This window comes from Mauremys reevesii, linkage group 18 (genome assembly GCF_016161935.1).
Source record: "Mauremys reevesii isolate NIE-2019 linkage group 18, ASM1616193v1, whole genome shotgun sequence".
NCBI classification, from domain to species: Eukaryota; Metazoa; Chordata; order Testudines; family Geoemydidae; genus Mauremys; species Mauremys reevesii.
This window is the reverse complement of record NC_052640.1, coordinates 18,271,911-18,506,391: the sequence shown is the minus strand read 5'-3', so window position 1 is coordinate 18,506,391 and position 234,481 is coordinate 18,271,911. Positions and strand designations below refer to the sequence as shown.

The 234,481-nt window shown below is 47.0% G+C and overlaps 9 protein-coding genes and 2 long non-coding RNA genes across 27 annotated transcripts; 6 read left to right on the top strand and 5 right to left on the bottom strand.

Moving 5' to 3' along the window:
* Positions 1 to 9,396: 9,396 nt before the first annotated feature.
* On the bottom strand, positions 9,397 to 107,318 carry DGCR2 (DiGeorge syndrome critical region gene 2). 8 transcript variants are annotated; one of them, XM_039505596.1, is made up of 12 exons: positions 107,231 to 107,318; positions 87,596 to 87,767; positions 53,997 to 54,029; positions 44,465 to 44,587; positions 38,802 to 38,927; positions 35,102 to 35,321; positions 33,924 to 34,000; positions 28,984 to 29,160; positions 27,521 to 27,724; positions 16,305 to 16,457; positions 14,619 to 14,855; positions 9,397 to 12,888 (listed from the first exon to the last, which is right to left on the bottom strand). In XM_039505596.1, the coding sequence occupies exons 2-12, from the start codon at positions 87,618 to 87,620 to the stop codon at positions 12,647 to 12,649; spliced, it is 1,617 nt and encodes a 538-aa protein (XP_039361530.1). In that variant the 5' UTR covers positions 87,621 to 87,767; positions 107,231 to 107,318; the 3' UTR covers positions 9,397 to 12,646. The 8 variants fall into 8 exon arrangements, with proteins under 8 accessions (XP_039361530.1, XP_039361529.1, XP_039361531.1 ...); XM_039505595.1 differs by having other exon boundaries at positions 87,596 to 87,715; positions 107,152 to 107,293; XM_039505597.1 differs by lacking the exon at positions 53,997 to 54,029.
* LOC120386361 lies at positions 70,782 to 83,070 on the top strand. 2 transcript variants are annotated; one of them, XR_005589677.1, is made up of 3 exons: positions 73,368 to 73,405; positions 74,288 to 74,472; positions 82,872 to 83,070. It is a non-coding gene; the product is annotated as an uncharacterized LOC120386361 (long non-coding RNA). The 2 variants fall into 2 exon arrangements; XR_005589676.1 differs by lacking the exons at positions 73,368 to 73,405; positions 74,288 to 74,472 and adding an exon at positions 70,782 to 70,992.
* LOC120386360 (testis-specific serine/threonine-protein kinase 1-like) lies at positions 79,425 to 80,436 on the top strand. Its single transcript, XM_039505601.1, has one exon. The coding sequence runs from the start codon at positions 79,561 to 79,563 to the stop codon at positions 80,404 to 80,406; it is 846 nt and encodes a 281-aa protein (XP_039361535.1). The 5' UTR covers positions 79,425 to 79,560; the 3' UTR covers positions 80,407 to 80,436.
* LOC120386358 (testis-specific serine/threonine-protein kinase 2-like) lies at positions 88,345 to 89,785 on the top strand. The gene has a single exon (XM_039505599.1). The coding sequence runs from the start codon at positions 88,491 to 88,493 to the stop codon at positions 89,583 to 89,585; it is 1,095 nt and encodes a 364-aa protein (XP_039361533.1). The 5' UTR covers positions 88,345 to 88,490; the 3' UTR covers positions 89,586 to 89,785.
* Positions 107,319 to 107,517: 199 nt separating the features above from the next.
* On the top strand, positions 107,518 to 108,768 carry TSSK2 (testis specific serine kinase 2). The gene has a single exon (XM_039505600.1). The coding sequence runs from the start codon at positions 107,550 to 107,552 to the stop codon at positions 108,642 to 108,644; it is 1,095 nt and encodes a 364-aa protein (XP_039361534.1). The 5' UTR covers positions 107,518 to 107,549; the 3' UTR covers positions 108,645 to 108,768.
* Positions 108,769 to 112,090: 3,322 nt separating this feature from the next.
* Positions 112,091 to 125,196, bottom strand: ESS2 (ess-2 splicing factor homolog). Its single transcript, XM_039505598.1, has 10 exons — positions 124,763 to 125,196; positions 122,495 to 122,663; positions 120,702 to 120,797; positions 119,963 to 120,132; positions 118,679 to 118,796; positions 117,799 to 117,932; positions 117,552 to 117,654; positions 114,579 to 114,688; positions 113,572 to 113,687; positions 112,091 to 112,870 (listed from the first exon to the last, which is right to left on the bottom strand). Exons 1-10 carry the CDS (start codon positions 124,916 to 124,918, stop codon positions 112,585 to 112,587), a joined length of 1,458 nt encoding a protein of 485 aa, XP_039361532.1. The 5' UTR covers positions 124,919 to 125,196; the 3' UTR covers positions 112,091 to 112,584.
* Positions 125,197 to 127,811: 2,615 nt separating this feature from the next.
* Positions 127,812 to 144,486, bottom strand: GSC2 (goosecoid homeobox 2). Its single transcript, XM_039504825.1, has 3 exons — positions 144,164 to 144,486; positions 128,941 to 129,188; positions 127,812 to 128,356 (listed from the first exon to the last, which is right to left on the bottom strand). The coding sequence occupies exons 2-3, from the start codon at positions 129,166 to 129,168 to the stop codon at positions 128,252 to 128,254; spliced, it is 333 nt and encodes a 110-aa protein (XP_039360759.1). The 5' UTR covers positions 129,169 to 129,188; positions 144,164 to 144,486; the 3' UTR covers positions 127,812 to 128,251.
* Positions 143,579 to 181,501, top strand: LOC120386041 (thyroid adenoma-associated protein homolog). 5 transcript variants are annotated; one of them, XM_039504819.1, is made up of 31 exons: positions 143,579 to 143,812; positions 146,357 to 146,534; positions 149,220 to 149,306; positions 150,237 to 150,264; positions 151,179 to 151,327; positions 151,590 to 151,712; positions 152,448 to 152,568; positions 153,111 to 153,259; positions 154,443 to 154,527; positions 154,908 to 155,044; positions 155,725 to 155,922; positions 156,438 to 157,149; positions 158,665 to 158,817; positions 160,366 to 160,475; positions 160,917 to 161,077; positions 161,788 to 161,954; positions 162,719 to 162,904; positions 163,796 to 163,944; positions 165,939 to 166,082; positions 167,021 to 167,125; positions 168,598 to 168,798; positions 170,271 to 170,421; positions 171,437 to 171,683; positions 172,083 to 172,319; positions 172,987 to 173,212; positions 173,698 to 173,904; positions 174,263 to 174,501; positions 175,475 to 175,657; positions 177,403 to 177,669; positions 179,152 to 179,357; positions 180,584 to 181,501. In XM_039504819.1, exons 1-31 carry the CDS (start codon positions 143,688 to 143,690, stop codon positions 180,853 to 180,855), a joined length of 5,703 nt encoding a protein of 1,900 aa, XP_039360753.1. In that variant the 5' UTR covers positions 143,579 to 143,687; the 3' UTR covers positions 180,856 to 181,501. The 5 variants fall into 5 exon arrangements, with proteins under 5 accessions (XP_039360753.1, XP_039360754.1, XP_039360755.1 ...); XM_039504820.1 differs by lacking the exon at positions 180,584 to 181,501 and adding an exon at positions 179,654 to 180,548; XM_039504821.1 differs by lacking the exon at positions 168,598 to 168,798.
* On the bottom strand, positions 170,391 to 179,278 carry LOC120386044. Its single transcript, XR_005589498.1, has 4 exons — positions 179,181 to 179,278; positions 177,425 to 177,685; positions 176,624 to 176,714; positions 170,391 to 170,550 (listed from the first exon to the last, which is right to left on the bottom strand). It is a non-coding gene; the product is annotated as an uncharacterized LOC120386044 (long non-coding RNA).
* Positions 181,502 to 185,328: 3,827 nt separating the features above from the next.
* Positions 185,329 to 193,787, top strand: LOC120386042. Its single transcript, XM_039504824.1, has 3 exons — positions 185,329 to 185,663; positions 187,097 to 188,055; positions 190,649 to 193,787. Exons 2-3 carry the CDS (start codon positions 187,104 to 187,106, stop codon positions 190,855 to 190,857), a joined length of 1,161 nt encoding a protein of 386 aa, XP_039360758.1. The 5' UTR covers positions 185,329 to 185,663; positions 187,097 to 187,103; the 3' UTR covers positions 190,858 to 193,787.
* An 8,955-nt stretch (positions 193,788 to 202,742) lies between these two features.
* On the bottom strand, positions 202,743 to 232,958 carry LOC120386158 (somatomedin-B and thrombospondin type-1 domain-containing protein-like). Of its 5 annotated transcripts, none has more exons than XM_039505106.1 (5): positions 232,498 to 232,945; positions 217,801 to 217,986; positions 215,554 to 215,644; positions 206,863 to 207,021; positions 202,743 to 205,712 (listed from the first exon to the last, which is right to left on the bottom strand). In XM_039505106.1, the coding sequence occupies exons 1-5, from the start codon at positions 232,736 to 232,738 to the stop codon at positions 205,607 to 205,609; spliced, it is 783 nt and encodes a 260-aa protein (XP_039361040.1). In that variant the 5' UTR covers positions 232,739 to 232,945; the 3' UTR covers positions 202,743 to 205,606. The 5 variants fall into 5 exon arrangements, with proteins under 5 accessions (XP_039361040.1, XP_039361042.1, XP_039361045.1 ...); XM_039505108.1 differs by having other exon boundaries at positions 217,801 to 217,983; positions 232,498 to 232,943; XM_039505111.1 differs by lacking the exon at positions 232,498 to 232,945 and adding an exon at positions 221,347 to 221,492 and having other exon boundaries at positions 217,801 to 217,983.
* Positions 232,959 to 234,481: the final 1,523 nt, after the last annotated feature.

Below are 234,481 nucleotides of genomic sequence, written 5' to 3'. Positions count from 1 at the left end.
GCAAGAAGCAAGCTAGAGATAATGAGGTTAGATCAATCAGGGAGGATGAGGCCCTGTTCTAGCAGTTGAGGTGTGAAAACCAAGGGAGGAGAAACTGATTCTGTAGTTAGCAAGCCATTCACAGTCTTTGTTTAGCCTTGAGCTGGTGGTGTCAAATTTGCAGATGAACTGAAGCTCAGCAGTTTCTCCACCAATGTAATATATGCCATCATATGCCAGCAATGCCCTTCTGCTATGTACATCGGCCAAACTGGACAGTCTCTAAGGAAAAGGATAAATGGACACAAATCAGATATTAGGAATGGCAATATACAAAAACCTGTAGGAGAACACTTCAACCTCCCTGGCCACACAATAGCAGATCTTAAGGTGGCCATCCTGCAGCAAAAAAACTTTAGGACCAGACTTCAAAGAGAAACTGCTGAGCTTCAGTTCATCTGCAAATTTGACACCATCAGCTCAAGGTTAAACAAAGACTGTGAATGGCTAGCCAACTACAGAACCAGTTTCTCCTCCCTTGGTTTTCACACCTCAACTGCTAGAACAGGGCCTCATCCTCCCTGATTGATCTAACCTCATTATCTCTAGCTTGCTTCTTGCTTGCTTATATATACCTGCCCCTGGAAATTTCCACTCTTGCGTCCGAAGAAGTGGGTATTCACCCACGAAAGCTCATGCTGCAAAACGACTGTTAGTCTATAAGGTGCCACAGGATTCTTTGCTGCTTTGAAAGCACTGCAGTGCCAGCTCCATGTGCTAGAAAGTGTTAAAAGAGCCCCTCTCCCAAGTCCCTGATCCCTTTTAACAGGGGGTGGAGCTGGGAGCCGTACACATACACGCTATGCAAACCAGCATAGATGACAATGGAGGCAGTGTCGAGCGCAGATGTATGTGAGCTGAAGGCTGACTTCACAACCCACTCATTCACAGCGCCGCTTCCCTCCACCAGTCGTGAGCAGTGACGTCTTTCAATCTCCGCAAACAAATCCAGTCTCAACCCTGCACCCGGCCTGTGTGCCGGAGAAAGGGGGAGCTCGCTCGCTCGCCGAGGCCTCTTGTGACCCAGGCGCTCAGCCAGAAGATTTGCTGTCAACGTTCTGCTCCTCAGCCCTGCTACCGTCTTCCCTCTTCAACCCACAAGGGCGCAACAGGCGCCGGCAGCAAGAAGGTGCTCTGGAGCGAGTGCCCAAACCCCCTGGTGTTCTCCTCCACCCCAGAATGTTCTAAGCAGGTAACACAAAGTGATATAAAGACACAGCAGGAGATGCATTTCCTGGAGCAGCACCTGATTTCCGCTCTCCTGTGTGAACCATGCCCTCCCCCCCACCCCCCGCGTTCACCACAGCAGCTTTCGTTACTGACCCGCCCTAAAGAAGCCTGGGCAGTAGCTGTTGTGATATGAACTAGTTATATGTGCACTCGATCCCTTCATTTAGGCGGAGATCCCTGTCATGGTGTACAGGGCCGGCTTTAAGCCAATTCACCCAATTCCCCGGAATTGGGCCCCGCGCCGAAGAAGGCCCCGCGCCTAAGGGGTGTTCGGCAGCATTTCGGCGGTGGGGGGTCCGCTCTGGGGGTCTTTGGCAGCATTTTGGCGGCGGGGGGTCCTTCGGTGCCACGAAAAACCTGGAGCGGATGTCCCCCTGCCGAGTATTCTAACCGGGCCCCGCGGGTCATAAAGCCGGCCCTGACAGTGTAAGGTGGCAGTAGTGACATCCCCGCCAGTGAGGCAGCCAGGCCATACAGCTTTAGCTTTTAATGTGCTCAGTTATCAGACAGGGATGCTCTGAATCCCTGAATAAAAGAACTCTGACAAGGTGCCCCAGGAGTATATATCTGCACAGCAGCTCCTCGGATGGGGATTACATTTCCACTTGGGTTTAAGCCCATCTCCAACTAGTCCAGACAAGGATGAGACCTGTTGGGGGGCCAGGGGCAGATTATTCCACAGATCAACCCTTCCTCTGAAACCTCTGGTGCTAGCCACTGTCAGGCACAGGACGCTGGGCCGGACAGGTCTTGGTTCTGATCCAATCTGACAATTCCTGTACCTTGTACCAGACCACACACAACAGCTTCGTACAGCAGGATTTCCCCTTGTCAGGTGGCTGCCATAAAGAAGGGGCATTTGTACTATAGCAAGTTGCCGAGCCACTAACCATGTCCTGTGCATGGTCCAATTTCTGCAGGACAAATTTGCTGTTGTCCAGAGTGATATTGTTTTAGGCTGGAAGAAGCTGAGGCTGAAGTAGCAACATTTTAAAGTGCTAAGGGCCCCTGAGTGCCAACTGGCAGAGAGCCTACAGTCCTGTAACTCCTCTCAGGCCTGAGAACTCGCCACACCTAGCACACTGCTGTCCCAATATTTATCTGTAAAGAACATTGTGTAGGGTGTCAAATGAAAACTTACCTCGGCCTGGTCACCGCAGGTCATCTGCATACGGGTGTTGAATATTTTTTTAATTATCTCCCCGCCGGACAGGGGGATGTTGATGGACATGTGTGGCTTGGAATCAGTTGTGAATCAAGTACTGTGAAACCAACACAAAGGACGCTTCATCTGCATTTTAAGTCAACAGAAGAGCAAGTTATCAGGCAAATGAGAACACAGCACGGTACCGGCTCTTGGAGCACAAACCGCAGGGGAGAAGCACTTCATGTGGGAACACACTTCTAAAGAACACAGTTCAAAGGGTTACTGGACTGTAAGAGGAAGGGGAGAGAATCCCTTTGTTATCCATGACTTCAGGGTCACAAAGAAGCCAATATGCTCTCTTTGAACAGTGGACCCCCAATCGTGTGGGTTGAGGATGCTGAGAGGCGAGAAAAATGCCTTAGACAAAGCTTGGAGCCTGCTAAGTTTACATGTAATCGCTCAGAAGCACGTTATACTTTTGTTTTCTTTGTAACCATTTTCTGTTTCTCTCATCTCTGCTTGGTATCCCATCAGTCTGTGTTCTCAAGTAATAGACTTATCTTTGTTTTAGTATAAACTCCCCTGGAGGTTATGCATGTTAAAGCCAGGTGTCCATCCTCAGCGGAGCCAGCCGGCCGGGTCTTTGGAGACCGCAGGGTTGGTAACTGCAGTGCATGGGCCATGACAGGGGCTGGATACTGCAGAGGAATGCTCGTCCAGGTGGTTCAGGAAAGGGTGGCGGGGGCCCATCTGGTCCAACCTCCTGTGCCTGACAGTGGCTAGCACGAGGTTTCAGAGGAAGGGATGATCTGTGGAATAATCTGCCCCTGCCCCCCAAACAGGTCTCAGGAGGAGCTCCCTGCAAGGCAAGGCAAGACTGGCATTGGCCTGAGAAGTTTGCTGGCCTGGCTAACAGACCGGAGCAGCAGGGAGCTGAGGGGTAACGATCACCCACAATTCTGGAGGCCTGCAGAAAGTGTCACAGTAACTTGATTTAACAGCAGAAAGAACAGGCGTACTTGTGGCACCTCAGAGGCTAGTACTCCTGTTCTTTTTGCAGATAAGGACTAACAGGGCAGCTACTCTGAAACCTTCATTTAACAGCAAGCCTGATTCAGAGACTGCAGCCAGAACCCATTGTGCCTACTGCTGCTGCCCTCTGGAGGCAGACAGCGGCATGGCAGGAGCTTTCCATGGTACTCAAATGGACAGAGGGAAGAAATGAAGCAGCTGGGTGACACTATTAGACACTGGATGATACCCCACAGTTACTGAGAACAGCTCGGTGGGAGTGGGCCCTGCAAATTAGAAAATAGTGCAGGGATGCGGATGCCTGGAAGATAAATTCATTTCATAGCAGGTGGCTTCCAATGGGTCAGTGAAGTGGGCGCAGCATAGTCCAGATACTGCGTTGCTGTAAATCAGCAGAGCTGTGAGGCTTTACACGAGCTGAGAATCTGGCCCATCACACCAAGTCTGAAATCTGGAGGACGATCTGTAACCCTTGAAATGGTTCCACCTAGATAAAGCCAGTTCGAACTCTGCATTGTTCGGCCCCTGCGATGTAAATGAAACGGGAAAGGGAAATCGAAAGCAGGAGTAGTGTGTGTTCACACTGGACACACTAGTGTAATCGGGATTAGCGAGAACTGTCCTTTGGTGGATGCTTTCAGCTCCAGTTTAACTGCTAGGCACCTTTCCCCCTTATCTTTACCCATAAATAACATCTATTTATCAACTTCCAGGACATGCTGGATCATTTTCTTGTCACTGCTCACAAATAAAAGAATGGTCTGAAGGATAGAAAGAACGTATCACCAGGAATAGGAGACATAGCTGCATAAATGCAGGTTTTCCATTCGGGGACAGTCTCAGGTTGGATAGGGCAAAGTTTCAGTTTGCTGCAAGGATTGCATTCTCTGGATGGATCCTAGAAAGCAAACCCCACAGCAGTGACCAATGTACAGGAATGAAGAAAGTCAAGATCTGGGGGATAAAACTGACATCTGCTAAACTGTATCCATAAAGGTGAGAAAACCAAAATCTGTCATTGGGACCCTCCACCAGAGACCTAGAAAAAGTCAATAAAATGCAACAAGCGTTACACACACATCAACGTACTAGACAGAGCTTCTCTCATTCCAGGACACCCTAAAGGACTTCACAGAAGGGGGTGGGGGACATACAGAAGCATGTTAAAGTGAAAGAAACCCAATGAAACTTAATACAAAAAATGCATCTTAAATTGAAAGTCTAGAAAGACCTGCTTTCTGAGTTCAAGAGACTGTACGATACGCTTCACAATCAGATGGGCAGCTTTTCATGATGGTTTATCCTAGATTTTCAAGCTGTAATTCACTAGCTCCTTAGGGAATCTCTTGCGTGGGTGTAATTCTGAGCTCTGCGTTGGAAAAGCAGGGCTGGTGTGCTTGTTCTCCCAAGGGTAACAGAAGAGTGGCAGCCTCCTTAAATACTCCCCAAATATCTCCCACTTATTTTGATCATTCTAAAGAGGAAGCCCTGTTACAAAAAAAAAAAAAGAGGAATTCAGTGCGTCATAGATAAAGGCCACAGAATAGAAAGCCTCCCATGTGTCCAAATATCGAAGCCTAGGGAGGCCAAGAGAAATGGTTTGGAAGTATGGGGCCTACTGCCCAGGTGAACATTGCTGGATAGGGACAGCTCTGTGTCGCCATCTTCCTATACTGCACTATTGGGAAACGATTGAAACAGGCCCACGCTCAGAGCTTTTCAGTAACATGTGTGGGGGAGCAGCTGTGGCCTGAGAGAACAGCAGCAAAGCCTCTGAGCCACTGAAGTCTGCACTGCCACAGTACAGACACCATCTAACCCTCCTCTCAGAGCCCCACGGTACCTACCTTAGCTCTGGATTGCCTGGTTCTCCCAAGCTTAAGAACAGGCACACTCAGTGCCCTGGAAGCGCCCGGGGCTCTGCCCATCTCTGCATTAACAAAATTTTGGGGCAGTGATTTAAGTGTTCACAGCACTGCAGGGAGTCAAAGCAAAAACACCAGAAACCAACCCAGCCAATTAACTGACTTAGAAAAATCCACCATGTGCGGGAGCCATGAACAGTGCAGCCTCTCATGGGCTATCTTCAGTCTGGTGGGCTTACAGCGAGCTGCTTTCGCAATGAACCAGATCACACCGGATCAGTGCTAGGCCCCAGCTTCTAGACATGACCTTGGAGGAACCTCTTCAGTTTGCCCAACCCCCAAAGGGTCCCACACTTCCCCAAGGGTCAGCCACGTGGCCTCAAAGACCAAGCCAGCGGGCTCCAGCACTCCTGTTTCACACGGGAGGCTCTGCCCGAGTCCAGCGGAGACAGACGCCCATTCAGAGACTTTTTGCCCTTTGAGGGATCAATGCATTGTGGCATGTATTTGCAGGACAAAGTAGGATTTACTCATCAGCCGGAGGCAGCATGGGGCAGTCCTGAGGTTAGCACAGAGAAGCAACGGTTAAGAGAGCTCATGCTGACCAAGCCAGGGTGCTTTTGAGCCATGCTGCTGTAGGAACCATCTTGGTTTGCTCTGTCTCTCTGGCTCAATCCCTGGTAGGAGCTCGTATGTTTCTCTGCAGGCTCAGCTCCTAACAGCCCTGTCACACCCTTCCTCTTTGTTCTCCAGCTCAGGACCTTCGCTCTGTCTCCCAGCAGGAGGTGATGGAGCTCTCCTTCCCCTCGGCTGTTAGTCATTGGATGGGAATGCCCCTGCCCTTGGGGCTTCCACTGCCTTTCCTGAGCCTCCACTCATAGGAATGGGTTTCAGCCAGTCCTGAAAGACCCCCTTCACACACCCCTAGACAGCTGGGTGACCCAACACCTCATGCCTCCCGCTCTGCGTCCAAGGCAGCTTTTACAATCTTTTACAAAGCACAGAGGGAAACCAAGGCAGTTAGGAATAAAAAATATTACCAAAACTCCCACCCTTGTTCTCACGCCTGCCTCTTACAGACAAAACGGAAGCTTGGGGAGGAGGAGGAGCCAGGCTTCAACTCCACGGAGCCCTGCACACCTCAACCATTCAAGTTGTGCTGAAGCTCCGTTGTTACAGCCCCTGCTGCATAAGCCAGCACTGAACTCCACCCACCCAGAACCCAGTCTTGGCTCTAGAGACAGCACGGGAGTGGGAATGAACATCAGGCCCATGCAGCATTCAGCTTCCAGCCAGCAGCTCTGGCTACCCAATCCCAGCTTGGCCTCCCCACAGGGTTCTCCAGATTTTGGCAGGCTACTGAGGTGGGCATCAGGCCCTGTATTTGCAGAGGAAGTGTTTTAATTTCCCAGTTCTTATTAACAAATTACAAAAAGGCAAAAAAAAAACCCCAAAACAATCAATAAAAAACTAAAACAAAGGGCAGCAGGGTGAGGGAAGACGGGATCCCCACCACGTGCGAGTCGAAGTTTTCCACTCCCTGCAAGTAGTAGGGTGGTCTTGGCTGCCGGGACCCAGCTCCCGGCCTGTCCCACTCCCTCACTGCACAGAGGAGTGGACAGGGCCACACTGAAGGTCTGGGGTCAGGAAGGAAGTGAAAGGTGGCACTGTCCGTATGGGCCCCCTGCTGGACAGAGCCCCTCTCCTGACCTTGCCAGCCCTTCAGCATGGGGCCCCTGTGCTTCCCCTGTGAAAAGTCCTGAAAAAGCTACAATTTGGGTGGAAAACATCTGTAAACCCTAAATAGTGGGTTTTTCAAAAGCTGAGAGCGGGTTTTCTTTTAGGAGGGGGGAGAAAAATCAACACACAGATAACAAAAGGCCGTAGGGTAGGTGGAACTAGGGGCCCCCCCGTCAGCCGAACAAGTCACTCCCTGCCTTTGGTTACCACAGCGGCACACCGAGCACTAAGCAACTGGCAAGGGGAAGAGAGGGGACCAGCTAATGGTCCAGTAGCTGCTGCTGAGTAGCCCAGAGACCTGATCCTACATGAACAGACCCGCTGAGGTATGTGGAGAAGGACACGGAATGGATTGCGAGGTCAGCTGATGGATTCAAGAGTTATGCAGCAGGTGCCCACTTTATTTTATCCAGACACCATGCAAAAGCTTTACATGTGAACATCTTCATATTTACTAAGCTCTTGCAGGTATGTCTGGGCAAACATCTGTTAATGGGTCTAGTTTTATCAATAATGGGAAGGGCTAAAAACGGTTTTAATTAAATTTTAAACCTAATTCACTTACAGTGCAATCTCTTTACTGAACACGCTGTGGACGGACTCCATAGTTTGTTCGCAGCCCCTCTCGGAGAACGGACTGTTCTCATGCAAAGCGATGGGAATCTATAGGGCATTTGACACTGGCTCTATGAATCCTATGCCTCACCTCCTGCCCCAATCCATTGCAACAGTGGCAAGATCAGGCATGGAACTGACTCAATGACTTGCTTTAACGCCCAGACTGTAATGGAAGAGTGTTTTACCAAGCCAGGTCAGCAACAATGGGCAGGGCTTTTGCCTCAATTGGGTTAGTTGAGGGAGAGAAACAAGGTCCTTTCTCCAAAGAAATGGTATCAATGGAATTTATTGTGATAGTTAACAGTATATCAATGCTCATTCAAGGGGACTTCTAGGGAGCTACCCGTAGTGTGTAAGTTAAGCATGTGCACAAGACTTCGCAAGATCTGGGTTTAAGACTGATTTGGCCAGCGGATCCTTTACTATTCAGAACAGAGCCGATTCAAACACCACCATAACATTAACAATCCATTTCTCTTACAGAACACCATTTATTTGGCATTTGGATGAAATGTTTCTCACAGCATCTTGAGAAAAAAAAAGATTTAGTGCCAACCCCAAAGAAGAAATTAAAACATAAAAACATAAAATGTCACACGGACAGAATTATTACAGTATCAAATTTCATTTCTACATGGTATTTCATGGAATATCAAAATCTTTTATACACTGTCACGGTTACATTCAGTCACAAATCAACTACACAGGAGGAGTCTGCAAATGCAGCCTTGGCTGAAAGTATTTTTCAAGAGAAGGTAAAAAGCTGAGTCTCATTCTCTCTCTCGCAGCCTCCCAGGCATACAAAAGTCTGGCATTCAGATCACAATACAGCATGGTGATGAAAGTGGCTGAGAGTGCAGCATGTCTCTTCTAGAACCACCTCCAACACACTCTGCTCTGCAAGGTGCACAATACTGCAACAAACAAACAAAATGTTGTACCTCATGTTGTACCTCAGCAGCTGGTTGATTCAGAATATTGATATGGGAAGCAGATCTTTCTCATTGAATTAATCTATCCAGTATTTTATCTGGAGTGGAATCAACATCAGAACCCACATGCCTGGGCTGCTACTGATTCACCTTCACTATCTTTGCAAGCTGTAATTTAAGGGTCTAGCCTCCAATCATGCATAAGGGCTTTAGAGGGAAATTTCATATAAAACAGAAGTGTTGAATAACTTTTCTTTCCCCCACCTACTTAATGGGCAAGCAGATTTTCTAGAGGAATGACAAGCTATGCTTTGTACAGAAAAAATTAGTGCTTTGAAACGGAGATCCACCACTAAAGGGAAGAACCCTCAGTTTGCCAACTCAGTGCATGTGCAGAAATTCATTCATTTAATAAAACTCTCAAAACACCCTTAATAGCTTTAGGTGAGGAAGGAGAACAGTTTAAAGTTAATGAAGCTGATTTTTCCAAATGAAGACTGACCAAGTTTAAGACTGCAATACTGCAATCCTTACACAGGAAAGCTCCCCTTGAAACGGGACTTCAACGAGAAGACTGCCTGAGCAAGGGCCACACGATTAGGCCTTCAGAAATAATGTTAAATTCGTTTCACACTTCTGTTCAATCATGCTCTGTCATGAGAGGACAAGTCTAATTTTGAATGTCAAACTATTCCAGGACTGAACATTATGCAAACAAATTAACAACTCTTGCCACACCTACATGGCCATAATTTTAATCTCTTGTATAGAATTAAAACCATTTAGCTTTCTGAAATTAAAATATGCTATTAACCCACCCAGTAGAACACTAGATGCTGCAGTGAGAATACGTGGGCATGCACAGTTGATAACATTGATACAAGTGGATATCTGAACAGCAAAAACCTTAATATGGCACCACATTTTGTTGTAGGGGAGGGAGATCTGAGGAAGAGTATTTTGTACGAAGCCAAAAATGGAGCCCATTAGATGGAACAGTCTTGGAACCTTGCAAAACTAGCTGCAATGAACAATTATTCAAACTGGAGAGAAGTGCACATTTTTCACTCACTTGATCTGCCAGGAATGATGAAGTAACAGGAATCTTTTCAATCCGCTCCCTCATGCTTGGAGAAAGATACACCACTATTATTTAATAACAGTAACCAGAGGAGTGTGGTGATAAGGAATCAATGCGTAAAATAAATGTGAATTCCAAAGAAATAATCAACCCATTGACATTAAGAGGAAGGGTTTCCTAGGCTGAGCACCAGTGTCTTTTGAATTGGTGTTCATAACAGGAGCTTCACAGGAGCCATCTTTCCATTGGCTTGGAAGTTCTGATAAGGAGTCAACTGCTTTCACAGAAACTAACTCTTCCCCAGTTGGTCCTGAAGACTTGGTAGAAATGACATTTTCAGAGACAACGGATCTTACTCCAAGATGGAGTATTATATATGAAAAATGCTACAGTGAGATAGTAAAAGGGAAATATGACCATTTTATTGCCAAATTACATGCTCATGGAGAGGTAAACAAGATCTGTACTGAGTGAGCTGCTCTGTCCACAGCGGAGTTTTCCTGTTTACTGTTAATCTCAACAAAAACAGGGAAAAGCTGTAGCTTTACTCCACAGACATGGGAATAGGTAAGAAGCCATGAAAAATATTACACTCAGACATCTACAGAAAAGAGTCTGTATTTGGAGTAATTACAACCATGAGCCATCACGAAATTGAGTTGCAACAAAGCTTATTTTCATATAAATTTACCACTGAGAAACACGTGACAGTAAAAACTGCGTGAGGTCAAATTCACGCAGTCGTGTGAGACATGTGAGGTAAGGTATCTGTTCACCTCAGCCAGGAAGCTATTAGAAGAGACAAAAACAAGCCTAAAGGCCTTTTGTTATTGCGCTAGGAAGCTATACAGAATGAATATTCACCTGGCTTTAAAGGAACGATAAGAAAGACATTTGCCATTGGCCAGTGCTAACAAAATCCTTTCTGGAACAGTTCGGAGTAGAGACTTTGTATCCTAACCATGTGAACTATGATACTCTGTCCTTTCACATAGTGTAGCCAGCTTTATAGAAGTATTAACTTTGCAGCCTGGGAGACAAACTCATATCCCAGAGCTTAGCTTCCCCTAGTTTGATGCAGCACAAAGGGTACCATCTACAGCATGTATTTATTAATCACCACCCAGAAACACGCACACACTCGTACATATAAAACTAAAGAAAAATCAGTACATACAATGTATAAAACGTATGAATGTGCTCCAAAAGTGCACAAAACCCGCTTTATTTTCATACTTCAGAAATGCTTGATATAGTCATAAGCTGTATGCATGGCTCTGACTTCTACTATCCCCTCCACTCTACTGGACCAGGACTCTAATTCAGAGGAGGAACTGGCAATGACTCCATTGGGTGGAGAACTGCGCCACTCATTTTAAAACAGATTATAAAGTTAGACAGTGAATGGTAACAGGCCATGTTTACAAGATTCCTCAAGTGGAGGGGCTTTTCTAACAGTGCTTCCTAATGCACTCGCTCCTGCATTAGCCGCACACGTGAGAGCTGTGTTTTACATGCCAAGGGGTTTAAGATTGTTAGGAAGTGCCTGAATTTCAAGAGACACTAAATACAACCTGGGGGATGAAAATCAGGGTTATTTTGCAAACAGGTTGAACTATCAAGCCACTCCCCAAGTACAGTAGGGCAGATAGCAAGATACCAAATAGAAAGTAGCAGCATTTACAATGGGGGGGAAGTCAGCTACGCTGGGAAAGCACATTGCTGGGATAGGATCCCATTAATCCTGTACCATTTCTCTGTAACTAGCAAAATTAACCGAAACAGCACAATACCCTTCCCATGCCGTGCTTTCTTCCTGTCCCTCTAGGCTTGCTACCTTTCATAAGGCAACAGGACAACACTCATGAGAAGTGTTCAGTACAAATTCCTTATATGACTAACTTGATCTGCTCTGATTGTGGGGACTGCTACAGTAAGTCAGGGAGAATCAGATGCAAGAAAGATGGGGTAGAAGAGAAAGGAAATCCTGTGTACACTAAAATCCAACTTCATTTTGAGAACACTAACAAACTAACAAGTATTCAGTATTCATAAAATCCAAGCCAACAGAATCCATCTTTGCCTAATTTGAAAGTTAAGTTTAGTGAGTGATTGACAAGAGCCTCATGTTGTAGTGCACAAGTTAGTTTTGCTAATTTAAATGAAGCTAGATTTAATGGAAAGGGATGATTTAAAGGTTTAACACAACAGAACAAATCTCATATGACTGAAGTATCAATTAGGGAGTTAATCCCTTCCCATCTCTTCCCCAAAGCACTACCTAACACGTGCCGTGCCTCTACTAAAGAGATGTCAGTATTATAGATATATCCTTGTTTATGAATCAGAAGTTTACCTCTCAGTACAAGATTTGCAGCTACAGATAAATAAATAAATTGTAACTGCAAATCCCAGTTTTGTTTTGCCCAGTACCCATTTCCACAGAAAGCAGAAGAAATCAAACATTATGCTGATCCTTTTCATCCTCCAGTTTTTCCATGAGTGTAGCACTGGAGCACAAGAGACAACAACAGGTTACATGGCGACTGCCCCTTCTCCTCTTTTCTTGTCAGTCAGTGTCCACTTCCAGGGTCCCACAGTATTCAAATTCAAACATGTTGATTTTTTTTGTTTCCGCTCTGTGATTAAAAAAGACAAAAAAGCTACCCATGCTTTTTCCTCTTTAGAAGAAGTCAAAGAAAATTCTCTGCACCTTCTTTCCCATAGCCAGTGGAAAAAAAATACAGGTTCCACAATCCATATTTAAAGGACAAACTAATTAGTGAATGAATGACAGCTGAAAACAAGAGGCACAGTGCTATACTAGAACATAAAAGCAGGGTGCTCAAAATCGAAGTGGAGCTTCTTTCTGAAGTTCACCCCATGGATTAGTGTTTGCCTGTACAGCTGTGTGCAAACAGTCGCTCGTATTATTTCTGCCAGCAGTAAGCATTTTATTCCTTTATACAATGGTATTAAGAGAACAGTGACTGTGGCGGCTTCCTGCAAGAGTTTCTGCCGGTGTGTTTTCACTGTGGGGTGTGTCGGGAGGTACAAGGAGGGTGCTACTATCTGCAGAGTCTTCCAGTTCCACTGAAGAAGGGCCAACTGAGGGAGGATGAGATTCCTCTGTAAGCTGTGGTGATAAATCACTGTTTCCTAGTGATGGCTGACTGCTCTGCACTGTCTGGGAGAGAACGCCATCTGCAAGGGAGAAAGGCAAGAAGAATCAGAAAGCTCTGGCCTATCACTGTTCACTCTGGGTGGTTTTTCTATGAGGAAGTTTCATTTAAGTTTGCTTGTCATATGAGGTGCTCCTCACACCTAACCCCAGAAAGACCAAACAAGTAACTGGCACACACTGAAGGGGTTAAATCTAGCTAGTTGGTCCAAATAGACAATTTGGTATAAGCAACAACATGACAGGATGTGACTCATTAGTCAACACGTATACTTTGGGTGTGCAGCACTTCATGAATGTGCACTTTTTTAAAATAAGGGATTGGTTGCTTAAGTCACTTTAGAAATATAAATACTATTACTGTATTACTAACATACAAATCTGTTAAAAATGAGAACATTTTGGTCTAGTTTATTCTGCTATTTTTGTAGGCTATTCATCCAAGGACATTTGAAACAGACAAGTCAGTTTCATGTTTCTTGTTAGTTTTACTTGCAATGTTCTCAAGCACTGAAAGTGCTGGAAAACTTTGGCTAGAAATTATTATAGGGAAATGTTTAAAGTTATACTAACTGCTTTCACTGGAATTATTTTTGTTTTGAAGTTTCATAAAAGTTTCTGATAGATAGCGTCTGCAAAACCTAAATTTGAGGTCAGTATCTCTTAAACTATGATCCCCAAACTCCAACTTGCTCTTCCTTGATGCTAAATACTGGCTTTTATAACTTCAATGGCTCAGAATTCAGGGTACAGAGCCTGTTGCTGTATTTCAGTCTCCCCTATTTAGATAGTTTTGTTTGGATGTGTTCCTCATTTGTGTGCCATTAACATATGCACACTTCAAGAATTCCAGGATAGCAAGAGTATACTCAAAGGTGATGGTAACTGCATGTATATGTACAGCTCTCAGAGCGTATTACTGGTTCACATTTTAGTTATATTTATAAAAATTCAACCCAAAACAAAAGAAAAGAAAAAAATTCCTCAAAAAGCTCATAATATATTGAAGACACTTGTCAATTTTTTTTTGAACTTCAAAATACACTAAGGTGTCCATCAGCCTGGTATCAAGAGTACTGAAGTGTTAGTGACCTACCGTTTTATAAAAATTCATGCTTCATCTCAGCTCAGGATGTAATACAACAATTAAATATCAACTTTTAGTTGATCAGCTACAACAACTAAAGGACTAAACCTTCAATTAAAGAAAACACAACCTTCACCAGGCAAAGGCCCGTATGAACAGGTGAGCTGTGCATGGAAAGTGTGCTCTGCAAAGCGTGGAGGAAACAAATTCCAGCATCAAGAACCCTCCCGTTGTGATTACTCCGCCAGCATACACCAAATTTACCCATCAAGAGACTGTTCACTCTCCTGTCTCCAGCTGCTGTAGTTTAGGTTTCCTCCATCATATTTAAGTCATAAAAAAAACTTTAAAGAGGTAAAGTCTAAGAGCTAAAAACAAGTTTGCAGCAGTCATACAAATACTGATTTAGAGGCCCAGAGAATTTTAGTATTAAGAGTAAAATTATTATAGAACAAGACCTGTATTAAAACATTTGCCACAAAAAGTCAAAGATTAGATTCTGAAATATATCTTTGCTCTTCTATCACAGAATCCCTAAAATAGGTGTACGTTCCAGTTTAGTTCAGATTATCTTCCCTTTAAGCAGAACAAAAGAGGACTGGAGTGATACTCGTAAAGATATTTGTTACAAAGCTTGTAAAATTATCAAAACTCCTGCCCACGTACCTGGAGTAGAACAAAGGATACTGTCTGGATTGATGGAAGCCTCATAGGGAGGAGGCGGGTCATCCGGATGCTGAATATCAGGATATTTGTAAGCTGTATAGGGCGGTGGGGGGTCATGGAAATGAAATGCCCCGCCTTCCCCGTCATCTGAAAGATGCAGCGGAGTAAGGCCAGTTCCGAAACCATCTGGACCATAATCAAAACCAGGCATCCTGCGGCCCAAGTTAAAATGGTGCACTGTTTAAAAGAATAAAATATGAGAAAATGTGGCTTTATCTCATTTCCTTTCCCTCCAGACTAAGGCCCACCTCTGAGCCTTCTTCCATTCTGCCCCTTATTCACAGAATCTCTCTTAAAACCTACATAATGAAGCCATACTTTTGCCTCATTCAAATTCACCCTAAATCCCACAATGCTACTGCCATGCCTAAATGTCATTCATCCAGAAGCATATATAAACCTTAGCAAACCATCACGAAACATCTAGAATTTCTCTCTCCCCACTTGTTTGTCCTCACCCATGTCATATCTAAATTCTAAACTTTAAAGCTCCTTCAGGTAGGGATCTTGTCTGTTTGTTCTACAAGGTACCCAAGCACACCTTTGGGCATGGTACAAATGTTATTACCATTGATATTCCCTCAACGAATGGATAAAGAGAAGAATGTTGGAACACTTGATAAGGCTACCATGTCAAATGAGGACTTTATCATGTGAGCAAGCATACTAATCAGGCACATTAACTAACATTCCTACCCATTAGCCTACCAATACAGAAGGAGAAACAAGACTTGTGTCAGTACAAGATCTTTAGAAAGATCAGGCATGTCCCACAGAATTAAATTTTTTGAAAAACATGACAATTCGAGCCAGTATGCAGAGGTGTTCAGATACAGCCACTGAACAGGTCAGCTCATAGCCAGACTCCCATTTCCACTTGCTCTCTTTACATGGTAGAGACTTGTAATTCTATTACTAAGGGCTTGTCTACACAGGGAAACCATGGGGAAGTTAGTGTGCAACAGGTAGGCTGTGAATGTAAGGCGCACTATCACTCCATGTGGACACTTGGATTCCACACTGAGATGCCTGTGTGCAGTTGAGGTTAATCCGCTTTGGAAGCACTGAGCTAGAACTGCAATGTGGGAGGTGAAGCAATCTCTTTTATTGGACCAACTTCTGGTGGGGAGAGCCAAGCTCACACAGAGCTGCTCTTCAGCTGGGAAGTGTACTCAGTGTCACAGCTAGACACAAGATGGAACAGATTGTTTAGTATAATTCGTTAACACGTATTTCAAGGGACCACTCAAGGTGAAGGGGACAGCTATAAATCAGTGTCTCTATTCAGTCCAGGATTTTTAGTACCTAGCAAAGTTATGAATTTAAGCTCCCAGGCGTATCCGGTGATGAGTAAATGGGGAAGGATCCCAGTGCCCAGGCTCCAGTCCAAGCGTCTACACATTTTACAGCCCTGCAACCTGAGCCCCACAAGCCCACGTCAGCTGACACAGGCCACCCACGGGTGTTTAATTGCAGTGCAGACACACCCTTTGAGTACATTTCCCAGACCTGAAGAGCTCTGTGTAAGCTCAAAAGCTGGTCTCTCTCACCAACAAAGTGGGTCCAATAGAAGATATTACCTGGGACCAACACAACTGGCTAAAACTGCAGTTACAGAATACTTACAATTTACTCCAATCAAAGACTCAATGCGCTCTCTGCGTCTCTGGCGCAGCCGGTGGACCATGAAGAGCAGCAGAGATAAGATAAGGAAGGAGGAAATGCAGCTTACTATCAGCCGCATTCCACTTGCCATCGAGTCAAATAAACTGTTGCCATCTGTTAGGTGAATTTAATTAAAAACAAAAAACAAAAACACAATTATTACTTTCACCAAGTGTTATTTTTCTTGAAGTTTTCTTTCAATACTGGGGAAGTATGAACCTAGAGTGAAGAAGATTAATAACTAGGTTTTAAACTCATCTATATTTCATACATGCAGAAAATTGTATATTAAAAAGTTATTAGGAAATCCATCCATTGTAACGAATCTGGATTCCCTTTAAATTTGTTATCCGGCACAGTGGAACCAAGTGCTTAAGACTATAGATGAAAGTCTTGCATGACATGGAAAGGAGAAAAGCAGAGGTTTAAGAGCATTTCAGATACTGATCTTTGTTTGCACCAGACAGTCAATAGATCTGTGCGCCAAGAGAGTAAAGGTCAGTCCTACGGTTAAGGGAAAGGCCTGAGAATTAGGAAATCTGGGTTCTATTCCCAGCTCTACCATAACCTTCATGTCTGATCTTGGACAGGTCACTATTCTTTTGAATTTCAATTTATCCATCTGTATGAATGGGAATGTTTTACATATCACCTAGAGGAGATCATCATCAGACTCTGCATTTATATACTGGTAGTGCTTTTCATGTGTCGCTCTCAACGTGCTTCAAAAAGATGGGTCAACATCATTATCCCTATTTAAGTAGTGAGGAAATTGAGGGAGAAAGTCGTAAGAAATTTGCTCAAGGTCACGCTGCAAGCCAATGGCAGATCCAGGAATTGGATCAGATATCTACACTCCCACTTCTACGCCATATCCACTAGTTCCAGATCCTTGGACTTCCTGCTGAGAAAGTATCCATGCTCCTCAAATGGCATGCACCAGAAGTGTGTGTTATTTGTACCATAAATAAGAATCATCGTCATTTTTCAGAGGGTACACATGCAGATATTTTGTATGAAAATATACACAGGTGGCCAAATCCTGTCCCCTCACATAAATCTCATGTTAAAGGCCTTTGAGTAGAGGAATACCACAGGGTTAGGAGGGGACTGAAGCAGGACATGGGCATTTGTCCAACTTGGCCACAGCAGTTATTGCAAACACAAGCTCTACTAACTAGAAGCCCAGGTGCGCACATCTCTCCCAAATAAACATTCCACAGACTGGTTTGTAGCCACTGAATCAGGGCAGCTCACAGATCCACTAGCCACTACCTGGCCCACCCAACTCAGACTATGTCTCCCACATGCCTTCTCCTTGTCAGCTGCGTCAGAGATAGGAGAATCCATTTATAGGAAGAGGATAGTTTAAAAGAAGGCCTGCATGAAAGGCCAAACTGCAAATCTTTGTTGTTACAAGTGCTAACGAATATCACAAAATACCACGTTTAGCTGACTAATCACTTATTGTATAAATTATTGCCTCGTTCACTTTTGAATTGCTACCACATGTTATGTTAATAAAGATAAAAGGGTTTTTTAAGTACTGTGATGACGTAGAAGCCTGGTAAGTAAGCAGTTTCAAATCCCAAGACAGTGGTAGGTTAGGCTGTTCATCTGAACATACCATCCCCATATTCTAATTAGACACCACTCCACAGAAAGCCATATGCCATAATACTCTGCCAAACATGACAGGTATAGAAAGTAAAGCCTCTGCAAGCCCTAAAATCTTCTCCACTGTTATCACAGAATGGCAGTGCTCACCACAGACTGCTTGAACGTTCCAGCAGAACTTCCTGAACAGCCTGGAGTCTGCCCTTGGTCCTACTTCCAGAACACAGTTAACGCTGACACTACAAATGGTATTACCTGGCTCTAATCTACAGCCTTTTTAAAATACAGTAGGAGTTTTTTAAACTTTAAAAAGGTTTAAATTTTTAACCGAGTTAGACGTACATATTGAAACTTGATACGGTCACAATTCAAATCATGTTCTTATTACAGCTACTTTAACTTTTAAATTAACTCACTGAAGTTGGAAATAAGTTGTGTTTCAAAACGTGCAAGACAGGATGCTGAGATACCAAAGCCGGCAGCAAGTGCTGAATCTGGGCATTTATAAAGCACATATCACAGCAGAACTTAGGTGTTTTACATGAACAAATACTAACAAACTAGTGATATATGCCCCAAAGTGATCGTCAATGCTCCATTCTACTTTCACTTCAGCTTCTATGTCTGCAAGCGCTGCGAGTTTATGCAGTCACTGTGGCTTTGGCAAAGAGTCCTGACATGAAACTTCTAGACAGCAAGTGTTGAACTCTTCCTGGTCTCCATTCCGGAGACTTGAGTCATCTGTTGAGAGGGTTCTGCCTCTAGCTCTCGTGACCCCATGGCTTTGTTAGGTGCAGTGTGCCAGACAACTGAAATGCCGGTGGTGGGCTGCAGAGGGAGAGGACATCTTTGAGATAATGTGGACCTATCCATTAAGGCCTTTGTAGATCAGCATCAGAACCTGGAAGTGAACATGGAGTCAGTGCATTTTGCAGACATGCTCTGTTTGGCTTCTTTTACTTCAGGGATGAGCTGCTGTGAACTTTCTGCCTATTCCCACATAGAAGCAATTACAACAGTCCAACCTGAAGATGTCCATCAGATAGTCCACAAAAGCTAGATCCACTGTCCGAGGATTCAGCAGTCTTCTTGCTAGCCAAAGATGGAAAGCATTTTTAGTGACTGTTACCTGGATGTTCAGGATCAGAGAGGAGTTCTACATGACTCAAAGACTGCATCCTATCTTGATTAGCAGCCAGTCTTATATCAAATGAAAGGTAGCCGTTCAATTTTGCCTGGATTTAGCTTTATCCATGCTTTTTTTCTTTCAGGTACAGCAATGGCTAAGAGACAGGACTGTCTGCACCGGATGAAGAGGACACAGCTGTATATTACCTGCATATTGCTGTTAAATAAAAGCAGTGATTACACTGATCTCGGCAAACTTCTGCACATGAGCTGTTGGAAGGGTTGAAATCTTATCCTAAGTACTGTGCTTCTCAAATGAACTTCACTACAAATCTCCAGCACTTTTTATGTCATGCTCCAAGTTATTTTATAAAATGAGCACAATTCTATAATTGACTTTGAAAACAAATCACTTGATCCAAAGAACAGCCAGAGCACATGGGAACATAAGCAACTGGGCTAAGGAATACCATTTTACAATTACTAACTGGGCACTGCCTTCAGTGCTGCTGTCCCTTGGAAGGGCTGCTCTTTTACAGCTGTACATTCCCCAGCTTCCTATGTTGCATTTTACGGATCACTCACTTACGACAGATTAATAGAATCTTAGCACAAGTCAGACTTTTGTATGTGGATGTATTAGAGACTTAATACAAGGAATTTTTGGAAAAAGGTCTTTTACAGTTTGAGTCTAAGACTGAACTACTTAACTTTAGATAATAAAATTAACACAAAAAAATGTCATCTGCATGATGTACTCCTATTTGTATTCTGCGTTGGTGCGATTATAGTAATAAAACTTCAGATGAGGTTACAACTGTGAAATATTTCAAATAGGTTTATTTTCTATGTGTTTCTGAGGTTATGAATTCCACCTCTAGTGTTTGTACACATTGCTTCTGTTTCTATAAATTACCGTCTCACAGCTAACACACACACAATCTTATTTTTAATTCTTAATAGAAGCCCACCCCACGCAATAGCTTATTCATCCCAAACCACCATTCCCAGCTTGAACTGCTCTTTAGTTGCTGCCTGATGTTTGAAATATAGTAAAATTTACCTTGAAATGGTTTAAGTGCCATTTTACAAAGTGTGTGTGTGTGTTTTTCTGAAAAGGCAGTGGAAGTGGGGATGTATGATGAGGTTCTTCCAAGTCTTTTCCTTCGTTTTCTGTCAAATTCAGCAAGAGAGATGTATCCTTTAGGAAATCTTGTATTTTGACCAAATTGCTTTACCAACCCTCCTGACTTGCCATCGTAACCCAGAACTATCTTGCTTTCCTAAGCTTAATCACAAGCAGCAACTAAGCAACCACCCAAATAGCTATAGATCACATGGAGGGTTTGCAAATTACTTACATTTTCAGTATTTTTACAAATGTATCAACAATAAATCTGGATATAAAACCTACCTCACCTGCCATCTGATTTTCCTTTCTGCTATTCTCCTAGTTTTCGGTGTTTAACAATGTAAATGAAACAGCACTTTTTCTACTTTCGCTGTAAGAGAATAGCTTTAACAAGCTTCTTCAGCCTCCCTTTCCTATCTATCTTCCTCTCCAGTATCCTCATCTTTAGCTCGTCACTGCTTCCTCCAATGGCACACAACAAAAAGTTAAGTGAATTTATCAAATTCTCATTTTCACTTATCTAAAGCTGCCCCTTTAACCTCATTTGCTCAGTGTGAACACACTAAACACAACAGCCTTCCTCTTTTTGCTCGCAATCATGAGTTTGTGGTCATCCCCAACTCACCCCTTCACCCCTGCCGACAACACAATATACTGCCTACTTCTGCTTCCATGTATTCTCTTGACATCTACCACGGCTGCAAGTCTCAGCCCATTTCTGGTCACAGCCCTCTTTCAAAGTGATCCTTGTCATGGTCCGGAAAGGTTTGCCTAGAAAAATTCTGCCGGCTTGGCCTGATAAGGGACTATCATAAACCAAATCCTGGATAAAGAGTGGCAATGGAAAGCATTCTACTCTACTTTTATAGAGGTATGGAACATAGGTCTCTAGTGTGACATTTTATTCCCAAATTGTATATTTCACCAAATGCTGGCAGCTGAGTGTACGACAGCTTTCCGGAACTGGAGACAGCAACAGTATCCTATGACTATGCATCAATTTACATTCACTACAGAGGCTTCTACACACTGAGCTCGCTAATTCATAGAAATATTAAAAGAAACAAAATACACTGAAAGATATGGGAGGATCTGTCTGAACAGATGTCACACAAATATATTACTTTGTCACACCCACAGAGAGCAAATAGAACCACATACATACTTCCCCTCAGCTGCGGTATTGTAAATGCAAGGCACTACAATAATTCTTCCTCAACGAGTCAAAAGGATAAAGTGTCTTCGGAAGTATTGCAGATGTGACTGCTCAGCAAATTCCTAGGACTGAAGGGTTTCCTCCCTTCCTAATTCCTTTAAAAAATAGTCTTGTGTACTATTACAGTTGCTGCTTCCCCACTCAGACAGCAAGAGCTTACAATCTGCCAACTCAGCAGCAAGATTTATTTCCCCATGGTCTCTCTTTGGATGACTACTAATCAACAGGACGCAAATTAAACAGTTTTGTTTCTCCTGAGATGGGGTTTTGGGAAGAGATCCAGAAATATTTCACAAAAACAAATCTAAGCTGATTAAAGAAAGCAACTTACTAGTTTAGTCACCTAATATCTGTAAAACCCCAGAGGGGAAAATTGACATGCTTCATTTCAAAATGTCAGTGTTGAACACCACCAGAGCAGACTTTATTATGAACTAAGTTTTACAGCTGCTTAATGAATCTCTTCCCCAACAATTAAGTTAGTTAATAAAATAAAACTAGCTTCTCAGACAAGAATACAACGCTATTTCTAAGGTGTTGTCAGTTTCACTAGAGAATGAAGTGTCTTAAGACAGGGAGTACAGAGAGGTAAAATATACTCTTCAAAAATTGCATTCATGAAATAGTTAAAATCCACAGCATAAACAAGGATTAAAGAACACTGCAGCAAGGTTATCCCTGGTTATCTCAATTCTGTCTGTTGGCTGATGTTGCACTAAAATAGTTTAAGATAAGAATTTGGTGCTTGGGTATAGGCAAATCTTAACATTGCTGATAATAGCGGGAGGAAAGCTGTCATTCCCCCCACCCCTTCCTAGTGCAAGTTTAAGCTTAACTTTCATGCTGAATGTGACTGATAAAACAGGAAGAAGCTAGCAGTTTTTAATCATGAACATGACTTACAGATCAGTCTTATGACAAGCATGGCTTCCGGATAGATTTGTAGCCGATAAGCACTTGCTTGGTTTCTATTGCCACACACTCAGAGAATCTCCACACGTTCCATACAGTAGAGTGTTCTGAAACACAACTACATCTTTTGTAACCTGAAGTATAATTAGGTGATTTTATTATGCAAAAAAGTCACACAAATTAAAAACATGTTTTTTTAATAAGCCCCTTTTAAAGGGAAACCAAGACTTAAATTCACATCCCAACTTACAAGTAACACAGTGCGGAATGAATTTCAATTTGTACGGCCCAAGAACAAAAAAAAACAGCTTTCAAATATCTGTTCAAGTGATCAGTATGTTACATGTGTACTGAGTGATTACTGAAGCTCTTCTGCACAATTTATAACTACTTCTTGCATTATACCTGCATATAAGCAGCTAGTACCTGGAACCCAAAGCCATAATCATCCAATAATTCCCTTGAGAAGACAGAATCAATAGATGCTTAGACAAATGCAAGCAAGAAAGCTTAGATCAATTTCTCCTGGACCATCCTGTAAAACCATAACTCACAGTACACAGTATTTTTACCAACACAAAGTCTGATGCACCTTAATACCAAGTAAACATTAGTCCTTTCTCCCCCTAAGCAAAAAAACCCACAAAACATTGTGGTATGAGTGCTCTAAGGCAAAGGTTTCTCTTGTGCCAGTTAGGTGATGTAGCAGAGAAGATAATCCCTACCTCACTGAAGCTTATCAGTGAGAGAAAGGCACCTGCTGGGTACTCCAGGTATACATTTCCTATCTCTTGCTTTTAGATGGCCGAAGTCCCTTAAAATAATTGAGGCAAAAGGAATTGGCCATGTTGGGTTAAACGTTGTGGCTCCACAGAGACTGCACCTTCTCATTTTGGCTGTAACCCTCGTTATAGAGAGTTATGGATCTTAGCCAATCTGTATACTTATTTGCATAGTAGTTAATGTATGAGAGGCCATGGGCACTGAAGCTTCAGTTAGACACTGTGCAAAAGTGCAATACCAGTCTGAAATCAGGAAGTAACTTATAGAAAACCTTTCTAAATGACTCAGGATTTTTTTTATGTTGTCAGTCTGCCTAGTCTTTGAGAACTCCAAATACTCTCAGTTACCTAGAACTATTCCACCTAATGAAGATGAAACAAGTGGGGAATCTGACCTGGCAAGCACCTTACATAGCAGGGGATGTCAAATTGCATAGAGTGCTCTCTCCCCACTTGCTGGTTTGAATGAAGTATATCCAAATGACTGGGCTGGTACAGAAGAATGAAAAGAACAGTGAGAACATTTGCTTTTTTAAAATAACTGAATCTAATAAAATTATCAGATTATTTGCACCAAATTCTGTTCAGTGATAAACAGCACCATCTACTGGCTAGCACACACTAAAAAACAAATGAGTACTAGTCCAGCCTGCTTTGTTCAAAGCTATTGTTCTGATTGAATTTTGACAAACAGTAGCATCATGCTACTCTAAACGAAAACCAGGGGAAACTTTGAAGAGTGAATAGGTTTGTTAAAAATAAACTCAGATGGTCTTTACTTAACATTACTGGAAAACAAAACAAAACAAAAAAGCCACAAGCTCAAAAGCTTCTGTTTGCTGTCTGAGTCAAGGTATACTGGAATTGCCAGACCAGATCACACTAGTGGTCTATCTGGTCCAACATTCAGGGTCTAGAAGTGGCTAGTACTTAGATGCTTCAGAGGAAAGTGCAAGAATTTCTGTAATGGACAGTCATGAAAATCTGTCCATAGGAAGTGTTTTTTTCCCCTAATCTGCAGCAGTTGCTGGCCGGCTTGAAGGAAGAGTTTCTCTTTATAGTTTAGCAACTCCCTTTTATCCACTAGATCAGGACCTCTCAAGGGGTCACGAGGTTATTACGGGGGGGGGAGGGTCGCGAGCTGTCAACCTCCACCCTAAGCCCCACTTTGCTGCAGCATTTATAATAATGTTAAATATATAAAAAAAGTGTTTTTAATTTATGGGGGGGGGGGTCACACTCAGAGGCTTGTTATGTGAAAGGGGTCACCAATAAAAAAAGTTTGAGAGCCACTGCACTAGATAATGACATGCTCAGAGTTCTGGACTGGAGATTATTTTTCATTATAGAAACCCTGCTTATTTACCGCATCTAGATCAGTGGCTCAACCTTTCTAGACTACTGTACACCTTTCAGGAGTCTCAAGTTTCACCTCACTTAAAAGTTATTTGCTTACAAAATCAGACAAAAATACAACTGCCATAACACAGTATTACTAAAAAATTGCTTACTTTCCTCATTTTAGAACATTATAAAATAAATCAATTGGAACATTAATATTGAATTTACATTTTAGCATATAGTACATAGTACAATATAACAAGTCATTGTCAGTATGAAATTTTAATTTGTACTGACTTCGCTAGTGCTCTTTATGTAGCCTGTTGTAAAACTAGGCAAATATCTAGATGAGCTGATGGACCTCCTGGAAGACCTCTGCGTACCCCTGGCTGAGAACCACTGATCTAGATTTGTAAATTTTCAACCAATTCACTCAGTACTGAAATAAGAATTCACTAGTTTATAATTCCCAGAATCCTAGCAACACTGATGGCAAAGTGCCCTTCCATTGCTAGGCATTCTAGGTCACCTATTTCTGTTTCTAAGCTTTGTGCACTGGTATACAGGCATATACAGGTTTATTTATCAGGTTTAAATTTACCTCATAGTAGACATCATGGGTATTTTGGCCCTGACCTGTACCACTGATTTCAACCTGTCCTTTCTCCATTTCAGTACAGAAATTGCTACTATCTTTCACTACCATATACAGATACTCCTTTATGTTTATATGGAGTTCTTGGTGTTCCTAACATTCCTAGTAGATATTACTGGGACCTGAATGCTCCTCACACCCTGTGGGTCAGTTCCCTATCTTCCAGTTTAAAAACATCAAACACTTGCCAATTTTCTGTGCTGTTTTCACTTTGATTCTGGTGGAAACATCTCTTGTTGTTAGCTTTCCTCTACCCCAAAAGTTCATCAGTGCCATATAAACTTAACCCCTCTTTACATCACCTTTGAATTTCCTCATCTAGCTGGTCCTGTGCAGGGAGCCAAAAGCATTTGAACCTACAGACTTTCCTAATCTGAATTAAGGTGCTAGGACTTCTCTTCTATCCCCCCAAGTCAGTGGTGGTAATATGTACCACGATAGGCTCCTGCCCACCACTCACTAGAGCTCTGTATACATGTTTTGAGAGATTGACCACATATACATGTGGCAGGCAAGGCACCAAATGATTTTCATTGTCACCACCTTTCTAGGTATCAATATTTCTAATACCAAGAACTTTCCACCATATGGTAAGAATGACACACCACTGACACCACTTTCTATCCTGAAACACCAACCACCACCAAAAAGCCCTTGAAACAAATCAACTTAAGAACAAAAATAATAGAAGTACACGAATAAGATTATACACCCAGACACCAGAGAAAAGGAGACGTACCCAAGATTCCAGCATAACATTAACTATAACGACTCTGAACAGTTGTGTTATCCAACTGTGTATCCAACCCTTTTTTGAAGCTTGCTATGTTTTTACCCTCAGTGAAATCCAGGAGCAATGAATTCCACAGCCTAATTACATGTTGTGTCAAAACCTTACAAGTTTTGAATCTGCTGCCTTTTGATGTCATTGAATATCCCCAACTCTGGAGAGCTGATGAACATGTTGTATCAACCAGGCAAGGTACTAACAAACTTCAACAGGACTTTATTTTTAAAGTGGAAACCTCTTTACCAAGCTGCTGCTGCACCCTCTAACTCTTCCCCCGTCCTTCCTGTCTCCTGTCCTTTCAGACTCCCAATAGCCAGTGCTCCCAGTTCTAATAATCACAAGCAACATCTAAATACCACAAAACATAGAAAGAGGCGGCCTCTTATGAGCTTATCTCCAGACTGAAATAATTGTCTATACTGAACAACTTGTCTCTCTAATCCCCTGGAATCAACACAGCTCCAACACTGCAAATGCACTGAGCACGAACATTCAAAGTTACAAATGCAATTAAGATGCATTAAAATACACTCTGGGGATTAGGCACAGCAGCTAATATAAAGAACAGGCTCAAAACTGCAGAATGTTTTGCCCTCATTTATCCATAGATAGCCAGCAGGTACCATAAGACACTTGAGAGGGAGGGAGGGGGCAGACAGATGGTCCCACCAGTCCCACCAGCAGCAGGCTTTTAGATACTGTTGGCCAGTCTAAGTTTTTGGGTTACACCTCCAGACTGAACCTGAAGCTATTCCTGTGGGGTAAATGATGAGAAAGGAGGGCACTCTGTGTCAGCAACATCAGAGCAGATCATCGGAGGCACCTGGAAAGAGGAGAGGGAGCACTGCGTACCACAAGTTTAATAAAAGGCTACTTTCTACTAATACTGATTCAGATACTTTTATTAATCCATTCCTGGTAAGATCATCTTAACATTAATGTTTCTGTCAAGGACATACCAAGCCCCACCAAGATGGAGAGATATCTTGGTTCTCCTCAGTTTTCTGTGTGCCACCCTCACAAGGCCCCTGCAAGTCTCCTCATCCCTTCCTTCATGCCAGAGTCCCACATTGTCTCTCCTCACGCAAGGGTCTGTGCTCTCCACCCATCTCCAGATGCCCCCCACACACACACTTCAGGCCCAGCTTCCAATCCTCCCAGCCCCCCTGCCTTTCCTTGAGGGTCCCAGATTTGCTGCCCACCAGTCACCAAGTTCACCCCCTTCCATATCCCTGCTTCCCCCAAAGATCCCCACCACTACCACTTCCCTACTTCCTCCCTCCACCACCTGTACTCCCCAATCCACCCTACAAGTCAAGCGGCTGCCTCTGACCTGTACGTAGCAGGGGGCCACAGGAGCCATTCCTCTGCCTGCAGCACCAGGCAGAGTGGAAGCCTGCTTTGCCTGCAAGTCAGGCTTTTCCGCTCTTCCAAATTTGCACCAAAATAAGGAGGTTTGTGCCCACTGATACCTAGAACCTTCCCTGGAATGTGGTAATTGATGGAAAATAGCATTCCAAAGTTATCATGTTACAAAGACGCCATCAAGTTGAGCGTTAGACCTCATTTCACTCAGCCGAAAATATGCAATTTAAAACATTTACCTGGGTCTAAACATGTAAATTTGCAACACTCCTTTGGGTCTTTGCGATACTGCTGACAACCCTGGGGCCGTTCACAGAGGGCTGCCACACACATCTCCGGTTCCCCATTGTGACAGGTACAGCTCAAACACGGGTCATCCCCTTTTGGGGTGAAATAATAGCCTTCATCAACAATGTTGTCTTTGATATCAACACAGGTCTGGCCTGGAACAGAAATGTGTATCAATACCTCACCAAAAGAAATCATACGTGCAGCTCTTCCTGCCAGAGTAACAGGCACCCAACTCAACCTCTATGTAACATCGCTTAAAAATAAGCAAAAGCTGCAAATGAAAAAACAAGTACAAACTGGATTGCTTACATTAAGAGAACTGTGAAAAGCAGTCCTCAAGGGTTATGGTAATACCATGGGCTGGCATGACAGGAAGCTGAAAGATTCTAGACATGCAAGGTTGTCTGCCAGTCTTAGACATTTCTTATCTGAGGGTCATTGAAAGAAACAGCAGGGCAAGTAGACTTCTGCTCCTGCCACCTCCTAGGACCCGTAAATGCCACTGTTGGGCCCTTTGCTGTAGTGATCCTGAACAATGCCTTCATCAGACCAAGTCAGAGAGAGGAAACCAGACAGTATTACCACCTCCACCAGCTTTGGCTAAATTCTGACCACCCAGGATGCAAGTCTTCAATTTCTGCTGTCATTCCTTCCCTTATGTATTATTTTTCTTCCCCATCTTCTCTCTCTCTCCCCCCTCTCTTTCCTGTCTTACACCTCCTGCCTTCTGTCTATTAACAGCCTGCTTAGCTGGACAAGACAACTCCAGCCATTGAAACACTGTGCTTAGAACCAGTGACCAGAAAGCCAAGCTAAAAACAGTGCCTTAAACAGTCAGATGTTAGAAGTTTGGCAGGTCTCAGGAGTAGCAGTCAAGACCATGTGCTGTGTCTGCAATTCCTCAGCACCCAGAGTGCAAGCAGCAAAGAGCACCAGAGATAGGAGTTATTTTTCTCCTCCCTTTCTGTGAGAGTTAATCTTATCCTGTTTCCTTTATAACAAAGTCAGATTTCAACCACAGCTCAAGATGATTTAACTTTTCTCCCAAAAAGGGCCACTAATACCATCCACCTTCAATACCATCTGAAAAGATTGTGAAGCAGGGGCATCCCTCTAAAGAGACAACTTTACACAGCTTAAGAGAGGGAATAAGGGTTACTGTTAGAATGAAAGCCTTACTTTTTTACATTCAAATGCTTTAATCGTTTTTTTCTGTAACTGGCAACGAATGGTGTTAATTCTTCACTTAAACAGGTAACTAATTCAGAGAACTTTTGCAGCTGTTTGAAATTCATTGGTGCAGGACAAGAGGCACGAAGGACAAAACAGACTTCTACTCAGAGCTCTGCGTGTTTATAAGTCATCTGCACAAACATTTTTATTCGATTATCTGCATTGTATTACAACTTACTCCTTTTGCAGAGGAACGAAGATTTCTCATAGCAGTTTTCAGCGTACCAGCTGTGTAAACCATGGTGCCGAAGGGTGGGTAAATGGAAACACTGAAGTTGGGCACAAAGAACGTTTTCATTTTCAGACATAGCCGTACCAAAGATAGGATCCGGGGGCAAGAATACTTCTGAGGAACCTAGGGTGAGAATTTATTATTGGTATGAGCAGCCTGCAGGTTTATGAAAGCTTTAGAAGAGCTCGCTAGAGTATCATTTACTCCATGCACAGCCAACTTCTAGTACAAGGCTACTATGCTTTAATTTTAGCAATGCTCCTTCAGGTGGAAGGGAGTTGGGAGGAACAGGAAGACAAACTGCTGTCCCCCTAGATAAAAGGTGTTTGTTAAGAGGAAAGGCGGCTATAGCTACACTATAAACCATGTTGTTTAAGGTGCCAAAATGTCATTTTACATACCTATGTAATCTTGTTCTGAATATGGACAGATCCTGATCCCACTGCAGCTGCTTTGCTCCAGCCCACTCTGCAGTGCTGGTTTGGTTATCTGAGGATTCCATCCTCATGGAGGAATCCCAAGTGAGAGATCTGACAGCTCTTAAGCTGCCCAGAGCGTAGCTAGGGAAATGGCACCATTGTGGTTTCTTGACCATGTCTGGGTTGATCTCTCAGTGCTGTAATGGCCCTCTGGAGTCATTAACCAGCATCTTTATTTCTCCCACCCGCAGCAACTGTGATGGGTTCCAACAGCCAGGCCTGAGGATCAAAACCTTAGCATGAAAAACATAGGGTTACACAAGGTAATCTCATTTTCCCACATTTGTTTATGTCTTCGGGCATGAGGGGCAGCTGTGGATTAGTGGATTGAGCACAACGCATGGAGTCAACATTCCTGGACTCTATTTCTCAATGCCACTGACTGCAAGAGACATCATGCACATAATTCAAGGTCTTTGTGCCACAGCTACCCTACCTGTAAAATGGGGATTATACTTACCCATCTATTATAATTCCTTTCAAAAACTATGAAAAAATTGCTGTGAGTGAAAACAGTTTAAATATACTAATTAGGGCTGTCAATTAATTGCAGTTAACTCATGCGATTAACTCAAAATAATTAAATGCAATTAATCACAGTTTTAATTGCACTGTTAAACAACGGAATACCGACTAAAATTTATTAAATATATTTGGGATATTTTTCTACATTTTCATATATATTGTATTCTGTGTTGTAATTGAAATCAAAATGTATATTATTTTTTATTACAATTACTTGCACTGTAAAAATGACAGAAATAGCATTTTTCAATTCACATCATACAAGTACTATAGTGCAATCTCCTGTCATGAACGTGCAACTTTAAAAAGGTAGAATTTTTTGTTACATAACTGCACTCAAAAACAATGTAAAACTTCAGTGCCTACAAGTCCACTCAGCCCTACTTTTTGTTCAGCATAACCTTCCTAAACTGTTTAACCAACACACAGGTAAAAAAATCAACAAACAAATGGCAGCAAACAACATGACGGCAAGGAAAAAAAATAAACTGGTAAAAAAAGAGTAAGTTACACAGTAACTACAATTGGGTAAACAAATTCTGTGTTAGTACCCATCATAATTTGGGCTACTGACACTGCATGCTAATTAAGACAAATGTTGTTCAAAACAATCTTGCTCAGTGTCTGAATACCAATATTAATAGGGTCAAAAATTTCAAACTTAAGTGCCTAAAGTTAAGGTGTCTAAATTAATATTTAGACATCCAAGCGTAAGTGGCCTGATATTCAAAGTTATTGGGCACTTGGGCCCTTCCATTGACTTCCAGGGTCAGCAGCTGTGAAACAAAATTAGACCAGTGCATATGGATTTAGGAGGCCAACATTAGGTAACCAGGCTTGAGAATGTTGGTCTTAATGCCCAGACTCCCACACATCATATGGTTAAATGACAAAATGATCCTCTGACAGCCTGCTGAAGTAGTGTTTGACCTGATGGGAGAGATTTCTTTTATGAAACTAGGATGTCTATTGCTATCTCCTAAGAAGAGAGTCCATCCACCAAAACTATACAGAATTATCATGGAGCAATATTTTCAAAAGTAGCTAAATGATGACTTTTGAAAATGGGATTTAGTTTCAAAAGTACCTTTCTCCCATAGTCTACTTTTAATAAACTTTCTTAAAGCAAGTGGCAAAGACATCAAGAAAACATGAATTGATGCCACCATCTGACAAATGAGCAGTCAGAATTGTAACATTAACTATTAAATGGTATACATTAAGAAAAAAATTAAGTTATAACTGCTCTAAATAGTTTCACCAGCAGATGGTAGTGCAGTCAGCTTCCCAGTAAAGAGCAATGACATTTCCCTTCATGAGAAATAGAGATCTGTATTTTCCCTAGGTTTTATAGGTTAACTGATACTTTTTGTCCATCAAGATCCATGAATTTAATATAAAGAGTTTGCAATTTTTCCCCCTCAAGAAATACTGAAGTGATGCTCTATTCTTCTAAAACAACTGTGAAAGTGGCACTTGCTGGCTTAACAGAGAAGTGCTCTATGAATATTCGGAGTCAGATCTGCTCACTTTCGTGGCAAAAATAGGTTTAAGTACTTCGATTCCTGATGGCACTGTAAACCCAATGTTACTGTGGAACAGCTGAGCTGTATGTTACCGAGGCAGGCCAATTGCCTGGTTTTAAGCTGGACTGTCATGAATTTGTATGGGTTGTCCCCTGCCCAGTTCTATCAGAAAACTGGATGTGGTTTTGTCTGGTATCATGCACAGAGGATGCCATTTTGCAGAACACGCCACCTCACCTTCAAAGGTGTGATGTCAAATGCATGATGTGTATGAGGTCACACCAGAGGAGGTCAGGTGGCACATTTGGTAAAATGGCATCCTCAGTGCAGCATGACCTTGCGTGCACTGTGCAAGGTTATGCTGGCAGGGGCAGGGACAACTGAGGGGATGTTCTGTATACTGTGGATGCGTCGGTGGCTACCCCATTGCTACTAATTCTTTCACATCAACTGAACTGTTAACCAAGTTCTGATTGGTCAAATTCTGCTCTACGTTATGTTTATGTACAATCGGTTCGCACACAATGGAGTTAGACGGGTATGAGTGCAGAATTTACCCTGCACATCCTCTATTGCCAAAAGTGATGCCTGAGAAGGAAATAAGGCAGATTGACTTTTAGATTTTAAGGTGACTTTGCAGCACTGCCTATCAGAAAGCTTGTTTTTCCACATGTCAAGGCACCAGTCCAGCAGAGCATTTAAGCACGTGCTTAATTCTACACAAACAAGTAGACTCATTGACTTTAATGGAACGACTCATGCTGAAATGCTTTGCTGTACTGGACATATTTGATCTGAACATTACTGCAGCAAACATCCAGGGTGGTTTTAAAAAACAGAACCAAAAGGCCTACATTCACTTTTCAGAGTACAGCTGCTTTTGAAAGTCAATCAGCGTGGCAGTCCTGCACTGGCAGAGCATTGGTTCAGTTGGATAAACTAAGGGAGGAAAAACTATAATTTAGACAACACTGTACATCAGCATTTCAGAATAGTTTTCTTTTACATTTTTTAAGTTTTAAGGAGGTTTACAGCTATTAGAGCTGTAAACTGACAGCCTTGCAGACTGAAGCTTTCTGTTTGGGTATAAATAGTGTAACATAGGTGCAAGCTTCCTTGTACCCATGAGTCAATGTGCTTGATCTTTGTTCTGGAGAAGGTATAAATGCAAATATTTCAATCTCCATTTCAAATAATTTGAAAATTAAACTAGAACAAGAAACAGGTGATAGTGTCGCTGAGTTTTTAAGAGTTATTTCAATGAACTCTGTATCAGAGGAACCAAATGATACCTGCCATATGGAAAATTCTGGCCCATACAAACTAGACCCACTTCAAAACACCGTGAAACAATTTTATCACTCATTCTGGTATAGACACCTTCTATTTCAATACCTACCTATTTATGATACCTGTTAATTTTTATGGAGATGTGGGAAATTAAACTGTAGATTACTTTTATGTAACATTCACTTTGGTGACACTGCAGATTTAAAACTGAGATTGCTCAAAGCTTAATCTTGGAATTTCCTGGGCTAATAAACTATTCAGTTGTTTACTTCTTTTTGTTACCACTGAGCCTGCTGCAAACAGCTTCTGATTAACATCTGAGCACTAAAAGAGGTAGAAATACTTTCACAGGTGTCTGGAGAATTGAGTGGCTCTTCCAAAAATGTGGTCAGATTACAAAATGAAAGAAAGCAATACCCATGCATTTCAGTGTTCTTTATTGTTTTTACACTGAAACCACAAGCTTACCTCACCACACCTAAACCTACTTATTCTACAAAGTGGTTTCCCACAGACTACAAATTTTTTTTATGGAGAGTCTGTAAATAAGATTAACCCCAGTATATGGAACTACAAAATTCAGCCAAATTTAGTTCTCATCTTTCTCAAAGGAAACCCCCACACATGATAGAAATCTTCCATTCTATTATATTTTGCAGTCATTTAGTACCAGGAAATTTCTAAAGCCTACACTAAAGGGTAGTTACCACAGGCATTCTAATTTATGTTGTGAAGCTGTTCTCACTTCGAATTACAGCAACTTCTCTCCCCTTGAAAGAAACCATCTTTATAGATTACATTCATGCTTGAGGATAGTTTTGAGCAGGGCAGCTGGGGGGGGGGGGGGAAGCCAGTACAAATTACCGGGTCCCGGCGGTGCAGAAGGGGGCCCGGGGCCCAGCGTCCTCGGCCTTGTTAAGCCGGTCCGCCCTTGCTGGGGGGCCCCAAAAAAATTTTCACCAGGGCCTGAACCCACTCTCGACAGCCCTGGTTTTGAGCTTATGTTTAACTAGCTTTATTTTTAAGCAAGCTGCATGGAAGTTAGCATCTAGTTTCAGAAACTTACCTTTATAAGCCACCTCCCAGTGACCTTCTAGAGAACGATTTCGGTTGGTTATGACATACTGATATCCAACCCAGAACCTAGATAGTTAAAAAATAGGCATTTTTAAATGATTCCCAAAAGCAAGAGGGGAAAAAAATACTACCATAAAAATAACAAGTAATACAGAACTTTACTACTAAATTTCCTCGTTTTCCACTTTTAAATTGACCTAAAAATATTTTAATGCTTTGCATTGCTATATTCCAAGTCCATATTTTGGGAATATATTCACCAACAGTATCTTCTTTTTAAAAAGGGACTGATAATATTACATAGATATCAGTATTTATTTTATTGATATGATATGTTGTGATTTTTAAAACTATACACAAAGATCAAGCTCATAATTTTGTTACTGTGATAGCACTGAAACATCTTGAAGCCACAATTACACGGAAGTACTGCAAATACAACTTACTGCAGCGCAAGTTAATGTCTGTCAAATGCATTTCCTGTCTGATGCTGAAGTAGAACCAGAAGTAGCAACAGTAACAAAAGAGTAATAGTAGTACTGGTGACAGGACAACACAGCAAAGAACTGATGAAAGACCATGGATAAAAATAATGGTAATTCTATTTTTTAAGTAATTATATTTTGGGGGGAGTAGTCCTCTCTCAAACAGAACATCTGAGAACATCCTCGCCTCAAACTAAACTAGAGAAGATGTTCAGAGACTTTTCTCAGAATGGCCCTTTCATTCCTATCTCACGCTAGCAACGTTGTCAGTGTTACTGGTCTTTTATTGCCAATAAGCTTGAACGTTCAGTTTAAATGTTTAGAGAAAACTAGAACTCTCCCAGTACTCCACTGAAAACCTCAGCATAATGCACACCGCACTAAAATAATTCATTCAGCGATGCAAACTTCATATGATTGCTTGCAGTCAAATTAAATAACTTTTTTCAGTCTGAATGTCTTTGCATTTTATTCATTAATGCTGGTTAAAATAGAAAACTGATGACAATTGGCTGTTAGCATTCTGACTGCTAAGCTACTGAGTTACTTAATTTAAATCAATTTTTATTAAATTCTAAGCAAAGTGAACTATTCAGTTTGCACAACATTAGCAGTTATTTGTTAATTCATGTAAAAATCACTTTAATCCAATAAGAAATGGTTATTTTTCCTTCTGACTCACCTACGTTGGTCCTTCCTTCCAAAGGCTCTCTCTTCGAGGTCCCACTCCTGTGCCAGGATGAACCTGAGCTCCTGATCTGTGGTAAAAGTGGCCAGTGATCCATTCACCCTCTGACATGTCTGCACAGCATCCCAGTAGTTCTCTCCATTTAAATACACCCTGTAACAACTGGCTGTGCCCTCATAGTGATGCCATCCTGTTGGGCACTTTCCTAGGAAACATGGAGAATAGAAGGGAAAACCATCCCCCAAAATTAGGATCTTAACTTGAGACAACATATACCTAATAGTTAAATAAGCCAGTATATATTATAAATATTTACAGAACACTACACACACACACCACAACTATGAGATGACATGCATTGAAGAGTATGGTGACGTTTCCTGATGAAAAAGTTTCTTGACAAAACTTGTCTTTCTGGGATTTCATTTAAACATGATTTACTTTTCACCACTTTTCACTTGAACTGTGGTAGCCCTCAAAGGCCCTGATCAGGTTAGAGGCTCTACCATGCAAGACACCAAACATAAAAAAAGACCTGATCACACTCCCCATCACTGCCCTGAAGATCTTAGTCTAATTTGAAACAAGCAGCAAAAAGTGTAATAAATAGTAGGAAGAAAAAAGTGAGGAGCAGGAGGAAAACAATGATATGATCATGTAGTTACACAAGTCAGCAACATGTACAACTTGATTCTTCCAAAAGTTTTTCCTTCTTTTATTATAAAAATGTTAAGCAAATAGTATCCATGTTCCTCTATTGTCACTAAACACAGCCACTAGTAACCAGTTACATTTCTTGTAGACTTCACAGCAGAAGTGGGTCTTTAAGAAGGATGTGTAGAAGGTCTTATGGATTATTTCAGGGAGGGCAATTTATAAGTAAGGTGAAGTGCAGAAGAAAGCATGGAAATGTTTGTGGAAGAAATGGACATTCAGGGCTGGCACTAGTGGAGTGGATGAGCATCCAGTGGCGGGACTTAGAGAGAGAGCACAATCAGAGTTAGCAGGAAGAAAGATTATTTTAGCTATTGCATTTGGTATGGACTGGAAGCAAGGCAACATTAATTCTGCAACACTTGCCATGGCACAGTAACCTCACCAGTTATTTAACTCTTGCTGGAGCATTTATCTCATCTCTGTTCATAACAGCCAAAAGGACCCCAAAAAAAAACTCTTTGGAATTACAGTGATCTCTATCAAAGTAGTGAAATACTAGAACTATTTACCATACCCAAGTTCTTTCTAAAGTTGTTAAAATTCAATAAAGTGAAATATTCATTTTTCACATGCTAGAGAATTATCAAGGTTTTTACAGCTCTAAAGTCCTTTTGTGATCTTCCAACCCATGTCTTTAGAATTTCTTAATGTCTTAAACAAATAAAAATCTGACTAATCTGTAATCGTTCAAATGCTTTGAATGAAAAAATAAATACAAGTTGCATGCAATACCATATTATTGACCCAAGTACGAAAATGAAGTAACCAGGATTTGAAGAGTCACATTTATGCGGAGTTCATTGAGACAGACACATAGGTAGTATAGCGTAACTGAATCCATGACCTGATAAATCATGTTTAAATATTCAAATCTCAGTACCCCTCTTCTGCCTGATTTATTTTTAAGAAGTGCATGATCAACAGCTTGCTTTCAAGGAGAGAGGAAAAGTTTTATCCAGTGGGTTAACACAGTTACCACTTACTTCTTGAACTACAGCGTTCAAGCCTTTCTATAAAATAGGGTTTCCTTGATGATTATTTGCTGTTACATTTCAAAGACAAAGTGCTACCACAGTGGTTTGTGTGGTGTAAGAACAGATAGAATGGTCTGCCAACACACTGGATTACATGGCATATTAAGTTATAGCCACCAGAACTACTTCCATACCAATTTGTTATAAAAGAATTAAGTAATTTCAAAAATCAACAATTTACCCAAACTAGTTAAGTCCATAACAAATTTTATAAAATATATTTTAAAAACCTGTTTGATTTTCTTTAATTTTAGTGAAATGTTTATTTTAATTTTGGCTTGTGTTAGCTGTCTGCCTCTGTGACACAGCTTCTGTTTATAACAATACTATAAAAAATAAAGACCGATCAGAACAATGAAAGAATGGTTGAAAAATTTCACTACTGCTTTCAACATCTGTCCCCTTACCACTTATCAATGAAATTCCTATTCTACAGAACATGCATTCTGTGTAAAGTCACCACCACACACGTTACGGACTAGTTCTCCTGCTGGAATCTAGATCTTCAACTCTACTTAACTACTATCCAGAAACTGCATTAACCCCCCCAAAACGCAGCATTTAAGAAGTTTAACACTAGTCATTTCAGCATAAGGTAGGAGAGTTCTCTACTCTAATCAAAAGGGATTTTATTTTAAATAGCATATTAAACGGTGAAGCAACATTTTTCTGCATCTTGCTTCCAATAAAAGAAATTCTTAAGACTTACTTATTTGAATTTTCCGATCCTATGTATCTGCTTTTAGTTTAGTCTCTGTCACAATAAGAATGCTAGGGATTAAAGACGTAGGCTAAAACAGCCATGCAAAAAGTTTTGGTAAATGGGAATATTGTATAAGACTGGGTCATTTTCTGACTGGCAAGTACCTCAGTCTAGTTATCATCATCATCAAGGTTAAGTAAAGAGCACCTCTGCCAAGGTTGGCATATAGTCACGACATCTGAGCAAAGACAGGTTAAAGTGATCATTAACAAATTGTTTTTTTCTCCTTTAGAGGGATGAGAGGTGGAAAATTTCCAAAGTGCTTTATTTCTCAAGAACATTTTTTCTTAAAGGCTAACACTCATACTATCAGACAAACTACTATTATAGTTCAGAGTTTTCTTAAAAATTAAATTACTTCGCTAGGAACTCACTGTTGAAAATTTAAAGTATCAAACGTGAATAACTTAGGTCTAATTTTTATCCCACCATTTTTCTAGAGCAATACTCAAATAAGTACTGTTTTAGTCCCCACTTATAAATGTGAGCAGCTGACCTTACCCTTAACGAAGCAATTGAACTACTTGTGTGCTTTACTTAAAGCACGTGCATAAGTATTTGAAACACTGGGGCACTGGTGTAAAAAGAATGCTTCTGTGCTGAAACTAGTGTCTCAAGACAAAAAAAAGACCAGATTTTCACACCCGCTGAAGACCCATACTTCCAACTGAAGACAAAGCAGCCCAGAAAAATTAAAGCCCATAATTTATAACAGAAAACTGCAACTTTTTTCACAAAACCACTATTATGAAGTACTATTCTATATTAATATATTAGCAACAATAAAACACAAGTACAAAAGATGTATTTTAGGGTTCCATTCTCAATCTACCATGTCATTACGAATTGTTTCTTAAAGCAATTCTAATTACCATGTTATATATACACACCAGTGTTACAAACAACCTTATCAAAAGGGTAGTATAGAAATATTTAGCTCTCTGGCATGTATGCTCTTCAGGGCACTTTAGTTCAAGAAAAGCATGCAATTTAATGACAACTTTAAAAAAAAGTTAAGAGTCCTTTGACATTTTACTGTCTACTAGCTCTGAAACCACTCTTAATATTTAAAAAAAATCCTGCATCCTGAAGTATTAAGTCTTTGCCTTGAGAGGAAATGGCCTAATTTTGTGAACTGACTTCTAGGAATTTGAACCAGGTTCCCCAGTCTGCAACTTACTGCTAAACCGGACAGGCTGTGCCACATTGACAGTGTGAAAGCGGGTTGTGTCTCCTCCTCTTCCTCGATTGTGCCTGGAGTCCACGTTTTCTTTCCCATGATAAGATCGTTGGTCCCCTGTCAAGCCTAAAGAGAAAAGAAACACACATGCAAGGCAGTTTTTCATTTAGCCAAAGGTAAACTCTTTCATGAATGTCTCTCCGGGTTTGAATTCAAGACAGACAAAATAAACAATAAAAAATAACAGTAATTGTATATTTCATTTGTACTGTAGTTGCCTGTAAGACGACACACACAAACTATATAGACGATGCCAATGTGAAACACCTACCATGGAAAAGAGCCAAACTGTTACATGAGTCTTGCTGATAAAGCTAAATATTTGTGACAGGGTTCAATAAATGCAGCACAGAGCTTGACATGCAGCAGTTTTAGCTGTTCCAGCAGATGTGTCATTCCCAGATTTTATCTATTCTTCTTTGCATAGAACAGTCCACGCTCCTGTTGCTCAGTTTGTCAGTTACATGAGTGTGGTTATTCCAGAGCTTTCTCTGTTCCATAGTTTTGAAAAAGCTTTTGAAAAGTGTATTTGACAAAATTAAGATGGTTGTCAAGGAAATCTCCAGACAACAGGCTAACACTTTTCCACTTATCAAGGGACTTACTGGCCGCAGCTTTCAGCAGCTCCCATTGGCCTGCAGCAGTGAACCGCGGCCAGTGGGAGCCGCGATCAGCTGGACCAGCCGTCAGGGCAGGTAAACAAACCAGCCCGGCCCACCAGAAGCTTTCCCTACACAAGCGGTGACCCCAATTTGAGAAACACTAGACAATAGCCTGTAGCAGGGGTAGGCAAACTATGGCACGCGTGCCAAAGGCGGCACGCAAGCTGATTTTCAGTGGCACTCACACTGCCTGGGTCCTGGCCACTGGTCCAGGGGAGCTCTGCATTTTAATTTAATTTTAAATGAAGCTTCTTAAACATTTTAAAAACCTTATTTACTTTACATACAACAGTTTAGTTATATATTATGGACTTACAGAAAGAGACCTTCTAAAAACGTTAAAATGTATTATTGGCACACGAAACCTTAAATTAGAGTGAATAAATTAAGATTCGGCACACCACTTCTGAAAGGTTGCCAACCCCTGGCCTATAGGTATGAATTAAGGCAGTAGCGGCAAAAGCCTACAGGCCTCAAGTCTGTAAGACAATAGCCTTCGCAAATTAACTGAGGCCAAAGGCCTAAAAGTCTCTGCACGAGCAACTAACCAGGAGTGACCCTATATCACAAGATAAAATGGTGTAATAAGCAAGTAAGGCTAAACTGCTGATAGGTAACTCCAATGTCATAGTGATAAGTGCTACAGAACAGCCCTGAAGGAAATTACTAATTATGTTCAGAGCAGGATTTGAACAGTGTGCAATAAAGGAGTTCTCGGACCGCACAATGGAGGAAGAAGCTATTTAATAGCTGCTCATTCAGCAAACACCCTCCCTCCGATGTGCTGAATGAGACCGACTTCCTGCGGAAAAAAATAGTAATCAACTAACCATCTCAATGCATACACAAAAGGCAACCTACATTCTGGCATTTCCTAATTTGAGTGCTAGACTTTGTGACCTAAACATTCTTTTAATGTAGATTTCTGTATGCGATTTCCATAAAAGGTTGCTGGTTTCCATACATGAGCTGCTAATGTGCTCATCTGCGGGGAAGTGCAGTAGCTATTGGGGTTTTTCTGGTTATTGTTGTTTTTAAAGCATACACACGCTCACACTCTCCAGCTGTTTTGTCCAACAAGACAGTTTTAACTGCACAGAACAACCTACTGGATAATAAAGTTTCCAATTGTCATTTATAGTGGAGGTGGGAGGGGAACTAGATCATCTCAAAATTAACTGCCTTTTGGGCCTAAAATTAAACCACCATATTTTTTTTAAAATACTTCCAGTTGTAAGTGGGTTTTTTTTTACCTGTTTTCTACTTTCGTTGTGCAAAAGACATTCAATAAGTTTAGCCCAGACATTATGCAAATAAATTCCTATTGGCTAACATTACTTAACATCATGGGACTACTAATTCAGGTCACATACAGTGCATGTGTATTTTAAGCTTTCATGAGAACCAAGTCAGAAGAATAAATTTCAAAAGGCTTGAGTTCACAGCAATAACACTACTGCTAAATGATTACGTTTATAAAGATTTAATGCTGGCCATATCTTTGGCTGACTGTATCTAGGAGTTTTTCTATGAAGAGGGGTGGGTGGAAAGGAGTGCAGGACCACATAGGTTCTTCCTATAGACTCACAAAAGGTCATGTTATGAAAAGAAATTGAGTGGATGTTGGATGAGACCAACACAGTTTCCTCTCAAAGATGTTGCTCCTAGATTACTGGGTTCAGCACAGACACCTTGTTACCAGTTGGATTGCAGACACAGGAATGGAACCATAAAAGTTCTGTTGGAGAGCATCTTGAAACATTGAGGTCTCCTGACCAAGGGCCCTTGGAAAAAGCCTTATTATAGGGTAATTGGTTCAGGGTGAAGATGAAGTTATACAAAAGGGCTGTGATAGTGTGTCTGATCACAAGAGTTTAAATGTTAACAGTCAGAAGCACACGAACTGCTAACTCTGCACTGCTTACTCCAGTGATAGGTGCTATAGAAAACAGAAAGATGGAGATGATTGTCAACTACAGTTGCTTGAAGCAACTGCTGTTGAGAAGATTTGGAAAATTTAGGACATCCATTCCCTGTCCATGAACAGATTTTATTTTGTTTATTACGTTACATAAGGTATAAGCAGAATGAACTGAAGGCGTGCTGCACAATTCTGGCTGTTGATCTGCCCACTCCCACTATTCTCATTACTGAACAAAAAGTTGATCCACACAGTTGAGCTCTTTTAGTGGCAAAAAAGAAATTGGGGAATCCAAAGAGTAAGAAAAATATCAAAGTTCTCAGCTCCTATTGGTACAGTTACAGAGGGTGAAGGTGGAAAAGCACAACTACTGCTACCTCTGAATATATATTGGCATTCTTAGATTCTTACCATTTACATCGAAGTTTAAACTGCAAGTAGCTAGAAGTAGAAACTAGTATTAACAATTAAGAAATTACTACTTGAAACTCACTAAAGTGGTAAAGGCCTTAATAGATATGACCTTATTTACTAGAAATTTTACAGCAAATACTGTTTCAGCATGAATTATTTTCAAATCTATTACTCCTGATAAGGATCAGAAAAGAATTATTTCATGTGACTCCAAGACTAAAGCAGAAAGGAGTTGCAAGCACGTGCTGCGTAAATCCACCCAATAATTTCTAGTATGCAGACAGAATCAGCAGTCAAAGGGCTTTATCCTACTAGAGCCATGGATCAAGGACAAACAGAGATGCAAAGATTCCACTAATATTTATGGAAGAAAAGTAAGTATTTCTACACACCAGAGCTTAAAACTAAAGTTAGAATTCTTTTCAATTCCATTTTAAAAATAAATCTGTATTTTAGGGAAGGAAGATAGAGGGAAAATGGGCTGTTATGAGACAAAAAGGCTATTCAATTTAACATTGGCTTTTGAAAGACAAATATTACAGCTCACTAACAAAAATATGCATCCCATATACTTATCTTGACTGGTTAATGGGTATTAACCATTTATTGACAAAATGGGTTTGAAGAAAAATAAGATTGGAACTGCTGCTAGCAAAAGGAAATTGTTGCTTGTGGGACAATAGCTAAACTCAGAACATACTGAATTTATTGGTAAAGTCCCCTTTCAGGCACGATTCAACTCCTCTTGGGGTGAATGGGAGTTTTGTTGCTAACATGAATAAAACCAGGCCCTAAAAGAAATAGGCAGGCAATATGATATAGCTCAGGGGTTCTCAAACTGGGGGTCGCAAGATTATTAAAGGGGGGTCGTGAGCTGTCCGCCTCCTCTCTAAACCCTGCTTTGCCTCCAGCATTTATAACCGTGTTAAATATATAAAAACATGTTTTTAATTTATAAGAGGGGGTGGGGGAAGAGTTGCACTTAGAGGCTATGTGAAAGGGGTCACCAGGACAAAAGTTTGAGAACCACTGCTATAGCTTATAATAGACATTCATTGACCTTTGGAAAGGGAAATAATCCCATAGTAACAAGTCATCACAGTGTGCATTCACACCGAGACAACAAGAATCTAATCACCTTTCATTAACCTTTGTTGGTTATGCAATTTATACAGTAATTTCCAGCCTCTGGACTGCTACAGCAGTCCAACAGTCCTCCCATTTCCATATCTGTAAAGCTTCTTTCCATATTAAAGAGCAATTATGATAGCATGAGTAACCATCTTAAGTTTATGGTGAATAGGAGATATCTACCCCACATTTTCATAAATCCTTCCTTCAATTGAAAGCTGAAATGCTTTCCAGTAAGAACTATTTCACACAGCAAATCTGCTATATTTGACAAAATGTTAACCCTAATGAGACTGATTTCCCCATTTAGCCATATGCATAGCATGAATTTTGTTCAGGTAAAACCCTGAACACAATATGCAAGATAGCTGCATAGAGGCTAGCTAAGACACAAGCTCTGGATTTATGGAGGTCAGGCTCATGAAATCCACACAAAGTGTGCTCTATACAGATACGTAAAGGATGTAAGAAATGAGCAAAGTTTGGCAGAGACCGTTCCTATAAAATACTTACCCTATTGCAGGTATTGGAAATACTGTAAAAATAACTCTCAGAATTCAGAATGCAGCTGGGCAGCTCAAAGGAGTTCACTAGATGCTCAACAGTTCTGATTCATTAGTTCAAACAGAGAATGAACTCAAAAACTGCAATACTTCAGTGTAGTTTGAGTCTCTCTAGAGACCCCGACTTAAAAATCTAACCCATGTGCAATTTAATTCTAGTTGTCATTTCCAGATTTCTACTTCACTATCCCAAAAGAAAGCCTTGGGCATTTCCTCCTGTTTTTAAATTATCTTAAATTGTACTGGCCAGATTTCCAAGAGTGTTTGGTCACAACTGATGCCAAATATTCAGAGACCAATGCACAGCTGTTCCCACTTAGAATAATGGAGCTGATGGGTGATCAGCTCTTGAAAAATGACCCTATGCAAGTCTGAGGGCAAAAAATAACAGTTTGATTGCTTCCTGGACTGACGTGTTCTGTTTATGTAATTGAACAGCACAGCATCGGCAGCAACAGGGCAACCTCCCCTATACTGTCCAACAGTGTGCCTCAATCCAATTTCTGTGTGGTACATTTTTAAGGGCAAGAGACAAGTTTAGAATTCAACTGCAGATAAGGGTATCAGTTTGATTCCATTGTAAAAGGTAGTTTTTCCTGTCCCTGAAGAATTAAAACAGTCTAGCAACTCATTTCACATTTAGAATACCTACATATAGGTTGCAAGAACGGAGGTGTAACCTAATCAATGAAAAATTGCTTGTGATGTCACTGTATAAGCTGAAAAGCAAAGCTGAGTCAAGGTTTATCATAAGGAACATCCTCTACCAAATGTATTAGTGTCCTCCCATAGTGACGTCTGTTTGAACCTGGAATTGCTGTCATTTTATAAAAACCAAAACCAAACCTGAAGCATAACACTGCCACACAAAGTAACAGTTCAGAGAACAGAATTCTTTTTAGTCCTACTTACCCGGACAGTCAACTTCATCACTCTCATCCTCACAGGTGGGCCATCCATCACACTGCCAGTTCAAAGGGATGCACTGGATGGTACCACTGCGACATGCAAACTGCCCTGGGGTACAGCGGAGCTCTATGGAAACAAAAAGGAAGGTTTTTCCCCCTAAAGAAATATATTCCATCCTGAATAAGGCTACACAGGAAACTAACTGTCCACCACTATGCACACTACAGACAATATTTAAAGCAACTTGGCCCTTCAATAAGATCTCTAATTCATACTGTCTCTCTGTTTTAAAGGGGAAGATTAATAGGATTTTCTTTGCCCAGACTACCACTTGAGGAAACACTTTATCAGACAGCTTTATAGCAAGAGCCTTATATTGAAGCTGTCAACATTTTAAAGCCACGTGTAAAATTTACAGGCCAGATCCTCAGATGGTCCATACAGGTATAGGTAGCCCCAATGAAATCAACCTAAGTCTCTAATTTAAACCAACTGAAGTTCTAACCCTATATTTTTAATTTCAGTATTCTCAGAGATCAGTACTTTTCTTCATTCTAGGAAGGACATGCAAACTGATTAGAACAATTCCCCAACTTTCTATACATCGATTTATGAAAATATGCTGATAACATCAGAACAAAAGCATCATCTGAAATTAAGTGAGATTATTCCCACCCACCCAAGTGAGATCATATAGTGTATCCTTATTTCCACTCCTTACGGGTATTCCCAAATAGTTGGTGCTTTGAAAAACAGGAGTTAAAAAAAAAATTTAAAGCCCACAGATCCTAGTCTATCAAAATGTTTCCAATATCAATTACAGATTAAGAGGGCTCTTCTAGTTATCTATGAATTCACATTATCCTAAAGTTTGCTCATTTTTTGCATTACCGCTTTTTAGAATACTTATTTGGTTTTTAAAACCAGTGATTAATAAAGAGCTTATTATGGTAATTTTTTTTAAAGCTAGTTATACCTACCGAGACACTACACATTCCAAATTACTATTATCAAGCCATATGCACAACAGGATCAATGCATTTACAATTTCCTATCTAATTTGCAGTTCTGAACACGTGGACACATTGTGAACTAGCTTTCATATCCACGATTGTCTTCATAATTTACTAAGATACCCTTTGTGAAATTTCTACAGAACTACAGCCTTTAAATGAAACTAACTATATGAGCATAAAAGAATCCTGTGGCACCTTATAGACTAACAGACGTTTTGCAGCATGAGCTTTCGTGGGTGAATACCCACTTCATCGGATGCAAGTGAAGAAGAAGTGGGTATTCACCCACGAAAGCTCATGCTGCAAAACGTCTGTTAGTCTATAAGGTGCCACAGGATTCTTTGTTGCTTTTACAGATCCAGACTAACACGGCTACCCCTCTGATATATGAGCATATTTACACTATTTCACATCATGGTTTTGCTGCCCTTAAAAATAACTATTATAGAAATAAAAACTTCCAAAGCTCTAATCATTCCCTTCTATCAAATACCACAGCATAAGAATTCTGCTGCTCTTTCAATTTTCCTTGAAATATTTTGCAAAGAGATCTATCAATACAAATGACTCAGTCTAAAGCTGAGTTTAGCGCTGTTCATCTGACTGCAAGAGGTCATTAACCTCAGTGGACTCACCTTCATATCACCAGAAGTCCATCTGTCACTGCAATTCAAATCTCTTAAAGAAGGTGACTATATGCCCCTGAATCTCCTATGTTATAAACAACTGAACATCTCTGTTTTCCTATTAGTGAACTAGAATTCTCCCAGTTTATCTAGGCTGGAGAACAGCTGCATTTCCATACTTTCACAATTTTAGGCACAAAAAAACCCCAAAACCAAACAAAATAAAAAGCCTTATCTTAACTCTGAAAGGTGTAGATTTACAAGGGCTTTTTATGTGACTTTAATTTAAGATACAAAATCCTTATTTTTTTAAACCTTCAATTATTAACATGCATTCTCAACCTGAGCTCCATATTAATGAAGTTTGTTTTTAAATTAAATAAGGTTTAATATTATGTTTTATGTTGTTTTCTTACTGAAATGTATACTTCCAAACTAAACACAAATCAAGGCAGAGTTACTTTAGATACTTGTGGATAAATCCTACAGCATACCAAAGTGTAATGGTTTCTTTACAAGCATGACTTTACCTTACAGAGCACAGGAATGTTCACATTAGAGCTAGAAAATAAAAATAGGCATATCCTCTTCTTAACACACCACCTACGCAGAACGAACACTCGGGTCACAAAATAGCTAAGAACTCAGACAGACCTGCTAGACTACAACTGACAACAACATATGGTACAAATAGGCAAGACACTTCTGACCCATTTACAGAATTTTATTTAGCGTGAACATACCCAACAATCCAAAAACAATGCACAAACCACTTCCAACACCATAAGAAATAATGCAAATACTGAGAAAAGTGAGAATGAAAACTTAGTTTTCCAGAATATAACTATAGCAAGTACCAACTGGTCTCGAAAAAGGAGGAGCTGGGAGGAAAGGTGAAGCATAGATAACCAGAAGGTTTTTTAGATTAAAAATCACAATGGCCACATTTAAAAAAATCCAGTTAATGTAAGCAGTAGGGCTGAAACTTCCAAATATTCCTATTCGTAAGTTTATGGTACTATGTCCACACTTCACTAAGTTACTGACATTTATTTCATCATTTTAGTGCTGATGTCAGAAATATCTTGTTGCCATTGCAAATGTGGCATTGCGTTGGAGATGATGGTAATTTTGTGAATGGAAATGCTGCAGAAATTAAATTGAAAAAAAAAAAATAAACAAACCCTTTACATTCTAGCCAGCCACAAGTTTCTATCACTCTTAATCTGCAGCTGTGGGAGAATTTAATTTGCACTTTATCACACCAGTTTTTTTTTTTTAATATATATATAAAAATAAATAATTCTTGAGTACTTTTGTTTAAATGCAAACCACACATGCGGGATGTAAATTAAGATATTCTACCGCACTGTGTAACAAGAGAAATCTCTGTCCGACTTGCAGAATCAACAGAATGAGGATTATAGGACACCGCATGGGAGCGGTTGTAGAGGCGAAAAGGGATGCAATGACAGGAGTAGAAGGAGCAAAAGAACAATACTAACAGCAAAGAACCAAAGCGTTACTATTTTATGCACAAATAATTATACACTCAGAGGCCAAGATAAAAGGATATTGTCATTAGTGGCATTAAACTACTTAAGCAATGCTCAAGTAGTTTATGAGGTCAACAGAAACACTCAATGGAATTACAGCCTTATATGGATCGTAAATGCACTAAATAATTAGGTTTATATAATGTTGCCTTGATTATTCATTTGATCTCTATTTTACATATTTAAGCAAGAAAGGTAAGTGATTGCAAATTACATGCCATATCTATCTTCCCAGTGTCAATACCTCCCACATTAGACTATTTTTATCACAAATGTGTCTATATTTTAGAAGTCTAAGTAGAGAATTTTTAAAAAAAAAGTAAGTTTAGAATAATCAATGGAATGTATCAATGAATATTTTCTCCAAATGCCATGCACACTACCAATGCCACATAACAAAATGCTTCAAACTGAAAAGCAGGAATTGTAATACGATTTGATTCCATACAAAGAAATTATATTAAAAGGAACACAGACTAAACAGTGAAGCACTCTGGAAATGCCAAAAATAAGGTTCCTATCAGTCTCAACTCTGAACCCTTGCTTCCCTACATTTCGAAGTTAAAAAAAAAAAGTGATCTTACCATTAAACACAAAGAACTGCCTGACTCACTATGCAGTCTGGACAATACTGTCCAAATGAAAGCTTTGAAATATCTGTATCTTCACTTTTTGATGTGTGCCCATACTTAACATATTACTGTACATAATCCATCCCTGCACTGACGGAACTCCATCCTCTATAGGAGGTCCTAACTCCTTTACCTATGTGCCTTCAATCACCATATGGAAGGCGGCAAGACTCCATAAAAAGTTTCTTTACATTCACACTTCTGTGCAGGGTGGAAACAATAACTGATAAAAATACAATCAGTGAATGGTCTAAGAAGTGGACTTTTTAAATCCTTACAATAGTGACAAACCACAACCAATCTCCACTAAACCACTAAGAGATACATCTGTGACCTAGCAGTTAAAGCCATGCCAAATTCCAAGTTTCTGGTAAATACTACTGAAATGACAGAGCAAGTGTTCAAAATAAGGGTACTAAATACTGTATATATAGTTTTTAAAATGGGAAAAGGGCATTTCCTTCCAGGAGGCAGTCTCAAACATCTTAACTCTAAAGAAAGTTTGCTTTGGTGCTGAAATCAAATGTGACATTTCTGAACCCAAAAAGGGAGGGGTGGGGGTAAAAAGAGTTACGAACATCTACAATCCTCTAGAATTAAAACTTTTGGACAATCTTAGCTGCAGGCATCAATATGTACTCTGTCTATAGTATTATGAGACAGTCCTTCAAATTACATAACTTATTGGTAAAAAATGTTTTTATTGAATTAAAGAAAATAACCCAAAATTACAAGAGAATTTGTTAGCACTGCAGCTTACGTTTCTGCACTTAGGTTGATTTTCTCTCCATTTTTACACACATGCTTTCCAATGTACAGTGCTATATACTGTGTTCAATACCAAACCAAGACTCAGACAGAATGAATTGGTTGCACAGACTGAATGTTTTCTTTCTAAGAAGATACTGAACCAATGGGAAACTGAACACTTGCTCCAAAGTTAGAATTTAAAAGCAAGGCATACATGCAAGGTGTAAGTACTAATCACTAGATTCAAATCAAGAATCCTATCTGACTGACAGCCTATTTCTAGGTCATAACAGCACAAAACTAAATAATGCTTCAGGGAATCCTAGTCCCTTGCTGCAAAGGCCAGGGCAATAATTCACCAGAAATGTAATATAATAAAACTCCCTTGCACCTCTGAAGAATAATTACCATTAGCAAAGAGAAGTGCAACATCTTTTGACCACCCAGAGCTTTTGTAAAAGGTAATTATGCCTAGCATGTATGGAACACATTGATTCAACTACATTAGGTCATAGTAGGAGATTATGTCTACATATCCTACATCATACTGAGGTTCTTCTGAAGACATGATAGCAGCTGTCACAACATTTGAATTGCTCTAGGTGCACATATTTAATCACTGCACACTTAAAACCAGTTATGTTTATGTGATTTTTCAAACAACTGATCCCTCTCATCCCTTATGTATTTGCATGCAACCCGATAATGATTACTAAGAATGGTGGGAGGAGGGACACTAGATATTTTACTTGTCTTCAAAAAACAAAAACAAAACTGTGCTTACCCTGGGGAAACCAAATATAGCAAGACTGAAATACTAGAAATACCAAATATCCAAGATACAGTATCAACAATATGCTTAATTATGGTAATATTAGAAAAAATATCTTCTGTACTACTTCCCCCTATTCCTCTCAATTCTCCCTCCTTTACAGATCAAGATAGAGTGCTCAGTAAAACGTAGAACTGGTTAAAGAAGTTTGCTGGTTTTTAGAAGTAATACTTTCCACCATTCAAGTAGAAAAATGTATTTATTTTGCATTTAATATCTTGGAGATTACAAACAAAAAGTCGATATGTAGAAAAAGTGCTTTATCTCAAGAAGCAAGTGCACAGTATCAAGTAATTTCTTCAAGTCCCATTGTTAACTAAGAAGTATGAAAAATGCATTTGCGATGTACAAACACCAGTATAGACAGCACAGAAATACCCAGGTTGTCTGTCTTGTGGATCTCCCCCTTCTTCACACAAGTGGCATTTCTATATACCAACTCTAGCCCAATATTTTACACGTTTAAAAACCTCTCATCTTCCACAAACCTCCAGCCAAAGTGGACTAGATGGGACTTCTAGCTGAAGGAGTCTACCGTTTTCTCTCCTTTTGGGGCTAAGCTAGAGGTGGGCAAACTCCGGCCCACGGGGCCATCCTGCCCGGCCCCTGAGCTCCCGGCCAGCCCCAGCCCCTACCCTGCTGTCCCCCCTCCCCCGCAGCCTCAGCTCGCCGTGCCAGCAGCACAGCAGCGTGGCTGGCTCCAGCCGGGCGGCGTGACTCAGGGGCAGATTTACAAGTGAACCCAGGGTGCCCTGGCACAGGCCCTCCAACAACAGGGGGCCCCGGGGCCGGGCACTCAGGCAGCTCAGCACCAGCGCACCCCCCACGGTGGGAAGGGGTTGCATGGCATCCCAGGAGGGCGGTCAGGGGACAGGGATCCCAGGAGGGGGAGTTAGGGGACAAGGAGTGGGGGCGGATGGATGGGACAGGAGTTCTGAGGGGGGCAGAGAGCAGGCTGTTTGGGGGGGCACAGCCTTCCCTACCCACCCTCCATATCATTTTGCAACCCCAATGTGGCCCTCGGGCCAAAAAGTTGGCCCATCCCTGGGCTAAGCACTACTTTAGCAGTGCTGCTAGGCCATTAAACCCAGGAAGAGAGCTTGCAGACTTCTTTGGAAGGAGATAAAAACAGTGTCAGGATGAATATGGGAGGGATTTTTGTATGTAGGGCTTACTGTTTGAGTTTGCTTTGGGACGTTTTAGTTGTAAAAAACTTAATCTGACAGACATCTTTGGGCTAGGGCTAGGGTTAGGGTATGTGCCAAATGTGTGACCTCACAAGCATGATTATTGTTCTTGCAGGATCCTTTTTCTTATAAGGGTCAAACAATCACTGTGCTAGAACGTGAAATGTAGAAAGTAGCTTAAATTGTTTTGGATGGATTTCTGATTACATTTGTCCTCAAAAAGACAAAAATAGTGCTAGAAACAGCCCATGAAAAAAGTTTTAACAGACATCTCTCAGTGGTTTGAGCATTGGCCTGCTAAACCCAGGGTTGAGATTTCAATCCTTCAGGGGGCCATTTAGGGATCTGGGCAGGCGGGCAGGGGGGAAGGTGGGGATTGGTCCTGCTTTGAGCAGGGGGTTGGACTAGATGACCTCCTGAGGTCCCTTCCAATCCTGATATTCTATGATTCTATAATAGGACAGAAGGTTCATGAGAGTTTGGTTTTCCCTTAATTTTGAGGATGTGGAAATAGACTTAAAAAACATGAAGCACAAAAATCACACATACATAAGATACCTTCAGAACACTGAATAAAGGGACTGTATAAAGACAGTACTTTTTAAACATCAAGCCTCAACAACCCTTATTAAGTAGTATATCTTTTTTACAAGCGGGTAAACTGAAGAAAAGAAAGGTAACATAGGCTAAATATGTTGCCCAATCAGCTCTGTGGTCTTGGGGGAACCAGAGCACAATACTCAGCCTGTCTGACTCACAGAAGACGTCCCCCCACCCCAGCCGCTGCTTGAACAAAAGCCGATCAGAAGAAAAAAAAAAAAAACACTTACAAAAAGCAATGAAAAGGTAGTGGAAGAGACACCTAAACCCCTCCAGACCAGGGTGACAGGATTAAGGAAACTCTCCTAGCTTCATATGCATCGAAGATGGGACAGGGAGGCATCTCCATTAGCATACAGAATGGAGAACAGAGATTCCAAGGCAAGAACCGCACTGGACTACAGGACCAGAAAAGCAGGGAAGCAGTGCATGATGGGGAATCTCTGCTCCAGATGTTAATGAACCCAGGCCTGCACACACCCAGCGCAGTAGTTATCAGACCAATTCTAGTAATAAATCCTTTATTGGTATCCAAAATACTGAAGCTGCCTAATTGCATGGTGAGCTCCCTTAAAGGAACACCGCCCATAACCAGGAATGAGTAGTTCCTATTGTCTAGCCTGAAGAGAGAGAAGGAAAAAAAAACAAAAAAAAAAACACACTTTGGTATACTCCCTTGAGACATCAGTTTACCCACAAAACTAGTGTTCTCCCTTGAACCATTGTTTTTTTCCCCCTACAAAAGCCCCTACCCCTGCTCAAGTAAGTGCTCTGATGCCTGGATCCAAAATCTGCATCAGTTCCACTGGGGCTTCATCTTCTCCTGACTGATCGTACTAGGGACTCTGCCTGTCTCCAGCACTCTGAACCCTTAGCTACCACCACCACCTGGAAACCCTGATCAATTCAAGCTTCACAAAGTGGTGAGAACCCAGCTCTCACTCTGTAGGTATAGCCTTCTGACCTGGATTTGTGTGAACAGTTACAGTTGAGTTTTCTAAACCTGACTTTTATAGTCAAATTTAAGTTTGATTTAATATTATAACTAGTGTGTTTGTTTGGCTCCCCGCGTATTGTTATTAAATGGCAATAAATAACTTTCATGGTTAAGCTGGTTGCTTCTCTCTCTTCTACCCTGCCGCCGCTCCTCGTAGGTGTTTTTTGGCTTCCCCGTTCGCTCTGCAGCAACACTCCTCATAACTAAGCTAAAGTTCTCTGCAGTGCCCAAAAATCCGGTGGGGTTTGCTCATCAAGTGGGTTACTACCAGATAGGGTGACCAGACAGCAAATGTGAAAAATCGGGACAGGAGGTATGGGGGAGGGTAACAGGAGCCTATATAAGAAAAAAGACCCCAAAAAATTGGGACAGCTGGTCACCCTACTACTGGAAGAATTATAACATGAAAGTGGGGATAGGGACGTGGTGAACCTGGGGCATATGAGGGTGGCCGCTTGGAAGTGCTGCTCGACCCAGCCTGCTGAGTCCAAGGACATATTAGGAGTCAGCTTGGGAGTGCTGATTAACCCGGTCCCTTCAGAGGAAGGAAGGAAGGAGAGAGGGAGAGAGAGAGAGAGAGGTGGGTGTGTGTGTGTGTGTGTGTGTGTGTGTGTGTGTGTGTGTGTGTGTGTGTGTGTGTGTGTGTGTGTGTGTGTGTGTGTGTGTGTGTGTGTGTGTGTGTGTGTGTGTGTGTGTGTGTAAGAACCCAGCCCTGGGGAACCGAGGTCCTGCAGGATGGCTCCATTGGGAGGGAACTTGCAGAAGGGAGAAGTAGAGCTCTGTATGAGAACACAAGTGACACTAGCAGAACATTGATAGAATTTCAGAAACACCCCCCGCCCCAGAAGAGTAACCCTAATAAATGAGCGTATCCCAAAGTAATGGGCAAATCTGGCAACACCAAGGTCAGAGTTCAAGTCAGCAACAGCTGGAAACAGAACCAATGAGTCCTGGCTACCAGTTCCATACTCACTATAAAGCCACATTTCATCCCTATCAATCACCACTATGGCTTTTCAATTCATCAGCATACTTCTAAACAGAACAAACTCTGTCCTTTAGACAATATCAATGCTCATCAGCTATGGTAGTACATTTTCTGGAATAGCAACAGCTTGTCAATAGCTGAGAGATGACCAATGGAGTAAGCATGAGGGGTGAGGTAGATAGGAAATGGGGGGGGGAAATGAATTTGGAATATTAATTTAGTTTTCAAGTCAGTTATAAAAGGAATACATGGAACCCAATATTAAACTTCAAAAGCCTAATGAGTCCAAGAAGAGAGAGCCTGTTGGGTCAATGTATTAAGTAATGTAATCTGTCCAGACGAGACACTCACCTGAAAGAAGTCTTGCCAGAGCTAGTCGTGAACCTGTAATTTGAAATTTAAAAGAAAACTTACAAAACGGTTGGAAACGTAATTGATCAAACACCAGAAATAAAGGATAAAATTGTCAGTAAGTTAAAACAATATCATTTACACAAGATGGCAGGAAATTTTTATCTCCCTCGACCAAGTACTACTTTTCAAGTCAATGACACACAGTAGAAAATTTAGGATCCAGTGTATGTAATCCAATCACAAGCACCTCATTTCTCTGAAATCTAGGTCTTTATGTGAGAGGAAAGAACTTGTAGCAGGAACTGGGTCACAGTTTAACATTAGCAAGTTCTTGGAATTCATGAACAATAAAAAGGTTATTTTGTTTAATCCAAAAGCTGGTAGAGTTTCACAAATTTCATACAGTAAATTGACACCTTTCCTCAGTTACAAATACAGTATTTTGGGCTCCAAGAGGCCTTTGTATCGTCTGATTTGACTCTTCTGCACTATGTAGGACATTTTCCCTACATTATTCTTACTAGACGGAAGCCTGAACATTAAAAGGTCACATCCTTAAGCACAATTCTCAAGAACAACACGCTGAGCTAACCAGAATCAGTTACTTTAAATCCCAAAGCAAGTCACTTGTATTTTCCAGTTTAGTTCAAATGTATTTTAAGTTGTTTGAATGGCAGGAGCACTATCTGCTCTTTAGTGAAGAAGTACTTAACTCCAGCTCATCTTCCCCCTTCCATTGTACAGTCTAGGGAGCGTATACTTTCTAATATTACATTATTTTACTAATTACAATCACTATCTCTGGCAGAAGAATCCTTCTAGGACTTTCTGCCAAGTTATTCCACCAGTTTACAACAGCACTCTTACTTTTTCAGCTTCAGAAGTATGGATCCCTTGTAGACCAGAAAGTTGTTTATCTACAAGAATGCTTCTCTGAAGTTAATATCTCAATTCTCCCTCACCTACCAGCCTGCCTTTTGAGATCGGTTTCATCCAAACTCAACTCGGTATCTAAGTTTGGCCAATTACTTCCTTTTAATCAAGTCATAAATTATGCCTCCAATAAAAAATACCAGAGGCCACATGACTCAAAGAGGTATATGTGATAAATACATAAGATAATTCAGTTTTCAAAACCTTATTAAAAATTATTTTAAATTTGCATTGATCATACTGAAATCTAGCAAAGTTACCAGCTCAGAAAAAGAAGAGCTTGAAGCACTATCACTTTTAAAAGAGATGCAACATTCCCCATACTGGTCTGAAGACTCCAGCTGGCTCTCAATTAAAACAAGGTGTGCAGATGCTTCAGCTCCAATTCAGCATAGCACTTGAGCACATGCTTAACTTCAAGTCTATGATTAGCTCCCATTAACATCAATAGGAACTAAGCATGTGCTTACTCAAATATTGATCTTAGCCAATAATTTGGCTAAGGATTACATATTAATATACACACAAAATCACCAGTAACTTTTGAAAATCATAGCCATTACATACATCTTGTTTCTAGAAGTTTAAAAGCAAGTGCCATGCATACATAAGTGGTACTTTGTATTTCTATATGTATTCTGCATATGACCTAACACATACATTTGAAAAGAATGCTAACAATTCTACTGATAACTTGTCACAGTTAAATCTACATGCTCTTCAGTCAACGCCAGCCTCGGTACTGTGGACATACTCCGCCGAGTTAATGATTTTAAGTGGGGACACATACAATAGACTGTATAAAATCGATTTCTAAAAAATCGACTTCTATAAATTCGACCTAATTTCGTAGTGTAGACATACCCTCAGTGAAGGAAGACAAGAGCACTGGCATCCTCAAGAAGCTGGAAATTTTATTCAATAAGGAATGCTGTTAAAAGTATAATTTTTTTTCTGTACAATCCAAATGACAATATAGACCAAACAGCAGGATGGATAAAAATAGATATTTTTATTTAAGTCGGATTTGATTTAAATAAATTTATAATTTCAAAATGATAAGTTTAGGTCTTTATAAAAGTTACTATAATAATTAGAATTGATATTTTTGTGTTTAATTTACCATTTCATTTAATGTTAACTGCTGAACTTTTAAAGAAAGTCAAATCCTGAACTGGTGGAAGTCACGGCCAAACACTTTGAGCCAGAGTTTGCTGAAGTACACCACCAGCTTTTGACAGCAGTAGCCTCTTTCGCAGGTATAGAAAGAAAGTTTTCTTAATTTCAGTTCGTTTAACTAGCTCAGTTCATAGACTTTAAGGTCAGAAGGGACCATTACGATCATCTAGTCTGACCTCCTGAACAACACAGGCCACAGAATCTCACCCACCCACTCCTGTAACAAACCCCTAACCTATGTCTGAGTTACTGAAGTCCTCAAATCATGGTTTAGATTCCTCATGACTAGTTCACTTAAAGTTGAAAAACCTACTGGGAAACAATCAGGAAATCTTCCAATCTATGAATAAAAATGAGATATGAGAGGATGAGCTCTACTAGTTCTAAGAATCTTGGACATGGTAATCAGAAACAATTAACTACGGATTATACTTCCTCTGCTTAAAAAAATAAAAATCACTTTTAAAACACTAAACATTTTGATAAACCTTTTTTTTTAAATGTAGCCAGCACATTTAAGGTAGAGTTTAAAGAACAATTCTAATGTTTGCATGTCTGATGGGTTTTTTGCATTTTTTATTGAATTCCAACTTCCATTCGAGTGCAGGTGGTTGACAACTCATGAGTAAAAAAATTAATCATCTAGCAAATAAGAAATATGTCATTCACCATCTTCTAACATTAAAAAACTTAAAGCTATATAATTGCTGAAATAAGTGTGTATATATAGTATATCCTCTTGGTTAGCAAATAGTACCAAATTTAGTATAAAGGGGTTTTTTTATTTTGTTTTTTCAAATCATATTTTAATGATTGCTGACCAATGATAATCAACCTTTTTTTAGGAAAATACCTAAAATGTAAGAATGCATAAGAAGATTACAATGTATTACTTAAATCATGATTCAAGTCAGTAATTTAAATCAATCCACCCTTACAGATAGGCTTCAGTATACTCCATTTCAAAAATGCACTAGTAATCAGTAGGCAGAATTGTCTTGCAGTCCTCTGGTAATCTCCCTTTAAAGAATGATACACTATATACATGAGTGCTATAAAGTCTTAGATCAACATGCACACACTTTTAGATCTTTTTTAATTGTTTCCAGTAGGAAGGGGTCATTCAGAACAGACAGGCAGAGAACAAAGAAAGTTTTGGGGACAGACTCTCGCCTCTGCCTCTTAAATTTGGAGGAACTATTTGCACCTTCTGGGACAAATTAAACACTAGCTCTCCACTAACCTGGTCCCCTCAAGGTTATTCTAGACCCTATGTTGATACCATCAGCCCCCAGCATGACAAACAGGGATCATTTGGGCACAGGGACATTAATTTTTCCTCAATTTCTGACAGTGTTTTCCACAAAAGCTGTTTGTTGCAAACACCTCTGAAAGACAGCCAGAGAAAGTAGAGAGCTATAGATTACCCATCAGAGGGCACCAAAACATCCTATTTTACTGATTGTTTGCAGTATGTTCACAATTGGCATATGTACAAGACATGCACTGCAGGATAGTCCATTTTTTCCCCTAACCACTCACTTCTATTTTAAGGGTCAATCCAGTGCACTTCAGATGCAGCCAAACTTTTACCTATAACCATCTAGAAACGAAAGCTGATAGTACGTAGTCATTTTTGCTAAGTAAAGAATAACTTCAACAGAAGCATAGGGACTCCACAACAGAATACAATTAGTCAGAAAAGAGCAATACTAATGTATAGATCTTTGAGAAATTGCCTCTAAAGAAATGGAAAACTTAATTCCAAAATATTAGATGAATAGCACTTGTGTAAAAATCTGAGATTAAGGAAATATGGAGTACATTCAAATGAAACATGATTTACAAAATTCCATCATGTGAACGAACAAAGCAGCCCAGGATTACTAAGAGTTATCATACAATATTAAACAACGCTTTCAGAGTTCATTAGGAATATGGGTGAGCAATCCATTTGTTTCCTCAAGGGAAGAGATGTTTCTAGTCGGGGGGGGGGGGGGGAAGAGAAGAAGACAGGCACAAATTAAAAAGCTTTTAGCAAGTATTGGAGTATATGCCTAGACTTAAAGCATATGAGAAGCCCAAATGAATTTAACAGGACTACTCAAGAGTTTAAGGTTAAGCACAAATACCTTCCTGAATCAGGGCATGAGCTAGCCCATAAGTCAAATGATAAGTGAAAGCCGGCATTTCAAATCTACTCTATGGAACCATCAGTTTAAACCACTAAAACTATTCCCAACTTCCAAAGCCAAAAGGACATTCTAATACTAAACAGGTATAAATTGTAAGAGAATACCTCATACAAGATCCCAAACAGTATTAAACCTACACCTAAAACAGTGGTTTTCAACCGGTGGTCTGCAGACCCCTGGGGTTCCACTGACTGTGTCTAAGATTTCCAAAGGGGTCCACGCCTCCATTCAACTTTCTTTTAAGGGTCCACAAATGAAAAAAGGTTCAAAGCCTCTGATCTAAAGGATGTATACCACAATATAAGTGCACATACATATATTAGCAACATTCAAATGTTGGTTACACTAAAGAAAAATCATTTGTTGTTCTAATTTTTCATAATATTTGTCTCACACACACACACACAAAAGGCTTAGCAGGAAAGTTCTAGAACACTTGAAAGCAGGGTCCAAAACTAAGTTACATAGAAACATTTTATTTTGACTCTGTATATATGAAAGTGAGTATTCTTTCCTTTACAAGCTAGCCGATCCAATACATGACAGAAATTGTAGCAAATGGTTCATGCTCTGAATAGCATTCCACTGCTTAAATTAAGCCCTAACACGATAGGAATGTAGTCAATATTAGTTACAACTACATATAACCAGATTATTCGAGCCACTCACTTTATTCTTCCATAGAATAAATGCAGCTAACACAAATAAGAGTTCCAGATATTAGAATCCTGTGTAGACCTATGAAATATCATGGTAATAATGAGTTTTAAAGGTTGTGTGTTTGAAACCACCAATATAATTGGCTGGTCTTTTAAAGATGCCATATCCATTAAGTCAGGGATCGGCAACCTTTGGCACGCGGCCTGGCCGGGCCAGTTTGTTTACCTGCCGTGTCCGCAGGTTCAGCCAATTGTGGCTCCCACTGGCCGCAGTTCGCCATTCCAATGGGGGCAGCGGCCGGCACATCCCTCATCCCGCGCCGCTTCCGGCAGCCCCCATTAGCCTAGAGCAGCAAACTGCGGACAGTGGGATCCACTATCGGCCAAACCTGCGGACACGGCAGGTAAACAAATTGGCCCAGCCTGCCAGGGTGCTTACTCTGGCGGGGCCGCATGCCAAAGGTTGCTGATCCCTGCATTAAGTATATAGAAATCTATACAAAAGGCTACCAGGCCCCACATTATGCAATGATCAACTTAATGCCAAGCTTCTTTGAGGCCAGGCCTATCACTCATTATGTTTGTGCTAGCCTAATCTTTATGGTTCGTAGGCACTACCTCACTATAAATGTTAAATAATTTGTTATTACAGTCATGTTATGCTTAGTGAAAATGTTAAGATACAGAGGGCTGACAATTTATAACAGGGCCTGAAAAAAAAATCCATGTCAGTAGCATGCAGAAATTTTGCCCTGGCTTGCTCAGAGATTTAAGCTATCAATGTATTTAGAGGAGAGGTTCTCAAACTGTGGTCTGCGGACGAGTTCCATCCAGGTGGTCAGCAGATAGTTCCCTCTAAGATGCGTGCCTGGGTGGCCGCACATGAGAGAATGAAGGGCCACCCACCTAATTAGTGGAGCCGTGCAGGCGTGGCTCCACTAATTAGGTGCCTGGACCCTGGAGAAGACGCACATGTACGGTGAGGTGGTGGCCTTTGGGGGAATAGGGGGTAAGTGGGAGGGGGTGACAAGAGGGGGAGTGGGGAATTTGGGACGTGCAGGGCTGCGGTGGCCAGAGAAAGAGGCGACTTTCCCTAGTTCCAGGGCTGCGGCTGCTCGGGAGAGACGGCCCTCCTTCCCAGCCTCAGCTCTGTGGCTGCTGTGGTGGAGGAAGAGCCCCCCCGCTCCTTCCCAGCCTCAGCTCTGTGGCTGCTGTGGTGGAGGAAGAGTCCCCCCCCCGCTCCTTCCCAGCCTCAGCTCTGTGGCTGCTGTGGTGGAGGAAAGAGCCCCACCTCCTTCCCAGCCTCAGCTCTGTGGCTGTTGTGGTGGAGGAAAGAGCCCCACCTCCTTCCCAGCCTCAGCTCTGTGGCTGTTGTGGTGGAGGAAAGAGGCCCCCCCCCCCAGCCTCAGCTCTGTGGCGGAGGAAGAGACTCCCCCTCCTTCCCAGCCTCAACTCGGGGGCTGCCGCAGCAGGGGAGAGAGGGCACATCCATTGCATTAGAAAGGTAAGGCTACGGATATTAAAATATGAGTTGTGTGCTTTTATTTGTAGAACAAAAAAGTTAATAATTATCAGGTTTTTTTATATAGCACTTTTATCCAAAGCACGTTACAATAGTTAGCTAACAGTACAAACTACATTTGGAAAGATCATTAAATGATCCACCAAGATCCTCAGCAATTTCCAGTGGTGAAAAAGGAAAAAAAAAAAGTGTGATAACCATTGCTTTAGAGTTTAAGCCTTCATTCTTCAAAAACAAACAAACAAAAAACAAGCAAGAAAGCTTTTAGTCTGTAAGATTGCAAAGAACCAAGAACTGGATGCAGTGTTATCTTCCTGAGTCTGAAGAAAGGTCCAGTACGACTGTTGCTGCACACAGGTCTATCAAGCAACAGAAAAGTGAATTTAAGACTGGCGAGGTTAAGTTCAGAGCGGCATGAATAAAAATGAAGCTGTTAGAATCATGTTAGTGTAGTTCGGCTGATGCTTGGTAACGTTATGAGCACAGAAGACATTGGTGTTATTCACAGGGAAGGAAGACTTAAGAGAGACTATGAGAAAGGATGGAATTATGGAGACATAACTCTTAAAGCAACCAGAAGGTTCTGAATGTGGAAAAAGGAGCTGCCTCCTTTAGGCAGATTCAAATTTAAACACTTATTATCCAGAGACTGACAAGAGTGCAAGCCCCCTCAGCCAGGTCCAAGTGGCAGCACAGAAATCCTAGTGTTCTACTCTTTCCCAGATACCACCAGAGGCAGGGGGCAATGCTTCTTACTGAGTCACTGGGTATGCCTACATTGCAATCCCAGGTGTGACTGCAGCATCTGTAGACATATGAGAGCTAGATTTGATCTAGTTAGCTTCAAATGCAATAGCAGTGAAACCACAGCAGCATGGAGTAACTGCTTGAGTACATCCCCAGGGCCCAAGTAGGCTTGTCTGAGTATTGCTGCAGCAGCACCCCTACCTTTGTTTCCTATAAATTTCCAGCAAGATTTTCCAACCTCTGATATTACAGAGAACATTTCTGTTCTGCTACTGTATTTAGTGACTAAGCAGTACTTTTGAAATATAGCCCAAATCATTCTCCAAGACCTGCACAGCTAAGCAGATAAATTAATAAGCTAAAGATCACAGAGCCAACGCACTTTGCAACTCTAAATGACAGTGGCAAGAAAAACTCATAAGATCTCATTAGGTAAGTTGTTCACAGTAGAAAAATAACGGCCTATAACTTAGTTGTGCTAATACCTATCCTAGACTATGAAAAAATGGTGTGTTAGCTAATAGTCCAACCAACATGTTCTAAAAGTCCTTACACTCAACCAGCTAAGCAGGTGTTAATAGCAGTGTGATTTATCTATGTTAGACTGTTAGATCATCTTAGCTAGAACATGCTGGAGAACACACACACCCACCCCTTTTAGTCTAGCCTAGACAAGGCATACTCATCTTAGATGAGTAGAAATCCAAACCTATAGAACTATACCGACTTAATGCCACCAGAGGCTCCTTCTAGCCATCTGCCTAACACCATTCTCAAAACCCTCCAATCCCATAAAAAGCCACAAGAACAGCAGTGTCTTGCACTAAGCCCTGAAAGTCATCAGATCCAGGCTCTGGTAGAACAAGGAGAAGAGGTGAGTTCCAGGGTCAAGTATCCTTCACCATGAACACTCACCTGTAGTTCCTTCTAATTTAAACCAAAGACTCTCTAACTCATGCACCTCAGATGACTGCAACTGTGGGATCACCCAAGGTGGTCTCTACTGGTTTGTCTACACTGCAATCAGAGGATGTGACTACAGATCACCTAGACATACCCAAGCTAGCATTTTAAGCTAATTAGCTCAGGTACCAGTAGCAGTGAAGCTGCAGCCACACTGACTTCAGTGAAGGCTGTACAAGCCTGCCCAGAAGGCTTGGTAATTACTCAAGAAGCTAAGCGCTACCATAGCTTCTTTGATACCAATCGTCCGGCATGTTCTATACAAGCTGCAATCACTTCATGGACATACCCTAAGGTTGGTGAAACCCAAAACATTCAGGGCTTTAGAATTCAAAAAGAACACCTTAAACTCCATCCAAAAACAAGTGCCAGCCAGTACAGAACATGGAATAGATGTGCATTCCGAGAGAAACATCACTTAACGTAGATGCCTTTTTCAGTAGCTTTACTTCCCAAATGATTTTAAGGTGTAGCCCAATATAGAGTGCATACAGTAGTCCTATCTCATGGATAGAAAGGCATGGTTGACCATGGCAAGGAGGTAGCGCACATGAGTGTAGACGACAACTCAGGAGAAGACACACTGTGATCCATTATAGAGAAAGGGGGGGGACGGGAGCGGGAGAAAAAAAAAGCAGTGGACTGAAATCGGGAAGCCAAGACACAGAAAAGTGAGAGATGTACTAAGTGCAGTCAAATAGCATTTGATGAATACATTTTGACTAATTCCACTAGTATTGACTGAATATTTTATTAGACACACTTTGCAATGGTCAACCATCTCTACAAATGGTCAAGTACTAAGGGGATAAAAGCCAGTAAAATTAACTGAACCTATTTATTGAATATTTTGTTCTACTGTATGACCAAGTAGTAAGTCAATATTTTTTTAAAAAATTAATTAGGAAATGAATTAATGTTTCATTTAAGTACCATAAACAATAAACATGACAACTGTGACTTGAATGGAACGGAGGGTGTCAGGGTGACCAGAGTAAAAAAAATAAATCTGTGCTAATGGCCATCAAGTCCTGTATGCTGTCTTGTTCTACAATATCTAGCTCATTTTCTCAAAAGTTCCATACAATTAACAAATACCATTAAAATGCTGTTACCTCATAGAGGATTAGCAGACTGATTTTTTAATTAAGAGACAATAGGTTAAAATGTCACCCTAGACGTTGGAGTCTCTGGAAATCGCTGGCTTGGGAGATCAGAGAGCATACCATTTCTAGGTTGCAGGTTAAACTTCAGCCCAGGGTTTTAGCAACAGAGTTATAATCCAGTATTTATTCCAAGAGACAAATTAGTCGGGGGCTTCGTCCACTTCTCAGTGAATAAGTGTCTATGCTAAAAAACCTACCACCACAGTTGGTTCTCTTGTAGACAATCTCAGAGAACAAAGCATGGTTAGCACTGAATCTCAACAAACCTCACTAGCAGAGGTGGTCTTTCTAGATTAGGAGAGAGGCACGCTCTACTTCAGAGGATTTGATACTTCCTTCTCTGGGGCTGTCAATCTTGCACTTTTCATGAACACTCAATTCACTTTATAAACACTAATTTTCAGTCAATTATTTAGTCCATAATATACCTGCCACTGAGCTATTTCTATATTCTGTATCCCACAACGAGAAGACAAATGAAATAGACAATTTTCTATTGGATAAGCATAAACATAGAATATAAACAGAAGTTTTGCTATAATTAATAAACTTGGTAGAAAAAGTCAGCTATAATCATCTCTCAGGATAACAAACTTCTTTGATTAAGTTACAAGATATTATCTAATTCATATTAGAAAGAGAGCTCAAAAGTTAAGAGGCATTACTCATGAAGACAGATTCTAGAGCTAGTTACAACTCTTGCATTACAAATAAAGATCAAAACCAAGAAAACAAACAAGATTAATTCCAGATAATTGATTTGCTAATTCAAGCCTTACACTATATATTTTTCCATACACTGAGTGGGGACCTAGCTAAGGGTTTCTCCATCTTTCATATCAAATTTAGGGCTTGGCTACACTTGCCAGTTACAGCGCAATAAAGGAGCCCTGGGCGCCCTAGCTCACTACCCATCCACACTGGCAAGGCACGTAGAACGCTCTGACTCCACAGCTACAGCGCTGCTGGTGCTCCACCTCGGCGAGTGGAATAACGTTTGCTGCATCACTGCGCTCTGATCAGCCTCCGGGCTGCCAGAGTCCATCCTGGTTGTCGAGATCCGCACCCAGGCCCGCTGGGATACAGAACAGGGATCCCCATGTAATACGTGGGAGTGCTGCAGCACCCCTAGTTCCCTGGGTAAACGTTTAACCGGGTAACCAACAGAATTTTAATCAGTTACGTGGTTATTATTTTTATATGTTATTTACATCCCTGGTCGCTGCTCTGTGCGGTGCAGCAGCTGCTTGCGAGAGCCTGGTGGCAGCCCACTCCCTCCTCCCCTCCCCCAGCTGCTGGAGACTGGGGCCAAGTGGGCCAGAAACATGCCGGTGGAGAGGGGGCGTTCAGCCCCTGTCCTCGGCAGCCAGGCCCAAGCTGGAGGCAGGGTGGACTGCCGTCCCAACCAGGCTCTCTCAGGCAGCTGCTGCACTGCACGGAGCAGTGACCCAGAGCAGCCAGTGTGAGAAGCAGCTGGTCCCGCCCCCTCCACTCCCCAACCAGCCCCGGCTGCCAGGGTCAGGGGCTCAGTGTGCCAGGGGACAAGCACAGGGGGAGGAGGACAGAGCACCTCTCCCTCCCCACAAGCAGGCAAATCTGGGGGGGAGGCACTTGACCCCACATACCTCCCCACACATCACCTCTATGCTGTACCTCTTTCCCATTCCCTCCAGGAATATTTTTTGTGATCTCATGACCTCCCTACAATAGCCTTGCAACCCCCTTTGGGGACAGGGCCCCCAGTTTGAGAAATGCTGCTTTTGGCAACGAGGCCTCCCTAAAACAGAGTAAAACCAAGGAACAATCCTTCCCCAGGCAGATTTTGTGATTGGCTAGTATCTGCAGAACGTATTTAATTCAACTGGAAAAGAGGGTAAAAACCATTCAGTCAAAAAAGTCCACTTTTTCTACACAATACACAAATATGGGTGATCATTCATAAACAATTTTAACATGTCTTTTGATTAGCTTTCTTCATCTAAGAAAGGGATCAATTCTGTATTTCATATCTGTGACATTTTAGTGTTAGTACATTAAATACAAAAATGTCAAATTATAAAAGTGATGTTAAGATCTATAAAACTGTTTGGGACATAGGAGAGGATGACAATTAAACTCTCGGTGATTTAAATGCATGTCATGTGTCAGCATATGCGTAAAGGCAAACCGTAGCGCAACATTCACCCACCTGCAGTAAGCCTGCATCAAAGCATATCAAAATTTTAACCTCCCAGCTAACGATAAGATTGAAATCAAATTTTAATTAAACTACCTGCACTGGCAAGTCTTTTAACTAATGCTAATTAGCTCAGTCACATAAGATTTTAATATTAAATTATTTCCTCTAGAAAGTCCACTCGTTCTTGCTTCTTGTTCAGACAATCGCTAAGACAAACAAGTTTGTTTACATTTACGGAAGATAATACTGCCCGCTCTTATTTATGTCACCTGAAAATGAGAACAGGCATCCGCATGGCACTGTTGTAGCTGGTACTGCAAGGTATTTACATACCAGATATGCTAAACATTTGTATGCCCCTTCATGTTTCAACTTGTAGGCTCTAAAGTTTTACATTGTTTTGTTTTTGAGTGCAGCCATGTAAAAAATAAATTCTACATTCATAACTTGCACTTCCATGAAAAAGAGACTGCACTACAGTACTTGTATAAGGTGAATTGAAAAATACTATTTTATCATTTTTACAGTGTAAATATTTGTAATAAAAATAATAGTGAGTACTGTACACTTTGCATTATGTTGAAATTGAAATCAGTATATTTGAAAATGCAGAAAAACAAAAAAATTTTATAATAAATTTGAATTGGTATTCTATTACTGTTTAACAGTGCGATTAAAACTGTGATTAATTGTGACTTTTTTAAATCGTTTTACAGCCCTAATAAATGGACTATTCTGATATTTTATACTTCAAAGTCCACATCCTTGGCTTTTAAAAATACACAGCCAATAATGCAAGTACTGTCCGGAGCAAAAAAAGTAATGCCCCTTGAATACTTAATCAGTGCCTTATACCTAATATTTTGTACATTTTTAAATGTACAACAAAATAACTGAGTCTCAAAAGGTACCATTATGTGCCAAACTCCCATGGAATTTTGATGGCAGTTGGGCACCCAACAGCATTTTGCCTTTGAAAACCTCCCAAGTGTCTAAGGATAGGCCTAATGTCTACTGCAGGTGTCGGCAACCTTTCGGAAGTGTGTGCCAAGTCTTCATTTATCCACCCTAATTTAAGGTTTCATGTGCCAGTAATACATGTTAACTTTTTTAGATGGTCTCTTTCTATAAGCCTATAATATGTAACTACACTATTATTGTATGTAAAGTAAATAAGGTTTTTAAAATGTTTAAGAAGCTTCATTTAAAACTAAATTAAAACACAGAACTCCCTGAACCAGTGGCCAGGACCCAGGCAGTGTGAGTGACACTGAAAATCAGCTCGCATGCCGCCTTCGGCACCCGTGCCATAGGTTGCCTACTCCTGGTCTAGTGCTTTAAGAGTGCCTGATGAAGTCATGGGTGACCACAATAGCCTAAAACAAATTTATAAACAACCCTAGGAAGATAGCATCACTGATGCTTCTTCTAATTGGCTTGGCTCTTAGTGCTAACTTGCAAAAACCAAAAACACACCAGATGCAAGATGTAGGTCCCTTCAAACTATTTTCTGCGAGGTTGCTTTAAAAAGATTATGCACTTGTGAGGGCTTGGAGAAAATAAGGAAAGTTTTTAGTCTCTATTTTTTAAATATTCTATAGCAACAACAGGGACACAAGGCAAATCTAGAATTAACACAATAGATTACGGAGCTGTGTGATTAGAATGGACTGAGTTATGCAAGCAGCACCTTCTGCCCAAGGTAGGAAATCTCATACTGCTCTGTAAACACCCTTTTGGTTATTTGAGAACAGTCTTACGTAAGCTGCAGCCATCCTTCCTAAATCAATGGGACAGTTGCTGCAACACAGGAGCCTTCAGAAAATGACAGGAGAAGCATTGTTGGGAAGACTGAAGTCCTCAGCATTCCAAAGCCTCTCCAGGACTGCCCCTCCCCCCAACCACCACCCTAATAAAGGTGGACCTGGCCCCAGAACATGCATCTCCTAGCCTGTTATTGACTTCCAATAAAAGCACTGTGCTTCCAACACCTTTGATTTTAAGGCAATATGAAGTGAACTTCGTACACACCTTTCACTTAAGTGAGTAAGTCTTTTCCAGTCTGCATCTCTGGAGTCATCAGATCCAATACAAGTGGGATACAGCAAGATTATTTCATTTACACCATTACAGTTTGAGCTTTGTTTGTGGCTGGTAATTTAAAGATATTAAGTGTAAAGAAAACAACACTGGCAAAAAGTCTAAAGTTCTTGTATATACTGACAGACTTTGAAGTTGTGAGCTTTTTTGAGAAAAAGATGTGGGAGTCACCATGGACAGCTCAATGAAGATTTCTGCCCACACAGCATTAGCAATCCAAGTAAATAGGGTGCTTGGGTATATTCACAATCGGATTAAGAAATTCAACAAACAACTAATGGCACATTCCATCTGGAATACTGCACCTGATTTTGATTACCTCAAAACAACAGATCAGAGTCCAGAGAAGGGGAAATGGATACGGTTATAGGTATAGGAGAACCTCTGTGTTATCGCCTTCAAAAGCTAGGATTATTTGACTTGAAGAGGAGACAAGGGGAGTTAAGGTTTGCCTACACTGGGGAATGTTTTCACTAGTGTAGTTACACCAGCACAAACTCTCTGAAGTAGACATACTGCACCAATGTAAGAAGAGGCTTGCAACAGTGCAACATACCGCAATGAAGGTAGGAACTTCCTAAGAAACATGAGGGATTGGCCACTGAGAGGTGTGATGTCATACTAGATGGCTCAATGGTCTTATCCAATATGGATCACTCCGTTTCACACATTTCTAAAAGACTACAATGATCAGATGCTCACTCCATCAGTGTTTAGGGTCAAATTTCACAACCTGCAAGAGTATGTAGAAAGTCTGAATCGCTACAGAGTATTTGTAAGTAGCAATTCTGCTGACTATTACACTTAGTAAAAAGACTGAATATATCATCTGTCAGCTAATTTGTTAGTTTTAAAACAGTATATCCGCCTATGCAGAAAATTTAGGACTATAGAAATGTTAATACAAGCTCCTACTATACTATAAAACCAATTTCATCAGGAGAAGCCAGTTACAACATGGCACTGAACTGTGTTGGTGGACTGAATACACTATTTGATCCAGCTATGTTTTAACCGTGTCTCATAAGGCGGTCTCCCAACATCACTGTTTCATAAACCAGTTTATCTGAAAGTCAAAGTTATGATGCAAACAAGCAAAACCAAGAAGATTCAAAATTATGACTAGAATGAACTGAATGTTAAACAGTGGGGTCCTGGCTCAACCTATGCCTTGCTACAGCTCCTCTCTAGTGTCAATACTTTTTGAGAGATGAGAGAGCCCTGCCATGACACCCATGAACAAGAATATAAATGGACTGTACTTTTAGATAAACAGCAACTACAAGAGGTAAACAGTAATGACTTTTCAAAATTTCCATATCTTGACTAACATTTTAATGAGTCACTTCTTAGCATATGTATAACGTGCCTCAAGTGGCTCATGACCAGGATTCGTCACGGAATTTGGTCCGCTGGTTGGATCATTAGCTTCCCCAGCGGACCAAATTCCATTTTAAAAAGCCACTGACCTAATTTTTAATACAACCACTACCCAAACACAACTGAGAAACCAGGGGATGGGGACTGAGGGGTCAAGGAGGAGAGAATCCTTTAAGTGATCAAATGGAATTTAGGGACTCTGGTAGGAAAGGGAAGCATTGAAACTGAATCACACTGCAGTAGAACATGGAGGAGATCTTTCAACACTAACAGTTACATATTTTCTTCTGAAGTTTTCAAAGGTTATAAAAAATGTTAAACTCCCAATCCACATAATGCCAATCTCATCAAGAAGACTGACCAACATAGACTGAGTGACTGAAGTTTCCCCTTGTTCAATCACAGCCAACATCATTTTATATTTACTAAAAAGAGTTAGCAGTGAAGACGGCTGTATAATCTGCATGCACAATTTAACACAGCAAGGGTTCTCCCATCAGGAACTTGAATTTCAAATCAGCTCCGAGGCCTCAAGATGGAGGCAAACTGAACTTTTCTCAGTTCTTGGCCACATTAGCAACCCATGCAATACAAACTAGTTTTGACCCAGATGTATTCCTCTAAAAATACAACCTCAACAATGTTCAATTTTCTATAAAAGCCTGCTTAGTCTTATTATACAGCAGATGATTTCCAGCTAGAACTAAATTCTTGCTCATTAAAACAAAATGTCAGTGTTTTCTCCTACAGCTAGGTGTAAAGCCCAAATTCCTCTGACAAAACAAAATGCAATATACAAACTGGTCTATTACTACCCAACTGGGGCTTATAAGTCATCTCTACTTGTAACGACGGTAGGTACAAAATTTTCAGACAACTGAGAACACCATTAACTTGAGAAAAAAATCACTTAAATAGTCTCAGAAATATTTACAACGACAACAAACCACTTTGCAAAATAACGCAACCCAAGTCCCAGCGGCTCAGGAAGGGACCACTACAGCATGAAGTTCTGCATGGGACAAGGGAATGGGGGGGGGGGGGAGGAGCAAACAGCTCCTGAATGCAGTGAGGGGCAGAAGCAGGTCAGCTACACCGTCCTCCTGCCTGGAAACGGTGAGACCAACAAAATTTACTAGCGGAGCCTGCAAACAAAGGTTGAGCAACAGAGTCCTCACCTAGGAGGCTACAAATAAAGCATCCCTGGGTGCAGTGCTGCTCCTCCCCGCAAGTGGGGATGAAAAGGACCACACGCCCCCATGCAGCCACTGAGAAGGTTGGACCCCACAAACCCCGGCTTGCTCTGCAGGCAGGGCCAGCCCACCCCACTGCACAGCCCGCCCCCTGCCCTGCAAGCGGCTTCGCCCCTCCCTGGCCCCCTTCTTCCACTCGTGGCCCTATTGCATCCCCGTGATCCTCCCGGCGGCTCGCTCCCTGCCCCCATTGCAAGCCACTCACGCGCCCCTTCCCCCCGCCAGGCCCCTCGCGGCCCCCGTACCTGGCCGCAGCGGCTCGGTGATGCTCAGCACCAGGAGGAAGAGGAGGAGGAAGGTGCCGCTGTCCGCTTTGGGCACCATTTATCCTCCGTTCATCCTCCCCCAGCGCAGCACCATAAACCCGGGGGAAGGAGGGGGGAGGAAGCGGGAGGAGGAGCCGCCGTCGGGCCGCTCGGGCCCCGTCCGCACCGAGCCCCCCCGCTGGAAGCCAGCGGCTCTCGCGGCGACGGCTCGCCCTGGCACCCCGGCCGGGAGGGGGCGGGCGGGGGCGGCAGGAAGGTCAGGAACTGGCTCCGCGCGCCAAGGGCCGCTCGCCTGGCTCTGGCTCCGGTTCTGGTTCTGGCTCTAGCTCCACACAAGATGGCGGCCGCACCCCCCCTCCGGCCCCTCCTCCCCACAACAAAGACCAGCCGCCAATCAGCGCCGGGGGGCGGGGCTTTCGGTGGTAATCTGCATATGCGCCTCCGAAGTAAGGTGAGGCGAGTGGCCGCCTTGAAGGCGCTGAGGGGGCCCGGCGGTTACGAGCCCGGGGGAGCTGCGGGGTTCCCTAGCGCTCCAGCCATTGCTACCCCCGGCGGAACTGCCACGGGGGGAGGACACTGACCGGCCGCTGCCGCCACTTGTCAGTATTGGCGTCTGTCGGTGAATGCTGCAAACAGCGAGCGGGCTGGGGAAGAGATGGGGCAAAACCACGGTCAGGCTACGTGCTGCTGCCTGACTGAGACTTGGGTCCATCGAGTGCCTGTATATTATTATCGGTTTCCTGGCTGCCCTCCTCCCACTGAGAATCCAAGATTTAATCTGCACTGAGTGCAAATCTGGGATTGGCTCTCACCAGGACTAGAGACAACCTGGTCCTCCCCCCGCTACAGTATGTTAAATGAATGCTCTTCGAAGTGGTGTGCAGACCCCCCCACACACACATCTCAAATGGGATGCTTTGTACACAACAGTGTTTAAAAGTTAAAAGGACAATGAAATGTAGCTGTATCAGTCCCAGGACATTAGACAGCACCTCATCTCTCTGGGGATAATGAAAGTCCCTCTAAAACTAAAAATCTGCTAGTAAGAATTGTAGCTAGTGGCCATCAGTGATTTGCTGGGCTACCTGATTTAAAATCAGCTTGGGAGGATGTAGTTTCTTTTTCATTATGATTTTTAATATAGGTTCGAGTAGATCAGTGACTCGGTGAAGTAAGCTTTGAAGTGGTAAACAATCATTTCATAGTTAGTCCCTCAGTAACCCTTCGGTAGGTCCAAATCCAGCCCAAGTACATTGGAGTTCTGGGGAACGCCCTGGGCCCAAAAGAGGGATGGAGTCTTCTCCATCGGCCATGGAGAAGGACTAATTATTATAATTATTTGTATTGTGGTATCACCTAGTAGTCCCGATCAGGGCCCCTTCGTGCTAAGCACTATCCAAACACAACACCAAGACTTCCTGGAAGAGCTTACGGTCTAACTCATCTCTCCATCTAAGCATTTATATCATGCTCATCACCATGGTATCTGAGGGCACTGCCTACCTTTGTTACTATGTCATAGTACAAGTCATGAATGCCTAGAAAGAGCTGTTGTGGTACTGCTAGCAGCAATGGTTGCCCCTCACATAGCCAGCCCCCATTTCCCTCTGTGCAGCAGCATGCAAGCAATTCCTGCTGATGTGCTATCTACAGAGGGCATTTACACTCTTTGCAAGGTCTCCCCTGCGCAGTGGTTCCAATACCCACAAAAGAGTTAAAGCTGCTGCAACACAGCATGCTGCAGTTTACTGATCATATATCCCCTGAATTACCTTTGTATTGTAAACACTGACAATCACAAATTGCACTGAAGACACAGAGCACAGTCAGCTGTTCAGAAGCCCCCAGTGCTGGGAGATATAACTCGACTGGATGAATGCACATCTGAAAGCAAGGTCCCACTTTGTATGGCTCTTTTCTTGCAAAAGATTGTATTTAAAAAAAAATTAATTCAATGAAATGTTAACTCCAGATAGGGGCCAGTTTGTGATACCATCACTCACAGTGAATACTACCTTACACTACAAGCCATCTGTAGTCCTTATGGAGTAAATGATGAATCACTTTGAGTAAGGGAATCACAGTCTGTCCCCATGTTAGTGATGATTAAAGGTACCAGCCTGACAATTGTTGAGATTTAAGTTCTCTCTAGAGAACAGAAAAGTACAGGCAGCAGCAGTTCATCCTTCCTCGCCAATACATCTCAAGCCCGAGGCCAAGGAATAGGGCACCAGACCAGGAGTCAAGAGATCTGATTTTCATTCTCCACTCCACCAATGACCTACCATGTGACTTTGGACAAGTCAACATTACCTCTCTGGGCCTCAGTTTCTCAGTCAGCAAAATGGAAACAACAGTTCCCACTTTTGTAAAGGGCTGGTTTCATGACGCAATGTACACGCTAAATATTGTTATGGAAAAGGTTGGTGCTAAGGCATTGGACTAAGGTGCACCCAGCTAGAGCAGGCAGGGGTCTGGTCATGGTAGGGGAATGGAGTGTTCCAGGACGGTTAGAGCAGAATACAGGTTTCCGAGGTGGATCAACAGAGATGGAGGCAGCTGTTCCTGGCTAGTGGGGACTGACCAGGGCCGCCCAGAGGGGGGGGCAAAGGGGGCAATTTGCCCCGGGCCCCGGGCTCCGCAGGGGCCCCCAAGAGAAGAGCGGAGGCTCCCGCCTCCGCCCCTCTCCGGGAGCCTCGGCGCATCAAGCGCCGAGACTCCGGCCGAGCCCCTGAGCCCCGCCCCGAGCGCCGTGGGGAGGGGGCGGGGCAGCTGCCTCCGCTCGGCGTGGAGCTCACAGCCCCGCCCCCTCACCACGCGGCTCTGAGCGGGACGGAGCTCAGGCCCTGCCGGCGACGCGCTCGGTAAGAGGCCGGGGCCGGGGAGAAGCCGAAGCCGGGGCCGGGGCCGGGGCCGGGGCCGGCGGGGGGGATGGAGAAGCGGCGGCCGGGGCCGGGCCGGGCCGGGCCGGGCCGGGCGGGGGAAGCGGGACCCGCCGCCATCGAAGCGCAGCCCGGTCTTCGGCGGCGGGGGGCCCCTTCTGTTCCGGGACCCGCCGCCGAAGTGCCCCGAAGGCCCGCGGCGGGGAGCCCCCCCGCCACCGAATTACCGCCGAAGCGGGACCCGCCGCCGAAGCGCAGCCCGGTCTTCGGTGGCGGGGGGCTCCCGCCGCGGGTCTTCGGGGCACTTTGGCGGCGGGTCCCGGAATGGAAGGGCCCCGCGCCGCCGAAGACCCCGGGCCCCCGGAATCCTCTGGGCGGCCCTGGGACTGACCTGAGGTTTGAGGAGTTTCCTGTCCAGTCTTTATGATCACTTATGAATTTGTTGTAAATAAATCAGTCACAGGAAAGATACCTGACTCCACAATCCAAATTTCTCTCTCAATGGAAACTGACTTGCTGCTACACCCTGAAATCGACTATCACTTGGCCAACTGGCAACAATATTATTACTGTCTGACCTCTCTAAGGTATTCCTAGGGAGCCCATCACCATGCTGACTGAGCTACAATATGGGAGTGAGTGACTCCATGTTCTTACGTGCCTCGGCTGATACTGCCAACTCCCCAAAAGAGTTTTTCAGCATCGCAAAAATCATGCTCACAATTATTACTGCAATCAAGTATCCAACTCTGCCACATAATGCATTAGTTTCACAGTATGTGTAGACTCAATAATTACAAAAAGCATTACATTTTAAAGCAAAATAATATAAATCAGTTTGTTTTGTCATACCTGCGGTGACAGTTCATCCCAGGTGTCAAAGCCCATCCAGGAGGGAGAAAAGAGGAAAATATACAGGAAACTAATTATGCAGTTCAGAGCATCTTGGAAATTAATAAAGCTGATAAGGAAGGAGGCTGGAAAGCCTGGGTGCAGCAATACTTTCTGCAGTATCACAAACTGCAGACCTATAAAGCTGGAAGAGGAGAGTGAGTTTTAATTTCTGCAGGTTATTATGAATTAATTCTTTCTAGTAAGATGTGTGCACACTATAAATGAGTAACCATGTGATCCTGATATAGAGTAGCAATAACCACCCAATACTTAAGCAGAGGCTAGTTTCCCTTTGTAAGCCTAATTATTCAAACAACTGACCCACCACTCTGCCATAATAAACCATTGTCTTGAAACTTTGCATGCCATGTCTCAGCCCTGCTTAGGGTTTTTCTGAGACGTTTGGAGGGAAAAATCAGAAAAGGCATTTTAAAAATTATAATATCTAAAAATTGACTTCAAAGTTCACTACCTGGCAGCCTGATGTTTGGAGAGTTTAAAGAGGTGGAATGTTTGTAAGGTAAGTTATATTGCTTTGCGGAATAGCGCTGTCCATGCAAACCCACATTCAGCCTTAACTCGTTTCTAATGAAGCTTTCTGTGTTTGTTCTCTTTCTTCATTCCATCCTACTCCTTTGGTTTGTTACTGTCACTCATTGCATCACATCTGTAATCAGACTGCGTGCTCCTTGGGGCAGGAACCCAATCCTTGCCTTCGTTTCGTAAAATGCCTCAGACTGTGGGTGCTGTCAAAAAAAAAAAAACTATGCTTTTTATCCAGCACCTTCCAGAACCCACACTAAGATCATTCCTGAGCTATGCTTCTTATAGTTTAAATGCCTGAAGGCTTGTGACACCTGTTGGGGATTAGTCTGTTAATAATTTGTTTAGAGTTAAGGACCAGTGAGCATAGGACTGTCTCTTTGGTTCATAAGAGCAGGTGAAATCCTGGCCCCACTGAAGTCAATAGAAGTTTAGTCACTGATTTTGACGGGGCCAGAATTTCACCTTCTGTGCATACCGTTCCAATATATTTGTATACATCTATTGGGTTATAGTACAGCAATCCACTTGCATCTTTTTATTCACCCTCTGACTGATTATGCCTAGTTTATAAGCAATATGGGAGAGACCGATCTCACACAGTGACCTGCTTTTAATAACATGCTACAATTTGGCAGGTAGATATAAAGTGATCAGGGAGATTACTCCTTTTCCCATAGTAGCTTCTGCCACCTAAGTAAGCAGAAGTCACTAGTAACCTGAACAAGTGCAAATCACTCCCTTGGTAAAAGGCTTGTTTTTGCTAGCAGGAATTGGCCATAGCCCAACCCAAGAGACTCTTTTTCCCCCAACTGCCATTCTCAGAAACTTCTAAAACTCCAGGTTTGGCCAGCCTTTTCCAGCGCTTGGCAGCCCTTTCGGAGACAGAGTTCCCCTTAGAGATCACCCCCATTGGGGATCATTGCAGAGCAAAGTATGGTTAACCCTTCCCTGGCAGCTGGACAAGCTGTCCCTTCTGCTTTCCCAAGAAGCAAGACAGCAAATCAGTGATGTTAATGTATATCTTTATCTTGGAAGTATATAATGCTATCTACAGAGCACAAGGTAGCATAAAGATATAAATACATTCCTAACGGCCATGTAGGAATGTTGCAAATGGATGCTGTACAGCCCAAAGAGAAGTTTGCAAGGTGCCTGCATGGCTGCACACAGATGCATGTTGCATTAGTCAGTTATCAGGAGACTAAACTGCTTCCAAATTCAATTTGGAGGGAGCTGGAAGCCAGAGTCTTAAGTTGCTTTGATCCACTCTGTGAAGCTGGGAGCTTGAAGTCACACAGAGGATTTGTTTGCTTTCTGGGAGGTCAGAGGAATTAATAAAAAAAAACTGGTGAGTTAATCGTGAGCTCAGCCTCTTCTACCTGAGACAGCTTTAGCTGAGGTGTGTAATGAAAATTCCCCAGAAGATCTAAAAGAAATGCAGAGGAAGTCTCCAGCCTGACCTAAAGCTCCATGAAAGGTTAATACAAGGTATTTCCTGCCTGTCATAATTAGAGCTGGTCAGAAACCAGAATTTCCACTCTGTGGGAAATTGACGTTTAAAACAAAATTAATTCAGAACCAGAATAAAAAGACAATATTTTGAAATTTCCCCATGACAGAAATTTTTGGAAAAAAAATCTGTTTTGGACCAATTGAAAAGTTTTACTTCGGTAAAGTTGAAAGTGTTGTCTCTGTTTTGACCTTGTTTATTTTGATCTTGTTATTTTATATTGTAATTTAGAATATAAATTTCAAACCAAAAAGTCATTTCAAATCAAAATATTCTCACTATGGAACATTTTGACCTTATCAAAATGCTTCATTTCCATTTTTTTTTCATAACTAAATGTTGTTGAAATTGCCACCTTCCCTCAGACTGTTTTGATTTTGACAAACCAAGATTTTCCAACAGAAAAATGCTTGTGTCTGAAAATTTTCCACCAGCTCTAGTCATAAAGTGCGTATAGTTCTGCCATTGCTTTTATAAAACATTTGTTTTCTTGTATTATATACCTGTAGTGTGGTTATATCAGACATAAGAAAAAGGCCTTGGCTCTCAGTTTGTCTCTGCTGCTTCTAAGTCCTAAGGAACAGTGATCATGGAAGGAGTGAAGTATTTTAATGTGACCATCTTATGAGGCCATCACTTTAACTTCAGAGAGGGATTATGGCAACAACCCTGAGCACTGAACATTAAACAGGGTTAATTTGATGGCAAGCTAATTATAGTTCACACTTTTATCTCTGCCAAGCAAAGTATTGTGTAAGATCATAGTCTAGCGTATATCAGAGGCAGTTGATAGCGTTCTCAGAAAAGAGCAAGTTGGTTTTCGGAAGGGGCGTGGATGCACAGACCAGATCTTCACTCTACGAAACATAATAGAACAGAGCTTAGAATGGCAACGGCAACTCTACACAAATTTCATAGACTTTGAGAAGGCTTTTGATAGCATTCACAGGACCAGCCTATGGCGCATTCTGCGGGCATATGGAATTCCTTTCCATATAATCAACATCATCAAAAGCTTCTATTTCAACATTACATGCAGTGTTGATCACAGTGAGCTCAGTTTTTAAGTCAAAATGTCAGGGGTGTGTCATGTCTGCGCTCCTCTTCAACATTGCCATCGACTGGGTAATGTGGCATAGAACAGAGGACATGCCAAGAGGCATTAAATGGACATGCTTCTCATCCCTTGAAGACCTGGACTTCACAGATGATGTCACTCTCCTATCACATACCCAACACCATATACAAGAAAAAACAACTCGACTCAACCATTCAGCCAGCAAATTGGACTGAAAATCAACCACAGTAAGACAGATATCATGACCTTTTAATATTGCTTCACCATCACCTGTACAGATAGAGGATCATGTTCTCACCAGTGTAGAAACATTCACATACTTGGGCAGCACCATCAGCCAGGACGGTGGAACAAGCCAGGACATCTGGAACAAAATCAATATAGCCAGGAACACCTTGAGGAGCTTATATACAGTCTGGAAATCATTAAAATACAACACCAAAACCAAACTCAAGATTGATCAGCGCTGCATACTTTCAACACTGCCTTATACTGCAGAATGCTGTGGAATGAGAAAGTATGACATATCCAAACTGTCTTCATTCCGTACAGCCTGCCTCAGAAAAATCCTCCATATCTTTTGGCCCAGAACAATCTCAAACCAAAATCTATTGAAACAGTGCAGCCAAGAGGATCTGAGCACCATCACTGCCAGGAGGCACTGGAGATGGATCGGTCATGTGCTTCCGATGGAAACTGATTCCATCACCAGAGTAGCAATAAGATGGACACCTGAAGGCAAATGAAAATGAGGCCACCCAAAAACAACATGGCAAAGAGCTGTGGAAGCCGAGCTGAAAAACCTGGGGCACAGCTGGGGAACCATTGAAAGACTTGACAGAAAAAGTCAGGAGTGGAGGAGCTTTGTCACTGCCCCAAATGCCAGAGGCATAATAGGAACATGATCATGATGATGATGAATTATAGTTCACCTCTAAAAGTAAGATACCAGCTCCCTTTTGATAGCTGGCTTTTGGGTCTGCTGTTGGGATTTTTAACATATAAGGTTCCACATGGACATGTTTACAAAACTTGTATCCAAAGCACATCTTGAAACACCTGTTGCAAATTCTGTAGGCCAGCTCCGAGGAATAGCTCACCTCTTTAGGAATGCGGCAGTGGGTCTGGATTTTTAGCCATATGATGAAGGTATGGAGTTCAGGGTTTACGGCACTGGACTGGAAGTCAAAACATCTGGGTTCTTTTCTGCTCTCTGCTACTTGACTTTGGGCCTCAGTTTCTCAGTCAGAAAAATGGGACAATACCACCTGCCTTTGTAAAGGGCTGGTTTCATGGATTCTGCCCCCAACACGTACTGGGCTCACAACCACCTAAACTCCCTGAAGTTTCCCCGCACTGTTCTGGGTTTGGCCAACCTTTTCCAGTGCTGGGTGTCCCCAGCCACGCATAGCTGTTGTCTGTCACAAATACCTGTGATGGAGTTCCCAATATACATACTGAAGTTTTATTGCTTATGTGATTGGGTCATGAACAGCAAGGAACGAGCATTGCCTTATCTTTCCCCTTACATAACCTCTCCTTCCTATGTACAAACCTGGCATCAGTACAGCTATCCGCCCCAAGGATAGTACTTTAAACCAAATTAAAGGATGGGGAGATTTTTAGGTGTGTTGAGGCTGCAATAGAGGCACAGAATAGCAGGCTCAGAAGCAGGGATAAATAACACCTAAGTACTAGGCTGCGCAAATAATTGGAATGAAGCGATTTTAGTTTCAAAACCAAACAGGAGATCTTTTAAAACCAACCTCTTTCCCCTTGCAAGGTAGAACAATCCTCTATTAAGGGGTTCCAGAACACGAGGTGATGTCTTTTTTCGTTGATGCATGAAACTTTATCATCCCTGTGCTTGGCTTTCACTTTATAATGCCACTGAATTATACAGTCAGTCACCACTCATGACAGCTTTGCTTTATGACCTCACCTGCTGACATCATCTATTAAACAATGCCAAGAGGTTTCAGATCAGTAACCTCCAAAGGACTCAGGGACCAGAGTCAACCATCATGCAGTGCAAAGGAATACACTGCTAGCTTATGTACAGATGAGTTGTAGGTTTCACCTTCCGAGGCACTTGTTGCTTCTGGCACCATGGATGATGCTGCAGTCCTTAAGAGGAAAGGTTACATCATGGGGAGCAATTTAGGAGAGAGCTCTTTTGCCAAAGTGAAATGCGCCTACTCTGAGCGCCTGAAATTCCACGTGGCAGTGAAGATTACAGACAGGAAAAATGTTCCTCCTGAGTTCTTGGAAAAATTTCTCCCCAGGGAATTGGAGATATTGGCAACAGTGAGCCACTGTTCTATCATCAAGATCTATGAGATCTTTGAGACATCTGGCAAAGTCTACATAGTCATGGAGCTCGGTGTACGAGGAGACTTACTGGAGTTTATCAAGAGAAACAGAGGTCTGCCTGAAGAAGTAGCACGCAAGATGTTTCGCCAGCTATCTTGTGCCGTCAAATACTGCCATGATTTGGATGTTGTCCACAGGGACCTGAAATGTGACAACATCCTTTTGGATAAAGACATGAACATCAAACTGTCTGACTTTGGCTTTTCCAAACGGTGCTTCCAGGATGAGAATGGGAAAGTGATCCTCAGTCAAACCTTCTGTGGTTCTGCTGCTTACGCTGCTCCTGAAGTGATAGAAGGCATTCCTTATCAGCCCAAAGTTTATGACATATGGAGCCTGGGCGTCATTCTGTATGTGATGGTCAGCGGATACATGCCATACGATGACTCCAACGTTAAGAGAATGCTCCGCTTTCAGAAGGAACACCGAGTGATCTTCCCTGAGTCTTTGACACATGAATGCAAAGATCTTATTTTCCGTATGCTGCAGCCCGATGTGTCTCACCGGCTACAAATCGAAGATGTTTTGAACCATGCTTGGGTGCAGGGGAAGCGCCAGAAGCCACACACCATGCTTGAATAATCAATCAATAAACCACTAAGCACAAACAAAGGGCAAGGCATATCTGTTTCTAGAGGCTGTCACACCGCAGAATGCTGTAACTGCAGCTGTGATCCACGGTTTCCTTTGCTCAATGTGCCCTGTCATTCTCATGGTGAGATTTCTATCCACTTTCATATTTAGAAACCAATTCAGCTGCAGCCAGCTGCCAAGTGGAAGCTATTATTTCCTTTATTTGCCTTGCTGCTGAGGTCAACATGAATGACAACTTCTCAAGGCACACAGATTTTTAGCAGTACTTGGGGTTACCTGTTCTCCTTCCAGTGACCCAGCCAGCAATTTTAGCCTCTGCTCATCCCACTGTTACCTGACTTATTCAGTGGGTCATAAACATGCCTTGGTGCTTTATGGGCAGAGGCCCTGTGCTGCCCCAAAGAGCTGCTTACAAGTGAAGGTTGACACAGTATGATGAGAGATGGGGGCACACCAGCAGAGTAGGAAGGGGCCTTCCATAGTGACCACCCCCCCAGGACTATTGTCAGACAGCATGTGTCTGACAGTAGTCCTAGAGAGGGCTTGGTTATTGATTACAGGGGTAGACATGGTAGAAAGGCTGGTAAGCTCCTCAAAGTAGCTGTTTGCCTTTCTCAGCCTCCAAATATTGTTTCTTCCTGCTTCTCCTCCTAATCGTCCTCAAACAGAAACCTCTGCCAATCAGAGAGGGGCTCAGGATCCGAACCCAGGGCAGGGGGAATTTGTTCCTTTGTTGCTGGTATCTACTAGTGAAGAAGGTAATCTGTAGTCAGCTTGACCAGAAGTCATGGGAGCTGCTGGCTTCTAAGTCCCTGTTCTCACTCCAACTTTGAACTAAGTTTGTGATCACTTAGTGCCAGGGTTGGTGTCACAATTCAGAGCTACTGCACCTGGTTTTCCCCTCCATGGTCCTTCTTCTCAGCCATTACCTCTCTGGGCAGAGACCCATGGCTCTCTCCCTCCTGACCAGAGTTCAGCCAGGCTTCAGAGTTCCCCGCCTACACTGTGATACTCCCAGCAACCCAGAATGCCTAAACAGGCCAGCGTCTGCTCTTTGCTCTCTCTCTTCAGAGCCTATACACAGTGTAATTGCTCACAGTTACCACACAGCTCTTTCTAAGCAAGCACATTTATTCATTACAGAGAAAACATACTCAAGCACTAGAAGTGCCTACACACATGTTAATAGGCTTACCAGAGGTCAAGGGTTCTGGAAGGAGTCAGTCCTTCAAATCACACCAAGGGATTTTTCTGTGGTTACAAGTTCATGGCAGCTTTAGTTCAGAACTAGCTCCCCCGCCGCCTCCCGAAGCTCAGCTTTTCCTTTAGACAGCTTGGGCCTTTGATCTTGAGACTCCGGGACCTGCTAATCAGTAGACAATGGTCCTCTCCTCAGGGCGGAGCTTCAAAAGCCTTGTTTTTTTCATAACTGGAGGTGGGAATTTGCATTCACCTCCCCCTAGATACTCCCTAGGAAAAACCACTTGACACTGTTCGTCCAAAAGTCTATTCTTGTCTGGCACATTGTCCCACGATAGTACATACACCATTCATTTACTAAAATGGACCCAAAGTTATGTAAAACTCAGTTCAATGAGACTTTGCAGGAACTTGCTATATCTGTCACAGCTGGCCCTACACAGGGTTTCTGTCACGCCCAGTATGGTGAAAACTGTTAGTAGCCATGCCAGCTGGATTTTTTTGCCCCTGCTAGTGCCTAAGATGACATCAGTGTCCTCCTGGAACCAGTTCAGTACAGGCTGTTTAGTTTTGTTGCAGTGTAGACAGAATCCCCTAATCAGGTTTGTGTTATAAATTTGGTCAGTGTTCCTCCCTTCCCAGCTGTATGAAATGGGACATCCCAGAATGCATTGCTGCACATGCCGCTGAGTCCGTTGGGTGTGTGTCCTACAGGTGCTCTGTCCCCTGCTATGGGATAGCTGTCCCGATTTTCCTAGCGTGCACTATTACAAATACTACTAGGTGGCACGGAAGGGGAGGAAAGAGACACAAACTCAGCTATGATGGCAGGAAAGCTGCCATTTGACACAATCTACGCTGCACACGTTGTAACTGGTCAAGGGGGCTGTACCACTCACCAGTTACAAAATCATGGGGAAGAGATGTCCAGACAGGAGTTCTATAGCTTTCCATTGGTCTCGTTCCCTTCCTAGTGAGGCATGGTTTGCTCAGGACTCCGCCTTCTGCTGTGTATGTGCAGTGCAGTGAGACCCAGGTCCAGCAATTGTAAACCCAGATTTAGCGTGAAGTGTGGACACTCAGGCCTGAAAACACTGAGTCCATAAGCCCAGGGGCCACAGACCCACATTTACAATGCATGTGTCAATTTCTTTGTAACTTGCTCACTTGTAATAAACAGCATGAAAGAATAACAATCATCACTCTCTGTTGACAATATGCATTTTTTTTCTCCTTCTGATATTTTGGCAAAGAGCCACGATTGCCCCTGTGCAGCTGGGCGGAAGACAAAGTAGGACGGAGGCTTGCAGAGAGACAGGATCAAGACCTGAAGAAGCCATTGATTTACTTTCAGATTTTAAAAAATGCTCTCTCGGAACCTCGTGAAGCAGCACAACTGACAACCAAATATTAATAAACGGCACTTTGCTGGGACGGCGTCCCTGGAAGATATCTTGAGGATATTTGTCATGTATCAGTATTCAGCTTGTCTCAACGGTAGAGGCGGGAGGGGTCTAGTCTAGCTATCCCCTTCCCAAGGCATTCTTCGTTAATATGCCACACTTGGCGCAATCTGGTCCATTCCAAAGACAAACTGAATCTGCTGAAGTAGTTTTACAATGCCCAGTGATATGTCACCTCTGGCAGGGATGATTTAGCAAAGTCCACCTGAGGCAGGAAAATCATCCCCACTTCCCTGTAATCTAGTGATGGATTTTTTTAACATGAGTCTCCCTGCAGGGTGCTGCTGCTAAAATATTTATCTTCGTTAATAACAGTGGTCTCAAAAGCCCTGTTTAATTCAGCGTTGACATTTTACCCTAATGCACAAGGATTTGTGCTGTCTAATAAATACACACCATAGACTTTGCGTGCACTGTGCATTCAGTGGACTCTGCATTGTCCCCAAGTCACTGTAGTTTAAGATCAAGTCACTCATTGCTGGCCCCACTCAGTGTCTGAAGTAATTCTCAGGAGGCTGGAACGCCAAGATATTTTCAAACATTTGTTATAAGCTACTTTACTTGGCCGGTTTAATATAATGCCAGATTCTGCATCCACAACTAAGCCACGTAGTGCAGACAGGGCTTTACCCATTCCTAAAACTGGGCGCACTGTCACTAACGTAAAGATTTCATTATTCCAGAGTGCCAGAAAATAATCATCTTTCCAATTATTTTAGATTAGAATACAAATACATATTTTAGCAATGTCAGAATTAAGATAAAATACATGCACTAAGCTTATGAAACAAGCAGAAAATGTGGTGCATACATTGCATACACAATCTGTAGCTAGCTAACAATGCCCAGAAAAACTGTCAGTCAATGCAAGCATTTCATTTAAATATTGGCCACTCAAAGTTTTACAAGTCCTTGGCCTCCCTTTTTGGCTGTTACTGTTCTGTAGTTCTTACCCAGTTGTGCGCTGATTTCACTGTTCCTACATTTTAGGCTGGTCTTGCTGTGTAAGGTATGAAAAGTTCATAAGTGAATGATCAAAGTCTTCCTTGAACTATGAGGTAAATGACTAAAGTATTGTGTGTGCTTGACTCAAGATATTAAAGAAAATGTGGCTGTGTCTCTGTGGTAAAGTAACAATTAAAAACATTAATTAATTTCGCATGCACCTTTTTCTGTGTAGGCCTAGACTGAAAAAGTGCTGAGCGCTTGAAAATCCCACTGATTTCAAATGGAATTGGCAGGTACTCAGGGAACTCTGGGGATCAGCCCTTGGTTCTGCATAAACCTCCCCACACTTTTGAACAGTAGATAGATGAGGAAGCAACAGGAGCTGTTCAGCATATCAGCTTTAATGGGCAATGTTTGCAGGAGGGCACTTGCTTAGAGACTTGTTCACACCAGGCTGCCCCTCTTCCTTCCCCCACCCCCCCACATAAAGTTATTACCCTACAGAAACTCCTCCCACGGGTCAGAAGAAGAGAGTCGCTGAAGTCAACGGCAGAGTACTCGGTATCTCGCAGGATTAGGCTGGGACGTTCCCCTCTGGTGTTATCTGGACCGGTGATCTGCTAGGTCACTCCAGTCCTTAACTCTGGGAGCCAGCCTTACCCTGCTCTGCCGTGAGAACCCCCACTCCTGGGCTGTCCCCGCACAGCCTCTGGCATGTAAGCTGCTCCTTGGATTGTGCAACCGAACGCCACTAGCCAATATCTCCAGTCCCAGACACAACCCTAGGAACCTCCATCTTGCAGTGACCAGTTATGCCCGCTGGACGCTGCAAGCTTATATGAGTTCGTCCATTTAACAAAGACATTGATATGCACCAGGCTTGTTCTCCCAAGGGGAGTTTCTGTAGATGTAGGTGGAAGAAAGAGGAAGAGCACAGCAAACGTCTCTCCCTTGTATCATGTCCTTTCTTCCCTCTTTGCTTTGCACATCCCCTCTTCAGAGTCAGGTGAGCATTACCTCATCGCAGCCCCAAACTGACCAAAGGAAGGGGGGTGACTCACTGGAGAGTCCAACAGATCCTGTGTTGTTGCCTAGGCCAGTGTCCTTTGTTCCTGTGAGGCTAGGCTGGGTTCGTCCCATACATGCCCTGATGAGGTGTGAACTGCCCCTCTGCTCTGCAGAGTCTTTGCCTGGGCTTGCTTTAAGCCATGAGGACACATTCTCAGCCTCATAACTATATACATGAAATTACAACCGATAACAAACATGACTATAACAACCATGCTCAGTGCATCATGAGCCTTCCGAAGACACCCAACATGACAAACTTTGCATTAGATACCACACAATCCTAATATAAGGATGAACATGGGGGTGGCTGGGTGTTCTCCCGACGTACAGAATGTCACATAGGCCCATCGCTTATTTTAAATGGTGGAATCTGGAAATTTCAAATGTTAAGAACCTTTTTTTTCCAGCTGAATCAGCTCCCATCAAACTGGTACATGCTGAGGTTTTGGCATGTTAGATACTGACCATTTGGCCACAGGACAGAGAACCAAACAGGGATAACAAAGGATGCTTATCACTCTGTTTTCCATATTGTTTTCCATAACCATCTTGTGATGAGATTTTGAGGTTATAATCTAATTCATTGTTAAATCAGAGGCATGGTCTGAAAAATCAGCAACAGTTGATAGAATGATCAGGAATGTCATACGGCCTAGTTAAAGAGCTAACACAGAATCTGCACAGAGAAGAGTCACTATGTCTGGATTTTTTTTCTTGATTCAGACAAAAGACTGGTCTAGATCAGGGGTTTTTGACTTTTTTCTTTCTGAGTTCCCCCCACCCCCTGCTATAAAAACTCCACAGTCCGTCTGTGCCACAACAACTGGCTTTCTGCATACAAAAGGCTGGGCCAGCGTTAGTGGGTAGCAAGAAGGGCAGTTGCCCAGGGCCCCATACCCCCCAGGGTCTTGTGAAGCTAATTTGCTCAGGTTTCAGCTTCAGCCCTGGGTGGGGGGGCTTGGAACCCCAGGCTTCAGCTTTCTGCCCTGGGCCACAGCAAGTCTAATGCCAACCTTGCTTGGTGGACCCCCTTAAACCTCGGGGGCCCCCAGTGGGCCCCAGACCCCTAGTTGAGAACCACTGGTCTAGAAAGCTAGATCCAAGGAAGGCTAGGGAGAATACTAAACCATCAGGCAGCAGGAACAGGAGTCAACCAGTGGACAGGAACAAAAGTGAATCACTTGACTAGAAAAGCGGGGGGAGGCAGGGGATGAGAGCGAGCGAAAGAAGCAGAGATCAAACTAGGGGACACATGGGAGCCAGATGTGGAGCAAGAACAGGAAAGTTCAGCTCAGAAGGCCAAGTAGGGACATGGCTGATCTCATGCTAAGATTCATTGATCTCTACACAACCTGTACGATTAGCCCCGCCTGTTCAATCGAATTTCTGCCTCCCCAGCAAGGTTGCGTGTAACCTTCGACTCTGACACGGCTTTGCAATTTACGTTTATTTACTCCCTCTCCGTTCTCCCTGTTCAGTTAACGGACTGTCTTTAAGTTAAATCAGAGTTGGCGAGGGTTTGGGGCGTTATTCTGAGGGGAAGTAAATGATCCTTCTGCCTACAGAGGAGGAGATCAGAGTTGAGCATCTAGACCTAATTCCAGCTTGGAGTCTCGGTCAAAGGGTCATTTCCTAGAGATGAATATTAGCAATCTGGCTGCAGTCAGACCAGAGCATGTCCAAAGCCCAGTGACTGTGGATCAGAGTTTAAAATGAAAAGGTAACAGACCCCGGAAAGGTCTTTAAAATACCAAGTGTTTAAAAATGACCCGCTCTCAAAAGTCAACTGATCGATTTCCTTTGCAAACTTCCACAGAAAAATTCTGCCATCCTGTGGAATTAATTACAAAACCTTTCTGAGCTAAGTAAGCAGGGAAGTGGAGCTGTGTTTCAACCTAAATCCTGTTTACAATCTAAACTATGAAACCGTTCTCAAGCAACTCTATAATGGTGCTTTGCACTTTTATAGCATAGTCCCTAATATCAGAGGATCTCAACCCTCATGACAAACATCAGCGTAGTTTGGCCTCAACAACCTGCTGATATAGGAAAGTAACGTCCTCTCCAACAAGGAAGGATGGTCCAGGGGTTAAAGTACTAGGTTCAGTTCCCTGCTCTGACGTAAACTTCTTGTGTGACTTTGTGCAAGTCACTAAGGAAAAGGAGACACACAAAGGCTATCTACACAATAGGGATATTAGCACTTCCCTACCTCACAGGGGTGTTTGTGAGGGGGGAAAGACATGAAAAGATTGGGAGGCAACCAGTTATGATGGTCCCGGGCGATGGGGGCCATAGTGGCTGGATTTCAACATAGATTTTACAGAGGAGGAAAATGAGGCAGGGAGAGATTAATGAATTTGCTCAAAGTCACAAAAGAAGTCTAGAATTAGAGCCCATGCCTCTCACTCCTGCACTTCCACCACAAGAATCATAAACCCGGGCCTGACACATGAGGCTACAACACTGTTTTTACAAGACCCAGATTCAAATACCGGTAAGATTCCATGTTCCATCCATGACCGTTGCTCAAGTCAGGACTGCATCAGCTGGTCTGGATGTTTACACTGAGCACCCGCTGTGTTGCCAGATTAGTCTCACCGTGTTATTCATTCCTGTGTGTTGGAAAATGGGTTTTTTACCATTCACCATTGTCTTACCAGTGACCTGCAAAGAAAAAACAAGTTGTGATTTGTTCTTGTCTTTACTTCTTTATGGCCTGAAAGTTGCTGGGTGGGATTCACGGCTTTTTTATATTAGAAATAATTCTCTTGGACTTCCCATTTTTATTGGCAATACTGATCACATTCCATGCAAAGAGGCATTATCCAATCCCACATCTCATCCTGGATCTCCTAGCACTATCAAAACGCTGACATGGCCAAATCTGAATGCCTTATTTTCCCTCCAAAATACACAGCACTCCCTTCATTCTCTGTCACTGTTAACACCGCCCCCTTCTCCTCTTGTCCACTCAGGCTCATAACTGAAGGATCCTCTTTCACTTTTCCCTCTCCTTTGCCCCATATATCTACACTGTATCCAAATCCTGCCTCTTCTTCCTCCATAAAATATCAAGGAATCAACCTTTTTCAGTGTCTCCATTCAGCTAAAAATCTCTTCCAGGCCTCCTTATTTCCCTTCCCTGTCCAGCTAGTTTTGTGGGAAATAAGTCATATTTTATACATTCAGTCACCACTAATATCAGCTCTGCTTTATGATGTCATATGCCCACATCACATACAGAACAATGCTAAAGGTTCTACATCATCCAACTAAAGAGAACTAGGGTATCTCAGAAGACCACCATGGAATGTACGAGAACAAGCTGTTAGCGTGTGTGATGCACAGTCAATTTCAGTTTAGGAATCTCTTGTTGCCTCTGGCACCATGGATGATGCTGCAATCCTTAAAAAGAGAGGCTATGTCTTGGGAATCAATCTGGGAGAAGGGTCATACGCTAAAGTGAAATCTGCCTACTCTGATCGACTGAAATTCAACGTGGCCGTGAAGATAATCAACAAGAAAAAAGCTCCTCGTGACTTCCTGGAAAGATTTCTCCCCAGGGAAATAGAGATTTTGGCCAAAGTGAATCACCGCGCAATTGTCAAGACCTATGAGATTTTTGAGACGTCCGACAGCAAAGTCTACATCGTGATGGAGCTTGGCGTACAAGGAGACTTACTGGAGTTCATCAAGAGCAGAGGCGCCATCTCAGAGGATGTAGCTCGCAAGATGTTTTGCCAGCTGTCTTCTGCCATCAAGTACTGCCACGATTTGGATGTAGTCCACAGGGATTTGAAATGTGAGAACCTCCTTCTAGACAAAGACTTCAATATCAAACTGTCAGACTTTGGCTTTTCCAGACGACTGACTCGAGATGAAAATGGCAAGCCTATTCTCAGTAAAACTTTCTGTGGTTCTGCTGCATATGCAGCCCCTGAAGTGTTACAGGGCATTCCCTATCAGCCTAAGATTTATGACATATGGAGTCTGGGTGTCATTCTGTTTATAATGGTCTGTGGATCAATGCCATATGACGACTCAAACATTGGAAAAATGCTAAAGATTCAGAAAGAACACAGAGTGCACTTTCCCAAGTCCAAAAGCTTGACAGTTGAGTGCAAAGATCTTATTTACCGCATGCTGCAGCCGGACGTGGCTCGGAGGTTGCACATAGAGGAAGTTTTTAATCACATGTGGATGCAGGCTCCAAAACCCAGAGTTCCTTTGGCAACTTCACCTGTAAAAGAAGGAGAGTGTTCTCGGAATCTCAGAGAGTTGAAGTCAGAGCACAAACAGGAAATAGACCCCCTGGGGGAATCGAAGCCAAACAGACCAGATTACAAAACCGAGTTTAAAGCAGTGCCCAGATTGGAAGCAGTACCGGAAACAGAGGCTGCTGTTCCCAAGGAAGAGCAAGCAGAAGTTAATGATCTTACAGATCAAATGCAAAGAACAGGGATCAAAAGTGGTGATGATTAAAGGATAGCCATGGGTAGTGTTTTATCTAGCCCCCAAAGGACTAATTGACAAGACTATGAAGTGAGGAGTGTGAAAAGGGACCAAAGCAGACAGACGTAAAAAACAATTTTATGAATTCTTTTAGATCTCTATATTGGTAGCGACATGGCTGAACAATCCATCAATAAATCTCTACATTCATAATAAAAGCGTAAATGTAAGGAAAGGAGTAGTTTTTTCTCCTAGCCAGATCCGGCTGTAGAATGGGGTCGGCACTGCTACAATGCAGGGCATCTTTTGCTACATGTCTCCTGTCACTGTGAAGCTGTTATGAGATCTGTCATCGTTTTGATGTTTGGGAACTCACTGAGCTGTAGCCAGCCTCTGACAGCCTGTTCCCTGAAGCAGTGGAACAAAAAGCGACTGTCTCCTTCCATTAATCGTATCTTAGAGCTGGTTCTCAGGGCCAATTCCTAAGTCATCTGCAAATGCACAGTTGTACTTGGAAAGGCCTCAGGCTCCTAAGCAAGTCGGCATTGCCAGATCTCCCCACATGGATGAATTCAGGCTTAACAAGACCTGGGTCCACCAAAACACTATGGGGCTCCAACTGTGTTTATGTGGCTCCTATGCAGGCAGGGGCATAAAGGTACATTTTGACCCAGGCTTGCGTATCTCTGCTATAGCTACGTGTACCCTGCAGGGTTTCATTTTTGATGGTGTCCATCAAATCAGCTCTGTTGTTCAGTTCACAGGGGGTTGGAAGCAAAACGCCCCCTGCGTGTTTTGATGGAGGCTTGGCTTTGCAAAGACAAACTTCCCTCGGAATAGCCACTCCCTGCCAAGCTCTGCAATGGCACCTGGTGGGCACCTCTTTCCTCCCACCTCTTTCTGTACTGGGGGCTCCCCTCCTGCGGTCTGCGCCATCAGTGTAATGGGGGGGGGAACCAAGGTCAAATTCTGCAATTTACAAAACAATTGCACGGGAGTTCCCCTTTGGGCTGAAGAATCAAAGGTTGCCTGGTCTATATGGACAGCAGCACAAGTAGCTGCAGCCTCCCTACCCCAACTCTGCCTATTACTGACGGCAGGGCTGGGGCAACCCATTAGGCGACCTAGGCGGTCGCCTGAGGCACTGACATTTGCGGGGTGGCGACCGCAGCGGCCGGATGTTCGGCCGCCGCGGATGTTCGGCCGCCACAGTCGGCAGCGGTATTTCGGAGGTGGGACCTTCCGCCGCCTAGGGCGCCAAAAAGGCTGCCGGCGCTCCTGACTGCCAGCCCTGACTGTCACACCAGGTCTATAGAACCAGCCAAGGGATTTTTATTGATTGATTTTGCAGAATTCCAACGTTTATTTGGTCCTGAATGTTGGCCTCCTATTTGGAATTATTCTGCCAAGTTTCCTAGTTCTGTGCAAAGCTGTTCGCATGCCAGGCTTGTCCCATAAAGCTGACCTGGTTAGCTTGCCTGTAAGGATGCAGCAAGTCTTGCTTCAAACAGGATCTCACACGAGCCTAATTATTTTAATGTAATGGCACCTAAGGGGTTTCCTGGCAAAGTGAGTTAATGCTCCAACCTCATCTCTGGGGACCCAGCTGCCCAGCCTGATTACGGCAAGCGTAAAGAAGTCAGATGGGTTGGCTGTAGGTTTGACTATCCACCCCACCGAAGCATTAAGACAAGGTCTCCTAGTACTGGTTCCCCTTGAAAGTACTGTACGGTGTGGATGTGGTTTTGTAGACATTGGCCCTAGGGTCCCAAGCACATATTCAAAGGGCCGACATTGTTCCAGAGGGCTGTCTCTGAGCAAAGCAATGGAGGTGAAACGTGGACAACGTACTGTGCTAGATCACTGCCTCACTTTCATAAGAATGAAGAACTCCCCAAAAGCCTTAAAAAGAGAATGTGGTGAGGAGGAGGAAGGCAGCAAGTTAGAAGCACTGATGCTTTACCAATGTCCAGAAGGGCACATTAGAGATGGCAGTGATGCGCCCCCAGACTCCAGCACATAGGCCCATTACTGCTCTGTCTCTCCATTCTCTAGGGATCTTAGACGTTCTTTTGTTTCTCAACAAACTAGGGAGGACTATGCCAGGGTTAGCCAGGACCTGCACTCAGCTCAGACTCTTGGCTCTTCAGTACTGTCATCCCTCATGCTGGTAACGTCTCCCTCTCACAAAAGCAGCTCACACTGTGCCAAAAACAACCATTCTAATGATCAGATCCTCTCCAACGGTCCTTTAGCTTCCCCAGAGATCAACCTGATTGCAACCTACATATTAACGTACATGGGGCTTTACATCTTCTGAAAGCTTGTACAGACGCTAATTCATTTGCACAACATCCCTGTGCAGCAGCCAGGCAAAATCACCCCCACTTTGCAGGTGGGTCAGCTGAGGCATGGAAACCTGAAGGCAATGACCCTGGTCACACAGCAAGTCAGTGGCAGAAGTGAGATTAGAAATCAGGTTTGCGCCTAATCCCAAATACAAGACACTAGCTCAAAATGTCTTCAGCTCCAGAGGCAGCTCATCACAGAACTAGTCTATTGAACAGATTTCTCTCTGGTTACCGAGCCTGGCTCTGTAGAAATGTTGACACAGCTGGGGAACAGCATTCTGCTTCTCTCCGACTCCCTTGACATGTGTGATATTGACGACCGCACCTTTGTATGAATATAGATCTTATCTGGCCAATCCTCCAGAAGCTCTCCTGTCAGCATAGGAGAGTCTACACTAAAGTGCTACAGCAGCGCTGTACCCGAAGACAAGCCCTAAGTAATCTTCATTTCTTCAAGTGTCTGCTGCATATTCCCATTCCTGGGGTGGTTTGGCAAACAGTACCCCATAACTGGAAGGTGAGATTTGGAGTCCTACTGACTAGGAGTTGAGGTAGTGCTCTACCAAACTGAGCAGCCAATGCAGATTCTAGCTCTAAGGAGTAGAGCTATGTAAATGTACGTACAGAGCTCCAAGCAACAACCCTACAGATTTCTGCAATAGAAATACATCCATACCATGCTATAATGGAGGTAGCCATTGCTCTGGTAGAGTGTGACCTAACACCTATGCAGGGTGGAGTAGATGCTAGTTTACACTTTCCGCTGTGCACTAATTGATACTAGTGAACATCTGTGAAGTGACAGCATGACCTTTCTGTCTGCACGAGAAATAGAGAGACTAGAAAATTTACAAAATCCTTTACTTCTGTTTAAATCTGTTTGTCCAGTTTTAGAAATGTTATTCCATGAGATAAAATGAACAAGGACATGCTTATAATGTTGCGTCTAAAATATATTCTATTTGCTGTGGCATAAAAATGCTCTCAACACCCAAAGAACACAGCTTTGACTGTCATATTTAGTTAGTTAAGGGTTAAGTTTCCACCTGTAAAGGGTTAACACATAGTACCTGGTGAACACCTGACCTGAGGACCAATCAGGGAAGAGAATTTAAAATTCCTAGGAGGGAACTTTTTCTCTCTGTTCTGGTGTGTGCTGTTCTTAACCGTTTGGAGGTACAAGGGTCCAGATGTTTTAATCAAGTCTTCTGCAAGTTTCCATCTTTCTGAACTAATTTCTTCTAGTCAAGATAGTGAGTATTAGAAAGGTACTTTGTGTCCTCATCTGATAATCCTATGTTTGCAATTCTGTGTGTTTGTTATTGATTATTCTTAATTCTGCCTGTATTGTTTGTACTGAGAAGAAGAGAGGATTCTCTCCAGAAATTAGTAAGGTTATACCCTATGAATGTCCAGCTTGGACTCATAGAGATTGTGTATTTTCTTGTTTTTCTTTTAATAAATTCTTTCTATAAAGATTTGATTAAATCCCTTCTACTGTGGATACAGGGGGAGGGGGCTAAGAAGCTTTCTCTCGGTGGTGAGACAAGCTTATCTCTGGGCAGAGAGGGGAGGAAGGAGATGGGGAGGTTTCTCCCTCACAGAGGAGCAAGAGAGAGAGGCACGGCTTTTCTACCAAAGGCACTCTGAGGCAGTTTCAGGGTTAGAAGGATTTTCAGTTCTTGCAGGGCTTTCTGTTACAAAGCCCTCCCTTATAAAGCGGTGCTTTCCTCCATTGTGAAACGAGATACCACTCAGGATTCCTGAGGTGGGGGGAAGTGCTCGTCAGAGCTGATTCCCGTCCAGCGGGAAAAACAGGTTTGGGGGGGGGAGAGGAAACCTCAAGCCAGATTTTTTTTTCCTGGGTCTTTTGAAATTCTCAGGAGGCAGGAGAACACAGGGAAATAGACCAGACTTTTCTCGCAGGTATTGTTAGCAGCAGCCTTTCAGCTGGGCTACTGAGTACAGCAGCTCAGGGAGAGAGAGGGACAGAGAATTTTTTTTTTTGCTCCTCTTTCTCAGTACAAAGCAGTACATTCACAAGACACAATTTGCAAAACAAAAGATTTGATTTCTCTTTGTTTAGTCAGTGATAGGCAGCGTTAGAAACTGTAACCCAAGCAATTGAAGTAAGCAACACAGAAGTACATTGACTGCAGAGGGGTGTGGCCAGCACCAGGACACAGACACAATGAGTGCCAAGGCCGCATCTAAACTGGAAACAAGACAAAAAGAACTGCAATTACAAGAACAGGAATTACAATTAAAACTCAAGGAGATGGAAATGAAAGAAAAAGCCAAGGAGGCTGAGCACATGAGACAAATGCAGTTAAAAGACAGAGAAATAGAGAAACTACGAGCCGAAGAAGCTAACCACAAGAGGGAGCGGGAGAGACAAGAAGCTGACCACAGAGCCAAAGAGGCTGAGCACAGAAGACAAATGGAGTTAAAGGACAAAGATCTGGAATTAGCAAAGGCTAAGCAGAATGATCCAACCAATCCAACCCCTCTTCCAACTACTGATCAACCTTCTTGGAAAAAATTTCCCGCCTACAGGACAGGTGATGACGTTGAGGCCTTCTTAGAAAACTTTGAAAGGGTCTGCATTGGGTACAAGATCCCTGAAGACCAATTCATGGTAGAGCTGAGGTCACAGCTCTGCGGAGAATTATTACTGGTGGCAAATGAAATGCCTAGGGACAAAATGAACGACTATAAACTGTTTCTAACCAAGGCCAGATACAGAATGGGCATAACCCCTGATCACGCCCGTCAGCGTTTCAGAGCCCAGAAATGGAAACCAGAGGTGTCATTTCCAAAACACGCCTCCTACCTTGAAAAGCATTATTTTTCCTGGTTATCAGGAGCCAATGTTACATCCATAGAGGACCTACAGCTCCTGATAATGATGGAGCAGTTCTTGGATGGTGTTCCTGAGGACATTACACGCTACATACAAGATGGAAAACCAAAAAATCTCACTGAGGCAGGGGAGATTGGAGCCAAATGGATGGCAGTTACAGAGAACAAGAAAGCTACTGTCAAGGGGAGCGAATCCCACAGGGTACACACCGACACTAAACCCTACCATCGAGGACCAATCAAGCCCACACCTACAACCCAAGGACAGCCACAACCTACTTCTTCTTCTACCTCACCAGTCTCCAGTAATCCTCATCGGCCTAGTGACCCGTCAACTGGGCGATGTTTTAGATGTAATGAACTGGGGCATATCAAAGCCAAATGCCCAAAGAACCTAAACCGAGTGCAACTCCTTGCACCTTCACACCAGAGAAACCCAGACCTAGATGTCTCTCAAATACCCTTAGAATATAGGGAAACTTTGAGAGTGGACGGAAAGGAGGTTATTGCATGGAGACATACTGCAGCACATGTGTCAGCTATCCACCAAACCTTCGTGGACCCCAAATTCATCAACCAGGAAACCAAAGTGACAATTCGCCCCTTCATGTCAAAACCTATAAGATTACCTACAGTGCGTTTACCTGTCCAGTACAAGGGCTGGTCAGGGAAGTGGACTTTTGCTGTCTATGACAACCATTCCATCCCCATGGTACTGGGGAACGACTTGGCCCACCATGTTGAGCAGCCAAAAACAGAGGGAGTGGTTACACGCAGCCAAGCCAGACGAGCTGCCGGACCCATCCCTGTTCCTGAGCCATCCACCGAGACCCCGTCTGTGTTACCAGAGAGGGTGGAGCTGGCTCCCATACCAACAACTACAGCAGCCATAATACATCCAGTCCCAGGACTGAGACTGGAAGAACAACCAGTGTCAGCACTGACCCCAGCGCTTGCAACTCCACCGCCAGAGGGCACCAACGAGCCTAAACTGGCAGAAGCAGCAAACAACCCTGCCCAAGAGGCTCAGCCAGAGCCTGAAATATCACCTTGTGCACCAGCGGAGAGCGGTCCACAGTCAACGGAAACAACCCCTTCACCTACATCGCTTCCAGAGGGATCAAGCCCAAGTCCACAGTCTATGGAGGAACTGGTGTCTCCAGCCTCAAGGGAACAGTTCCAGACTGAGCAGGAAGCCGATGACAGCCTTAAGAAAGCTTGGGCGGCGGCACGGAGCAACCCACCGCCTCTCAGCTCTTCTAACCGATCCCGGTTTGTTGTAGAACAAGGACTTTTATATAAAGAGCTTCTTTCTGGTGGACACCAGGAAGGCTGGCATCCTCAAAAACGGTTGGTGGTTCCAACTAAGTACCGGGAAAAGCTCTTAAGCTTAGCCCATGATCATCCCAGTGGCCATTCTGGGGTGAACCGAAGCAAAGACAGGTTGGGAAGGTCCTTCGACTGGGAGGGGATGGGCAAGGACGTTGCCAAGTATGTCCGGTCTTGTGAGGTATGCCAAAAGGTAGGAAAGCCTCAAGACCAGGTCAAGGCCCCTCTCCAGCCACTTCCCATAATTGAGGTCCCATTTCAGCGAGTAGCTGTGGATATTATGGGTCCTTTCCCAAAGAAGACCCCCAGAGGAAAGCAGTACATACTGACTTTTGTGGACTTTGCTACCAGATGGCCGGAAGCAGTAGCTCTAGGCAACACCAGGGCTAAAACTGTGTGCCAGGCCTTAACTGACATTTTTGCCAGGGTAGGTTGGCCCTCCGACATTCTTACAGATTCAGGAACAAATTTTCTATCAGGGACCATGCAAGACCTGTGGGAAACTCATGGGGTACATCATTTGGTTGCCACCCCGTACCACCACCAAACCAATGGTCTGGTGGAGAGGTTTAATGGGACTTTGGGGGCCATGATCCATAAATTCGTAAATGAACATTCCAATAATTGGGATCTAGTGTTGCAGCAGTTGCTGTTTGCCTACAGGGCTGTTCCACATCCCAGTTTAGGATTCTCACCATTCGAGCTGGTGTATGGCCATGAGGTTAAGGGGCCATTACAGCTGGTGAAGCAGCAATGGGAGGGGTTTACGCCTCCTCCAGGAAATAACATTCTGGACTTTGTAAGCAACCTTCAAAACACCCTCCGAGACTCTTGGTTCCTTGCTCGACAGAACTTAAAGGATGCCCAAGCGGAGCAAAAGGTCTGGTATGATAGACACACCAGAGAGCGTTCCTTCAAGGTAGGAGACCAGGTCATGGTCTTGAAGGCGCAACAGGCCCATAAGATGGAAGCGTCCTGGGAAGGACCATTCACAGTCCAGGAGCGCCTGGGAGCTGTTAACTACCTCATAGCATTCCCTGATTCATCTTTAAAGCCTAAAGTGTTTCATGTTAACTCTCTAAAGCCCTTTTATCCCAGAGAATTACAGGTCTGTCAGTTTACAGTCCAGGACGGAGATGACACCGAGTGGCCTGAAGGAGTCTACTACGAAGGTAAAAGAAATGGTGGTGTGGAAGAGGTGACCCTCTGCACAACCCTACAATGTCTACAGCGGCAACAGATCAAGGAGCTGTGCACTCACTTCGACACCTTGTTCTCAGCCAACCCAGGACGGACTGAGCAAACCTGCCACTCCATTGACACAGGTAATGCTCACCCGATTAGAACCCCACCCTACTGGGTGTCACCTCATGCCAAAGTTGCTATTAAACAGGAGATTGACAACATGTTGGAGATGGGTATCATCCGCCCTTCTACCAGTGCATGGGCATCTCCAGTGGTTCTGGTTCCCAAACCAGATGGGGAAATACGCTTTTGCGTGGACTACCGTAAGCTAAATGCTGTAACTCGTCCAGACAACTATCCAATGCCACGCACTGATGAGCTATTGGAAAAGTTGGGACGTGCCCAGTTCATCTCTACCATTAACTTAACCAAGGGGTACTGGCAAGTACCACTAGATGAACCCACCAAGGAAAAATCTGCCTTCATCACCCATGCAGGGGTGTATGAATTTAATGTGCTTCCGTTCGGACTGCGGAATGCACCTGCCACCTTCCAAAGGCTGGTGGATGGTCTACTAGCGGGGTTGGGAGACTGTGCAGTTGCATACCTCGATGATGTGGCCATTTTCTCTGATTCATGGCCCGAACACCTAGAACATTTGAAAATGGTTTTTGAGCGCATCAGGCAGGCAGGACTAACTGTTAAGGCCAAAAAGTGTCAAATAGGCCAAAACAGAGTGACTTACTTAGGACACCAGGTGGGTCAAGGAACCATCAACCCCCTACAGGCCAAGGTGGAGGCTATCCAACAGTGGCCTGTCCCAAGGTCAAAGAAACAGGTCCAATCCTTCTTAGGTTTGGCCGGATATTACAGGCGATTTGTACCACACTACAGCCAAATCGCTGCCCCACTAACTGATCTGACCAGGAAAACCCAGCCAAATGCAGTTAAGTGGACTAATGAGTGTCAGAAAGCCTTTACCCAGCTTAAGGCGATGCTCATGTCTGACCCTGTATTAAGGGCCCCGGACTTTGACAAACCCTTCCTAGTTACCACCGATGCATCTGAACGCGGGGTAGGAGCGGTTCTAATGCAGGAAGGACCGGATCACAACTTCCATCCTGTCGTGTTTCTCAGCAAGAAACTGTCTGAGAGGGAAAGCCACTGGTCCATCAGTGAAAAAGAATGTTACGCCATTGTGTATGCCCTGGAAAAGCTACGCCCATATGTCTGGGGCCGGCAGTTCCAACTACAAACTGACCATGCTGCGCTAAAGTGGCTTCACACTAACAAGGGAAACAACAAGAAACTTCTTCGCTGGAGCTTAGCTCTCCAAGACTTTGACTTTGACATTCAACACATTTCAGGAGCTTCCAACAAAGTTGCTGATGCACTCTCTCGTGAATGTTTCCCAGAATCAAGTGGCTAAAAAGTGTTCTTAACATGTTTTCATGCTTAGTAGTCTATGTAATAGTGCATGTGTTTTATTACTCTGTTGTTTTACAGTTCTAGGAGGAAATCACCGCTAGTGGATTCCACTGTTGGCGATTTGGGGGGCATGTCATAAATAGTTAGTTAAGGGTTAAGTTTCCACCTGTAAAGGGTTAACACATAGTACCTGGTGAACACCTGACCTGAGGACCAATCAGGGAAGAGAATTTAAAATTCCTAGGAGGGAACTTTTTCTCTCTGTTCTGGTGTGTGCTGTTCTTAGCCGTTTGGAGGTACAAGGGTCCAGATGTTTTAATCAAGTCTTCTGCAAGTTTCCATCTTTCTGAACTAATTTCTTCTAGTCAAGATAGTGAGTATTAGAAAGGTACTTTGTGTCCTCATCTGATAATCCTATGTTTGCAATTCTGTGTGTTTGTTATTGATTATTCTTAATTCTGCCTGTATTGTTTGTACTGAGAAGGAGAGAGGATTCTCTCCAGAAATTAGTAAGGTTATACCCTATGAATGTCCAGCTTGGACTCACAGAGATTGTGTATTTTCTTGTTTTTCTTTTAATACATTCTTTCTATAAAGATTTGATTAAATCCCTTCTACTGTGGATAAAGGGGGAGGGGGCTAAGAAACTTTCTCTCGGTGGTGAGACAAGCTTATCTCCGGGCAGAGAGGGGAGGAAGGAGACGGGGAGGTTTCTCCCTCTGTGAGTTGATCTGTGTTTCCCCAGGGAACGTCTTTGGAAAGAGGAGGGGGAAAACAGGGGTGTCCCGGCCCACGTAAATTGACCGGGTGGTGGCAGCAAAAAGGAGACCTACCCTAGGATTTTAGGGTGGGGGGCTGGTCCTCAACTTGAAACCCCCCAATTTCAAGTGAGGGTGAGACCATGACATTGACTCACCTGTATGAGCATGAAATCTAGGGGGTAATACTGGCAGCTTTATCACTCGGTTAATGTGAAAGTCACGTACCACTTGGGGGAGGAATCTAGGGTTTGGGTATATCACCACCTTATCCTTGTGAAAGACGGTGAATGGAAACTCAGCCATGAAGGCACAGAGTTTACGCATGCCCCAGGCAATTTGCCACTGTAATTCCAAGCGCTATCAGTTAAAACACCTTTCTACTGATTGAATCCATCTTCTTTCCCTCCCTCTCAGAAAGTCTGGAGGGTGATTGTCCTCCTCTGGATCTTTGGACAGCTACTGCCACAACCAGAGAGCTAAGGTAGGGTGCATGTGAATGAATGAAAGCCCTTTGTAGGATAAATGATATCACATGTCAGTATTTTTTGATGTAGCCTGACATGATGAAAGAGTAGACCACACTGCCTTCACAGGGTGCAGTAGTCCATGGAAGGGTAATCTTATTTTTCATGGAGAACCAGAATGGAAGGTTTCTTCCAGAGTGATCAGTGTCGTCACCCTACAGTTCCAGAACTTATGGACAGAAAAGCATCCTCAGAAGGAGAGGAAGCCGAAGCAATCCCAACATTTGCAACTGGGGGAAGATTCAGCATCGAGTTCTGGCTCCAACTCTTGATATTCTTCCTGAGCTGCAGGCCGCTCGTCTTCTTCTGACAGAGTGTGAGGGACTATGATTGGAGAATGCTCCCTGAAAGCAAGTGACATTTTGACAGAGCTGGGAACCTTGAAACTTTTCTGGACCCCTAGTAGGGCAGGAATTCCTGCACTATGAGAATGTGGATTATTTCTATAGTGCCTAGGTGAGGGCTAATAGGACCTGCCAATCATGATAGATTGTTGAACTGTTGGCTGCATGATTGGTGTGAAGCTGAAGGGTCTGGTTTTGTGGAACACTGGGCCATATTCAAGTGCAACAGGGGTCTGTCTGAACAGGACAACCTGCATCTCACAGTGAGTGGGGGATAATCTTGGTTGGAGGCTGGTCGGAGCAGCCAGGAGGACATTAAACTAGCAATACACAGGGAGGGAGCTAAGAAGGCAAACGTAGTACAAACTCAAACACAGCTCGTCGTGAACAAATTGAACCTATGTGGCAAAGAAAATTGCAGAAAGAAGAAAATTTTCCAATCGCTTATATAGCAATGCTAGGCGGCCTAGGTGCCAAGCAAGAGGAATTGGAGTTCTCAGCGATGTAAAGAAAATTGATCTATTTTGGCTTTCTTGAAACCTGGTTGGATAATTCACAGGATTAGAATGTTAAAATTAGTGGTTATAAACTTCCTAGAAAGCGTAGAGGGGTAAGAGAGATGTACACTCTGCATTAGAGACACCATCTCCTGTGGAAAGTTATTGATAACTCAGAACCATAGGATCTTGAATGCTAACAAAGCCCAGGAGATAGTACTAGTGGGAGTCCGTCACAGACCACTGAATCAAACTAGAGAATAGGATGAGTGACTCCTTAAGCACCTGTCTGCAATGTGTGGAAAGAATAATTGTGTTATGGGGGATGTCAATTTGGGAGACATAGGCTGGAGGGCTGCTTAAGGCAGAAGTAAAACATCATATATAATTTTAAAACACAAAAGGTATTGTGCCCAACATGAGGTAACTGTTTTGGACCTCTTTATGACTGAGCGAGATGAATTAATCACTAAAAGAAGTTGTTGGTTGCCTAGGAATGAGTGATCCTGACCTGATTACATTCAATACAGGCAAACAGAGGACAGTCCCAACCAGTAATAAATATATTTGGTGCTTCAGAATGGACAATTCCCAAATATGAGGAAAATTATGGGCAGAGTTGATTGGGAGAAAAAAAATTAGACTGAAAAACATGAATGAAAATGAACTTAAGAACATAAGAACAGTTATACTGGGTCAGACCAAAGGTCCATCTAGCCCAGTATCCTGTCTTCCAACAGTGGCCAATGACAGGTGCCCCCGAGGGAATGAACAGAATGGGTAATCAATCATGAACATCATGCACAGAACAGTTAATCATTAAGGTAATCATCAAGTGATCCATCCCCTGTCACCCATTCCCAGCTTCTAGCAAACAGAGGCTAGGGACGCCATCCCTGTCCATCCTGGCTAATAGCCATTGATGGACTTATCCTCCATGAACTTATCTTTTTTGAACCCTGTTATAGTCTTGGCCTTCACAACATCCTCTGGCAAGGAGTTCCACAGGTTGACTGTGCATTGTGTGAAAAAACACTTCCGTTTGTTTTAAACCTACTAATTTCATTTGGTGACTCCTAGTTCTTGTGTTATGAGAAGGGGTAAATAACACTTCCTTATTTACTTTCTCCACACCAGTCATGAGTTTATAGATCTCAATCACATCCCCCCTTAGTCTCCTCTTTTCTAAGCTGAAAAGTCCCAGTCTTATTAATCTCTCCTCATATGGCAGCCGTTCTATGCCCCTAATCATTTTTGGTGCCTTTTTCTGAACCTTTTCCAAATCCAATGTATCTTTTTTGGAATGGGGTGACCGCCTCTGCACTCAGTATTCAAGAGGTGGGCGTACCATGGTGCTACATGGAGACAATAGGATATTTTCTGTCTGGTCTATCCCTTTCCTTATGATTTCCAACATTCTGTTAGCGTTTTTGACTGCTGCTGCACCTGGAGCAGATGTTTTCAGAGAACTATCCACAATGACGCCAAGATCTCTCTCATTAGTGGTAACAGTTAATTTAGACCCCATCATTGTATATGTATAGTTTGGATTATGTTTTCCAATGTGTATTACTTCGCATTTATCAACATTGAATTTAATCTGCCATTTTGTTGCGCAGTCACCCAATCTTGTGAGATCCCATTGTAGTTCTTCACAGTTTGCTTTGGACTTAAGTATCTTGAGTAGTTGCGTATCATTTGCAAATTTTGCCATCTCACTGTTCACCCCTTTTTCCAGATCATTTATGATGTTGAATAGGACTGGTCCCAGTACAGACCCCTGCAGGACCCCACTATTTACCTCTTGCTATTCTGAAAACTGACCATTTATTCTTACTCTTTGTTTCCTATATTTTACCCAGTTACCGATCCATGAGAGGACCTTCCCTCCATGACAGCTTAATAGGGAGTTCTTTAAGTAGGGTTTATTAGATGGCCAAAAAGCCACAATTCAGCAAACAAGAAATAGGACAACTTTGACTAAAAGCACATCCTGGTTCAGTTGTAAAGTGAAAGCAGCAATTAGAAATAAAAAAGCAACATACAACAAATGGAAAAAAGGAGAAATAGCCATCAATATAAATCAGAAGTTATGAAGTGTAGAAAATTGGTATGGGAAGCTAAAGATATCGGAAAAATCTACGGCTTGGGGGCTACAAGGGGGGGAAATCCTTTAAGTATATAAGGAAACAAATAAATCCTAGAAAAGGTATAGGCCCATTACTAGGTGGAAATGGTAAAATTATTAGTAATGATGCAGAAAAGGCAGGAATGTTCACTAAATAGATCTATTCTGTCTTTGGAAAGAGGCAGGATGATGGACTTGTATCACACGAGGACGACGATGAGGTGCTTTCCAGTCTATTAATAACCAAGGAGGATGTTAAACACAATCTACTATGGGTAAACACTTTGAAATCAGCCAGCTTGGATAACTTACACCCACGAGACCTAAAAGAGTTGGCTGGAGAGATCTCAGTCCCACTGACAGGTTTTAATAAATCTTGGAATAGTTGGGGAAATTCTAGCAGACTAGAAGACAGCTAACAGACTGTGAAGAACTTCAAAAAGATCTCACAAAACTAAGTAATTGGGCAACAAAATGGCAAATGAAATTTAATGTGGATAAATGTAAAGTAATGCACATTGGAAGAAATAACCCCAACTATACATACAATATGATGGGGGCTAATTTAGCTACAACGAATCAGGAAAAAGAACTTGGAGTCATCGTGGATAGTTCTCTGAAGACGTCCACACAGTGTGCAGCGACGGTCAAAAAAGCAAATAGGATGTTAGGAATCATTAAAAAGGGGACAGAAAATAAGATGGAGAGTATCTTATTGCCCTTGTATAAATCCATGGTATGCCCACATCTTGAATACTGCGTACAGATGTGGTCTCCTCATCCCAAAAAAGATATACTGGCACTAGAAAAGGTTCAGAGAAGGGAAACTGAAGTGATTAGGGGTTTGGAACGGGTCCCATATGAGGAAAGATTAAAGAGGCTAGGACTTTTCAGCTTGGAAAAGAGGAGACTAAGGGGGGGATATGATAGAGGTATATAAAATCATGAGTGATGTTGAGAAAGTAAATAAGGAAAAGTTATTTACTTGTTCCCATAATACAAGAACTAGGGGTCACCAAATGACATTAATGGGCAGCAGGTTTAAAACAAATAAAAGGAAGTTCTTCTTCATGCAGCGCACAGTCAACTTGTGGAACTCCTTGCCTGAGGAGGTTGTGAAGGGTAGGCCTATAACAGCGTTTAAAAGAGACTGGATAAATTCATGGAGGTTAAGTCCGTTAATGGCTATTAGCCAGGATGGGTAAGGAATGGTGTCCCTAGCCTCTGTTTATCAGAGCGTGGAGATGGATGGCAAGAGAGAGATCACTTGATCATTGCCTGTTGGGTTCACTCCCTCTGGGGCACCTGGCATTGGCCACTGTTGATAGACAGGATACTGGGCAAGATGGACCTTTGGTCTGACCCAGTATGGCCGTTCTTATGTAATATGCCAATATGCAACAAGGGCAAGCAGGATGACCTAGTTAGACTGACATCAATCCCTGGCAAGAGTGGGAAGCTGCTATGGGATTCAACTGATAAAGAACTAAATGACAGGAATATATTGAATTCCAGTCCACATGATTTTATGGAAAATAGGTCTTGTCAAACAAACCTGAGTTGATTCTTTCAGCGGATTACAAATTTGGTTGATACAGGCAAGTCTGTACGTGTAATAGACTTGGGCTTTAATAAGACATTTGACTTCCTACCACACAGCATTCGGATTTTAAAAAATAGCATTAAACTATGAGCACACATTAAGGGGACAAAAAAGTGACTGACAGGTCTTTAATGGGGAATCATCAACAGCTGGAGGGAGTTTTGAGTGGGATCCAGCAGAGGCCCAATATTATTCAACATTTTCATTAATGACCTGGAAGTCGATATAAAATCACGGCTGATCAGATCTGCAGATGACACTAAGATTGGTGCAATGGCAAATAAACCTACAGAGTGAGCTGGGCACCTTCCAACAAACTGCATTTTAATGCAGCCAAATGCAAAGTTCCGCAGCCAGGAACAAGGAATGAAGGCCAGACCCACAGAACGGAGGACTGGATCCTGGACAGCAGTGACTCTGAAAAGGATTTAAGGGACACAGTGGACAAGCAATTCAACATGAGCTGCCAGGGGGATGCTGTGGCAAAAAGGGCTAGTGCAATCAGACATATGAACAGGGGAGTAGTGAGCAGAAAGGTAATTTTCCCTCTGTATACAGCATCGGTGGGACTGATACTGGAATACTGCACAGTCTATATTTTTAAAAGGATTTTGAAAAATTGGGGAGGGTACAGAAAAGAGCCACAAAAAAATAGTTGAGGGTTGGAAAAAATGGTGTACAGTGAGATACTTAAGTTTACTCTGGCTGCTTTCTGCCACTCTGGAGCAATGCAAAGAACCAGTGTGTACGGGGCAGATTAAACTGGGTTTACAGTTGCTCTGCATCTCCAGAGGAGCGCAAAGCAGTGGAGTGTAGTGAGGAGTACGGCTTGCACTTTGTTTGAGCTATCCAGAATATTTTTTTTCACATTTCATTCCTATATTATACATTGCACGTACATGTCCAAGACATGAAACTGGAATTTCAGACTCTATATCACGGACCCCTTCAAACAGAACTGTATCATGCACATTAGCTGTACAGAACAGCTGGTGGTTAGTTGAATTGTCGTTTATGGTACAGTGGTTCCTGTTAGGAGCATCGTGAGCTGCCCCTATCTATATAATGACAATTAAACGTAACACTTATTAATAACTTAGCTCAATTACAAATTCAGTTCTTCAAATGGAACCTATCCAGGAGGTTTCAATACGTTTTAATGAGATGGACATTTTAAGAGTATGTTATTGTTAAGATCACCCAGGATGAAGAATGAGCTGATAAAGTACTACACTTCTTAAACAAACCATTTAAAGGATTTACTTGTAAATTCTCAGAAAAAAAAACTTATTCTGTCCACAAAGAAGAATTTTGAGGTTATATTCTTCTTACATAAACTGGTTGAATCCCTGCTTTAAGGGCAAAACTCAACTTTAAGTTTTAACCTTAACCAGTGCCTCTACATATAGACACATAAGTGTGTATGTTGTGTGAGACATATATAGGGCTTCTGATTTTTAGTTTTAACTGAAAAACACAAAAAAAATAAAAGCAGTGCTTATCCCCCAAAACACCAGAAATGGCTACTTGTACCCAACAGCTTGTCTACATGGAGCAGTAGAACGGACTTCTAGGGTGTGATCTCTAAAACATGCCAACATGCTGCATCTTCCTTGGCCTACGTAGACCCTGCTGGTGTGCACTAAGGGTTCCTAGCGCACTTTAACATAGTGCAATTTGAAACAGTACTGCAATCATTAGCATATTACTGTAACAAGTAAGGTATAAAATCGACATTCATTACAATATACACAAAGAGAAAGCCCCAATTTTTGGACAAAACTCAAATTGCTACAAATAACATCCCCAAAGTTAAATTAATAAGCCCCCCCCCAAAAAAAGAAGCCCTACATAAAAAGGTGTGGACGCATGTACACACATACACACACAATTTAGCTTCTAGGGGGAACATTTCTTTTGTAACTGAAACATTCTGCTGTGGTGCTGGACACTCAGAACATAATCCTATTGAGCTCTGACATAAATACCAGAGAATGCAACTAATGCATCTAGTTCGGATTGTCTTAATGGAGTAAAATGCAAAAATAAACAGAAAACAAAAATGGCCATTGGTAAATTAGAGTAGATTATTAAAACTCAACATTTAAAAGCAATGGTAGTAAGCAGAGTAAAGATTGTTTTGATTTATTACATTTGAAAAGCGCAAAGCTTCAAGCCTTTGAATAATTACAATGTCGCCTGGCTGTGATCTACTTATTTCAGAAGAGGTTTTAGAGTATTTTCTTAACAGGTGATTTTCCTTATTAGTTTTAATGCTACAGCAAATAGAATGCATTTTAGAAGCAATATTATACGCATTTCCTTGTTCATTTTATCTCATGGAATAACATTTCTAAAACTAGACAAACAGATTTAAAAGAGAAAGCTGTTCCCTAGTGTTGTGTGTGTGTGCCGTTCTGTAGACTCCCTTTGTATTCATTTTACTTTCATAAGCCACACAAACAAGAAGTATCCTATAATTAAACTAATCAATTCTCTTAGCCAAGCTATGATCAAAATACAGAGTGGAGTAGCAAGCTAAGAAGCATATATAAATATCAAAGCACAGGAATCAAATACTTTCCATAGCCAAAGAATGGGAAAAAACCACTTCAATTATTCCTCTTCTCCTCTTGTGAGAGTGAATGGAATAATCATTTTACCAGGATGTTACAGTACAAACAAGGTGACAGCTCTTGTGGATGATGTGCTGGAAGGTTGCTTTGGTTCTTGGCTTCCGGTTGCTTTTCAGCAGGTCTGAAAAAAGGCATTTAACTTCACTAACCCCTAGTAACAGCAGCTCTGCTTTGTGACATCATAGCCCCACATCATACATTAAACAATGCTGAAGATTCTACAACATCCAACTCGAGAGAAGCAGGGCATCTCAGATGGCCACCATGGAATATATAACAACAGGCTTCTGGCATACGTGATGCACAGTCAACTTCAACTTATGAATCACTTGTTGCCTCTGGCACCATGGATGATGCTGCAGTCCTTAAAAAGAGAGGCTACATCGTGGGGGGGAATTTGGGAGAAGGGTCTTATGCTAAAGTGAAATCTGCCTACTCCGATCGACTGAAATTTGATGTAGCAGTAAAGATCATAGACCGGAAAAAAGCTCCTCGTGACTTCCTGGAAAGATTTCTCCCCAGGGAAATAGAGATTTTAGCAAAAGTGAATCACTGCTCCGTGGTCAAGACCTATGAGATTTTTGAGACATCTGATGGCAAAGTCTACATCGTGATGGAGCTGGGTACAAAAGGAGACTTACTGGAGTACATCAAGAGCAAAGGGGCTTTGACTGAAGATGTAGCTCGTAAGATGTTTCGCCAGCTGTCTTCTGCCATCAAGTACTGCCACGATTTGGATATTGTCCACAGGGACTTGAAATGTGAGAACCTCCTTCTAGACAAAGACTTTAATATCAAACTGTCAGACTTTGGCTTTTCCAGACGACTGACTCGAGATGAAAATTGCAAAGTTATTCTCAGTAAAACCTTCTGTGGTTCTGCTGCGTATGCAGCCCCTGAAGTGTTACAGGGCATTCCCTATCAGCCTAAGATTTATGACATATGGAGTCTGGGTGTCATTTTGTATATAATGGTCTGTGGATCAATGCCATATGACGACTCAAACATTAGAAAAATGCTAAAGATTCAGAAAGAACACAGAGTGCATTTTCCCAAGTCTAAAAACTTGACAGTTGAATGCAAAGATCTTATTTACCGTATGCTGCAGCCGGACGTGGCTCGGAGGTTGCACGTAGATGAGATTTTAAATCATATTTGGATGCAGACTCCAAAATCCAGAGTTCCTTCAGCAACTTCACTTGTAAAAGAGGGAGAGTGTTCTCGGAATCTTGGCAAGTTGAAGTCAGAGCACAAACAGGAAATAGAACCCCTGGAGGAATCTAAGCTAGATAGACCAGATTACAAAACTGAGTCTAAAGCAGTGCCCAGATTAGAGGCAGTACCGGAAGCAGAGGATGCCGTTCCCGAGGAAGAGCAAGCAGAAGTTAATGACCTGACAGATGAAATGCAAAGAACGGGGATCACAAATGGTGATGACTAAAGAATAGCCACCTGCAAGAGTCGTTTGCATGGCTTTAAGCGCAACTAACGAATAAGACTATGAAGTTAGTTTTGAAAAACAGAGCCCAGAACAGGAGAAAGTAAAGTCCATTCATAACAAGCAATTATTTTATAGCAATTCTATTAAATTTTCTTCTAACTTGGTAACCATGTTGCTGAATTGAAGGGTTAAATAAGGAGATTGATTTTCCAAGCCACCTAATAGATTTGTACGCCCAAGTGACATAAGGCCTACAGAGTACTTTTTCCATAGCTGTCCCACTGTCAAATGCTCAAAGAGCTGCAGTGAGTTAAGGTTTCTTTTGCGCAATGTTTCATCACAATCTCATGCCCCTTTTCACATTTGGGCATTAAGAGAGTGGCGGCTAGCCCTCTCCAAGCCAGTGCTTATATGTGCATAGAAAAGAAATGGTCATTCTTTCCTTTCATACTCCAGTGCCGCAGTTGTGCTGGAGTTACTGGGGTTGGCAATTTCTGACCTCACTAAGCTTTACTAAATATTCAATGCAGCAGCATCACAACAGCAGGTTTGGCCATTTTTTTTCTCTCCGTTTTCTGATGCAAAGAAATGGATTTTGCTAAACCATGTCACAGTGTAAATGGAGCGCTGATATGCAATTGATTACAAGTGCGGATATGCTCATCCGCAGGGAAAAGGCAAACTGCACGACTAAGACCCCTCAATTTGTCATATTCTAATAACAGGGAACTATTATTGTTTAAAAACGCAGCAAAGGGGACGTTCTCCCCTTACAAACCATAACTCGGCCTGGAAACGTGCCTCCTGTTAGAAGTAACACCTGAGATCCCTGTAACTCTAGATTTGCCTCACTTCACTTCAACTTTGTAAATTTGACCGCACTGTGTCTAGCTAATCAATGTCTCCTGTTGTTTGTGAGAGACTCCGAGGCAGGTACTGGATTAATTCACGGAGGAGATGGAGCATTTTGAAATGTGATTGTAAAGCCATAAATTGGCTGGAGGGACTCGGGGGCAGCTGTAGAGTGTGAAACTACTTTGGATTCTTTTCTACAAGCTGCCCAACCTTCAAGTGACCGTGTCCCACTGAACTGTCCCATTTTATGAAACTTTCCAGTGTTACATTAGCCATTTAGGAATAACCAGCCTTAACGCTCTTGGCAACCTGAGCAGGGAGGGAGATCCGGAACAATGTTAGCTTGCAAGTAGCCCCAGTTAGGTTTCCAAAAGCCACACTGGACATGGTGCTCACTGCTCTACTAGAAAAGGACCATATCGCCCACTCCCACTGGGACAGCTTTGAAACCACACCAATAAAAGCTAAACTACTGCTTGAGTTAACACTAGTGCTTGCATATCCTGTAAATAATTCCCTACAGTTCTACACCAATCCCTGCCCGGGGGATGCTATTACAAACATTCAGCCACCTTTGAGAAAAACATAGCGATTGGCTATAATACCTGAGTGAGCTAAATCTTTACTACAGTTTAGAAGCAGGGTTGGGGGAAGAGGGAAGTACCAGATCCCTACTAGACCTCAGCAGCTACAAAAGTGATTGGGAGAGGGGCACAGCAGTGAGGTCCAGGACACACTCCCCCGACCCCCTCCCCCAGCACAGACCCTGCCTGGGGAGAAGGGGGGAGAGTCCTGGCAATTACTGTGAGCCGCACTCCATGGGCACAGGTTATAGGCTCTATCGATTGTCAGGTGCTAGGTGTCGAATCACCATGAAGCACCTCAGCCCTGCAGCTGCTAGAAGGGAGGAGTTTCCTCTTTTCCCTTTGCCGCAGCCTCCTGGTTGCTGCGAGCCACCAGGGGAGGCGTGTCGCCACTACTCTATATCCCTCCTCCAGGCTGCTGAAGGAGCCAGCGAGAAGGAGGGATGAGAAGAGGTGTAGCTAGGGAACTTTCTAGGTCTTCCTTTCCCATCAATCACTCCAGCTCCCACTGCTGCTCCTCACAGCCTTCCTAAACCACCACCACCAGGGTGTTCCGAACAGCAGCAGCTGTGAAACTGACCTCCCGTCTTAATTTCATTTGACTGCTGCAGGGCGGAGCTAGGGGCAGCACTGGCGCCATCTGCAGAGGGAAGAAGGTGATGCATTGTTTGCATTTGGCAAGCTCTCCTCACAACAGCTCACCAGAAATATTTAGAAAGTGAAAGCTCTTGTCTGCCAAAATTAACAGTTTATGCCCCACCCTCACCAAAAAAGTTTCCATTCATCAAAGCAGTTTTTTTCTAACCCTGAATTGCAACATTAATAAAAATATTTTTCTGTAGCTTTTAGAAACATCTCCCACCCCTACTTTCACTCTCTCCTCAAGTGAGCCGTGCTAATGCATCTGCTCAGCACTTGTTGCCATTGTGGTTATCCTCTGTCAGCCTGACTCTTCTGCTGCCAAGCAGAGCAAGGCAGAAAACGCAGCTCACTGAAGTGAATGACTGGGGACCAGAGATGTTCAAGATTGTAAGGAAAGTTCTGCTTTTGAGAGAGAGAGAGACAGACAGACAGACACAGGCCATTAACAAAAAAAAAAAAAAACAGAATTTTTATACCTTGGAAAAGCCAAGTGATCTCGCCAATTCAAATACGGCCTGAGCCAATGGCCAGTGAAGTCAATGAGAAGCTGACCACTGAAGTCAGTGGAAACTGGATCAGGACTATATGGAGCTGTGTTGTGGCTCCCTAAACCACATCAGATGGTCAAGGTGGCAGCTCTATTTGCAATGATTATATTTAAGACACACACAAAAAAACAGGGATGCATTCCTTGTAAACAGAGGCAGTGCGTAGCACTTTCCTAGTGCACAAGAAACTACAAAGGCTGCTGACTTTCCACTCTGACCCCCTCTATAGCCTTAAAAAACACACACACAACACACACAAGGGCTCTGCACTTGAAAGGTGATGCCACAGCAATAGTAAATCTCCCTGTCCCAGGCTGGCCTCTCCCCCAAATAACTGCATTCAATGCCAGAGCCTTGTAAAATGCCTGTGTGCTTCAGACCAAACACTGATGACTTGTTTTTTCTGCTTAGATTCTAAGATTTCCAAAGTTCTGTATGACATCTACAACTTGCTGGGTATTTCAGATGCGCACTCACATCCGTATCTCCTGCTGTACTTCACTGCAGGGCAAAAATACTTGCCACGTTTCTGGACTCTATCCAGGAAGGCAGACTAATAGAAAATGTGAGCACTGAAGGCTGCTCCCCTGTGTCCTCAAAGGACTAATGCTCGCCATGGGGCCTGTTGGACACTGAAGAGTGCAGTTTAAATAGACGGCAAGTTAGAGGGGCTTTCTGATAGTTTGGTTCTTTCTATGCAGAATTGAGATTGGAAGAGGAAAGAATACGGAGACTTGCCTACATCCCTTCTTTACTCAGCAGAACAGCATTTTTCAGTGGAACGCAAAGTCATAAGCAAGGAAGTTTCACACCTTGGTTCAGGCCTTAATACAAAGGCTCGCTTCACTTTATAAATAGACACATCTGTACAGAAAGAGAGGCACTCAAATGCAGACAGCAGGGGCAAGCTTTTAAAAAAACCGAGGAGAATTACAAAAAATATCCCAAACATTTCTGGCTATTTTCCAAAAGTCCAAGCCCTTTTATGCTATTTCTGGAAGCGTCCTTGTCCCCTATCGATTCTGTGTAACACGTCCACATGGTACTAAGAGAAATTATACCACACGGGTCAATATTCTGCTTCCAAAACGCAGGTCGCAGGCTGCTCCACTCTTGTTCTAGTAATGGCATGTCAAGTGCGGGAACTATGCCCTGCTCGAGGGCAGAAATGGTACCAAATCCAGCAACTGCTCGATCACATTCTAGCAGCTTTAAGCAAATGCCCCTTGCTCCTGGCAACGCAGTCTGCCCTCAGCTTGCACACAGCCCTGCACAGCCAATTCTGCAGCCCCCTGCTGGTGAAGGCGGTAGTTAGAAGAAATCAGATGCCTTTCGTCTTTTAGGGAGCTGCAGCAGGTTGTCTGTGATTGAAGCAGGATCTTGTGTTACTGGAGTCTCGGAGACAGTCCTAGGAGGTGGGGTGCTAGTGGGTGTGTGTGACCCTCCTGCTGGGGTCTTGTAGCCAGGGGTTCCTGGGTGTGCTGGAGAAGGGGTATAACTGGCTCGCAGGGCTTTGTCAGTGTATTTGCTCGCAGTCCTATTTACGAGTCGCTGCAACGCTGGTGACATAGCTGGACTCAGCCCTTTTGGAGTGAGGCTGCAATAGAAGCGGAACAGTTTAAAAAAGGGCTTTTTAAATAAAAAAGCGATGCTGTGGGTCAGGGTACACAGAGCATTGAATAGACACAGCACCTGCCAGGCCTTCAAACTCTGACTCGCACACTCCCTTCTCCTTCCACTCCCGCATCACTTGAATCATTCAGAGCACAGCTCAGGACAGAACCTGGCCATTCTGCTCTTCTGGCAGCAATGCCTGAACTCTCCCCCCTCACTTGTGTGGTTAAACCTCAGCCCCGCTATCTCCCTCTCTGATTAATGGCAGGAGCGCCCCGTATGCGAGCAATGCTCCCTGGCCTTTTCTTTGGGTCCATTGAGTCCTCTCCGTCCCCACCACAAACCATCAAGCCCTGGAACTTCTCTGTCTTTTGTGATCAGCTGGGGCACTTACCCTCCTGGAGCAAGGGCACTTTGGCCTGGGAGGAAAGTTCCCAAAGTACCCGCCTCTCCACCATACTGCCAACAGCCTTCTCCTAGAAACTGGGCTTATTCACATCTAAAGTCTCTTCCCAGCTTGAGTGTATCCATTCTTGCTTCTCAAAGCCCCTCCTTCTCCTGATCCTTGTACTCCTTCTCCTAACCCAAATGCCTTTCCGCTATGCATGCTGGCTTAACTCTTACTAGACAGCACTTGCTATCCTCCCCCACTGCCAGGGCCAGTTTACTATGGAGAAGTCTCACTTGGCCAAGTTTTCCGTGACTCTTCTTAATGCTTCCTGTTTCTTTGCTCGGTTTTTAGCAGCCGCCTCATTGGCCATCTTGAGTCCTAACCGCTCTCTGCGCCCAGGCTCCAGGATCTGTAAATACAGCAAATCAGGTAAGTCTCCAGACTGCTAACCAGTCACATTCATAGCTGGAGTCCAACCCATAAGGATCTACATTAAGGATGGGAGGGGAAGGGAGCCCACTCTTGGCTTTGCTGCCATCTGGACAGCCAGAGGCAGTTGAAGATACAGCAGGATCTCCAAGCTGAAGATCTGTGTAACAAAAGCGGTAAAAACAGTAACTGCCTCCTTGGCTGAGCTGAACTCTGGCATTTGCTTCAGCTGTCTCCCCTGAACAAAATGTATCACCTCTGTTTTACCTTAGCTCTCACCCAAACCCCAGTCATTGCTAAGCTCTGGGAAAACCAGCCAACTGCACTGCCCAGGTCTGACAAAACAGACACAGAAAAGTTCCACTGCTGCTACCTCAGGAATCACACCCAATGATCCTCCTTGTCTCCAGGTAGGGAATGGGAGACGTCCTGCATTTAAGGTGAGATGCAACTAGTAGAGCCACGCCACCTCCGCAAACCTCACTGGACTCAGATGTCTCAGCTGGTGGTGATGGACCAGCAGGACCAGGCTGGAAGGAAGCCACCCAGCAGGGAAAGTTTTATTTAAGGCTCCCTATCTACTTAGATATCAAATCACAAAAATGAGACACCCTCGTCTTCTCCAGCCTCTTGGAGAACCTCAGAATATTCAACCCCCAACCTCAGGATGCCTGGGATGGACCACGAGCACTAGGTAGCTCATGGCCAGAGCATTTTATCCAGCTACCCACAGGACCTAGATAGCCAGTACCACAGCCCAGTCATAACTCTTACAATAATAAATGTTAATCTATTAATGACTCCTCCCCTCCCCCACCACCCCAGTCCATCCCCCCAAAAGATCTGCGTGATGGATTCTGACATGGAATACCTTAAAGGCCGGCCCAGGTGTCCTGTCCACATATGGCGTTTCTGACCCATCTACTCGTAATGGGGTGCTCTCTATCTCACCCCACGTCATAAGAGGAGAGTCGTTGACACCTAGCAACAAGTTAAGAGGAGTCAGTCTGGAATGCAAGACATTTGTAGAGACTGCAACATGCAGAATGTATGCCTTCTGCCCTAACACAGGGGAGGTCTTCTCCCCACAACAGTAAACAGAAGCTGGTTATGAAACAGCATAAATCACTGGTCACCCAATGGAACAGCCATTACTCCAGAGACAATCACACTCACTATAGGAAAGAGACACCATCCCTTTAACAATAGCTAGAGTCGCAGGACAATTTCCCAGAGCCTGATCTGGTAGCTGGCTTGTCAGGATAAACAACAGGATTCTTCCACCTAGCTGATTTCTGTTTTAGAGAATATTTATACCATGGAAAGGATCTGCACTGAACATGCCAGCTGCAGGAAAGGACACAAGGATCCCCAATCTTCAATACGAATGATGAAAAATAAATGGTTGCAGGAAGGTCAGCATAAGATGAGTTAGCCCCCAGTAAAAACAGAGCCCATTAGATTCTGATTAAGTACCAGAGAGGTCATTATATAGACTCCACAGAGAGATTAATGATGTGGTTTGCCATCCAAACTACCTACAACCTGCATTAGAGCCGGGCACCAGGTGCTCTGAAGCGCTATCTTACTTTGCTGAAAAGATCCCACATGTTCAGGAAGGCTTCTCAACCAGCATGGATCCACTGCGCCTGCACCCATCAGCCCACCTGCATTCCCAGAGTTCAGGGCATTCACTCACCAAGAGCTTGGGGACACCCTAAAGGTGTCCCGACACAAGACTTGTGAATCTGACCCACACTGATCCAGGCTTGTTCATGACCCTCTTTCACAACAGTGCCGCTCCCGACCAAAACAGCCAGAGCTTTATCCACAGACAGAATCTGCCCTTCTTCCTTCAAATACTAAGCAGTCCTACCAACACCGAAGAAACTCACCCTGGATACTTCAGTCCTAGTCATCTTTCAGCCTGTGTCAAACCTCCCAATCCTGAGCAAGTTTACAAAGAAGCTAGCAAGAGACCAACTACTAACTCATCTAACTGAGGCCAACGTTCTAGACCCGGCACAATCTGTATTCACACCAGGATACAAAATGAAACTGTTTTAGTGGCACTGCTGGATGATCTCCTGCTGTCGGTGGCTAGAGAGCAGACTTACTCCATTCACGTCCTCCTGAACTTCTCTGCAGTGTTCAACACCGTTGAGCATGAGATGCTATGATTTCACCCGAGAGGGGTGGCAAGAGTCCAGGGTAAAGTACTAAAATGGTTTCAGTCCTTCCTGGAGGAATGCACCCAAAGAGCAGTGAAGGGAAATAGCACCCCCACTACTAGACCCCTCACTTGTGGGTTCTACAAAGATCAATTCTCTCTCCAGGCCTTCTCAATATCTACATGCAGCCACTCGGTGAACTGCTCAACCGACATGGACTCAAGTGCCACTAACATGCAGATGACACACAGCTCTCCCTATCATTCATATCATACGTCCACATCACTAGCACCACGATGGGCCAGTGCTTGGCTGAGATCAGCTCATGGACGAAGAACAGTTGGCAGAACCTGAACAAAACACAGGTGATGCTGGTGCGCAGTGAAAGGGATTTTGAGGAGTTTGCAGCCACGGTGCAATCTCCTTTGATTGATGCAAAATTGGTCATGTCAGTCCACAGTCTAGGAGGACTCTTGGGTTCCTCAGTGACTCTGAACTCTCACAAAGCAACAGCTGCCAGTAATGCTTTCTACCATCTCTAGCTGGCTCTGTACCATCCTGGCAGACAAAGACCCGCCCTCAGTTATTCAGGTCTTCATCACTGCTCGGCAGGACTACAGCAATGTGATATACCTGGACATGAAACCGAAACTCCAGCTAAGACAAAACACTGCAGCACATCTCCTCAGAAGCACAGGTTGCTGCAAGCACATCACACCTGTCCTCCGCTCTCTACACTGGCTTCTCATAGAATAGTCAATCAAGTTCAAGGTCTCAGACCATATCTTCAAAGTGCACCATTGCCTGGGTCCAGCTTATCTAAAAGACCGTCTAAAGCTCCAGGCCAAAGACCGTGGTGGACAGCTTCACTGCTCTGGCACAATGAAACTGCACGACACGGGTAAAGCTTGTGGGTGCAGGAGACGGAGCCTTCTCCCGGGGTGGCCCAAGACTGTGGAATGAATTCCCTCCAGAGCTGAGGACTATCACAAACCTCCCCACTTTCCACTTCAAGTGCAAGGCGCATTCTTTGGACGGGCCTTCTCCAATATAAGCACGTAGCAACCAGTATATTTATTTAACCATAAAAAAAAAGCCCTTTCAAAACAACCTTCCCCCACACACTTCTCCCTCTGGGAAGAGGACGACAGAATAAACAACACGTGACAGATGTGCTTAAAGCACTCAGCTACTTCAGTGATGAGTACTGTATAAATTAAAAAAAAAAATCTATATAGAATAGAACTGCGAGGGGGGGACGAGGGGGAGTAAATGTCTGTGAAATGCTTTGAGATCCTTGGATAGAGGCACTAGAGGGACGATCACCACCAGCAAGTTACAAGTGCCGTGCTCCCCTCAGAGTTCCCATAAGCCTTTCCTAGGATGATCTAGTCCATTCAACCTGAGTCCAGCGAAGCAGCATACAGCTCTGAGAGCCTCCCGAGCCCAGCATCGTTTGTGTCTTTGGACTGAGATTTAACAGAACACTAAATTGGCATATTCTCTACCCCAGAGACTCATCGGCTCAGCAGGCATGTACAATGGAAGTCAAAGCTGCTTGATTAAAGAAGCATTGACTCCTAGGGTGGAGTTTACATCAAAAGGTCAGTGGAACAGGTCAGCATTGCAAACTACTTTGCTTTTACAACAGAGCAAAAAAAGTCTCTTCTTACCAGGGGCAGGAGAGGGGGTGGCCACAAATCCATATCCATTCACTTTTGGAGACTCCTGGGGGATCAGCTCCTTCCCATCTGGCCCTACTTTGCCCTGTTTGTACTAGAACAGAAAAGCTGGCATCAATCAGGTGCATTTGGAGAAAGCAGCCAATAGGCACATTCACCACGTTCAGTTCTCATAGCTCATGCACCTCTCCCAATTAAGGGTTTTTCGGTCACAAGCGTGTCCTGTCTGTAAACCAACCTGGGCATTGAGGGCTGCTGCCTGCTGGAGCTGGGATTTGCTCACAGCCTGGCTGAATGGATCTCTCAGAAAGCGGGTGTTTCTATGGACAACTTCGCGAGGCTTCTTAAACACGTCATCCTCATCGGGCACACCTGGAATGGCAAGCCAAGTCATCAAGGAAAGGGCTGTGGGGCCCACTAACGGGCAGGCTGGCCACACACACAATCTCAGTGGTCAGTACACGGTTCTGCAAGACGCAAGGTACAGATGCAATTATATTTTGCCATTTCCATCCATTTCAAATCAAGTTCACACTAATGCCCTTAGGTGTCTAACCTACCGCCTGAAAAACAAGGACAAATCAAGGCTACCTTAGAAAAGCAAGAAACACACAAGAGCTCCCACATTTCACATGAAGGTTATTTACCGTGCATCCATGGCTGAAAAAGGCATCTAAGCCCAGTCTGGGATTGTTAAAGGATCCCGTTGCCTTTCAGACGGCAGCCAAGGGGCCAGCAAACCCCATGTATACAGAACTGAGCAGGACGGTAGGAGGAAAGAGGGGAACTGAAAGTGCCCATTAACAAGACAAAGCCAATAGGAGAGGAGCTATGACTCCTGAAAACAAACACCCAGTGCAGCGTGGGGAATGAGCGACAGGATGACAAATGGCAGCCAGGGCAAAACGATGCTGGAATGAATGAAACTGAGCATATCCCCGCCTTGCAGAAGGAAAAGCTGAAAAGTGCAATCTTACCACAAGGACAGCAATTCAGGCACCCGAACATGTGTTGGGGAAAGCAAAGCTGAAATGCAGGTGCCGGGTGGCATCCGCCCACCTGAATCAGTGCATGTTTCCAAATCTGCTGATGCCTCTTAAGGGGACAGTTTGCTTTACCTGGTGGGTAATACATCAGGGAATTCTGAGCCTTGTACTCCCAGGTCTCCACGCCAGCTTTCCCGCTCTCTAGTGCCTGCTGCTCTGCTGAGGGAAGCGCCAGATTCTCAAGTCGTCGCTGGAATCAAAATTTAAAACAAAGCCTGAATTTCAGATTCTCATTTCAGACTGAAAATCAGCTTGATAATTCATCTGCTTGTTGCTCTGCTTTTCAGCTCTTACTTCTTCTGTCTTTCAGAGGAGAGCAGTTCAGAGATTTGAAGAGACCAGAGACAACTGCTATAAAATAAGATATGAAGTTTAAAGGAAGAGGTACAAATATTAGCCCTGGAATGGCTTCTTGCATTTCTGTACCTCTCTTCTGTACCCTAGGCTGACTCAATCACACTCTGGTGTGTCGGCCTTTTAACTTTGGAATCAGATATTTTGAGTGGACAGGATTTATACGGGGCTACAAAAAATAAAGTGCACATTATTTATTAGAGAATCTTTGTAAACTTAAATTACACAAAGCTCTTTGAGATTAAATGCTGCACAGTCCTCTAGCAATCCTGACAGCAGAGCTCCCACCCCAGTAACAGCTTCCCCCATCCCAAGTCCCATAAAACTTTATTAACTAGACAAGACACTTTTTTCAGTGTTTCCTGTCATATTTAACACACTTCATATCAGCAACAGAGGATTCTGAATGCCAATAATCGAAAAAGAACCGGAGTCTGTCTGCCAAGAATAAGGCATTGACAGATGAACGCGAAGAGCTGTTCAACAGCTCGCTAAGGGATGTTGTCAACAATTCTGACATTTGCGCTAGACAGCGCTTCACGTTTTCAAAGCTCTGTATAACGTATATCCTCAACACCCCTGGTGTACGTCAATATTATCCCCAGGCTGTAGATATGAAAAACGGAGCACAAAAGGGTTTAGTGAGTTGTCAAATGCTACAGCAAATTGGGGCAGAGGCAGGATTAAACTCCGGAGTTCCTAGCTCACTAAGCTAGATCTCACTGCCTCACGCACACACAACTCAAAAGCAAGCAGTCAGTGTTGTGTCCCTGATGCACCACTGGGAATAATTCAACAGTCACTTCTCTAGAGACAAGGAACAATCACAACGGGTTCAAGTGGGACTCAACAATAGAAGGGAACTTAACACTCTCTCTTCTCCCGTCAAAGGCAAGGGAGAAACTTGAAATCATCTTTCTCTCTCCTTTGGTTAAACAGAAGCCAGCCCTTGCCCACAGTACTATGTTAGAAAAGCTCAGCTTTCAGGAGCCATTTCCCCACCTGGGCAAACTCCTCTTCTGCTTCATACAGCCAAGAATGCCTGGCCTTTTCCTTCTCTTTGGCCACTTCCATGATCTGCTCAAATGAAGCATTGTCTTCACTGGTGTGTTTTATTAAGAAGCTGTCCAGGCTGGGAAGAGTATCCTTACTCTGTTCTTTCTCCACTTCTCCTAGAGAGATGAGGGAATAAGTCTGAGGAAGGGGTTCACACTCCCCTTTCGGTAATGAGCAATGCCTGGTTATTAATCCCCCATGCAGGTATTCCCCCCCGGGTCCACTCTTAACTTGAGCATTGCAGATGAATCTGTATCTAAAAATGAAAGTACATATGAAGTACAGAGTAGTAGCAGCATTGACTTGACTTACTGAAGGATCAGTGACCCTTTTCCACACCCATCCCCTTCAGGATCATTCGTTTATTCACGTTAAAGGACAATTCGGAAGTAGTTTGCTGCCAGATTACATGTCCGTGTTCATACTGTCCGGTACATAAATAGCTGTGCTCTTACCACCTTGCCCACAGGCAGAAACCCTTTTCTTGGGAAGCAATGAAGCTCTCACATCAGTGACGGTTATTGATCCATGCAGGCCCACATCCCACCCAACCTGTGATGGAGTTTCACTTAGAGCAGATATCAGAAGGGGCCACTTTAGCAGAAGGTTAACACCCGATAACATGCACAGCAGTATTTCCCCTCCTGCTGGAGAACCCAAATAAAGAGGATAGCCCCTTCCCTACCTTCGTCCGCAGCTCTGATCCCGATCTTCGGTTTGTTCAACAAGGAAGAGGTGCCTGGGTGCACTTCAGGTGTTTCGAATGTGGCTGGAGTAACATCTGCGCCAGAGAAATAAATCCCAGCATGTGTTACAAAACTGGGGAGCAAAACGTCACCACATTACCCCTAGTGGATAAGCAAGAAGCTGCAGCCTCTTCAGGGGACCTGTCTGCCAGTTCTCATTAGTTTTAGGTGACCTACCGATTGTGGCTAAGAGGGAGGAATTCTTTAAATAGAGTTAGGGAAGGGTTTAAAATGATTTCTGTGTAAATTGGTTCCAACCACTGATGAAGTTTCTGCTCAACTAGATAACTGGTCCTCACTCCTGCTGGGCACCAATGGCAAGATTCCCATTGATTTCAGTGGGGGGCCGGGAAGGGCGGGGGGGGGGGGGGGGGCCGGCATTCTAAGCATTCTTTATTTTATCTGAAACAATGAGAAATAAAAGCAGGCAATGATTTGTGTTTCATGACAGCCCTCACGCAGGGCAATGCCAGGGACTGCCAGTCACAAACGGCAACACCAATACCATGGGGAGGGAACCCATTCAATGATACATGTCCTCTGCCACAAACTGGCAAGTTCCCACTAGTGCAGCAGCTGCGCCTTTGCGAGCAAACACCCCAACTCCATAGCAAGAAGTCAACCAAGGGCTGAGTTTTACTGTGGGGAAGCCTGTGAATTACCCAGCATGAGAGTTACATGCCAACATGGGAAACAGCATCTAAAACCAGGCTGAAGGAGGGAGGGAAGGAAATTAACCCAAAAGGAAGTCAAAAAAAAAAAAGAAAGAACCCCGCCACCACACACACCCCACAAGCCCTGTCAATGGCACGCTCACTTAATTGAAATGTCTGAGACACAAACAGATTTTGTGCAATGGATCTAAAATAAATAAATACGTTGCACGTGTATTCTGCCCAGCACATATTTCTTGCCTACAAGCATCTTCACTATAGCTTACAGTGTGACTTGGTGTTTGCTGGCATATTTTGTCACTGTACATCCCTCTGTTCATAGCATGCTGCTTCCTTGATCTCTTACTGATGCTAAACAAGTTCTTACCTTAAAATGCTTTTTAAACGTTTTAAAGCTTGTACTGGGTTTATTTTTAAAGCAATTCCTGAAATAGAAGCAGGTATCAACCAGTACAGTGGAGGCCTATGACATGAATCTCTGATAATCAGGCCATCTATTTCCACTAGAGTGTGTTAATTAAGAGGATATCCCATTGTATTAAATAAAGCTTCGTAGCAGGATTCAGAAGAGGGCTTGACATAACAAGACTATCCAGAGTTATAATAGCAAGGATTAAAGAGATGGCTGAGAGTTTCCAAAGAGACATAACACCTCATGTTTCAGAGCACAGGGGGACCTCTAACAAATGGGAGTTGAGAAGAAGTTTCCCAGTGGGCTGGTTATTTTATAACCGCTCCTCTACATGGTTCCTTTACCCTTCCTATAAAGCAGCTGATACCAGCCACTGTCAATACACCATTGTGTCATCCAGGCTGGTAACTCCCGTGCAATAGCTACTTTTCCATAATTAAGATCAGAAGGCAGCTACAATGTTCGATTCTGTGCCTTAAATAAGTTGGGTTCCCAGTCACTCAACAACAACAATTTACCTTGCTAGCATAAAACAATCCATAAAAAGTGACAAAAAGACAGTAGCGCTTCGTATCTTTTACTTTATGACACACAGCCACACTAATAGCCTGACCACGAAATCAGCCACTGAAGCGCCGGCCCTTACATGGTGCAGGTGACTCCCTGGACCATTTCCCCAATGAGGAGCCAAATTTGATAGCGATTTGTCTCATTTTCTCTAAGTCGCCACTTTCTTCAGCCTCCAAGTATTCCTTCTGAGCACGTAACTTCTCAACATCAGGAAAGAAATCCCTCTGAATAATTTTCTCCAAACTCTATAATTAAAGAGAGAGAAAGAACAAATGATTCTAAGCATACCTGGCAAGCAAGAAAAAACAAGATCAGTTTGGGGAAGCTTTCTTGGAAGGGGATAAGGATTTAGGGTTCCGTGAAAGGCCTTGATTGACTGCAATGCATGACTAATACCGAAGTCCTATTTATCCACAAGAGGTACCACAGATGCACAAACAATACCAGGGCTGGCTTCCCAGACATTGCCCCAGCAGCAGGCTCGACTATGATCTAGAGCAGTGGTTCCCAAACTTTATTTGCTGAGTCCTCCTGTGGAGATTCATGTTCCATACATGCCCCCCGCTTTCTACCCTTTGTTGCATCCTATTTGGCCCTGTATAACAACCCAAGATGAAAAGGTCCACATACAGTTAATCTGACCCATCTGGCTCCCTCTGGCAGATTTTTCACGAAATGTTGTTACATCTACCACCTTTAATTTTGAAGGATCCCAAAATACTCTGCGAAAAACATTTATAAACATATACTGTATAGGTGTCACATTATACAGTGCTGAAATGCAGCCAGCTCTGGTGCAAAACCCAGCAATTGCAGAGCAGTGCACTTGCACGGTAATGTTACACTGCAATCTTGGACAGGAAACAAACAAGAATCTTATGGCCACTATAATTAAAAAGTATCAGAGGGGTTGCTGTGTTAGTCTGTATCCACAAAAACAACTAGTACTCCAGTGTAGGGTGACCAGATGTTCCGATTTTATAGGGACAGTCCAGATTTTTTCTTATATAGGCTCCTATTACTCCCCACCCCAGTCCCGATTTTTCACATTTGCTGTCTGGTCACCCTAGTCCGGTGGCACCTTAAACAGATTTCTTTGGGCATAAGTTTTAGTGGGTAAAACCACTCCTCATCGGGGGGAGGGATAGCTCAGTGGTTTGAGCATTGGCCTGCTAAACCCAGGATTGTGAGCTCAATCCTTGAGGGGGCCACTTAGGGATCTGGGGCAAAAATCAGTACTTGGTCCTGCTAGTGAAGGCAGGGGGTTGGACTCAATGACCTTTCGAGGTCCCTTCCACTTCTAGGAGATAGGTACATCTCCAATTTATTGTTGTTATAATTAAAAAGAGATTGGGGGAAAAAATTTTCCCCTTCATTTTTCCTCTGTTTACTGTGTATTAGGGAGCACCTTGTACACCATCAGTTTCACCCTTCCCTGTGTGGTCAGTGTTTTCCCCAGCTGGTGGGATGGGTTCTCCACCCAGGAGCAGGGTTAATAAGTTTTAAACACAGAACAGGGGGGCTGTATAGCCACCCACGTTGACACAGACGGGTCGGGGTGTCTGAAACCACTTTCCCCCTTGTTCTAACAATGTCCTGGGCAATGCTGAGTGGTCAGGGCCCCTTTTGGGGAGAGGCACAAAGCGTGGCTCCCAGACCCACGGTTTGAGCCACAGTGGGGGGACCCGATCGGGGTGGGGGGGGATATCGCTCGCTATATCAGCCTTCCCACCCTCCCGCTTCATGAATAGCACAAGCTGGGGCTGCCTAGCAAGGAAAAGGAGATAGGACCCAACTCACACTGACCCTCGGACCCCATCTGCAGTGACTGACCGCTCCCCCACAGCCTACCTACCCTCAGACAGCCCCAGCCTCCCTCCCCAACCCCAAGACAGGCCTGGCCTCCCTCCCCAGACCGCCCCCCCTCTGTTCCCCCCCCAGACAGCCCCAGCCTCCCTCCCCAACCCCAAGACAGGCCTGGCCTCCCCAGACCGCCCCCTTTGTGTCCCCCAGACAGCCCCAGCCTCCCTCCCCAACCCCAAGACAGGCCTGGCCTCCCCCAGACCGCCCCCTTTGTGTCCCCCAGACAGCCCCAGCCTCCTCCCCAACCCCAAGACAGGCCTGGCCTCCCCCCAGACCGCCCCCACTCTGTTCTCCCCCAGACAGCCCCAGCCTCCTCCCCAACCCCAAGACAGGCCTGGCCTCCCCCAGACCGCCCCCTCTGTTCCCCCAGACAGCCCCGGCCTCCTCCCCAACCCCAAGACAGGCCTGGCCTCCCCCACAGACCGCCCCCTTTGCCTCCCCAGACAGCCCCGGCCCCCCGTGCCCAGCCCGGCCCGATCACCTCGATGTAGCTCTCCTCGTCCAGGATCCTCTTACGGCGCTTGGGGGGCTCCTGGGCCGCTTCCCGCAGCACAGCCACGGCGGCCCCGTCGGCCTGCAGGGGCACCAGCGCCAGGGGCGAGGCGGCGGCGGTGACGGGAGCCCCCGGCTCCTCCATGGCGCCAGGCCGAGGATCGCTGTCAGCCAGGGCAAGGGGGCGTCCGCGGTTTCTCGGGGCAGGAGCCGAGGCGGCCAGGATCGGCGAAGGGTGGTGGGGTGTGTGTATGTGGAGGGGGGTGTTAGCCCTTCCCAGCCACCGTCGCAACGCGCTGCTTGTTGGGACTTGTAGTTTTCTTTTAGCGCGCTAGTCCCGCTTCCGGGCGCTAGCAGCGCCGCCGAGAGGCGCCTGGCAAGCCTAGAGCGGCGGGCTAACGGGGAACCACAGAGAGCGGCTAGCGCGTCGCAACGGGAGAGCGCTCCCCCTGCCGGCCAGGAGGAGGAAGGGCGGCTAAGGACGCAAGCGCGTCGGGGACGAGCAGGGGGCCGGCGGCTAGACCGCAGCGGATTCAGACAATGGCAAACTGACCCCAGACTGGAGCACGAGGCTGCATACAGCGATGCGCTGCCGAACTTGCAGAGTGGGTTTATTGAGTCTATAGATTCCCTGCAGCTGGCCTGCAGATACTCACCCTAGCATGCCCTTGTTTCTGAGCAATAAAAACCATCCACCAGAGTGAAGGGAACACAGCCCAGATTCCTGCCAGAAACACACAACTGAAAGTGAACGTAACACAGTAGTGTATTTATTTATGTACTGTCTTCGTAAGTCACAGATGGCAGAAATTACTGCTTGGAAGTACTGCACTGGTGCTAAATACCCAGGCAGGGCAGAATTCAACTTGTATTTTTTCATAAATTTTGATGGAAAATATCAATGTTTATTTTTAAGCCTGTTCTCTATTTTTATCCATTTCACTTTCCACAGCTACACAACATTATGGTTTTAAGCTATTTTATTTGGATCTATTTACATTTTCACAGCTGCAGGAAGTCTGGAGGGTCAAACAATCATTATTTATTGACAGAAGACACTGAGATATACAAAGTTAAAACTTTACAACCGGTAAAACACAAATTGTCCGTGTCACATGTCAAAATATACAAAGAAAATATTCTTAAATTAAACTTAAGTTCTCAGGCAGCATTTTCATTCGCTTTATCCAGCTGTAATTTTTTATTATTATCAATGGATATATTTTTTCATTGACTTGTATGTGTTCGGTGAAATTGACATTTACTGATAATCTAATCCTGCCAAGCCTATATATATCTTTGAAAAGATAAACATTGCATTAATGTTCAATTCGTGCTTTTCAGGTAGTTCGCTTGGGGAAAACAGATTAGTATTATTTTGCCTGTGTGTGTGTCCTATCCTAAAACAAGATTACAATTCCCAGCGTTCAAACACTGGATATGTTATCCCCTAGCCATGCCCCACACCCTGGCCAGCGCTCCCACATTTCAGGGCTACGCTGTTCAGCTGCAGACCCCCAGTAGAGCACATTCTCCACCAGAATATGGCATCACTCAGGATTAACTCAATACCCTTGTGTTGAAAATTCTACACTGGCGTGTGGCTCTTGGTGTCAGCCCTGCAGCACAGAAGGAAGGGAATGATGCTGTGGAAGTGCAAAGTGTTATTTACAGTGACAGAATCTTTGTGGACTTAAATTAGTAAAGTCACTGCTTTTGTGAGGAGCATCGTGTTTGGCAGGCTCGATGCCAGGGCTCCAGTCCCAGTAACAGCTGTCTCCCCCGTACATTTATTTATGAATCTTTATTATACAGACAGCTTGAAAAGAACTCCAGCAACATTTACTGCACACACACACACACACACACACAATTATCATGGAGGGATCCAAGTCTAAAAATGAAAGGGAATCTGTCTGCAAGGAATAAAATATAGAATGGGGATGGAAATCAGGAACGATTCTTCAAAAGCTGACTGGTCTTGTAGGACATGGCCAATTATCATCCTTAGAGAGACATGGTGGGTGAGTTAATATCTTGAGAGACAAGCTCTCGCCAGCAGAAGTTGATCCAATAAAAGATATGACCTCACCCACCTTGTCTCTTTAATATCCTAGGACTGCTATGGCTACAACACTGCAAACAGTTATCATCCTTAGCACTTACACAGCAGGTGGGGCACCACATAGACAGTTCTGGGGCTGAAACTTTCCTCTGTGTTGTTGTGAAGCCCAATGCACCACTCCAGACCCCAAAGCAAGGTCTTAGTGCATGAGAACCGGAAAGTGAAACCGACGGATCTAGTTTAATTATCCAAGCTGAATGAAACAAAATAAAAGGGAAACAACCAGCTTCTCTGGTGAAATACGCCCTTCTATCAGTAGAAACTCTAGTAGCTACCCATAGCAGCAGGGGCTGCTTTTCCTCTGCAGTTCTACAGTTTAGTTTTCATTTCTCTTTTGCCATTTTATTCGGGGTTGGCAACTGCTGTTGCCTCATTCTGGGTAACCCAACCCACACTGCGAGCAGAGCAGCTGCAGAGTAGTCCGTCATGGAAAGAGAAGATTGCTCAGTATACAAATGGCCTTGTGTGCACTAACAACCAACTGTACTACAGCCATGAGTGAGCACAGGTTAGTTGAAGACGTTAGTTTGAAAGCACTAATAGTACTTTGATGCCCCCTACTCTGTACATGAATTTATTTTGAAGAATGCAAATAGAGCCTTTGTTAGTTTGTTTAAGGAATTAGTTGTGTAATTAATCAGTGTCCACCTTGACCCTGAAATGCAACTGTAGACACCATCATGACACTGTAAAAACAATCAGAGGGGTAGCCGTGTTAGTCTGGATCTGTAAAAGCAGCAAAGAGTCCTGTGACACCTTATAGACTAACAGACGTATTGGAGCATGAGCTTTCGTGGGTGAATACCCACTTCGTCGGATGCATCACCCACGAAAGCTCATGCTCCAATACATCTGTTAGTCTATAAGGTGCCACAGGACTCTTTGCTGCTTGTAAAAACAATGTAAACCCCAGGCCATTATCCAGTATGGTCTCCGAATCTACTTTATAACAACAAAACAGGCACAACACTATCTGTACAGGAACAAAGACAAGTTGAGAGAAATCTTTCTCCGTCATCCACACATGCAGCTACAACACTAACATTGAGGCAAGGTCTATCCCCACCTTTGGCATTTGGCAACTTTTCAGCTTAAGCTTTTGAGGAACATGCCCTACGACTCATTTGTTTTATTTGTCATAAGATGAACTTTTTTTGGATGAAAAAGCTAAGGACTTGAAAATACTGCACCTACCTTTACCTGCCCTTTACCTCATCGAATCAGAAGATTCCCTCACTGCTTTCCCTCTCCAGCCCCACTCCTCTTCCATCTGCCCCACCTTGCTGCAAACCCAGTGGATCAGGGCAACTGGTGCTTTTCACAGTAACCCTGTGAGCCTTTAGTGTCAGTCCCTTAGCAGTTCTCCTCCGAGGGTTTCTTGGTGCCTTGAAGGAGCAGAGCCGAAGCAGAAGCTCTTTTCTGATGCCTCCACTTGGCCCGTCGATTTTTAAACCAAACCTAGACATTTAATAAAAGAAATGCAACATTTATCTCCAGCCTCCATGAAACAGCCCAGCCCTGAAAGCAATTGGTATTTACAACTTTGGATTTTACAGCGTGATGGGAAGTGCTAGGATTTGGCAGTATGCTCTACTCTGGCTATGAAGGCTGCTCCCGCACAGGTAACTCAGGACAAGAGCCACCTGAGGACTCCCTCCCTGGAATTCATGTTCAGTTACTTTCAAGGTGGGCGGGTGAGCCAGGAAGCCCAATGGTAAACAAAAGTGTTCTGCAGAACATGAAAATGTTTGAAAGCAGGGCAGTGACCGCAGAGTTAAGCGGTGTGTGCGTGAGAGAGTGCCTGTGAGTGTGTCAGGCCATAAAAACAATGGGTGAGTGTTCTCCTACACACATCCATTGTGTCCTGGCCTTATCCTATGGCTTACGGAATTTACAATGTGTTTTTTCAATTGCACTTTGAGGTGCTACATCTGCAGCCCCCTGAGGGAGCATAAAAACGGCTCCTGAACCAGATCCCTCTATTTTTTTTTAGTAAACGGGGCAAAAACTGTTTTGATCTCTGTAGCGTGGAAGAATCTCACCTCTACTCTCTCCTCCTTCAAGTGGATGCGGTTGGCCAGGTGCTCTCTGGTGATAACATCTGGGTACTGGTTCTGGTTGAAAAGTGCCTCCAGGGCCTGTAGCTGATCTTCAGTGAAGATGGTCCGGTGCCGGCGGGTCCGCCTTTGGATCTGGTGGAAGGTCTGCAGCTCATTCTGGCTCCCACGAAGATTCTTACACGCCCTGGCAGTGGGATGAATTAGCCTCATGGGCCAGGGGAACCTGGTGTCTAATAAAAGGAGAGTTAGAATTTACCAGTTTGATTACAGAACCAAAACAAACTAAGCGCTCTCTGAAGAAAGGCCGGCCCCGCTTCAATTCCATGTAGGCTGAAGTTGGGGCTGCTATGGAGGCAGCATACTCAGACTCTGCTTGAACTCCTCTGGGTGACTCATGATGGATCAGCATTGACTGGCTTGGGACAGAGCCACATTCAGCCTCCTTGGATGAAATGAAAGCGTGGCTGCCATAATGTGAGGCCTGGGATAGGAGACAGCGATTGACTGGAATCCTCTAGGTTCCAGGAGAGGCAGAGAGTTGAAGAGCAGAAGGGACCACCAGATTATTTAGTCTGACCTCCTGTATATCACAGGCCACCAACACCTCCCAGCACCTGCACACTAAACCCAACAGGTTGGAGGAAGGTATTCCAGCCCTCAGGATACTAGACGACTGTGTTACACAGGCAGAGAACAGGAGGGACTGAGGTGCACCAGTGCCTGAGGCCTCTGCAATGGCAGGGAAATGAGATGCACCCACATGTCCTAGCAAGCAACCTGCACCCACACGCTGCAGGGGAAAGTGAAAAACTCCCAATTCCCTCACCAATCTGACCTGGGAGAAAATTCCTTCCTGACCCCACATGTGACAATCAGTTAGACCCTGAGCATGTGAGCAAGAACCAGCCAGTCGAGCACCTGAGAGACAGAATGCCTGGTGCCACCTCAGAGCCCTGGCCAGCCCCATCCAGTGTCTCCTCTCCAGCTCTGGGGCTGTCCCAGATGCTTCAGAGGAAGGAGACAAAAAGAAGAAAGAGGAAAAGACAAAAAGGATCCAAGGATTCCACTCGAGAAGGGTGACGGAATTCTGGCGATGTTCTCCTGGTTTACTGCCCAGCTGCAGTATTGCCAACCACAAGCATTAAAATGGCATGAGTCAGGCTCCCAAAAACCATGAGACTAGATTCAAAGCTACAAGATGGTTTAATATAATAAATCTGGGATTCTTTTTATTTGTTTTGTGGTTTGCTAGCCTTTGGGATACACTTGGACCACATTTCCAAGCTTTTCTCTGCAATCAGCGGGGCTAGAAACAAACTTTTCTTTTTCCAATGAAAGGTGAGATTTTCACCGAACCTCCTAATTTCGGAGCTGGGGCTTTAAGAAAAACACTCGAAGTCATGAGAGTCAGCAGCACTCCAGTAGGATCCCAAGATCCATTATAGCAGATCCACCCATACCCTCGCCACACAACTCAAGAGTATATCCAAAAAAACTAACAAGATTGAACGGGAGGTCTCTCTCTCTCTCCCTCCCAGAATTCAGGAGGATTGTGGAGCGCTCTCTCAAGTAACTCTGCAGAACTCGAGTGGTATCAAAGGGGAAGGGGGAATTCCAGGAAGGGTCAGGAAAGACCTTCCAACCTGAGCTGGGGTTAACGCTGCCACTATGGGGTCCCATTAGGACCCAGACAGCAATCTCAGCGCATACACCAGTGTCTGAGGGCTGCTGGCCAAAAGCAGGCGGGCGAGGCAGTTCTTGACCTGTTTTTCGGAGGTTTGCAGAAACCTCCCTGTGAGGCAGATAAAAAGGAAAGCAACAGGAGAAATGGGAGCTGGCCCACAAAAAACAGTGACCCTGTCAGCTTTGCTTCCACACTGTGAAATGTTACCAGCTTCTATGGCTGATGCAGGGCAGTGCCTTCATTGCCAGGGGCTTGGGGTCTTTACCCCCAGAGAGCTGCACTGGAGTTTGTAAAGACTAAGGACCCTCTACTGCGAGATACTGAGCACTCTCAGCTTTCCCTGAGGTCACGGGGAGCTCAGAGTGCTCAGAGCCCTTCAGCCAGCGGTTGAGATGTCACAGGATTGGGTCCATGGTCACAGAACGGTAAAGGAAAGAGACATCAGACTGGACAGCCAATGTTTGCCTTTGTGGTCATGATGGATTGTGGGACTGGCTAGGTTACAGCAAGAATCCACAGGTGGTTTTGCGGCCCTGGTAGGAAAAGACGGTGCCAAGTAATGCAGATTACACTAGCTTTTCACATCTGGACACTCATGTTGTGGTCTCAAGTGAAACGACTTTGGTAGTCTCCGTGCAATGGTCCATGGAGACTTCTCCGTAGCACAAACCAAACTCCGAATGTTATATGAAATTCAGAGGAAGTTCTCCCATGCTCACATTCAAAGTAATGGCACGAAACTGACAGTCATGGAGAGTAATGAGGAAAAAATGCCTTTTCCTTTGGTCTGAGCTTGTATCTGCCATCAGATCTGCAAGTCCATTTCGGAGGATGCTTACCAGTAAAAAACAGTTTAAACCCAAATGTGGGAGACTCCATCATAACTACTTGTAACTAAGAAATCTCTGCACGTCCTTTTTTCTTTACTGTGCCAGGAATTATACAACAGCTGTTCCAGAACTAACTGATATAGAAATATAACTTTTTTTTTTACATATAATGAAACGAAAGTGTTATTACTGAAGTCACTCCCCTAATAATGAACCAAATCCTGCATACTTTACTAAAGATTTACTCACTGGCTACTTTTTGCCCAGTAATGGTGTTTAGCTCTTATACCATTCTCTTCATCTTCAAAGTGCTTTACAAATGATAACTAGCCATTTTAAAACTATGTTTACTCCGTAAAAATATAAAAAAATATTGCTAATAATCAAATGTCTTAAATGTATATAGCACCTTTTGTCCCAAAGCACCTGACACACTTAAACTGAGATACAAATTCTATACATGAACCACTTCATCCGTCCTGAAATGCAGCCACTCTTGGAGTGAACTACAGCAAACAGGCCCTGATTCGTCTAAGGACTTCAGCGTACTTAACTTTAAACACATGCTTAAATGCACATCAGTCCTGTACAAACCACAGGCTCAAGGAGCAATACCCAGCTGTAGCAGGGATGTAGTTTGGCAGAATCTAGTTACCTGAATTAGATCAACATCTCTCCTGTTGCAACAAATGCCATAGGTTCATTGATGACTATGAGAATTCAGGGCCTTCCTTCTTTATCTTAGAGAGCAGCAGCCTAGTGCCACGTTTAAACAGTGTTGGGACGTTGATACAATACTGCCTCGGAAAGAAGTGTGCCAGCTACTGAATCACCTACATTATATCCTGCAACACACGCACTGTTCCTTGGAGCCCTGCATCTGAGAACTGACCCTTCCCAACTTTCCTGAGGTTGAGGGCTAACAAAATCCCCGGGCATGACGACAGGGCTGAAGGCCACAATGCAGTAATGTCACTATAGTCCCAGGTTTTGCTACTTTACTGTGTCAGTGCCCTCGTGAGTGCCAGCTGCAATGCCCCCCGCCCCGCTGCCTATGGGATCCACACAATGACTCATAAAACAGGAGAATACTTACCTAGCCAATTTGAAGAATCCTGCAGGGAACGGGTGCTTGCATGAGAACAGCAACAGCAGCTGCACCCAGCAGCTTCCAGTTCTTCTTCCTCCTCCTCCTCCTCCTCCTGCAGAGAGCCAGCAGCGATGGCCTCCAGCCCACACAGCCCCTTGGGCTCACAGTCCAAGATCCCCTGGAGACAGAACGGGACCAGAACCTGGGGACTTCTCTCTGTTGGGCTGGAGAGAATGTTCTCGATGGTGAACGAGCATTGCTTCTTGAGGCTTCTTCTGCTGAGCTCTGTGTCCAATGGGGCTTTTGAAGACATCCTGTTCCCGGGACTGTAGTTGTGGCACTTGGCAGCTCACATTCAGCAGCTAAAAACAGTGGGGCTTGCTCTCTGGGAGAGACCAAACTGTGGCTCCCCAGCAAAAAGACGGCTTATACTTGGATGCTTTTTAAACCAGACCAGTGATGCCAGACAGAATTATTGTTTTGTCTTCTCTTTAAAGCGTTTGTCATTCTTGCACCTGGGATTTTTATTTTATATATACACATACATGCCTCCCCGCCCCCACCGTCTAAGCTAGCTGCTTTACAACTGAGGCCACCCTAAGTTAATATATATATATAATCCCTTTGGAAAGAAAACCGTAAACCCCCCTGCGAATAAAATAAATTCTAACTAATCTTGGCAGCTTTGTGAGGGGTTAGTGTGGATCTAAGATTTAGCTAATCCTACAGAAATGACTCCGGAAGGAAATCTGATTTCTCCATCTCGAGTGTAGATTTGAAGGTGGGTATGATCTCCATTGTGTTGGAGCCTCCGATCCAAGGCAGGGGGAGAATAGCTGTTCTCCAGCCCAGAAATGGACCAGAGGATTAACTCCTTAAAAGAAGCAAATTATCCCTTTCTCTGGCCAAATGAAAGCTTGCCCATCAAAAGGAAACTGTCATATCATACAATATGAGCGAGGGAGGGGAGCTGAGCTTGAGGGGCGGGAGGGGGAATCATTTTTAGCAGCAGTGCAGCCCTTTGCTAGGTGAGGACTCCCCGTGACTGCTGATTTATTTTCTGCTCAGACCACAGGGAAATTGTATTTTTCCCCACTGTCCAAGTAATAACGACACCACAGATACTGTGTATGTATATAGTATGCTTCATAGGAGGATCTCTAAGTGCTTTATAAAAATTAATTAAGCTCACAACACTCCTGTGAGGTAGACAAGTGATATGTAAAGGGCTCAACCACCCACCATTGAGGTGCAGCCACCTCTGAGGTGGAACTTGTCTGCTTTATCCCAGGGCATAGCCACACCACATTCGAGTTGAGAAGAAGTGAAAATGAATACTGAACTGCAGGGGGAATTTAGGGAGCTAGACACTCCAGTCGCTCAAGTTGGGCCAGGACACCAGAGTTAACATTCCAGTCTTACAAAATATGCCATGGGATCGTTCATGACCAGGATGCAGTCAGAGCCTTATGTCCAGTATTGTCAACCATGAGCATTCAAAAATCACGTCACAGTCCCAAAAATCATGAGATTTTACAAGTATTATGTTTTGGGTTCTTTTTATTTGCCTTCTTGTTTTTGAGCCATTGGGGGGAAGATGTCACATTTTTAAGCTCTTCTCTGCAGCCCCAAGGGCTAGAAATTTTGCTTTATTAAATGAAAGCTGGGATTCTTACAAGATAACTTGGCTCCAGGAACTGACGGTTTAAGAAAAATGTCAACTATCGCGAGACTTGCAATACAATCATAAGAATTGGCAGCAGTGTCTCATCTAAAAATAACACTGTCTGTAGCACTGTCTCCCCCAGACCTTGCCAAGGCATTGGGTGAATAACAGCTAAGAGAGAAGAGTGCTACCTAATTAATTGTTTCTTGAAGGTCTCCCGTCTAGGTACCATCGCAGCTTGCCCCATTTAGCTCATCAAAACTAATGGGATCAAGGCACAAGATATGGCCACAGACAATGAGCCACTAGTAGTTCTTTCCCAAAGTCTCTCTACTTTTTTCAGTATCACCTGTTACGCGTCAAGTGTTCTCTTTTCAGATGCTTCTGGCCCTACAGCTTGACACACCAGGCCAGGGACGGGATCCTGCCTTCATTTGGCCTTTTCACTTCCTAGAGTCTGTTGCACTTGGTCATGGATGGTGTCACTCTCTTCACACATCTGGAATTCGATTTGCTGTTCCATTCTGTCACATTAGCATTGGGGAGGGGATCTGGGGACTTAGTACTGTGTCAATGGTGTCAGATTAGGTCGACCCAAAAGGGTTAAGGCCCTTCTGTGGTGTGTTGTTGGCATGGGGCCTCATCACCAAACTAGGATGAGCCAGAGGGACTGGGGACCCTCAGTGTCATGTCAATGGTGCTGGAATCGTCAACCCAGATTAGGTCAACCCAGAGGTCAACTTAGTTACAGGACAGTGCTGGAACTGTTGCTGCACAGCAGATGAAGCAGATGACAGATAAAATGGTCTTATTCTGGTTTTGCTATTGGGAAACATGAATAAGCTGGGATCGAGAGAAAGTTAAAGGTGCTTATCCACTTTAAATTCTTTTTGGTCATTATGCAGCAATATAAAGTCACTTAAGAAATTGTTTTCTCCATCAGGATGAAACAGCTGTATAGATCTTCCACTTTCCGTTTTCTTAGTCAGTGATGCTAATAGGCTCCTTATACGAACTGTTGAGCTGTATCTATGTAATTATACTAATCGAGCAGTTAACCAGGCCTCTCTGATCATTAGCTCTATAACCAAGTTCCTGTGTAACTCATTACTTGGTTTCAGTGTCCCTTTATTACTGCCTTTTCCAGTATAGGTATATTTCACCTGCTGTATAATAAATAAAAGAACACTGGATCACAAATATTCTCACTGCTTCACTCTCTCACTATTTCCTTCAAGTAAATATTAGCATAACCTCCTTTCTTCTCCTAACAGGACTCCCCATGGGAAAAATAGCACCTTGCACAAGGTTTGATTAACATTTTGATCAGTTTCCTTTTACATACAACTTTGATCCACCAAAACAAAATCTGTATAAAGGCCAGTTCCTTATATTTTTTCAGGCAATGCTATATGACGTCTTCCTATTGAGTGCCAATATTACAGTTCACTGACTCAAAGCAAATTGGGTAAAGGAGAACTCCACGTCTCAGATGTATTAAGGGTGGTTAATATGCTCTCTCCTGGCTGTCCTGTGACATATTTATGTGAAGGGCTGAAGAAATCCTCCCCTCACTCCTTAGATTCTCTTTTTCTCCTGCGTGGGGTGAATACATTTTCACTTACGAATGAACACCTGAACTACTGGGTAATTCTGTATAACAGTAATTCACATTTCTGGGGCCATGTTTGTTATAGTGCACTTACATTACGGGCATCAACTTTTCGTTTTGAAATATTTTAAAGGCTCCTGAAGTGCAGGAAAACATTAGTGAGAGTGAGCAGCATATTGGTCAACAGTGCGGGGTCCATTCCTGCAGACCGAAGAGGCAGAGCAGAATGTGCAGTACACAAACCATTGAAAGATGGCGCCAAATGCAGACGGAAGCACAGGGATTGCTGGGATGTGAAGCAATGCATCATGGGGCATTGGGACAGGACCCAGGATGCTCCGTGACCCCCTCCGCCTTCCTACAACTCTTAGCAGCAGAAGAGGAAGAGATGCTCTGTGGGATAGCTGCCCAGAGTGCACTGCTCCGAATACCACTGCAAGTGCCGCAAGTGTGAACACACAATTGAGCAGGCAGCTAACAGTGTGAACACACAACAGCGGTTTCCCTTTAGCACTCTTTGAGCGGCACTGTAACTGCCAACACTGTAACTCTGCCAGTGTAGACGTACCCTCAGAGTGAGTTTGTTCTGAACAGAGGGTTCCCCAAGAAAGAGAAGCCCACTAGCACTACCCTGGGAAATCTCTCCATATTTGAGCCTCCTTGAGAGCCACTCCATCCACATACCTCTCTACTACCCATCTGTCTCCTTTCTCTCATCTAGCACCAACTTTCTCTCTGAGTCTCCTCACTATCTTATTGCTGACAGAGTGAAAACCTTCTTCTCTACCACTCCTGATATCTCAGGAAGCCTCCCTATATCTTTCTGCCAATTGAGCCTCCCTTTTTTTTTCAACTCTCACTAGAAAACACAGATCTTTCAGTGGTTTGAGCATTAGCTTACTAAACCCAGGGTTGTAAGGGGGCTATTTAGGGAACTGGGGTAAAAATCTGTCTGGGGATTGGTCCTGCTTTGAGCAGGGGGTTGGACTAGATGACCTCCTGAGGTCCCTTCCAACCCTGATATTCTATGATGTGATTCTAGGTATATAAGTATCTTTGTTCCTTTTCCTTTCTTTACCTCTTAATAGCCTTCTCCCTCTGCTACTCTGTATTGGAATCATGTATTATAAGAACTCTGTTCTATAATTCTGTAAATATACTGGGATTGGGGTGAGGGGAGAATTTCATTGTGCCCTTCTGACTTGGTCGGGTTTGTAATAAACGGAAATGATCAGGGGTATGGAACAGCTTCCAGCTGAGGAGAGATTAAAAGACAGGGACCGTCCAGCTTGGAAAAAAGACGACAAAGAGCAGATATGATAGAGCTCTATAAAATCATGACTGGTGTGGAGAAAGTGAATAGGGCAGTGTTATTTACCCCTTCACAAGCCACAAGAACCAGGGGTCACCCAATGAAATTAACAGGTGGCAGGTTTAAAATAAACATAAGGAAGTACTTCTTCATACAACACAAAGTCAACCTGTGGAACTCATTGCCAGGGGATGTTGTGAAAGCCAAAACTATAAATGGATTAAAAAAAAATTAGTTCAGTTCAGGTCCATCAATAGCTATTAGCCAAGAGGGCCAGAGATGCAACCCCATGCTCTGGGTGTCCCTAAGCCTCTGACTTCTATATGCTGGCACTGGACGACAGGTAGCATGACTAGACAGCAAATGTGAAAAATCGGGATGGGGTGGGGGGTAATAGAAGCCTATATAAGAAAAAGACCCAAAAATCAGGACTGTCCCTATAAAAGCAGGACATCTAATCATCCTAACGACAGGGGATGGATCATTTGATAATTGCCCGGTTCTGTTCATTCCCTCTGAAGCACCTGGCACTGGCCACTGTCAAAAGACAAGATACTGGGCTAGACGGACCATTGGTCCCAATATGGCCATTCTTATAGTCTTACCTACTTTACACTGGATGCAAGGCCGTGGCGAACCAGGCCCACTATACAGGAGTTGATTTATTATTAGAAGTTCCCTTATACAAAACACTGAAGCACTGAACAAACACCAGGAGAATCTTGCCCAGATACTGCTCTCAGATGCCCGGATGTCAATCCGGACTAAAGGCACTGAAACTGGTGTAAGTGTGAGCAGAATCTTACCCTGGGTGGTTTTCGCTGTAAGAATCATGCCCCCTGAAACGGATTAATTCCTATTTCCCGTCTGTAACAAAGGGCTTCTTTCCCCAGCTTCCCCTTGCCGTCCCTGCCTTTCCACCACCCAGACACCCGCGCTTAGCCTATTAGTATCTCTGCTGATTGCTTTCTTTCATTCCCCCCATACCTTTCACTTCAGAAAATGGACTGGTAATACTTCTTTTATCAAAGAATTATGGGATTTAGCACGCAGATCTTACAAAGAGACTTTCGATAGCGGCTGGTAATCAAATCCCAATCGGCAGACACTTCTTTGCACCCTGTTACCGGCAGGGAATAAAAGGAAGGGATTATTGATGTTGTGTTTACTGAGCCTCTCCGGAGATAAGATCTCAGGGCTATTTCATATGAGAAAAGAAAAGGAAAATAAAACAAGAAAAAAAAATAGACAAGGGGGGAACAATGTAGATCTAGATAAAAAGAAAAGAAACGGGCTCTTATCGCTTTCTTATTGGTTAAGGAGATTCGAAAGCCATTATAGAGGATTAACAAAAAGGTTAATCTGCTTTAGCCGTTCATTTGTCAAAAGTGAATTTATAGGTTTAAAAAAACCCTCCTATGGGGAAACTAGAGAAAATGCCCCCTTCCCTCCCCTGCCTTCTGTCAACACCACAAGGGCTGTTTGAGCCAGATTCACACAGCACAGATACCACCAGACCCTGGGCCTGATTCTGCCCTGCCTTGCACCTCATGTAGCCATTTACACCTGTGGGAAGTGGATGTACAATGCCACCACTAGCACACCTGTGAGCAGAGAGTTCTGACTTGGTACTGTTCTACCCCCACTTTGCACAGGTGTCATAGCTACACAAGGTTCAGGGCAACAGAGAATCAGGCACGTAGGGCCTGAGTCTCCACTCACTTATCCTTGGTTTACACCAGCGTAACACCAGTGAAATGAGTGCACTTTCACTAGTATAAAACAGGTATCCGAGGGAACTGATATCTGCAGGCGTTGGAATTGTGCTTCCATGTTCATTTGTAAAGCAGGACAGTGAATATAACAAATGTAGCTGCAAGCTGCAGACTGGGATCTGTCTGTGGCCATCCCAGGAAGTAGCAGTCACTATCAGTTACAGCAAGATGCCATTTTCCACACAATTGTCCCAGCTGATCAGGTTAAGAGCTGAGCTATCCCAACCAGCACCTACAGTCAATGGAACTACACCGATTTTCATCAGTGGTGGATCTGGCCCATTCTCTTTAACTGAATGTCGGGGGCGGGGGGCGGGGGAAAGCAGGCCAGCCAATGCAGCGAGGTTCTTCAGCAGCTCGCAAAGAGCACTGGTCCAAGAACTCCAGGATGACCTTCTAAGGCTCGAAGGTATCAGCTTCAAGGATCCTGTTTCCCAGGAAGCACGCTTGTTTTGCCAGGCTGGGAACTTGGTAAGCATAAGAATACTGCAGAGTTAAAAAGCACTTCTCAATAGGAGGAGAAGAGGGTCATTTGTCAGCATCCATCTAGGGAGGCTGGCTGATAGAGGCATCTAAAGAAATGGGCCTTCCAGGGAACGGTAAGTCTTAGGGAAAATGTGTCCAGTCTGCTGTATTGTTTTTAAGGCATATTTTCTCTAAAATGCTTGTGTTCTAAATAAATACTTTGCTTTAAGGAGGCCCGGCTGGTCACTGTATTAACCACTGGCATTGCTCTAGGAGGGGACAGAACCGCAGGATGTGAGCCTAAGTCACACGCGCTGAGATAATCATAGCTAGTACCATGGGACTGCAACCCCTGACTCAGTCTGAGGGTGGAGAATTGCATGATTCCACCCAGAGCCAGGTGGTGGCCAAAGGCTTGAGATCTGGGAGGTGGTGCACTCCATGAGACCAGGAGGGGTCAGTGATGCCGTTCACTCAGGAACTGTGACAAGGACAGCATGGAGGCATGTGCCCGGCATGTCTACCACCTCCTGTGGGAACCCTGGAGGCTGCAAGGGAAGAGGAGGCAAGCTCTTGCCATGGAGAAGGAGATTTGTATCACACAACCTCCTGCAGCTGGGTCTTCACTGAGTGGGGGTTAACCGCACAGTGGGAAGAGTGGAAGGGGCTGGAGACAGAGGATCCACTGGTATCTGAGGAGGGTGCAGTCAAAGCCTTTTTCAGCAATGGAGGCATGATAGGTAAGACAACGCTCTGAGGAATGGGAGGTGCTCTGCAGCCTTCTCCAACAGCTGGACACAGACCCTGTCTATTTCCTGGCCGGGAGCAGGAATTTCTTCCTCCTGGCTGCTATGGGGAAACCTTGCCTTCCCCTGTGACTGAAACAGCACCTACAAAACTTTCCTGTTGGCTTTGCAATCTGTGGAAATAGGGGCCCCGCACTCAGAAGAGAAGGGAGAGCTTTGAAAAACATGACACATCTCCCTGGTTCTGTGTTGTTGGTTACTGACCTTGTCTCTGTGAATGACACTTCCCTGCTAACTGCTCAGCCATCTTGGCACAGACCTCACCAATGTGTCAGCCAGGAGCAGAGATTTCGCTTGGCCTGCTCAACCATCTCAGCATGGCTCGTGGGTACTCTGGGACCCTACAGATCATAGTGGGAACTTGCCCACCATCCTTGTCACTATTGTGTTTCATTCTATCCTCTCTGGAGGAACCTAAATATCTTAAAAGTTGTCACATCACGGACTTTTCCAGGCCACGTGGCAGATGTCCATCAACTTCTTGTGATGATCAATTAAGGTCTGGAACACCAAATAATAGTACCCTGTCCTGTTAATGTATTTTTGTGCCTGACAAGGAGGACAGAATGGGAAAACTGGTTCCTTTAGTGACTCCACTGCCGTATGGGAAACCCAACTATTTAAATCCATTAGTGATCTCAGGAATATTGGCCACCTTGATCACTAATCCCTGCAAAAGATCCTGCAGCTCCCACAACACCACCTGCTTTAATGGATTTCTCATCACCAAACTGGTTCCCAACTGAGCAGCAGAAATCTGAGGTGGCAGCTTCCATAGGTTTTCCATGTTGAGGGGTATTGTCTGGACCTCAGGGTGGTGACTGTTGTCAATTACTATTCATTTTCTTATGGTGTGGTGTTGCGTGTGAGAGAAAGTGCAAGAGAGAAGGCACAGTATGGCATTACTCTCTACTTCTTGCATTTTGAGATGGGTATTATTTGCCCTGGGGCGGCCCTATTAGCTGCCAGCAACTGGCGCCCTAGGCAAACCATGCAATCAGTGACCCCCACCCCCAAGCCCCCAGGGCAGATCTAGGCTGAGGTTTTTGGTAAACTGGGAAACATTTTTCCCCTTTTTTCCTTTTAATGTTTTTAAGCATTTTTTTTTAAACAGAGGCTTAATTATTCAGTTTGTCCATCCATCCGTCCAACCAATGCCTCTGAGATCAGATAAAATAGAGACACAAAATTTTCAGTATAGATTCGTACATGACAGCTAGATGATATTTCAGTCTGATTTCAAATAAAAATGCAGTCAAAATGTTAGTTAATATTTTTTTTTATTATTACAAATCCAAAATCATCCATTACGCTGTCCCGCTTTAACTGCCATTACCACAACATCCAATATACAAATAAGAAAACTCTTCAATGAACTTTAACCTGTATTTACAAAACACTCTGAATAAAAAACACTCTGTGCTCTTAAAACATGACTTTTCTTGCTTTAAGGTTTGCAAATTCAGTCACTAGTTCTTTCGGATCCAGTTTTCCAGCGATTTCATGCTCTATTGACATTGTGGCAAGTCCAACAAGTCTCTCTGGCACCACTGATGAATGCAGATGTTTTGATCAATTTTAACTTTGAGAAGCTACGTTCCCCACTAGCTATGGAAACTGGCAAAGTTAAAAGAATGTGTAGAGCTATACAAATGTTTGGAAAACTGAGAGTTTATTTTCACAAACAAACGTCAGTACTTCTTCAGGAGTGGAATGTTTCTTAAGTCATCTTGAAAAAGCCTGAAAATCACTAAACAAATCTGTAGCATCAATGTCTTTTGAATTTTCATGAGTCAACGCCGACTCCAGTTTTATACAAAATTCTCTTATCTGTTTTGGTGTTTTCTTTTGCAAGCTGTGGGTATCATATAGAAAGCCAAATACTGACTCTAGCTGCTGCATCTGTTGAAATCGTTCCTCAACCGAGTGAATAGCGGTATCAAGGACTGCGAAGTAGAAATTCACTTTGAACCTTTGTTTTGGGTTCTGAATGGGCGTCTCATCCTTCATACAAAAACTGCCGAATGCAAACTGGCTCTGGTTCAAATTCTGTCAGAAAGTCTATTTCTTCAGCAAGCTCAAGAGAATGTACCAGTGTTCTTTCAAACCCTTCATCACTTCTGAATTCCTCCGGAATATTTTTAGTTTGCTGCAGTTCAACACGTATAGCAACCCTCCCATTTTGCAACTAGATGCAGTTTCCGCTACACAATGTGACCATCTCTGGGTGGTGCGGCACTGGGCGTAGGGAGCCAGAGGGGTGCTGGGCAGGCAGTAGCATGGTGAAGCATGGGCCCGCCCCCAAGGGGAAGAAGCATGATGGCAGCGCAGGGCAGGGCTGGCCAGTGTGCGTCTGGCAGCTCCCAGTTTGTAAACAGTGCCCTTGTTCTGGGCTGGCTGGAGCAGGGCTGTCCCTGCTGTGCCATGACCCATCTCCCATTGCCCCCGGCCAGCCCCTTGCGCTGAGGACTCTGCTCCCCTGCCCCATGTCCCCATTTCCCCAATGGGGGCCCGCGAATATGTTTAGCACCGGGCCCACAAAAGGTTAATCCGGCCCTTTTTGGGGTGCAGGCTCTGGGATGGAGTTGGGGTGCAGGAGGGTTGCAGGCTATGGGGAGTTTGAGCGAGGGGTGCAGGCTCTGACCTGGGGCAAGGGATTGGGGTACAGGAGGGGGTGCAGACATGGGGGCTCTGGGAGGGAGTGAGCAACTCAGCACGTTGTATAAGAGAAAGGAGCAGCAGTGATTTCACAGAGACACAGAAACTGATAGAAGAGACTTTTACACATTCAAAACCTGAGCGGCAGCGCTGGAGGGAGGGAGGGAAGGCGGGGGCGTCTGTACCGTGTGTCGCCGCATTCCGCCTCCCGGCTGGAGCAGGGACGAGCCCCGCAGCACTTGTGCAAGCCCGAGAGGAGCCGCGGTGTCTAGGGGGAGCTGGGCGGCCGGGGCCTTTCAGCCCCAGGAACCCGCCCCCTGCTCCGGGGCTGACACGATGCAGCGTCCTGGGAGCAGAACGAAAACAGCTTCTGCCCCCCCCCCGCTCAGCGAGCACAGCAGGTGGCTCCTCCCACGGGGTCACTGTGCCCCCTCCCCCTTCCTAAACGGGGGTTTTGTCCCCGCACAGGGTCCGGCAGCGTCGGTCCCCGATTTTTCCCCTTCGGCCCCTCTCCTGCCGCTACCTGCAGCCACTTGATCCCCGCCAGTACATTTCTGCCCCGGCCCAGACGCTGGCAGCCCCCGCGCTGCGATTTGCCCCTTAACGCTTTGACACACACCCCCCCCCGGGGAGGCAGCACATCGTCAGTGGCAGTGAGGGCAGAGAGAGGGCAGCGGCAACAGGGAAGGTTACTGGGCATGCGCAGTTCGGGGGCGCATGCTCAGTGCGCCCAGAGTCGGGACTCGGGAGCTGCCGGTGCCCCGGAGCTGCCGAGCCCACGTGCCGCGCTAGATCCCCGGGGCAGCCTGGCTCCCCCCCCCGGGCCGGGCCATGGGCGCGGCGCAGGAGGCCCAGGCCTGCCTCGCCTTCTACCGGGGGCTCGGGCGCAGGGAGCCGCTGCGGGGGCTCTGCCGGGCCCTGCTCGCCTTCCTGCAGAAGCTGCAGCAGTTCGCGGGGTGAGTGCGGGGCGGGGCGCCCCCTCCGGCCCCGGGTCCATGCAGAGCAGCTCCCCGCGTGCTGCTGGCGCGCCGGGGAGGGGGCCGGGGGCAGAGGCCGGGTCCCGCCCCGGTCCCTGCCCGCTCCCCTCCGTGCCCCCCAGCGCCTGGGCTTGTGCCCAGCTTCGGGTGACCAAATGTCCCGCTTTCATTGGGACAGTCCCGCTATTTGAGGAAGGTGGCCCCGGGGGGGGTCTCCTATCGCCTGGCAATGACCTGTGACAGTCTGGCCCCCCGGTGACTGGTTCATGGCAGCTTAAAGAGACACTCAATTGAAAACCAAACCCATGTGATAAGAAGCTGGGCTGTTACCTGCGTTACTAACACAGCGTGGGTGGGAGAGTCTGTCTGGACATTCAGCTTGTTGTCCCCTTCGATGCGCTGTCCTCACTTCGAGCAGCGCTGGCAGGAAGGGTCAGTGGAATCGTCTCACTTTGGATTAGAGTCGCTCTGTCTGTCAGGTTTCATTGCTCCGGTGTTTGGGCTGCGCACGGCGCCGGCGTCTGTTTCCTTGAGAAAAAACGGATTTCAGTGGATTGTTTTCATGGTGGGAAAGTTTCTACCAGGTTTAACTTCGAAGCCAAATGTAACTTCCCTTTAAGGATCAAAAGTGTTTGTCCTGTAACCATTCTTCAGGGTTAAGTATCAGAGGGGTAGCCATGTTAGTCTGGTTCTGTAGAAGCAGCAAAAAATCTGTGGTGGCACCTATAACAGAGACAGACGTTTTTTTGCAGCATGACTTTTCTGTGGTAAACTTCTTTTTTTTGCATCTTGCATCGAAGAAGTGAGTGTTCAGCTCAACATGCAAAACTTCTGTTAGTGTCTATGCTGCGCTGCTTCTTCAGGGTTAGTTGTTTGTCTGACTGTAGTGGCTGGCTGGTGGAGGCATGGCCCTGCACCCCCTTTTGCTAGGCAGTCCCTGCCTCAAGGGGCTCCCAATTCAACACTTCTCCTTGTTTTTAGTAGCTGGGTAAATGTGGGTTAAATACTAGCGTTCCCGAAAGCGAGGGCCTGGCTAGAGCGGAGCAGCGCGAGTGGGTGTTGTGGGAGGCTGAGTACAAAGTTCACGTCTCTTCTGACCTACGGCACAGTCAGGCTATTCCAGTCTTGGACTCTCTGCCACTGCGTTTCAGTCCTGAGCCTCAGCACCGCCTGGCCCCTTCTCACCACATCTCTGTACTGACTTGCTGAGCCAAGCCTCTCGTTTTGACCCACCGCAGCCCCCTGGTCTTCTCACTGCACAGACTTCCTGTCTGTGTGTGTGGGGGGGTGCGGACAGTCAGTCATTAGTTTGAAATCAAATTCATTTCACGTATTGTTTTAATCAGACTTATACCCAGGCCAGGTCTTCAGAGTTGTAAAAACTACCTGCACAAAGCCGCTGTGTGACAGCTGAGAGAGAGAGAGAGCTGGAAATGACAGTAATGCGAGAACTGAAAACAAGTAAAGGACTATTCAGTGTGCAGGCAACTAAAGGGGACACGTGGACGTCTTGGCTAAACTAGTTCTGTAGGGAGGGAGGGTAATTCTTTCAATCAGTTGTATTCCTCTGTCACTTTCCCTGTCTCCCATCTCCAGCTAAGCATGGTTATCCCTGATTCTGACTGGAAAGTGATAGTGAGTGTAGAGCCAGCAGCACCCAGCTAAAGTCCTGCATTTGGGCCATAGACACCGCCTTATGCAAAGCAAAACGATGCTAGTTTTCAGCCTGCAACTGCTCCTTCCCTCTGTGGCACGTCATTCTGTTTCAGATATTGGCCTGTTTCTAACGTAGACTCCCAGCCTGCAAGTGGGTCCGCAGATTCCTGCCAAAATCAGTCTTGCTCTAGGGTTCTGCCCGTCTGTGGATCCAAGCCCAAGAAAAGGGGATACTTTATGAGGGGAGTCACTCTCTGCTCCCCGCTGGGGTTCCTTGCTGTGTTTATGCTGGAGATGCGGCTTGGTTTATGGATTTGTACCTGTGGTTATATGGGGAGTTTGGTTGATTTTTGCTTTACAAGGCTGGTGCTGTAAAGCAGAATGAAATTGAACTATTTCTCTTCTATTCAGTGACATTGGGCCCTGACCCTTTTCCAGCGCTGCATTTACATTACACAGGGCCAGTCTGATCTTATTTGACCTCCCCTCTTCTGCTTCCTATCTAGAGATTTTGCAGAATTATTTTATTTTTACCAACCTTGGCCCCAGCCTTTATATACGGGTTAGTATCTTTTAAAGCAAACGGTGGAACACCAGATGGTTTTGGTGAGGAAACAAGTGAGGAACCTATAAATCACTAGTCACTTATGAAAATCTAGACCGATAGATTTAAATGAATAAATATAATTTAAACATGCGCGCTATACGTACTGTCGGGATGGGTGCTAAGCAAAAGCCAGGCAGTTTTCCCTGTCCCGCTCCGTGACTATAGTGACCGTAGCTGCGGTCTGAACTCTTTCCCTCTCTGTCGGAGATGTTTGGAACAAGTCAGCGTTCACGTGACAATCCGGTGTTTAATTTTTCCAGGGGTTCTGTGAAGAGGTGTAAAGATAAAAATCTGGAGGAGGCTCTTCTGCTCTTTCAGGAGCTCAGCAAGGGGATATGGGAACTAGACGATGCGGACCTGCTTCCCTTAGTGCGCTGCGTTCTCGCTTTCCAAATGGAGACGACCAGCAGTTCCAGCTCCTTCCATAAGCTCGAGCAGGTAAATGGTGTTATACAGCGGCCGCTCCATTCACCTGGGTGGGTCAGGCTGCAACGTTATGCCAGGGTTTGCTCTACGACAGTCAACTTCCATTGTTCGCAGGGGCGCCTGCAAAGTAAACACTCGGTGCCTCTACAGCACCTGTTAGCCGTGACTCAGAAGCGGTGGCCACACCGCAGTTAGACACCCCGGGGCTAGGCCATGCAGCTGACTCGGGCTGGGCTGTGGGGCTGTTTAATTGCAGTGTAGAAGTTGGGGCTTAGGCTGCAGCCTGAGCTCTGGGACCCTCCTACCTTGCAGGATCCTAGAGCCTGGGCCCAGCCAAACGTGCACACTGCAATTAAAGAGCCCGTCAGCCCGAGTCAGCTGGCATGGGCTAGCTATGGCGTTTTAACTGGAGCATAGACATATCTGTCCAGTCAGGGATGCTCACAAGAGCGTTAGGTAGACAGGGCTTACGATCCCCGTTTTACAGCCAGGGCCGGCTCCAGACCCCAGCACGCCAAGCGCGCGCTTGGGGCGGCGTGCCGTGGGAGGGTAGCAGGCGGCTCCGGTGGACCTCCTGCAGACGTGCCTGCGGAGGGTCCGCTGGTCCCGCAGCTTCAGTGGAGCATCCGCAGGCGTGCCTGGGGGAGGTCCACCGGAGCCGCGGGACCAGCGGACCCTCCGCAGGCACGTCTGCAGGAGGTCCACTGGAGCCGCGGGACCGCCAGAGCGCCCCCTGCGGCGTGCCGCCCTGCTTGGGGCAGCGCAATTCCTAGAGCCGCCCCTGTTTACAGCTGAGGAAACTGAACTACAGCAATGTTAAGTGACTTACCCAAGGTCCCACAGCAAGTCAGTGCTAGGAATAGACGCCTGGGCTCCTGCCACCCCGAACGGAGACTGAGACCTGCCTGGACCATTCACTTACAGGGTGGTCTCGTGCCTCAGTCTACACAAAGAACCTTACTGCAAACTAGATGTTGAATCTTAACTGAGTTTCCCTGGGAGTAGAGGTTACAGCTTGTGCCTTCCCTCTAGGAAACCAAGAATAAAAACAGAGGCTTGGCCCTTTGCTTAGCTGCCTACACTTGACTTTTGTACCAGGGCTCTAGCAACACAGACCACACTGGCTCCTGGACACCTCTCTCCCCATTCACAACTGCGCAGGCCACCCCACCTTCCCAATCCCGACGGTGCAGACTACCCCGCCTTCCATTTGCAATCAAAGAACATTCGGTGGCAACTCCTACAGCCATTGCTATGTGGAAAGTGAATAGTAGGGAAAGTATTTCATTTGTTTTTAACTTAGTAATATCATTTAACCACAGGAGACTGGGCTCAGTGCCTTAATTACTGGGTGAAATTCTCGGGCCGGTGTTACAGAAGAGCTCAGACTAGATAACCATTGTGATGCCTTTCTGGCCTTCAAAAATCTGTGAGTTTAGCAGCTAGACATAAGGAGGAGAGCCAGCAACTGGAGGATCATTGTTCTGTCCAGTCTCCCATTCATTATAGAGACACGGTGGGAGAGGTAATATCTTTTACTGGACCCACTTCGGATGGTAAAAGAGAGAAGCTTTTGAGCTACACAGAGCTCTTCTTCAGCTCTTTCATTATGTAAGAGAATAAATACATATAAAAAAAGGCAGAACAGAGGCTATGGCTACATGGCCCAGTAGTCTGGAGAGGCGAATTGCAGTGTGCACCGTAGTGCAATGCTGTAACTGCCCCCTGTGGATGCTGCGGACACAGACTAAAAGGTACCTGGTTCGCATTAACATAGTCCTCTTTGAAGGACTTCGGTGTGTGTGCTGCAATGTGCCTATCCATAGTCCAAACTGCAGGGCCGTGTAGACAAGCCCAGAGAGGGGCCTGAACTAAAATCCCAGATCTCAGTGCTCCTTGTTGTAACTTGTGCCCTTGACTGAAAATAAACACTAAAGCTGATTTTAGCTATTTAATAGAAAAGCCTGCTGACATTAGACAGTCTAACCGAAGTGGGTCTGACGAAGTGGGTATCCACCCACGAAAGCTCATGCTCCAGTACTTCTGTTAGTCTATAAGGTACCACAGGACTCTGTCACTTTTTACAGATCCAGGCTAACACGGCTGCCCCTCTGACATTAGACAGACTGTTAGCGTTAACTTTCCATATCTGGCACGGTGCTTGCCAACAGTAACGCGGTTATTAAATTGATTCTTTTTCTGAAATTCCTACCTTTTTTTGTTGTGCGTTTTTTCACAGCTAGTTTTAATCACACATCATTTACTCAAGAGGCTGTACTTGTCTCTTTGGGAAACGTCTGTGGTGTCTAAATCCTAATTCTGGGTTCAGCAGCACATTATCTACCTCCTTGAGAGCACACAGAGCATGTCTGCGCTGCAGCTGGGAGCCAGCCAGGTAGACAGACTTGCACTAGCTAGCTCACTAAAAATATCAGGGTGGATGTTGTGGCTCTGCTGGAGACTTGTGATAGCACCCTGGACCTGAGACCAGGTGGCTAAGTGGCCAAGCCCGCCACCAGAGCCACAACGTCCCCCCTGCTGTTTTTAGTGAGCTCACTCCAGCTGAAGTAGTGTGAGTCCATCCACCTAGGCTGGAAGGCTCTCTGGCAGCTGCAGTGTAGACAGACCCATATTGGTCTGGGTATTTGTGCACGATCCTGAAACACCTGGACCATTCGAGGTTTCCTTTCCCCCCAGATTGTTACGAAGTTGTCGGAAGGTAAAGAATCCCTGGTTGCTGAGGAAGTGAATAAGTTAATGAGCAGCCTGACCGAGTACAAACAGGTGAGAGGAACTCAGCTCTTTAGAGCAACACGGAAAACAAAGGGAGGCCCTGATCCCGCATCAGGATCCATCAGCTTGGACCCCTAGGCCTGTGCAGAGTCCTGTTGACGTCAGCGGTCTGAGCTTGCAGATTGCACTGCAGGATGGGGGCCTTAGTCACAGGGCAGCATTGGATCCGGAGATGGTGATATGGCAGGAAAAGCCCAGGTCAGGCTGCCTAGGATCCCTGTACTTACTCCCATTGTATTTTAAAGCTCCTGTACAATGAGACAATGTAGCACATTCCAGGGTACCTGGCCTGGAGGTTCTTTTTGTTCCCTGTCCTGGAGTTGCGGGTTCACCAGATCTTTGTGTGTAAATAAAAACAGCCTTCCGTACAGTCAGCCTCCTGCTCTCTTGGGTGGCGGTGTTTCAGCCCAGTGCTGGGTTGGTGCCCCCCCTAGGTAGGGAATTGTAACACGGCAGGTCTTTGTGATCTGTCCCACGCCAAAGAGAACTTGGCAGGAAGAAGAGGCAGATTCTAAAGGAGGAAGCTGTTTATCATCAGTGCAGGGGAGAAAGCAGAGAGTCTGTGACAGTTCAGGGAGTTGACTGAAGTGTGTTCGTTTGCTCTCTTAGGAGTGAGTATGTCAGCTCTGCTCCTGGAGAACACCCAGCCGCACTGGCCTGGGACCCCGGAGACAAACGGAGGGTCTCAGCCCTGCCCCGCTGATCTGGCTGGCCCACTGGCTGTGCTGCCCTGGGTGGGGGAAACTGTGTGCTGTGGTTTGGGGGGAAGGCTTGATTCTAAGCTCAGCTTGCAGGCGCTTTGCTCGGGTTCTAATGACCCCTCAGACCTCTCCTAGCACACTGCGTCCTTCTAGCTGCAATTCTGCAGCAGCTGTGCCCTCCATGAGTGTTAAACGTGCCTGCACTTCCTTCTCCCTGCAGGTGCTGTCTCCGGGAGAGCTCCAGACAGGTCAGTCTCAAAGACTCCCCCTGCCCCCTTTGAGAGCCGTGACACTAACCTGCAGAACCACATGAACCCAAATATCCACGATGGAGGCCTCGGTGGTTAATAAGAGACTGAGCTGAGGCCATCCTGACGCTCATCATGAGCTGAGCTACCGACTCATGGGGCCCGCCTTAGACAAGTCCCTGAATCTCTTTGTCCGCTACTCAGTGTGACTGGGGAACGAGACGAGCAGAAGTGTCCCCAATGTCCTGGCCCTTCTCCCATGGAGATCAGTGGCGACAGATGTGGCCCCAAAAGCCAGGTGCTGTCTGTGGACTGAGCTTTTCTGGGCAAATCCCCAGCGTGGTCAGGAGCAGGATCTGGGTGTGAAGACACACACTCTGTGCAGCCTTCTGCAAGTCACGTCACTTTGGTGCCTCTGTTTCCCCACAAATACAATAGGGAGCATTATACTCGCCTCTCTCCCCAGGGTGGGGTGAATGAATTAGCGAATACGCAGTTGGTGATGAAAAGTGGTATAAGCACTAGGAATCACCAGCTCCAGATAACCATCCAAGAATGGAGAGATTCGACCCTTTGTCCTTTCCCTGGCGCTTTTCATGAGTTAAGAACACCGGCAGGGGAAGAGTCATCTCTGAATCTCCACTCGGGAGAGTTAGCAGGGGATATTCACCCCTGCAGGGAGGGAACGGCCTCAAAGCCCGGGACCCAAACCAATTGGCAGGGGATTCCCCAGCCCCGCATAAGAGCAGGGTCCCCCTTTGGAGCGTGGGCGTCTGGATCAGTTTGTTTGATCATAACTCGCTGCAGTGTGCAATAGATGCTGCTGGCCACTTCTTGAGGTGTTTGACCCAGCATCTCGGGCTGCAGTGCCTGGCATCTGATGCACCGTGTGCCTCTCTCCCCCCTATCCGCAGTTTGCATGTTCATAGAGGAAAGCAGCCTAGGCCGACACCACTGGAGACTCGGCCTAGCCCCACTGCTGCTGCGTGTAGCTGCCACATTGAATTGGGTGCTGCAGGACCCAACGGCAAGGAGCGGGGAGTGGAGTTACGTCACGGTCAAGGTAAGATCCACATCGCTTGGGAGTTATAGTCTCCTCTGGATGCCTGTAACATGCTGTAACTCCCTCTAGCACTAGAGGAACAGAAGGGGTTAAAAAACCCAAACATTCACTGGAATTTGGTGTCCTCCCCTCGTAAGACTGCAGGACTTAGAGGTTGGAAGAAAACGTTCCCCCCATGTTGGGGGGAGGCGCATTGTCGAACTGTTAAGGAAAAGATCTAGCAGGTGACAGAGGGTTGTGCTTTATCCTTTTACTTCCTCAGACCTGCCTGCAGCTTTTCCAGGCGATGCCAAAGGAAGTGTCACCTCTGGTGTGGAGCGAAGCCGAGAACAGTGAAATCCTGCAGAGCATTTTGGGATCTCTGCTGCAAGTCATCATGGGGCAGGTGATTATAGTCCAGGCAGCTACCCACCCAGGGCCCAGATGAGACAGCAGCCAAGCTGCTGCAGAGAGTTTGAGCCCACGTGAAGCCAGGCCAGCCTGGATCTGAGAGGAGTTGTCGTCCCTGGATAGAGAAATAAGGATAATGCTTTACCTGTTCAAAGCACTTTCCAAACATTATCTAATTTCACCTCTCAGCACTCCTGCCAGGGAGGCAAGTTTTATTAGCCCCACTTTACGGTTTCCTTGGGGAAACTGAGGCAGAACACACAAGGCCAACATTTTCAAATACAGGCACCTACACAAAAGTTGCCTGCTACAGAGAGGTGCTGAGTATCCACAGCTCCCGTGGAGATTAGTGGAGGGGGAACAATAACTGCACTAAAGTGAAGCCATGTTAGAATCAGTGATAGTGCCATGCTAGGTGACAGCTGCCGGTAATGGGTGTCTCCACCCTTTCCAGCTGGAGATGTACCCATGCGTACATCTGTACATGTGAAATACACGTGTTTCAGTGTGTCCATGTACACTGCCGTGTAAGTGTGAATGCAGTGGCGTGGGGAGAGTTGTGATGAGAGGGATCCAGTCCACCCTATGTGCTGCAAAAGTGCAGCACACCCCCAGTGGCTTTGTAAGTGCCTTTTGTTTGCAGGGAGAGGGGAGGGCAGTGAGATGTTTAAATGGCTTTGTAAAGACAAGCTTTTTAAAAGGTGAGTTTCCTTTTCCTTGGTGACTTCAGACAGCTAACAAGGACGCCCGCCTGCTGGCCAGCACTGCCGTGAGCATGTTGGTGAACACTGCTGCTGAGCCAGAGAGAGGGGCCAGAGCTGTGCTGACTCTTTTCCAGCTAGTCGACCAAGGTGCGTGCTTGATCTTCAGTAACAATCCTTGTTAGCACTAGATCTCAACCTGCTTTCCAAAGGTGGGGAGGTGACCTGCCCAAGGTGACAGAGTCAGTGGCTGAATAGGAACAGATCACACTTCCCTAGAGGCCACTCTGCCTTCCCAGGTGAAGGAAGGGGAGGAAGTGTCCAGCAAAGCCTAGATATGGGGCTCTCGGACCATGGGGTGAGGCGGCACAGTAGGTTACATGCACTGACCTTTTATTTCTGCAGATTGAGTCCCTCCCACTCTGGAGCAGGCAGCGTACGCTGCGTTTGGCAGGCGCAGTCACACGGTTCAGCATGATTGGGAGAGTCAGCTCAGGGAAGGCCCTGTGTTGCATGGGCCATATTTCTGCGCTGTCTGCTCACACTGTGCCTGGCTCTGACCTGTGCTACAATTAATACTAATGGGTGTGAAGGACTAAAGTTAACCTGAGAAACAAAAGGCTGATTTGCAGTTTGAAAGTCAGTGTTTGGATAAGTCTTTGCTCTGTCCGACCTTGGTGATTTTTCCCTAGGACCAGGAGAGCTGAGATTTGGGGAACTGAAGGTGGAGACGTCTGTCCTGAGTTCAGACGGCTTAGCGAGACTGGTGCTTACTAGGGGTTTATTAACTTGCTGCAAGAAGGAGATCCTGAGCTGCCGGCTGGACAGCGTCGCACCCCAGGTAGGAGAGCTCTAAGTTAGAACGAGTGTTCTGTTCGGGGAATGCAGAGGACAAGCAAACTGGGCTTTGGGCGAAGGGTTTAGAAAAGCCTTTCGCCTGTTGCTGGGTGTTGGCTCAGCAAGTACTTGGGGTGGCTTTAGATACTGGGGAGAGGACGGGGGGTGCACGCGAATTCATTGCTGAGCAAGCCAGTTCCATTCACTTGGATCGAGCTGCACCAACCTGCACCAGCAGCGAGTTTAGCCCTCAGAGTTGGCAAAGGCCTTACACTCCCACCAGGCGTTGTGTTGAGATGTAGTTGTTGCCAGGGGGGTCTTTGTTTCCCTGATCAGTATGGATAGATCTGTTTCCCAGGGAGAATCTTGGAAGTCAAGCTGTGCTGTGAGTAACCCCTTCAGTAGCGGATATAGGCACGAACACACCCTAGGGGTAATCAAGAGAAGAAGAATGCTAGAAGTCTGTTAGCACCATGACTGTTGCTATTGCTGGTTCACCTGCTATGGCCAGGGCCTTAGCTGGATGGAGGGGGAACGTTCTATGTAATTAGTCAATCCCCTGCTGCCATATGAGCTGTAGGAAGGCAACAGTTCAGTGGCTCAAGAGCCAAAGAGTAAAACTGCTTGTGAAGAGATCGGTGTGTCTTGGTGTCATGGCAAAGAGCTTTGCAGGAGGAGTCCAAGAGAGAACGGAACCTGCCCAGCTAGGGGGCATGGGGGGAACCTCCGTGGGTTTCAGCAGGGACCGCCCTGGCTAAAGGCTGACTCGGCGTATTTACATAGTGCCCATTGCTTTAGCAGCTTGGCCTAGCTCTGGTGATGGAAGCTTCCTCGCTTGAGACCCCCACAGCTCCCCAGCTGCCGTGGAGGAGCAGGGGGACCCCTGCAGCTCTCCACCCCCTCACGGCTGCCCGGCCCCTTCCCATTTTAGCCTGGATATTTTTAGTAAAAGTCAGGGACAGGTCACGGGCTCCCGTGAATTTTTCTTTATTACCCGTGACCTGTCCCTGACTTTTACTAAAAACATCCGTGACAAAATCTTAGTCTTAATTATGACCTAGTAGGGCCTCTTTGAAGTTCTGGTGTCTAGGAAGCTCTTCTATCAATCCGCAAGAAAAGCCCAACACCACAAAGACAGCGGTAGCTCAGCTGACGGCTGGTGCTTAACACTGGTGTGTGCCCTGCAGGCTTGTCTCTTGCTGGACGTGCTGTTTCCAGCTGTCTGGGCTGTGAGCGAAGAGCAGAAGGATTATCATTACTACCGTTTCCAAGGTAATAAAGATCTGCCCCCCTACCCCGATTATACATCAAGAGGGTTTTAAAGGTTTGCCACCCACTGCAGCAGGAACCTCCAAACCCCCATAGACATACCATATGGGAAGGGGAATTTCTGAGAGTGACTCAGCTGCTTGAGGATATCTAGGGCACCTTGAAATTAAAGCCCAATCAAATCCAGCCTGGGCCCCTCAGTACCATCTTACTGTAATGCACACGCTTGCCTTAATCTTGCCTCGAGCCCCTGCTGCGGAAGGTACATTCACAGAGAAATCTCAGGGGAAGCAGTGTTCAGAGAGGCAGGCGTTTGCCTACTCAAGCTGTGGGAGGTTTTGCTGGCTGGAAGAGCTCTGTACTAGTCTGTTCTGTGCTTTCAGTTTTCTCCCTCTGGCTGCAACGTGTCCTGCAGTGTCTGCCCGAGATCCGGAAAGTCAAGGAGAGCCGCATGCTTGCTGAGAACTCTGAACTGCTCCACAGGCTGTGCCAGTTCATCTGGAACAATGCAGAAAGCCCGGTAACGCACCCAGCCTGGCGGGGGGGTTGGGGGGGCGTAGCTCCTACAGGCCACACCCTCTTCCAGGGCAGCCAGAAAATATCCAGAAATCTTCCCTTCTTCCCCATCTTTCACGTGAAGAAAAGTGCACAGTGCAGCCTGGCCGGGTTTTAGTCTGTCCCTAGCTCATTTCACATGCACTGGGAGCAGAACACACCGCACAGTAACATAGGCAGGGTTGCTAAGATACGACTGACCTTGCATTATAGGGCTGGGCGCATTGGCATTACCGTTTCCTCCTGACTGACGCGACGTTCGGTCAGCGCTGCCGCTTTGCGAGGAGAGCCCAGTTTTCTCGCTGCTTGGCGGAGCCAGACTCCAACAGCCGTGCTCCCACTGAGCAGTGCCGTACTCGGCACGTCTCATCAGTTTCATAAAGACAGCTTTCCGTTGGCAAATGCCGTTAAGGAGCCCTAGCGGGGACACCGTGGGGCCTTTTACCAAGCCCCATCAGGCTGCTGTGTTGGGTCCCCTGCCTCCATTGCTGGTGGCAAAAATGGGACGACTTAATGTTGGTTATCATTTGCCACAGGACAGGCAAAGGAGGGTGGAGGATGTCATAAAGCCCCTCTAGCAATTTCCGGCAGTGAGACATGATAGAGAATCTCTTCTTAGTTTGCTTTTCTTTTCCGGTTGTTCAGGTGGAAGGGGCGTCAGAGTTCATACATAGCTCCTTTCAACATCTCCTGGAGATCTACCGCCTGGAGTGCCATCGCTTCGAGGACCTGGAGAGGCCCCTCTATGAACAGTTCCTGCGGAGAATTATCACAATGCCCTGGCAGGTCAAAGCCAGATACTTCCCCCTGTGCGCCATTCTCCCCTACGTGGGCACAGAGAAAGTAAGGAAGCCTGGTGGGGACACGCAGTATCCAAGACAATGCGTGGGTGGGATGCGTGAGTGCTTCCCACAGTGGGACAGGTATTGCGTGTTCCCAGTCTCTCTGACCTGGTAACCGGGAGCCCAGGTTAGCTCTTTAGCTGTTGCACAGAGAATAGCCAGCTCATGAAAGAGGACAGAAACAATACAGCAAATGCATAGGTAGCTTGGGAAAATTGGGGCTGGAACATGTAGCCTTTTACCACCGGGTCACTGATTTGAATGCAGCCTTAGTCAAAAGCACTGATCGCTGTGGTATCTCAGCATTGCTTAGTGCCACCAGTGACCAGAAAGTACCACCTGTGTTGGGATCTACCCCTCCTTGGTGGGGGAAGGCTGCTCTTCCTCCACTGTCATAATATAGCCTCTGTTTTAGCTACTAATAAGATGAGCAAGGCTTGTTTCCTTGGTGCATTAGGAGAGTTCAGGGGCTGCCTGAAGCAAACAAGGACCGTAAAGTTATTTGGGGTTTTCTAGGTTCTGGATACCTACAAGGATCTTCCCCAGCACCTTCTGAACTGCCTTTCCACTAACCACCTGTGCCCAGCTGCATCAGACGTGTATAAAACCATTTTGCAACAGCAGCGCAAGCAGTGGATTGAGGGAGAGGAACCTGCCACAGAGGAGGAGCTGGCTCAGAAGTGGGCACTGCACTGGCTACCCACCCTGGTCAGTGCTTTGACCTCTCCCATCTCCTTCCTTCAGAGCAACGCTTCCAACTACCTTCTTGTCTGGACTTTGCGGCTCTTCCCCGCCTCTTATGCTTTGCTTGCTGAGAGCTGCAGTGGTGGGGACTCTGCCCACCTTCGGGCGTGGGTCACCCTGCTGAACAGCCGCAAGATCATCACTGGGGCCTTGCCCCTGGATGGGGAGACTTTGGAAAGGCTCTGCTGCTGCTTGCACTCCAGGGAGGACAATATTCGCCTAGCAGCACTGGGTCTCCTGTGTTGCAGCCCCAGGACCAACCAGGCCTTGTCAGAGGTGGAGGTCCGTCTACTGAAGGAATTCTTGCCACTGAACCTGAACTGTGACTCGTCCTCTTTCCGGCAGCTGCTTCAGGCTGCAGTGAGGAAGGCTCTGGTCAGGCTGAGGGACAGCGCTCTCTCTCAGCTGCGCAGCAAGACGCAGAGCAAAGCTACCGAGCGCTCAGCCGGCGCAGATCCAGAAGGTGCACTTGCACAAGCAGTAGGTGAGTGAGCCGCTCCTGACATCTCACTCCAAGCCTTTGGTCCCCATAGGCTCCCATCGCTGCTTAACTTTTCATCTCTTCTCACCTCAGCGGCCTCCAGGATTAGGTGTTTCACACACACAGCCATCACCTAGCACTACCCTTTTGTGGCCACTTGAGCTGGGATGCGCATAGGGAGCGCTGGTGGGTCGTGCAACTGGGCCTGGACAGTGGGGGTGGGGCAACTTGGACCATTAATGGAAGTTTGATTCTGTCTTCTGGCACCAGGCCTTGTGATTCCACAGTTGTCTGCCAGGACTGCTCTCTTCCGAGCGCCAGTCCTGCTGCCGCCGAGCCAGCCAGCGGGTGTGTAACTCAGCAATACCAACTCTTGTGATTTGATCATGAATTTCACAATCTTTGGTATTTTTTCTTAAAGTCTCAGCTCCTGGAGTCATGTGACTGTGAGACTCTCAGCTTTTATTTATTTTTTTCTAGCCTGCCTGGTTGTGAAGAAAAGCTAGGAACTGTGACCCCCCTAAAGGCTCAGAAAGCAGATGGCAAATCAATTGATTGGGAGGGGGGATTATAATCATTTTGTTAGTCTCATAAGTTTGGGGAGCTTGATGCCTGGGTTAGAATGTTTGGGGTTGGCAATGCAGGTAATGAGGCTGGGCCAGCATCAGTGGGTCAAGCATTTGGGTTCAGTTGGGATAAACACTCTGAAATTTGGATGCTTCTCCACATTTCAAGAGTCTGGAGAACTGGAAAGCTTACAGAGGAGAAGCAGCGACTTGAGATTCCTGGTTCTGCCATAGGCCTGATGAGCAAGTCACTTCATCGCTCTGTGCCTCAATTTCCCCCATCTGTAAAAATGGGGAGAACAATACTGACCTTCCGGTGTAAAGCGCTTCGAGAAGTGCTGTGCAAGGGAGAGGTGTTGGTCGTATTGCAACAGCCTGGGGCGATAGGACGTTTTGGCATTCCTGGCCCAAAACCAAACTGGGTCTGAGCACGTCCAGAAATAAAGTTCCTTTCTACAAGTGCTCTAGGCTGGGGGAGACACTCTCTCAACATAGCAAAACAGAGTGTGAACAAACGTGAAACTCGTGAGTGGGTTTTCCGTTACCCAGGCTGAGCAAAGAGTCACCATTAAGAGCGAAAAGTAGATTTTCAAGTAAAATGAATCCCCCGTGGAGTTAATCGGAAGCAGGTGAACTGGCTGACGTGCATGTCAGTGCGTTCTGTGGGACAGAAATCAAAGCCACCGGCTGTGTCTCACAGGGCTGGCACAGCTGACAGCTGGGGCCTGGGCTTTGGAGGAGCTGGAGCCAAGTCCTAGTCCCTCTGTTGTCCCGAAGTGCCAATTGACCGTTAGATGCTGGGGAGCCCCTCGGTAGCCAGGCACTTTCCCACCTTATAGTCAATCTAGGGTGACGAGCCGGTGCACGCTCCTGCTCCAGAGGGCTCACCCCGCCCTCCCTCTGTGCACTGCTCACAAGTAACCCAGAGGTGCTTTTTCCCCCCCCCATACAGATTTTGTGGAGTGGCTGCTGCAGTTAAGCATTTCCTTTCTGAGCCCAGGGTCAAATTACCAGAGGAAGAAGACTGCCCTGCTGCTCCTGGCAGCGGTGCTGGAGACCTGCACCGACACCTGGAGCCCCGCCAGGAAGAAGGGGCAGCCTCCACGTGGGTAACAGCAGGCCACCCCTGAACCGAATGAGCTCTGAGTAGATTCCTCAACCTGTCTGCTTCTGACCCCCATCAGTAGCCGTCAGCAGGGTGTCTACATTTAAATGCCCTCACGGAATGGCCTCTCCATGTGATTTGGGGGTGTGTGTATCAAATCCAGAAAAATATTCTGTAGCCTTTTACAAACAACCTCCATCTACATGCTTTGGCCCTCAACTCTGGGGACTGCTGATGAGCAGCTGGGAGTCCACGTCCCTGGAGGGGTTGGGGTGGGAAGAAAAACAAAATAATCAAGAGCCTCTGACATTATGTGAGGAATGTTGGGGACTCTGCATTGACCTGTCTATGATTAGGGCCCTACCAAACTCACAGTCTGTTTTGGTCAATTTCACGGTCATAGGATTTTTTTAAATCAAGAGTTCCATGATTTCAGCTATTTAAATCTGAAATTTCACAGTGCTGTAATTGTTGGGGACCTGACCCAAAAAGGAGTTGGGGGGTGGGTCACAAGGTTATTGTAGGGGCGGTTGTGGTACTGCCCTTACTTCTGCACTGTAGATGGCAGAGGCGTTGCCTTCAGAGCTGGGCAGCTGGAGAGCAGCGGCTGCTGGCTGGGAGCCCAGCTCTGAAGGCAGAGCTGCTGCCAGCAGCAGCGCAGAAGGAAGGATGGCCTGGGATGGGGTTGCCACCCTTACTTCTAGGCTGCTGCCTGCAGAGCTGGGCCCTTAGTCAGCAGCCACCACCACTCTCCGGCCACTCAACTCTTAAGGTAGCAGTGCAGAAGGGTGGCAATACCATACCATGCCATCCGTACTCTCTCTGCTGCTGGCGGGGCTCTGCCTTCAGCGCTGAGTGCCTGGCCAACAGCTGCCGCTCTCCGGCTGCCCAGCTCTGAAGGCAGCAGTGCAGAAGTAAGGGTGGCAATACCGCAACCTCCCTAAAATAATCTTGCAACACTCCTTCAACTCCCTTTAGTGTCAGGACCCCCAGTTTGAGAAACGCTGGTTTCCCCCGTGAAATCTGTAGAGTACAGGATCAAAGCACACAAAAGACCAGATTTCGTGGTCTGTGACGCGTTTTTCATGGCCGTGAATTTGGTAGGGCCCTACCTATGATAAGCTCCCATGTGTGTGAGATGGCACAAGGCTCAGTGGAGTCAAATCTTTACCCACCCAAGGGCTCATTGGATAGAAACAGCCCCCAGCCCAGCCCCCAGCCCAGTTAACGCTAACTTGTGCTTTCAGCACTGACAGTGCATTGTTGCAGCAATACGCTGTGCAGCAGAAGCTGCGTTGGGTACTCCGCTCTCCCTCATTCCCTCGCACAGGGGAGCCCTTGGGGTTGGGGACAAAGGTTCTGCAGCTGCATGACTGTACAGGATAAAAAGCCCTTCTTTCCCAGCACTGGCAGCAGAGAATAAACCACAGTCATTATGAACTAGCAGGACCCATTTTCCCTGCTGCTTGCCATCACCCTTTCGATTGAGTTCAGCCCTGACAACACTTACTGCCTACATCTCACCGTCCTGCCTTTCTGTCACCACAGAGAACATGGCAGCATTGTTGAGCTGGGCCAGGCAGAAGGGCTGCTGGGACTTTTTCTCTAGAAGCAACTTGTTGGCACTGCTGAGCTGCTTGCAGGACAGTACGAATGAGGTGAGCAGCCCTCTGTCCCCAACACTGCCACAGCTCTGTGTTGTGGGCAGCTGGAATTGGTAACAGAAGCTGCTTGGCTTGAGCAGCAGGAGTGGCCTGTTTAACTGAACGGAAGCAGGGGACCCTATCAAGATTGGGCAGGGACAGCGCTGGGGACGCTGGCCCCCTCAGTAAAGAGGCAGATCTGGCTGCCAGCTTTCCTTGCGCGTGCTGCTGCTGGTAGCCTGTGTTCTTGTGCTCTGTCGGAACCCCAGTAGCCTCCCGCCACCACGGCAGTACAGAAGAGCAAAGTAACGACGGGTGCCCCTTTTGCTTCCAGAATTAGAGACCTGAATGGGTTCTATTGGCTCTGGATTCCTGCTCCCCATAGCCTCTCTCTGCTTCCTCACCTGTGTCCTGACATAACCTTCCCCTCTCTCCACCCCCCTCCTCTCTTGGCAGGTCCGAGAGCTGGCATCAGAGCTGCTCATCCGCTACTTCCCACCGGCTTTCCCAGAACCCATTGCTGTGGCTCTGTTCGAGCGTGCCCGGGAGGCTGTGAGCAGCCCCAGAGTGCAGGAGGCAGAAGCAGGAGCGGTGTTGATGAAAACCATCCTCCAGAAGTACTGACTGGCTTCTCGCTCTCGTTTACTCTAGAAAGGACTTAGACAGGGTCCATGTGGGAAGGAGACCAGGAGACCCGGTAGTGTGTACATAATCCTGTCTGTCCACACACACGGCTCACCATGACTTGCTTAGCTGACTCCCGATTCCAACCAGTTTGATATCGCTTACATAGCGCTCAATGTCTTTTCAGTTACTCTGATCTCAGACTCGGACAGGGCATCAACATCCAACCGCTTGTTTAATCCTCTGCCTCTGTGATCCCAGAGGACAGATCCTCATGCCAGATATTGTCTGAAGTGTCTTTTCCCACCTGAAATAGAACTACTTGATTTTTCTTTCTCAGCACACCCGCCCTGCCTCTGACCAAATAGATTTCTCCTGCTTCCTAGGGAACAATACTGACATCTGCCTTAGCATTCAGGATGTAGCATTTAAAAAAACAAAACAAGTAGCTATGAAGCGAGAATATTAATATTTCTTACTATTCAGAGGGGTCACTTATAATTCACCTCAGCAGGACTGGAGGCCAGGCAGCAGTGGCCCGTGATCTGAAGTAAGTTTACAAAGTTTGAAGGCGATGGTGTGTTACAGTGTTAGGACACAAGGCCTCCAGCCCTTGGCGGTGAGGATTGTCACTGTGCCGATTAGGCGAGGGCTCCCTCTGAGGTTTGCCAATGGTGTTAGCATCTGCCTCCTCCTCCTCCAGGTCAGACGGCAGCACCTTGAAGAGACTATTCCCAGAGGGAAAGGCAGCGCCAACTCTGCAGCACCGAGGCCTGTGCTTTGCTCAGTATCTTCTCCGCATGTTGCAAGCTCACTACGCCATGGCTTGTCAAGACCTGCTGCAGGCAGCGAGCACTAACTCAATGCATGGTGCGTCCCCTGGCATCATGGGGAGGGAGACATCAGAGCTCCCATGCCCCTTCTCTCCCCTGCAGTCCTGTCACACTACAGCTGTGTGTCATGTGATGGATCAGGTCTATGATTCAGCAAATCATGTAGCCAGTAACTGGCCTGAGCACAGCACAACTAACTCCACTCCCAGATACGACAAAGATTCCCTGTGGCCTTGGGCAAGTTGCTTCACCTCTCTGCTCATGTCCCTGTCTGGGCTTGAGGCAGCCCTAGCTATGTCACATAGGCCGTGTGATGATGGGCGAGCGTTTTGAGAAGTATGTTGGAGATGAAACATGCTGTGTATTTATGGGCTGGGACAAGGGCTTGCTGTGGAATGGAGAGCTGAGGTGTTGGCCACTTGTCCGTGGCACTTTTTCCAGCTGCTCTGGCTCGATTTCCAAGCGGCTACTGACTTTTCCCTGGCCTCAGATCCCCCTCAGCACAGTATTTTTTCCCTTCTTGTCCCAAACGTCAGCCCCATTTCCACACGCTATTAAACAGGTCCTGTTGGAGTTATGTCTCTTATCTATCTGGAACGCCACGTCTCCGGGAAGGGAGCTTGACTGTATACCTGGCCCTCTGTCGGTACTGTGCGGATATCATCTAGGGACAGCAGTTCTTTGCCACGGGCTGCCTGTAGCTCTCGCTAAACTTCAGGGACCCAGCTCATTTGGGGGATTACATGGGAAGGGAACATGCAAGCATCCAGCCCTGCGATAACTGGAGTGTTATCTGTGTAGGAGTGATGGCGGCGCTGCGGAGGTGTCTGCTCGAGGTACCGGAGGGGGCAGTCTCCATGCTGAAGGGAGAGCACGTGCAGAGCTGGCAGGAACTCCTCAGCCATTTGGTGACCTTGCTGGGAGACATCAGCACCTTCCTCCTGGGGGTGCTCCAGAGCAGGCAGGGGCCCAACGCCAACCAGCCAGGTGAGGAAGGGTTCCCAGCCAGCCCTCCCCCCTAGTGTCATGCCCTTTCAACTACACCTGCCTCCATCATGTGCCAAGAGCTCTTAAACTGTGGATTGCAGAAAGCTGGCTGGTCACAGGTGGTCTCATTTCCAGCTGCCTCTGCAGCCCTCCAGGCTCTTCTTTCCAAAGAGCCGACTGCAGGTCTGTGAAAACCACCTGCTTCCTCTTGTTTCCACCTAACTGCCTCTAAAAGAGGCTGCTGCTCCATAAGAGGAGGAAAGGGGACTGGAGTGGCCAAGGAGAGGAGGAATGCCCAGGGCAGCAGGAACACAAGGTAGGGTGCCCAGCAGGAGAAGGGGCTCAGGTAGCCAGACAGAATGGCTAGGACAGCAAGGGTTAAGGCAACCAAGTGACAGTGGAGAAGGGGCCCAGATGGCAGAGAAGAATGAGCAGGAGGAGAGAAGAGCATACCAGGGGGTTGGGGAAAAGGGAAATAAAGGGCAGAAGGAGACAGCAATTGACTTTAAGAAGGAACATGGCACTTTAAAGACAACAAAAACCTGAACACACAACTGCAGTTACGACAGGGATGTCACACAGTCACGCAGGGAGAGTCCACAGGATCATGGTTTGGAAGGGTGGGGTCCATACCACAACCTCTCTTTAGCTACTGGCCACGCTATGGAAGTTTGAGACTCACTCTCTCTCCACCCACAAATCAGAAGATCATGGATTTGATCCTTCTCTCAGACTTAAGCAAGACTCAGGTGACCATCTGCCTTTGTAATGCCATTTCCATTCTCCTTTCCTCGGGATTTCATACCCATAGGAGGCTCTGCTCTACCTCCCTGCCCATCATTACCTATGCTGTGGCTAAAATAAATCTGCCTTCTGCTTGTGTTTTTGCAGCAGCTGCTCCTTCATTTGCAGACATGGTAAATGCTATTGGCTCCCTTATCATGCTGGGGAAAGGCCTGGAGCAGCAGGATGGGGAGGACTCCATCCTGCTGTCCGAGGAGCACAACCTTATCCTGACCTGCTGCTGGGTCTCTGTGAAGGTAAGGAGCTTCCATAAGCGGCCTGAAGGGAGCTAAGACCCTGCCAGTAGAGTTCTGTCATCAAGAGGCTTGGGACAGGGGAGGCAGCCAGGACAGGGGACACCTTTGGTTTGGGAAGCAGGGGAAGCATGCCAGATACCTAGTCCTCTCCTGCATCCTCTCTGTCACTCTAGCTGAGAAGTGAACTGCGTGAACTGGGTCCTCTGCCAAAGAAAACCCAGGCAACTAAGGGGTTTGGTTTTTTAAAGGATTCCCTTTACAGCTTCACCTAACCCCAGTGCTGGAATTCCCCCTTTTCACACTCGGGGCAAACAAAAAGGGCCCTTTTCCCAGGCCTCAATCTGATTTCCTCTGTCAGAGAAATAACAGGCCCAAACTCCTTTACCCCAGGGTTAAACACAAGCCAAGACAAACTCCCAGTTGGTGTGGACGGAGCCAATTCACCTGCTTCCTCACTATGGCTCACTAGTTGTTACTGCCTCCTCAGTGTCAGTGCTGCCTCCTCCTTTTAAATAGTAAATAGTTGACTGGTTTCCTGAGACCCTAATGGGCTCCAGCTGCTTCAGGTCCCGCCCCATTCCCCTTGCCTCTCTGCACCAAACCCTGAGTCTTCCTGATTCAGCGCCTGTTCTGCTAGTCCCAGGTACCAGCTGAGGAATGGATCCCTTCCTATATAGTCTTGCACTAGGATGGCTTTTTAAATGAGGACAGTTCTTCCAAGCATTTCCTGCTGCTGGCTAGCAAGATCGAGCACCATGGAGCCTTTGTAACAATGTGCCAGGTGTCTGGTGTCTCTATCACTAGAGGCTTCTGTGTAATTCTCTAGAATCTCTGGCCCAGCTCCACAGTGCTGTTCAGACACCTAACTCCCATTGACTTCACTGAAAGGTGGGAGCCTAAATTCCTGTGACGATCTAGGCCTAGACGATAACTCTGCTGCTGAGTCAAATCGTCACAGGAAACACATGGCAGGACAGCGGCTCTTGGCTGCAGCAGAACTGGCCCTGTTCCAGGAGAATTTTGCTCTTAGTGATTTGACTCGGTGGATCAGCCAGTTCCTACACCGCTCACTGAGGGGTTTGAGGGCCAGGCTCAGCTAGGAAATTATTTCTAGCACAGACTCGCATGTTTGGAAAGGCAGAAGAGAGAGTTTTGCACTTGGCTGCCAGACCAGTAAAGAATTGTAAACGGCTCGAGGGAGCGTTCATTAGAGCCATGTTTCCTAGCCACCGTGCTCTTCTCCTTCAAGGCCTTCCTGAACATTCACTTCTGTGACCACCTTCTGCTACCTGTCCTCTCCCGCTTCCTTGTGCCACGCCTCAGCGTTACAAAATCAGATGGTTTTGTTCCCCCCACCTCCTTTATCTGTACATTGCTTAACTCAGCATCTCAGGGCAGGGACCTGGGCTTCTCACACTAGTCTGCAAAGCACCAGTCTTAGCTATTGCCCTTTAGCAATAATAAACGACACCCTGATGGATTTGCCGTGGCGTTAAAATGCCTCCCAGAACGTGCAGGGTCCTTGCACGCCAGAGACTTGCTGCTCTCTGCCTGTCTGGTTTGGGAAGCTCGTTGATTCCTGGGTACTCGCAAACATCAGTGATCCACGTGACCTGTTCTTGCTCCCACTGAAATCAGTGGGAGTTTTTACCATTTCAATGGCAGCAGGATCAACTCTGGCTCAGACTGATCCTTGCCAGAGACTGCATAGGTATAAAGTCCCCACCTTACCGAAGCCTTGACTGGGGCAAGGGGGAGGGGAGGGCAAAGCGAAAGACCAGCTGGAGGGGGCTCTTCAGTTTGTGCCAGTGGAAACCAGGCTGAGGCATGTCGGCCGGGCGCCATGTGCGTTTTGAAGCTCCCTGGAGCGTAATGATGCTCTGAGCCAGCAATGCACCAAATCCCTCACTAGCCCCAAGGAGGAGAGAGGCCACGTCAATTGAGCCAAGTCTTGCTCTCACGCCTAATTTGGTTTGTTTCTTTGGCCCCTGCAGGAAATAGGGCTGCTCTTGGGAGGCCTCGTGGAGAAGATTCTCCCTCTGGCACCACTGGCAGGGCCTGAGCCGCTCCTGCCACTCACGGTGGTCAAGATGGCGGCTAGAGTGTTTCAGGAAGTGCTGCTGAAGTGCCGGCACTGGGTAAGAACAGCGTCCGGCCCGGATGGATAGGCTGTGCCACACCCTCCATCCCATCTCAGGCCTGATGGGGGGGGGTCTCCCTCCCTTCTGAATGGCCCAGGGCTCATGTCACTGTCCCTTGGGGGCAGTAAGGTCTGTCATTTAAGGGCCATTCGTCAGGTCCCTGGGTCCGATTCTGCTGTTACACCCCGTGACACTGGAACAACTCCACTGACTTTAATGGGGCTACTGGGGACTTACAGCACCCAGGAAAGCATCCAGCAGATGTTTTCCCACCAGTACGTCTCCATTTAACCCTTACAAGGGCCAACTTCTGGCCAGGGAGACGGCAGGGCTCCATTTGGAGCCAGTCATTACAGCTTTGGACAGTGGCAATGACCACAGAACAGCGTCCGACATCCCCTCTCTTCTTCTTCCTGACCTGCCTTCCGTGTGTCCCACCAGTGAACCTGGATCCCTTTGGGTGGATGCAGCTGGTCATGTCACTGTTCCTTGGATAGCGCTATGGGCTCTGTGTCAGCCTCTGGGCTACTGCAGGGGCTAGACAATGTGTGGTAACCCCAGTGGGGGTTTGATATATCACATGAGACAAGTGAGTGGCTTGACTGTCCCCTTTGAATCCATAGCGGAGATTCATAATTAGCCTCACCCACAAAATCCACTTCTCTGCTCCACAAAAATCTTCCGTTTTAATGTTTTATCATGTAGGTCAGGGGCTTTGATAAAGGGGACTATGAGGCAGGAGCTCCCGATTTCTAATCCCGGCGCTGACACTTAACTGCTGCAGCTTTGACCAAGTCATTACATTTATCTGCTTCTGCTTCCTCATCTGTGAAAAGAGGCGAGTGTCCCCCTCATGGGGCTGCGGTGAGGGTTGATTAGGGAGCAGAAGGAAAGCCCTTTGAACCTGCAGAGCCCTGAGTATTCTTCTGTCCTAGGGAGCAGTTGAAGGTTGCAGCATGGGATTCACCAAATTTTGCACTGCTTTGCTGAACCATCCTCATGCAGAACTGCAGGCGGTGCCAAGAACGATGCTGGCACAGGTATTGCAACCATTTCTCGCTCTAGGCACCAGGGGGAGAAGGTCATTCGGTTAAAGGTAACTGTTACTTATATTACAGAGGTACCCAAAGACCTCAGTTAGGATCAGGGCACCAGTATGTGTTCAAACACAGGAAAACTCAGCCCCCTTCTGGAAGGGGATACAGACTAATTAACTTTAATCAGTTCTGATTGGCAAATCATTGACCTCTGACCCCTCACTCATATATTGTTCTGAGCACACACCCATGTATTGTTTTCAAAGAGGTTTAGAACAGTTGTAAATGTAACGACCAAAGATCATTGCTGTAGTCCCCCAAATCCCTTGCTGGGGCCTTGTACACCCCCAAAAGTCTGAGCATCCCTTCCACTCCACTGAACCCCTCTTCCTAAACCAGCCTACAGCCAATGAGGACTAAGCAGAACGCCCTTTGGATCCTGCTCTCCCCTCTCAGCTGTTAAGTCCATGTGTACCAACCCTGTACAGTAGCTCCTCACTTAAGGTTGTAGTTATGTTCTTGAAAAATGTGACTTTAAGCGAACGATGTTAATTCTTATGGGGAAATTGGATTCGCTTAATATAAATGCGGGGGTTAGGTTTCCAGGGAAAAAATTTTCACCCGACAAAAGACCACACCCACACAATAAGTTTTAAACAAACAATTTAATACTGGTACACACTGATGATGATTGTGAAGCTTGGTTGAGGTGAAGGAGTCAGAGGGTGGGATATTTCCCTTACTGCTAAATGATGAACTAGCAGTTGGCTGAGCCCTCAAGGGTTAACTCTCTCACTCTGCAAGGCAGCAGGAATGGAGGGAGATATGTGCATTCCCCTTAAGTACACTGCCTTGTTAATTAGATCAGCTTGCTGAGACCGCAGCTGTGGCAAGCTCCCTCTGTCCTGTGTCCCCCTCTGCTCTATGGAAGATGGGGTGAGCAGGGGGGGCACCCTGACATTAGCCCTCTTCCTTCCCTCCCCCCCCAGCAAGCAGGAGTCTCGGGGAGCAGCTCCAAGGCAGAGGACAGGCGTAGCACATGGCAGTGGGGGGAGGGACAGCTGCAATTGCTAGCCTGCTGGGCAGCTGCTGTAGAGGGAACTTATGGGAGGGGGGAGCTGATGGGGGGCTGCCAGTCCACGCTGGTTCCAAGCCCCCACCAGCTAGCTGCAACAGGCTGCTCTTCCTGCAAGCAGTGGACAAAGCTGGTGGCTGCCAAATGGGAGCATTTCACAACTTTAAACGAGCACGTTCCCTAATTGATCAGCAACAAAACAACGTTAACCAGGATGACTAATTGAGGAGTTACTGTCTCACGCCAGCACTTATTACAGAACAGACATGGGCGTTGGATGTTACCAGCGGTGTGAGCACAGGCCTGGGAGCTAAGAGCTCCTGAGCTGCAATCCCTGTCTGAACACCGCAAGGTGTCATCTCAGTCACATACAGCTTCCTGTGCTGCTTTTGTTTCTCAGGGTTTGGAATTGTTAAGCGGCCCCAGGAGCAGCTCCATTACCCGCAGGGCAGCCGGCTTCCCCATGCTCTTCCTGTGTATTGTCGGTGGGGAGGATCCCTCCCAGGCGCGCCCTCTGCTAGCACATTGCATCCAGACTTTACTGACCTTGGCCAACACGCCTCTCCCGCAGAACTGGGACCAGACGCTGGACCTCCCTCAGGTGAGAGGCCTGAGCGCTGAGCAGCTCAGCTCCCACATTAGTGGATGATAGGCAGCAGAAGAGACCTGCCTCTTGGTTAGCCAGGCAGGCTGCCTCCTGACTCCCAGCCAGCGATGCTGCTGAGCGAGCGCCCTGCCCTCCGAACGCTGCTGGGGTCCCTGTGCTGCCTGCAGCGCCATCTCTCGGAGGAGACCAAACCCACAAGCAAACCACTCGTGCCCACTGCCGGCGTCCTGCTGGTTTTCACTATAGTAGAGCTGTTCGCCGCGGTGTCACACCTACTTACCTTCCCTGGCCAATCCAGCGGAGGACGACGGCTTTCTTTTCTCTGCCCCAAACTATTGCCTAGTGTTTGCTGTGTCCCTACCCCCACCCCGAAGTGACTCGTGTGCATTCTGTGTAGTACGTCAAGCTCCTCTGCAACGAAAGCTGCTCTGAGTGGAAAATGACTGAGACACTTCTGGGGGTGGTATCCACGGCTGCAAGACACCTCGCTACCACCTGCCCTTAGCGAGAGGAAGCCATATCTGTGAGGGGTCAGTTCACAAACTCCACCAGCCACAGGCAACACAAGCACTCCCCCCTTCAGCCCACCCAGGCTTCACGGTTCCTCTGCACGTAAGGAATAGCCACATGCAGCCCCTGAGCTCTCCAGGCTTCCCCTGGAAGAGTCCAGCCCGTATTCTACTACACGCTCCCCACATTCACTGCTCCCAAAGGCACAGTACACACCAGCTGCACCTCAGAACCACCGCTCCGCTCAACTGACAGCACTCGGATTAGTGAAACCACGTAAAAGTTTATTTAACAAAGACCTGAGATTTGAGAAGAAGCAGACAGAATTAATAGGAACAAATGGTTACGTATAAAATAAAATCACAACATGTTTTCTAGAGCCTAAACTTAACAAGACATTCCCCTGTCTCATAAAGGTTACTCACCCAAAGTCTGTCTCTTCTCATCAGAGCCAGAACAGCTGTGATCCTTCGTTCATACGACAAGCCAGCTGGCACCTTGACCCCTCAGTGAAGGATACCTGGATATACCATTGTATCTCCAGATATAGTTCCAGCCATCCACTGTCATCACTTGTAAACAGGGCACCTCCTGCTACTTGTTTTTTCCTGCAGAGAATCTCCCATGGAGATTTCACAATCTCTTAATTAGCACTGCAGTCAGTCTCTAAACAGACAGCTGTTGTGAAGTACACAGTACTCAATTTACATATAGCCGACAGGTGGATAAGCAGCTCCCACCTGAAAGAAACACACACACCCCCTCCTTACATAGTATCTGTACAAACATGTCACAGTGATGACGATCAGCGTGACACAGGCTTTCGCTAGAGACCTTTCCAGAAACCCTGTGATGAACGATTCTGTAGAGAGCAGACCCAGGGCACTGCCTTCTGCCAGTGGGCACCAAGATGTCCCTGGGCCACTGCGGTGATCTCTGTTGTGTGTTCTCTGCAGGTCTCTGCCTTGCACGTGCTGCAGACGCTGGTGCGTGGCTCTGGCCTAGGAACGGCGCTGCTACAGTATGTCACGCCTATGATGGCTCTGCTTCTGAAGGCACTAGGCTCGTCTAGCTGGGCCATGAGAAATGCAGCCATCCAGCTTTTCAGTGAGTAATAGCTGCTTCTTCCTAGCAGGGCCATGGGGTGCACACATGGGTGTCCTTCCATCAGTCAACCTCCATAGGAGCAAGGCCATTGCTCTGCTCAGTGCCCGGCCCTTCGTGCCCTCTGAGGGACTAATGGAACAGAAAGCAAGAAGAGCATGTCAGAAGCTCTGCTGTGAATAATAGTGGTGGGGAGGAGGGAGGAGACAGTGTCGTACAGTTTGCAAAACGTGTCCTCCAGTCTATGGTGAGTCTGAACAGGCTAATTCCCGTATCTGTTAGAGTCCCAGATTAGGCAAGCGCTGGGCTACATCAGGAATGCTCAGCTTACCAGGTCTGCTAGCTGCTTCCTTTGCTATTTAGGGAGGGTCACGGTAGCTGTTCCCTAAGGGGTCTAAGAATAATGTTTTATACAGAATCCCACCCCCCACAAAGCATTTTCCAAACTGCCCTCAACAGATGGTCCCAAGCAAAAACCCCAGGGCTGACCTTTGGGGCAGTCCCAGTCAGGATCTAAATTTTGACTTGTCTCCGTCTCTCCCACTACACACGGCATCAATGAAATGCAGCCATCTCTGGGGTGGAGGGTGGCTCAGCATGAGAGCGAGTGGAGTGGGAGATGCTGGACAAGGGCCCGAGGCAAACCCCAGCAAACAGGCCACAGCATCTTTAATACCCTACAGAGCGGAGGGGGAGAGGGGGGGGGCAGAAATCTGCTTTCCAGAGTCTCTTTTGAGAGCGCCCCCCGTCGAGTACATTGCATGGGAGTCCATCTCCCTGCCTGGGAAGGACGAATGACTGAGCCAGCCCTGCTGGGATTTGAAGCAGGCTTCAAGGAGAGACATCAGGGAGTCTCTGTGCTCAAACCACTAACGTGTTGCCTCTGCCTGAACGCGGCTCTGGTGGACTTGCTGTTCATGCTGAAGCGCAGGGCAGAGTACGTGGGTTGCTGGTTCATCGCTGCCATGTGCCAATGGCCGTGGTTCCTGATGCCCTTCCCCCGCTTGTTTTCTTTCAGGCGCCCTCACAGCTCGGGTGCTGGGTCCGAAGCGGAGCCGGGACGATAGCTGTGCTCAGGACGGGGTGAGCCCTCAGGCGTTCTTCAGCCGCTACCCGCAGCTGAGGGAGATCCTGCTGGGAGAGCTGCACTCAGCTCTGGAGACGGCAGGAGAGCCGGAGGGAGGGAGGTTTCACCTCTGCCCCTCACTCCACGCCATCCTCACGCTCTTGGCAAAACTCCAACCCAGGGCAGATGGACTGAGCAGGTAGAGAAAATGGGGAGGCCACCACCCCATGGGCAGGTGGCAGGGTGCAGGCTGGGGGTCCCCACAGGGGCACTGCTACCTATGGCCTGCGTGAGGCTGACAGTCTCCCAGAGCCAATGGCATCCAGCTGCCTTCTGCAGAGGGGGAGGGTCCCTGCCCTCGTCTGGGTCACTTGCGTCCTGGCGGAGGATGGGCTGCGCGATGGCGGGGCGCTGCAGTGGCACTGCTGGTCCTGAGGGCTCAGAGGCCCCATGGAGCTGACGTGCAGAGCCGAGACATGCTCTCGAGCTGTCGTCGTCCTTGTCTAGCCCTGTCCGTTCAGCTCCGTTTAGCAGGGACGTAGACCAGCTGGAGGATAATCTCTGCTTTGTTTCCCGCTCTGCACTGCTCGCTCTGCAGCGTCTCCACTTGCTTCCTGGAGCCCTTGCTTCAGCTTGCAGGAAACCCCATCTACGCTGTGCGAGTGATGGCAGCCAAGGCCCTGGTCCCTGTTGTCCCTACAGCTGAATATGGGAAGATCCTGCTGCGACTGGCTGGGGACTTAGCTAAGCGAGGCGGTGTCCTATCCCACAACACACTGCATGGGCGTCTGCTGCAGATACGGGCTCTGCTGGCTTATACTGCAGACACGAACTGGTGAGTGGGTTTCTAGTGCCGTTCCCTTACTCCCTTTCTGTTTTCACGGCAGCAAGGCATGACCTCAGATCCAAACTCCAAAGCCAGGGGCATAGCGTGAGCAGCCTGGCAAGGAATGCCGAGGCAAACACTGAAATTAACCTAGGAATGTTGCTTCCCAGCTGAGTGGCAGAGAGGCGGCTCCATCACAGACTCACCAGCTGACTTGCTTCCTGTGCTTATGGAAATCCTGCCTTTTGTGAAACGGCTCCATTTGCTATCGAAGGGGCAAGAAATAAGGACAGACTAGACTGCATGGAGCCCTGCTGGCTGCTTCGTGGAGCGCCAGGGACAATGCATAAGGACGTACGCTGACCTCATGTTCTGTTTGGTTGCAGGGGTGGGGGAAAAGGTTTCATCACACACCCTAGAAACAGGAGGAAAGAGCCCAATGACGCCACCATAAGACAGGATACAGGGTGGTCTAATAGCGACTGACCTTTATCAATGCAGTACCCTGTCCCCTTCCAAGAAACAGAATTGTGATGCATCAGTCTGCAGAGAGAACTGGGCCAGCACCTTTCAGAGAGACAAGCTAACGCTCCTGCATCCAAGGTGCCTAGGAACAGCGAGCCCATAACTATTGTTACTGGTACCTCACTAAGTAAACTCTGCCGTTTCCTTTCAGTTTGTCACCAGATGCCATGCGGTCTGTGGCTCACCAGATGGAAGGCCAGTTCTGGTTGGTCACCCCTGCACAGCAGTGCCCTCTGATTCGCTCAGCCTACCTCCAAGTCATCTCCCTCTTGGCAGGGAGCTGCACCCAGGGTTTTGCAAAGCGTTTTCGCGAGGTTGTGAGCAGTGAACTGGACAGCCTCGGGCCAGGGCAGAAGGCAAGATCTTCCGAGCTCCAGGTATTTGCCTCTCCTGAGGATGTGGTCATTGTGGCTCACCGGGGCCTCAGAAACAGCTCAAGGATAAGGAATATGCAGCAGGAATATGCTACCAGTCAAGCTGCAAACTCACAATGGACCATTGTAAACTCTCTGCTGGGTCTGGAGTACAGGATAGGGATGAGGAGCAGTCGTTCTCTCAGTGGGATCCTTTGAGGCTTAACCAGTTGGTGTTTGCAAAGTGCCTGGAGAAGGAGAGGAATGCTCTCTGATTTTCTTACAAAAATGGTGACTGGCCTTTAACCTTGAGCATCTCTGCTTAAGGGAAAAATGTAGATTACATTTAGTTCTCCGGCTATTTCACTTTTATTCAATGTGCTAGCAGTGGGCATGTAGTGTAGGGCAGTCATCCAAACCTGGCCCACATCTGGGGGATCTTGTCCCGGTCTGGAACGCAAAGCCTTTCGTGGAGCAGCATAGAAGCAGCTGTTCTGGTTTTCTTGCAGGTGGGCTCCGCTGTGTTCCATCAAGTCATCACCCACTTCCTCTGCAAGGAGGCAGCAAGCCTGGCTGGGCCTGAGAGAGTTGGTGCAGTTTGCTTGCTCCTCCAAGGGGCAGAGGTTGATATCCAATCAGCCATCCTGACGTGGGTGATTGAAGGGGAGGAAGAAAGAAGCAAGGACTTAGAGGAGAGTCTCCAGCTGACCTTACTGGTAAGGCCAGGCTCGAGCGAACATTCAGGACCTGTGCAGTCCTAACACCCCCACATTGCGAAACAGATCGTGCCTTTCTGAGCTCTCATTCTGATGAGCGTAGCTAGTTAGGTGTTCCTAGAAACTATTGTGCTGAGGCCATTCGCTTAGTACTGACACCATATGCCTTTCCCTGCGCATCCTACTGGGAGTTTGAACCCAAGTCTCTAGAGGTGAGTGGCTAGAGCGTTAATCCACCGCACTTCCACAGCTGCAGTTTAGCTTTAGAAGCGTCATTGCTCATCCCGAATCGAAAGGAGTTTTACCGAGAGGGACGGTGATTCCTTATTTCTCTGGGAACTTTCCATTTCTTCATCAGGAGAACCTAAAGTCAGTGCTACAAGGTCGGCGGGACAAGGAGTTCTTGAAGTTATACCTGGAGGCTTTGGTGCATCTGTGCCGCAATCCTCCCTCCCAGGCCCAGGATGTTTTCCATAAACTCTTGGCTCCTGCAGCAGCATGTGTGGATGTCCTGCTATCTATGGTGGAAACAGAGTCTCCTGGCCCAGACCTCCTCTTCCAGGCACTCTCTGTGATCAGCTTGCTCTTTGTCCTGGGGTAAGTAGAGTCTTATTCTCCTGTACCCTCCCTCTAATTCTCTGATGGGCCATAGACGTCAGGAAGAGTTTTGCCCTGGGTTCGGTAGGAGCAGCACTGATCCCTACAACAGCAGACACCTTTTTGGCATTGCCTATATAATATATTCAGGTCTGTGCGTCTGTCCTGGCTTTTTTTCTCTTGCTCTTACTTGGTTGGCATTGAATTTTATTGGAGGGATGTGCCCTTCCACGATACCGATTTAACCGGCGCCGCACTGCAGCTCTGCCCTGCGTGGTAGGTGGTCTGATACCAATTTACTCCACTCCCCGAGAAAGCGAGGAGACAAACATTGAAGAGAAGCAGATCACTTGCAACTGAACAGGAGCTGTAGTTACATGCCTGCAGCGACGTGTAGAATGGGGCTGGCTAAGAAACGTAGGGGTGCCAGGTACAGAGGTGTCGGTGCAGTAGAGAATTGTCCAGTATGCAGGGTACAGCATAAACAGTGGTGTGTGTCCAAGGAGCCCTGGGGCAGGTGTCACCCTAAAATACTGGCAGCTACAGTAATCCTTTTGTGCCTGGTGTAGCATTTGAACTCAAATGGCCCTGCTTCTCAGGACTCCCAGACCCTGTGCTTGAATGGATGGAGAATAATAGGTTGTAACTGCTGTGAGAGGGACAGAACCAGAGGTGCTACTGCTTCTCCACAGTGTACTGCAGAGACCCATGACCCTTCGCTGCAGGACCTGGTATACTTTAGTGCATTTTGATTTAGTTTTTGCAGTGGACATCAACAAATGCACCAATGTCAAAGGATTTATGGCAGCTTCACTAGTCTGGTGCAGTGACATGGGTCTGGCTTATTGGTACAGAACCTCCCTGAAAAGGGAGAATTCTGTGTTGGGGCAGTCAGCTGAGTGCCGGTGTCTGATGGAGCCAGAAGGAATGACCTGACTTTGACATTCCTTCCCTCTCACTCATCCTGTGACAGTTCCAAGCTTCGGGATTGTCCCCTGCTTGAGCGATGGTGTGTGATGCTGGAAAGATGCAGCAGATCCATTTCTTCGGAGGTGCTGAGACTGGCAGCGGCAAGGTCTCTCAAGCTGGCAGGCGCTGACGTGGTTCAGAGTGCCCTGGAAGCCTCCTGCCCATCCCTGCTGTCGGTGGCTGTGCGGTATGTAGCTGACACTTAGAGAGTTGAGGCCAGAAGGGACCCATCTCATCCGACCTCTCACACCTCGTATCACAGGCCACCACCACCACCTCCCGCACACTGATCCCAACCACTGAAATGAGACCACAGTATTCCAGCCCTCAGGAGCAAGAACCAGCCAGCCAAGCATATATGAGAGAGAGAGTGCTTGGTGCCATCTCAGAGTTCTGGCCCTCTCCATTCAATGTCCCATTGCCAGCTGTGGCCATCCCTGATACTTCAGAGGAAGGAGATTTAAAAAAACAACCCAGAATACACTGGAGGGGAAAATCTCTACCTGACCCCTGCAGGTGGCCAGCTGAAAACCTTGAGCATGAGCTTTTAGGTCCATACAACGTACACCAGAAATGGGCCTCAGGGCTGCTGAGCCTTAACCCCTACCAGCACAAGCAACCCCGTCATACAGTCACACTAAAAAAATGTATCCAGCTCTCTCTTGAAACTAATTGTTTGCCCCCACATCTCCTGTGGGGAGGCTGTTCCAGAACCTCATCCCTCTGATGGTTAGAAACATTCTTCTAATTTCTAGTCTGAATTTGTTCATGGCCAGTTTATATCCATTTGTTCTTGTGCCAACACTGTCCTTTAGCTTAAACAGCTATTTACCCCCTCATGTATGTGGGGGGGCAAATATCATCCATCTTTATAACTAAAAAACCTCCTATTATTTATATTTAATTTCCTGGCAAGAGCTAATTCAGCTTGACTTTGAGCAATACTTGTGGCATGAAAGTCAGGTTTTCTTGATGGTCATTGACAATACACATTTCCAGTACTGCTCCAGCAGCCAAAATCCCAATTTCTGGCCCTAAAGGTTAATGACTTGCTATTTAATAGAAGACTCGCACTAGGAAAACTGCATTGAACAATATTAAAGGGGACATTGTCAAGTTACAAATCACATTTTTAAAAACAAGATGCTGTTACCTGTGCTGCTGCTGCTGCTGCTAACACATGAAAGCCTCAGCTCCTTTTTGCTATAAAGTACTGTTGATTTACTCTCTGCATTTCACTCAGCCTGGACAATGAAAATGAACTCGTCAGTTTCATTTTCTGGCCCTCACGCAGGGTAACTCAACTCTGCAATATTCCAGTTGCAAACACAACATAGGAATATTTAAACAAAAGCCTTGTAAGTTGGAGTTTAAATAAAAATACTGGAAACGTTTCTGTTGACCTAAGGGTTTGTAAAACAATATTTTTTTTAAACAAAATGTAAATATTGGGTCTAACTCTCCCCAACGGTGTCCTCATGAAAATCCTCAATATAATATTGGATGGGGCACTTTGCCCTGATGAACAGAGCTAGGCTGACTGTGACAAGGTTGTGGAGTACTTGAGGATATTGTATGTCACTTTACAAAAGAGAAAAGAAAGAATCTTTGTTAAACAAACATTACCAGGATGTAGCTAGTTTCCATCTGACCACTCTGCTGGTATATTTCCCCCTTTCCCCCAACCTCCATCTATTAGCTTTGTCTCTTTCAACTGTAAGCTCATGGCGGCAGGGCCTTTCATGTATGTAACACCTGACACATTGCAAGCACTACCAGAAACAAGTAATGATGATATTGACCATCCAAAGTTTCCTGTTAGTTACAACAGCGTGTAAGATTATCCCCTGGCATTGTAGTTGGACAGCTTAGAAATGCTTCGGATAGCACCATATGCTACTAAAATGAAGTCTGCTTTCTTTTTCCACTCAGTGTGATGGACATGGGCATTTACCTGCTACAAGATGAGGATCCGGAAGTACGGCGTGAAGCCTCTGTCTTCGCCAGCCTTGTTCAGCACGTGTCGGGAGCGCAGCCTCAAGATAGTTGTGTCTTCATCCAGGGTAACAGAGGGCTGGTGTGCCTGCTGCGTGTCCTGCTGGAAAAGTTCTGGGGCTGCCAAGAAACCTTTGAGTTTTTGCTTCGGCACCTCCCCACGCTGGATCTCAGCAACATCTTGACTGAACTGGAGGCCAACAAGTGAGCAGCTAAGATTCTAAAGCGGTGTTAAGGAGACACATACCAGAAATATTTCAGTACCCATCTGCAGCTGTGGCCAAGGGGAGGGCACACTGCAGCTCCAGAAGGAATACCAAGATTGCTTTGAGGCACCTTTGCGCTCCCACATCCCACTTGCACTGGTCCAGTATCCCAGTGTGTATTAGAGCAGCTGCCTGGCAGTAGCCCCAAGGGGCCGGGAGGAGAGCTAGGGATTGCTGTGGCGTAGGAAGATCTGGCCACTCCTAGTTTTCTCCCAGCCATGTCCTCCCAACACTAGCTGCAGACACTAGAAATGGCTTAAGAGTGTCTATGGTGGTTTCATGCCACAGGAATATACCAATACCCTGGTGAGGTCCCGCCATGGCTGGTTATGCCAGCAGTGTATTGCAAAGCAGCCATAGTGCAGACTAGGACTGGGAAACCTGTCTTCAGGAATGAAGGCAAATCATGAGAATTCAGTTGCCTCTTAGGAGGGAGCCCAAGTGACCAGCTTGTAAAGGGCCAGCTCAGACATGCAAGCAGTGATCCCTACGTGCTGGCAAAGGGCAAGGAGGGGATGCGCCGTCTGCTGGTAGGAGTGAAAAGAGCAAATGCAGCCTGGTTTTGTCTCTGCTTCCGGAGGAAGCCGCTCCAGGTGGTATTCCAGAATAAAAGCCATAGGGACGACTTGTTTTTATAAGGGCAGATTAAAAACTAGGCCCTGCAAAGAAATGGTCTGTTTGGGGGTTTCTTTGTTTTTTAAATAAAAATGTCCAGACTGGATGCAAGTGAGGCTGAAATAGAAGGCAAGGGCTACTGAGTTCTGTCTCCATCTCTGCCACAGTCTCACTGTGCCACCTGGGGAGGTAACTTAATCCACCTACGTTTGAAAATCGTGGCTTAAACTTAAGCATCCAAATCTCTATTCAAGCACCTAAATAAGTGGCCTGTTTTTGTTTGGGTTTTTTTGAGGGGTTTTTTTTGTTTGTTTGTTTGTTTGGGGTTTTTTTGAGGTTTTGAGCACCCATAGCTCCCATTGACTTCACTGGTGGTTGTGTATGCTCAGCACCTCTCAAAATCAGGCCAATTACATAGGTGCCTTGCTTTAGACACTCAAATTTGAAAATAAGGCCTTTAATCTCTCTGCTTTTCCCTCTGTACAGTGGAGATGACACTTCTTAATCCACACAGCTCCCCTGGGAGAGACTGGAGTTAATGGGCTGTAAAACTGTGCTCTATAGATGGGAAACATTATTGTTGTCAGCATCCCAAGGGAACTGTCCCCCACAGAGGGAGGCCTTGGGCCTTTCTATCTGTAGACACAAAGTACGTGAAATCCCATCACCAATACAGAAAGCCCCATCTGCTCATGCAACACCCATCACGGTGCCATCACAGTGTGAAATCGTGCAGAGATGTTTGGAGGAGCAGATCAATGAGACAAAACGTGGGGTTTATCATTTGACTTGGCTTCCCTTTCAGACCGGTCAGTCTGTATAAAGAAGACGAACCCAATGTTTTTGCAGAACCAGCTGTCTTATCCCGACTGCTGCTCCCCTTCCTCCTCCAGCTGCTAGACAGGGTACCCGCCTCTACTCGGCTTTGTGAGTTCACTCAACGCTGGCTGAAAGCCACCGGACCCAGCATCTTACACAACCTGCAGCACTGCAAGCACTGGTGGAGCCGAGGTACGTAGCTGCACTGGCCTCGCATCTAATCCCTTCCCGGTGTTGGCCTTAAAACCAAAGCAAAGCTGGTTGCATACTTGACACTTGTTCATAAAGCACAGATTTGTTTATATGTAGAACCTGCACTAATTGGCACTCTCTTCAACTATGTGGTGCTAGAATAATTGCTTTAAATAAAGTAAAATGGAAGAAGCAGCACATTACTTCCTGCCATATTGCAACTTCAAAGCTACGTTAAACTTGGGGTTGAAGTGACTTCATAGTATTCTTAACATTTTTTCCAATGTTGTTCTCAGTCAGGTTAATACAGTTCACCTGGGCTCTAGCCCACGATCCACATGCAGAGAAACCTGCTACGTTTAGGTTTGTTGTTCCAGTGTTTCCCCCCACAAACCAGCCTCCCTTCAAACAGCAGCGAGACTGGGACGAACAAAACGAAGAGTGCAAAGGAAAAGCCAGGGAACAGCCACTATATTCCATAACTGTCCCTTTGCAGGGTCTGTGCCATTGACTGACAACCCTTACTTGTGTTCTGTATCTTGGCCAAATTCACCACACAGTTCAGCCAGCTCCCAGGAGCGTATCACGAATAGCGATTAGGGGTGAAACTGGAGAATGAGAAGCAGCTTGGAGGTTTTGGATAACTGGAAATTGCATCCAGAAATCCCCGTGATGTTACCTGCATAATAAACTATTTGCCCTTGGCAAGGGAAACTGCAGTAGAGTCTTTGTACTAGAGCTGTCATGCTGGGGAGGGGCTGGCTGTGCTCTGCGCAGCCAAGGTAAGCTGAGGCCAACGCCCAGTGGAGCTGCCTGGCATTTGTGTAAATGAAGAAAGCTAAACAACAAACAGAGAAGCTTAGCACAGGCTTAAGCACAAGCCCGTGTCTGGGCCATGTGCGGACAGGCCAAGTCAGGTGTTCTTGGAATTCACCTGTGCCAGGAACAGAAAAAAGCCAGAAGTCCCTGGTGGGTATTCATGGCTCTGCACCGTCATGCTGCTGCTGGGCGGCATTGGTTTTTCAGTGACAGCTCAACTCCTGCTATAGCAGCATGGTGCTTTATCTGCACTCTGGTGTACATGGGAATTTGGCTCGTGGAGAGGATGGGACCGTGAGAACAGGAATATTTGCCCGCTCGTCTGTCTCTATAAAATTACTTTTGACGGCCACCGATATCCTATACACACCCTAACCCTATTAACGCCTTGTTCTGCTCCCTTTTAGAGGCCATTGCACCTTTGCATATGAAAGCTCTGGGGTGTGCAAAGGTGCATGCTGCTGTCACAGCGCTGCTGGTGAAGGCTACACTTCTGGCCCATGTGCTGAATGGTCTGGAAAGGACCCACATCAGTGCTTCAGAGATCCACTGCACTTCCCAGGAGCTGAGAAGGGAGCTTGTGCTGGTACAGGACCTGCTGGCCCAGCATGGAATGGCCCCCACCTTCAGTTTAGACTATGGGATCACAAGTACAAGGTCCTCAGTAAGAGCTGTCTGATCATTCTGGGTGGCAGAACTGTGTTGTACGTGAGCCATTAGCCAAGGGGCAGAGTGTGCTCTCTTCACACTGTGCTTTAGATGTCTGTTCTGAGACACTGCTGGATCTCTGTGCTCACCTTCCTGATTTCTCCTCTGCTGGGAGCCATCCAGAACTGGAAGGTTATTGATGTAACTCAGGTGCTCCCCATTCACCAGCCAGGAAAGGGCAGTGGTACATTGTCCTACTACCCAGGATCCAGGCCCCTCTCCCCCTCAGGTTATCTTGGTTCCTCAGACTTATTTTATCAACCACACATTCTCTGGATCAGGCCAGGAGGTGACAGCTTCCAGTTCTTCAGTTAGAGGGCAGCTTTGCAAATTACATCACTACCAACATAAACTACCAGTGATGGTCTTAGCCCGTTTCTGCTCCTCTTTACCTGAAAAGCATGGGCTCCTTGGTATGCCCGATATTCTCAGGTCAAGACATTGCTTCCCTGTAATGAGGAGAGTTGGATGCACTACTCCCCGAAGGACCAGAGAGAACACATCTCAAACTCGGCTCCCCCGCACTTATTTCACTGTTTTTTATCCAGGTTTGTGGCTCCTGTTATAAGGAGTCAATAAACATGCTTTTGGCTGAATAAAGTGTCGCTTGGACTTTATCACTAATAAAGAGTCCTAATTGGGTGTTGCTGTTACTCAGTGTTATAAAGCAATCTGGGTGTCTGTATTTTCCATTTGAAAAGCCTCTCAATCAGTTAGCATATGCCCTCTGATTCCTCAAATGTTAGTCTCTGACTCTCAAAGCTTAGCTGCTGCTTCACTTATGGTCTAACTCTAGTCCAAACTGCTGGTGCAATAACAATCCCATACCAACAGAGCCTTCATCTTGTCTCTGTTGAGCACGTGCCTCACTGATACAGCCTCTGTCCCAGAGTTCCTGTGCTCAGAGTACAGAAGGGACCCTTCACATGTCACTCTCCAGTATGATGTAGTGAGAGGGTGGGGAATACGCACAGGAACTGATCCCATCTGAGAGCAGATCACACACACAAGGTCAGGGCTGCCATAACTTTCCTTCACTCCCCTCTTTGTAGGAACTAAAGTCCCAGGCTGACTGACTCTCTGTCTATCACCAATACGTCAATGAAACATCTAAAGCCTCGTTAGGGAAGTGAACTCAGCTGTGCTAATCCCTCCTACAGGACTTAAAATACACAAAGCAACAGCCATGGCAGACAAGTGTTATTTTCAAAATGTTTTGGAAATAACATTTTTGAAGCCTGACATTCAGATTAAGAACCTGACATTTTAGGCCATTTCAAACGAGAATTAAGATACAGAACTCAAAGGAACCTCCTGGGTCTAGTCCAGTCCCCTGCTGTCACAGGTAACCCCATCATTTCACTTCCCAACTCCTTTACCTGTTTATGTGGGCACATTGGACCCTTTAATTCCAGTCATAAACTGATCAAGCGCCATCTTAAAACTAGTTAGGTTGTTTGCCCCCACTACGCCTATTGGGAGGCCACTCCAGAACTTCGCACCTGATGGTTAGAAACCTGTCTCGTTGCCAGCCTAAGTTGATTCATGGCCAGCTTATACCCATCTGTTCTTGTGCCAACATTGCCCTCTACCTTAAATAGCTCTTCACTGTCCCTGGTGTTTACCCTCCTCATGTATTTATACATTAAATTCAATGTTGATAAATGCGAAGTAATGCACATTGGAAAACATAATCCCAACTATACACACAAAATGATGGGGTCTAAATTAGCTGTTACCACTCAAGAAAGATCTTGGAGTCATTGTGGATAGTTCTCTGAAACCATCCACTCAATGTGCAGCGGCAGTCAAAAAAGTGAACAGAATGTTGGGAATCATTAAGAAAGGGATAGATAATAAGACAGAAAATATATTGTCTCTATAGAAATCCATGGTACCCCCACATCTTGAATACTGTGCAGATGAGGTCGTCCCATCTCGAAAAATATATATTGGAATTGGAAAAGGTTCAGAAAAGGGCAACAAAAATGATTAGGGGTATGGAACAGCTGCCATATGAGGAGAGATTAATAAGACTGGGACTTTTCAGCTTTGAAAAGACACGACTAAGGGGGGATATAATTGAGGTCTATAAAATCATGACTGGTGAGGAGAAAGTAAATAAGGAAGCGTTATTTACTCCTCTGTGACAAAGTTCCTCCTCTACCTTGGTGGGTCCTGCACTTATTGGCGGATTTGTTCGCCTCACAGATTCACCCTGTGGGTCAGGAAACAGCCCAGAGACCTTCCCCTCTGATAGAAGCCACAGTCCAGGTCAATTCCTCCTGTTTGAGATCAGGAGTTGGGAGGTTTGGGGGGAACCCGGGCCCACCCTCTACTCCGGGTTCCAGCCCAGGGTCCTGTGGACTGTAGCTGTCTAGAGTGCCTCCTGGTACAGCTGTGCAACAGCTACAACTCCCTGGGCTACTTCCCCATGGCCTCCTCCCAACACCTTCTTTGTCCTCACCACTGGACCTTCCTCCTGATGTCTGATAATGATTGTACTTCTCAGTCCTCCAGCAGTATGCCTACTCGCTCTCAGCTTCTTGCATGCCTCTTGCTCCCAGTTCCTCTCACACACTTCCGCTCCCTCTGGCCTGACTGGAGTGAGCACTTTTATAGCATCAGAGGGGCCTTAATTAGAGTCAGGTGCTTAACAGCCTCACCTGACTCTTAGCAGGTTAATTGGAGTCAGATGTTCTCATTAGCCTGTAGCAGCCCCTGCTCTAGTCACTCAGGGAACAGAAAACTGCTTGTCCAGTGGCCAGTATATCTCCCATCGACTACTCTGCTGTTCCCAACTGGCCTGGGTCTATCAAACCTCATAACACAAGAACTAGGGGTCACCAAATGAAGTTAATAGGCAGCAGGTTTAAAACAAACCAAGTATTTTTTCACATAACACACAGTCAACCTGTGGAACTCCTTGCCAGAGGATGTTGTGAAGGCCAAGACTATAGAACTAGATACATTCATGGAGGATAGGTGCATCAATGGCTATTAGCCAGGATGGGCAGGGATAGCATCCCTAGTCTCTGTCTGCCAGAAGCTGGGAATGGGCCACAGGGGATGGATCACTTGATGATTACCTGTTCTGTTCATTCCCTCTATAGCACCGGGTATTGGCCATTTCAGAAGACAGGATACTGGGCTAGATGGACCTTCGGTCTGACCCAGTGTGGATGTTCTTATAGGGAGCAATCATATCCCCTTTCAGCCTTCACTTTGCTACGCTGAACAAAACAAGCTCTTTTAGTCTGCTCACTGACATTCAGCTCTCCAGCCCCCTGATTTTTCTAGTGGCCCTTCTCTGCACCTGCTCCAGTTTGAATTCAGCTTCCCTGAACATGGGTTATCAGAATTATGCCCAGTGTTCCAGGTGAGGTCTTTCCAGTGCCTGACACAATGGCATTAATACATCCCATCTCTTCTGGAAATGCCTCACCTGCTACACATTAGGACCACATGTGCCATTTTTATGCCCAGAGCAGTGGCATAGCCAGGATGGGACATTTGGGTGGGCCCCCAACTTCAGGTGGGCGGGCAATGACTGGAGGGCAGGAGGGATCGGTGAGCCCCCCCTCCCCCCTCCCTTGGGGACAATGGATGCTTTGACCAGGGACCCTGAGGGCCCTGGCACGCACCCAGCTCTGGGAGGAGACGCCGCTCTCCAGCACACAAGGCACCCTTCCCCGTCTCACTGCCCCACACCGGGCCGGGCTCCCAGAGGCAGCAGGCTTTTTTGAGGATCTCCTCTGCCATCACCAGCCGCCCATCCTCCTCACAGTTGCAAATGAGCCACTGGGCCAATAGAGCCATGCCCAGGGGCCTCAGCCAATTGAGGGGCCCTGGAAAAAGGACACCCCCCCTCACCTGCTCCACTCCAGCTGGGAAGCAGGGCCGGGGCGCGGGGGCTTGCACGTAGGCCCACAGCACATTTGATGGCTCATAGTCAACCAGCACACCCAGGTCTTTCTCCTTCTCTGTTGTTTCCGACTGATGAGCCCCCCCCAGCTTGTAGCAGAAATTCTTACCCCTCCCTATGTGCACGGCCCGACCTCACACTTTGTACCATTACATTTCATCCCCCGTCTATCGCTCCAGTCCGCCAGGTCACCCGCGTCTTCCTGTACAATACTCCCATCGCCCAGCTCCCTGTGCTCAGCAAAGGTCATTCGCACACACCTATTTTTTGCGCCAAAGTCATGACTGAAAATATCAAATCTTGGTCCCGGGCCAATCCCTGAACAGCTCGAACACTTGCAGGAGCCCCCCCCCCCCCGACATCACCCCCTCTGCTCGGGCACAGGTACAGCCCCTCCCCACCCCACCAGCACTGACTGGCGCGTGCCCGGGTGCTGGCACCCCACCCCGCAGGGCTCCCCCCAGCGCCTGCCGCACTGAGGGCGGGCCGGCTCCAGCCCCCACCTGCCGCCGCCGCCAGGCCAGGCCAGACCCCGCCTCGGCCCCAGGAAACGCCGTCCCCGCTGAGGGGAGCGGCCCGGGAGGAAGGCCCCGGACGGGGCAGCGGGCTGCTGGGCGAGGAAACCAAAGAGCCCCCGGGCCGGGGCCGCTCACTGCGCCGCGCTCGGGCTGGGCGGCGGGGCCGGGAGCGAGCCCCAGCGACGGGGCAGGGCCCGGCCGGGATCCCGGAGCTAGGCCGGGGCGTGGCCACGGCGGCCCCGTGTCACGGGATACGTGGCAACCCGCCGCTTCCTGCGAGCTGGGCCCGGGGCGGCCGCGGCCTCCCCGGCTCCCGCTTCCGGCCGCCGCCGGCAGGTAGGTGCCGCCCCGCGGCCAGGCCGGGCCCCACAGACTCGCCCCAGCCCCTGCGCAGGAGGCCGCTCCCGGCGTGCAATGGCCCTGCGCTGCGCCCCATTTTCAGAGGTGCGGGGCCACCCCAGCGAGGTGCGCGCCCCCAGCTCGCTCCGCCCGGCAGTTCGTTAGCCGCTGGAACTCACCCCCACTGGATACTGGTGCGGGAGAGAGCTCAGCAGGGGCCCAGCACACTTAGGGGTTTAGACCAGCAATAAAAGCATCTGGAGTTTCAGGCACCAGGAGAAAAAATAAGGGAGCTAAACGCTGGTGCTTCGGGGCATCAGCCAGGCACTAGGAATTAAGGATTAGGAAGAAATTTCCCCTGTCGGGGTTATTGCATAATTGTGCATTTGCGGGGTGCCTTCACCCCTTCTTCTGCAGCATCGGGGCTGGCCCCTGGCACAGAGATGGGATGCTGGGCTAGATGGCCCATGTGTCAGGAAGTGTCATAGCGGGTCAAAGTTCCCAGCGCTGAGGGGATGTTCCTCCTGTCCCTCTCTCTGGCAGGGGTGCCTTCGAAGGCCTGATCCCTGCCCCAAGGAGCATATGCTACACATCTGACAAAACAATGGAGAGCTGCAGGCCCTTTCAGTACAAAGATCTGCCTTCAGGGACAGCTGATGCCCCTGTGAGCTACTGCTTGTTGATCCCAGCAAGGTGTAGTCCCTGTGGGCTATGCTTCCATGGAGAACGGGATTGGGAGTCAGCAGTCCAGGGTTCTAGTCCTCGGCTTGCTCTGTGACAGACTAGTTGTTTCACCTTCCTTTGCCTCAGTTTCCCTGCATTTAATGTGGTAATTAATGATATTTACCTTCCTTCATAAAGCCCTGTGAGATTCTATATGGTTATAGAGGGTAACTGTTTAACAGGAAGGATTTTGTGCTTTTAAGATGCAGACTCCATGATGGGCCTTGCTGGATGAAGCTGCTGTGTTGCAGGCTGGGACCTGTGCTCCGCCAGGCCTCACTTTGGCATTAAAGGCCAGCGTGGCCGCAGGCAGCTCAGTTGTACGCAGATCCTGTGCATCTCTCAGGCTGTGGCAGTTTGTCAGTGAGGCCCTTGGTTAGGCGAAGTTCAGCCACTGCTGATTGTGAGGCGCCCAGCTGGATTTGTGGCTAAGGCCAGGTTATCTAATCGTAGGGTAATCTTATTTATGTGCTTAAATCACCTGAACTTAAAGCTGCAAAAGGTCCTATGGGTATTGATGGGTGAAACATAATTATCAACCAATTGATTGCTCCCAAAAACCTCAAACTTGGATGGAGTCACGATCCACCTTGTGCAATAGCCTCTTCTACCCACCTGGGCTCAGTAGGAGCCCCATCCATTTACTACGGTTAAGCGGGATCTCATGGTAAATAGTGCCATAATGGTGACTTGTAATTGAATTGCAGGGGCAACATGACCACAGCCAAGCCAAAAAGACTCAAGTTTTCTGAAGAAGAGAAGTTCCTCATCCTCGAAGAATTCAGCCTGCGCAAGGACATCCTGATCCCCAAGAGCGGGCGCTACAGGAACACGATGGACCGTCAGCGAGCGTGGGAAGAGATCACTGCTGCCGTCAACTCCCTCAGCCCGCTCGTGCAGCGCACGCCTGACGAGATCCGCAAGAAGTGGCATAACATGGTCATTGACGCCCGCAAGGAGCTGACCACGGTGAAACACCCCTTGTTGAGGCAGCGGCCCCAGGAGAGGCTCTTCCACAACATCTTTGCTCTCTTCAATAAGACAAGGCCAGAGCTGGCAGAACCATTGCTTCTGGGCCCTGGGTTCAGAATGAAGCCGTCCAGCGGCCCGGCTGGAACCGCACTGCCGCTCTGCGCAGCGGAGGGCATGCGGGAGTCTTCGTCAGACTTATTCCTCCACAGCCAGAATGATGGACTTCAGCTGAGCCAGGGGAACAAACTGCTCTGCAAAACGGAAGTCCTTTTGGACGCAGACAAAGAAATGGCACCAGGGACTGGCTGTCCAGGAAAGAGCTTCCTCCATGCGCCAGGGGACCCGCAGCCCAGCAATTTGTGCTTGGGTGGATCTCAAGAGAGTGTGGAAAAGAGACTGTTGGGCCCCAGTAAGGATCCTCCTCTGACTTGTACGCCTGTAGCTGAGACACACCCTGTGCCAGTTCCCAGAACTACCTCACCACCTAGCCATGGACCTGAGGTGCCTGCTCCTGGCAGGACTCCGGTGCCTCTGAACTGCTCCCCAGACTTTGCACTGGCCTACAAGATCAAGTGCCCTTTGAGCCCTGTATTCGAATGGCCTTGCCTAGGGGTCATCTCAAGCCCAGTCACACACAGCAGCAGGACTGACAGCCCCAGCTCCGAAGGCATCCACACAGCAATGGATGATAATGGTGAGACAGCCACGCCCGCTAGCCAGGCCATGCAGTGCCCGACTCCTCCTCCTCCTCCCCAGCAGAATTCAGTATTTGAATTGGTGCGTGAAAGGAAGAGGCTGTCATTACTGGCAGCAGCCTGGCAAACGGGCCCAATCCTGCCTCCCGTTACACCAGCATATAGCTGTAGATGCTCCATGCAGTTCAGCAGAGCTACTCTGGATACTTACCGGTGTCACCAGGAGCAGAACTCAGCCTGTTCTGAGCAGGAGCCGTGTGAGCTCTGCCAGTATCTCTCAGCCCTGACCAGTCACTGCCCTGCTCCTGTCTGGAGTACAAGTTTCCATCAGTGCCAGGTTACCTGGTGGGTGGGAAGAGGCACCAATCTCATTTCACGTGTGACCTGAGCCAGGATTTGTACTTGGTCTTACCCCGGTGATAGAGCTGCCTGTGGCGCTTTGCCCTCTGTTACGGAGTGTCATTAATAGGCACCACTCCTTCCTAAGCAGGCCCTGCTTGCCATGAGAGGAGCACATTGTTATCAAGTGACCAGAATTAAGACGCCCAGAATTCCCAAGAATGGACCTTTCCTCCCAGCCCATTGCCAAGTGCTTGGGCCAAACACATCTCCCCTGAGAATGGCTCTGTGAGTCAGTGAGCAGTGCCCCCAGGGGTGTATCTCCAGTCCAGCAGGGAGCATTTTTCCTACTACCGCTATTAAGATGCCTCTGCAGAAATACAGCCCTGTTCTCCCCTGCTCCAGCTGTGATAAGAGTCAAGTGACAAATACTATTTCCATCCCAGTGCCCAGAGTTGTAAACGGCTTAGAACAGGGGTTCTCAAACGTCATTGCACGGCGACCCCCTTCTGACAACAAAAATTACTACACGACCCCAGGAGGAGGGACTGAAGGCTGAGCCCGCACGAGCCCCACCGCCCCGGATGGGAGGGCCAGGGCCCGAGCCCCATCGCTCCAGGCGGGGGGAGGGGGAGGCAAAGCCCAAGCCAAAGGGCCTCAGCCCCAGGCTGAGGTCCTGTAACCTGAGCCACACTGCCCAGGGCTGAAGCTCTTGGGCTTTGGCCCCGGGCAGTGGGGCTTGGGCTTCAACCCCAGACTCCAGCACGTCTGAGCCAGTCCTGGGGACCCCGGCCCACATTGGAGTCCTGACCCACAGTTGAGAACCGCTGGCTTAGAACCATCTTGGTTCCTTACTGTTGTAGCTAGAGAGGAAATGCGGGTCAGCTGGAACAGGTCAAATCCGGCGAGAAGGGACACCTTGCTTTTAAGCAGTGGGTCTCAGACTTTTGTATTGGTGACCCCGTTCACACAGCAAGTCTCCGAGTGCAACCCCCCCTTATAAATTAAAACCACATTTTTTAATACGTAATGCTATTATAAATGCTGGAGGTGAAGCAGGGTTTGGGGGTGGAGGCTGACAGCTCATGACCCCCCACATAATAACCTCACAACCCCCTGAGGGGTCACGACCCCCAGTTTGAGAACCGCTGCTTTTAAGAGAGCGGACGTACAATTTGAGGCTGGGGAGAAGTTCCCTGTGTCCGTTTTTAGTGTTGCTAAACTGTCCCGAAGCTCCGGATCACGCGTAGAATCGTGCCCCAGATATGCCCCGTATTCCCACTCATTCTCCAATGAATCACATTTCACCCCCCCTCTGCTGTCTGTGTGACCAAGCTCCTTCCTGAAGCCAGAATGCATTGGACATTGGCATTAAGGTATCACTGCAGTGAGGGCATCTCCAGCTCTGCTTCTGTCCAGCTTGCCAAACAGGCTGCTTAGAACTTCAGCACAAGTTGGCAGAGGCCTGCCCCAGCCAGTGTTAACAACCTCCGCATGGCACTATGGTTAAACCTGACAGAAGGGGCAGGGCTTACCCCCCTTGGGAGGGCAGCTGCAGATCTCCCATTGCCATTAAGACAGCCCCACCCTCAACCTTAAGTGTGCTCAGGCAGCTTGAAAGAACCTTCATCTGTTCTCGGGGCAGGGTCCCACCCTGAGTACACAAAAGCCCATACTGACTTTGCTTGCTGTTCCTCCCCCTGGGATTGCATGGGAGGCTGTCCCATGGCCTGGCTCTCTGGCAGCACTAAGTGAAATTAGTTTTAAGGTGCCAGTTCAGCTTTAAATGCCTGTTTGTAGCATCAGGCACTACAGGCCTCACCACTATTTGATGCTTGGCATGACTAGTGGTTCTAGGACATCAGAGCTACCACACGTCTCATGTCTAGGTAAATTATGTGGGTAACAGGAGGGGAGTAACGGGGGGAGAAGGGAGGAAAAGTGGCCAGAGAAAGACGAGAGAGAAGATAGGAGAGAGAGAGACAAGGGTGTTATATCAGAAAGGGCATCTCTGTAGAGCTGCTTCCTGTAGCCTGGACGAGCTTTCCTGGATGCAGGACAGAGCAGCGTTAGGTCACTGGTCCTGGCAGAACTGGGGCATGACCCTTATTTTGAGGAGGTTGGATCCTGCTGTTTGTGGTGGGTGGGACATTGCCCCACGGGGGCTGGTTTCGGGGATGAACCGTGCATTTCTGTATTCTCTTGACCCCGTTTGCTTTAACCATTTGGGGGGTTGTTGTTTGGTTTGTTCAGCAAGCGCATCTGTGACCGAAGATTCGCTGCCCAGCCAGAGGGGTTGTGTCGGGCCAGCCAAGGAGCTTTGGGAGAAGCACAGCCGGCTGCACACCGAGATCCTGGAGCTGCAGAAAGAGACCTTGCAGCTGCAGAAGGAAAAGATTGTGCTGGAGAAAGAGAAACTCTTACTGGAAATTGTCAAACTGCGGCGAGAGCTGGACACGTGACCAGCTGCCAGGGAATGATCTGCCCCTCCCCAGTCTGTGGAGCTCAGAACCCAGTTCAGACCCACTCAGCTCCAGGTACCCTGTTCCCTGGAGCTTCATGTGCTTGAGTGAAAAAAAGAATTGCTTGCTCCTCCGAATGAGCAGGAGAGGACTGAGCTGGTACTGAACTTCACAGACGTGAATGGCAGGGACTCTGGTTCCTGTGCAGAAAAGACCAGAGAAATCACTCCACTGATGCTCTTAACCTGCAGTGAGAACCACACCCAGGACATTGGGGGGCACCCGTTGTGGCTTTGGTGGCATAGCGTAAAACTCGCATATGTTTGGGGGAGCCACAGCACCAAGGAAATAACTCTGCGTGGGCCTACATGGGGCCCCTTCCTCAGCAGGGTGTCAGAGCAGTCCATGGGCCGGGGAAGCGGGGCCGTATCTGTGTATGGAACAGCAGCACAGCGCATCACCCCGGGCTTCACCTGCTGCATCGTGCGTTGCAGAGAAGACTGAACATGTAGCCGCACCATTGCTTCCTGTCCCTGCGGGTCCTTCCCCCTTTAGCCACTAAGCCACGAGCAGGGAATTTAAACCAGTATCTTCTTTTTTCCATGTTGATATAAACTCACTAAGTAGAGAAGCAGCATAGCAGCCCACTCCCTGTCCAAGCCAGGATCCAGCCCTGTACGACCGTGTAAGGAGCTACGGGGCAAAGCCAAAGGGTCTTTGTCGGGGCAGACTCCTGGTGACGAGAGCGAGAGTTTTACCTGAGTAAGAACTTAGGGTTTGGCCTTTAAGTATTAAGTTAAAATAAACAAGTGAGCACCACCAGACTCGTTCCCTGCTGGCACTGCCTGGTTTTCTGCTCTCCTCTCGTTGCCAGAGGCAACAAGAACCAGAGCGCACACGGGTCTGCTTGCTTTGACCTCCCCTTCTGAGGATTGTCTATCTCATGCCTAAGGTGGATAGTCTAAGTTTCTCCCAGATACCGTAGGGGGCACACCTACTCCTAGCCACTTCCTCATCCTGGCCAGCTGGGCCACCGTTCAGGAACAGCCTTGTTTGTATATGACTTTCTTAGTGTTCATTTTAGTGCTTGGGAAAGTGCCTTGCTATTGACCCTGGCTAGAGCCAGACAAGACCCTAGCAGATACTACAAGCTTCCCACACAACTCTGCCAAAGAATCTCCAGTGTGACCTGGATCAGCCTTGCCATGACAGTCCTGGTCCGTCACTTCTGCTAGTCCCAAAGCATGTGGTGGTTTTGGGATGCAAGAGAAAGCCCACAGAGAACTAAGAGTGATTAGATTGATCAGAGATGACCTCTTTTCAGCTGGGAACCGAGGCATCCAGAAGTGAAAGGTCATTGCACTAGTCTACTGCAAGCATCAGCTTCCTGCATTACCATCTTATCTCCATCCCTCTCTTTGGTGCGGATCCGTGCGTGGGGAGGAAATGAGTCTCCTGGGGAATTCCTCCCTCCCATGATACAGAACCATTCCCTGAGGCCCACCTGCTGACGTATTCCAAGGGCTGCCTGAGTCGAGACCTCAGGATTTGGCTGGAGGAGCAGTGCAGCCAGCACGCTCCACCCTGGGAGAGGAAATTGGGACTGAGCCTTGTGTTGGTTGGATGAACCCAGAGCAGCGTTCATGGGGGTTGCTCTGATGCAGCTCTTGCCCAAGGGAGTGGTGGGGAGAGGATTTTAAATGCTGGGGATGGATAAGGTTCCATTGAGTTTGGTTGCATTCCGCTCCCCGGACATTCGGAAGCCCGACGACTCCTGTCGCCTTTGAGGTTTTTAGCAAGTTCAGCTAGTGCTCCGACGAGCAGCTGTACTAGTAACTGGCGCGGATGCTGAGCCAAATAAACTTGAGCTCTTCAGAAAGAACAAACCTGTGAGATGTCTGGTGTGGGTTAGGTCAGGTTATTGCCAGTCACTGTGTGAAACAAAGCCGGACATTCAAAAGCTGATGTGGGATCTGAGAGCCAGAAGATGGTGACACCTGTCAGGTTGCAGCACACTAGCTTGTCTTGGGGGGACAAGTATGAGAAGCGTACAGACTGGCTGTCTCTCCTGGGGGAACGTGGGTGTCCATAGGGAATGTAATACATTTGAAAAGTAACTGAATGCCTCAGCTGGCGTTCGGATTGGCATCTTCTGCTCACAGGAAATAACCTGGTTTGAATGGGTAGCTGCCGCTTGATTTCGCTTCCCTTTGTCTTACCTGTGAACCCCAGTGAAATCATTGCCCTGACAAGCAAAAGCAGTATCCTGGGGTTCCATGCTTATTCCCCTGCCCGTGACTCCAACTCTTAACTGCCAGCCCTGCCAAATTAACCTTGATCCTGCAGCCAAGCTGGGCTCTTTCCTTCGTAGCCATCATCACTAGTGACCCTGCCCCGGCATACAACGGAGGCTGCATGGCTTCAGGTTACATTCGGCAGCTTGACATACTGAAGTGGTTGAACTAAATAAGTTTGAAAATTAGCAACTTAGCACATGGCACAAGTGAGGACTAGGCATTTCCTGGCACTTAGAACAGGGAGCTGGAAATTAGGACCCCGCTGGGTGCTCTCTGAGCTCTAACACTGGCACCTTGAGCAAGCCAGCTAACCTCAGCATCTCCATGTCCTCACCTGCAAACTGGGGAGAATAGTTCCTCACTAAAGAAAGGATTTGAAATCATACTTCACGGTCGAGATTCACAGAAGAATTATTTTCACAAGTCAGACTTGCACTGAGGCTTTCCTCCAGTCCTAGCATCCCCAAGCAAAAGACCAACTGCACAAAGCAAGTTCATTTTGCAATACTCTAAACCAGAGGTGGGCAGACTGCGGGACCGTTCTGCCTGGCCCCTGAGCTCCTGGCCCAGGAGGCTAGCCCCCAGCCCCTCCCCCGCTGTTCCCTCTCCCCTGCAGCCTCAGCTCACTGCGCTGTGGGTGCAACGCTCTGGGCAGCAGGGCTGCAGAGCCCGGCCTGACCCGGTGCTCTGTGCTGCACGGTGCGTGGTTGGCTCCAGCCGGGCGGCATGGCTGCCTGTCCTGGTGCAGCCACACCACCAGTGCTCCAGGCAGAGCGGTAAGGGGGAAGGGAATGGTGGAGGGGGGTTGGATAAAGGGCAGGGGGTGGTCAGGGGCCGGAGGTGTGGATAGGGATAGGGGTGAGGGTGGAAAATGGGGGTTGAATGGGGGCAGGAGTTCCAGGGGTGGTCAGGGAGAAGGGGTGGTTGGATGGGGCAGGGGCCCTGGGGGGGCAGTCAGGAAGGAGGGGGGGTTGGATGGGGCGGCGGGAGGCAGTCAGGGGCAGGGGTTCTGGGGGCCGTCAGGGGACGGGGAAGGGGTGGTTGGATTGGGCGGCAGGGGACAGTTAGGGTCCGAGGGTCCGGGGGCAGTCAGGGGACAGACAGCAGGCGGGGTGGATGGGGCAGGGGGGCGAGAAGGGGGGGGGTCAGAAAGGGGGTGGGGCCAGGCCGCACCTGGCTGTTTGGCGAGGCACAGCTGCCCCTAACTGGCCCTCCATACAATTTCTGAAACCCAATGTGGCCCTCAGGCCAAAAAGTTTGCCCACCCCTGCTCTAAACATTTTTTAGTTTCATGTAGCATAGTTGCCTACAGTGGGGGTGACAGAGCCCGTATCTCCTTTCCCCTGCAGCGGGCACTAGATGTCACTGCCTGGCTGCTTCTGAAGGCATCATATGATGGCAATACAGCACTAGCGGGAGAGAGCAGGCGAAGCAGCAGCAGAGCAGAGGTTCTCCACAGATCTGCAGGTGGCAATATTGATGCATAGTTTATGAATCCATCCTTTTGGCACCACGGCCAGTCTCCAGCTGTTCGCTGTAATCTCCGTGCCCAGATGGACAACACCCATTCCCCCGAGGCAGTGCCTTAAATATTTGGGAGAAAATGGCTCCACTGACAAACTACTACAAATGATAGAACTACAGTAGATTCATTAAAACACCAGACCTTCCTCCATGGCCCCTTGGAATTCAGAGGCCCAGCCGGTCAGTGAATTAGGGATTTCATAGGCACCGCAGACCTTTCATGCCTGCCTCAGGTCACACAAACGGAGACCCTCTCTGCCCCTGTCCATTATGTGCCTAGAGTTCCACTTTTAGTTCCACGGTACATGCTTAAAGCAACGGCTGTGAAAGCCTTTTTATGCAGGTCAGTGAAATGAATCCCATGTCACTTCACACCTTTGTTCTTGCCGCCATGTCTGTGGCCCGCTCAGCTGCCAGTGTTGCATGTTTGCTTCTGGGAAAGCAGAGCGCTGTACCAGCAGCACCGGATGGAGCCCAGGGTTCAGCACTAGGTGCAGTCCTCTGCACTGAGCGGGAGGGATTCTCAAGCACCCGGCTCCTCTTGCAGTGGGTAAGGTACCAAGGGACGATGGGTAGAGAAGGGGACGTGAGGATCAGTGCACTGAAGTCCACAGTTCCTGTCAGGCTAATGTGCTTAGCTACCTGCTCCCTCATCGGCCTTCCTCTGAGTTCTCAGCAGGAATATCTGCATAAGCTGCACTCCTGTGAATCTACCTGCACCCCCCAGGCATGACTTAGGCACTGCAGATTGCCATGGCTGTTCTGTAGAGGCTGATAAGAACCAGCTGGGCATAATTAAGGGGCTGTGGGGAGCCTGCAAGTGCCAACCAAACAGCTGTGCGTCCTGCCTGATCAAACCCTGCTGACTCTGGTAGTTTCCTCTCTTTGCTGGGCCCTGGGGGTACGTAATGTGAGGCCTGTCATCCCAACCAGGCAGCTATCTGGGAAGAGAGTTAGGTTGGCTGCTGTCGGGGGGGTGAGGGTGAACACCCCTCCAAGTTCTCAGCACTTGCTCAAAGCTCCATAGGCCAAGGAGCTGGGCGGAGGGGGGCGGGTGGTCACGGCCTGACCATTTTAAAGCAGTGATCCCATACTAACGTGTGTGGTGCTGCCCAAGCAGTCTGGTGCATACAGGTGATGTGATCTGGTGCATGAGGTCACACCACCAAGCCAACTTGGCCCGGCCACTCCCCTACGCTGAGAAGTGGCTGAGCCAAACGGTGCTGGGACCTAGCGCACAGGGCTTCTCTTTCTGTACGGCAGCGGGCAGGGGAGCCTGGCGAGAACTTGACTCCTGGCAGCACCAGCGCACATGCTGCGGGGGTAGGAGAGAGGGAGGCTCCCCGGCCAAGGAAGACCCAGGAGCCCTGGGGGGAGCAGGGAATGAGTGAGGACAGGAATGGGGTGCCTGCTGTCCGAGAGTAAAGGGACTGGAGTTTGTTTCCCCCTCCCCTGAAACACCTGAATTGGCACTACCAGTTCAGAACCTGGATCTGACCATCCCCGGAGTTCAGATCTGCCCATAATACACAGAGGGCTCAGCCAGAACCTTTGGATCCAGATTTGCTTTCTTACGAATTTTCCACCATTCAGGGCTTTTGGCTCAGATCTGCATTTAATCACGTCTGTGCTGAGTGAGGAGCAATGGCCCTGTATCACACCTTTTCCCAGCTGTGCAAAGCACTCCTTGTCTATTCCACCAGGGCATCATGAAAAACACTCCAGCTCTTCGCAGACAGCGATCACCATTTGTGTGAACAGCCCTCAGAGCTGAGACACATTGGCCACTCACCAAACAGCTGGTGCCAGTCAAATGTACTAAGCCAACCCAGAACTGTGGGAGGTGAACGGGCATTCAAAACCTCCAGCCTAGTTAATTCACAGCCTAATCCTGGCACAGGTTATTCATACCAAAGAAATGCTTTAGACATCCTCTGAGGACAAGGAGAATGAGTGAATCAGACAGGAGGGAAAGAGATTCTCATGCACAAGTTCTCGCTCTCAGGTCTATCACCTTTGACAAGAGATTGGTAGAAACCATCCTGCTGGAGCTGTAGGTCAGCTTTTCAAAGCAGAAATTACTCACTTGGGTTTAGGTAGTTACAAGACAAGATGACCCGCACAGCCTGCGTTCTATCCTCTCTTTTAGCCAGCCCGTGAAAGTGGAGAGGAGCCATCAATGTACGCTGCAAGGTGTGGGTGTGTAAAGTGGGTATGCTAAAGTCATCCTGGGTGTAATTCGGGGGGGGGGTGTCAATGGCACTGCAGCCAGGCTGCATTTAGCCCAGTGGGGCTTGGGCAAGGAAAAGCATTTAGGAAAAATGAAAGGCTCTTAGAAGGAGTATTGGCAGCTTCAGGGAGCAGCTTTGTCAGTAGCACAAGGCAGCCGGGAGAAAGCGTCACTTTCTTAGCAAACACACCGCAGGCGCTAGGGAGACTCACCCGCTCAGCAAGGCAGCAACCAGCACAAAATGGCTCCAGTAGGGCTGCAGCTGCTTGGCTCTGCCCTATTTAAAGGGCCAGGCATTGAAAGGCCTGCTGGGAAAAGGGGGCAACCCTAGAGTGAGGCGAGGAAGTAGGGGGCAGGTTGCCACAAAGGGAGGGGCTTGAGGTTGCTATGGCAGAGCTTGTGTCTTAGCAGCAATGGTGTTAAGTCACAAGCACCCCCCAGCCGAACATCAATGGTTTAAGCCCTGAGCGGGAGAAGAAGGATTTTCTGACTTGGCGTAGCCGGCTGCAGGGACCCCGACAGACGCAGGACACAGGCTGCAGCAAGTGCCAGCATGTGAGCTAGGCACGTTACGTAGGCATCTCTTTGAGGCCTGATTCTGTGCGGGCCTAAGCCCCTCCAGTTAAGCCAATGGGAGCTGAGTGCCCTTGGTGACCGGGCTGGGCCCAATCCTGCTATCCCCAGCCAGGGTGTCTCAGGCTCCTCATACACGTCAGACGCCCGGTCACGGAGAAGCCTTGCTCTGTCATTCACTGAGACAGGGGCAGCCCTGGGCAGGGAGCGAGCTGCCATTTGTCAATGCTAGCGAGGTGCTGGGTTAAGTCTGGCTTGAGTGTCTCTAAACCCCTCTCTTAAAGGCCCTGTATCCCTGCTCAGCCTGCCACCTGGGAGGGGTGTGTGCCGTAGCTAATGCCCTCCCCCCGGGTCCAGAGCTCAGCCAAAGCATTGGGGCGTGCTCATTTTGCAGCCACACAACGTGTGTGCTGGTTGCTGAGCACCGTTACTTTCTAGGGTGCTTCCCCTCTGCTGTCTGCAGAAAGCCCTGGGGATGAGATGGTCCTTTGGGACAGAGTCACTGTCACAGCTCCAGGCTGCTCTGCTCCCTGCTGGGCCCAGGCTCCCCATGCATTGCCCGGGGTGAGTTAAGTGCTGAAAAGAGGGATTCTCAGAAGCCAGCGAAGCGAGGGTGTGATTGCAGCAGGCATCGCCATCCCCAAGCCAGCCTGCACCGACCTAGCTTGAGTAACCCCAGCAGCAGCGCAGCACGGGCTCGCCGCTCACGTCTGCTCAGGGTTGGTCACGGAAGGCGCTGCGAGCCCACGCTGCCACAGCTACGCTGCTTATGTCACTTGAGCTAGCTGGGACCGAGCTGGATCAACGCTAGCTCAGGTATGTCTGCAGGGGCTGCACTCACACACCCGTCACAGCGTCGACATACCCTGAGGGGGAGCCACCTAGGTTAGGCAGTAGGACATGCTGCAGCGAGGGGCAGGGCTTGAACCCAGCTCCTCCGGCCTGACAGATGGGCTAGAAGGAGGCACCTATGGCTGCTTGTGTTTCTCCGCTGCGTACCCTCTCCTGGAGCGAGGCGCCTAGGCCAGGGGCACCCTGTGTCAGGGAAAATAGGAGCCAACCCCCCCGCCCCATCACAGCCAAAAGCCCAGCACATGCAGCTGGGATTCAAACCACTGCTCTGCCTGATCTGGAGCAAGGACTTGAAGCCATGTCCCTAAGCAGCAGGCAGCTGGCCGCTGTATAACTAGTTAGATATTCATTGAGCCAGAGGCGAGGGCATTCCCCTGCCTGGAGCATGGGAGAGTCAGGCTCAAGCCCTCTCCAAGCGCAGAGTGGAGATTCAAACCTGGAGCTCTAACAGCTGCAGGGCGACCTCCTGCAGCCCCACAGTGACCTCCTACAGCCCCACAGCAAGCCCCTGCAGCCCCAGGGTGACCCCCTGCAGCCCCACAGTGAGCCCCTACAGCCACAGGGCGAGCCCCTGCAGCCCCACAGCGAGCCCCTACAGCCCCACAGCGAGCCCCTACAGCCGCAGGGTGACCTCCTGCAGCCCCACGGTGAGCCCCAAAAGCCCCAGGGCGAGCTCCTACAGCCCCAGGGGGAGCCCCAACAGCCCCAGGGGGAGCCCCAGCAGCCCCACGGCGAGCCCCCTACAGCCCCAGGGTGACCCCCTGCAGCCCCAGGGCGACCTCCTACAGCCCCAGGGCGAGCCCCAGCAGCCCCACAGCGAGCCCCTGCAGCCACAGGGCAAGTTCCTAAAGCCCCAGGGTGAGCCCTTACAGCCCCAGGGCGACCTCCTACAGTCTCAGGGTGAGCCCCAACAGCCCCAGGGCGAGCCCCTACAGCCCCAGGGTGACCCCCTACAGCCCCAGGGCAAGCCCCTACAGCCCCAGGGTGACCCCCTACAGCCCCAGGGCGACCCCCAACAGCCCCAGGGCGAGCCCTAATCCTTACAGCCCACCCCCTTGCTCTATCTTTCCAGCCTGCTTGTGCTCGGCTGTCTTGTGCCGGTTCGCCATGCTCTGAGGGACCGTCGTGTACGATATGGCTTTGCAAAGCCAGGCACAATGGGGGGTGCTGAGCTGGTTGGGGGCTTTACATGCTATTGCAGTACCAGTGACAGTTACAGAGCAATGACCAGACAGGCGGGTGCTTCTATCTCCCAGCTCTGTGATTCTGGGGAAACTGAGGTGCAGAAAGGTGACACCCCTAGGCACAAGAATTCACGTAGAGCAAGGGTCTGATTTTTGCATGTGGATGTAAGGGCCTACAGCTGCGCACCCAGGTCTGAAAACGTTGGCCGCAGCGCTCTGGCTTTCTGGAACCGCCCTGTTTGAATAATGTTACTCTTAATGAACTGAGCTGTGTTCACAGGCCCGGCTGTGTTGACATTTTCATTTTTGTCTGGGAACATGGCAGTGTTTGAACGCTCTGGAATGCCGGCTTGGCCGGGAGGGGGCCGCAGGGCCAGAAGCCAAGCTCCAGCCTGTGTGACTGTGCCGTCCGAGGGATGGTGGGAGTATTTCATCGCCTCCTCTCCCACCAGGCTTTGTGAGCCTTCGTCTCCGTCGCACGGCCCGCTTCTGAGGGAACTGCTTTTGGTTGGGGAGCAAATATTTCCTGCTGGAGCCAGAAGCAAAAACCTGCCCTGCTCCATGGCAGCATCAATCTGCATCCCTCTGTGACATCTCGCCCGACACGGCAACTTTGCGCAAGCAGCTCTGCGCCCCTGTGCAAAGCTACCATCCCGGGTGAGAGAACCACCGATGGGGGAACCCTAAGAGAGACGGCAGCTGGGACTGGGCCTGCATTTGGACCTCACCTGATCACCCATCCCCAACAAGCATCACATTCCTGGTCCGTCCCTAGGAGGGGCCTACGCGGCCTGGAAATCACACATGCTTCTCCAATGCAGCTCTCTTTTGCCAAGGTCTCCCTTCACGCTGGGCCTATCGCTGACATCCCCCTCCCTCCCTGTTCCCTCTGTTAGAACTCATCTCGCTCTTTCTCCCTTGAGCAGCGTCCTCCACCACCCATCTCCCCCCATCTGACACCCCCCTGGGTCTGAGCTGGCTGGGCCTAACCCAGCGCTCTCCTCTCTCTAAGTATAGGGGCCAGCCTCCCCCCGTTCAGTGCTGCTAATCCCAGCAATCGCTGCTGTCAGGGCTGATCAGGCACTGAGCCAAAGCCTAGGGTGATCGATCATATGTCCCGTTTTGGCCGGGACAGTCTCTTTTTTAAGGATCAGTTGGCAGGAGCAAATGGGACAGATGCACCGTTTTGCCTAAAGAGTGGGGTGTGACCCCTAGCAGGGCCTGGAGGAACATATGGGGGGGGAAAAAGAGGGGACAAGCGACACCACCAGCCCTGTGCAGGAGGGAGGGCTTGGGAGAGTAGCTTGGGCCGGGCCAGCCCAGCACTGGCGGCAGCAGGAGGCCTCAGGCTGATGCCGCAGGGGCAGCCACTGGGGGGGTGGGGGTGAGCTCATGCCAGCCTCACACACGGTGGACAAGAGGAGGGGGTTAGGCCAGCCCCGAGGGCAGGAAGTAGGGAGGGCTAGGGGGAGCCCGAGACGAAGCAATGGTGAAGGTTAAGCTGGGTTCAAGGAGCGTTGCTGGCATCCCTTTCTCTCATGGGCCATTTCAGGGCAACAAAGCATTGTGCTGAGCTGGCCAAAGCAGGTGGGCTCCACGTACTGCTTGAGTGACAGAGTCCGGAGGGCACAGCCCTCTGGGCAATCATAGCACAGAGACCCCTTGGAGCAGGTGGTTTTCTTACTACACATGCACTTGGAAGGAGCAGGACTACAACTCAGAGCTCCCTGGCCCCTGGAAAAAGGGGTTTCTGACAGGGGAAACAGCTTGAGAGTTTTCCCCAGCAGGCCCGCTCAGAAAGAAGGGCCGGTATGTTTCTTCCCCACCCCTCTCCTGCCGCAGGCTGCTCGGGGGCTGCAGAAGCATACAAACTTTTTAGCTTAAACTTGAACCCCCCTGTGGGGAGCAGAGGCCCTAACCAGCAAAGCCAAAGGGCAGGAGCAGCGTCTCTCCTCGCCCCCAGGGTACAGCCTGCTAGACAGGTACAGCCTGCTACCCCATGCATGATCCCCGGATCAAAGTCACAGCAGAAGAGTCACATTAGGACTGTCTGGACCCCAGTATGGATGAAAAAGAACGAGAATGTTGCTCAGAAAGAGCTGTAACGGGTCTGGCCAGTAATTGGTTCCACACACTTTGATCGTACTGGAGGGTAAATCCATTTTGGGATGAAGTAATACACAGCTTAAGTGTGCTTTGGAAACGGGTATCCCCTAATGCCTCATTTTTTGATACTAGATTTTCAAGACCTTGACAATCTGGATGGACAGTATAAAAATGCCCTTTTAAGAGCAACAGCTGTTGCAAAAAAGATAATGCTACATAATGGAGCTTGATTGTCACAGACGGGTGCCAGGGCAAAGCAAACAGGCCAATTTAGAAAAACATCTGTGATAAGCTAGAGGAGTTATGTCCATCCTCTCTATATACATAACACTGCCATCACGGCAATATTACCTAGAAAAGGTGTAATACAGCTATATTTGTGGCAAAGCATTTGTGTTGTCCGTATATAAAATGTGCACCTCTCACCCCCATCCTTCCCCTTTAAAGAGAAATTAAATCGGGGGGGGGGGGGGAAGATATTTAACCAATGTTGCATTTAAGGTGGCTTGGGGGGTTATATTCCACACTTCACTTACAGTAATTCAATTACAATGTAACAAACATACCTTGTATCTATCTCCACTCCCTTTGAAATCATCATCATCTCAAAGAAACATCAGAGAAATACAATGGATTATCGAAAGGCATTACAACCCAGGAGCAGGTGATCTAGGGCTTAAGTGTAAATCAAATGAGATTAATCAAAACCTTAAGAGTGTTCAGTTTAATTCAGGCAAAAACCGTTACTAGAGGCAATTTATTGGACTAGGCAGGTCTCTGCTCTGCTCGAGTGGTAAAACGCTATGGAATAAATGATGTTACAGACTGAATGGGTTACTTATGTTTTAGAAACAAGTCAAGAACTTCTGAGGAACCAGTTAAGTGACTAGTTAGATGGTCTCTAAGAAAACCACATAATGGAATAGTTGGGTCATGGGAGTAAACTGGCATTTTCCTTACATCCAACGTTAACCTGAATTCACACACACTATTTTCCTAACTCAGAGTCCTCTAGGATCTGTACCATCTTCAGTCATGTGGTCCATCTTTATCCTAGAAAGAAAAGGGATTACCATGCTCAAGAATATTAATCTTGTGAAATGTATCCAACCATGAACCTTAGATTTTTTACTGTCTTTATTCAAAGTAACTCAAGTACATGTTTTTGTACAACAGCAGACCTAGCATAGGATATGGCTGTGGATACATGAAGTGATAAGATTCAGAACAATTACTACAATATTAAAAGCTGGAAAAAAGCCATGCTTGTTTCACTCCAGAATTGTGTTCATTTAAAAAGACATGGGAGCAACACTATGAATTCCAAATGCCAGTTCTCTGGTACATACAGAGACAGGGACAAGCTCTTGTGCTATATGGATCTCGGCGGAGCTTAGAGCAACAGGAAAAGCCAGTAGAAGAACAAGGAGCCTATTGGTCAGTGCTTAAAAAAATATGATATTTGGTAGAGATTGTTTATAAGGCAGGAGGTTGGATCAGAATCTTTCCTTTGGCCTGAACATCTATAGCTGGGGATTTCAACAGAGCTAAGTGGGTTAGGAGCCCAACTCCCACTGAAAGCAACAGGAGACTGGTGTCTAATGCCCTTAGGCCCCATTGAAAACAATTTCTGCCTATGAATAACATCCATGAAGGCTCAGTTTCTGTCATGTCAGGACACAGAGGTGGGGGAGGTGGGGCTTGATAATTGGACCCTATGACTGAGCTCCTATGAAGGACCCATGAAGGAGCCGACTGGCAGGTTGGAGAACGTACTTATGTGCTGTCTAGGTGGGCTTGTTTTGTTTTACCTGAGATTTGAACCTGACTTCACAAGAACGGATTTGACCAGCATACACAACTCCATTAGAAAAAGGAGAACATGGCCCCTGAATTGGGCACGGATAACATGACAGAGGAGGATATAGGAGTCATCAACTCAAATGGACCAGAAGATGCTGAAGAGATAACATCAGTGGACAGACAAAGGGAACATTGCCATCAGATAACAGTCTCACTGCCACATAAATAGCAAGGCAAAGCCGAGGCAGATTGTTAACGCAGGAACCACTGATCCTTGCATAACATTCCACTGCAAAAGTGTTGTTTCTGTTACACCAAAAAAACAGTGGAGATCTGATCATTTTATTGGACGTGGAACTGATGAAGTGAAGGGACAGCAAAGGAGTAGACACAGGGCCTGTTCCAAAGCACCCTGAAGCCTTGATAATGACTTCGGTAAGCAAAGGGTGGGCCCGGTAGAGTCCAATCCTGTGATATTAATAAAAGTTACGGGTGCTCAGCATCACACAGAATCAGGCCCTTAGTGTGCGCCTCAGCCAAACCAGAGGTTGTAAAAGGCCAACTGTGTTTCTGTGGATAAACTAAGGTGCAGCTAACAAATCTGTTTAATAAATGAATTCTCTCTGAATAATGGTCAGTCGTCCAGCTTTTCAGATTGTATGGTCTCTTCCTACCTGGGAGATGTTTTATTTTTCAATTAATAAAATATGTTAAATGTAATTTGCAAAAAGCCAACTTTTGGACTGAAGTTCCTTTGGAAGGAGCAAGCACAGCAGGCCGTGGGGAACAACGGTGCCATGGGAGAAGCCCACAGAGTGGAGGGAACCACATCAGGAAGAGGCCCAAGGAAGCATGGTGTAGAAGCGGGAAAGTCACCTGTGGTCTGACCTGGGTGAGTAGCCCCAGGATTCTGTATGTCATCACGTGATCACATACAGCCTAGGAACCAAAAATATCCTAGACTGTTTTTCCAGACAGTAAGCCAAGGCCGTTCTCAGTTGTAGTTATTCCAAAGTCCCCAGGGCTCTGGGACATGATCCACCATCAAAAAAGCAGCAACCGGAATACTCTATTAACCATTTTCCTCTTGCTTTTAAAGTCCTCAGACTAGGGCGTGGCGATTCCAAGGGCTTCAGAAAACTCAAGACCAAAGTGGACTTAGGTCTAACCCTATTCAATAAATAGAAAGCTTGAAGGTCCTGAACCGTGTGTTACTGGCAGCTGAAAAAGGGGGTGCAAGTGTGGCTGAGATATTTTACTGGGGGAGACAGAGAGAGAGAGAGAGCATATATTTTTAGATATATTATATCACTCATGTTAAAGCATTACAAACAACAAGTGGAGAAAAAAAAACTCTTATGCTATTTTCTGGACTTCTCCCAAGACAGAAGTGCAGATTTGTAACTGCCTTTACTCTGATCTTGAGGAGATTAAATGACATGTAATACACCGTCCTGTTTGAATCACTCAAGTATCAAGAGAAAAGCAACACACTCAACTTTAAAAGTGCGGAAGCACAGAGAAGAAGAGTTCCATCTTTTAAAACTTTGGCCAATCTTAAACATTCTTATTTCTTTCACACATTCCTCTAAAAAAGCAGTCGAAGGACTTTGGGTTTTTTTTAGAAACAGTTCCACAGCTAACTGTGACATCATTTCCCATGTCATCCCAAATAACCATGACATCACTTCCTCTCTCAGATTTGGCCTCATTCCAATGTTCGTCCATCATTAACTTTGGTGCTGGGGTTCTAACAAATTTCTTCTTTTTTTAAAAAAATGGTTTTTTAAATAGGGTTATTACAATTTTCTTCTTTTCTTTTGTTGTTAAAAATCTGCAAAATAATGGGACACACAAGAAGAGTGGTCTTCCATTCTAGCTGCAGTGCTGGAGGTAGGTAGCAAGGTTTCAGCAATATAAAGTTCAAACGAACGAAGACAGTCTTGTGCTTTCAAGCAATACATAGGTATGTGACCAAAAATATAAATTTCATAGGAAGTGTGAGTTTCTAATTAAAGTGATACGAGGTAAAAAGTGTAGCAAGAACTTCATTCAGAGGAGGTCTACCCTTCACTTCTTCTGCCTGTTTTCTAGTGATAGCCAGAAAAATCTGGGTCATCAGCTGCTATCGGTCACTCTCCCCTTCTCCTTGAAAGTTCATGACCCAGGTTGACAGAAGGTTACACAAAGATGAGCGACAGCGGAGGACACACACAGTTCTCATGCAGAGATTCCTGGATCCACGAGCCCTGGCACCCAGCAATGGAGGTAGCAGTCCAGAACGTCCTGAAATTGGAAGCACAGCCCAGGACTGGGTTAATCTTCCATCTCGCAGAATCTACCACAGCTCCATGAGCAAGGGTGGCCCGTGAGTGGAGCTCCCAGCATTGCCAACCCCAGGTGTTCGAAAATCATGAGCCACCCCCCGCCCCAAATCACTGGCTTAAAAATAAGAAGCTTGTAAAAATCAACAAGTTTACGGTTCTTTTTATTTGCCTTCTGGTTTTCGAGCACGTCACATTTTCAAGCTTTTCTCTGCAAAAATGAAGGTCAGAAGTGTATTTTTCTGGGTGAAAGCCAAGAGTCTTGTGGGATCACATGACTCCAGTTTTTGAGGAAACCACCAGATAGCATAAAGCTCACGATTAAACCACTAGAGCTGGCAACACTGATTCCCACACAGCACAACACGGGCCAGAACAGCCGCTAGGATTCCAGCTATTGCAATCCTGGGGTGCCAAGCGGCACGGACAGGCTCCAGGGGACATAAGCTGCATTCAGCTCTACTTGGCCGGGGGAGCGCTGCCTCAGTTCTCTGTAGGGAAGGGAAGTCAAACAGGGAAGGTCTACGAAGACCCTCCCACCCCGTGCCCTGGGCTGTTGAGAGCAGCACTGTCCTTGCATGCTGCTCAGTCTAGGTCATTGTCCCCCTCTTCAAATGCTCCCCTGGCTCCCTTCTGCTCTCCAGGTCCAGCTTAGCCTCTTGTCTTAGTCTCTCAGGTCCTGTATAGCGTTGCCCTGCCCCTGCCTCCAGGGGATCCCTCCTCACTTCACAAGCCTTCCCTCTGCTTATGCATCCTGCCAGCAGCCTGTCCTTTGTAGGTGGCTCGGGCCCACGCTGCTGGAAATGTAGCCCTGGCAGGAGGAGCTGGGGTTTGCAGGGAGCACACGCCACCCCTTTGCCAGGACAGTGCAGCTGGCCGCTCTGCAAGGAGCCTAACGCTGCCCAAACCCAGTGGGCAGGACTGGGGCAGGCACAGGGGATGTGTCTGCTCACTCTCCCCAAAAGTGGTTTGCGATTCTGGCACCAGGCTTGGGGGCTTCCCAGCCAGACACAAAGTGGGGCAGGAAATAAACCAAATAAGGACAAAATCCTTCCTCAGCAACACTGACGGTCCTCTGGGCTGTGTAACATCATCTCTCCTCAGCCACTTACCTGGCTCCCTCCAGCCCATCCCCCTTGCATCGGGCCCCGCTGCCCACAGCGTCCGGCCGGCACTCCACACAGACCCGCCTCTCTCTCATCAGCTGGCTGCTCCACAAGTGCAGGCGGCAGGCGGCTCCCACCTGCTTCAGGCGGAAATAGACGCAGTAACTGGAAAGGGAGAGGGAGAGAATTAGCCAGGATGCCAACACCCCTCTGCAATGGGTTTCTGCTCCCACAGGGGCAGGGGGGGTGGCCTGTGGTGAGAAGAGAGGTTTGCATTTGCTGGGGAAATGCTCCATTTGCCTAGAGACCCAGCATGTCAGCGACAGGCCCAGTGCCCACTTTCCTATCGCTATCTGACCTCCTTGAAATCTCCAGACTTTAAAGCAGCTGCTTGAATAACCCGACCAGGATCAGTACTCCGTGGGCACAGGCTCCAAGAGGCTCTACTAGCAACGGCTTGATGCTAAAAGCAACCTGGTAGCAGCCTTGCCACTGAATGAGAAATCCCAAGGCAGGATGGTCACCCAAATCCTGCTGCCACCTCTGAACCTCACCACATGTCCCTGCCAAAGGATCTCAAGTTCAGCCCTAGAAGAATCACACCTGCCCGCCTCTCCCATTGCTAAGGGGGGTGGATCCTGGCTGCTGCCCGGACCTGGGCCGCTCCCGAGCCAAGACAACTGGATTCATAGAGGTTCTGCCCTGGGGCTGTATCTGGCATGAGATTCCCCAGTCAGACGTCCCCCAGTCATGCCTAGGATGCCGAATTACCACAAGGAGATGCGGAAATTGCCAGCTCCCCTCTGCTGGCGCTGAGATGGCTGCAGTGGGGCACGGCCAACCCACTGCCGCTTTCAGTGCCGTGCGGGAGGAGGGGTGGCCAGGCACAGCCACCCCCAGAACAGCTGACCAGTTGCTCTAAACTTGTGTCCCGGGCCAAAGCAAGCCCTGAATTGGGGAAACATAAATGTTGCCCAAAGCCCCTACAAGGCCGAGTTTCCTTGTGTAAAATGGGTCTAGAGAGATGCCCTGGTTCAGCGACTGTCTCTGTAAGTAACTGCTTCAGCAGAGAGCTGCTTAGGGGCAGGACAACTATTAGAGACTCATCCCTCGCCGTGGGATTCATGAACGTTTGCCATCGTTCTGCCCCTCGACTGGCTGCGGTTGCTTGTCTGCCTTATGTTCCTTTCCTGGCCATCCCCAGCAGCTGAGCTGATCTGAGCCTTAATCGCCTCTTCGAACAGAAGGGGGGGGAAAAGCAAAACCCTGAAGGCCCCTTGGAGGAGGAGGAGGCTTGGCAAGCGGACACCCGTAAAGCAACCGCAATGCGCTGGTGGACTTGGGGGGATTGCTTCAGATCAGAGCTTCCCCTCCCCCTGCCTTTGGAAAAGCGCAGGCCCCGATATCCCCAGCGGTGCAAGCAGCTTTGCTTTGAAGTGTGTAGCCTCTCTGTCTGCATCCCTTCTTCCCCTCCTCCTCACCACTGGCAGTGCCTGCAAGGGGCACCTGGAGCAGTTTCTAGCGGGTGTCTCCACCTGGGGTCATCGTACTTCCAGGAAAGGAGAAATCCCCACCAGGGGCCCGTCTGGACAAGAGCATGTTATGGAGGTTCCTTTTGCTGTGCAGCGTGGCGGTGGGGTCACCTGACTGGTTGAGGGAGGCCCTGCTGATCAGAATGTGTCCCCTGCTCCTCAGGGGCGACTGGGATGATTTCCTGCTTGCAGGGGGAGTAGGAAAGTCAGTGGGGCTGGCCAGCCTCACAGCCAGTGCTCCTAACTCTCCTGCATGCTAGTCTGCCTCTTCCCTGTGGCCCTGCAGCAGGCAGCATGTTCTCTCTGCAAATGGCTGCTGGGCCAGGTAGGTGGGGAGGGGAGGGGGCCAGCTGGGAGCATTTTCCATCTGCCACATTTAAAATACCAGGGGTACATTTGGGATTCATAACCCATTGGCTCCCTGCTGTCACCAGCACGCATACCCAGTTTCTTGGGCAGAGGGACCACCCCGGTTGCATGCTGCCTTCTTCCCTCACTGGCTCCGTCTCTGGGACTGATGTGGAAAGAAGCCATCTGATTTTCAGCCCATCCTGCCCATGTTCTATGGCTTGTCTTGGCAGCATCTACCCCTGTAGTCCTGACTGCAATGGCGCCCTGAGTCTCCTGTTCAGCATCCGCTCGTCTGCGCTCCTCAGGCCTGATCTCCGTACTCCTCCTCAGGCTTTGGTGGCCAGCCTCGTCCAGAAACCCCTCAACTGTTTGTGGGCTTGTCCAGTTTCCCATCCATCTCTCACCACTTATCCTGGGCTGGTCAACACTAGACAATTCGGTCAGCTTAATTACATCACTCGAGGCTGTGAAAAAGTTCACACCCTGTGTGATGTAATTAAGCCAACCCGCTAGGCCAATGGAAGAATTCTTCTGTCAACTGAGCTACTCCCTCTTGGGGGAGGTGGATTTACTACAGGGACAGAAGAACTCCTCCTGTTGCTGTGGTCTCTCCGCTCAGAGTGGCAGCCCAGGCACCCATGTACACAGAGCTGCTGGATTTCTGTATGTCAGCACCCGGAGTGTTCTCCCTGCACACCCTCCCTTCAAAGCACGCCAGCTGCCACGGCTGCAAAGAAAGCGCCATGAGATTCTGTGGGTAAAAACATCGGAGACGTGCACACCTGCGAGGAGGCGCAAGCGACAGCTGCCGTTGCCTAGGCCTGGCTGGAACAGGAAAGCAGCAGCCGTATTCCCACTTTCTGCTCCAGCTGAAGGTTTCAAACACTCGTCCAAGGGAATTTCAGGAAGGACACAGTGCAGCAACGCAGCTCCCACAGCAGGGACGGAGCCATGGAGGACAGCAAGGTGGTTTTCACTGCATGAGGATTGGGAAACTGCTCCCAAAAATGACCCTTTGGAATGCAACCATCTTCCCACAAATTTCACAGGAGCTTTGTTGTGAAGGTGTTTTTGCACATTTAAACCACTTCTGACATCAATCAAAATGCAAACGCCTCTGTTCTCTTGGGCTTGGATGCATGGCTCACAGAGTGACCTGCGGAGTGCGAACAATTCCGTTCTGGGAGCTCCCGCTGGGGTGAAACCAAAGAGAAACAGAACGCCTTTAAGAAGTATTGGAACGGCAACTGCTCCAGTGAGCGATAAGGTAGCACAGAGTGGGTGCGACAACCGCTGCAGCCGTTGTGTGACGGGAGCTTTGGCCAAGTGTGGAGGTGCAGAGGGTTCTGCTGTATTCCAGCCCCACTGCTCCAAGCTACAGATTTGATTGCATCCCTTAGTTAGCCCAAAGTCACGAGTTGGCATGGAGCTGTGAGAACTCGGCAGCCAGCCAGACAGTGGAACAGCAGCAGGAGGCCCTGGCATTACCACACTGGGCCCTGGGGCCACTATGCCACTCCAAGAAATGCCCCAACTCCCTTCCAAGCCACGCACCAGCCACTACCACACCACCCCCCTTACGAACTCCTAGGCCCACCTTGGAAAATGGCCAGGCCTGGTCCCTTCCTTGCGGCTGGAGCAGGCAGCCACCCATAAGGCCTCTATGCCTCCTTCTTATGGGCTGGCTTCCTAGGACGGCACACAAGCACTCAGGATACGTCTGCATGCCGCTGGGAGCGTGCTTCCCGGCCCGGGGAGAGACACTGGCGCAGCTCGAGCTATAGCTGGGGGGAGCATGGGCGAGCAGTGACTCGGATTAGCTGCCTGGATACATGCCACGGGGGTGCGGGTGGGTTTGTATTTGGACAGTTAGACCAAGCCACTGGCCACGCTTCCCCTGGCCACGCTGCTCACTAGCTGGACCACAGGGTAAACACGCCTGGATTGGTTCAGCCCTCGTGGCAATAACCTCAGTGAAGACACAGCTCTGTCCACCTATTCTTCCTTGTATTGGTCTCACGCTTCCCCCCCCGCCTCCCATTTCCATACTTCTGACCAAGATGCGCCGGAGTTTGTGGCTGGAGAGCAGGGGGCTTGTTCTAACCTCCAGGACCTGGCCGTGAGAGTAGAAAGGGGGTGGACCAGGGCTGCTTAGCATGGGAAAGAGGCTGGACAGGATGGGGGAAAAAAAAAAAAAAAGAAGCAGAGATGGGGATTTCAGTGCCCAGAATTGAAGGGCGAACGACTCCAAACAGCCTGATACACAAAGGTCTTGTGTTTCTCGTTTCAGGCTGGCAGCCTCCTCCGTAGGTGCAGATCCACCCCACTGCCCACACCCAGCAGGAGGCAGGATGCAGAGGCGGCAGAACACACTTCTGTTCTCATTCCCTCGTCCACACAGCCATCTCCTCCTCCAGGCAGCGCTGAAACCCTTCCGAGCGCCTCGCCAATTGGATCCCTGCAAACTGTGCTGAGCCCCGGCCCATGTAATGGTCCCTCCCAGCCCTCTGCCCCTTGCCCTGCACACGCTTCACAAACCCACAGCACTGCTTGTGACAAGGGGATTTACAGCCTGGGGCTAGTTAATCAGCTACCCTGCGGCTTGTCAGTTACAAGGGGGGAGGCTTACAGCTTACTAAGAAAATCCTAGACAGATAAAAGAAAAGAGATGAAAAAGCCCATTAAGATAATCTGGCCCATCTCACTTCCAATGCAAGATACATTCCGCCAAGAGAGAGCACGTCAGACAATAAACTGACTACACCCGCTCTAAAGAGGAACTCAATCCTTTTGCTTAACGGGATTCCCCTGCAAATCCATCAGGGTGCATCTGTCAATAGCTGAGCAGTTTGAAACCACTCTCTGGGCCAGATGTACAACTGGCATAAGGCAGCATAGCTTGACTGATGCAAGACCAATGGACACCAGCTGGCAATCTGGTCTGGTGTGTCCCCTTGCATTCTCTGTGGCGATGGAGCAGGAAGTCGGCCCCTTGATCCAGCCTGCACTGGAGCTGGTTTGAACCTAGGGGCCCCAGGGCCCGCCTCGCCCCTGCTCTCCAGAAGTCAGGTCTATGCTGTTTGTGACACTCCGCTCTAGCCCCAAGATAGTTTTCCATAGGTCATGGCATGCTCAGAAGCCTAGCATGCAAATGGTGCATTTCAGACCCACCTTGTGTAACACGGTTCCCAAGGCAGCGGTTCAGTGTTTCCTAATTAACAGCAGATGTGCTTTTGGGAACAACATTGGTAACAATGATTTTCCATCATGTGATGGGTTTGTGACTGTACTTCTCACCCAGGCCTTAAGAGGCCTTCAGAAGGGGCATTTGCAGCTCACGTGCTGCGACAGTACTAGACGGCTGCCTACATCCATTGGCCAACACCACTGAGAATGTCAAGATACACAAATAAGTCTCACTTGTTAAATGTTTTTTTCTCCTGTGTGTGTGATCTCTGTACTTCTGGAAGTAAAGGAGGATCGCGCTCATCAGAACCAAGCATCAGCCCCGATCCTGCAATCTGTTCCATGCGGGCGGAACGGAGCAATATCATAGCAGCAGGTCCTAGCTGGCTTCTCCCACACGACTCTGCCCAGGCACCTCCACCCAGATGTGAGACCCGCTACTACAGTTCTCTCCTCTCCCTGCCGGTCAGTTGCAGTTTGCAGATGAGCAAGTCATACACAGCAAATAAATTAACCAGACAAATTTAATCTCGTCTCCTCCTGGAACATTTATAAGCAGGTCATGGTCTATTCGAGATCCGAAATGACTTGACAAATGTTTGCACACCTTGTTATAGCTCTCTGGATCGATCATGAGCACTCCTCAGAGACTGGTCACTATTTGCTCTTTAGTTTCAATTGGTCAGCCAGATCACATGGCACAGTTTCGATGTGCGGACTGAAGGGGCGACTACCAGTGCAAATTCTAGCGCTTGCATATTTAAAGCACGATTTCTGGACAGACTCGCATCAAAGCCTGGTAGCAGCAGCACCATGCACTCAATGCCACGGCTGATGGGATTGCAGGATCAGAAATGCCCACAAGGGCGCGTGGGGGAGTCATGGGCTCGCCTGCTTCCAAACACGGGTGGCTCCGGATATGCTGGCAATTCTATGGATTTATCAAATGTGCAACACCCCCCAGGAGAACCTGCAAGGTAGCTGTGGCAGCAAGACTAGAGGGGAGAGGCAAGCAAGCTTGGGAGGGACTGTGCAGAAAGTCCCTAGCAGCCCGTGGTACGGCAGAGCCCCAGCGAGGCCAAAGGGACGGGGCTTTCTTCAGTGCTGGAACGGGATTCCTGAGACAACCGCACAGAACCCCTCTGAGAAGAGTCTCCCTGTTGAGTTAGCAGCACAGGCTGCAGCAGGTGCCAGGGGGCTGGGTGAGGAAAACCCAAGCTGAAGAGCAACGCTTGGTGGGGAGCAGGATCTTGTCCAGCCTTCTTCTTAACTCTACCTGGCTCTCCCAGCGTCTGCCTTTCCACCCCTCTGCAGCTGGCAATCAGAACGCAACTGGAGATGAACCTATGCTAGGAAATGTCCCGTGAGGGCCAGTCCCGTCCTGGCAGGGAAAGGGACTTTCCACCGCTCCCAGAGCACTCCTGTGAGCTGGTTTCTTTAGCCAGGAGGCAAGTCTGCTTGATGCCCTTCCATTGCCCAGTATTACCCTTGCCCTAGGACCAGCTCAAAATAGAGAGTCCAGGGAGCTACGAGGGTCACAGCCCAACGGGCCTGCACCACGGCACCCCCTGGAACACGTCTGCATGGACTCCCAACAAGCTGCACAAGTTCTCCTGAGTGTGCAGCGTCCTGTAGGAAGCACACACTAACCCACAGTCCTTCAAAGGAGGAACAATTCAGCTCACCAGGAGGTGGCCACAAAGCCAGTCCTGGCACTCCTGGAGTCCCAAGCCAGGACACCGCACAGTCATACCTACATGCGGCAGCTGGCACCACCCACTTCGGTGCCATGGGAGAGGTGGGACCCTCAGGCCAACCCTGGCTGGCTGCCAATGTTTCTGCAGCAAGGGCACCCCATGAAGAAATGTCTAAGAGTGAACAGGAAGAAGGGGAAGAACTTATCTTCCCCTGGCTGTGAGCTTCTTCCAGCGCAGCCCCCCCAAGGCCTGTGAACAGGCCTGCATGGGCTCCCTGCATTGGGATAAGCCTTGGTGGGGTTGAGTCTATCACCCCTAAACAGACTCTGCTTCAGGTCCATCTCTCCCGAGACGTGAACACTCACAAACTTCGGGGAGGTTCAGATCCAGAACTGGCCCCTACATACCAGGCTGATCCCACACCCTGGCTATAAACCACCCGAACCTTTGGCTGGTTCACATTCTAGATCCAGACCCAGAGACGTGGGCCTGTCTCTAACCAACAAACAATTGCAGCTGAGTTTTGCAGGGTCTTTCATGCAAAAACACTTCCTGATGCGTCACAAAAAAGATCCCAGTGGCAGATGAGGCCTCAGATCTTCCCCCGCCTGCTAAGAAACTTTCCTGATCATCCCCCAGGGGCTCTCCATTCCCACTCAGCCGTTCTCCCCCTCCCCCATAAAAGCCTTCCCAATTCTTTTCAGCTTTCCTTCTACCCTGGCCAGCCGTTCCCCCATTTTGGACTCCCAGGCCTGTCTCCTGGGCTGGCACCAGAGAGAACCTCCCTGGCAGAGGGCAGCTCGCCTCACTACAGCTCTGCAACAGAGGGGGCCGAGAACACAGTCATTGGACCTCCAGTGACAGGGATTCCACCACCTCCTTAGGTAACCTGCTCCACTACTGACGTTTTTCCTAACATCTAACCTAAATCTCCACTTGTCCTCCCTTACGTGGCTATGAAGAGCAAACAATCCCCGTCCCCTTTATAAACAGCCTCTACGTATCTGAAGACTTATCAGGTCCCGCCTTCACTCCACATTTCTCAAGACTAAACATTCCCCAGGTTTTTTAACCTCCCCTCGTAGATCAGGATTATTTTTGTTGCTCAGCTCTGGACTCTCAGTAGAAACAGGAATGGAGGTTTGAGCAATCTCCATCACCAACATTTTAACACAGTACCTAAAGTTAGGCTTCCAAAGCCATCATCTTTAGCTGCTGAAATACATGGCCTGGTTTTCAGAGATACCGAGGACTTTTGTCTCTCACGGACTTCCCTGGAGGCTGTTGGGAGTTCAGCGCCTTTGACAAACAGGCTACTAACGGAGCTGTGCAAGGCCCCAGTTTAGCAAAGCGCTTAAGTACGTGGCACTGGAATAAAAAGGACTTTGGCACATGCTGAGGTGCATCATATTTTGGCCCCAGGCCAATGGATCTAGATGCCTCACTTGAGGCACAGAGAAGGAGAAAGAATCGCCCCTCTTCTCCGGGCTGTGTGCAATGCCTCTGAAGCACCCCTCAGCAGAGAGCACCCTCCCTTTTAACGGCAGGAGAATTCATGCAGCTCTAGTTCCCTCCCCAAACTCGGCCCAGCTAATGACCATGCTGGAATCACAGAAGTTAGACACCTATTAGATCATCTGTCCATCTCTCAGGGGCCGATGCAGGACTGGTGCTTAGGACACATTTAGCAGCGCTTGTCCAGTGTTGTTTTAAGTGTGTCCGAGAAGAGCCCAGATACGATACTGATTTCCCTGCAGAGTATTTGGGGAGGATTTCAGGATCCGTCACTGTCTTCTCCTCTCCGTATAGGAGGACAGCGTTTATTCTGCAGTTCTTACTTAAGAGTCAGCCTGAGCCAAGTCAGCAGCGCTTGTCACAGAAAGAATCACCCTGAGAAGGGGACAGTGTGCTCTGTGATATGCCTCACCTACCTTGGCTGCTTCTCCTTCACCAGCATGTGAGGTCTTCTCCAGGGGTCCTTAAAGTCCCTTTTAAAAGAATCTGGCAAAATCTTAGCCACCTCTGTCAAAAAAGCAAAGGGGGTGGGGACAGGAGGGATGCAGAAGGTTAGAAAATGCCCAGAGACAGAGCTAAGCGGGCACAGAAAGCGAATTATTAGGAGCATGGCCTGCTTGGTGCCTGCTCCCAGGCTCTGGGAAAGTGGGGGATCCAGACCAGCAAGGAAGGGAATAACGTTAATTGCAATTAGTTATATTAATGTGAATACGGGGAATGATTCAAAGCTCACTCATGTCAATGGGAGTCTTTCCACAGATGTCCTCGACTGAATCTGGATCAGGCCCATTTTTGTGACTGTTAGCAACTTACACTGTATGGCAAATCTCAAAGCACGTAACAAAGTGGCCAAGTATCATTAACCCCGTTCCACATATGGGGAAACTGAGGCACATGGAGACTTCAAGTCTGGCCCAATGTCACACAGCTAATCAGTGGCAGAGTCAGGGCTTGAACCCATCTCTCCTGCCTCCAACACCCCTGCTCTAACCACTAACTCACATGCCCCAACTCTACTTTAAAGGCAAATTCTCAACAGACCAGCCAAAAGGAACTGGTCTCAAAGGTGGGAATTCCAAACGGGGGCGGGGGGAAATGGATGCTTTTCAAACATGTATCCATTTACCCCGATGTATTTTGCATGGTGCTGAAGCAAAGGCTGGATGGTCTCCAACAGAGGTCACCTTTGCCACATTCCTGCATGTGGGATATCAGGATTATTCCCATGTCACTATAGTGCAATACGATACAAACACCGGATCCCCGTGGATACAACAGAGCCTCTGCCTACCTGCAGCTGGAGGTGCAGGATCTCAGCTTTGTGCCCACGGATGAACTGAGGTGCAAAACATGAATGCAAAATGTGCAGATGCACTGGCGTTTGGCCCGATTTGGGGCAGTTTAGCCTAGAATCTTAATCTTTAAATGTGAGCCACAAATTCTTTAGAGAAAGTGAAATCTGGAAAGAGACAAAGGGAGCGACTGTAGAAGGTTTTAATAAAAATCAGGATTTTCTTGCTGAAATCAGGTGTTATCTTGAGAGGAACAATAGGCCAGTGGCTAGAGCATTAGCATAGGACTCAGGAGACACAGGGTCGAGTCCCTGCTCCGCCACAGGCTCTCCATGTGACCCGGGGCAAGGCACTTAGTCTCTGCCTCCATTCTCCATCCCTAACAGCACAGCCCTGCCTCCTAGGGGGATCGTGAGGACAGGTACATTAAAGCTTGTGAGATGCGCAGATGTGGACCATAAAAGTACATACAATAAGACAGCTTCAGCTTTTTAAAGTGCAACACAGGAAAACTATCCACACAGGGTGAGTTTCTCACTGTGGTTAGCAACGTGTCATCAGAGCCTGTTGACACCACGTAGGGCTTTATATCTCAGAGTTACCTGGCTACGCTACAATTGCAGCCCAGGCCAGGGAACCTGGTTACCGCACAGTTTCAATTAGAAGTGTAGAGGGAAGCGGTCTATAGCGGAGGCAGTGTTGCCTAGTGGATAGAGCACTGGGACTCAGGCAAACTGGGCTCTATTCCCCATTATGCCACTGACCTTCTGGGTGACCACAGGCAAGTCACTCCCCCGCTCTGTGCCTCAGTTTCCCCATCTATAAAACGGGGATAATGTACTGACCTCCTTTGTAAAGTACTTTGAGACCTACTGATGCAAAGTGCTACAGATGAGCTAGATATTATTAATTACCACTAATATTGGGGCTAACGTCTTTTTTATCCAGTTAGAAGGAACACAATTAAAGGTTCCATCCACACTGCAAATTGGAACTACTGTAACCGTGTCAGGGAACTAGTCTGCTGTGTTGTCAAGTGTCATGAGGATCCTGTAATTCAGAGTGTAGATGAGCCACAGCCTATGGTTTTCCAGTTCTGTTTTAACCCACGTCTGCCATGTGCAATGGCCAGGCAAGCTGCAGTTTAACCTGGGTGCTAACAGACCATTTTTTGCCACATGTTAAAAACAACGCCCTCTTGCAGCTAAAACTCTGCTGTCCCTTCATCTTCCAGCTCCATCGGAGGGACAGCACTGGGATCGCACAGGGTAAAGCGGTTCCCATCACATCTGAGCTGTGCTGAACATCACAACGGGGTCGTGGGAACATTTGTCCCCGTGCAGACACCTTTCCCCACACGCTTCGCTTTACCTTGAGCCGTATCACAGGCTGGGTTCTCCCCAAAGCACCCTCTCCGCTGCTTGAGGTCTGGACAGGGGGTCCCTCCGTTTCGGGGTGGGACAGTGACTTGCCGAGTCCGGTCTTGGCTACCGACCCCACACAGGGAGCTGCACTCGCTCCAAAGACCCCAGGGCCCCACCACGCAGTGGACGGCTGCTAGATAATGAGATAAAAAGTCGGGGAGGCAGAGGGAGGGGATGGAGAATGAGAGAGATGGAGGGAAAGAAAGGGAGGTATGAAATAGGAACCGATTGAACCAAAGTGAGAGAGAAAGAAAACGAGCGACAGGAAGAGAACACGGGAGGGGGAATGAAGGAGTGTGTGAAAGAGGAACAAAGAGGGAGGACGAGAGATCAGTAGGGCAATAAAAGCTGACACCAAACATTTCCCATCCCCCGTCTAACAGAGTAAGAGCCCAACTTTCCTAGCAGCACCCTCGATGACCAGCTCATTTCTGAGTCAGACAGCAGCATGGAGAGAGACAGCAACGAAAACCCTGCGGATTTAGAGGAGGCCAAACAGACCGGGAACCCAGTCGATCAACAAGCCTTCTGTCTCCACTGGCAAAACATTCGGACTTTCCTTCCTTCTGACTCAATGCATCCATCTCTCTGCATCTCTCCCACTCCCTCTGACTGTTCCCACCGTGCTCAGCCCTCCTGCCTAGACTTCCACATGGCGTGTCACCTTTGCCAGCAGAGCCCCCCCTTTGTAGAGCACCCAGCTGTGTGAAATGGAAACTCGGGAAATGTTCGCCTCCTAGCGGGGTCTTGCAAGGCATCTCAATCCCAGGGTTTGTCAGTTCATGCTATTCAGCTGGGTGGGCATGTGACCTGGCAGCAGCACCAGGGGTGGCAGGAGAACCAGAAATCCTGAGATAGTCACACACAATGCAGCAAGGTCCAGGGGGCAGTCAGCAGGAAACACAGTCTACTCCCAGATGGGAATGGATGTACTATATTTACACAGCCCCTACAGCACAGGAGCCTCCTAAATTCAGATCTATCATGCAACTGGGAGGAGGGAAAGGTTTAAAATACATTGCTACCAGCTCTCATGATTTTTACCCTCAAGTCTCATATCTGGGGCTTTTCTGAAAGCCCCAGCACCTGGAGTCCAGTGATCAAATGAGAATAGCAACTTTCATTAAAAAAAAAAAAAAGAGAAAGAGAGAGACAACAACATCTAATCCTCATGGCTGCAAAGGAAAGCTTGAAAATGTGATCCTGGCAGGATACAATGCCAGAAGGCAAATAAAAAGAACCCAAATGCTGTTATTTCTAATAATCTCACAGCAGGGGGCGGGGGGAGGGGAGGCTGACTTATGGTTTTGAATGCTTGGGGTTAGGGGCACTGATTTTAGGAAGAGAGAATAGGCCTAACTCAGCACCGCATTACTCCAGTTTTCCCTGTGAATGCAGCTGAACTACCCGTGTGTAAAACTATGGTGGTGACTCAAGCCCTGTATTTGTAGTTGTTTATTGCATTAAAAACTGCATCTGATTCTCTGCAGGCATAAGTGGGCACAGGGCCATGCTCCACTGATGTCAGTTCAGTTGTGCCCATTTACCCCAGCAGAGAATGGGTCTCCCAATCTGCAGAAACTGAATTAAGCAAGCGTGGTGCATTTGGATGGTTCCAGACAACCTGCAGCATGAAACTGGTATGCAGCAGATGAACAATAGACAAACGAGGGTTCATATTATTAAACGTATCTCCTGCTAACTGCCCAACACGCCTGATAGTGCTGAAGCAGACATTCAATGAGAACTGTATCACCACAAATGTTAATGAGGATAATGTACCAAACGATAACTGAACGAGATGCTAGTTACAACATTAAACACTGAAGAAGCGATGGAATGGTTATGGGTAGGCTCAGGGCCACCCAGTCACCCAGATTCCCTCCGATTGTAACAAGATGCAAGGAGACCAGAACATATCCCCAATCCAGAAGTACTAGTTCATATTAACTCTAATCCTAGAGATTCATCCATTCGTGCCAAACCAAGATACAGGCAGGTGCATAAAGCCCATAATCAGACGTTCGGAAAATATCTGTATTACAGAGCAAGAATCCACCCTCTCTCCCCCCCCCTCCCCGTCCTTTCTCTGACATTTTCAGCCTGTTTGCCGAAGCCTGGAACGGTAATTTTGAAACATGCCCTCCCTTTGGAGTCAGCTCTCTGTTTAATACTTGCTGATGCTCATTTTAAGCCATTAATAGCAACTAGCCATCTCACTTGTAAAACACTTCCACAGTCTGAGACTTGGTCTTTATTCTGCTCGCTTGGACATGGGAGTTACTTGTGCCTACTCACGAAGTCTTGAATCTCAATTCCAACTAACTGGCAATTAACTGCCCATTTTTAAAAATCACACACGAGTGAGTTTAAACCTTTAAAAACCCTTTAAGATGAAAGAGCCATTGTTTGACCTTTGAACCTTGCCAATCAAAAAGGTAAGTTAACAATTAAAGAAATGGCTTTCTAAGACCATCTGATTCTATATCAGTTTATCACGAGTATCACGGCTGGTGAGATCATGTTAGCAAGGGTGTATTTCTAATATACACGCACATATTAGGCACCTGCATCTGCAAGAGGATGGTTAGCTACATGAATGTCCCTTTGCAATTATAAACACTCAACTTGCACCCCCTTTCTACGAGAACTGTGCACTCTAATTGGGCATCCGATTTCAGGTACATCTTCACACGTGCAGTTGTACGCACGCATTTGTCCAAGTCAGGCCCTACCAATGCAACTTCATTAAATGATCATTATCAAACATTTATACCACGGGAGTGTCTAGAGGCCAAAGCGGTCAGAGTCGCATTGTGCTAGGTGCTGTACAAACGTATAAAATGACCGTCCTGAGCAAACGCGGATGTTACTTTGGTTCCTCTGGAGCCTTGAGATGGACAGGTGCAAAAACACCCATTAGGTGAACTGTGCAATGGGCATAGCAACCCCCCCCCCCCGCCACCTTGGTATCATTTTACTTATCAAAACAGGTGGCCCCCAATGGCAAATAAAAGCCCAGGTGCTTAGATACCTGACTTATCTGCAGGTTAAAGGGGTTCCTAACAATCTTTACAGCTGGACAGAAATCTGAGGAAAACAATTTAACATACGGTCTCTACCAGTAGCAAGGGAGGGCTCTTAGGAGTTGACTTGTGGTGAACGGCCTATGCTGCCATGACTGCTTACTTAGAGAGAGCACAGTGTCCTATGGGGAGCAGTGGTGGAGCCAGCCAGAGGGGTGGGGGACATGATGGTGCCACCTTCAATTATACCCACTGGCCTGCTAATTTTACATGTTACCATACCTGTGTATCATCACCAAACACACACAGTAGTGCAGCAATGGGTGCCCTCCTCCTCCGCCCCCCCCCCCGCCCCCCGAGATGGCATCAACCACCTGCCCGGCACCACAACTCTAATCCTGGCCTGGCGCAGAGTGGAGAGGAAGGGTGGAGAAGAGAGAAGGCTGGAGAATGAGTTTGCCCCACACCTGGAAGCAGCAGCTCCTGTCCTGCAGGGCTGAGTCTGGCTCCCCGCTCTGGGTGTTGCAAGCTGGTGCATGGGGTTGCAGTACCATTCAGGCTTGGCCAGGCCATCCCTCCATCAGGATGAAGGGGTGGCTGAGCCAAACGTGAGTGAGTGGCATTACAACACGGGGTCAGGTGGCGTGGCCGTGTGTCACATCACAATGCCCAGAGCAGGGAGCCAGGCCCTGACATCACTTGGCTGTTGTAACTGCTGAAAAAACCACCTCTCCTGGCTTCATTTCCACCTGGATCTCTCCCGGAGCCTTTCCCTTCCAAAAGGAAAGAGGATGCACTCACTCAGGGGCCTGCACTGGAATTACTGTATTGTGTTCCAGCCGCACCCACACCCCCCAGGACCCTGTTGGGCCAGTCAATCCTACCCACCCCACCCAGCAACAGAACCCATTCCCGATTCTTCTCAAACGCTGAGATGTAGAGGAAGAGTTGCAGAGTCAGAGAGAGTCCAACACCCTAGGAGCTCACTGCTGACTTGCAGCAAGCAGGGCTGGTGTCATGGTGAGCGGACAACTCGCTACTCCCCCCACCCAGCACATTGATCAGAGACTCTCCAGCTCCTCCTCCAAAGGAGGGGCCCACCACAAACTTCCTTTCAAGGGGGTGCTGGGGGCTTAGACCCCAGTCTTGCAAGGGGATTCTCTAGCATCTTAAGCCTCCTGAGACGGGAGGCCCTCAGCCTCAGGAGCGTTTCCAGGAGCTCGCCCTCTGCGCCAAGGGGAGGGTTTCCCTGAAACCAGCGGAGCCCCAAGCTCAGCGGCTCACAGCTGAACTCTCCAAACCTTCTGACAGCGAATCTGTTTCTAAACCAACAAGGTGCGGTTACATTGTTCACAGTTTCCTGACTCTTTTATTCTTGGGCAGAGGCCGTTGCTCTGTAATCGAGCTGAGTTGTGACTGGGCTAATCTCCGTGGAGAATAGGGAGGGCTTATTGGCACTGTTGTCTCCCATGAGCACGGTGACTGACATGCCCGGCATGGGCACTTGCTCCGCCCCCAGACAGCTTTGCATGCGTGTGGGGGGAGGGGGAGTTGTGCATCACTGCAAAAAACGCTGCATTAACCGGTCACCTCTGCTTAAATCCCACTAGGCTGACCAGACAGCAAGTGTGAAAAATCGGGACAGTGGGTGGGGGGTAATAGGAGCCTATATAGGAAAAAGCCCCAAATATCGGGACTGTCCCTATAAAATCAGGACATCTGGTCACCCTAAATCCCACAGACTGACAGGCCCAGCCTCCAGGCAGATCATATTCCCTGCCCAAGGCCTGGCACAGTTCTGGTCTCTGCTCAGCAGACCACTGGGACTGTGACAGAAGAGGGATCACTGCAGGGCATGAATGAGGTGTGAGACCCCCACCACCAACCATATGTATTCCATCACACCTGCCCCCGCTAACATCGCCCACGCCAGGTCAGATCACACACCCAGAGCACCCGTCATCACACAGGTTCGCTCAGAAACACCCACAGTGCCAGGACCAGCTGGGCTTCACCGCTGTTCCCTCTGCTCCCATTCTGGTGCGCCCAAGGAACAGAAGAGGACCTGCCTGACAGTGTAAGTTCATTGGGGGTAGAAGGGAAGAAATCAGCAGCGGCTCTTTACTTCCAGTTGGGGGATAAAGTCTCCCCTCCACCCTGACACTTCTATCCAGCGAACCACAAATGTAGCTTCCCTCACAGGAACTCAGCACTCAAATCCCTCCCGCCCTCACCCAGACTTGGACACACTGCTCAAAACACTGTGCAGACTGAGGATCATACAGCTCCTGTAGGCTTCACTGGGGGCCAGAGGGAGGGAATCATACCCCAGCTTTCTAAGATTTACCCCCCTTGTTAATATCTATACCCCCCTCAGAATACAGGTGGCATAGGAATGGACACGTCAGTCTGTGTTTGCACCTAACGATGCATTTGGAATCAGAAGCAACTGTAGCAAACTCCTCGCCACAATTCCCCTCCACGTGGAGCGCATTTCTTCCTTCTCTCCCACTGTTCCCCACACTCACTTCATTTGGGGGGAGGGGAGAGACAGCGTTTGCCCAAACTGCCTGTTCCACACTTGACAACGTCCATGTCAACATAGGAACCGTGTGTGAGAACCCAGCTGCTATCCCACCGAATGCCATTCACCAGCTCTGCAGAGACCACGGATGGGCTGGGGAGGGGAGGAGCGGTCGGGAGGGTGGGTCTTGGGAAAGAAGGCAGGTTGTGGGGAGGAGGATTTCCACAGTTGAGTGGGGCAGGCTGGAATATCAGGTTTCAACAGCGGGACCCAAAAGTAGCAGGCAGCGTTGGTGGGGGATGATTCTGAACTCCTGGCCAGGCTCCCTGGATACCCAGAGGCATTCCACACCGTATGAAAGGTGAACTTCCTCGAGCAGCTCTTCAATATGGTGCCAAGCCTATGACTCACTGCTCCCCATAGCCTCAGTCTTGATCACACACACACACACACACACACACACACACGAGCGGCCCTACCATCATCTGTGCCTTTGTCACTAGGCAGCCCCACGTCTGATTGTGAGGACACATCCACTTCCACCCTCCAGAGATTCCAACTCCCAGCCCAGCCCCCTGGAGAAGTTGCAGCACCTGCCTGCTGCAGCCCTTTATGAGGCCACAGGAGTGGAATGCTGCTTCCCCTCCTTGGGCACACGCACCACTCCGCATAAACCTGCAGATTGCAACCAGGAGCTTCTGGCTCGAGACCTGTTCTTGCCTTCTGAACTCTCTGGAGCATCCTGGGCCTTCTCGTGGTGCCCGGACCTGACTTATTCTCAGCATTTGTTATCTCACTCTGGATCAGCTGCCTTCCATGCCAATCGAATAGCACCAGGCTGTCCCCTCGTGGGAAGCGCATGACTGACCACCACAAAGCACGGCATGAAGGACACATTAGGGTTCCAATGCTCATGGCCCAAGAAGGCGGCAACGTGGGCGTGGCCAAGGTTGGGTGTTTTAAAATTTGCTTGGAACATGAAACATGTGAGTCAGCTGGAGCCCTCGTCCTGGGGCTGTCAGCCACCTGGTCAATCTGTCACGTTGGAACATCTAACTGGTGGCTCCTTAGACATTAGACATTCCCCAACCACAGGGCCTGCCTGCCTCCAGCAGACCTTCTACCATCTTTGCTCCCACCCAGGCCAACTGCAAAGCGAGCTCAGGCTCTTTATACAGCTGTGAAACATGGAGAGAGTAAGCATCAAGAGCGAGTGATGTCACAGAAGGAGGAACCGACAGAAAGAACTTCTAATTGCCGGCAGCTCTTCAGACCTGCAGCACAAGTTTCACTCCAAAGCAGGTCGTCCCTGTGTTTGTTCTCATTTCCACAGTGGGGAGATGAGGGTCCCCCTCCCCAGCGGCTGGCACATTGCAGACATCAGTTCTTGCCTTCAGGCACTGCTCCAGAGCAAGAAATCCTCACTCAGCTCTCGCTATGCAAGGGGGCTTGGGAGAAAGGAAGGGGTAGGGGACGTTCTCATTGCAGTCATTTAGGGTGTTATCTTATTCAATGATGCTAGAGCTTTCCACTTCCTAGTTCATTCTTCAGTTAAGCCAGGGAGACTGCAGCAAGTGTCCTGACGTCCGTGCACCATGAAGTAGCGTGCCAGTGGGTCTGCACCGCCAAGGAAGATCTGTAGGAGCCAGTCTCAGAGCTTGGGTCAACTGACTTGGGCTTGCACTATGGGGCTAAAAAGAACAGGATAGGCTTATGCTAGAGCCTAGGCTCCAAAACCCAGCAAGGGGGGGAGTTCTCAGACCCCAGGCTCCAGTTTATTTTGGCAGATGGAAGGACGGGGGGAAGTATTCAGTAAAGCAATGCTTTGATGAATGGAATTCCACGTGGTTAGCTGCAGAATTATAACAGAACTCAAAACACATCACCACCACCTCTGAGTTTAAGAGAACAATACATCTCTAATCCCCAGATAAAACTTTTCATTTGGTAAACGGTTTAGATTTAGAACTATTTGCCTATAAATATTTATGTTTAATAACTGGGCCACACTATTTGCAGCACATACACCCAACTGCCTCCTTGCCTCCTGTTTGTTTTTTTAAAAACTTTTTGAATACTTCCTGATGCTCTGAAACGTATTCTGAGACAGATTGTTGTTTTCTTCCCATTTTCGTGGGTCAGATCTTTAACCCGTTATCTGCTAACAGCTTGAAATGTGTACTTGGTAGGACTGAGATTCAGTAGGACATTCCAACGTGCATGCACTTCGGAGCTTGCATGCCTGTTTGTTTATTGTGTGCATCTTCTAGATTAATACATAGCCTTATGTCAACAGACAGACTAATGTATTGTCGTAATACGTGGATCTCATGCAGTGGATTGTATTTTCCTAATAAAAACAAAGTTATTTGTTATATATTTAAAATGATACAAAAGTAAGGTGGAATCAGAAAAAAAAACAAAAAACCCGGAGTAATACTTTTTATAAAACCTGGGATTTTTTCAGTAAAAATCATTTAAAACTGAAAACAAAGGGGCTTAGGGATATTCCAAAGAGCAACTTAAAAATCATGCATGGAAGAATTGCTCCTAGTCATTACACGTGCAAATGCAGAACTGTGCACTAGCAACTCCATATAGAAAATGATTTAAGAACCCGTCCAGCATGTCAAAGGCAAAAAGGTAAAGACGAGGTCCCAATTTAGTGGATGTCAATGTAATCCATTGTGAATCCCCACAGCATTAGGAGTGGTGTCCTCTCTGTAAACTCCAGGGCTCTGGGAAACCTATGAAAAGAAACATCTGCATATGGGTACAGCCAAACCCTCAACATCTGGACTCTAGACCTGTGCCAACAACAACATGTTGCCGTCATTGTGAGTGACCTTTCCTTAAGAGCCCAAACAAGCAGCATTCCAAGCACCGAAAGGCCCCAGCAAGCAGCTGTCTCGGTTTGGCAAAGACGATGTTATGGTTTCATGCGGGAACCGTCCTACCCAAACGAAGTCTGGAACTGCTAAAGAGATGAGGAACAAAGAAAGGAGGATCAGGCCAAAGGAACTGGATGGAGCTGTTCTGGTTGTACACTGTCAGAGTAGGGACACAATCCTCCTGTAACAGCTGCTATCCATGGCTACAGGCTACCACTGGGCATGTTAGCCAATCTGGGACACAGCTCCCAAAACACTACAGCAGTTCACAGATGACGAGAACTTGCTGGATGGAGTAAACTTGTGCTGGTCAATATCCTCCAAGTGCCTGGCTTCATATTAGACCGGATAAAGACAAGACCAAAATGCGTGAACGGCATTGATAGGTTATCCCATCCCTGCCTTCTGCAGGGCTGCTGGCACCTTCTTCTGAGACAGCTGGTGCTGGCTACAGTCAACGAACGGATACCAGGCTGGGTGGGTCGCTGGTCTGCTCCGATCTAGCAAGTCCCACGTTCTTGTTTGCTTCAGATAAACACCCGGAAGTCTGGTGCTTCTCCCAGTTTCTGTAGTCTGGAAAATGTAACTGAAAATGTCCTGACAAAAGGCTCTCTTGTAAGATTTCCAGGACTTCATTGTCCTGATCAAGATTCTCAGAGTCATGGGTTTTCTGGCCAAAAGCAGGAAGACCAGAGGAAGCCACAGAAATGGGGGGGGGGGCGCTTTTCCTACTCTCCACACCCACTCTCCATGCAGTGCACCCTCCCCCAGCCTGTCACAGACACTGGGCAATTCTGCTCTTCAACAGTCAATTGTCAAGACCAATTGATTCTCCTGAAGCTTGTGCCTCAGCCATCCCCAGCTTCCTCATCCAACTGCCCTTCAGCAGACGCCACCGGGAGTGACACCTGGCAGCTAGCACGGCCTTGACGCCCACAACGGAGCTCCAAAGGGCCCGGATCACCCAGACACCCACAGCAAAGCCTCCAATGACCTACAACAGCAGAGCCCTTACCCCCATGAGACGACACCACCACAGCCCCTGGGACACAAACTCTACATGGTGCCAAGGCAACAAGAGGCAAGAGCCAGATTTTTTTAAATAGGCAGCAATGCCCAAGGTGCATTTGAGGCTATTTGGCTCTAAGAGAGTCTGATTCAGACCAAGGAAAACCAGCAGATTCCGAGCTAAGGCTGCGCTGACATTCCAGTTTTAACGCACGCCATTAGCTCCCTTTCCTTCCCCTAAGCCACACACCGTGCGTTAATCCCACCCTTCTCCCAGCTAGGCTGCTCATTAGACGTCAAACTCTGAGCATACGGCTCCCTTGGTACTTGTAGCTACGCGGTCATGCAGCGTGCACACACAGGTGTGTGAAATCAGCCCCAGAGCTGCATTCCTGTACGGGACAGACACAGGAAGACAGGACACAGTTCATCTTATTGCGGGAATCCGTGGAGTGATGCACGTTCTCTCCACAGGAACGGACTGCCCTTCCCCATTCACTGGACTGCAGACGGGGCTGTTTGAGAGTGGGAGTGGAAAATGAAACAAGGGACTCTCCTGCAATGTGCTGCTGTCTCCCACCAGTCCAGGGCACTGCTGCGTGAAGGCTCTGGCTGCATTACAGAACTGCTGGGTTTTCAAGATGTGGTCTCATCTCCTGCATTCGGATGACAGGCAGGAGGTTCCAGTGGTTGGGGTGCTAGCCAGGGACTCTGGAGACATGGAGGATTCTGCCACAGACTTGCAGTATGACCCTGGGCAAATCACTTGATCGCTTTTTCAAAAGCACCTCAATTACTAAGTCCAATTTTCAAAAGTGATTTAGGCTCATAGGTCACTCAGTCACTTCTGCAAGTTTTACCTTATGTGCCTCTGTAACCTGGAGAGAACAGCACCTCCTACCTCACCGGGGCAAGGGGAGGATAAGCACACAGTGCAGATTGTGGTGGCCATGTGAATACTTTACACAGATTCAGGTACCCCAACACTACAGTGCACATGCATGCTCACCATACGTGTTACACACACAGATGCATCTATGCTATAACGGGAACGTTAGCACCTATCACCAAAGAGCTGCTGGCAGGTGCAGGCTACTCTGCTCAATCCAGGACTTCAAAAAAACCAAAGAGTCTCTCCTGCTCTTCGGTTACAACACCGAGAAAGCCATCGGCCAGCTCAGCCACTGAAAAACTCACAGAGAAAGACTATTGTTGGCAAGTCTCTGACAAGAGAAAATAGCTTGAACTTCAGCCCCAGATAGATCTTTTCAAACCCCCATCAATAGCCTCACCCTGCAGTTCAGTTTAGGATCCCACTGTGCTTAATTCAATGAACACAACACGTTCCTGCACCCTCGTTCATTCATTCTCTTTCCCTCACACCGTCTCACTGACCTCCACTCTGCTCTCACGCCAGCGTGATGCCATTGACTCGGATGGAGAATGAGTCCTGGTTTACACCGGTGTGAGAGAAGAATCAGAGCGTCTCTCTTCCTCTAACACATCTACAAGGACAGAGCAGCCGCCCAGGCTGTCACTTTCCTGGGGCTGGGTCCTGCTGCCCTTACTCCTGTGAGCAAACCAGCAGGGCGCTACTTACATGAGACAGGGCAGCAGGTTGCACCCCCGGCAATGCCAGCACGTATCAAACAGGTTTTGGGCTAAGGCTCTGGTGCCTGCTATCCAGGGCGTTGCTATTTACCCATGATCTTGGCAGCCTTCAAACTGGGGTAACGGGCCTCAGACATTCTCTCTCCCTGCCCCAAATCCCTCTCATGCCTCCTGGACACTGTGCAACATTGTCACCTGTGCTCAGGGTCCATCCGTCCTCAAGCCAACAGAACAGTGCTATCAAATGCAGCCAGAACCCTCAAGGAGTGCCTCTCACTCCGCCCATAGGGAACAGAACCCCAGCCCCAGAGACGCCCCGCTACAGTGGAACCTGCTCAGAGTGAGCTGGGATAGAGGGCAGTCTCCAAGTCCCAATGTATTTCACTGCATCCAGTCCAGTTCCAGCTACAGTCACCCTCAGCTCGCAGAAGAGTTGTTCTGGGGCATGGCTCTCACTAGGATGGGCACCCTGCACTACACAGTAAAACCCACCATACCAGGTGCATCTCATGAACGTGCCAATCCTGGGCTTCCATTCTGTTCTTTGGAATGGGTGGCCCATTGAGAACTGCCACCCCCCTGGCAGCAGAAGGCCTAACAGGAGAAAATGGAGCAGGCATGAAGCCTGTTGGCATACACACTCTGCGTTAGCTGATGGGAATCTACATCTGTCATGGGGCAAGGTGCTTCTCTTTTACCCTGGGTTATTCCATCATTCGGTGTTCCCTGACTTGGGCTTCCCTTCGCTGGAGCAGCAGCTGGGGTTCTGAGCACCTGCCCTCCGGTGGAGCTGCAGTTGAATGCCGTCTACCCTCCACACCGCAGGGTGGAGACAATGAAACCCAACTAAAAAATAAGGCCCACAGACTTTGTTCCTGCCCTGTATTCCAGATGGGTTTGTGTCTAGACTCCTTCTTAGTAATACTACTTTGTCCTACACCATCGCCGTCCATCGAGAGATCTCAGAGTGCTTTGCAAACTTTGAGCCTTACAAACAGCCCTAAGCAGAGAAACTGAGGTACAGCCAGAATTAGAACCCAGAACATGCTTCCTTTCCCCTGTTTGATCCACTAGCACAGTGGTTTTTCAAACTTTTTTTCTGGCGACCCAGTAGAAGAAAATTGTTGATGCCTGTGACCCAACAGAGCTGGGGATGAGGGGTTTGGGGTGTGGGAGGGGCTCAGGGCTGAGGCAGAGGGTTGGGGTGCAGGAGTGAGGGCTGCGGGGTGGGACCGGGAATGAGGGGTTCAGGGTTTGGAAGGGGGCTCTGGACTGGCACAGGGGGTTGGGGTGCAGGCTCTGAGGTGGGGCTGGGGATGAGAGGTTTGGGGTGGAGGGGGCTCTGGATTTGGGGGGTCAGGGCTGGGGATTGGGGTGTGGGGTTACCTCAGGCAGCTTGCGGTCAGTGGTGCAGCAGGGGTGCTAAGGCTTCCTGCCTGTCCTGGCACCCTGGAAGTGGCCAGCAGCAGGTCCTGCTCCTAGGTGGAGGCACGTGCAAGCAGCTCCATGCCTCTCTCACTCACAGGCACCCCCCCCCCAGCTCCCATTGGCTGGTTCCCAGACCATTGGAGTGTGGAGCTGGTGCTCAGGGTGGGGACAGTGCACAGAGCCCGGTGTGCCGCCCCCCTGCCCCCTCCCCAGGACCTAGATCTGCTGCTGGCCACTTCCCAGGCATAGTGCGGTGTCAGAACAGGTAAGGACTAGCCTGTCTTACGGGCAGCACTGCCGATGGGACTTTTAACAGCCCAGTCAGTGGTGCTGACCGGAGCCGCCGTGACCCAGTGCCTTCCAATCTGCGACCCAGATTGCAGGTGGGGTCACAGTCTGCACTAGCACACGTGTCCCCTCTCACCTCCACCCACCGCTGAACCTGACCCAGCTTCACTGGGGCAAAGTGCCTTAGAGAAAGCAATTAAAACACCATTGTAAATCTATAGCTTCTGCCTCAGAGTTTAGGACCCAGAGGTCACTGGAACTAGCTTGCCATGAAGCCCAGTTAACAGCATGATTCATGTGACATAAGGTCACACAATTTAATGCTACTACGGTATAAGGCTTTGATTAGCACCTGTCTACTTCACAGACTATAAATTCTTCATGGCAAATATTTTGGCTTAATATTTACTAAACGAAGTTAGATACAACACACTGACTGTAAATAGCTCATTATGCTAGAGAATAGCTAATAATACCGTTTTATTACAGAGACATTTTATACAGCTAGAGGTACTAAACTACTGCAATTCATGTCCTGTGTGATTCACAGAACCCAATGCACTGCACACCAGCAGGATATGCAAAAAGAACCTTAGGAGAATTTCACTGAGTTTTTTTAAACTCTTGATTACGAAGAATAAAATTCAAGGGAAAAACAAACAGGAAGTGAGACATCACCTAACTGAGAGGAGGTTACTCTTGCTGAGATGTGTGAAATAAAAAAAACAAAAAAGAAGAGAAGCACATGGTATAAGAACAACTACTACAGGTGAAATCCTGATTCCTTCACTCATGCTGCTATATAGTAACTATTTACATATAGGTACATAGCAACAAATAGTACCTTGCACCACTAGCGTAACTGAAATCAACCGGACCATTAGTAGAGTAAGGTGCATTTTGAGTAGTAAGGGAGTAAGATTCAAGCTATAAATGCATTTCCACTTTTTCCACTTTAAAACTGGATTCTTTTAATATTTCAGTTTAAAATGGATACTGAACAGGTTCATTCTGCTTTAAACACACTATCTGGTACTGGATCAAACCAATGGCCCATCCAATATCCTGTCCTCAGCTGGTGCCAGCACCAGATTCTTCACTGGAAGAAATCCCAGGCTGAAATAAGCCACAGTCCAAGGGGACATTCCAGTAACCCCACTGTGATGAAACCAGGACCAGTGAGGTTTGAATGCAGCCTCGGGCCTGGGCGGGCACTGCTGTGTGTGCCACGAGTGTCCATCCGGACCCTCACCCCAACAGAAGCGAGACCCCAGAACCTTCAATCGCCCCCCGCCTTTCCTAACAGGCAGATCCTTCCCCTGGGCTTTATCCGCAGCTCCTGCCTTGGGCCCCACCACACCTCCCACCAGCGCCCGGGGACAGACTGTCACCATCGGGGCACAAGCCCAGGCCCGAACTCTGAAAGCTGGACCCCCCCGTTCACACCTGCTAGTGCCAGTGTCCCCGTCGGGTCTGCCCAGCAGAGCCCAGGAGACACCAAGCCGCTGCCCGGTGAGCCCCCCACGGCCCTAGGCACGAAGAAGAGAGGAAAAGCCCAGCGCAGAATCAGGGGCACGGCCGGCTCCAATGGGAGCGGAGCGGAGCTCCCGACTTCAGCCGGCGGCAGCCTCGGGCCCACGGGAAGCAGAAGCCCGGTATAAACAGCTGGCAAAAAAGGTGCTGGGAAGCCCCATTGAAAAACCAGCCCCCTTAGCGCCCCCGCAATGCGCACAGCGCGGTGCTGCTAACGGGGCTACCAGCCCAGCCCGCCTGAACCCGAACTAGCCCGTCCAGGGACCGGCCTCGCAGCTTCCCAATGCGGAGCCGCTCCGGAGTCACTCCGGGTCCCGCCCTAGCCCGGCACTCACCCGCTCGCTGGCACACGCCGGGGTAATCCTCGCAGCAGTCGCCCGTCTTCTCGCAGTGAGTGTCGCAGTAGCAGGGGCCCCGGGGCCCGCTAAGGTCGGCGCACGCGTTATTGCGCCCGGGGCAGCAGCGGGGGCTCCCCCGCCGGCCGCAGCCCGCCTCTGCCCCCCGCAGGTGCCCGGCCGCCAGGAGCCAGCCCCAGCAGAGCAGCCAGCAGCCCGGGCCAGCGCCCGCCGCTGCCATGCCCGCCGCCCGCGGGCCGCTCAGCGCTGCCCCGGGGCCCGCTCGCCTCCCAGCGGGGGAACGGGGACCGCCGCCGGCCGCCGCATGCTGGCCCCGCTAGCCCGGCCCGGCTCCTCATGGCCTGGCCTTTATAGGAGCAGCGCGATCCCCCGGGGCCAGCCCCCGCGCTGCACACGCCCCCTGGCCGGGCACCAGGGGAAACTTTCTCTCCGTTCCACCTACTTTCTCTCCCACCTGCCACAAGCCCAGGGCGAATGTTGCTCCGGGGTCTTAAAGCCAGCACGGCCCCCCGCCTCGCACAGATCTGCTTGGGCAGGAGCTCGCCTCTGAGCCAGGGAGCAAAGGAATTAATTAAAAAACCAAATAAAAGGGGGGGAGGGGAAGAAGCCCATTCAGTGGCTAAGACCTGGTCTGCACTAAAACAGGTCAAGCCTGCTCTATGGCCCACTGAATGCCTGGTGTAGACAGCACTTGGAAAACAGAATTCTTCCCTCCATCATGCTTCCCATGAAGTGGGTATTCACCCAGGAAAGCTCGTGCTCCAATACATCTGTTAGTCTGTAACAGAAGGCAGCACGCAGCTGATTTTCAGTGGCACTCACACTGTCCGGGTCCTGGCCACTGCTGGGGGGGGGGGGGGGGGCTCTGCATTTTAATTTAAATTTTAAATGAAGCTTCTTAAACATTTAAAAAACCTTATTTACTTTACATACAACAATAGTTTAGTTATATATTATAGACTTATAGAAAGAGACCTTCTAAAAACGTTAAAATGTATTACTGGCACACGAAACCTTAAATTAGAGTGAATAAATGAAGACTCGGCACAGCACTTCTGAAAGGTTGCCAACCCCTGGTCTATAAGGTGCCACAGGACTCTTTGGTGCTTTTACAGATCCAGACTAACACGGCTACCCCTCGGATACTTCCCTCCAGCTAGTTACTGGCTTGTGGGGAGGTGGATTTCCTATCTCCAGGGAAGAACCTCTCCCCTCACGGTAGGAAGTATTGACACTGAATCACTACAGGTGCAGCGTTTCAAGTGCAGAGGACACATGAGAATAAACAACTTTGGCCTAAACTTTCAAAGCTAGGTACCTAAAATAATAAGTTCCTAAATCCATAGGTCCCTGAATAAAGTGGCCCAGTTTTCCCAGGTATTGAGCATTTGCACCCCTCCTTGGCTTCAATCGGATTTGGAGGGCTGAGCACTTCAGAAAAATCAAGCCACTTTCACTGAGGTGCCTAAATATGAAGCTAGGAGCCCATTGTTTGACACCCAAGCTTGACTGTTTTGGCCAGTAAGGAGGCTTTGCTCACATTGTTTTATGGAAAACAGGCCAAGGAGATAACAAAGGTGGGTGATAAAGGTAACTGCAGGGATGTAATATACAATTTTGTAAGGTGTTTGATTTAATACTGCATCTGCACGCTATTCTGAATTTAAAATGACTACTACGCACTATTAATCAAGCATCCATTCAATGGATTAAGACCTGGCTAACTGACTGATCTCAAAAAGTAGTTGTCAATGGGGAATCATCATTGAATGGGGGTGTTTCTAATGGGGTTCCTCAGGGATTGGTACTAGGCCCACCACTATTCAACATTTTAACCAGTGACCTGGAAGTAAATATAAAATCACTGCTGATAACATTTGTGGATGATATACATTACTAGAATGGTAAAAAATGAGGACAGGCAGTTATACAAAGCAATCTGGGTCACGTGGTAAGCCAGCCC

Coding starts and splice junctions, on each gene's coding strand:
- DGCR2 (XM_039505589.1), bottom strand. CDS start 70,599: ATGGTGCCCAAAGCGGACAGCGGCACCTTCCTCCTCCTCTTCCTCCTG. Junction 38,928..44,464: donor TGATGAAGTTGACTGTCCGG/GTAAGTAGGACT, acceptor TTTTCTCTTTAG/GCTTGACAGGGGACCAACGA. Junction 34,001..35,101: donor GGAAGGAAGGACCAACGTAG/GTGAGTCAGAAG, acceptor TTAACTATCTAG/GTTCTGGGTTGGATATCAGT.
- LOC120386360 (XM_039505601.1), top strand. CDS start 79,561: ATGGATGATGCTGCAGTCCTTAAGAGGAAAGGTTACATCATGGGGAGC.
- LOC120386358 (XM_039505599.1), top strand. CDS start 88,491: ATGGATGATGCTGCAATCCTTAAAAAGAGAGGCTATGTCTTGGGAATC.
- TSSK2 (XM_039505600.1), top strand. CDS start 107,550: ATGGATGATGCTGCAGTCCTTAAAAAGAGAGGCTACATCGTGGGGGGG.
- ESS2 (XM_039505598.1), bottom strand. CDS start 124,918: ATGGAGGAGCCGGGGGCTCCCGTCACCGCCGCCGCCTCGCCCCTGGCG. Junction 120,133..120,701: donor GATCAGAGCTGCGGACGAAG/GTAGGGAAGGGG, acceptor TCATCTCTCTAG/GAGAAGTGGAGAAAGAACAG. Junction 112,871..113,571: donor GTCACGGAAAACTTGGCCAA/GTGAGACTTCTC, acceptor CTTCTATTGCAG/CCTCACTCCAAAAGGGCTGA.
- GSC2 (XM_039504825.1), bottom strand. CDS start 129,168: ATGAGGCTAATTCATCCCACTGCCAGGGCGTGTAAGAATCTTCGTGGG. Junction 128,357..128,940: donor TGAAGGAGGAGAGAGTAGAG/GTGAGATTCTTC, acceptor TTAAATGTCTAG/GTTTGGTTTAAAAATCGACG.
- LOC120386041 (XM_039504819.1), top strand. CDS start 143,688: ATGGGCGCGGCGCAGGAGGCCCAGGCCTGCCTCGCCTTCTACCGGGGG. Junction 170,422..171,436: donor TGCAGCCATCCAGCTTTTCA/GTGAGTAATAGC, acceptor GTTTTCTTTCAG/GCGCCCTCACAGCTCGGGTG. Junction 172,320..172,986: donor TATACTGCAGACACGAACTG/GTGAGTGGGTTT, acceptor GTTTCCTTTCAG/TTTGTCACCAGATGCCATGC.
- LOC120386042 (XM_039504824.1), top strand. CDS start 187,104: ATGACCACAGCCAAGCCAAAAAGACTCAAGTTTTCTGAAGAAGAGAAG. Junction 188,056..190,648: donor CACAGCAATGGATGATAATG/GTGAGACAGCCA, acceptor TGGTTTGTTCAG/CAAGCGCATCTGTGACCGAA.
- LOC120386158 (XM_039505106.1), bottom strand. CDS start 232,738: ATGGCAGCGGCGGGCGCTGGCCCGGGCTGCTGGCTGCTCTGCTGGGGC. Junction 217,987..232,497: donor CGGCGTGTGCCAGCGAGCGG/GTGAGTGCCGGG, acceptor CTCATTATCTAG/CAGCCGTCCACTGCGTGGTG. Junction 205,713..206,862: donor GATGGGCTGGAGGGAGCCAG/GTAAGTGGCTGA, acceptor TTCCAATTTCAG/GACGTTCTGGACTGCTACCT.